Raw genomic sequence first — 263418 nt, forward strand, 5'->3', positions numbered from 1 at the left:
GAGCTATTGAATCTATACAGCTTCTTAATTTCATGCCGAAATCATAAACCACTTCTTCCCTCCTCTCGTAGACTTATAAAGAACACTCACTTGCTAAGCCAGCCCCTTGACATCTCTTTCAGGAGAAGCAATCTAGACCATGTGCAGGCAGAGGCAGACTATGTGATCTTTTGCATCTATTCCATGTATTAAGTTCCTGCACACAGCCAGCACTTGATTAGTCTCTTCTTGAATTAAAGGGACAAGTTACTTGACCTCCAAGTGACCTCAAGCTCTAAAGGATCATCCTTCAAACAACTACCTAGGTATTCCTATAGAATGCATCAATTTACTTATTTAATTTGTTCAGCATTTAGTGAGCAGTTTCACTTATTTTGCAATCCATTGCACTCGTTCTGCTAAGCATGAGAATAGAAAAATGGATAAGCCTTTTATTCATTCAACAAACAAAATGAACATCTACTTAGTGTGGCCAAGCACTAGGGAAAACATTATGATGGAGAAAATCCTGGAACTTGCCCACAGGACTGTCTATGGCAGAGAGAGACATTTAGCATATATTCACCCAAACATTAGGTAAAGGGGAAGAATAGGGCAAGACAACATTCTAGACAAAGGGAACTGCAGGTACAAAGGCACCAAGGCAGAAGAGAGAATGGTGGAATTCAGAAAATCAAAGGCCAGTGTGACTGGAGCACAATGAGCAAGGGGAAACTATTTCAAGATGTGGCTGGAGAGGCAGGATGCAAGGGCTGGGTCACTAAATGCCCTTTATACCATATTAAAGAGTTTGGACCTTTTCTTGAAGGTCCTGATGTGACACTGGAAAATTTTAAGCAGGATAATAAACTGACCATACTTTTGCTGAGGGGGGTCAAGCCTGGGGCCAGAAAGCTGACTAGAAAAATAAATGTGAAATGCAGAATGACTTAACAATTGGTCATGCCAATGGGAAGGGCACCCACCATCAAGTGGGTGGCTCAGCAGAAGATAAGGGCCAACATGCTATTAGATGGGGAGGCGAGGAAGAAGGGTGAGAAGGTAGAGGTGATTTCCAGGTTTCAGGTGGCATCAGTTTGAGTAAGAGTGGAATTAGACTGCATTTTGTTAGCAGGACATACTGTGTTTAGGATGGAGTATCCAAATTAGACATTAAGATGTACAAATCTGCGGCTTAAGAGAAAAATCTGGGTGGGAGAAATTAATTTGGGTTCCAGAGCAAATAGGCAGTACAAAGACATGGAATGATGTCACCCAAAGAAAGGACATAAAATGAATAGAGAGTTCTGGTGGAGATCCCTGAGGACAGTCTATATTTGTGGGGCTTTGGGCAAGAGTACCAATGGAAGTCCCCATGCATATGATTAAATATTTGAAAGCAAAACATCAAATTAATAGGCCATTAAAATGTTTAATCCTCCTACTTTTAATATGTATCTTCATAACAATGCAATTTAAAACATGTAAAATAATGGTTTTAAATGACTGAAGTTTGGCAAAAACTTAATAAGATGACTGAATTCAATTATTATTTTGAAATGTCTGCATGTTCTGCTGGTGGACCAGCAACATGCAAATGAGGGATTAAAAAAAAGTCATGCACACTTTGTGGGTTATTATGAATTTATCTCAAGGGGGTGCCTGGGTGGCTCCGTTGGTTAAGCATCTGACTCTTGGTTTGGCTCAGGTCATGATCTCACAGTTTGTGAGTTCAAGCCCTACATTGGGCTCTGTGCTGACAGCATGGAGCCTGCTGAGGATTCTCTTTCTCCCTCTCTCTCTGCCCCTCCCTTGCTCATTCTATCTCTCTCAAAATAATAAATAAATAACTTAAAAATGTTTTAATAGAATAAATTTATCCCATGAAATTTATTTTCTTCATTTCAACAAAAGCACTAATTATGTTGTTATAATCAAGGTTCTCATATAATTCATGTTCTTCTCACGGTAGTACCAAAATATAAAACTGAGGCAGTACCATTTGAAAATGTCAAAAAACAGTGTAAGACACTTCAATTCAGAAATGAACAATTCATTTTATATATCATGTCCAAACATTGTAATATACAGAATATATAGAAAATACTACAAAATATTTTAACTTCATTATCTCTTAAAGTGGTATCTAGATCTATAGAGCAATATAAAAAATTCAATATCATATTTCACACTCATTACATCTAAATCAGCATGTATACAAATTTAAGAGCAATACAAGTTGTTTAATATTACAAAATGTTTCCCTGCCTCTTTGTGACACTACTGTAAATTCCACATTAATTCATGAATATTTCTAGAATTCTGAATCAGAAAGGGAAGAGAAGCAAGAAAATGGACATTTCGTACTTTAGACAAATGGTACTTCATTATATAAGAGTGTATTGCACTCATGTTATCTCAGAGAGAAGATTTGACGCACTAATTAAATTGTCTTTTCTCTTATTGAAGCACTTTTGCTACTTAAATCCTTCCTATACTCCAAAGTAATACCCATCTTTGCCTTCCACGGCAGCAGAACACACATATCTTTGTGGAACTTAGACTTCTGTTTAGAATCCATGTGCAAAAGAGGCAGAGGGACCTGAACAAGGTTAGTCAGGAGAGTAACTGTTAAAGGTTACGAGACGCAGTGTGCCCACGCTGAGCACTGGATCCCAAATGATGGAAGTGCCCTTACATTCTTCAATAAATTGATCGGGAGGGTTGATATGTGGGCCCTTCTAAAGGATGTTGATCAGGGCAGGGCTCCCTATTGCTGAATCTAAAGGGTGGTATTAGCTGAGGATCATCTACAGCTGCAGAGTGATTGGAAGGAAAGAGTCTCATGAAACCAGGGGAAAATCAAAAGTGGTATAGCAGAAATCAAGGGAAGAAGGCTTTCCAAGGAATCACCAACAGCGTCAAGTGGCAGGACACTGGGTAAACAAAATGTAGCATATTTGTATAATTAAATATTATTCAACAACAAATAGCCAAAGCAACCCTGAAAAAGAAAAGCAAAGCTGAAGACATCATGATTCCGGACTTCAAGCTATATTACAAAGCTGTAGCCATCAAGATAGTATGGTACTGGTGCAAAAACAGACATGTAGATCAAGGGAACAGAATAGAAAACCCAGAAATGGACCCACAACTATATGGTCAACTCATCTTCAATAAAGCAGGAAAGAATATGCAATGGAAAAAAGACCATCTCTTCAACAAATGGTGCTGGGAAAAGTGGATGACAACATGCAGAAGAAAGAATCTGGACCATTTTCTTACACCATACACAAAAATAGATTCAAAATGGATGAAAGACCTAAATGTAAGACAGGAAACCATCAAAATCCTAGAGGAGAACACAGGCAGCAACCTTTTTGACCTCCACTATAGCAACTTCTTACTAGACCCATCTCCAGAGGCAAGGGAAAACAAAAGTAAAAATGAACTATTGGAACTCCATCTAAATAAAAAGCTTCTGCACAGCAAAGGAAACAATCAACAAAACTAAAATGCAGCCTATGGAATGGGAAAAGATATTTGCAAATGACATATCTGATCAAGGGTTAGTATCCAAAATCTATAAAGAACTTAACAAACTCAACACCCAAAAAACAAACAATCCCGTTAAGAAATGGGCAGAAGGCATGAATAGACATTTTTACAAAGAAGACATCTAGATGGCCAGTGGAAACATGAAAAGATGCTCAACATCACTCATCATCAGGGAAATACAAATCAAAACCACAATGAGATACCACCTCACACCTGTCAGAGTGACTAACATTAGTAACACAAGAAACAACAGGTGTTGGAGAGGATGAGGAGAAAGGGAACCCTCTTGTACTGCTGATGGGAATGCAAACTGGCGCAGCCACTGTGGAAAATAGTATGGAGGTTCCTTAAGAGGTTAAAAATAGAACTACCCTATGATCCAGCAATGGCACTAGTAGGTATTTACCCAAAGTATACAAAAATACAGATCAAGGGGTACATGGACCCCATTGTTTATAGAAGCACTATCAACAATAGCCAAACTATGGAAAGAGCCCAAATGTCCATCCATCGACTGATGAATGGATAAAGAAGATGTAGAATATATATATACATACACACACATATACACACATGCATATACATACACAATGGAATATTTCTCAGCCATCAAAAAGAATGAAATCTTGCCATTTGCAACTATGTAGATGGAGCTAGAGTGTATTATGCTAAATGAAATAAGTCAGAGAAAGACAAATACCATATGATTTCACTCATGTGGAGTTTAAGAAACAAAACAGATGAATGTATGGGAGGGAAAAAAAGAGACAAGGGGAAACAAACCATAGGAGACTCTTTTTTTTTTTTTAATTTATATATGAAATTTATTGTCAAATTGGTTTCCATACAACACCCAGTGCTCATCCCAAAAGGTGCCCTCCTCAATACCCATCACCCACCCTCTCCTCCCTCCCACCCCCCATCAACCCTCAGTTTGCTCTCAGTTCTCAACAGTCTCTTATGCTTTGGCTCTCTCCCACTCTAACCTCTTTTTTTTTTTTTTTTTCCTTCCCCTCCCCCATGGGTTCCTGTCAAGTTTCTCAGGATCCACATAAGAGTGAAACCATATGGTATCTGTGTGATGCTAAGTGAAATAAGCCATACAGAGGAGACTCTTAACAATAGAGAACAAACTGAGTGTTGATGGAGGGAGGTTGGTGGGAGATGGCCTGGATGGGTAATGGGTACTAAGGAGGGCACTTGTTATGATGAGCACTGGGTGTTATAGGTAAGGGATGAACCACTGAATTCTGCTCCTGAAACCAATATTGCACTGAAATGAAATGAATCACAAAAGACTGTATGTATCTTATGATACAATTTATATGTATTGTTCAATACAGACAAGCCAAGAGAGATAGGAATTAGTTCAGTGGTTGAAAGGGCAGGCAGAGCTGGGGGAAATGAGAGTGACTGCTACCGGGTAGCAGATTATGGTAAAGGCTGTGCAACTCGGCAAATACACTAAAAGCCATTGAATTGTACCCTTTCGACAGTTGAACTCTGTGGTATGTAAATTATATCTCTATAAAGTGGTTTTTCAAAAAGGAAAAAAAGTAGGAAGACATAACCACTACATTTAAGGTCCCATCATCCTTTGTCCAATCCACCAAACACTGGTCACCTAACTGTAGAATGCTCTTGGAAGCTGTCAGATGTTTAGGACGAAACAATCTTACACAGTGATTTGTCTGTTGCCCCTGACATACATACATACATACATACTATACATACATACATACATACATACATACATACATACATACATAAATCGATCTTCTATTCTTTGAAAAGCAGATGAGATAGAGGGACTGCTTCATAATAAAGGTCTTTCCACGAAGGTAAACTTGAAAACAGAGAGCATTTATGCAAAGAATCCATTTACTGTGTCAGTAATTTTCAGCATTTCTCCTGCTGTTATTGTAGATAATTGAGTAAAAGCTTTTCCTTCTCTACATCAAGCATCAGTATCCAACTGATCCTCTTAGAAATTCAGTTTTGAGATTTCACTTCAAGATCATGACTGCAGAGTTTATGGGAAATGCATGTGTATTTGGGTAAATGGAACTATTTCCTTTTCTTGAGGCAAACACTCAGAACAACTAGAAGAAAACAGAAGCGGGGACGGGGGGGCAGTAAAATCTTCCACCAGATTTTTCAATACAGAGTCACAGCGATCTTTCATCCAGATGACTATTTGTCTAAGTTATGAATCCACATCTTTCCCACCCATCCAATTATTCAGCATTTATGTGAATTCAAGGTACTAAATGCTAATATATTTCTGTTGCTTATGTTTTTAATGAACACATTAGTTCTAAAGTCAATAAGCTAGCTAATGTCCACATTCTGGCTAATGTGTAGCACTGACTTTAGACCTTCTAAGAATTTATTTCTTAAAACTATGAGTTGGGAGGGGAACGATGAATTGGGGGCATGATACCTACAGTCAAGTAATATGTAATAGGGATATTAATAACTCACAGGGCAGGGCACCTGGGTGGCTCAGTCAGTTCAGCATCTGACTCTCGGTTTCAGCTCAGGTCATAATCTCACAGTTTGTGAGTTTGAGCCCCGTACCAGCACAGAGCGTGCTTGGGATTCTCTCTGTCTCCCTCTCTCTCTGCCCTTCTCCCACTTTTACTCATACTCTCTATCTCTCAATATAAATAGATAAAATTCTTTTAAAAATAACTCACAGGGGATCTTATCAATCTCACAATAACAATTCCAGCTAATAGGATAATTAACATTTATATTTTTATAGTTTATATGATACAGTCATGTATAACACTATTTGATTTTTATGAAATGTGGAAAGCAGATATTACTATCATCTCCATTCTTTAGCTAGTTAAACTAAGCTTGGTCAAACGATTAAGTGACTAGGGTAGATCTCCTTGCTGGATATTTCCAGAGTACCCTATCCTTAACACCCACTCATGTCTACTTACTTGACACCTGTCTCTCCCTCTAAGCTTTATGGAAGCAGGAACCCAGCACAACAGCTGGAACACTGTATGTGCTCAATAACCATTAGTTGAATTGAACTTACCAAGTTTCTACAACTAGTAAGGCACAGAGAGGAGATGTCAGACTCCACATCACATGTCCTTTTAAAGTGCTAATAATGTTTATTTATCTATTGTTGCTGTTGGCTCGTTAAAAAAAAAAAAGGATGCTAAGTGAGATAGCTAGACCAGGAATGTGTCTATTTTTATACCTAAAGCCACCTGTGTGGAGCAGCATTTTGGCATATAGCTCAGTGATCATATAGTTCTATGGTCATATACTCAGTGGTCATATAGTTCTATGGTCATATACTCAGTGGTCATATAGTTCTATGGTCATATGCTCAGTGGTCATATAATTCTATGATCATATATAGCTCAGTGGTCATATAATTCTATGGTCATATAGTTCAGTGGTCATATAGTTCTATGATCATATAGCTCAGTGGTCATATAGTTGTATGGTCATATAGTTCAATGGTCATATAATTCTACTGTCATATGCTCGGTGGTCATATAGTTCTATGGTCACATAGCTCAGTGGTCATATAATTCTATGGTCATATGCTCGGTGGTCATATAGTTCTATGGTCACATAGCTCAGTGGTCATATAGTTCTATGGTCATGTAGCTCAGTGGTCATATAGTTCCATGGTCATGTAGCTCAGTGGTCATATAGTTCTATGGTCATATGCTCAGTGGTCATAGTTCTATGGTCATATAGCTCAGTGATCACATAGCTAAGTGCTTATCTAGCTCAGTGGTTTCGAGTCAGAGGGCTGTGGTATCAGGTCTTCACCCAAAACTTTGCTGTACTGTCCCTAGCTGCGTGTCCTCCAGTATACCACTGAACCTTCCCAAGCCTCAGTTTCCTCATTTGCAAAATGGAGATAAAGACAAAAATCTCTCAGGATTATAATGATGGTTAAATGGAATCAAACCTATAAACCATGCAGCACAATGCCAGGTACTTAGCAAGCAAGCATTCAATATCCATCATTATTATCATCATCATCATCATTACTATTACCATTATTATGTGTCCCTAGCAAGAAAAGAAAAAGCCTCTTGGGTTGAATACAAAATTATCAACATCAGAAAAGGCAATTTGCTGATAACCGATACTTGATTTGGAGATGGAAAAGCTTTTACTCAATTTTCTACAACAACAGACGGGCAAACGTTAGCTCTGTCATGTCTTTCAGAAACCACTGAATCCACCAGAGGCAAGAATGGCATCTCCAGACTCCTGGGGGAAAGTTCATTGAGTTGCCAGTTGAAGAATCTGGGGACACCTGAATAGTCTCCTCCACATCTCTATTTTACCAGCCTTGGGTCGTTTAATCTCCTCCGCCTACCTCTGCTGCTATGTGCAATATTTTTCCTCAGCAACTGCAACCCTACTTGATCATTTTAAGAAAGGGAATTCTTAAGTCCCTTTGTAGCTCAGAAAAGTGTGTTCTCTCATATACATCTTTCCTTTTACTGCTAGGCTATTAGTTCTGACTTCAACTGCTTCTTCTGAATAGATTCCCAACTGTTGTGTCCTGAAGGACTGTGTTGCCTTTCTCACTTACTCCTTCATTAGAACTTTTCCTCTGTGTGCTCCTCTTCACACCTCTCTCAGCCTCTGAGATAGTCAGCAGTTCAGAATATGGTTAGATTATATTTGCCCAGACACTGATACCTCATGCTTGTCTTTGTGGATATTAGAAAGATAAGGCATTAGGAGTCAGAGACTTGGGTGTCAAGCCTGATGTAATCATAAATAAAGTGACTGAGTTTCAGGCAAGCTATTTCATATCCCCATACCTTGGTTCACACATTTATAAAACAGGAATAATAATAACACCTAACTCATTGACACATGATAAGATCACATAAATAAAAAAATGCTTTGCAAAATGTGGCATTGTTCAAAAAATAATTTAGTTGCCAGGAATGATAGTAGAGGAAAAGAAAAAGGATGACAAATTAATAGGAATTTAGAAACCATTGGGTGATGGGTAATTTATAACTTTTAAAGTGCTACTTTGTTCATTTCTGGGCTAATGCAATATGCCAGGCCACTCCTCCATTTCTTTTTCTTCAGGAATTCTTCCTCTCTTTCACTAGTGTAGATGTGATGGGTAATGCTCTGTCTATGTTTCTCTTCTCTCTGTACCCTGTCTCTCGTCAAGCTTGGCATTGCCATTATTTCAACTCTTAACTGTAGACAGATTCCTCACAACCCTACCTGCAGGCTAGGGAGTCATGAGACCTTTAAAATCCCTTCACCTTGACCATATAGTATAACCTAATCACGGAAGTGACATCTATCATATTTACAGATATGTGATATTCAACATATTAACAGTTTCTGCCCTCACTCAAAGCGGGTAGATTATAGAGGGCATGGACGCTGGGGGGAGAGATTCTGGGGGACCATCTCAGAAGTCTGCCTACCACAAGGATGTGTCCTCTATCAAGCAAGAAGGATACAAAAAAGCATTTGACATGATGTTTACCTTCAAAGAGTTATAAATTGGTTGCTAAATCCATACCTGATAGGGCTAGATAGATAAGATTATATGCAAAAAATATACATGTAAAGTATTTATCATAGTGCCTGACATGTGAAAATTAGTGTTCAGGAAAGGTAACTATTGTTACCAAATAACTGAACACAGTCTGTTAAGATATGTATGGAAGTTCTAGACAAGGCATAGGCTGAGAGGAGGAATGCTCAGTTGTTGGGGAGGTCAACAGAACTTCAAAGAATAGAAGCCACCTAACCTCAGTCGTCTCAAAAATCTCATCCAATTGGCTGTATTAAACCCGTTTTTAAAATTATTTGAAAAATAAGATTCAGTTCAGAAGCTTTCTTTTTTAAGATTACTTGTAAGTAATCTCTATACCTAATGTGGGGCTCGAACTTAAAACCCCAAGATCGAGAGCCGCATACTTTTCCGACTGAGTCATCCAGGTGCCCCCAGAAGCTCATTTATACAAGGCCATTCAGCTAGTAAGAGCTGAAGGCAAATTTCACACTCAGATCTTCTGATTGGACGCCTGAGCTTCACTGTGTGTGTATGTGTCACAGTAACAGGGAGTCCATTTTAGCCATAGTAAGGAATGTGGGGGAACTAGTGAAAAATAAGCTTGTGAGGAGAGCATGGATTACATCACAGGGAAAGTGGTTTAAAATTAAGCAAAACAACAAGGCAGGTGTCTTTGACAGGAGAATTACCTAATACCTAATCAGAATGTTATTTTAGGAAGATTGTCCTGGCCGTGATGGGCAAGGAAGTGCACAACAGGGATGAGCCAAGGAAGCTACACCTGCACCTCAGTTGGGAGGCAATTGAAACTAGAAACTGGGGCAGTGAGAAGAGAAATGCTAGAAATGAAAGTAAGCAATAAGTAGGGGTCGGAAGAAAGGCCTGGTGAGGTTGAATCCTTCCTTAGACCTCACCAACCCTTTACCTATAGGCTTTATTCCTTCCATCTTCTGCCCCCTATTCACATGCCATGCATCAGCCAACCTGGACCACCTGAGCTGTTAGCAGTGCACTCCAGACTTCCCACGCCAATGTGTCTTCTTCCTTGGGAACAGTCTTCCTGATACCCCCTCTGGCAAAATCCTAACCTTCCTCCAATGCCCATTCTAAGTATCTCCAATTTCAAAGAGCCATTGTGATCCTTTCCCCTTCCCAAACTGATGGGATCTCTAGTTCCTCCAAACACTTAAAAATAGTCAGCGCTCTGATATGTGCCTTATGGTGATCTCTAATTGATTTCCATTCAACTGAGAAAAACTGCTCCAACAATTTGAGCTCTCTGTCTCTGAAGAGATGAGCTGCTTATGAAGTCAGGGAGCTGGTTCTTACCAGTTTGCATGCAGTTGCAGTAAATTTGGGGGAGCTGAAATGAATCCCCAAACGTGTTGTAAAGACTTTGACATCTAATGGGAGTGTGGGACTGGGAAATCCTTGAGATGCTGTATCACTCAAAGATTGTGGATTACATATGGCAGCATAGCATTCATTCAGTAAACATCTTTGAGTACCTACTCTGGAGTTCAATAGAAAGCACAAACCCCAATGCCTACCGGTGACATGTGAGGTAGGTGACATGTGAAGACATGGGCTGAGTATTGCAGATCACTGGGCGGGGAAAGGGGCATGATGGAACAGACATGCCATGTTTAATGCTGGTACTCATTCCTCAGCCCCCGTGCATTACTTACTGCTAAGAATGAGGCTTCAGCATTATCATTTTGATTGTTCAAAGAAAATTTGAAAAACACATTTTGTATAAAGTGTCTCAATTTTCTTAAGTTGACAAATAATTCCTTTTTCAAACAACGAAGCAAAACAAACAAAAAACACTGTGGGAGCACCTGGGTGGCTCAGTCAGTTGAGCGTCCAACTTCGGCTCAGGTCATGGTCTTGCAGTCTGTGAGTTCAAGCCCTGCGTCAGGCTCTGTGCTGACAGCTCAGAGTCTGGAGCCTGCTTGGGATTCTGTGTCTCCCCTTCTCTCTGCCCCTCCCCCGCTCATGCTCTGTCTCTCTGTCTCTGTCAAAAATAAATAAACATTAAAAAAATTTAAAAAAAACAACATTGTGCAGTCCCAATCAAATGCATCCAAAGGGTTGAGTCTGCCCTTGGGCATCATTTTGAGACTCAACAATAAATACTATACTAGATGCTTGGTGTGACAAAGAAAAACCCCACACTCTTGTGGGAAAGATAAGCATTTAAACAGATAATTACAATAGAATGCACACTTGGCATATTTCAGGTTTTTCTTCAAAAATAAATGAAAATGAAGGAATTAGTATAAAAGCACACTCATTGTGCATGGAATACAAAAGAAGAGATGGAAAACCTAGCAAAGATTTGGGAAAGTAAAAAAGCAAGAAAAAAAAAAAAAAAAAAAGTAAAGTGACTTTCCAGTAAGGGTGAATACAGACCTGAGTCCTTCCCTTTGGGCAGCTGGAGAGAAGAGTAGTGTTTATTTAAAGAGGAAAATAATACATTCAGTTTCATATAAGTTGTACTTGATGTGGCCACAAAACATCTAGAAAGCCATGTTTAAGTACTCAATTTCATATAGAGTTGGGAGGCTGAGAGAAGAATTAAGATGAGAGATGAAGGTTTAGGGGTCAAGTCACAGATATGAATGACATCAATGAATGGAAGAGGTTGAAGTGAGAAAAGTTGAGAATGGGGCTCGTATCTTAGGAGAGAAGCATTTTAAGACAAGCAGAGAGTAAGAAAACCCAGCAAAGTGAATTGAAAAGAACATTGGGAAAGCAAAGACCCGATTTCCTAACACCAAGGCAGGGGCATTTGCTGAGAAGTCATAAGTCATTCTTCTCTTAAACTAGGTCAACCCCAAGGTACAGCTGCTGTGGGGGGCAGGGGGTGGGGGAGGGGAACAGGGGGGAGAAGGGGGAAAACTGTAAACTTTTTCTCTAAAACTAATAGGCCAGGATGATTTCCAACCTGGGCAGGAACTGTTACCCAGTAAAGAACTGATAGTGAGTCTTGAAGAGACTGCTGTTGGGTGGCTGGCTGAGCTTTTCATTTTGGATTGTCACCAGGAGAATATTCTTCCCATGGCTGAGAGAAAGAAGGTTTCTTTTCATTGGAGAAGAAACAGATTTTTGCCCCGTCTCTGCAAGGGCAATGCAAGTCATGAGGAAAGGATTCATTATTTTCACACATTCCCAACACAAACGTTATTCCACACGCAGACACATTCAGACCAACTTCAGAGCCGTCAAGCACACACATGTTCTTAGGTTGCAACTATTCATCACGGTCAACTTTATTTTTCTTAAGAAAAATAAATTAAGGTCTTGGGAAAAGAAGGAAAATGAAGCAGGCCAAATGAGGAGTTTAGTGGACTTGAGATGTGAATTTTCAGAAACTCCCTTTTCCCCCATTAATCCTTCTTTTTTGTCCTTTATCCATTATGTGGGATTAGTTCTTTGTAAATTTGGATTTGTACTGATGAATTAAATTCTTGGCAACCGCTGTTCCTGCTGACTGGGTGCTTCTTTGTGCTCTTTGTAAGATCTATAACTCATTGCACCTGTTGCATCTGAATAGTCCTCTGCAGTCAGGAGTGTGTGTGTGTGTGTGTGTGTGTGTGTGTGTGTGTGTGTGTGTGTTCTTTAAAGCATTCTACAACATTCAATGTAAAAGGAAGAACCCTGGTAAATGGGAGGGGTTGCTAAACAGTGGACTGAGTTACGAAAGCAAGTTGTAGAATCTCTTTCCTTCTCCATCTTTTAAGAAAAGTGCCAGAAAAACTCTAAGTAGCACAGTGGGCATTCGGTGCTCATTTGGGGCAATAGGTTATAAAATATGAATTCTGAAGACCTCTCCAGCCCTCAGGGGCTGCTATATATTTTCACCAGGGATCAAGAAAGGAAATCTATGATCCTCCAGTCAAAATAGCACAGTTTTCCGTGGGGTGAGTCTAGGTCAAAAAGGGTTAGTAGTAACTTACCCAAGGTAACACAACCAATTAGTGAAAGAGAACTAGAATCCACACCTCCTGATTCCACCCTACTCCAAATACACACAGTTTCACCTTACATCCTCTTTTGTTCTTTCAGATAAATATTAACCAGCTGGTTGCAAGCCTTTGTGGTGAGGCTGTCTATTTTCATGAAGTTTCACATTTCCGAAAAATCACATTAGAATTTATGTCAAAAGGATGTTGCATTTTTTTTCAATGAAATATATTTTTTAACAGAAAAAAAGAGAAAGTGGACCAGGATATATATCTTAGCAGCTGAATAAACAGGTCTATAGAACAAGCATTTTTGGCTTGATATGTTATATATTATTTATGATGCAATCATTCAATTTATTAAAGGTCGAACCATTAGTTTCATAATATAATACATTCTCTTCCTTTCTTTTCTCATCCAGAGTTCTTTCTGAGATGGAAGTCAGCCAAATGGAATATAAGCATCTTTCTTAGAGATTCTGCTAGGTTCTCTTCTTCCTTATTATTCCCCATTCTCCATTGCTACCCACCACCACCAGATCATGTGTCTTAGTAGAGGTGGTAGAAACAGGATGGAGATCCCCAGGCTATGAGCCATCCAACAGCATTACAATGGAAGTCACAAAATCTAGGATTATATCTAGTCTGTGCCACTTTATTTCTCTTTACTGTGCCACTCACTTCTCTTTACTTCTCTTTACTGTGCTGCTTAACCTCTCTGCACTTCAGACCGCCTCTCTGTAAAATGGGTCTATTAAGTCCTCGGTCCCAGTTGTTAGTTAGATACAGGAAGACGGCAAATGTGGAAGCATCCTGTGCTCTGATACTCTCAGGAATTTTGATACAACCTGCTTCCACCCATCCATGCAAATGAAAAACAGGACTAAATGGACAGATAAAGATAATGATTAATCAACATCTTTCTAGTAAGGGATGTCAGCCCCTAAAAACACATCGTAATTTTTAAGAATTTAATGGAGTCGTTCCTCATCTGTATCTCCTAAACCCATTCCTGTATCTCTTATGGTAAATATAAATATTAGCAGATGACAAGGATAAGGACTTGAAAGACTGTTATCGATTAAATCACTTGAGGGTCACATTTAAGCTGTAAGAAAATGCAGGTTGAAACTTTCTAGCTTTCATTTCTTCTCTGATAAGTCTGACTTGGGGTGCCTGGGTGGCTCAGTTGGTTAAGGGTCCGTCTTCAGCTCAGGTCATGATCTCCTGGTTTGTGGGTTTGAGCCCCGCATCCGGCTCTGTGTTGACAACCCAGAGCCTGGAGCTTGCTTAGGATGGTGTGTCTCCCTCTCTCTCTGCCTCTCCTCCACTCATGCTGTGTCTCTCTTTCTCTATCCCAAAATAAATAAACATAATTTTTTTTACTTGTCTGACTCAAAAACTGCAAGTCTCCCTAAGAGTTACTGTCCTAAAATGTAAATGTTCAAAACACAGGAGGTGTGTTCCAACACATGTAAGTTAGAAGACTACATCTATAGCATGAGGGATTAAATAATTGGTCCAGGTTTGGTGGTGATGGTGAAAGGGAGTCTGTCTCAAGGTGCGTCTCCTTCAAGAAGCTGTCTTTGATAAAAGACAGGCTCTCCCATACTGACTGCCTAGAGCACATCATGTTACAACCAACACTTTGGCATTCGTCGGCCTCACTTAAACATTTCATTACATTCTAGTTGGCTTCCCTGGTACCACATTCGGAAATCATCACATCTTCAGTATTTAGATAAACATGTGCCACTCGTTACCCTGAGTATGCAATGCAGAGAGCCCACATGAAAAGAAGCTCCATTTCTATCCCACACCTGAATTGCAAAGCATCTTCCCTTATGATTTTTATTTGGAACCTATATTTAAAATAACTGATGTTTTCTCTATCCATGCAAATTTCTCTGTCCTACATAGGCTATAATTATATCAGACCATCCCAAATGTGCCCTCCAGGTTTGGTGAACATCTATCTAGATATTTTGCTTAACAGGACAACTGACAAGCAATAAATAATTTTATTTATGTTAATTCAATAATTTATTCATTAAATCAGAAAACACTATTGAACACTTATTTTGTGTTAGGCCTTCTGCTAGAACTTGGGAGTGCATGAGACAGACACAGTCTGTGCTGTGAAAATGCTCATTCACAGCCTCCCTGAGAGTCAGGCAAATAACTGACTCGCCTCAATACGAACTGAGAGCTGTGATCAAGTATGGGTAGGGCACTGGGAAACAGAGCAGCGAGGGTGATAGGTTTTACCTGAAGAGATGTGAAGGAGGAGTTCATAAAGAAGGTGGCATTTGAGTTGTGCTTAAAGGATGAGCAAAAGTTTTCTGGGCTGGAGCACAAAAGATGGGACTTCTGGACAGAGGGGATGTTGTGGGGAAAAGGCATGAAGCACAAAGCAGCTACTGTGAATTGTCCTGTGTGACCAGAGTGTATCATGTGTGGGTGGGCAGAAGTGTTAGTAGACAGGAGTCTGGCAAGGGAAGTTGGGCTCAGATTATAAAATGCCTTGAATGTGTGTTCCAAAGAAGTTTGAGTTTGTCCAGTAAGCGATGGAATCATGGAAAGATTTCTGAAAACTTATTCTGGTGGCAGGCTTGATAAAAGGTCCAGGGAAAGAAGTGATTACAGAAGATAGGACAACTCATTAGGTATTTACAAAGATCCAAAATGGGGATCTGAACTAGGGATATGGAAACGGATTCAAGAGACATTTCTGGATTAGAATTACCAGCACTTGCCGACAGGATGGATGTATACTTCTTTGTGTTCACCATATACATTTTGAGTGCACAGAAGTCTGTAAGCTCCTTAAATGCTTAAGTAAAGACACAGAATTTAATAAATAGATCCTCCAGGATTACACATAAACAACATTAAGGTGCAAACTCTTCTGGACTCTAGGTCAGCATCCATTGGGATAGTATTATGGCACTCTCTCTCAGTAGCTGGCTGGATAGTAGATAATCCCTTCTCCATTTTAAGCCTCTCTTGTGTCCCAAATGGAGGAGGTGGCTGGGGTAATTTATCTCCAAGTCTTCCTCCGGCTCTCACACTCTGTGAGTCAAACCCTTATGATAAGGGCTACCAGCCCTGGCCTTTCCCAAGCTGAGTCACCTCTAACCTTGAGATTATCCGGGGCTGACCAGGAAATGGGAGTCCAGTCACTGCAGTAGCATCCCAAGATCCATTCTCAGGAGTTAGGGACCAGTGAGTCTGGTCTGAGGCCAAGACAGCTGTCAGAGGCTATTCCCTGATTACACAACCCTGTCCAAACTTCTCCCCCGCAAATGCATGGCCACCCTGGGTCCAATAGACCAGTCAGGGCTTCCACAGAAGAAAGAGTCCTCTCTTTCAAGTCTCTGGATTTCCTGGAGTCTGTTTTTCCTGCTTGGGCAAATCCCCACAGCCCATTATCCTATTTACATTGTTCTAAAGCTTCTCACAGGACTTTGCCACAAGAATGCAAGGTTCTCAGGTGGCTTTCTCTTACTTCCTCATCCCAGAGCACAGCCGGGAATCCACTTCCCTCAGAGGACTTCAGGCCTTGCTCCTCTGTCCCCTAACCAGTAGGGGGCTCCACCGCTGACTATTTCCAGTCCCCTAACTCTGTGAGCACCTACTATATGCAGCCAATAGCTTCTGCAGGTCAAGGATTCCACACAGCAACCGCATGAGGTGGGTGTGACTTCCCAAATTTAATGTGAGGTTTGGTGAAGGAAAGGTGGCTCATCAAAGGCCGAACTTCTAGGATGTGCCAAACTAGGATTCAAACCGAGTCTGTCTGATTTCCAGGCTGCTGTGGTTCTCCTTCCTATGACCAGAGTTAAGCTCTAAATGCTATTATGCCCAAGCATAAACTATCTGCAAAACCTCTAAGCACATCTACATCTGATGTCTTTGTTACCCAAGGAAGGTACAGTCAAGGTTACTTAAGGTCAAGACACCAAAAGAGGGAAACAGGTCATAATTCACCTAACTGAGGGCACAAATGTTAGACATCTAGGTTCTTTACAATTTTTCCCATTAAAGTTGTGACTTGCTGCTATCAGTCAGTATCATATAGTCATCAAAATGAAGAAACTCTGTGAATCAGTCTGCGCTGCTTTGAATCCTCTTTATCACATAGCAGCCAAGTAACCTTGGCCAAATTACTGAGGCTCTTCTAAGCTCCACTTCCCATGTGTAAATAGAGATGAGAATAATACTCACCTCACAGCGTTGTTATGAGGAGTAAATAAGATGATACATGTAAAGCACTTAACACAAAGTCTGGCATATGGTATGAGCTCGATAAATCCCAGCCATTATTATTAGCATAATATCTTTGCACGTAAATCTATCTGCAACTCTGATTGTTTTCTTAGGACAGATTCCAATGAGTAAAATCACTGTAGTAAAGGCTGGCTCTTCATACATAGTGCTTAATTATCTTCCACAAATTTTAGGACGATTTATACACCCAATAGAAGTACCTACGCAGCATCCTTCATAGCAGTGGACTCAAAAAGTATATGAAATGTAGATGAGTGTGGTACAATCTAAGATGTTCTAATATCTTACACCTCTCACATACAAAGACATAAACTTTCTTTTCTTTTTCATGGCTCTTCGGTCATAGAATAACCTAAGGCCCAGGCTAATCAATCCAAAGGCCTTTGAGTTCAATTCTAAGCTCTGCCATTTAGCAGCTATGAGAGTTTGAGCTAGTTTAAATAGGAATTAGATCTGGGCAGTATCTTCCTCCCATTTTTTTTTATAGCTACAAATGAAGAATACATATTATCACCAGGCCTAGTCACATTTATGTGACTCAATATTCTTTGTACATTTTTCTATAAATGAATTGCCTTTATAAACAATTTTTCACTGTTTATTATATAGACATTTCATGTTTCAGTATCAAATAGAGTATAGATCCAGCTCTACCAAAATCTTGCTGTGCAATCAAGGGTAAGTAACTTTATGATTCTGGGCCTCCTTTTTCTGGCTATAACAGCAAAGCCCTTGCTCCAAATTATCTCCATTAGCCGTGTTTCTATTATTTTGCCGTCGTATACATTGAGGTTTCTCAGCCTTACCACTACTGACATTTTAAGCCAGAAAGTTTTTTGTTGTGCTCAGGAGGGGTGGTCGTCATGAGCATTGTAGGATGTTCAGCAACCTTCTTAGCCTCTATACCTTACTGACACTCCTATCCAAGCTGTGACAATTAAGAGGGGTGCTTGGGTGGCTCAGTCAGTTAAGCATCAGACTCTTGATTTTGGCTCAGGTCATGATCTCATGGTTCATGAGATGGAGCCCCGAGTCAGGTTCTGCACTGACAAACCTGCTTGGGATCTTCTCTCTCTCTCTTTGTCTCTCTGCCCCTCCCCACCCGGCAAAATAAAATAAACAGTTCTTTTAAAATGTCTCAAGATATTACCAAACATCTGCTGAAGGTCAAAATCATCCCCAGTTAAGAATTGCTTGCCATATTCTTAAGGGTTTCAGGCCTTGAGGCACCTGGATGGCTCAGTCAGTTAAATAAACGACTCTTGATTTCGGCTCAGGTCATAATCTCATGGTTCATGGAATTGAACCCCACATCGGGCTCCATGCTGACAGCACAGATCCTGCTTGGGATTCTCTCTCCCTCTCTCTCTTCCCCTTCCCCACTTGTGTTTTCTCTCTCTCTCTCTTAATAAATAAATGAACATTAAAAAGAAAGAAAGAAAGATTTTCAGGCCTTGGGTGTTACTTAAAGAGCCAAATTAGATGGCTTTTAATATCCCTTCCAAGCATAAAATTCCACAGGCCAGTGATGCTGTCACTGATCTGAACTCAAATCCACCCACACCCCACAGATTTGAAAGAGGCTCTTCTCACCTCTAATATCTCTTCTGCCTGTTGAGTTACATGGACGTGATTGACTCCGTCATCTAGGTCTTTGCTAGAGATGACAGGTGAACTATCCCAACCACAGATTTGAGGTTCATCTCTGCCACAGTCAAGTGTCTTCTTGGCAAATTCCTTAGCTTCTCTGAGTTTTTTCACATGTCAAATGTGGATGACACCTCAGATTAATTCAAGGAGTACTAAATACAACTAGTTGAATGTGCCTGGTATGAAGGAGGAAGAAAACTCTAAATGGGAAGCTCTTGTTTTCATGTTTCCCTATAAGAATGATTACCATTCAAATATTTCTCAGCCATAGCCTTTGGGTTTGGATCTAGTTTTCTCTTGATTTAGGTGTTTCCAGCCACAATCAAGGAGCAGCTCCTAAGGAATGGGGTAGACAGATGATCCAGTTAGCAGTCAGAGGAATGCAATGGACCAAGAGAGTGACTTTGGTTCCAGCTGAAAATGTCAGCAGAGTGCTGGGAGAAAGGAATCTGTTTAGCAGGTGTGCTTGGAATCTGGCAGAGAGCACTGGGCCAGGGCCAGGGCCACTGAGCTGGTCTGAATGCCTTCTATGTTGACTCCTTGAGACTGAGACCCAGGATTTAAAGGGGAGAACATCTAGAGTAAACACACAACAAGCAGACAGTGGCTAGAATTTTCCCCCAGGCCTTCCGTGTCTCTCTTGCAGAACACCAAGAGGCCAGCAACAGAAGTGGGGCCTGAGTCTGCGGCCTTCACCCACCCTCTTGCACATCACATGACCTGAGAGGAGCTCTGAAAATAGCTCAGAATTTGGGCCTGCCTGGGAGAGACATAAAGATCCATTTACATGGGAAGGTGACTGCTCTGAATACCCACAACAGACCAATCTATGCTAATGGCTCGGTCTCTCTCAAATCTGGGATTTATATAACTGGCTCCTACACTCTGTCGTTGCCAGCAGAAATGCCCGAATTATCTTAATTCCAGAATGTAAATTATTCCAATTTTGAGGCCATCATTTTAAAGCTGTCAAAGTCAATATTTTTAACAGCCTAGAAAAAAATTACAACTGGAAAATGTCTAAACAAGTTGTACTTGAGGTCTTGAGACAACTTCTGGCAAAAATCTGTGCTGAGATGGAGAAATCCCCCACACTGACTTCACAACTAGGGAAAAACATCAATCCATCCCATCACCAATTTGTCTGCATGGGAGCCAATGAGTCAGTCTACCTGCATTGATCACTTTCAATCTGTTACTTTCCATTTATAGATTACTCATTTGTCTTTTGGTCCTAAGATTTTTTTTTTTAAAGGAATTAATTTCTGAAAGGATAACATTCATTACTTGGTCATGAAGAGAAGGGGGGAAAAATCCTGCCCTAACCTCCACCCCTTTCAAGTTTTCATTCCAGTTCTATTTTAATTCATTTCACCCACTATTCTCTGAAAACAATGTGTGCTGAGCATGGCCCTGGCAGTGCTGACATGGGTCGTTTCCTGGAGGTGAGGGAAGAAGCTTTCAGGTGAACTACCTCACATTTGGCCAGGAAAGAAAAGGCAGCTCTTCTTTTTATGGGCACATCAGTTTCTGTTCAGGCGAATCATCATCTCTTCCTTATTAACTCTCCCAGAAAGAAACCTGGGAATGAAGGAGGTGAGGGTGTGAAGTAGGGAATGTACAAAGCAAAGTATAATCATGGTTCTGATCTGCCTTTGGGACATAGGCGATCCTTTAGCACCTGGGCAGCCAACCAGGTTGCAAGAATATGGCACCATCCAAGTGGGCGCATCTGCTCACCACTGCCCCAGACACCAGCTCAGGGTGGTCCTCAGGATAGCGCTGGATAATCTCTGTTATGGGCCCATTTCCGGTTCAGAGGCTGGAAAACACCCCATTCCTGTAGCTCTGAAGCAGGATTAATTGATTGGTCTCATATGAACCTAAAAGCTGTTAAGAGCAAGGAGGATGAAAAGCAATTCAAATTGCTTTATTACCATTTTCTAGTAAAGTACCAGTTTAGTCCTCAGCCCTACTGTGAAGCAGCGGGTTTCCAGATATTGACTGTGCTGGCATGTGCTCCTAGAAGAGAGGAAATGCCTGGGTCTGAAAAGCAGAAACATCTGCTCAGATCTCCGGCGGGTCTGTTGCTGGAGCCATGGTGTTGGGGGGGGGGGGGGCCCCTCCAGGTGGTGTCACTGCAAGTAGAAGATGAGGGAAGCACCCCCAGTAGGGGAATTTCAGGCCATGCGTGGGGGCTCTTTCTCTCTTTTCTTAAGGCCTCATTCACTTAACAGAGAGGGTGGGGTTGAAGAAAAGATTATAAATGGCTTTATAAGGTAGTCTATAGACTTTCTGACAGAGGGCAGCCAAGGTGATTATGGTAGTTATAACGCTGATGAAGTAGCCATCATATACTTGTATATGCCAGGCACTGAGCACTTTACAAATCTTAAGCCATTTAAACTTCAAACAACCTATAAGTACTGTAGTAGTACCTGCTATAATCTCCTTTTTACAGATAAGGAAACTGAGGCACACGGGTTAGGTAACTTGCCCAAGTTCATCATCTAGTAAGTGCAGGAATCAAGCTATACAGCAAGTATAGCTGCAGAGTCCCTGCTCTTACTTGATACCTGGGGTAATGATTAGAGCACTATGGGAGACACCACCATGACACTTTTTTCTTTGACCCTTCCAGAAATACTGTGAGTCAGATATTACTGCCCCCAGTTTTCAGATAAGCAAACTACAGCTGAGACTTATGAAGTGATTTATTCATAAGGCCATAAGGATAAGAAATGTCACATAACCCCATGACAAGCTGTTTTTACAACAGCCTGGGCCTTCTCAATGATCTGAAAGTTTGGATTTGGGCTATACTTTCCCTGTAGAGATCGAACCCAGAATGTCAATAACAAATCAATTAGTAATAATAATAATAATATTGATAATAATTAACGCTTATTGAACACCTGCAATTTGATAAACCCTTCTCTAGACATAAGTTTAATCCTCACAAATTCCTGAAAGTCAGATTTTTCTTTATTATCCCCAGAAATCAAAAAGGGAAACTGAAGCTCAGAGATATGAAGTGACTTGACCAAGATCACAGAGCTGGTAAATGATTGCACTAAAATATGAGCCCAAGTTGGTCTCCTTCCTAAGTACAAGTGCTTACTAATTAACATTTTCTTAAAGCAAAAGAAAAGAAAAAGAAATAAAGAAGGGGAAAAAGAAAGAAAAGTAAAAGAAACTGAAGAGTTAATATTTGAAGTCTATTCAGTGCCTTAGGGAAACTCACATGTAACAAAAATCTTTGCCTTATGTCTGTAGAACATAAAGTCCATGTGAACAGGGATTTGGGCTTTTTCTTCCTCTCCTATATCCCCAGCACCTATAATAATACTGGTAGATAATTGTTGAATGAATGACTGAATTTACTTTGGGTTGTAATAGAAATATCTTAGGAAGCTCGAGTGATTTGCAGAAGGGGAGTTTTATAACACTTCTAAGAACAAATCCAACTGGGTTACAACTAATCTAAAGTGATAAGAGATACATTTTTCAGTAATGATGACCACAAGTGTGTCCATCTGACTTAAATATTTATTTATAAGAAGAGAACTCAATGAGCCACCATCCCTCCAGTTGCTCAAACCAGAAACCAGAAATCCTATTCTCAAGCTACTTGGAGAAGAAATACTTGGACCACACCACTGCTGTCTCTCCCAAGATCCTCTCATCTTGACTCCCTTCTTCTACTCTTCACCTCTCTAAACTATCCTCCATCCAAGATCCAAAGTGTGCCTCCTGAAATATGAATCGGACCATGTCACACACCTACTTGGAAAACATCCCCAATTTCCTCTTGAACTTACAGTGAAATACATACTTCCTTGCCTGGCCTCTACCTTACACCACCACCATTTTGAACCACCTCCCCATAACTTAGAATGTTCTGTCCACATTGGTGTTCTCTCAGTGCCTCTAACAAACTGTGTCCTCTCCCATCATGGACCTTGAAAATACTACCTTTTCTGGTTGGGCACTCCTTGCACAATTCAAAAATATATATTTACTTGTTTATTTATTTTCTATCTCCCCCAGTAGGTTATAAGCTCATGACGATGAGACCATGTCTGTTTTGTGTGTGTTTATTAGAGGGTAGAGAGTGTCATCATTGGCTATTCAGCACCTGGCTTTGTGCCTAGCTCTATTGTCTGGTCTATAGTAGACATTCCAGAGTATTTGCTGAGTAAATTAATGAATGAAAAAAGATTATTAGATCTGGAAAAGATCACAGAGACCCATAAACAGTAAGCATCTTGAGAACAAGTACTATGTCTTGGTTAGCTCTGTATTCCCAGCAACGTTCCCAGAGACCAACAGAGGTAGATGTTAAATGAATCCTTCTGAGTTTCAGAATGGAATGGACAAGTAGCTAACATTTAATAAGCCACTACTGTGTGTTCTGGGCAATCAACATACATCATTTCTTTTATTCTATTCAATAACCATGTGGAGGAGATACTTTTATCTCTATTTAAAAAAAAAATAGACTTAAAGAGTTTAAGTCATGTATCAAAAGTCATCTAACAATACACTTGCATGTTCACCATGTTGAATGAGCCACCTCATTCAACCTCCTATTTTTACAGATTAAAAAAATTGAGGGGTGTTTGGATGGCTCAGTCAGTTGAGCATTCAACTTTGGCTCAGGTCATGATTTCACAGTTTGTGAGTTTAAGCCCTACATTGGGCTCACTGCTGTCAGCAACAAAACTGTCAGAGCAAAGACCACTTCAGATCCTCTGTCCCCCTCTCTCTCTGCCCCTCCCTGACTTGCTCGCACTCAAGTGAATAAACTCTCTCAAAAATAAAACAAACATTTATAAAAAATGGAGACTGATAAAGATACTAAGAAACTAGGCAGATAAAGGCAACTACCTCAACATCGTAAAGGCCATATATGAAAAACCCACAGCTAACATTATGCTCAATAGTGAAAGACTGAAAGTGTTTCCTCTAAGATCAGGAACTAGGCACCAATGGCTGCTTTTACCACTTCTATTCAAAATAGTATTGGAAGTTGCAACCAGAGTAATCAGGCAAGAAAAAGAAATAAAATTCATCCAAGTAAGAAAGGAAGAAGTAAAATTATGTTTCTAGACAACATGATTCTATTGTAGGAAACCCTAAAGATTACACACACACACAAACTGTTGGAACTAATAAGTTTAGCACAGTTGTGGGACACAGAATTAACATACAAAAATCAGTTTCATTTCTACACACTAAAATGAACAATGCAAAAATGAAATTATAAAAACAATTCCATTTACAATAGCACAGAAAAAATAAAATACTTAAGAAAAATGTGACCAAGGAGGTGAAAAATTGTAAGCTGAAAATTGCAAAACATTGCTAAAGAAATTAAAAGACACAGGGGCTCCCGGGTGGCACCGTAGGTTAAGCATCCAACTTCGGCTCAGGTCACGATCTTGTGGTTCACCAGTTCAAGCCCCGTGTCAGGCTCTGGGCTGACAGCCCAGAGTCTGGACCCAGCTTTGGATTCTGTGTCTCCCTCTCTCTCTGCCTCTCCCCCGCTCACACTCTGTCTCTCTCACTTAAAAATAAACATTAAAACACACACACACACACAAAGAAACGGAAGCACATCTGTGTTTATGGACTGAAACTTAATACTGTTAAAATATCAATACTATTCAAAGCAATCTACAGATTCAATGCTATCCCTATCAAAATCCCAGTGATGTCTTTGCAGAAATGGAGAAACCCTTTCTAAAATTGATAGAGAATATCAAGGGACCTCGAATAGTCAAAACAAAATTGGAAAAGGATGAAATTAGAGGACTAATGCTTTCTGGTTTCAAAACTTACTACAAAGCTACAGTAATAAAAACAGTGTGGCATTGGCATAAAACAGGCATATCAACTAATGGAATGAAATAAAAAGCCCATTAGTAAAATCTCAAATATATGGTTAAATGATTTCTGACAAGAATGCAAAGACCATTCAATGGGGAAAAGGCAGCTTTTTTACAAATAGTACTGGAAAAACTGGGCATCCACAAAATAATGAATTTGGTGCCTTATATTATACCATAAACAAAAATTAACCCAAAATGGATCAAAGACCAAAATGTAAAAACTAAATCCATAAAACTCTTAGAAGGAAACATAGGGAAAAAAATCTTCAAAACATTGAATTTACCGATGATTTTTTGGCTATGACACAGAAAGCATAGGCAACAAAAGAAACAGAAATAAAATGGACTTCCTCAAAATTTAAAACTTTTGTGCATCAAAGGACACAGTCAAAAGAGTGAAAAGACAACTCACAGAATGGAAGAACATGTTTGCAAATCATATTCCTAACGAAGGATTGCTATCCAGTATATATGAAACAAAAACTCCTACAACTCAACAACAACAAAACAACCTGATTAAAAAATAAGCAAAAGATTTGAATAGACATTTCTTCAAAAAAGGTATATATAGGTGGCCAATAAGCACATGAAAAGATGTTCAACATCACCATCATTCGGGAAATGCAAATGAAAACCACAATGAGTTACCACTTCACTCTCGTTAGGATGGCAATTATCAAAACAACAACAACAAAAGAAAATGAGAAGTGTTGGTGAGAGTATGAAGAAATTGGAACTCTCATTCATTGCTGGTGAGAATGCAGAATGGTGCAGCCACTGTGGAAAACAATATGGCAGTTGCTCAAAAATTCAACAGAGAATTACCATATGATCCAGCAATTCCACTTCTGGATATATGCCTAAAAGAATTGAAGGCAGAGACTCAAACAAATATTTGCACACTCATGTTCATAGCAGTACTATTTACAATAGTCAAAAGGTAGAAATAACCCAAATGTCCATCAACAGATGAATAGATAAACGAAATATGGTATACGTACAATGCAAGATTATTCAGTCTTAAAAAATGGAATGAAATTCTGATACATACTACAACATGGATAAAACTTGAAGACATTATGCTAAGTGAAATGAGCCAGACACAAAATGAACAATACTGTATGATTCTACTTAATCGAGGTATGTAGAGTAGTTAAATTCATAGAGACAGAAAATAGAACAGTGATTGCCATGGGCTGGGAGTGGTGGGGAATGAAGAGCTATTGTTTAGTAGAATGGAGTTTTAGTTTGAGAAGATGAAAAAGTTGTGGAGACAGATCATGGTGATGATCGCACAACAACATGAATGTTGCCACTAAACTGTACACTTAAAAAGGAATAAAATGCTGTTTCATGTTATGCATATTTTGCCACAAAAAAGAAGCCTGAAACCAAGATGAGAAGACTTCCCCAAGATCACATGGTGAGCTTGCTGTTGACCCAGCCTACACTCCAATTTCCAGCCCCTGAAGCCTAGTCTAGTGTTATTCTTATCTTCACTTCAAACGAAAATAAGACTTGGAGCTACAGAGCATTTGCAAACACAGTTAAACGTCTAGTAGCTTGAACTGAATGAACCAAACTCCTCCCTTATTATTTCCCCCCTGGCTCCCCGAGTAAAAGAAGAAACTCACAACCAAAACATATCATTGGTGGTGATGGTGATAGTGATGGTAATGGTCATGATAACAAACCTTCCATACCCCGAGGCCTGGGCCAATGTGCATTTAACTCAGCTCCCCTCTTCCCCCTCCCACATCCCAAACCCCTTACTCAACAATTGTTGGCTCTGTTTCTGTTTTTACCTTGGTAAGATGGGACTAAATAAAAACTCAGTTAATCAGAAACCCACTGTCTTCCAATTGATTGTGGGTTTGCCCTTCGGGTCCCTTTATAGCAATGTCTTTCTAAAAATAGAAATCAGAAAACTACCTGAAAACTTAAAATTTCAGGGCTGAAGCTGGGTTGGCCTCCTTTTGCTTCTTCTCTCCTTTTTTCTTTCCCTGGTCAGATTCAGCCTATTAGGCAACTGAAGAAACAGCTTATGTCATGCTAAACCTGTCTTTCAAAGGCAAGTAAGACTATTATGTATGTCATTTGTCATAGGTCTCTGACCGCTCAACCAGTGTTTATTTCTCTTGGTCAAGCGTTAAGAAAAAAAATGAGAAAAACACTAAGATTTGTAGAATAGGATTACAGTAAATACTGGATCAGTAACTCCAATGAGATAATCTAAATGAACATACATATTCCTCTGCCCCATGCCCTAAAGTAGGGCTTACATCAACACCCTTGCTCCTACAGCTGATTTGCCTCCTTTTTAATGTCCAGAGTTATAAGATTCCCAGTTACGACATACTTTCAATAAACTGAAATATTAAATATCCAGTTGCATTTTTCTTTCAACCTAACAACAACAACAACAACAAAGCCTCAGGGTGAAGCCTCATGAGTAAAGTGAATTTTAATTGTTCCATTTTCCCTCAACAACCTGAATATGGTTATCGATTCTTCCTAAACTAGATTTAGCGTTCAGAGTGGTAGTGTTGTTTCTTGCCATTTAGTCTCTTCGTACGTACTTTTTGTCCATTAAGAATGCATGTTAACTGTGAAGAACACGTTTGCTGTCAAAGCTGAAATTTGAAAAAAAGAAACCTTGATTTCATTTTTTTTTTTTAAGTTCAAGGTGATATTATCGGAACTTAAAAGAAAAAGAAACTTTTATGTCATATAATTGCAACTACCCATTAATTACCTTCATCCTAAAGGTGTATACTTTTCTGCCCTTTTAAAACATTGAGGTTCAAGGACTTGAAAATCCCTCCTGACCTAGGGACATGTCAACCTCCTAGTCTTGTTCATATCCATAAGACTGACTCTTAATTTAAGCTTTCCTTATTCAGATCTATACGTTGATGCGTATGTCTATTGCTGTTGGACGATTAGATTACCTGGATTTGTGTTGTTAACAGATGGGAGGAATACCATCTGAACAAGTTACCATGCTCATTCTCATATATTCCTTGAGATGACACTCCTTCTTTTCTGCTCCAAATATGAAAGGGTTCATGGACACTAAATGGGCTGCCCTCCTCACGCAGTTCTGTAATACTTTTTCTCCAATTACTCCTTTCTCCAAAGGGAAAAACAGGGTAAATTTTGACTTGAGAATCTCGCTGATGCTATCTATTATCGCTCTCAGCCCCTTCTTTCTGGTCTGGCCTCTGACCACCCCCTCCTAGCAAAATCCCTCGCCTCCAATCAATTTCCAGTAATCTGTGAGCTGGTCAAAAAAGAAAAATTTTTAAGTAATATTTGGAAAGCACTGTACAGTTTACAGAGTAAACCCATAATATTTGATTTGCATTTTATGTTTTTGTAAATGTATTCTTATTTTAGTACAAAAACAAAATTAAAAAAAATTCTTCATGATCCCACAACTCACATAAGTCCTTTTATGATTTCTTAAACAAAAATAATACATTTATCATCTATAGTGACAGAAAGTAGACCAGAGACTATCTGGGGCCAGGGGTGAGGGGCTGGGGGGATTGACTGTAAGGGGCAAGAAAGAACTTTCTAGGCAACAAGAATATAACTCCCCCCCCCCAGATTTATTTTTTTTTTAAGTTTATTTATTTATTTTGAGAGGGGAAGAGGCAGAGAGAGGGAGAGAGAAAACCCAAGCAGGCTCCACACTGTCAGCACAGAGTCCATATGGGTCTTGATCCCACAAACTACGAGATCATGACTTGAGCCGAAATCAAGACCCAGATGCCTAACCAAGTAAGCCACCCAATGCCCCTTCCCCACCTTTACTGAGGTATAATTGACATATAATATTGTATAAGTTTAATGTGTACAATGTGATGATTTGTTATGCATATATACAGCAAATTGATGACCACAATTGGGTTAGTTAACACATCCATCACTCACATAATCGCCATTTTTTTGTGTGGTGAGAACTTTTAACATCTACTTGCTTACTGACTTTCAGATATAAAATAGTTAATGGTAAGTCATGCTGTACTTTAGATCCCAGAGCTTATTATCTTATAACTGGAAGTTTGTACCCTTTGACCACCTTCACTCATTTCCCCCATGCCCTGGAAAATACCATGTACTCTCTGTTTCTATGAATTTGGGTTTTTTAAGATTTAGATTCCACATGTAAGTGATATCATACAGTATTTGTCTTTCTCTGTCTGACTGATTTCACTTAGCATAATGCCCTGAAGTTTTGTCCATGTTGTTGCAAATGGCAGGATTTCCTTCAGCAAAAGTGTATCTTGATCATGGTAGTTACATAGCTCTATTCATTTGTCTAAAGTCATCACGCTGTACACTGAAAATGAGTACATTGTATTGTATGTAAATTATACCTCAATAAAGTTTATTATAAATTTTTAAATAATGATATATTCATGAGGAAATTCAAGAAGGACTCGTAGTTATATATGCTGGATTTATTTTATTCTTACTCTCACTAAAATGGTAGTAAAGGAATGGAAATGGATTAAAGACCTCCAAGGGCAAGGAGAACAGGAAAAAAAAAAGTCTTCAGAAGGTAAGAATTCAACAGCTTTCAGAATTTAGCAGAGCAAAGTAAGTTACAAACTCAGTGCCTACAGTTAGATGAAAAAATCATGAGAACCCTGGAGGGAAGGAGGGGGAAGCTTAGAACTTAAGGGAGGGAGTTGAAATACAAAAATAAAAGAGGGATTAGTTGGAAGTCTGTATGAAGAGGAATGGGACCCTATCTCTTCACTCTGGGCAGCCAGATAATTACCCCTTCTTCACCCTCCACAGTGATAGAACAGAGGTTTGTTTCAGAGAGACCCGAGACTTTCCCCCAATGGAAAGTAGGGGCCAGTGCAAGACTGAAACAGGCCATTTACAAATAAGTCGACCTACTGAACTATAGTCCCCACAGGTCAGTAATCTAAAAGGTTCAAAGCAGACATTTTGAAGATGTCTTTCTGGAAGAACCAGGCAGTTTTCTGGAGAAAAGGCCATGCACACATATTCCAGGGTTTCACCAATGGTAGGGCTGTCTTGGTTCTTGATCTCCCTAGACTGAAACCCACCAGTTCGTAAAAACTCTCTCAACACACACTTCTACACACGCACGCACACGCATGCACACACAGCTTCCAGACAATGGCTCAATTTTAAATAAGAACAGAGAGTAGAGGATCACTAGGCATTTAAGAAATACCCTTGTCTTTGCTGCATCTACTACGAGAGGTCATTCTTGGAAGTCCGAAAGGGTTGGGGCAAGGAGTTGTCGTATCTTATGTAAGCCTTCAGTACCACTTTATGTTCAAACTATGTGTATCATGCACATAATTTTTCATAGAAAAGAGGATCTGTCTCCAGTTTTTACTATTACAAATAATATTACAAAGCACTTTTGCTTTCATTGTCTCATTTGGGCTCACAAGAGACTGCAGGGATAGAAGTTACTGTGAGCCCTGTTTCATAGATGAAGAAATTGAGAATTAGAGAAATGAGGTGACTAGTGTCTACTAATTCTGAATCCTTACCTTTTCCTCCATCCAGAGATTAAAGTACAAAATTGTAATATGTGTTTATTCTCAATTCTACCTGATTCTCAAAAGATACTTAAGGTAACTCATAATGATGAATATAGCATTGCCAGATAAACTGAATTTTAAAAAATCACTTGAGAAGCACACAGAAGAAGAAATAAGAATAGTAGATTCAAGGGCTAATATTAGTTTATTGAGTATAAGCCAATAAATCCTATATGTCACAATAGAAATGAAACTAAAATTTGGCTCTGAGCTTCTTAGCAACCAGTGATAAAAAGGAAATAACATTGACAACTTAGAAGATTCACAGTATCCACAGAGTAGACCAAATCAAATATTTCCCCCAAAAAGAACATCATCTATCCTTCTCGCTGAAACCAGGGAAAACTTTTACCCACTAATCTTCATAAAGAAAAAACTATATGATATAATGAGCCATATCCTCAGCAATATTACTAAAATGTGGAAGTGGCAAGTAAAATCTGTGACCTCCAATGTATGCCAACTTCGTCACATCAAAAACAATTTGATTAAAAATAAATTTGCAAGGGCAAAAGGAGGAGCATCAAAATAATGAGACCAAGGGATAAGGAAAAATTCAAAGCAAATGTAACATTCCCATTACCCATATGTACATACACAAATATACATACATACATATACACATATATACAAATACATGTGATATCAATAAAGACTTTCAAACAACTCAACTTCCCGGTGCACTCACCAATAGAAACTAACTACAAAATGTATACTGTTTATGCCACTTCTTATATAGGATTATTCACTAAGAATGAGTTTAAAATTGATTTATCTATCCAAAATGGTGACATTAGTTTTAGGATTGATCAGCAGCTCTTCTTTTTTGTTAGGCAAGCATCTGTTAAATCCACTCCTAATCCATGATAATAAAACCATCTCATCTGTTAAATGTTGACTCTAGAGGAGGGAGGTTGAAATTATCTCCCCGTCTATCTACCTCAACTCTTTCTCAAGGAGGAGTGTTGGCCAAATTCCATGACATTTCATTGGGTCATGTTTCCCGGGAGTGCTGATTTGACCAAAGCCAAGCTAAAGAACGTGTGAGAAATTTGAAAATTCTGGAGCTGGTCATATGTCATGTTCATTGAGCATCGGGTCATTTCAGTACTCTTCTGCTGTTCTCTGAGTGAATAATGGGGATTCCATGGTGCTGACAGCCTAGGATGACACCCAAAGCTATTGTCTTCAGAGGTGCCAAAAGTTCTCCTTCAGTCTTTAATGCTTTAAGACCTGCTGAGTTCTATGCACAAATGAGAAAAACAGGCCTCTCCCATACAGTCCAGAGATGGTCCAAATGGACCTCTGGTGTCAAGACCCGATGTTGTCTCCCTTCTTTCAAATCTTCCACTCAAGACTTCTTCTGATACATACCTTTTCCTTTCATGCCATTCCCTCCTGCAAATAAATTCAGGCTCAAGGAGATTTGTCTAGCTCCTATTGTCAAGGTAGCCTGTGTGTCCCGAGGACAAACCAGCCTAGAGCATAGAAATTTGGATTCTCATTAAAATATTACAGTAGGGCAGCTCTTTCTGCCCACAGGTTCTGTCCCTATGCTTTAATAAAAATCATCTTTTTGGGGCGCCTGGGTGGCGCAGTCGGTTAAGCGTCTGACCAGCCAGGTCACGATCTCGCGGTCCGTGAGTTCGAGCCCCGCGTCGGGCTCTGGGCTGATGGCTCGGAGCCTGGAGCCTGTTTCTGATTCTCTGTCTCCCTCTCTCTCTGCCCCTCCCCCGTTCATGCTCTGTCTCTCTCTGTCCCAAAAATAAATAAACGTTGAAAAAAAAATCATCTTTTTGCATATATATTTTTTTCAGTAGGTCTGACTCTACTAGTTAGTTCTCCTAATACTATATGAACTCTGGCATGACCCTCATCATTTTGCCTGTTGATTCCCAGGAGTCTCCTGAGGGCTATCTCACATGTGCTTACTTCCTTACTTTGTCTGCTCTCACCTTAGACCTCATCTTCCCTTCCTGGTCCAAAATGCTTTCCTATGTCCATCACCTTCAGAGCTGTGTAAAGGCACCCCGACACTGTTTTAGGGCATACCATTGAAACACCTCCCATGGACCCACCAAAAATGCAACTAACGTGCTATAGTTCTGGAGTTGACAAAGCAGCACTTTGTTTCCATTAAGACTTTAATGTGCCTAAGTCAACCTATCTTTGTGCAGAAGTGGAGGGAAAGTCCTGCAATTCCATTATAATTAGAAGCATTATGACAACTGTAGTGAAGTTGTATTTGTGCTTATTTGCAGCTCTTTCTCTGGGTTGAAATACGAATCTACAGAGGGCTGGTCCAGGGGAGAATTCTGAATAGCAGGCACCATTCCCCCTATAAATTTCAAGGCTTTGGTATGGTATTTGGTAGTTCCTAACTTCTGGTAGCTGTCACTAAGCTTTGCCATTCCTTGTAGCTGTACCACTTCAACATCTTCCTCTGTCGTCACCTGGCCTTCTTTCCTGCGTATTTTCACATCATCTTCTTTTCTATGTTTTCATAAGGCTTTCTTATAAGGACACCAGTTATGGGATTTAGGACCCATCCTAATCCAGTATGACCTTAACTAATGACATTTGCAACCCTATTTCCAAATAAAGTCATATTTGAAGGATCCAAGTAGACATGAATTTTGAGAGGACATTATTCAATCCAGTACATTCACACTTGATAAAACTCAGCAGATGCCAGATAAGAAAGTATAGGGGTCTGTGGGAGAAATGACTGGAACCTGATTCAGACTCAAGAGAGTCAAGAAAAGATCTGAATCCAGGAAGACAGTGAGTTGGTGAATGCCCAAACCAAAACTTCACTTGTATGGGGGGACAACTTAGCCACTTTTCAGCGCTTTCCCTCTTGCCCCTTAGACATAGGGACTTGAATGGCTGCCCTCCCTCTCAGAAAAATGGAAGCTAGCATACACTGAGTGTCTTCTATGAACCAGGAATGTGCTAATCACTTTCACATACCTAGCAATTTCTCTAAAGTTGAATCCTGATTTTAGAAGTGGAAAAACTGACACTCAAAGTTAAGTGACTTCTCCAAGAACACACAACTCCTTGCCAGTCTGGCCCTAAAGGTCATGCGGTTTCAAGGCACACACTATCCTGCAAATAGGACCTTGGCACAGTCCTAGGCTTCCTCTGCTTTCCCAGGTCTCATAGAGCTAGCTCAGAATGGAGATTGTATTTTACTCCTGTGGCAAGGAGGAAATGCTGCTAGGACACAGCTGAATGTCCCGTCACACTGAATGCCCACAGAGGTTAAGAAAGGTCCATGAGCCCACTCATCACTCTCTGCATCCTCAGTGCACCTCTATCCAATCCTTCTTTCCTCCCGGGAGAAAACCCGATCGGCTGGGAGTGTTTGCACCGAGAAAAATCCATCTCATAGCAAACATTCTTCCAGTCCCCAAGGATTCTTCATAAGAGCTTTCCACTGCACCCGCTCACAGGGCAGACACTGTGCTAAACCAGCTGTTTAACACGAGAGGCTCCCAGTCCCCAGAGACATGAGACAAGCTCCTGAGACGTGCAATATGTCTCCATTAGCCAACCAACTGGCTTTGGGTGTGTTTTCTAATTCCATATTCTTGTGTTCATTAGCTGCAAGCCTGCCAGAAACTTGGGGCTCACCAACGTTCCCAAACAGAGAAGAGGGAAATATTTCACATGGTCTGCCTCATAGATCAGTTTTTCTGAGGACTTTATGCTGTAGAGACTTGTTACCACCATAACCTGCCAGACTTAGCTGCAGAGCATGCTGGGGTGTCTGTGCTGAGTCAGCAGAGAAAGATGAGTAAACAGGAACATGAGGAACAGGCGAGACTAGAAGAGGAGCTGACCAGCCTGCAGGACAGCTTCTGAGAGAGAAGGCAGCCATCCAAGTCCCCATGTCCAAGGGACAAGAGAGAAGGGGGTTTTAGCACAGCAGGTAAGAGATCAAACTCCAAAGAGAGACAGAGCTGGTTTTGAATGCTGGCACTTAGCATTCAAATACTTAGCAACTCTCTGACCTTAGGCAACTGACATAACTTCTTATGCCCCAGAGGTAATAAAAGAGCTTCCAGATTATTCTGAGGATAGAATGAGATAATGCTTATAAAATTCTTAGCACACGGGCTGGCCCAGGAGAAACTATAATTAATACTCTTTGCAGGCTGATTCAGTCTCTAAGGGAAGACAGGGGCTGGTGGACAGTGACCTCTCATCAGAAGTGTCCTCACAGAGAATGGCAGCTCCTCAAGCCTGGGTTCGTCTTCCTGGCTGTAACAATGTCCAAATTAACCAGTGTTGGGTCAGAGTCCACATCACCCACTGTGGTAGATACCAGCCATGTGTGGTTATTGAACATGTAAACTGTGGCATACCACAAGTATAAAATTCATCCCGGATTTGAAAGGGTTAATGTGAAAAAACAATTATACAATGGTTCATTAATACTCTATCTAATATTGTCTATGTGTTGGCATGACAACACTTTGGTTATATTGGTTTAAATAAAATATATCATTAAAATTAATCTCACCTTTTTTTGTTTTTTTACCTTTTTTCAATGTGGCTCTAAGAAAATTTGAAATTACATGTGTGGCCTGCATGAATGGCTCATATTATCTTTCTATTGGACCATGCTAATTGAGGCAGGCAAGTGTTCCAGCCAATGGGTTGGATTCAAGGGGCCCGAATCCCATGTATTAGGATGAGTGGAGCACACTCACGAAGCCAAGGCAGGTAGGGTTCGGAGCTAACACACGGACCTGCAGGTACTTGGGCCAGGCCCCCTGGAAATAAAGATGATGATGATAGCAGGAAGACTCCTATTAGACTTAACCTCCTGGCTGGGGAGGAACCCCTGGCAAAGGGCCAAGCCTGTTTAGGGCTTGCTCTGTGAATGGGTAGGACTGAGCCCATGAGCTTCAGGACCCGCACTGGGCAAGGCAGAGGCCTCCGGGGACACAGAGTTGCCAAGTTTGGGATTGCTTATAAACCTGGTACCAGGGAAGCACTTCATGACACCAATGCGTCCCTGCCTCCCCTGTCATTAACAGGTCCCTCCCTCCCCTGTCATTAGCAGAGATAAGGAATCAGGACACCTCCCTCAAATGCATTCACATCCAGCTCAAAATCCTAGGTTGGAAGAGAAAGCCAGAAAGAACAGGGAGGAGAAGCAGAGAGATTTCGGAGGCACACTTTCAAAGTATCGAGTATGTCCTCCAGCCAAGCTATAGCCACAGCCAATTTCTAACACGGACATAAGAAGCATTCTTGGAGAACTCTATCTCCTGGGCCCTTGAAAACATGATTATAGTTGGAACCATATGTAGGGCCTAACATGTTTAAGGAAACTTCTGGCTATTCCTTTCGATCTCTCAGTCCCAGATAGCCTCTGAAATGTGATTAGGTACAATCTAAACCCAAGTCTCCTCAGAGGCATGATGTCAAAACCTGTTCAGTGACTCCCAAGTTAAAGTTTTCCAAGAACGTGTGTTATCCTTAAATGAAGGAGGGTGAGCAGTTTTGTTGAGGAATTTCTCCAGTTTAGAAACCGAATTTTAGCAGTTCATCTTGCCTCCGTGAAGTATAAACCAGTGAGATTAAGCAAAGGAGGCATGTGAAAAGCACTGGAGATGGAAAGAAAGTAAGATGGTTTCAGAGCTGAAAAGACCTCAATGATAGGCTGTGCTTGGATTGGATATGGGCTTGGATTACTTCTAGGCTTTGGCTCTAAAGTCAGGAGAAGTATTTCACTCCCTGGCCTCTGAAGACACTCCTATGACTTTGTCTTTCTGGACATTGCATGTGTTCTGGTACAGTTTGCATGAAGACCACTACCAGATTCAGCAAGGCAGCCCCAGCCCTGAATACAATGTACAAAAGGCAGGTCTGATCCCTGTGATTAATGTGGATCTTAAAGGGCCACATGGCCATGACAATGAAAAGAAAAAAGAAAAGAGAGAAGAAAAAAGAAAAGGAAAGGAAAGGAAAGGAAAGGAAAGGAAAGGAAAGGAAAGGAAAGGAAAAAGGAAAGAAAAGGAAGAGAAAAGAAAAGAAAAAAGAAAAGAAAAGAAAAGAAAAGAAAAAAGAAAAAAGGAAGGGAAGGGAAGGGAAGGGAAGGGAAGGGAAGGAATACTGCTCCTTTGGTCTCTTCTATATGAAGAAACCTTGAATAACCTCTGGAAACCACTGGAAGCCACCCCAGTAGTATTCCTCCAACGTGTCTTATGAGAAATCCATTACATTTGACTGTCTTCAGTCTTTTGGTATCGCCTATTTCTGCAGCATGGTTGAGTCACCTTTGTAACCAGGCATTGCATGCTTAGCCCGGTTCTAACAAACAGGCTAGGACACATGCATGTGGGGATGTCTCCTCCATACTCTTTGAGACCCCTGAGCTCACCCCTGTTGTTTCACACCCTGTGTTGAGACTGTCCACTAACTCGACTGGCTGCTTCACCGGGGCCACTCTTGTTTGCGTCTACCCCATTTGATCCTGGCACACACTGAACACTTCACAAATGTGTGTTAAATAAAAAGGAATGAATTACTACCTAAAACTCCGAGTCTCATCTTTCTCGGCATCCCCCTGTACCCTGTTTGCAACAGGGAATACTAAGTCCTCTGGCAATCCACCGGGTTGTAAAGCTGACTCCTAGCAAGAACTAGAGAAAGCTGGGTGGGAGGCCATGGAGAAATAGGACCAGGTCAAGGCTTTCTTGGTTAGATGTTGGTTAGGTAAACAAAGATGACCAAGTCTGGGGTGGTTTGAAAGAGGCAGAAATAATCCAATCTTCCCAGGAAGCACTTTCATTATCATCATAATAATGATGCTGAAAACAATGACAAGAATATTCTCTTACTTTTTTAATACTTGAGACTTAAGTTCCTACAATATTCCTGACCCTTTTCTAAGTGTCAGGCACACAGCGGTCATATAAGTAGAGTCGCGGCCCTTATGGATGCAAGGTGACAATGTAAGGAAGTAAATGTCTACTCTAGCACGTAAGAGAAGGGGGTGTCAGGAGAGGAGAAGCTGCGACTTTATACAAGGTGGCCCGAGGGTGGGAGCTGTCAAAGGCAGGGGTCATGGAGGCAAGTCAGAGGGTGCATCATGTAGCTTTTTTACTACAAGGAGTCCTAGTTCATCATGTCCCACATGGAAATGGATCATAGAGAGTCCTGTGGCTGTGTTATAAAATTAAACAACATCAACAACAAAAACAAAACTTCTCACCAAAACCAAGGCTTTTAGCTGTACCCCCTACCAAGCACAAGACAAGGTGACAAGTGACCATCTCAGTACAGTTTATTTTTGACTCCTGGTAATAATGGGATGACTGCTGTCAATGGCTTTCTTAAACACAAGTTCGTACCTTCTGCTGTGCAGTCCACATAAAGTTGCAACGCAACTTTACAAGGGGGCCCAGGATTGTTGGGCCCTGCCTCTGAGTCAGGCTTTCAATTGTATTTGTAGTAATTTAAGCCTCATAATGACCCTATCAGGTCGACGTTATCAACTCCCACTGTGTCAGCAATAAAATAAGCCTCCGAAAGATGATTTTTCCCCCAAATTACCAGCTGACAAATAGCGCTATCATAATTTCCACCCAAATGTTCCCACCCGCTCTATGCCATTAGTCCTTTGTGCCATTTTGTCCATCTCTCTGCGAAGAGAAGAACAGCAGTCGGTCCCCTGGATGAGTGCTGGGGGAAACAGGAATAGGATCACCCTGTGACCCAGAGATCCAGAAGACGTCCAAGATGCTCTTAGTCCTCAAGAGGGTAAACAGTAGGGAAATATGATTCCTTACTTCTTTGGATGACCAAAAGCATTGGCTGGGAAAAGGAACCTTGATGAAGTACCTTTGAAAATAAGAACGAAATCAAATCTGCCACAATGACCGAGTATCAAAGAGCTGAACATAGAAACCTGTGGACCAAGTATTGAGCTCTGCAGGGTTTTTCATTCATTTATGCCATTCATGCATTAACTTAATTTACTCACTTAACATTTATGGACTTCCAACTATGCCATGCATTCACCTCCTACAGCAGTTATCCCCTGTTTGTAGCATGGCCCTGATAAACTCTCACTTTTCCAGGAAAGACAGGATTGCATGGGACCTGCTATAGTCAGAAAGTTTAGGTTTGACTCAGAAAGTTGTTGTTACTTGGGCGGTGCACAAATGACCTAATCTCTCTATTTCCTCAATTGTTAAAAGAAGATGACAAATAATAATATTAGTCCAATAATGTTAATAATATTATTAAACTCATGGGTTTGTTGCAAAGATTTCCTAAGAAAAGGTGTATGAGAGAGCACGTGGCACACAGTCAGAATACAGGAAATGTTAGCTGAATCTGAATTTGTGGGTTATTTTATTGGCATTAAGTCTAGTGCCGATTTTTTGAACAAAATTCGGAATGTGAGATAAAAGGAAATAACGCCTGCAGAATCTCAGGTAGCTTCCTTGTGTACATGCTTGTGGGAAGCCTCATCTTTTTTTTAAATATTTTAAATGTTTTATTTATTTTTGAGACAGAGAGAAAGAGTGTGAGCGGGGGAGGGACAGAGAGAGAGGGAGACACAGAATCCAAAGCAGACTCCAGGCTCCAAGCTGTCAGCACAGAGCCCGACACAGGGCTCGAACTCAAGGACCACAGGATCATGACCTGAGCTGAAGTTTGATACTTAAGCAACTGAGCCACCCAGGTGCCCCGAAAGCCTCCTCTTGATGGTCCTACCAGGATGAAGGGAAGTACCAGGAACCTTGAACGTGGTCCCAATTGAGACCAGGCACTAAGGCTGTGAAGCCTTGGTGAGAACAGTAGATGTTAGAAGAAACGGACATTTCCACTTGTTAAGCAGTTGCCTATCTTGTGAGAGATGAATGTTTGAATACCCCTTCAGTATTTTCCCCTTCTTCTAGAAGAACAGCCCACAAAAACTGACTTGGTTATGCAAATATAACGCAGGCGTGGGCACTGTTCTTGGAAACCCACTTTGGAATGGTGGTTTTCATTAGCCAGTACCTAAAATGGAGATGCTTGAAAGTTATATGTTTGGAAAGTAAAACTGTTGTGTATGACCTAAAAAATGTCCTATCCTGTTTTTGTGCAGTAATGTAAATTTGGGGTATCTTTAGGCTGGGCTGTGTTTCTGCTTTCTGCTATTTCTTTACAAGTGTTTCGTCTCTGGAACTGGTTACTAAAACAAGAGGTGGGATGGTCCCAGATGCAGAAACAAGGAGGGGCTATTAAGTGGGGCTTAAGACAGAAGATTCAACACACAGTAGAATTCATGGAATGAACTGAGACCAACTAGCTTTCTCAGGAGCCCTGAATTTCTGGCAGTGTCTACCATGGTAAGTAAGGAAGGGTAATTCCTCTGAGTAAAGTATTTTATATAGCCCAAGCAGCATTTGACCAACAGTTACTTGTCCTCATGGCGATGTGTTCTTGTTGGGGATCACAGCAGGAACCGGAGCCAGTATCAGAGAATATAAGAGAAGCCACCATGAGGTCTCCCCTTTAGACTAGAGAAGGAACTATCCAGATGCATTGGCCTTGGGTTGGTGAAATACCCGTGGCTTATGTATTGATATCATACACATGGTGCTGTGTAAGAAGAGAACTCAGACTCTGATAAACATTAAAAATGAGAGAGCTTGGTGATGGCTGCACATATCTGTGAATATACAAAAACCTTTGGACAGGAGGATTATATAGTATGTTGACTACCTCTCAGTAAAGCTGGGTTTTTTTTTTTTTATGTTTATTCATTTTTGAGAGAGAAAGAGAGCATGGGCAGGGGAAGGGCAGAGAGAGAGGGGGACAGAGGATCTGAAGCAGACTCTGCAATGACAGCAGCAAGCCCGATGCTGGGGCTCAAATCCATGAAGCGTGGGATCATGACCTGAGCTGAAGTCGGACGCTCAACCGACTGAGCCACCCAGGTGCCCCTCAATAAAGCTGTTTTTAAAAAATGAAAGAGGTGTCTTTTCTTTGTGTAGCTTAAAAAGGAAGAAGATAACAAAAGACATCCCTGCCCCACCTGCTATATATGTATTTCTTCTATGACTCTTGGGCTTATTTTGATGTCTTTGTCTGGTAAGAGCCATAGGATAAGGTCTTAAAAGTTAGTGGAAGAGCCTGCCATCTAGCAGGTGATACCCCACCCCCACACCACCACCAGTCAGTCATCCCTGGAAAAAGCAAGCAGAAACAAAATTGGAACTTACGGAGCTGACCTTGAGAAGAGGACTCTCTCAGTTCTGAATACCCTGGAGTTGAGACCTGCTTATGGGCATGCCTGAACAGTATGGACGACGGGACTTCAGAACATGGGAAAATCCCCTCAGAAGCCCAAAGCTAGAGATGAGTCAACAATGTCTTGTAGACTAGGTACCTATTTGTATATGACTGGTTCCTTTGGTTACCCCTGAACCTCTAGCAGTCACATCTGTGAACCATCATCTTCCCAACTGATTGAATACTGCTACAACAAATGCGTTACATGTATTGAGTCCTCACCTATTCCCCCCAAAAGCTTTATTAGACATTATTTGTATTAGTCTACTCCAGCTGCCATAAAAAAATACCACGGGTGGATTAAACAATAGACATTTACCTTCTCACAGTTCTGGAGGCTAAAAGTCCATGATCAAGGTGCAGCCAAATTTGGTTTCTGGTGAAGGTTGTCCTTTCTGGCTGCTTTCTCCTTATGTCCTCACTCCTATCGCCTTTCCCCTCTGCTTGTGTGGAGAAAGAAAGATCTCTGGTGTGTCTTCCTCTTTCTGTTGTTGTTCCTCAAAGGTATGTATGTATGTATGTATATATGTATTTTCTGAGTACAGTTGACACAAATCTTACATCAGTTTCAGGTGCAACACAGTGATTTGACATCTCCGTATGTTAGGCTATGCTCACCACAAATGTAGCTACCATTTGTCACCATACAATGCTATTATAATACCATTGACTATATTCCCTATGCTGTACCTTTTATTCACATGATTTATTCATTCCGTAACTGGAAACCTGTATCTCCCATTCTCCTTGGCCCACTTTGACCATTCCCCCATCACCTTCCCTCTGGCAACAATCAGTTTGTTCTTAGTATTTATATATCTGATTTTGCTTCATGTTTGTTTATTCTTTTGTCTTATTTTTTAGATTCTACATATCAGTGAAATCATACAGTATTTGTCTTTCTCTGACTTATTTCATTTAATATAATACCCTCTAGGTCCATCCATGTTGTTGCAAATGGCAAGATCTCATTCTCTTGTTTGGCTGAATAATATTCCATATATATATATATATATGGAATATATATATATATGGAATATATATATATATGGAATACTATATATGGTGTATATGTTATATACACCACTTCTTTATCCATTCATCTATTGATGGGCATTTGGGTTGCTTCCAAATCTTGTTTATTATAAATTGTGCTGTAATAAACAGGGATGCATATATCTTTTCAAATTTATGCTTTCACTTTTGGATAATAAATAGTAACAGAATCATTGGATCATATGGTATTTCTATTTTTAATTTTTTGAGAAAACTCCCTACTGTTTTCCACAGTGGTTATACTAATTTACGTTCCCACGCACAAGGGTTCCTTTTTCTCCATATCCTCACCAACACTTGTTTCTTGTCTTTTTGATTCTAGCCATTCTGACAAGTGTAAGGTGGTATCTCATTATGGTTTTGATTTGCAGTTCTCTGGTGATTAGTGATATCGAGCGTCTTTTTGTTCATCTATTGGCCATCTGTATGTCTTCTTTGGAAAAATACCTATTCAGGTGCTCTGCCAATTTTTTTATTGGGATTATGTGGGGTCTTTGGTGTTGAATTGTGTGAAATCTTTCTAGATCTTGGGTGTTACCTCCTTACTGGGTATATCATTTGCAAATATCTTCTCCCGTTCAGTAGGTCGTCTTTTCATTTTGTTGACGGTTTCTTTCACTGTGTATTGGTCTTGTCACAACAGTTTATTTTGCTTCTGTTTCTCTTGCCTTAGGAGACATATCTAGAAAAATGTTGCCACAGCCAATGTCAAAGAAATTACTGTCTATGTTCCTTTCTAGGTGGGTTTTTTTTTAATGTTTATTTATTTTTGAGAGAGAGAGAGAGAGGAGGAGAGAGTGCGAGTGGGGGAGGGGCAGAGAGAGAGGGAGCAACAGAATCCAAGGCAGGCTCCAGGCTCTGTGCTGTCAGCACGCAGCCCGATGCGGGGCACAAACCCAGGAACCATGAGATCATGACCTGAGCCGAAGTTGGACACTCAACCAACTAAGCTACCCAGAGGCCCCTCTTCTGGGAGTTTTATGGTTTCAGGTCTCTTCCTCTTTTTATAAGGACACCAATCCTACCAGATTAAGGTCCCATACTTAATAACCTCATTTAACCTTAATTTCATCCCTAGAGGCCCTGTCTCCAAATATTGTCAGAGTTACATCTTCAACGTATGAATTTTGGTAGGACACAATTCAGTCCATAACACTATTATTTTCTCCATTTTATATCTGAAAAAACACTGAGGCTTAGAGAAGTAATTTTATCATAATTTTGTTACAGTCAAAAGGCCAGGACGTGAGCCCAAGATGTCTGAAGGATGAAACGCATCTTTATCTACTTCATTTATACCACTGTAGTAAATTAATGTGTATATATACTTTGGCCAACATATCATTAGGGGAGCATGTTAGGTGGTGGTGGCAGAGAAATCTACAAGGGAATGGAGATCCTAGAAAGACTAGAATCATGGCAAGCACATTCTACCAACCCTCTCCACCCTGGACTTCACCCTCCATTGCCAAATGTCAAACTTCTGGGTTTGAGTTTATTAAGAGAGATGACAGTTTCACTTACATGATCCTGATAAAAAATAAACATTATAATTCAGACACTAGAATCCCCCAAGAGTTTGGATTATAGCTACATGAATGGGGGCAAAGCAGGTAGCCTGTGGTTCAAAGTCACCCTGTTCTTTTTTGACACCGAGTATCATTTAAGCCATGGGGATCATAGAAATCTCCATTACTGCCACGAACAGACTTGCCCATCATGGATGACCACATGCTCCAAACCTTTCCTCTTTTTCCCTAACATTTTAATGTATTTGCCTAGTGTCCTATTCCCTCTGCCTGGCATGCAGGAGGAAAATAATAATTTTAAAAATGCCCAGTGGTAATAATGGCTAAAATGCCTTCTAATGGTATTTCGCTTATTTATTCAACAAATTTTTTTTTGCCTCCCTGTTACAGATCAGATACTATTCTAGGCATCAGCAATATAGTCATGAGTAAGTCAGTGAAGATCCTTGTTCTCAAAGCACACATGTTCTAGTCAGGAACTTATATTTCATGAGAATATTAATCTGTATCTTAAGCAGAACATCTCTACTGCTAAACCAGTCATAAGCAGTGTGAAAAATGGAGCTTGATCTGCAGTCATTATTGGAAGATCCAGTTTTGAACCCTGGCTTCATGTCTTTCATTTATTCATGTAACATCCACTATGCACCGAGAATTATGCTTGGTGCTACTGATATAGAAATGACTAGGGGAAAAAGACAGACCATTACAATGCAATGTGCTAAGTGCTATAAAAGAATCATCTTCAAAATGCTTTGGAATTACAGAGGGAGCAGTTTGGTCTCTTTGAGAAAATCTAGGCAGCTTCACAGAAAACATGAAATTTGAGCTAAGTAATTAAGGAGGAAATATCTTTTAGGTAGAGAAAATGAGGTTGGTCTGTGATTCTATATGCATAGAGGTTCATAGCATTTGGGAGGAAGGGGGAAAAATCATCATGGCTAATGAGAATTTCAGGCAGATAGGAAAAAGTGTAAAGAATACAGATTGGCTAGAGATCTGTCTCTGTATTTCTATGATCATTTCAGAAACCCAACTCTATCAATTGCCACATGTCATATTTCAAGGACACAATCAGAGAACCATAAATAAAATTTACCTCTATAAGTGCTTCTCTTCTCAACTGTAAGTGCTTCTCTTCTTGGGGTGTACATACATACATATATGTATGCAGATACATATTTTTTATCCTGTAAAAATAGCATAATGAGATATAATAGTACTGGGATACTTTATATTCAATATTTTGATGATTTGATTTTACAATATTTATTCAAATTTGACTTGAAATACAAAGTATCTTTACCTCCCATGAAGATAGAAGAATTAGCCTCAAATGCCATTAAATTGAACACATCAGAGCTTGCATCAGGAAATCCCACACTTACACTTTCAAAATCTTTGACTCTATTAAATGATATTAAAAATCTGTTGCTTCAAAATCATTATGATAGATTGAAAACAATCCTCTGCCTTGAACCAGAGGGTAGGTAATTGATCATGAGACGGTGCAGTACTCTAAAGAAACTTGGTAGCCCTCACTCTGTTCAACAGCTTTATGTACCAGCCTGTATGAAGAGATTGTAGAAGCAATAAAAAATAACATTGTTTTGTTAGCCTTGGTGTTATTTGCCACAGAATTCTTGCTCTCTGCCTTCCAAACACATGGGAATGTTAAAGCATTTCCTTCAAGTATTCATTCTATACTTTCCAAAGTTTTTTTTTTTTATTTCTCTCATGGTAACCAGTGATAATATCTGCTTCATCAGCCTGATTCTAGAATGGAGACACGACAAAGCAGATATCCAGCCACTTTGTGATGCACATACTGAGGAAGAAACAAACCTTGTTGTTATAGACCACTAATACTTAGGGATTGTTTGTTATTAGGAAACTACCCTTGCTGACTGATGACTAACAGACCCAAGAGCTGAATCAACTCTATTTTCAAGTATGACTGGGGCACCTGGGTGGCTCAGTCAGTTAAGCGTCCAACTTCGGCTGAGGTCATGATCTCACAGTTCGTGGGTTCGAACCGTGCATTGGGCTTTGTGCTGACAGCTCAGAGCCTGGAGCCTGTTTCAGGTTCTGAGTCTCCCTCTCTCTCTCTCTGCACCTCCCCTATTCATGCTCTGTCTCTGTCTCAAAAATTAGTAAACATTAAAAAAAATTTTTTTAAATAAAGTATGACCAACTATTCATAGATCAAGTGCATATCATATGTTAGTATATGCTACATATTTTATCCTCATTTGCATACCTACTTGGTAGGTAGGTATATTTTATAAATGATGAAAGTGAGTCTCCAAATAGTAAGTTGCAGAGTCAAAAAACCAACCAAGTCCTCTTATTCTAGGTTTGACCTCTTCCATTATTCTTAGGACAAGATGTGGTCTTGGCAAAGTAACCCAGATCTACCTAAGACTTGAACCTCAAAAGCTAGACACTTGACTTGAATCCCATTTCAATGTTTGGTGAAAAGTCAATTGTTTCTCTAAGAGTTTTGAAAATTTTCAGAGTGCTTTTGAGCCCAAGCCTTTGTTTACTTTCTGGATTAAAAAAAAAAAAAACAATTAAAAGAAAAACTCATTACATACACACATACAAACATACGGTATTGCGTAAAGGGGGTCTGACAGCGTATCTCAGATCAAACAACTAAAAATCTCATATTAGACATTTCTAGTCTTTGAAAGTCCTTTCAAGCCACCCCACCTCTAAAAGAGTTCCTTTAGTGATCTCTGCCCCCCAGGACACATGAATTCCCACTGCTCCTGGCCCGGTGTTTTCCTCTGGCTCCTCCTACTCTCCTCCTGGATTTCCCCTGGAACTCCAAATTCCACTCTCTCTACCGTTCAGAACAAGTCAGTTCTCCCTAGTTCTTACTTCCCAATTTGCATAGTCAAACCCAGCAAGTCTCTCAGCCCTCCATTTAACAGAAGTACCCTCTTTAACAGTTGATTGTAGTTATTTTTAAAAGGACTTTTTCTGTTATACAAACCTTAAAAACGTTTCTTTTTCATCTTCCTTGATGTCAAGTATGGCCCTTTCAGATACAAATGTAGAATCTGTTTTAAGGCAATGCCTATTCAATTCTCTCACTCAGTACCATCCACCTCCATTAGACAAGTCTTGAGACCTGTGTCATGCAAAGTAAGAGATAAAAAAGAATCCAGCCCTGACCTCAAGATGTTTACCTTCAAGTTGTAGATCCATGATCATTATACATGAAACATCTTGAAAACCTCTCAATTTTTATCTGTGTAGTAGCACTTGTGAGGTTACCATGATTCAGGAAGGAGCTGATGTACTCTGATGGGGAAGGTGGGAGCAAGAAAGGGCTAAAGAGATGTCAAGATACACGGGATGGAAAGATCCAGGTATCTTAGATCCAGGTAGGGACTAGAGTGTAGGTGACAGAGTGTAAGTCAAGGTAAGCTGGTGGGAGACATCTTGGTATATGGTAGTGACATTTCCTCCCAGTCCCAACCTCCTTCTATGCCTAGAGTCATATAGCGATAAAGTAAAAGATGTGTCAAACCCAAGTGTTTTTACCTCAAGCCCAAGACTCTTTTTCATGCCCCAGTAGTTCAAATTGTTATCCCACAAAATAATAGTTTACCATCAATTGGACTGATGGGTTCTGCATGTAAAATCTGATCTTTTTTCTAATTGTTGAGGGAAAATATTAATGCATAATGTTTTGTTCAATTTTGAGTTTTTATTCTCTAAATCTTTTTAAATCCCTTTACTCAAATCTCCACTCACTGACAGCAGAACAAGAAGTGGTAAATAAATATTAATGGGGAAAACGAGAAACAGTCTGCACTCTTAGTTGTTTCTTTATTTGTTCTTTCATGAGCAAGTACTCCTGAAGGTAGGAACTCAGGCTTTGGAGCCATTCTTCCTGAGTTTACATTTCTGCCTTGCTGCCTATGAGCTGTATGTCTTCCTTGGGCAAGTCATTTAACTTTTTAGTATCTCAGCTTCCTCACCTATAAAATCGGCATACTTATAACACCATCTCACAGGAACAAGTCTACATCAGGAACATAGATGACGATAAAATAGTAGCAACAATAACAATAATAGCTAACATTTATTGAGAATATAGTATATGTCAGAATATATATATTGAGAATAAAGTATATATAGTATATTAGTGCACTATCGGGCACTAATTAATTTTTCAATAAATGTAAGTTGTTGTTGTTATTGTTATTATTTTGTCATCAGTGTCCCTGATGGTAGAGTCGTTCCTAATGTGTATAATGGAAAGAAGTAAAACATTATTTCATAGTGTTCAGAAATAAGCTTCACAACTGTCGTGGTCTCTGTGCCACCCGAAAGACATGGGAGGAGCCCTGCATTGCTCATCATGGAGGTTGATGTCATTCTTCCTTCACATGCACTTTCATACCAATAACTTTCCATCCAAATTTCAAAATAGAACATTTGCTTCTGGCTGGGCAAAAAGACCTGTTCTGAAGTCAACGAGACATGCAGAATTCATTGACTGTTCTGGTGTATGTTGGATAGTGGGGGAGAAGCCCTAGAAGAAATGTTTAAGGTTTTCTACTTTTGTTGCTAGCTGGAGGTTCCTTTATGCATATGTCATAGAGAGGAGTGAAATTATATATAGTTCTATAGCTCTCAAATGTGATGTGTCACCATGTTGGAATTACGGTCAGAGTTTCTTCCTATGGCTTCAATCCTGCCACTTCTAATAACAAGATGATTTTTAATTAAAATGGAGAAAACTGAGTAAGATGCACTGCAAATCCACTTTAAGATTCTCCCAGTAGCAAATTAATCCTGACATCATCCTGAAACTGAGTACATTCTGTGATTAAATGATTACTCTGGACTACACTGAGGAGTCCTGGTCAATCATCCTTCTTCACAGAATGTATGTGTTAGGATGTTTTCATTCAATCTCAACCAACCAGATAGAGAACTTCCAGATGGTAAGAATTCTCATAGATTCTGTTTTCACCTAAGGCAAGGATATGAAACTAAATGTCCAAATTATTAAAGTAGCACTTTTCTTCTAATTATTAGTCATTGTTTCCAGATTGACATTTTACAAATAAAATTAACATCCTGCTGAGGACATAGCTCTTTGCATCACAGAGGTATCCCTTCTGCCTTGAAATTGCATATTTTGGAATTTATTAATGTATATATTTCAAGATTATCCTGTTTGAAAAGATCACAGTGAACCAACATCAGTAAGGTCTCACTAAATTGGAAACAGTATGGTCATTTCTAGTGGCCCAGGAAAAATCTCTAAACCATCAAGGGCTGGGACATAGATTGCACAAGAAGCACTTTCTACAATGCACAGACAAAAATCTTTAAATATCTAACTTACCTGGTCAAGAAATGTACCTATACCTGAACCTCTATAGTTAATTTCAGATATGGCAAACCAACCAAGCTTCTGAGACTCACGTTAAAACTCTACTCACAAGTTTAGCAATAAGAAGTGCAAGTTCTCCAAAAGGAAGTATAATGTTAGCCAAGCATGCTCCTCAGAATCCATTAGACTGAAATCCAGGAACATAGTTAGCAGTGCCCATAACCTGTCATCAAGAGTTCTTGATTATTCAAATATAGTGAATGCCAAGGGTTGGAGCATATTCACGGAATATATAGGTCAAGTTGCTTTTGATAAATACTTAAAAGTAGTGATTACTAATTCTGAAAATTTCATATCAGGCATTTCATAACAAGTTTTATTTGTCATAATAACTTTGCAAGGTAAGTGCCATTATCCCCATTTTACAAATGAAGTAAGTAAGGATCAGGAGTGCTGGATCATCTTCTGAAGGCTTAGGACATAGTAACTGGCTGAGCCAGGAAAAGTCATTCACTCAACACCAAGCCAGATGCATTTCCCTACATACTGAGCTATTTCCTCAGTGTTTGCATGGTGCTTTTCTATGTATTAATTGCTACATTGGCTCTCGTCATCATCTCTCTGATGTAGGCATTACTATCCTTGTTTTAAAGAGAGGACAACTGAGGTTCAAGAAAATAAGTGACATCTAAAGACCATAGAGAAAATAAGTGGCAATTGTCTTCCAATTGTGCCTAATTGCACCTGCCTGAGAATTAGCAACAGAACTCCATCATCAACCAGGAGAGTAAGATTCAAATTGAACTGAGTTGTGGTAGATCCTTAATCAGACACATTCCATTTAACTTTTTTCAAAGTCTGTTGCCATGGTTGTTAAGACCAGCATGCATTCCTTGAGATTACAACAATCTCACAGCTGACGATGCTGGAAATTGCGTTGTGAGGTGTCATTACAAGGGAGTGAAACCAAAAAATAATAAAGAAGAAAATTTAGTTTATAGCAATAGGCTTCAGTGCCCAAGATCACCATTCCGTTTGGAATTGTATATAAATATTTTACCAACTTTTACTATTATTATTAATTATTATTGTTATCATTGTTAAAGAAATGCATGATTTTCATAGAAAAAATATCAAATATAAAAAAAGTAGAAAGAAGATAGGTAAAAATCTATAATTCTAGCATCCCAAGTCAACTACAACTAACAGTTTGTTTTATTTTTATATAGTTTTATATATCCTTATGTATCTTTTACAAAGTTATACTGGATATATAACTTTTGTTGGGTTTTTATTAAGGTATAATTGACATACATTATATTAGTTCAGGCGTACAACATAGTGATTCATTATTTGTACATATTGCCAAAAGATATATAACTTTAGATCTTGCTTTTCAATGTACATTTTATAATAAATGTTATAACTTGGGCATAACCAGTAGCAGGTTAATGGCTGCTAAATTATCTACTGAGCATGGTTATCATGATTTATATAATATTTTGCTCAAAAGAATAGTCTTTCAGCTTTCACCAAGTGATCTCTATTATGAAAAACTTGACAATTGGCATCATTATGCATAAAGGTTTTTTTTAAATATTAAGTTTGTTTCATTGGACAGATAAGTAAAATTAATGATCATTTTAAGATTCTTAGTAGCTATTAGTAGTCAAATTATTAGCAGTCAAATTATTTTTCTATGTATTTTCCACTTGTACTATAATTAGTATCATTTGAATATCCTAATTTCAACAAATTGACAGAAATCTCCCAAAATATTCCCAAGTATTCTTTGAGCTTGTGTCATCCATTCCGAATTTAGCCATTGCAGCAGTTCATTCTCATTCTATAAATCATCCTTGGCCCCAAAGAAAATAATTGAAGACTTTTCAACAGATAACCAATGACCTCAAGTGAGCACTGCCGTTAAGCCATGCCCTTCACTTCACCATCACCTAATAATTGAGCACTCTAGAGAATGCAGCTATAACCAAAAACTTTTAGCACCCATATGCAGTATTGTTGTACAATCTGTTTCTGGATGTTTTTGCAGTGAAGGGACTTTGCAAAGTCTAGCCTTGTCCAAGTTGGTCAACAGCTGATCTTTGATGAAGCAACCATCACTTGTGAAAGGCCATTTCAGGTTACGTGCCGTCCCTTTGGATAGTCTTTTCTCCATAAAATTGTCCAGTGTTGGGATAACTTGGGAGAAATATTCCTTATAAGAGATGAAGCTAGGGCTCCACTGAGTCTTCAAAAAGAAATGCAGATGCAGATACAGATTATCTGTAGGGAAATGGAGAACTTTATTCACTAGAATCCTTCTCTGGACTGAGGAGTAAAAGGAATATTCCCAGAAAAGGAAAAGAGGAACAATATCTTGACTGAAAGAGGAAGAAGGACAGGCAAGAGACATAGAGGGTCAGAGATGGAGAGAGAACCAGGTAATCTTTTTGTTTCCATAAACTGGGAACAAAAAGGGGTTTTTTTCATGTCTTTGAACAGATGTATGAGTAAAGAAAAATATTAACATATTTCATATATTTTGCTGAATGCCATAGTGTGTAAACACCTGGAATAGCCCTTAAAGAAAAGATAGTAAAGACTCACATTATTTTCCAGTCTTCTGGAGTAAAATTTATAGTGTTTGGGAATGGGGGTGGTGGCAGTGAGTTGTTCTTATCAGGCTGTTTTATGTGTCACCTGGCAGGTCTCAAGGTGACTCTAGATTGAAGTTACATAACGATGTTCCAAGGAAACCACTCTGAACCAACAGGGTCTTCACCAAAGCTCACATATTCTGTATGCTGATATGCCTCCCATCAACTTCGACCTCTCTCATCCTATCACTAACACTCAGATTATGACTTTCACTATAGACCTAAGCCCTAGCCACTGCTCCTACTTACAACCCCCATATTTAAAATTTTCCTCTTAGTATGGGCTTTGCTATCCTGTCTGCACTACCCACACTCCCGTAGCATTGCCAGCCCTGCCTGGTTACTAGTCTTCAGCTCGGTAGTTTTAGCTTGGCCTAGGCAGCTAACATCAGTCTATGCAACAGAGATAGCACACCAATTACACAGGCAAGGGAAGATAAACTCATTAAACAACTTTGATTGCCATATGTCATTTTGACAAATTATAAATCAGAAGGGAAAATCAAAAGTCAAGTTGGAACTTCAGTATCATCTTCTGAAGCTATTATATCAATACACTATCTACCACTCAACAGGAGTAAAGTCACATCTTGTTTGAAGATTAGTTCCCAGTGTTAGTTTTAGGTGAAAATTCAATACAGTAAGAAAAAAATTGCTCTCAAAATCCCTTAAATCATCCATAAAGTTGTATATAAGATAATCCTCAACAATTCTAGAAGCCAAAAACAAGACAAAACAAACCACAAAAAAAAAAAAACAAAACAAAAATAGTTTTTCCTCTAGGATTAGAATGGATCACTAATGCTTCAGTTGAGCACCAAAGAAAATCACTAGGATGTGTTTAGAGGCCATGTTGTATAAAAAAATATAAACTGTGTGTTCAATTCTTGACAGAGAATCAGCATAGGAAGATGTTCCCACTAGAAGAGACACCAGGCAACTTGGAGAGGTGTAGGAATGCCAGAATTATAGCTTCCAATTCACATTCACTCATTGAATGGACATATGAGCAAAAACACCTATGCATCATAGTAGTTATGGCATATCTACTCTTTAAAGTAAGGATGTCAAGCCTTCTTGGAGTATTCATTCATCCATTTATTCATTTGTTCCAGAAACAAACACCATTTGCCCTACTCTGTACCAAATATCATGTTGGGTATTGCAACAGTTAATAGTAGAGCAGGACACATTCTTGATTCTCTAGGAGCTCATTGTCTCATGATGGAGACACAAATACTTGAGCCAATATTGATAATTCAATGCATGAACAGAAGTGCAAGCATGAATTTTTGGGAACATGGTAAGAAGTCTTATCAACTTGCCTCAGATGGGTTGTGGTGGTAATCACAGAAGTTTCAGAGAAGAGGTTCATTGATAATGAATTTATAATTATCAGTGCAAAAAAAAAAAAAAAAAAAGAAGCTGGTAACTTCCACTCTAAAGGTAAAGAATATATCATTCATGCCAGAGTTTCTCCAAAAGAAAAGTTCACAATCTTCCTAGTACTATTTGTTCATTCTTTCATACACTCATTCACTTAAGTTTCTAAGCACTATTCTGTAGAGATTTGAGTACGAACTTTGGAGTCCCTTAGCCTGGATATCCTATGTAAATTAGACAATTACCAAAGCTCTCTAAATCTCAATTACCTCTTTTTTAATGTATGAATAGTATATGTGATTTTTTTAATTAATTGAGGTGATACATGCAAAGTGCTTAGCATAGTGTCTGAAACAGACTAAATGGTCAATAAACATCAGTCACTGTGCTCTTTTTGAAGAGGACTAGGAGCTGCCTGGGAAAAACTAGACACAGGATTCTAAGCCAAGGGAAAAGCTTATGCAAACAAACAGAATTAAGAAAACACACCATGTGTTAAGGGAACAAGACAGTTCAGTTTGGTGATTGTGTAGAGTGTGTGGCTGAGGGGAGTGGCAAGTGATGAGATTGGAAAGATAAGTTAGGTTCAGGTTGTGAAAGACTTTGTAAACTGTGTGAACGAGTCTGAACTTTATCCTCCTGGCAAGGAGGAGAAAATGGACATCTTTAATCAGGGAAGCAATATTATGGCTTTTTTTTTTTTTTTTCAGGAAAAAATCTGGCAGCAGAGTATATGAGAGATTGGAGATAGGAGCATAGGAGGCAGGGATAGTAGTGGGAACTGTTTGCAATAATCCTGGCAAGAAGAATTCAGGGAGGTGGTAATGAGTGGGAAATGAAGTAGAAGAACAGATTTGAGGGATATTTCTAAGGTAAGATTAACATAGCACAATAATTGATCAAACGTAAGGAATAAGGGAGAAGGAAATCTAGGATAACTCTAGCTAGAATTAAGAAAGACAAGAAAACAGAGGCACCGTAGAGTTTGTTGGTCAGATAAGTAGTATGTGTGTGCCAGACATGCTAGTGGAACTGTTGAGCAGACAGTTGAAAATTGGGTCTAGAGTTCATTGCAAAGCTCTGAGCTAAAGGAATAAATTTGGGAGTCATCAGAGAATAGTGAGCAGTGAAAGCTCTGGGAATGGTTCCAGGAAGAGGAGTTCAACATGCTATCTTCTTCGTCTATTGCATTACTTTCCCTGGTATTCACTCTTCTGAAATGAAGTGAAGCATAATCCATGTCACATGGTCTCCAAAAATAAGGTCTTCCAGTCAACCTAGAGCTATTCAACTTTCACCACATTTTATTCCACAAATTGCACCCATAGTTAAGTCACCCCACTTTCTAATGCAGAGGAAGTGTCCTATGGCATTGAATTAATCAAAAAATACATGCTTCTTGGACTTTGTTACTTCTTGATGGTGGACAGAAACCATGCCCTCTTACTATGAATAATCAGCCTCAACTTGACCCAGCCACAAAATGTTGGCTCATTTTTTTACAAGGCAAGAATAAACTCATCTTCAGAAAGTAACTGCATACACGTTGACCAAGAAGCCCCTCTTTTTATGACAGAAATCCAAGTTCAACATTCTACCCCTTTACCATTTGTCTTCTCAAATCTTTGGGAGAGTCATTCTTCTCTGTAGATAGATCTAAAGTCTTAATTGTGTCTCAGATCCATAATGACTTTACACAACACTTCCAGGACAAGAATTTTTTATTATAGATTTTTCTAAAGGGCTTGTGATGATCTTGGTTCCACCTTAAATATCAGCCCCAGGCCAGTTATGTGAAGCAAATGAATGCCTACAACACTATCATTTTTAAAAATAGTTCACCATTTACTTTGGTTGAGCATAGAGAATTTATGGGCAGGAAAGTTATTAGGAACCATCATGCCTCATCACCCTCAAGCTAATGTTGGGAAAAAGAGAAAAAAAAAAGGTGCAGACTACCAAGGATGCCCACAAGCTGACTGATGGACAAGATTAACCAGAATGGCCTGGCAGTTTCCTCATTGCTCAATATAACATGTCTTGTTAACAGCAGGAGTCAGTTATACCAAGTCACCAGGGAAAGAACAAAGAATTGAAATTTAGAAACCCTGGGCTCACATCCCAGCTCCCATCTCAAGCAAATCAATTAAATTTTCTAGGGGGGCAGTGTCTCTATTTGTCAGTGTCTCTATTTGCAAAGAAAAGCAAAACAAAAAAACTTGTAGTTTTTTTAAAAAGTAGTAATAAGATAATATGAGTGAAAATACTCAGCACCTTGTCAAGTAAATAAAGATCCAATACTGAATTTGAATAAGAGCTTGGGATCTAAATAAGTTCATGGTCTGCTTATACCAGGTGTTGAGTCTTTGCTGTACGAGTTAGAGGGATGGAACTACTGAGGTCACAGATATTGGGTCACATTCGTTGGAGAGTGTAGATGATCCATGTTCATATTAACCATCAATGGATACATTTCTACATGGGTGACTAAAAATGTCAAGACTTTTAGGAAGTAGTTGCTCTTCTAACTATGATTTTTCAGGTACTCCACAACTGAACATACTTTTACCATACCATAAAAAAAGCTGTAATCAGCTTCACTTGCTGAAGTAAAAAAAAAAAAAAAAGTTTTTCTATACTTAAAGAACTTGAGACAAAAAAGTCTCAAGTCTCAGTCTATATACCTGATATAAAAAAGTTTTGTGCTGAGAACTAGGTGCCTCTAAACCCTAGAGTTGCCTTAATATCATAACATAGGATGCATGACCAATATTGTGCATAACTTGCAAACCTATTTCTATTCCCTAGGAAATATGGCTATGTATGTATTTCCTGCCCTAGTACAAAATTGGGGGGAGAGAGGGGATTCCAAAGGAGTTAAAGTGAATACAAAGAACTGAAGAGAGCAAACTTAGGAAAGAAACCAGTTTTTCAAAGGTCAAAGATATTAAAGGATGCTTGCCAAGATAAATAGCATAGGTTCAAAGAAAAAAAAACACCTATAGTGAATTAATATTTTAGAGCTCCGTCTCATGGCCCAGTATACGTCATTCTCCTTATATATAATAATGAAATAAGCACATATTTAGCAGATACTCACCAAGGAGAAATTGATTTCTGGAGCCCACCTGACATTCAACCCACAGCTTGCTACTGATACAAAGAAAGATTAATGTACCTGCTCACACAGAGTCAGTGGAGGAGGCTTAAGGTTGCATCTTATTCATGACCAAATCCTCTCCAGCCAACCATGCGACTTCCTGGAACCATCTGTGAGAAGCTGTGGACTTTGTCATCCTGGGCCATTTATCCAGGCATGATGTTTAATTAGTGCACACAAAGTTGATGTGAAAGGCTTGGCAGCTCATCCCCTCACCCCTGTTGGGTTCATTGCCTCATTAGAAAAGCCCTGGATGGCTGACCAGCCAGACAAAATTAACAAGCACATTTTTCTAACCATCCACAATAGCAGTAACTAACATTTTCATAAAGATTTCAGGTTTACAGATGCTGTTATGTATGTAATACTCTTCGTTGCAGTGTAGTAGACAGAGCACACCAGACCTTGGATTTGAAATCCCAAGACTAAATCTCAATTCTGCTACTATGGGACATTGGAAAAAGTATTCTGTCCTCTTTATGTCTCAGTTTTCTGCTCTGTGAAATGCCTTCATGTGAGTTGTTTCCATTAACTGAGATAGTACATGCGAAAATAACTACACCTTTGCTGGTATTCAGTGATTATTGCTGTGACCCAATCTACTGCCTTCCAACTCCTCCATCCATCTAGTTTAAAGAGCAAAATGCTCTGCTGTACCCCTGAAGAGATGGTGGCCCCAGACAGACCCTCTGAATAGATTGGACAACCACTGACTATAGAGGTTAACTGAGAAGACTATATATAACAGGAGATTCAGCAGGGCAAGTGGAGTGGAAGATAGTGTCAGATAGGTTTACATATCTTCAGATAAGATCTCATTGGCAATCCAGACTTTAGAAATTATTTTCTGGGTTAAAGCAAGATTCTTGCTGGTTGCTGACCCAACATGGTTATGCTGTGTCCACGTGACCAAAGGAAACACTTTGAAGAAAACACAGAAGACTGTTAAAGTTTGATTCCAGAATAGAGATCTTGCATCTTGAATCTTTTTCTCCCCCACATGTTCTGTTTCAAAATTCCGCAACTAAGTCCTGAGCTCCTTCAAGAGAAGGGGGCTGGAGCTCCTACAGGAACTGTATTTGAAGGAAAGCAGTGATTACCTCTCCTATCTTTCACAGTCAAATAAATATTTACTAAGTAAGGACACACAGCATACATTAAAATTAATGCTTCGCACAGCTTTGGAAATGTCTGTCATTTCTGTCAATGTTTCAATAGCTCCACGACTGTGAATGGCTCTGCTGTCTCTCAGTGAGAGCTGCCATTTTCCTGACGGTGCTCAGCAGGAGATCGGGGCTGATTATATACTCAGAGCCAAAGGACGAGCAGCTAAGCAGAGGAAAGCTCAAGGGAGAGAGGACAAGTTTATGTTCAGTGAGGTCTGCAGCCATTCTAACAGTATTTTTGGAGAGTAATTTAATGGCCATTTCAAATAAAGAAAAGGAGCTGCGCCTAATAAGGACATCCGTGTTTATAGACTATTAGCAAAAGAACACTGGAGAAAACTGACAATCATCTTTCCTTGGTTAAATAGCCTGTGCAGAGCTACGTCTTCTGTATGTCAAGTTGTCACCAGCCCAAGGGTTTAAGAAGGGACAGTTTGCACTTAAAAGATATTGATGCATGTGTTTACCCAAGTGTCATTCATCCAGTGCCTGTACAGTGTGGAGATATTTGGACTTGAGTAATTTTATTTTAGTGCTTTCCCCTCCTCTAGGAATAGTGTCAACTCCTGTCACTAATCTGGATGCTAAAGTGATGGCTAACAGTTTCATTAATGGTGTATTTGTGATCTTTTTAAAATGCCAGTGATCTACTCGTCTCAGAAAGTACACACAACCATTAAGAAAGCCACTTTATTTTAGCCATTGCTCTTTCCATTGGCAACTTAGGTCCTTCTGCAGCTACAGTCACCAGAAAATGGAAGAAAATTTGACCGGCTATTTTGGGACAGTGAAAGAAACAGATCTGGAGAGCTGTAGAAATGGAGAAAGTAAGAGGTGAGATGGGAAATTGCAAACAGAGAGGTATGTGTTATACAGTTGACTACATTTTCCAAGTATTCAGAAATAAATTAGTGACATTCCTGAATGTGCTGGAATGTCTTGCTTCATTCCAGCTGTGTTTTCTCTGTGACTCACACATTAGGGTCCCATCTCTTCAGTTCTAATATGTGAATGGTCCGATTTAACATCAGTGCTGGCTTCCTGCACTTTTTTTTTTGTTGTTAGGAAAAAAGCCAGTCCTCTCTCCCAATATCTTTATCAATGAAAATGCTTCCTCATAAGAGGTATTTTACATCTTAAAAATGGGCTGGAAACTCACTACAGGAGCTCCATCTCTAAAAATTCTTGAAGTTACCAGGCTGTTTGAAACATTTTTATTATTTTAGCATAAGTCGCAAAGAAAGCTGAATGTATAATTCCAACATGCAGGGTCAACATAGGTTTTAGTTTGGGTTTTCTAAACGCATCAAAACCTGAGATGAGGATTCTTGCAGGGGAGATTTACTGAAGAAGTGTTGTCAGAGTGGAGAAATCAGAACAGCAAAGAGAAAGTAGCCAAGCACAGTGTAAGTTCAGGTGAAGTTCCGGCCTCAGTATGAATCTGTGGGGAGCTCTGGAGGATAAATAATGCTGCCGAGTTTCTTCCACGTTGAGGCAAGGGAGCTAGAATCTCAGACATCTGAACCAGTATATCACTAGCTCCAGGATGCCCCAGAGGAATATAAACTACCAAGCAATTTTGGCTCTTTGAAGATCTGGGCAAAGAGTATCCAATGGCCAAGGATAGTCCTCTCAAGAAGGTATGTCCTGTTAGGAACAAAACATGCAGAAGCTAGGGGATGGCATTGGAGGGGATCTGTCTGGAGGACCAACAGCATACCAGTGCCATCGTATGGTCATTTATCCACTACGCAGTCATTTAGTGCCTACTATGTGCCAGGTACTGCACCAACTGCTAGACATATAAAAATGAACAAGAAATGATTTCCTGGAAGACTTCAGCAGCTAGAGGAAAGCCCAGACATATAAAGAGACCACAAAATATAATGTGCTTGGTATTTTCAGAAATAAAAGCGGTACAAAATCACAATGAATAAGTGCCTACCAGCCAGGGGTGGAAGTCATGCAAAGCTTCAGAGAGAACATTGTCTTACTTTTGAACAAGTAGAAGAACTTGAATCTTTGTGAAAAGGATGAAGTCCTGCACACTCAGCCTTGCTGAGCTCTGCTCATACCGTGCATTATTGTTGTTTTTCTGAGACGTTCATTAAATATTCACCCAGAAAACATTTAGTGAGAACCTGATATGTTCTACGAACAACAATGGGCACTGGGGAGACCAAGAAAAAGAACAGTCCTAACTCCTAGAGGAGCTTACATCCTGAGGTCATCATTTCCCACGTGGAAATTCATACCTTCTGTCTGAAAAATAGGGTTTACAGACTCTTGATACCTATCTATACCCAAGAATAGTTCATGAAATATATGAGGTCAGTGGAAGTGCTGTCAATAATTAGGATCTCAGAGCCCCCCGGGTGGGGGGGGGGGAGGGGAAGGGAAAGAACATGGAATTTTTCCTTTTTTCATCATTGTGGAAGATGTGGATACAGTTAGCCACAAACTTAAATTCAAGTGACTATTAAATTCAAGTGACTATTATCCCTAGTGAAATACCTAAAATGTCTTAATATATGGTCAAAAAATAAAAAGTAAATGAATTTTAAGCTCCCTGTGGTAGTTACTACCATAGGCAGTCAAACAAAACCATATATGAAAAAGCAACAGAATGGTGATACCCAGGGCCCAGATCTGGATGTGACTGTCAGTAGAAAATGAAGGAAAGCAAATAATGTGGAGAAACAGCAAGTCGTAAGTGATTTTTGTCCCATGTCATCTGTTCCAGTCCACTGGCTGCGATGCCCTCCTCTGGCTAGTCCAAAACCTTCCCAAACTTTTCCAGATAGCCAGTTTCTACCTCTTTAATGAAATAATACAGACCTTTCTCTTAATTCTAACAGTTCTTGTGTCTACACCACTCATTGAGCTCTTTGAAAATCATCTGATTTACCACATAACTGTCTCTTATATCCCCAACAGGTGTGTAAACTCCTGGAAGGTAAAAAAACTTCTTATTCTTTTTTGTCTCCCCAAGCTGAGTACACGGCAAATGTCTTAGAAGGCAAATCTCATGCTTGCTAATGGAGGAAGAGACAGTGTCCCCCAAACTCCAAGTGTGTCTTCAAATTCTGGTGGACAAAGCAAAATGTGGGTGCAGGGGGAGATTGTATATTGGCAACAATGCAGATGAGTCATCAAACGTAGCAAGATTAGCCTGGAAATGAAACATAGAATGGGATGAGATTAGGATTTGACTCTAGTGAAAAAGATGACAACCCTAATCAAAGGGTTGACAAAAAGCCAAGGGCAAGAATCAATTTCAGGAATAAGTCAGGATCAGAGCTGGCAGGGGCTAAAAGGCAAGAAGTTAGAGAAAGACAATTTGAAAGTTAGGTCTGGGCTATACTATACAGATAACTCTGCTGAGATCAACCTCCTTTTTTATTTAAAAATTTTTTACATACAAAAAGCTGTACATAATTAATGTATATAGCCTGATGATTTTGGACATATGTATATACCTGCCAATCGATTCATCACCACAATCTAATCCATAAACCTACTCGTCATCTCCATGTTTTCTCCTCCTTTTTCTTCTCCTCCTCCTCGTCTACCTCTTCCTCTCCTCCTTCTCATTATTACTTTTTATAAAAACAGTTAACATAATATTTATCCTTCTGGCAAAATTTTAGCATACAATACAGTATTCCTTATGTTACAGTGTATGGTAATAGATCTCAAAGCTTACTCATCTTGTATAACCAACACTTTATACCCTTTAACTCATAACTCCTCATTTTTTCCCTCCCTTCAGCCCTGGACAACCATATGCCACTCTCTGCTTCTATGATTTGATGATTTGACATTATCATGTAATTGGTATCCTGTAGTATTTGTCCTCCTGTGTCTGGCTTATTTCACTTAGCATAATATCCTACAAGTTCATTGTGTTATTGGAAATGGCAGGATTTCTGTCTTCTTTAAGGCTGAAAATATTCCACTGTTTTAACATATATGTGTGTGTGTGTGTGTGTGTGTGTGTGTGTGTGTGTGTGTCTGTGTGTGTGTATGCAACATTTTTAAAAATTCATTCATCCATCATTGGGCCTTTAGGGTGCTTTCATGTCTTGGCTACTGTGAATAGTGCCACACATGGAAGTGAACATGGAAGTGCAGATATGTCTGAGATCCTGATTTCAAGTCCTTTGATATATAATCAGACATGAGATTGCTAGAGCATATGACTGTTCTACTTGTAGTTTTTTAAGGAACCCACATACTGTTTTCTGTAGTGGCTGCACCAATTTACTTTCTCACTAACAGTATACAAGGGTCCCCTGTTCTTCGCATTCTCACCAACATTTGTTACATTTTGGTTTTTTTGGTAAAAGCCATCCTAACAGGTATGAAGAAAGTGGCCGTCCCCTTTTAGTGACTAAGTCTCCACTTAACGATTACTGTCAAATTGTGTTGATGGCTGCCTCAAAGGATGCGAAGTTACATGTTTTCACAGCTTGTATGAAATTCCATTTTTGAGACTGAAGGTCTTAAAGACTAGAACAGTTCTCTGTTCTTCAATTTGATCTGCCGAAAAGATTATAGAAACTATGAAATGGCTATGCCCAAAGGAAAGAACGTGTGCACCAGATAAACAATTTATTAAGACAGTTCTGTTGTTTCAAACAACTATCTTTGACTTTTTATAGGAATAAAGATAAAAGTAGGTACAAATTAGCTGAAAGTAGTTGGGGAAGCCCTTAAGGAAGCAGAAAATTAAATACCTAGATCAGCACTGTCTGTAGGACTTTTAGTGATGATGGAATTCTTCTGTTTCTGGACCGTCCAATCAATATGGTGACCACTGGGTATTAAGCACTTGAAGTGTGGCTAGTACAACTGAAGAGGAACTGAATTTTTTATTTTAAGTAATTTTAATTAATGTAAATTAAGATTAAGCACATGTGGCTAATGGCTCCCACACTGCAATGCTAACCTAGAGCTTCACCTTAGGTGGATGAAGAGAAAACAATAAAATAAGGTGGTTGAAGAAAGAGAATTAAAAAAAAATAATGACTAAAATTGAGAAAGTGACGAGGATGGGTAACAAAGTTGGTCAATAGAAGGAAAGAGCAAACCAGACCATCTGGGAGATCTGTTTTTATTTAGGAGAAGATGTGTTGCTAGGAGATATATCAGCCTAAGACCAAAGTTAAAATAGCTTAGCTAGGAGAGGTTAGATTGGCAAGAGGCCTTGTCAGGAAATATCAACCAGTTTCTACAATCTGGATGAATGTTGAACTAAGAACTCCTTCCATGTTCAACTTCCAGGATCATAAATAAAGCCATGTGCAGTGTCTGTTTTGGTTTTAGATTAGGCCAAAGAATATTCCTAAAAGACACTTTGTTTGATGCTACTTTCCAAGCTATGATAGTTCTCAGTATATGAAAGACAGCTCTGACTGGTTCAGTGGTGAACCCCAGAAAAGAACACTATAGAAAATAACACTCATCTTTACATACATTTCATTGATTTACCAAATGTGTAGATGTTTGTAGCACTTTGTCCATCAATCCACAGAAAAGCAGATGACTTTGCTTCTCGTTGGTGAAATGGAGAACTCCCTCCATAGACCATGTGACCAAACATAGACCAAACAAACCAATCCTCCTTGTTCGTGTTCAATCATTTTCTGAACACTGGGAGACTCTACTAAGGTCATTAAAAACATCAAGGGTGGAGAAGTTCCTGCAGAAGAACAAGAAGAAACATGCTTTCTTTTTTCTTTAAACATAGGAAGCTGCTCCCAGATCAAGTCATTTGCATTGTTTGTGTTATACCTTCCCCTTGAGTAGGCTATGCCCATCTGACTATTATGTTTACATGTTACATAAAAAAGCTATCCAGTGGAGGAAAAATAACTAGTATCTTCATAGAGCTAAACTGTTTAGGAAGCCTTTCTAAACCATTATCTCCTTGATCATATCATCTTTATTTTGCAAAAGACACAACAGAAACCACAAGAGAGGATAGTCCACACAAGGTTACTGAGCTGGTGAGTGGAAGAGAAAGGGTAGTAGCCCTTTCCTTCAGCCAAATCTTAAATAAAAGCACCTACCTCAGGATCTGACTCTTGGTCCTGGGAGTTGCTTCCTTTTTTTTCTCAAGAACACACACACACACACACACACACACAGACACACACACACACAGTCCATACTTCTCGGGTTGAAGAATTGTTTCCAGACTACAATACCTGAAAATCACTGACAGGCAAGCAAAGAGACATCAATGCATTAAGATATTAAGATACTGTTAGGGCCACTGTGTGTGAGTCACAGACCTACAAATCTTGACCAGAAGTGAGAAGACAGATTTAGGCAAAAAGTGATTTGCAAGAAAAGAAAGAGAAAGGTGCAACAAATATTGTTACAAATTTGAAATAGGAGGTGGACATTTTAGGTCTGAATTAGTAGCTGGTTGATAAGAAGAGCTACTCTATTACCATGTTCCAAACAATAAACTAAGATTTTTGCAAATACTTTCCTTTTAAAAACAAACAAACACACAAACAAAACCAACAACTTGATTCTGTAGTCAAATTCTGTTGACTATCCATGATAGCATGCCATTTCTGGCTGTAGTCACAGAAGAAAGAGTGGACCAGAGAAGCTGTGTATGGCTTGTACTAAAGGGGGTCTCAGTCAGTCCATGTCCAACAATGAGGAGAAGAGAGCTTTGTAAGGATATCTATGGACTTTATGACAGAAATAATAACTATTATTTCTAAACCTACAAAACACCCCACACTTTAAAAAACATTTTATGTATATTAGCTAAGTTGCCATTTATAATGACTCTTTATTATTTTCACTATATTGATGAAGAAACCAAATTTCAGAAAGGTTGGATATGTCTTGTTGATAATCATGCAGGAAATATTCACCTTAGACTTTAAGTAAAATGTTCTTTCATTCAGAGCAACAGCATCCCCCCCCCCTTGAGCATCTCATACACTAAAGATCATGTGAAATTAATATGCATATTTACATTGATGTCAGTGAACATAGGACAATTACACAGTAAATCAAAGAATTCAGAAACATAGTACATTTTTAAATTCTTTCTGGTTTATATTCTCCAAAATTGTGCTTTCTAATTTAAAAACAAAAACTAGGAACATTGTGAGTACATTTAAGATACAATCAGTGATATTTTTCTAAATTTCAAAATTGTTCCTTATTTTATATACCAATATTATATTATCAATTTCTTGATTATAAAGTAACATATTCATTTTATAAAATTTGAGTGATAAGAGCCCACTTTAATTCAATCATCTATTAGTATTTTGATTCATTTTTTTTTGTTTCTATGTATGTATGCATGCATGCACATATATGCCTCGTGAGCCACCAATTTTTTTCTCAGATTGCTCATCCACAGAGGTGGAAGAGTAGACAAGCAGACAATGTGAATTATGCAAAACACTTCATGCTGAACAAGCCACAAAATAGGATTGCTAGGATTTCTCTAAGCCTCACTATTGGAGCAAATAGAGTATAGCAAGGAGACCTTGACCTAGTTCAACTGAAGATATCTGAATATTGAGAGCACATTTAAGTTGCTGGTCTTTCTCAAACCCAGGAATCTCAGTTAGATATACCAAAGTATATGGATGTCACTTTGAGACATGTCCTGGTAAGATGTCACAGCTTTATCCTAGGAAGGATGGACTCATTTCGTGAATTTTAAGACCCAAAGGGCATAACTAGTACTTGCTATTCCCTATGACCTCATCTTAATGTTTTGTCTATTTTGCCAAAACATACACAGTCAGAATGTGTTAAGATACGACTGTGACCAATGAAATTGAGGACCATGAAGTTGGTTATCAGGACTAAGATAGTAGTTAGTAGGGAAGTCAGCAACCAGGAGGATATTCTTAGGATCAGAAAAGAGAGAAGGCTAACTTGCTCTCTCATTCACCTTCTCTATAAAGGATAAAATCTTAGAAGAAGACCATCCAAGATGATGTTCTGAAAAGCACATGAGCACAACTTGAAATCAACAAGTTAATCCATGAATCATCTTGTCTATCCCATCTGTAAATACCATACCTCCTATCACACTTGAATGGAAATAACTGCTACATATGTCCCATCTCTGTGCTTGTGCCACCACTAAGCATCACCTGCAGTTAATAAAGCATCCAGCCTCAGAATCTGGCTCCCATTCGTAATGAGTAAAGGGTCCAATCTATATACTTCACAGCTAAAATTCCCCTCTCAACAGTGATTATAAAATCAAACTGTTTTCAGGGACTTGTCTGTGTTGCGAATGTTCATCTTTTGTAAATGTCAGCTTTGGAAACCTCTGAGGTTCTTCATTCATCTCTGCATACGTTTTCAATCATTTAAGAAATACGTAGAAATATATTGATCACTTATATATATTAAGCTTTGTGTGACATGCTAGGAAAAACTACAAATTAAAAGAGAGTTTGCTTTTTCTGCTGTCAACAAGCTTGTAGAGTGTTAAGATAAACATGAATAGCAAAAGAGCCAAGTATGTAAGTCAGGTGAATACATAATTAAATACTGCCCGGTGAGGAGTCCACTCCGATACACTAGAAGAGGATAGGACCCTGTGGGCTACAGAGTTGTCTAGCGAAAAACATACTGAAGTCAGAACTTAAGTTCAAGTCCTGGCAGCACTATTTTCCAGTTGAGTGACCTTGGGCAACCTCTTTGAGCCTTTGAACTAGATGGCTTTGTCTTCTTCCTGTCATAAAATGCTATAACTTTCCATGACTCATCTTGAGTTACAATGAAGGTGGAATAAGCTTTGTATAAGTAGAAGGGAACAAAAGGGCATTTAAGATAGGAACAATGTGAATCCATAGAGCAATGGATTGTGTCTGGAAGGGAAGACCTTAAGGCGATGACAGCAATGCTTTCTGGATTGAGAGTTAACAAAAATAGACTATTGTCAGCACCAGGGTTCCCATTTGCTCTCTTCTCCCAACCCAGGGCCCTCCCTTAATATTACCAGATCCAGATATCAGAAACCTTATCTAGACAGCCATCTACACAGGCAAAAAGAAGAGTTCAGAAGGGCTCTGATCTGAGAAATTTAGCTTTGTCAGGAATCATTTTGTTTTTTATAAGAGAAACCCATTCAAACTAGTTTAATAAAGAAGGATGTGTTGAAATAATACAGGAGGATCCTATAAGATCAAACTGTGTAATAGAACAACCAGGCCTCACATGATCTAGAAGGTCATCATGCTCCTACTCACTCCATTTCACCCTGAGCCACATGGTTTCTTTCTCTGCTTTGCATCCACCCTATTCTCCTCTTTTTGCATACCAGCCTGATCATTCTTGCCCCATCTAAAACATGACCACAGCATAACTCCATGACCGTAGCGTCTCCATGTCCAATGTAGCCTACAGCTTTTGTGACTCATTTCAAATTCTAAGGAGAGCATGGCACTGACCAATGGCCAGCTGTTCAGTTTATAATTTCTCTAAAATTTCTCTACTGGTCAGTGGGTAGATTTATAAATTCTCTAAACTTCCTCTAATTATCAGAGGCCAATAGAACTTGTAGTACCCATTTCTCGCTCCTCCAGGGCTTTGAGTGGGATAGGGTAAGCTAGGAGGAGAATTTACTTAGGACGAGCAGATCAACTACTGTTTTTGGTAGCAGCTACTGTTATGGCTTAGATGTCTTCTGGGTTAAAAAAAAAAAATTGTTTGAACTAACCTAATGACCTAACTATCACTTATAATATATAACACAACTTTTATGAGAAAACATGCTTCAAGTTCCAAATTGCAACAAACTTTTGGGACAAAATATATTTTTAAATTGGGGGCTCTCTCCAAACTAAACATGACATGAACTACCAACTAAACATGCCATGAAATGAAGGCATGGGTTAGATTATATCTCAGTTTGATTCCACAAGGACATTCCTTCCTACCACAAAATCTCTAACACCCATGAGCGCAGATCTATGCCTTTATGTGGAGAACAAAGACCACTCACTTAGAGAAGAATTTAATTTTAGAATGGTCAATGAGTGACTGAGAAGAAGATTAAGATGGCCAGCCTTCCTTCGGGACATTAAGGAGAGCTTCAAATGAAGGAAACAAACCTTTGTTTCATGGCAGTCATATGCCAGAAACCGTACCAAGGGCTGGACATGCATGTTCTTACTTAATCCTCGTAAAATTTTAAAAGAAGATTATTGTTAATCCCAATCTCCAGATAAAGGAACTGAGACTCAGTGAGGACTGCTAACTTGTACAAAGTCACAAAAGTTGTGATAGAGTCAATATTCAACACAAAGTGCATCTGAGCCCAAAGTACATGCTCATCCATTATCTTCACTCACTGTAGTCAGCGTAGATGTTATGGACGTGGACTCCGAAACCAAACTCCTGGAGTCCTATCTAGCTCCACTCCCAGCCAGTCCGATGACAGAGGGCAAGAGAACCTGCACTTCAGTTTCCTCAGTTAAATGAGCTATTTAGAACCTATTCCAAAAGCTGTGAGGATTGAGTGAGTTTAAATATATGAAGTGTTTAGAAAAATTCCCGACGCAGCTTAAGCTTCTCGCCATTCCCTTTGGTGCATCCAGTTGGGACTCCTGGGCTTGAGGAGGACCAGCTACTTAGCTATGCTCTCAAGGTTCAGATATCTTCAGTAGAACTGAGTCAAGGTCTCTTTGCATACCCATTTGCTCCAATAATCAGGTTTGGAGCAATCCTATTTTGTGGCTCATTCAGCATGCAGAGTTTTAGATAACTCAGATGACCTGCTTGTCTTTTCTTCAGCTTCAGTTGATGAGCGATCTGAGAAAGAAATTGGTACATACGAGGAACATACATGCATACATACATGTATATATGCATAGAAGCAAACACTCCGTCAAAGCCCCTGTTGTTATTGCCCCCACTTTGCTTTGGAGGCTGTAATCCATGAGCAGATGACTAATACCATGGAAATCATTTGCCTAGATCTGATCACAAGCACACATCCTTATTTGCAAACTAGAAAATGTATCTAAATGTTGAAAAAATGTAAGGAAATCCAGGGGAATGTACTTACCCAAGGAAACAAGGGAAAAGCCTGTCAGCACAGACATTTTGGAATGAGGGAGGAACGAATACCGAAGAAGTAGAAGAAGGAATAAAATATGCTATCAGAGTAATCTTCCATGCTGGCCCTAGGGGGATAAACTAAGTAACCTAATAGGTGTTTTCCATCTTTGAATTCTCTGACTAGAATAGCAATGAAGGTTTTAGCTCAGAATTGGGATGCTACAGCCAACTTAGGAGGTCTGCAGAAAGCAGCTTTTATATTACCTACCCACACCATGTCTGGCTTAAACTAGTGCTGACTGATTTCTGTTTTCATAAGTGCTCACCCACCATAACAACATTTCTACACACTATGTGCGATCATCGTGCACACATGCATACAATTATGGCTCAAGATACATGAGCGTTTGTGTATAGATAGATTTTGAAAGGTAATGTTCATCCCTGATGCATTGGTTCTCTGATTTACATTCAATACATAGAGAATGAAAGCATATTTCTTTTAGAAGGGAAAGAAAAAAAAACAGTAGCTGATGTAGTTTGGAATTTATGGGTCAAATATTAATTCCCTGAATATTTCAGTAAATGAGTATTATACTTGTAACTTGCAATGTTTATCAAAAATAATAGTGTGTGTTGGGGGAAAGAGGCTGGCGGGGAGAGAAAGCTATAACTTCCTTCAGACTTCATAATCTACATTATTTGGCCTACCTATTAAAATTATTATGATTATGTCTTTAAAGGTAAAAATATGCTCATACTGATCACATTAATTTCCTTATGGTGGTAATGAGTTTGAATTGCAATGTAAAAATATCAGAACCAAATAACCACTAGTGCTCTTGCAAAGGTTATTAAGAACAGAAGATTTCTCCAGATGGTCTAGAAATTATGCCAGTTAAATCACTGTTAAATAACGTATGGGTCAAATTCCATGATCTCAAATTCAATAAAAATATTTTTTTTTTGTTATACTACTTTTTATGATATTGCATGAGGTAGATAAATACAATATTAAATGAACAGATTTCCTGATGGAAAGTGAACAGGTTATTACCCGGGGCTTTTTTTTTTATCTTTTGCAAACAGGTATTTGTTGAAATGGAATCTGACCCACATAAACAAATTTATCTTTATGGATGTGAATCTGATATGGCAGAAAACCTTTCAAAATTCTATGCCACATGTTCTTTCCATTACTAAACACTTACAAGGATATGTTCTAAGTGCATGTAAAAGTTATTTCCATTGAATAAGGCATTTAATTCTATATGAATCTCAAAATGTAGTAAATTATTACAAAATGCTAACTCAAACTGTTACATTTAAAGACACTCAGTGTAAAATAAATGGGTGCCTGGAAAAATATCCGAATAACTATTTCAGCATTTAACTCCCTTGGATTAGAATCTTTAATTTGCAGGAGATGATTATTGCATACTCAGCCTTTTTTTTTTTTACTTTTTTTCTTCCAGTGTAGTCCAGTGACATTAAAAATAACTTCCTTGCATTGAGTCTCCCACCTTGGATTTTCCCCCAAGGTTCTTGAGTTTACAAAAAAAAAAAAAGTCTTGGGGCACTTATTACCAGGAGATTATCACTGTACAATTTATAACCAGTTAGCATCCTCTTCTGTAGGCACCAGGCAGATGCTGTGTTTAGAGTTCGTGCAACCCTCATTCATTTGTACATTCTTTTTTCAACTAATAGTTATCCGTTGTGCCAGCCACTGTTCTGAATGTTTCATGTGGCTAGAGACAGAGTAACAGTCAAGTAAGAAGCAGAGGAGAAATCCTACATTCTTGAAGCAAGGTTCTGATTATACAGTACTTCCTTTGTTAACAATAATTGCTTGTTACCTTACGACACTATCCTTTAATTAGAAATGCCAATACAGGAAAATGTTACCTGGGTCTCACGCCTATTATCAAATGTAAGATATGTCAAAATTACATGAAGTTGTAGGAATGCACACTCATGATAATAACAGTCATAATAATATTATAATAATGGTAACATCTACCACTTATTAGTACTTAGCATGTGCTTGACACTGTGACAAACATTTTACATTTAACCACCAGACTGTCAAAGCTCTTAGGGCAGGAACCATGTATGTGTCTTGTTCGCGACTACATCTCCAGTGTCATGCAAATTGTAAATATTCAAAAAGTACTTTTGTCAAAGGAATGAATAGCTGAATGAATGAATCTATTATCTCATTAAGTGCCTAAGAGATAGGTATTATTACTATCTTTACAGATGAGTAAACTTAGGTACTCATGAGAGAGATGAAGTGTGCTTGGCAAAACCAGGGTTTAAATCCAGTTCCGATTAACTGCAAGGTCTGTGATTAGAACTACTCTGCAGAATGCCTTCTGGTGTTGTGGGTCCTCTGTCTCAATTCTTCGTTAAACTACACATATTCTTCGTTAAAATAAGCATATAGTTCTCCTTCATTTGAGAAACAGTTTAAATTACCTATTTTTAAAAATTTTTTTCATATCACCCCTCTGTAAACACTAATTCAGACTTTATGCAGAATACCTACAATTAACGGTCAAAATAAATGCATCTAAAAGCAAGTCTTCCCCCTCCCATCCCCACAATTTAATGTTTGCTTTATCAAAAGGAAGACAGCCTCTCAGGGATGCCCATCTGGTTTCAGTAATCCAGATCTTCTGGATCTGGATTCTGAATCAGAATCGCTTTTCTTTGAATGGAAACCTGGGGCAGTGAAAGTAACATGAGCCTGAGTGAGGCAAACCTGGGCTCAAGGGCTTGTTCAAGTCACTTCGCCAGCTACACGACCTTAATATTTGAACTGCCGTGAGCCTCAATTCCTCAAATGTAAAATGGGAACAACTAGAAGAAATAATGGTACAATATGTGCTACGTGCAAAGCTCTGAGTACCATGTGGCATATAAGAGGCAAATTACATATTGGATTCCTTCAGGGGACATGTTGAAAGGAAGCAACGCGGAACAGCCAGAAGCAGATAGAAAACACTGGTGTGTAGAGGTTATGCCACTCCTGGAGAACACCACAGAGGAGGCAGGCGGGGGAGCTAAACCGGGGAACTCTCGAGAGGCCCCTGCTGCTGACGCCGGCTAACTGATGGGTCAAGTGGGTGCTCTTCTCCAGGAGAGGTGCCCAGAGGACGGTCCTTCAAAATGTAGCGTGGAAAGGGAGAATTGTCCCCTGACGCTGGGGCTGAGTTTTATTCTTTTTGAGAGGTCAGTGTCATCTCACGTAGGAAATGTCTCTGGGGTAGAAGCTGGTAGAGGGTCTAAGGTGTGAGAGTAGATGATCTCTGAGGTTCGATCCAGCAGTTGCATATTTTAATTCTAACTTCTGACCAATTTGCAAAAGTAATTTAATATATATATTTTTTATATTTTGAGAGAAGGAGAGAGACAGAGCATGAGCAGGGGAAGGGCAGGGAGACAGGGAGTCACAGAATCTGAAGCAGGCTCTAGGCACTGAACTGTCAGCACAGAGTCCAACATGGGGCTCGAGCTCATGAACCATGAGATCATGACCTGAGCTGAAGTCAGACGCTTAACCGACTGAGCCACCCAGGTGCCCCTACAAAAGTAATTTAAATGATCTCAGTTGGCCTGTAAGTGCATCAAAGCAGAACACCAACCACAGTGTTGAGGAAAAGAAGGGAAAAAAGAGAAACTTCACATCACCCCAAGTGCCAAAACACATGCTAGTGAAATTATTTTAATGGAACTAGGAAGCACAGCCAAGCAGACTTCAGAAAGGGCAGTGCTTTCTCCCTCTTCTCAGCACCCCAAGAAAAATGCATTCTGTACTCACTGAATCTTCCTAAATATATGTGAGTGCAGCCTCAGAATATTCTTTTTTTTTTTTTTTAATTTTTTTTCAACGTTTTTATTTATTTTGGGGACAGAGAGAGACAGAGCATGAACGGGGGAGGGGCAGAGAGAGAGGGAGACACAGAATCGGAAACAGGCTCCAGGCTCCGAGCCATCAGCCCAGAGCCTGACGCGGGGCTCGAACTCACGGACCGCGAGATCGTGACCTGGCTGAAGTCGGACACTCAACCGACTGCGCCACCCAGGCGCCCCGCCTCAGAATATTCTAAAAGCATACAGGAAGAATAACCTATCAAATTGCACATTGAGAAGGGAAGGTTCTGCTCTCTAGCTTGGCAAACAACACCAACAATACACTGAATATCTGATCTGTGCCTTTTACTGGGGAGATATTTAAAAATAATAATAAATGTTTTTACCCCCTAAATCTTGTCGTTAAGTGGGAAAAGATAGCAACCGACATGGCAGAGTAAACTGATCACTAAACGGACATACCAATCATGTGCCACAGGAAAACAAAGATTCAAACTAGGAAACTAGAAGAAAGTTTCACGGAGAAATTGTGCTTTAGATTGAGCTTTGAAGAATAAGCAGGATTTGTAATAAGAAAAAAAAAGACAGAAAAAAAAACCTCCCTAATTAAAAAATGGACAACGGCCATCGGCAAGCAATTTCCTCCAAAATGCAATATAATGACCAATAAATATGAAAAAAAAGAGATTAATCTTAACTAATACCAAAAAATGCACATGAAAGTAATGCAAAATTATTTTCATCTATCAGACTGGCAAACATTTTGTAAATGATAATATCCATATTGGCACAAGTAGGGATCTTGTGTTATGGTTTTTATGAGCAATTGAACAATATATATCAAGGCCTTTCAAAACATTAATATAATTTTACCCAGTAAATACAAATCTAATATTCTGTTCAAAGGGAGAAAAAAATCAGAGACAAATAAAGATATATATCAAGGCATTATTTATAAAAATAAGATATTTGAAATTTTTAAATGTTCAAAACATCTAAGTAGTAAAATATAATGTCTCCATTACATGTATTTTAGAAGAATACTTAATGACATTGAAAATCTTTCCTTATATATTAAGTGAAAAAAAGTGTAAATATATGTGTATGTATACATAAGTATAGGTGCTTTGAGATAAATACTATTACAAAGATATATATTATAAAACTATTATAAAGATATAATAATATTTCTAGATTATGGGATTTTCTTTTATATTCAGTAACCTCTCCAGTATTGCAAAGTTTTAAGAAGAAAAATAATCTTGTTTAAAAACAACTTTTTGATGAGTTGAATTTAGACATGTAGAAGAGTGCAATGACATTCTGGGTTTAAAGAACAATACAAGTGAAGACAAAAAGACAAATATGAAAGGCACATTTGAAAAAGATAGAGTAGGCCAATAAGAAGGAATGTAGTGGTAAATGAGACTGGAAAAGTAGTTGGAAGCAGATTACTGAAGACCTTGACTGTCATGCTAATGAATTAGTCCTGGGAGTAACAGAGATCCTTAAACAGGGTAATTGTGTGATCACATTGGTTTGTAGGAAGGCTATTTAAATGGCAGTTTGGGTTATGGAGGATGAATCCAAGGGGGAAAATCAGAAGCAGAGAGAGACTGTTGTCTATACACTCTAACCTAACAGTGGCTTCCAAATTTTTAAGACCATGATCTACACAGTTAGAAATACGATTTATACTGTGTCCCAATATAGTTGTATGCACACACACACACACACACACACACACACAATTATCCCACATAAGACTGAAACAAAGGTTTCATGAAAAAGTGGACACCCTTACCTTATGAAATCTACTCGAATACTTTCTGTTCTGTTGTGTTCTATTCCTTTCTACTGTTTTACCATTACATTTTTTTTAATGCTGGTCACAACCCACCAAAATAATTTTATGCGTCATATGTGACGACACTACTCTGAGATAAATCCAAGCCTCCCTCACCTCTCCCCAGCTCCATTCCTGAGGAGTGGACCAAGCTCCAATGATGCGTTAAGATGAAGAACCCAGAGCTGGACCATAGTACTAGGAGATGGAGCCTTCTGGGGAAAGAGCTAGGGGGAAGCAGCTTTTGATCTCATGTTGAGAAATAATTTGGATGTCTTGCTCCCTTGGCCACCCTTTCCTTCTAGGAATGCTCCTCCTTCCTGTAAATCATTTCCATGTAGCCAGTGAGATAAGAAGTCTTAGGCCTTGTCATCACCTTCTGCCAACCTACTCCACCCACAGCCAAAAGAAAACAAAGGTTAGCCCAGAAAAAAAAGGAGCCCAAAGCAGATGAGGAGCTGGCCCAGACATAAGCAACCCTTTCAGCTGGCATGTCATGAAACCTAATTCCTAAGATAGGAATTCGGAATGAAAGCCCAAGCCAGCAGGAAAATATGGTAAATTGGTGGGCTGCTGTTGGTACAACTTTCTTTTGGACACAAATTCGTAGTGACTGTGGATGGAAGTTGTGCTTGCGCCTATGCTGACAGAAAAGAATTCGACAGTCCTAGTAAGAAATAACCCAAGCCTTACCCAGAACAGAGGTTGTGGGGGTGCAAGTGGAAGATAAATCCAGTAAACATATCTGTGATAGAATCCACTGGATTTGAAGACCAGTTGGGTTGGGGAAGGGAAGAATGACAGAAAGAGAAGGAGTGGACTTTGGGAGGGGTGGTGGTTGGGCAGGGAATAACTCTGAGATTTCCAATTCAAGAGAATGGGATTGAAGCTGAGTGTATTCTGACATCATTAACAAGGCTAGAAATATGGGAAAAGGAGAAGATTTTATAAAGAAAATAATGAGTTGTGTTTTGGCGGGAGTCCCTATGAGAGAAAATTCAAAGTAAAGGGACAACGGTATTGTATTCTCCTCCCTCGAAGGGTTTCTGTTTCCTGTGGAAGAAGACAGACTGTGAAGGGCAGTTGAACCAAATAATAAGTCAATTCATTATTACAAACATCTGGATTTGGAGTGAGCTAAGGTAGATCCCGCTCTGCATGTCAAATGCAAACAGCAACACATACATGTAACCAAATTTTCTTGTTTATCTTTTCCCTTATCTTTTCACAACAAACCTCACAACCGGGAGATACAGGGTCATTACTTCCAGTGTGTAGATGAAAGTTGAGGAGGCTTACTGAAGTCCCATTTAGTTCTGGCACTTTTTTTTTTTTTTTTACCACTGCCCATTCTACCCTGCAGCCCCCTCTCACTACACAGTGAGCCTGTAAACTTGATCATGAGAAGAGAGGGAGAAGGTGCCAGCTGAAGAGGCCCAAGTAGAAGAGTCATCTCTAAAAGAAATTTAGAATATTCCAGAAGCCAGGAGGAAAAGACATGCCTTACTCAGGTTGTAAAATAGAATAAAATTGTTGAACATAAAATCCAGGCCATTAGAAAACATTTCCATAATTTGATGCTAGTTACGTTATGAAATACAGCCCCAATGAAATCAATCTTGGAGCTTTACAATGACTCAGAAAAATCATTTCAGATAGAGAAGGAGAGTAAGGGAATTGAAATGTTTCCTGCTTGGAGCACTCTGTTGTATTTTCTTAGGCAGAAAAAGGCTTCCAACCATCTTTGAAGTGTGTTGACATAAATCATATATGCTTTAGCAATCGCAGCAAGTTGATACGTATGAATTATATTTTTATTAACAATTAGTTTAATCCTTTTGATTTAAAATGACTGAGTCACATTTTCCCTGGTAGACCAATGTAGCGGAGAAAGAACTTCAATATTTAGAGAGGTCAGGATTTTCATTCTGGTCCCATGGCCTACCAGTTTGGTGACTACAACTGGACAAGTTGTAACAGAATTTATCTGAGCCTCAGTTTCATCACCTGGTAAATTAAAATCACAATACCCATCTTACATAATGGGTGTAAGCATGAAAAGAGATAAAAATGTATACGAAACCCTGATTCCAACACCTGATGTAACAGAAGCTCAATGAATAGTAGCTATGATGATGAAAAGGAATGAAAAAAAAAAAAAAACTCACACACTACATGCCTGCTTTGAAAAGATGTTATTTTTCAGGTCGCTAGGGCAAAATTCTTTCTGGAGGTTTCAAACTTTTAATAAAACACAATATATACTTGCAAAATATATGTTTGGTTCTAACACTCATATTTTGGGTGACCCTGGAAAAGACACTTCGTCTTCTTTGGCTCAGACTTTGCAAAACACCAGGATAAAAACACTTACTTCTGACCTTTCCAGAAATATGGTGAATATTTGCTTTTCGATGATCAGTCATGGGTTTCCTATATCCGAGGTTAGTCCAGCTCTTTTCCTCAGTTCAACACGTACCTACTCATGATCATGTATACAAAACCAAACTGTTTCAGGCAGATAAGAGGTAAGCCTTTTTGGTCTAGGTGTTCAGAAAGGAAATATGGCCATCTTTCTAGGGAACCCTTCAAGGTATTTAGAAATTTACACTCTTGGGGAATTCTTCCTTAAAAATAAACAAAACGTCCTTGTTTTGAGTATATTTCTTCATGTTCTAGCCTTAGCAGAGTTGAAGTACAGTTGGTTTCACCCTCTGAACAGCACCTCTTTAAATACTGGAGGATTTACAACAGCTTCCTCTCACTGTTCTCTTCTCCAGGACAAATCATCCTAGTGTCTTTAACCTCTGCAGAGCATGCTAGAATGCCCTGATTCTATTAAAGTGCTTGGCACCCCATAGACCTTAATAAAATACTTTGGACAAACTGGTTAACGGGTTGACTTTTGCCATAGATCTTATTTCCCAAAGTTCTAAACGTGCTTGTAGCTTTCCTGTCCAAGTTCAAATATAGTATAACACATCACAAGTGGTGAGAAGCAGGAAGTCCATCACTGCATCTGGCACTGTAGTCCAGAGTGGAAAATACCGTTTGTTTCCTTGACAAGCTATCCTCGGTAACTGGACAAAGTGAGGAGCAGAAGGTTAGTGCTCCTATGGAAGAGCCTCTACCCCCTGCCTGTTCTCAGAGGACAGGGAAGGGTGATAGTGCCTGGAAGCAGGTGGAATTCCTGGTGCTGTTCAACAGGAAGCTGGAGAAAAGGTCTAAAGGTCTAATGGCCTCATAATTCAGGGCTTCTTCTACTCCACAACAAGTTTATAATCAGGAGTTGTCCTGCAGGAAGAAAAGGAAAGGACAACAACAAACGGGAAAGTCACTTTTGTGTTCAGAATTGGCGAACACAGAGGATGGAAGGCAGAAGACCTTTCCAACATGTTAAGAGCCAAAAGAGTACCTTTTAGTGTTTGTTTTGATTATATTTGCCTGTAACCCAGCAACTGGGCCCAGATGCCAGGAGCCCAAAGAGAACACTGCTGATGACTGGTGTATGGAAAGAAAAAGAATTCCTTTTATTTTCTTACTTTTATGGTTCTTCCCAAGGTGAGTGAAAAGGCTAGTCAGGACCTTTTGAAACTGTTTAGAACCCTTACTCATTTTTCTAACAACAGTCAGGATGATTTATAACACCACATGTTCTCATTGGTGGTTTCCTCTTTTTTATTTTTGAAGACAAGACACAAGTGGGAAATGTGAATCTTGAGCCAGAGTTAAGCTGATCTTTTAAGCAACCAAATGAATTTTCCAGTCACTATCCCCCCATCCTGAGGCTTTCCTCCCTGAATCACTGAGCTCTCCCCCTCACAAGGGCAACCATTCCTGTGCTCAGTGTCATTCTAAACTTTTGGATTTCAAGAACTCCATGTTGCTCAATATTTTAAGTTGCTTTTGCTTAATACATTCTCCTTCTGTGTACTGAAAATGTTCAATGTCTGAAATTCATTAGATCTATTATGAAATCACACCAATATGATCTCAGAATTATATTATTTCAACAGATATATAGAAAAGGACAATACAAAATTAAGTCATTCTTAATAATCTTTGCAACCAGGTGAGTCTTCTTTCTTTAAGCTAAATCCCTCCCCTGTTACTATTTTCTCTTTTTCCTCACTTTATAGAAATAGGGAAGTGTGTGTGTGTGTGTGTGTGTGTGTGTGTGTGTGTGTGTGTGTGTGGTGGTGATGGTGGTGGTTTTATTCTAATTTAACCCTCACACTCAGGCATTGAAGATAATTATTAATACAGTCCTTGACCTCTTCTTTTCTAGATGAATTAATCCAAGTTTTATGATCCTTCCCCCACCCCCACCATGGGTCTTATTTGTACGTTAGAAAATAACGTTGAATTAAAATACTTCATTATTTCCTAGTTAATTTAAAGACTCCTAGAATTTCCCAGGATGTGTTAATTTAAAAGAAAAAAATTACAGGTAAATTTCATTTGGCTGACTTATTTGGTGAATGTGGCTTTCTGATTAATCATATATTCTCTATATATTAAATGTACAAAATACATAATATAAAATCTATACCATCGTATATATTAATATACAAAAATTTTGGAATATATCTAACAATAAAACTATATGCTACAAAATTTAACCACTGATGATTCAGATGGCATCTTAGAATCCTATACTGCTTCAATACCAGTTCTCAAAAGTCTATTATGCAGCTTCACGTTGGCAGGTTGAAATCAGCCATGATGGGAGTATTTATAATAGAGAAAGCAGTAAATTCTACAAGGAGACTCAGTTGCTCAACATTCACCAGCACACCACTGGCTTCTAGGTCATTATTACAAAAATAATTATCAATTACTTATAAAATACTACTTCTAAAATCTATGCCCTCAGATATCCCACAGCATAGTAGAATAAATAGTGAAAAAAGTGAATAACCAAAGTCTATCTACAATTTTCTCTCGTGCTTAAAGTTTCAAAAATGCAACCCGATTTTATTTATCTTTAGTAATCATTTTCTAAGTTTTTATAACAAAAAAATTTCCTCAGTAACTTAAAAGTGAGCAAACAGTAATACATGCTGAAATGACAGAATGTTTTAAATCCTGTTTACAAGGTTAAAAGGAGTATTACTACGTAAAGAATCCTTGACAATCAATAAGTAAAAGGTATGCACCCCAATAAAACTTTTGGGAAAGAACTACCACTGGCTACTAATGTTGAAAACAAACCTCTACATATTGTAATAGAGAGATAAAAGTCAAAATAATAATAAGATTCTATTTTATCTGCAAGATTGGCAAAGCTTAATTTCTTAATAAAAATATCCAGTGTTGGTACAAGTATGGAGAAATAAGCATTCCTATACTGCTAGTGAGAATGTGAAATACCAAAACTTTCTAGAAAATTTAGCAATGTGCATCAAAAGCCTTAGAAATATATATACTCTATAACCCAGAAATTATCTCTCCAGGAATTTATCCCAAGAAAATAACCAGAGTTTGAAAACAATTAAATATTCAACAATATTAGATTGCTAAAGTAAATTGGATTATTAATTTTCTATTAAAACAGCTATATTGCATCGAGTATCCCATACAGAATTTCACATTAATGCAAACAAGGTAAAGGATAGGGGGTAAGTCTGATGTCAACAATTTTAAGGAACCAAGTTCAGGGCACCTTTGAGATGAGCATAGAACCAATTTATGACTCCAGATTCTTTACATAAAAATTAGTATAATTCAGGGTGCCTTGGTGGCTCAGTCAGTTAAGCGCCCGACTTCAGGTCAGGGCATGATCTCAGTTTGTGAGTTCGAGTCCCATGTCAGGCTCTGTGCTGACAGCTCAGAGCCTGGATCCTGCTTCGGATTCTGTGTCTCCCTCATTCTCTGCCTCTCCCTTCCTCACACTCTGTCTCTCTCCCTCTCTCTCAAAAATAAATAAACATTAAAATTTTTTAAACTAATATAATTCATCTTAACTAAGAGCCTTCATTATCACAAACAAAACAACTATAATGTGTTGCTCTGTTTACTAAGGTAGGAGACAATGCCCTGGGTCTTAAAGGTTCTAAATTCTATTCACACTATATACAGTCTTTCCTTCTACAACATTTCTAATAAACAGTATGTTGGTCACCCAACATTAAAAAAATGTTTTTAATTAAAAAAAACTCTCTAGAAGTCTTCACACATGACTGTTGACACCAAAATTACACCAGGAGTGGAGATACATTGAGGTCCTTAAAAAACAAAGGGAACCACAATTTTCACAAGAGCTCCAACACATGCATTATCATTATTCAGAGTTTCTTTTCTTCCGTGTATTTGGTTTTTGTCATTTTCTGCATTTTAAGTGTGAAACTGATAGTGGGATATTTAGAAAATGATAAAGACCAGTAAGATCTCAGTTCAGCTTGGCAAATAATTATAAAACACTTCTGAACTACAAAAAAAGAGATGAGGAAAATTTACAAAAGAAATGACTAGGTCAGAATCACACTAAGAAAAGGAGGATCCTAAGAAATGAAGTTTAGCAGTTAGTCAGCAGATGTACTTAGGGCTCAGGGATTTGTGAAAGAATATAATCCAGTCTTCATCCTGGCAGATTTCCTGGCAGATTTTCATGTTGTGGTAAATATGAAAAAACCTGGATTTCAGCTTTAAGCAAAGAATGAAAAGAAGAGAACAATGACATGTCTAAAGCTTTAGATACACGAGTTATAATTTTGTAAATAATTTCTCAGATTAGAAACGAAACAGTGATTAATTAAGATAGATGGAGAAAATATAAGGCAATGAGCACATCTCAGCTTATGCAGAGAAGAAGAAAGGATGAGAGTCCATGTCTTGGACTAAGTGGATAGATGCAAAGTTGGTTTTACTGCCCTTTTCACTTTTTCTCTTGATTTCCTAAAAGTAGCATATGGGCAGATAGAAATGTTGAGGGGAAAAGGCCTACTCATGATTGGAGGGGGAATTCTCACTCCTTTTTGCTCCTAAATCCACATCCTACTGGGAGTACAGTACACCTGGGGAAAATTGGAATGCTTAAAGAAAACATACTCAAGATAGAAAACAAAGTGAAAAAAGAAAGAAACGAGAAAGAAAACCAAAACACCATGTTGTCCTGAATTTCATCTAGAGATGTATATAAGCTTATAAAAATCAATTTAACGTAAACATTTTAATAGACATTCCCCAGTGAATGGAGAAATGAGAGAAAGACAACTTTTGGTGATTAAAAAAGATAGTGAAAAGTCTTTCCTCTGATGAACAAGTCAGAGCATGTCATTTCTACTTTCATAGTCAGCTAAGCTCATGTGGTATTTGAATGAAAGGGAGGTAAAAGGTCTTGTAGGCCAACCTCCCCTGATTTACAGCTGGCTTCTTACATCATTCACCATACGTGTGTTGAGTTTAGACAGCCAAAAGAAGGAAGTCAGGGGACTGAGCTTACATCTCTCTAAGAGATTGAGGCGGGAAAATGAGGAGGGTCCAGCAAAGGAGACAGTGTGTGGCTCATGAGATTGGAGGAGAATCAAGAGAATCAGAGGTCAACTGAATAGCATGTTCAAGGAGAAAGCAGAAGAAATTGAGTTTGACGGGGACTGAGATGTGACCAGAGGTTAGATTTTCTGCTTCCAATTTCCATACTTTTTCCATAACACCATCTTCCCTCCACCCCATTGTTACCTTATTTATGAGTTAGAGAGAGGATTCCCCCTCTCACTCTGGGGAGCTGCTTACTTATAATCAAGTTCACTGAAATTTCAATAGAAATGGTAAAAGAGGATGTCTTAGTTTGTGTTTTTTGAGACAGGGATTGAGAGAGGCAGATAGAGGGTGTACTAATGAGCATGTTATTGCTATGGGCAACTAGCTCGGTTTCATAGGGACCGTCTGAGGAAGCATGAAGGATATTCTCCAGCATTGTCAGGTGGGTCACAGACTCATTGGTTGAGAGTTTCCCACTTGGGAGAGTAAGTATTTAGCATTTCCCAGGTTGCCCTGTGCACATTCTTCACTGCCAGCAAAAGTCCCTAGCCAGAGAAACAGAGAAGCTTGGGTATTTGAGGTGGGAAGCTGTTGGCATGCCCAAGAATTTTCATCACTACTGTAAATATGGGCATCTGCTATTGAAAATAATGCAAATCTGACTGTGGTAGCCCTGGTCCACACCACCTGGTAGGTTGTCTGGACCTTGTTCCTTTTTAAACTATGAACTAAGTAAGCTATTTGGGCAGATGATCAAGTGGTATTATTCTTAAGTACTTGCTAAATTGGGAGAAAATATATACTAGGTGAGAGATTATTTTTAAACAATATTTATCGTGTCTTGAGAGTAATAAAATATGGCTTGATTAATATTAGAAAGGATAGCACTCTACCCACTTTTTTTTTTTTATTATTATTTATTTTGGGACAGAGAGAGAGACAGAGCATGAATGGGGGAGGGGCAGAGAGAGAGGGAGACATAGAATCGGAAACAGGCTCCAGGCTCCGAGCCATCAGCCCATAGCCTGACGCGGGGCTCGAACTCACGGACCGCGAGATCGTGACCTGGCTGAAGTCGGACGCTTAACCGACTGCGCCACCCAGGCGCCCCTCTACCCACTTTTTAAAAGAAAAAATTTTTTAATGTTTTATTTTTACTTTGGAGACAGAGGGAGACAGAGCGCGAGTGGGGGAGGCGCAGAGACAGAGGGAGACACAGAACCTGAAACAGGCTCCAGGCTCTGAGCCATCAGCACAGAGCCCGGACGCAGGGCTCAAACCCACGAATTGTGAGATTATGACCAGAACCAAAGTCGGACGCTTAACTGACTGAGCCATCCAGGCGCCCCTACCCACTTTTTTTCCCAGAAATCTCTGGAAAACCTTTCAGTTTCTGTTGTCTAGAAAAAACAGAAGAAAGAAAATTATTGAAATAGAAATATTATAAATAGCACTCTATTCTTTTTATTTTAAAATTTATTATTTAGATCCATCTAGTGCCAAAAATGATTTCACCTGGCTAAAATAAATATTAATATTTTTATGTGTTTTAATGATGTGCAAATCTATGTAAATGTCTCATTGAAATGAAATTATTCCTAAGTTCCTCTGGTGAACTACTGTCATTATCTCAAGAAGCTATACTTCTACCCTTGATAAGCAATGGGTTATATTAAATAAATAGATGATAGACTTTTTCTTAGCATAGTTGTTAAATTTTCTATAGGGAACTTATCCACACAGATACGCCTTTAATTGGCAACACAGACCATCTGATCTAGGTTCTCACTAGAGAGCCCAGCTATTCCAAACAAATAAAAATATGGTTGTGAGCAATGACATTAAAAGAAGATTGCCTGAAGTACACGCATATATTCTCTCCTGTGGTTCTCTGGGTTGTCCTGGATGAGGTCAGACCACGGGAAACATGCCCACACAGACAGCATTGCTTTGACCCTTCTAGAACTACTCTTATCCAATCAGGTTTTGATATTATCCCACTGGCCTATTGAAGGGCTGCAAACAAAGCCACAGATGTCATGGTTCTCTTAAATGTTGAAAAACAAATGCAAACAAACAAAACCTTGCCTCTACCTTCTGAGTGTCTTGTCACTAATATTGTGTCTCACCTGTTTTGGCTTGCCCCAAATACACATGTAGGAATCTATGCCATGCATTATTATATGTTAATCCACCGCCATTGTGGTTATCTTTCTACTCATTTTTACCCTTGCTCCCATTTCTTTATCTATTTTTTCCCTTTTTATTGAATTTATTTTTATAATTTGACCTGAATCCTTTGTAGAACTTGAAGAGAAAATTTTTTAAAAAGATGGTATGTGGGTAGGTAGATGGGATAAATGATTTGTGAGCATTTAGGAAAAAATACAGTGATTATTGGATCCATTGTGGGTTTGGTAAGAATAAATCAGGCCAAATTAACAAGTACATGGAAATACCATGCATGTAATATATCCTAATTTCAAGAACATGTTTTCTGTTTCTCATAATATAGTACATCAGATGCTCTTAGCTAGGTGAATTCATGCCCGATTGAACAGTGATAACAAAGGAAGATTGATTGAACAATAATAACAAAGAAGGATTGATTAATGAACCTATTCCAACTTGGAAGAGGTCATTAGTAACACAATTCAAAACTCCCTCCTTTGCCTTGATCCTTCAAAGAGATCACCAAAACATTGGGCTTTGAGGATTGAGGATTTCATAAAGCTTGGTGAGATATCTAATAAAACAGAAAACAGTATCAAGACTGAAAAACAGTTGGCAGTCTGAAGCAGGAAACCAATTTTTGCTTTAAAGATTGTATTTAACAAGGATAGTAACAATGTCTTAAGAATTAAACATAAAAGATACAAATTGTATTTCACAAATTCAAAGTTCACAAGTTCCAAGGAGAAAATCAAGACCTGGTTGGGTGAATATTTATTAAAAAAAAAATGTGGGGGAACTGAGTGGTGTCAAGTTGACTTAATATAAGTCCATAACATTATTGCTATTGAAAGCTAGAATCATTATTGCAGTATTAATTGATGTTGATATTCAAATGAAAGTCAGTTAAACTCTCTGTGTACTATCATTAGCATTACACTGTTTGGGTTCAAAACCCTGTCTTTTAAGGACAGAATCATATCTACTTTTGGAGAAAGAAAATTGAGAGGGAGAGGCTCTAAAAATCCAGCAACAATTGAAGGAACTGAGGATATTTAATGGGGAACAACAACAAATTCAGTCAGAGGTACAGTTTTCTATACAGAAGGGCTTGGGATGGATTTGTTTTCAGACGTTTGAAAGACGCTCTGGTAAAAGAGAACAGGCATTTCATGCTTTTCCAAACAGAAAAGGCAAGATTATAAAAAAAAAAAAAAAAGCAAGATTATAAGCTACTTGAGGGTAGAAACCAGGTCTAAAGGATTTTAACATTCCTAGCAAGTCCAATTATACTGCAGGTGTTATCTGATACTCAGTGAGGTAAGGCATTGATGTTATTAGAAGACAGATTCCAGCACTATAGAGAGAAGAACTGTACAAGAAGTGTAACAATAGACTTTTCATATATTAAGGTTTGTATCACTGGAAATGTCCCAGCTGTAAAAACAGTAGGATGTAGTAGTTCAGATTAAGAGCATGGGTTCTGGGATAAGGCTGATTTGGGTTCAGATTTCAGCCCTGTGATTTAGCTGTGTAACCTCAGACAAATTACTTAACCTCTCTGGGTCTCAGTTTCTATCTGTAAATTATGTATGACATCAACTAGCTTTCAGCTTTGCTGTTGACGTTCAAGTGGAGACAATGTTTGTGAAGAGTTAGAATGGTGTCTGGGACAGTAGTAAATATTCAATAAATCATTATTATTCTGGCAGAAACTATATTACAGTCTTCCAAGAATATTGTGGAAGGAGTTCTTGCGTTGGATGGGAAGTTGAATAAATGATCTCTTGCTCTTGCTCACTTCAAACATTCTCTGATTCTGTGATTTCTCAGCACTATCCTTTTCTATAGCCTTAGTATTTATAACTGTCTCTAGAATTGCGTTTATGTCACTAAACTGGAAGAATTAAAGGAAGGCAAACTTTAGGCTCCTCAGTGGGAAGGACTGGCTCTTGTTCATCTTTATACCCGCATGTGCCTAGCACACTGTCTAACAGATAGTAAAGCATACCACACTCACTGCATAAATGAATGAATGATCAAACAACTGAATATTTAGTTCATCTCAAAATGCAGATCTGCAATCTTTCAATGAAAATTTCAAGGACAAGTGCTTGACAATATCTGCTTGAGCAAACCGTGCTTCCTTGGAGCCCAAATAAGAAAAGCCAATGATAAGGATTACAATTTACTTACCTCTAACCTTAGCCTTTTAAGAACACAACATTTGTTGGGCATCCACTATAGGCCATTATGTTTTCCTACATCATCTCTTTTGATCTGTTAACTCATCTATGGAGTATTATTTTACCTAATTTGTAGGTAAAGAAACGGAGTCTCTGAGAACTTAAAAATACTCAAGTCATACAACTATTAGGTGGTGTATACTTAGACTTGAACCTCAGTCTGTTTCATCCAAATACTAAGCTGTCCCTTTTAAAATATTTTTAACTGCAAAAGCACACGATACGTGCATATTTTGAAAAATCTGAAGTTAGCAATACACAGACCAAAATACTACAGTTCCTTTATAGCTATTCCCCACCCCTGCCAATCTCTGCATTAAGATGCTCCAACCTATAGGGGCGCCTGAGCGACCCACTTTGGCTCACATGATCTCATGGTTTGTGAGTTTGAGCCCCGCATCGGTCTCTGTGCTGACAGCTCAGAGCCTGGAGCCTGCTTCTGATTCTGTGTCTCCTTCTCTCTCTGCCCCTCCCCCACTCATGCTCTGTCTTTCTCTGTCTCAGAAATAAATAAACATAAAAATAAATAAAAATAAAATTTTAAAAAAAGATGCTCCAACCTCTAGAGGCAACTAGGTGGTTGAGTGGGTTAAGTGTCCAACTTCAACTCGGGTCATGATCTCATGGTTCTTGAGTTCGAGCCCTACATTGGGCTCTGTGCTGACAGCTCAGAGCCTGGATCCTGCTTTAGATTCTGTGTCTCCCTCGCTCTCTGCCTCTCCCCTGCTCGTGCTCTGTCTCCCTCTCTCTCCAAAAATGAATAAACATTAAAAAAATTTTTTTAATTAAAAAAAATAAAAAGATGCCCCAACCTATAATAAATCACTTGTAAAAGCATCCTTTTAGATACTGTTCTATGCACTTGCATACTTATATGATATAATATATAAACATAACATTTATAATATAATATATAATATAAAAATGTAGCATTAACAAAATAAATACAATTTTTAATGTAATAATGTATTTTGAAGATCCTGCCAAGTCAATACAAATAGGTCTATCTTAATTGTAATGAAAGCATAAAAATTTGTAATAGTTTAAATTTATATGCTATAATTTATAAAATAATTCCACTATTGTTGGGTATTTAAGTAGCTGAAGATTTTCTCTGGTTAGAAATAATACTATAACAAGCACATATGTACACGTATGCAAATATTTCTATAAGATGAATTCTTAGAAATATAGTTTTGGGGGCCACCTGGGGGTGCTCAGCCAGTTGAGCATCCGACTCTTGATTTTGGCTCAGGTAGTGATCTCCCAGTTGTGGGATCAAGCCCTGCACTGGGCTCTGTGCTCCTACTTGGGATTCTCTCTCCCCCTTTCTACCTCTCCCCCATACCTGCTCATGATCTCTCTCTCTCTCTCAAAATAAATAAATAAATGTTAAAAAAAATAGGAAATATAGTTTTTGGGTCAGAAAGCTATGAATAGTTTAAATTTTGATAGCTATCACCCCATTGTCCACCAAACCCTACTGTACAGATTTACATTTCTACAAACTCAGTACTTGTACATCCATGTCAACACTGGATAGTATCAATTTTTAAAAGATATTTGACAATCTGATGAATGAAATTTATTTTTAACTTTTTAATGTTTGTTTATTTTTCAGAGAGAGAGAGAAAGAGAGAGAGACAGAGCGTGAGCAGGGGAAGGGACAGAGAGAGAGAGGGAGACACTGAATCAAAAGCAGGCTCCAGGCGCTGGTTGTCAGCACAGAGCCCAACGCAGGGCTCGAACTCACCAACCGTGAGATCATGACCTGAGCTGAAGTCAGATGCTTAACCCAATGAGCCACCCAGGCGCCCTTGAAATTCTTATGATTATTAATGTTTCCCTTCCATGATTATTAGAGATGTGATGTCTTTTTAATATGTTTTGCCCATTTTGTATGCCTTCTGCGAATTGCTTGATAGTCCATCCATTTTTAAAATGTAGATTGTCTTTTTCTTAATGAATCATTGAAATTCTTTGCAAATAATATTTATTTTTGTTATATATGTTGCAACTATCTTCTCCAAGGCTTTCATTTGTCTTTTAACTTTCCTCACCTATAAAATTTATTATGTAGATTCACCGGTCCATCTATGACATTTTAGAAAAACTTTTCGCAGCCAAGATTATAAAAATATTTCCCCATGAGTCCCAGTATGTTACAGTTTTGTTTTTTCATGTTTGTAATTTTGATCCATCTGGAATTTATTTTTGTACATGGTGTGAGAAAGGAATATAACTACTTCTTCCCAAGTGGAGACATTTTTCCAAAGTTAAATCTAAAATAATTGATTATTTCCAACTGATCTGAAATACTGTATTTATTATATACTAATCCTCCCAGATGCATAGGCTGGCTTTGGATTTTGTATTCTTAATTGTGTTCCATTCTGTATTCTGTTATTTGTATTCTACTCTTGTCACTATATCTGTATTATAAATTTTATGATATATGATGAAGAGTTAGGCTTCACACTAGTCTCATCTTTGGTGATGATAATTTCCTCTTACAGAGGAACTAAAGAATCATTTATCAGGGTGAAAAAGTAAAGGCCATTTTGGTTGAGACTACTATGGATTTGTAGATTATTATATAGAGAACCAACAGTAGTGAGGCTTTTCATGTAAGAATGTGATATGTGTCTCCATTTTCATGTCATAAGTACTTTCAGTAAAATTTTTAAATACAATCCTGTAGGTTTTGCACATTTCATTATTTATTTTAGCTACATTATAGATGTTCTAAAAATTGTCATCTGTGCGATTGGGATCTTCTATCCCCATTGTATTTTCCGAATGGTACAATGACATACAGTGTGAGTCATCTACAAAGTAACCCTCCAGCCACTTCTTTCTTGCTAATTTTATTTGGGGTCTGCAACATGCCCATTCTCAGAGGATGAATCATGATAAGGTCTAAGCCAGTCAGGGCAGTCTAAATGATTGTGCCTTTACTACATGCTCACTTTCTCTAGCACTCCTGCCACCGAGGCTGGCCATAATATCTATCTAGTATTACACAATGTGTGATAAGAGGAATTCTGATCATATTTACCCTTTGATACAAGTAAAATCCCTTTTGCTTCTGCCCCCATTCTTTCTTCCAATTTTCAGTGCTGATGAGCAGGCATAGCACCTGGTTGGGATAAGCCATATGTGGCCATGAGACAAAAAGGCAGCATGTTGAGATGATGTAGCAGAAAGATGAAGTGTCTAGATCCGTGAAAACGTTACCAAACCACTGGACATACCAATGAACTGTTTCCTCCTGATTCCTTTGTCAGTAAATACGATTTAAACCTTAATTCAGCATTCTCTAACTAAAGCTGAATGCATCCAAACCTATTTAGATGTTACTGGCATATGGGAAAATTAATAGATTTTTGTATGTTTCCCTTGTCCTCAGTTCCCTTCTTGAACTCTGAGTTTTATTCATTTTGAAGAGCATTGTTTGAGAGTTTCTAATTTGCATTTACAAATAATAACCATTTGGTCTCAATCTTTCTAATGTTTATTCTTACAATTTCTTGAAGTATCTCGAAGGCCAAGACCTCAGTGAAATGTTGAATTGTGTCAGTGAATAACAGGTATTTTCCTTGTTAATTCTGGACCTCGATGGGAATGCTTCCAATATTTCAGTAGTAAGTTTTGCTGTGATTTCCTGGTAGATAGCCTGATAATGAAAAAAGTATTCTTCTAGTATGAATTACTGAAAATTCAATTGTTTTATTTTGTTTTGTTTGTAATCAGAAATGGATATTAAATTTTATTAACAACTTGCTTTGGCATCTATCAAGATGATCACATGGTAATTCTACTGTGTTCAGTTAATGTAATGAGCTACCTCAATAGATTTCCTGGTTTTAAGCATCCTTGCTTTTCTGGGATAACCTTATTTAGTCATGGTGAGTTATTTCTTTGATACACTGTTGAATTTTCACGTGAAATATGTTGTACAGAAGTTTTGCATTTATATTTATAAGTAATATTGATATAAAGTTTTGTTTCTGTATTTGGTTTGCTTTTGTTGGATTGTGGGATTATACAGTAACACTAGACACAAAGAGTGAGTATAAAATCTTTAAATAGCACAGGACTTAAACTGTGATGTCTAAAACTTTCTGTATTCTTTAAATTTTTCCATGATATACCTATTACTTTATAATAAAAAATTTAAAGATAAATTACTTTATAATAAAAAATTTAAAGATACATACATACATGCATACATACATACATACACATATTTTACAAACAGGAATTATCATTTCTATAAGGTGTAATGGTTTACCTAGTGCCTCTGCTGTGGGAGTTGGGGATTTAACTATGCTTTCTGTTTTTTCTGTGGTAATTGGTTTATTTTTCTTTTCCTCTTTCTTTCTCTTGAGTCAATTTTCATTATTATATAGATTTTTGGAAAAATATCCTTTCACCTAAGAAATTCAATTTTATTGATATAATACTCTCATAACTTTTTAATCTCCTCTGTAGTTATCTTTCCTTATCTTAATATTATATATTTGTGTGTTTTATTAGATTTGTCTGATTTTTCTGTTGATAGCATAATTGATAAAGTTTACTTCTTAATTTTCATAGACTTCTGATTTTAACACTCAACAGATTCTACTTAAAAACAATTGGGGGAAGATTTTTATATCCTTCGATTCAAAGTGTTTGTGTATTTTAAATATGTTCTGCTTCTAATTAATATATTTGAGGATATTAATTTTTATTTGATTAAAATTGGGTCACATCACGTAAGTTTTCATATGTAGTGTTCTCAGTGTTGTTTATATTTAATAGTCTGTGATTTCAGCTTGATTTTATTTTTAACCAAAGATTATTATGAACGGTATTTTAAAGTTTTTCAGTATAGTGTGTGTGTGTGTGTGTGTGTGTGTGTGTGTGTGTGTGTGTGTTTCTGTTCTTTGGCAGTTAATTTATAGTTTTCTTGCACTCCAATTTGTATTCTGCTTTCAGTACTTATTGAGATTATAGAGCTTTTCATAAGAGACTCTTAAAAACTGAGAACAAACTGAGGGTTGATGGGGGTGGGAGGGTGGGTGATGGGTATTGAGGAGGGCACCTTTTGGGATGAGCACGGGGTGTTGTATGGAAACCAATTTGGCAATAAATTTCATATATTGAAAATAAATAAATAAACACTGAAAAAAAAAGAAAATTTAAAGTTTTCAAGTATCCAACACACACACACACACAAAAGAGATTATAGAGCTTTTATTCTTGTGGCTGAATGACTGGTCAATCTTAGTGAATGTTCTGTGGGTATTGAAAAAGAATATCAGGCACACAGTTCTATACATATATCTGTAATCAAATATAATGAATGTGTTATTCAATTCCTCTACATCCTTTTGTATTTGAGGGCCACTTAATATGTCATTTTTTTGTGAGGCATGTCAAAAATCTACAATTATTATAGTTTGGAAACTTCTCCATGTAAATATAACACATTGTACCTCACATATTTAGAAGCTATATCAACAGGTACAAAATGGTGAATTATTCCTTTTACCAATTAAAGTGTTTTCTTTTTCATTTTAGTGTTTTTAATCTTGAATTTTATTTCATCTGATATTACTGTATTTTCTCCTCATTCCTTTTCTCCTTTTTGATAGTACTTACCTGATTTCTAGTTGGATACTCCCTTTCATTTCCAAGAATTCCTAGTCATTTACTTTTATTGGCAACTTATTTAAATAGCTGTTTGCATTTTCTGTTTCTTAGACCATCATGTTGTTCAACACACCTCCTTTTAAAAACTGACAGATTCTGTGATCTTCAGATAAAAAACAGGATATAGAGGAATTGTACAACCCATTTAATCACCTTGAATAAAATTTATGGTCATTTATTTGGTTTAAAGGTATGAGAGTATACCTCAATAGAGACACTTCATCCATTAACATTTATTCTGAAAATTAACATAAATACATTAAATGATTTTATTTGACTTCTTATTTTTATTTCTGATGTTGTTTGTGTTTCCTATTATGAAATCGTCTTGTTTGTTTATCTTTTCTTCTTTTAGTTTCTTTCACTGCACTGATTTTCTCGTTTCTCATTCCTTCATGAATTTTGAAGTCACTGATCTAACACCTTAACTACTTTCTTAGTGAGATGAAAGAAAGTTGAACAGTGAACCGTCATATAAGATGTTAGAATCCTTAATCTAACTATATTAAGAAAAAGCTGATGTAAAGTTGTGAGGATTGGTAACCCAATAATGTGTCTATAATTTTGTAAAATGATAAAACCATCATTCGGGGTCAAAGGTTGAAAACAATAACCTATGTAAGGAATTTGGACTAAGTTAATATTACATATATGTGTGTAAATTACTACTTATATATGTATAAATTACATATAAATGTATACACATTTGTGTATAAATACAATATACACATTACATTAATGCCTCTGTATATGTATAAATGTATACATGTATAAATTATTACATATTATATAAATTTATACATATATATAAATTACTACTTCTATATAGGGCGATAGAGAGAAATTCTTCTCAAATAGTTAGTAAAACTTAAACAGTATTGAGATCTTTTCCAGTTTAAAGGGATATACCTGATAATAAAAGAATAAATAAGAACCAAGAATAAAACTGACCCATGTTTGCTGAAGTAGACAGATAAATGGAAATAAATGGGGAGTACAGAAAGTTACATACAAAACTATAGTGTGTGATGAATGTAACCTTTCAATTACGTGGGCAAAGAAAAAGTGTTTAGCAATGCTGTGGCAATTAGTTAATAATTTGGGAAACAGTTGTTTGATTCCTACCTCATCATCTACTAAAATAAATACTACACAGATTGTGCAACTAAATGTGAAAATGAAAATCTTGAAATTTGTGGGAAAAAAAACACCCATGTAGGTAAATAGTTGTCCTATTAGGAGTTTTGAAGGCTTTTCTAATATTACACCAATGATAGAAAGCCTAAAAAAAATGAGTGATAAATTTGAACACAAAATATTTTAACTTCAATATATTAAAAAGCAGTATTATCAAAGTTAAAATAAAAAAACTAAGAAAAATATTTTATTCCATATTAAAAGGGGTGAATATCCTCAATGTGTAAAGTGACATCACAAGTCATTGTAAAGACATAGACACATAATCATAACAATAAAAAATAAGCAAAGGATATAAATTATTGAATCACAAAGGGAAAAATACAGAGGGAAGAGTTAATAGCAGTTCTTTCTGTATTTTCAGACTAGATATTATCTTATTTTTTCTTTCCTTTAACTTTACTGTATTTGCTAAGCTTGCTACAACACATACCACTTTTATAATCAGGAAATATAAATATAGATATATCAAGAAATATATAGATATACATTATGCAAAAAAACAAAAAACGTATAACTATGTTATATTGGGAGTTTAATACTTTACTATGAGGAATGATGGTGCTATCTGGAATCAGAATTCCTGAGTTCAAGTCCCAGGACTCATTGAATAATTTTCAGTGAGTCACTGAATTACTTTGAACCTTGGCTTCTCCAAATATAAAAACAAAAGAAATAAACTTCCTGTCATAAATTTTTGTGAGGAATAGATTTTTAAAATGTATGTGATAAATGCTTTGTGAGGATCATTTACAGATGTCAGACATTCCCATTACTAATCCAGTGTGTTAAGGCTTTTCCCAGCCTCCAGACAAGTACCTTCTCTGTGCATCTTCTCTTATAAGTACCATATCCCTGGAGCACCTAGCTGGCATGACTCTAGATCTCAGGGTCGTGAGTTCGAGTCCCATGCTGAGGGTAGAGATTACTTAAATAAATAAATAAATTACACACACACACACACACACACACACACACACACACACACTATACATATATGTTTAAACACCATATCCCTTTGCCTGATGAGGGCTTAGGTTCCTGAGTTGCTGAGGTGACAGCTGGACATGTCTTGGATTTTGCAATCTCCTCAGTGAATGGGACAGGAGCATCTTCTAGGGCCTGGCTACAGATTCTAGGCAGATGAAACACTAATAACAATCACTGTTGCTTTTCTTTTTGCATGTCATATGCTTTACCATTCAGTTCTAGTATCCACAGAGCTAATTCAGTTACCAAATCGATACTATAATTTCATGTTTATGACCTTTAAAAAGTCTCTACTAGTTTCAAATTCAGTCCTCTGCCATAAGTCAGATGAGCACACTGGCCAATCTCCTTTTTCAGCAATAGGAATAAGTCCTTTATGAATGCTGCATGATACAGAGGGAATGAAAAAGGATCAGAAGAATAAACTTTTCTTTCATATGATCCCTGATATGCAGAACAGTGCTGATTCTCCATTTATATTTCTATGCAAAAAAAAAAAAAAAGCAAAATTACAATTTTCCAGGTGAAAAGTCTTATGCCTCCTTATCTATTTTTTTTCTTTCTGATTCTAAGCCTATAAAAACCCTTTTAGATTGAAAGACGAGAAGGAAAAATGAAGAAAAACCCTAAACATTCTCAAGGAACAGAAGATGTTGATATATGGATAACATAATTAACTTCTCTGCTAATCCTCTGAGATTACAAAGAAGATGAAATGGACTGAAAGTCATCAAAATAATGTAGAGAAAGTATAAAAATTATTTATTGGTTGACTAAGCTGTTAATTTCTGTTGGTTATATAAAAGTATAAAATCTCATTTCTGGGAAAGCTTATGAAGGAAAGGAAGGAGAGAGAGAGGCAGAGAAGAAGGGACAGAGAAAAGAAGAAAACTGACTTTTAAGTTCAATACCAATTCCAGGAAATCTCTTTTGCTAGCATAGGCAAATCGGATGTAGTAGAAAGTACCATGAAGAGGAATTGAGTAGGTGTGGATCTTCAATAACTTTGGTATATAATCCTGGGCATTTTTTTGTGAGACTATTTTCTCATCTGGACTAGATCAGTGGTTTTCATACAGTGCTCCAGCAGAACATTGCTGATCCAGAAGGTAGACCGGTGAACAGTTGTAGTCTCTATACAATGTACAAAAAAAAAAAAAAAAATGAAGGGAAATAAAGTTCCCCCTTTGCTGCAGTTTATTTATTTATATTTACTATAACAGTTCCCATACTGTATGAATTTTTCTGAGCATATACAATTGTTTCTTGGATTGAAATATCAATAAAGAAAATTTTCTTGATTTTAAGATTTTCTCTTCCATTTTTTTTTTAATTTTTTTTTCAACGTTTATTTATTTTTGGGACAGAGAGAGACAGAGCATGAACGGGGGAGGGGCAGAGAGAGAGGGAGACACAGAATCGGAAACAGGCTCCAGGCTCTGAGCCATCAGCCCAGAGCCTGACGCGGGGCTCGAACTCACGGACCGCGAGATCGTGACCTGGCTAAAGTCGGACGCTTAACCGACTGCGCCACCCAGGCGCCCCATCTCTTCCATTTTTAAAAATCCTTTGGCATTACTGCCACATGTCTGGTAGCTGAGTTCTAGCAAATAAAGTGAACTAACAAGCAGCAATAGTAATAGGAGAACTTAGGTACAATTAATCTACTTGGGTTTTTTGTTTTTAATTATTGGTTTTTTTATTAAAAAAAATTTTTTTTAATGTTTATTTATTTTTGAGACAGAGAGAGACAGAGCACGAACAGCGGAGAGTCCGAGAGAGAGGGAGACACAGAATCCAAAGCAGGCTCCAGGCTCTGAGCAGTCAGCACAGAGCCCGACACAGGGCTTGAACTCACGGACTGTGAGATCATGACCTGAGCTGATGTCAGACGCTTAACCGATTGAGCCACCCAGGTGCCCCAATTATTGTTGATTTTTAAATTTGTTTAAATAGTGATGGATTGGTTTTCGTCAGGGCTGCATATTTTGATATTGAATTTCTAGACTAGAGACCTGTCTTTTGACTCCAAATTTAGAGGTTTTCCTTCATTTTTGCCATGTAACAGTGAAGCTCTGAGGAATTGGAGCATATTAGCTTATACTTAACAACTCCCATGTTCTTTATATACATTTTAAAAAATCTTCATAGCAATCTTATACATATTTAATTGTTCTTCTTTTACAGATGTAGAAACTAATGTCTGGAGTCCAAGATCATCACTATTAAGAGCAGGAGCTGGAAACCAGTGAGTCTATGTGCATTGCTGGATTTGGTTTTTTTATTCTGAACGTTAAATCAATAAATACTCAGGTAAAGCATGCTCCTTGGAATGAGCAGATTTTCAGGATAAACATTAGAAGGATACTAAAAAGTAAAGTTGTTCTGCATTTTAGACACTTAAAAAAAACATAGCTTTTGTGAAACATTGTTCTTAGCAACTTGCTGAGAAATCAAACCTCCACTTTGGTAAATAAGAGAGAGTGTGGGGCGCCTGGGTGGCGCAGTCGGTTAAGCGTCCGACTTCAACCAGGTCAAGATCTCACGGTCCGTGAGTTCGAGCCCCGCGTCAGGCTATGGGCTGATGGCTCAGAGCCTGGAGCCTGTTTCCGATTCTGTGTCTCCCTCTCTCTCTGCCCCTCCCCCGTTCATGCTCTGTCTCTCTCTGTCCCAAAAATAAATAAACGTTGAAAAAAAAAATTAAAAAAAAAAAATAAGAGAGAGTGTGTGTAGATTTCACCTTAGGGCATAAGGGCAACTAATATGAAATCTACAAGGGGTCAGTCAAGGGTTAGTGGTTAGTGGATGAAAAGTGAAGTCAATTTGGTGCTGGCAGTTATATCTAAAATCTGTACTAGATGTATTGAACTCTTAATTAAAAGCTGTTTAGGAAATCAAATTAATATATGCAAGGATTTAAGTGTGTATGTTTTAAAATAATGATTAATAAAAACTTACGATTAAAATGTCTTTTAGACATTACACAAACATTTGGTTTGGTCAATCATTATGATATAAGAAATTCTGTGCTGGCAAAATTCACTTGCAAGTTCTCAATTTTTTTTTCTTTTTTTTTAAATAGCATTTTTTAAATGTTTTTCTTTATTTTTGAGACATAGAGAGAGAGTGTGAATGGGAAAGGGGCAGAGAGAGGGAGACAGAGGATCTGAAGCAGGCTCTATGCTGACAGCAGAAAGTCCCATGAGGGGCTAGAACTCACAAACCATGAGATCATGACCTGAGCCAAAGTTGGAGACTTAACTAACTGACTGAGTCACCCAGGTGCCCCTCAATTTTTTTCTAATGACAAAAAAGATACATTGATTGTAGAAATGTTTAAAAATCTGAGAAGCCACAGTGAAAAAAAATATATACCCATAATTATATCACCTAGAAAAATTACATCACTTGGAAAAAACTATTAACACTTTCATTGTACTTTCCTAATTATTTTTCAATGCCTCACTACACACACACACACGTACAAATGTGGAATAATGCTACATCTATTATTTTGAAATCTGGTTTTCCCTTATCAAAGATCATGTAAATATTTCAATGTTATTAATATTAATTATATTAATATTTCTTATAGAATTTAATAGCTATATATATGTTTTCTGTTACATAAGTGAACATATTTTCTTTAAACAATCACTTTTTGAGTATTAATGCCACAATAAGCCTCCTTGTATATAAATTTTTGATGATAGTCATGAATGGTTAGGTCAATTTCTAAAAGTTAAATTTCTGGGTTAAAGACTTTTAATATATCCAGAAACATTGAAACTTGTCATAGTCCCACCGAGAACTAGAGGATCTATTTTTCCATATCCTCAACAACTGGGAATTCTATATACTCTTCACAATTAGTAAATGTAAATACACACACACACACACACACACACACACACACACACAGTATATGTATTTCTGCCAACATGTAGGTATAAAAGAATATCACTGCTTTCATTTTCATAACTGATGAAGTTGAACTTTATTCATATTAGCCACTAGTGACTTTATTTGATAATGTTTGGTAATATTTTGAGATTTAGTGGAATTCCAGATTTCAAAATACAAGAGTAGAAGTTAGACCTAAATTTCAGTTTTCTTTACACCATTAGCTTTGGAAGACCTTAGGTTAAATTATTCAATCTCTCTGGTCCTAAATTTCCTTTTGTATGTAAAATTTACTCAAAATACCCACTCAGATCTTCCAATTGTCCCTGTGAAAGCAAATTGTATTACTTTTATGAAAACACAGTTACTGTATCACTATTTTATTAACAATATTAATTACCTCTTTGCAACACATTTATAATTACCAGACGCATAAAAGGAGGTTCTATCGTTCAACTTTGAAATGTTTTTAGCGGCACCTGGGCGGCTCCATCAGTTAAACGTCTGACTCTTGATCTGGGCTCAGGTCGTGATCTCACACAGGTCATGATCCCACGGGAGCCCCTACATTGGGCTCGGTGCTGACAGTGTGGAGCCCGTTTGGGATTCTGTCTGTCTGTTTGTCTCTCTCTCCCCCTTCCCTGCTTGCACTCTCTTTCTCTCAAAAATAAATACATTAAAAAAAAATGTTTTTAAATACTGAAGCGCCTGGGTGGCTCAATTGTTTAAGTGGCCAACTTCAGCTCAGGTCAAAATCTCAGGTTTCGTGTGTTCAAGCCCTGCATCAGGCTCTCTGCTGTAATCACAGAGCCAGCTTTGGATCCTTTGTCCTCTCTCTCTGCCCTCCCCCTGCTTGCAAGAGTAAATAAAAACATTAAAAAAAGAATATCCTTTAAAAAAATTTTTTAAGGGGCGCCTGGGTGGCTCAGTCGGTTAAGCGTCCGACTTCAGCTCAGGTCACGATCTCACTGTCCGTGAGTTTGAGCCCCGCATCGGGCTCTGGGCTGATGATGGCCCAGAGCCTGGAGCCTGCTTCCGATTCTGTGTCTCCCTCTCTCTCTGACCCTCCCCCGTTCATGCTCTGCCTCCCTCTGTCTCAAGAATAAATAAATGTTAAAAACAAAACAAAACAAAACAAAAAGAAACAATAAAAAAAAATTTTTTTTAAATACTTAAACAGCTAATTGACAATTCAATTCAAGCAAACCAGTCAACTCCATAGCAGTATATATGTGTGTATATATGTATATACACATATGTATATGTGGTTTATATATAATTGTACAACATATAGCTTATATATAAGGTCTACATTTTCTAAATTTTGTATGAGAAGTCATTTTAATATTGGCACATTGGTATATTTCCTTTCAAGGTGATTTGCATGAGTGTGTGTGTTTTACCAAAAAATAATCAGTGATCATAATTTTGTATCTAGGCCTTTCACCTAGCAGGAGGTCATTTTTCTATTTAATTACAAAATCTTCCTAACAATTTTAAGCTGCCTAACACATCATAGTGGGGATATATTCTTATTTACTTTACCATTCCTCTTTTCTTAATGACAAATTATTTCAGTTACTTACTTTACCTGTACTTTTTTTTTTTTTTTGGTATACGTTTTTTCTACATTTCTGAATGATTCCCTAGGGTGGACTCTAAAAGGAGGAATAAAGAGGACAAAAAATGTGATCATTTTAGGACTTTAAATATATATTGTTAATTGTGCTAAAACGACTTTTACTAATTTTTAATTCCTACCAGTAATATAAAATAGGAGGGCTTAACTTGGGGGTATACTGGCCACCACTAGACCACACGATCTTTTATTTTTCACTTTTTAAATTATAAAAGTGATTCATGTTTGTACACACAAAAATAGCTCAAACAACATTTTCTTTTCCATTTCTCTCACCCTTTGCCATTAACAGTTTGGCATGTATACTATCAGACGTTTTAATCCAAAAATTTTTTTGTTACTTTAATTTTAATAATATATTTACTTTGAAATGTACTAAAAATGTATGTAAAAAATAGCCTATTAGACCTGTGGTATCGTGGGTATTATTGCTTTTGAGAACGCAAAATTATTTTTAAAGTTGATTTAAAAATAATATATACTAAGTAAATAACATGGCAACAAGTCAAAAAAAGTCTTGAAAGTGATATGAGAGTGACAACTTTAGGGAACTGCCATAGAGGCATAGCTTCTGGAGCTGATGGCCTCTGACCAACTCTGTGGTCCGACCAAGTCATGTCCCCTCTCTGAGCTTTAGTTTCAGTGCAAGTAGCAGGAATCTGGAAATACTGGTCTTTCTGCTAGAAAGGGATGCCTCAACTGAAAGTGGGCAATCTTTCAGTTGAATCTTTCTTCTTAATTTTGGTTAATATAATCATAGTTGAGCTAAGGTTGCTCTTTCCTGAAACGATCTTCTCTATTTGGGCCCCTGGGTGGCTCAGTCAGTGCAGCGTCTGGTCATGATCTCTGCTCAGGTCATGATCTCATGGTTCCTGAGCTCCAGCCCTGTCAGTCTCTGCAATGACTGTGCCAAGCCTGCTTGGGATTCTTTCTTTCCCTCTCCCCTACTCAAGTGCTCTCTCTCTCTCTCTCTCTCTCTCTCAATAAACAATAAAAAAAATCTTCTCTATTAAGAAATTTATGTAAAATTATGAGTTAGGCAGGACATTGGCTTTCTTTTTTTTTTAATGTTTATTTATTTTGAGAGAGAGAGAGAGAGAGAGAGAGAGAGAGAATTTTAAGCAGGCTCCATGCTCAGCACAGAGCCTGATTTGGGGCTCGATCCTGTGACTGTGGACATCATGACCTGAGCTGAAATCAAGAGTTGGACACTTAACCAACTGAGTCACCCAGATGCCCCAACATTGGCTGTATTTCTAAAAATTTTTTTCCTCTCTCTTTTTAAAAGTTTATTTATTTATTTTGAGAGAGAGAGAGAGAGAGAGAGAGAGAGGGAGAGAGCGCAAGCAGGTAAGGGGCAGAGAGAGAGAGAGAGAGAGAGAGGGAGAGAGTCCCAAGCAGGCTCTGCTCTGATAGAGCAGAGCCTGACACGGGGTTAGATCTCACAAACTGTGAGATCTCACAAAGCTGAGCCAAAATCAAGAGTCAGATGCTTAATCAACTGAGCCACCCAGGTGCCCCAGGGCATTGACTTTCAAATGAATGCCCAAATTTTATTTTAACAAAATATTACTTCTCAATAACTCCATAGTAGGAACAGAAATGCTCAAGTTAATCATAGTCTCTCCAAATTGGCTAAATTCCTGTATTGTTTTTGAGAAAGTAAAATAAAAAACCAAAACTAACTAGAGTTCGATAACCAAGTAGTGTAATGTTAAAGCCAGTGGTTCAACAAGTAGATCATGCATTGCAATTCTAACCTATCTTCTCTTGATCGTCTTTACATCCCTAACATTCAGCTCCGTGTATAGCATATTGTAGCTGGTAAACTGAATGATATTACACATGAATGTTTCATATTACAGTAACTAGTTTGATAGAACTGTAAATGTAACTTGTACCTATGGGAGAGAGACTTTTTTGGAGGGAATTTTAGAACATTGCTATTGAAATATCCTCTTTGGGGGGCGCCTGGGTGGCGCAGTCGGTTAAGCGTCCGACTTCAGCCAGGTCACGATCTCGCGGTCCGTGAGTTCGAGCCCCGCGTCGGGCTCTGGGCTGATGGCTCAGAGCCTGGAGCCTGTTTCCGATTCTGTGTCTCCCTCTCTCTCTGCCCCTCGCCCGTTCATGCTCTGTCTCTCTCTGTCCCAAAAATAAATAAAAAAAAAAAGAAAAAGAAAAAAAAGAAACATCCTCTTTGGTATCCAAAGGTATACATAGACAGATTCATATGGATTAAGTTTAATATGTTATTGCCATTTGTCTCCCTTTGAGAGCTGTTCACAATCATGACTCACCTACTCTGTGTTCTTATAGTCACTTCTCCTTAGGCATGGGCACTAGTTAACTAGTTACATATATCTGAATATGGTTTTATGAGAATATATTGATTTTTCTGTAAGAGATCAGAAAGAAAGTGCTAGGGACTTAACTTTCTAGATGTTTGGAGGATCCATAATTACTGAATTTGAACTTTTCAAAAAAACTTTAAAGACTGAGCAATTTCCAACAAACGTAAATGACCTCAAGGATTCAGAATAACCCTTTGAAATCACAAACTCAAATAGTAAGTGAAAGACTATATACTGTGCTATGTGGAAAAGGAGTTTTACATAGTTTACATAGAAAATAAGTTCAAGAGGTGTGTCACAATATGGTGAAATGTTTAAAGATGGAATAATTAGGACTTCTGAAAAAGCCATATTCATTTGCCCTTTGTTTTGCAAAAATCATCGGCATGAACAGTTTTCCAGCTGGAAATTAGAAAGTGGGGTTATAAACTGGAATTTTTGTGTGTGTGTAGTTTTCAGTAGGGAGAACTTTTCCTTTCTTTTATGATAGAATGTAAATACTGAAACAATGACAGACAAGAGTGAATAACTCTTGTTTCAGCTGAAATTCTATTTTAATGTAGCCTCTGGACCAACTCTTCCTTCTTTCCATGATTCCTTCCTACAGGTGACAGAACGCCCTCCCCACCCCCCGCCCCCCATAAACACTTTTCTCTGAGAGATTTGGGTGCCTTCCTACCCTAAACCTTTAAAACCCAAAATGATTTATAGGCTACCCCTATCCTGCTAGAGATAGGCATGGAAGTGGATTATATTTGCATGGGTCACTTTGATTGCAGGACTCCACTGTTTCTTGAACTAAAATTGCAAGATTTATTATTCTGTTAATGCTCATAAAGTCACTGTTTCGATGAGCCATAATTTCCCTTTATGAGGAGCCTGTATGCCAGTCACCCATGATAAGGGAGAAGAAAATTCAGACTTCCAACATATTCATATTTCCTTGTGAACTTGAATAAAGTCTTGAAATCCCATAGGACTCCGGGGCACAATGGCTTGGGATACAGCAACAAAAGGCAAATTTCACGCAGTCAACATGTCCCTCATATTGTTGGCTGTGTGCAAAACCTAAGCTTTTCCATTTTAATGAAAAAAATTTAGAAATTAACCTTCCTGGTGGAGAAGATACCCCACCAACTAGGCTTGTATTATCTTTGTGAAAATTCGTAAGGAATGACATAACAAGAGGTGCGAACTTTCTCCTGTTATCTTAATGGTCTGCTAATGGCAAAGCATAATTACAGTTACTTAAGTGCCAACTTTATCAAGGTTTTCACTAAAACCTTCAGCCCCAGCGCTTTCCTTGACTGACCTAGCTTTTATTTAATCCAGCTGTTTTACTATCATTCGAAAGAAAGCTGCCCCCAATAACAACAAAAAGCCTAATCCCCAACCATGTTAAATTTCTTTCTGTTATATTTCAGTTAGATAGTTAAGGCACTTGTGACTCCAAAAAAGTCGAAAGAAATTGTGTATGGCATCATTAATTGAAAATTTAGCCTTTCTACATTCAAACAGCAGGGCTTTGCAGGAGTTTTGCAACAGTCGCCTCACGGCTTTGGGAAGTCAATTTGCTTCTAAACCAGAAGATGGTCTTCCAAAGGCTGTCCTGTATTTGGAATGGGAACTTAGCCTTTGTACCTTTCCCCCAATGTACCCACAGGAGAAGCCCGAAAGCCACCCATCGGTCTCTGGATCTCCTCGCTGCCTTTGTCCCTTCTAGACGTGGAGGCTTGGAGAGGAGGTTTAGTTTCCAAGGATTGGAGCGTTTGAAGGGCGGGGCCATCTCCAAGTCCATCTCCCCTTTTTGTCCTCTTCTCCTGGGACGGGAGGGAGGAGCCAGGTCCCCCCACGGCCGGTTCGGGAGCTCTCTGTCTCGGTCGCTGGAGGTGAGTCTGAAAGGGCGGCAGCCCGTTTAATTGTAGCGCAGGTTAATTTCTCGAGTTCACCGCAGTCGGTCAGCCAGCCGCTTCCCGGGTCTTTGCCAAGTGGGTTTATGAGGTCTGAGGCGTGTTGGGGCGCGCTCACATTCTCGCAAAAGGCTCCTCCCCAGGGCTCATTCCCCGACTGCGGGCAGCCCTTCGGTGCCCCAGGAGCCTTGGATTTCCTCTGACCTCGGCCGCTTCCTCCTCCCTCCCCACCGCCTGGTTCCGTGCGCCCCTGCCCCCGGGGAAGGGCGGCCCCCATCTTAGGACTTCCGACCCAAGCCAGCCCAGGAGGTACCTTCACGTCGAGGAAGGTTTTATCACAGCCTCCACAACCGTGCAGTAATAGGGGCTTTCAACCTGAAATACGATTGTTATTTTTCCGGTGCAGGGCTTGACAGAGAAAGTCAGCTTTTTATTAAAGACAAAGAGGTAAATTATCAGCTGGGGCACTGAAGGGACGGCGGAGACCTGGCGCGCTTCCTCTCGTCGCCACGAGGAATTTGTGGGGGAGCGGCTGCTGGCGCTCAGACACCCCTGGGGTCCCGGGGGAGGAGCTCGGGGCAGAAGGACTTCCCCAGGTCCCTCCGGGCACCTGGAAGGGGGGAGTCCTCCCAGTTCTGCACAAAGCCACGGGCATTTCAGTTCTGAGCAGCCTTACCTTCCTCCTCTCTCCTTTCTTCTTTCTCTTCTCTTTCTTTGACTCCAGTCTCCCTTTCGCCTCTGTGCTTTCTCCTCCTTGTTCTCCTCTCCCTACTTTTTCTCGTCCCTCTCCTCGCCCTCCCCCTCCTTTCTTCTCCACCGCACGCGTAGAGTGTCATTTATTTATTTATTTATCACCCCCGCCATCAACACCCTTTTAGGGCTCCCAAGCTTTTCAATGTGAGTGGGAGGAGAAAAGGGCAGGAAGTGTTGACGGCAAGGGGGTGAAATCGTGCCTCTGGGTGAGAGATTCTGCCCCGGAATAAACGATTGGGGAAAATCTTGGAAAATGCGGATTCGGATCTGTTTATGAAAGCCCGCTATCCGATGGGAACCAACTCCGCGCGCGTCTCCTCCTCCCCTTTATTGTATGGGTTTATGGGTATATCTTCCCGGACTGTTGTTTGGAAGGGGGGGGGGGGAGGGAGGTAGTATTAAAGAGGACAATCTGGCCCTGGATCTTCAACACCGCGCCTTCTCCACCGGATGCGCGCTCCCCAATGCAAAGGAATCCAGCAACATCCCCCAATTCAGACGCGGACAAAAGAAACTTTAATTAAGGTCTCTGCCCTGCGCGCTGTGTGTTTCTCTCTCCCGATGCTGGTGATGTCCAACTCGGGGATGCGAGAAATAGAAATGGTACAACCAGCCCGTGCCCTTGAACTTCAATTGCTCCTGACTTGCTGTATTGATTTTTTTTTTTTATAGTGTAGGCACCCCCCTCCCCCCAATCAAATTAAAGCCTTAGGAGACATTCAACCTGGTGAAGGGTGAGGGGGAACCCATTCCTTTGCAAAAGAGATAGTTCAGAACGATTTGGGGAAAATTACACTAAATAAAAATTCAAGGTGTGAAAGCTTCATCTTGGTTCTCTTGTCTTCAACACCATGACACCTTATCATTAGAAGCGCTGATTGTTACTTTCCGAGCCTTTAGATGATCAGCCAGAAAGTGCAAACAACGCGGGGCTGGAGGGTGTAAAGTTATTTAAGTAGGCTTTTTTTTTTTTTTTTCCTTTTGGTGCGCCGTCAAAACATTTCACAAGTTAGGAAAATAAAGTGGTGGTTCCGAAGCTCGGAATGATGGGTTCTTTCCCTCCCCCATCCCCCCCTCTCCATATCAGAAAAGAAATAAAATGCACAATGAGCCTTTATTTCGGGGGAGAAGACTTCAAAATACGTGCCAGTAATGGACAATTTGAGCTTTTCACTGGAGATACTCACACCGCAAGCTGGAAAGGGATTAAAAAGCCCCACGTGGTTGATCTGGGTTTAGACTTGCAACCTCTAGTTCCCCATGTATGTTCTTTGCAAAGATTGGCCTCTAGATGGATGCGTGTGAGGGACTCTCTGGGGCCGGGGCTCGGCGCCTCGGGCTGGGCTGATGGTGGGAGAGCTATGAGCGGCCGGGCAGGGTCCTCACTGGGGGCTTCCTCTGCCGGCCAGGGCGGCCGGGCGCCTCCGGGACGCGAGCGCGCACGCCTCAGCCCGGCCGCCGCGCTCCTCGCACCGCCTTCTCCGCAGGTCTTTATTCATCTCATCTCCCTCTTCCCCTTCTCCTCCTCCTTTGCCTCCTTCTCCTCCTCTTCCTCCTCCTCCTCCACCACCACCACCACCACCTCCTCCTCCTCCGCCGCCGCCGCCGCCACCTCCTCTTGCATCTCACTGGCCTGGCTCTGTGTTGCTCTGAGTGACAAAGACAATGTCCCAGCCTTAACTTTGCAACCACCTTGCCTCCTTCTGGGGTTCGGCGGGGGGGAGGGGGGACAGCAGCCGCAGCCTCAGCATCTCCTCCAGCTTCTCCTTCTGCTCTTCTCCAGCTCTTGGATAATTCTTTCCTTACTCCCCCCCCGCCCCCCACCAGCTCTTTTCCTCATTTCTTTCTTGCTTTCTTTTTTCTTCCCGTCTCCTGCACGTTGTTGTTGTTATTAGAAAGGCTTCGCGCACCCCCTGGTGCTCCGGCGTTTTGTGTGGCAGGAGAAGATTGTCTTCCTTCTCTCTTTCTGTCTTGCTTTCTCTCTCCCTCTGGTTGCTCATTATTCAGAGAGAGACACAGAGGGAGGGAGAGAGAGAGCGCGCGAGGGAGAGGGAGGAGAGGAGAGAGAAGAGGAGAGAGGGGAGAGAGAGAGAGAGAGAGAGAGAGAGAGAGAGAGTGAGAGGGAGAGGGAGGGAGGGAGAGAGAGGGAGAGGGAGAGAGAGACGGATATCTCAGGTCATCTGCAGCTGCAGCGAGTCTGAGGAGCCGAGGAAGGCAGGGAAGATGGCGATCCTCCATTGCTGAGACCCGGCAGAAGCACATGAGACTCCCAAACAACTTCCACAACAATAACCCGAGCAGGAAGAGGAGAAAGAGAAAGAGGATAAGGAGGCGGTGGGGCTGGAGAACCCGAAACACCTCCCGGCGCCGGGACGCTTCTTCTGTAAGTTACTGCAATTAACAACCACCTCGGGGTGGTCCGAGTGCTCCGGGGAGGAGAGCGCGGGGCGGTGGAGGCACAAACGCGCTCATTCATTCGGCCAAGGAGGGTTGGTGGAGCGGGGAGGAGAGGAAGTCCCCTGCATGGACTGGCTGTTGGAAGAGAAGAAGCGAGCGAGAAGAGGAGGAGGAGGAGGAGGAGGAGGAGGAGGAGGAGGGGGAGGAGGGAGAGCAGGAGGGGGAGGAGGAAGAAGAGGAGGAGGAGAAGCGAGGGAGGAAGAGGAGGAGGAGAAGGTGGTGGTGGTGGTGGCAGTGGAGGTGGCTGTGCTTTTCCTGCTGGCTGCTCCTTCTGCTGGGGGGAGCGGAGCGCTGTGGCTTAATTAATTTCGTGTAGTTCTATGGAGAGAAGAGAAAATGAAAGATGAGTGAGAAGAGGGCTGGAGGCTTAGGACGGATGCTCCGAGTGTGGGGACAGGAGTAGGGACAGAGAGGGGGGCGGAGGGCGGGAGTCCAGGGGACCAGAGCCGAGAGCCGAGAGCCGAGAGCCGGAGGGAGTGAGCGAGGGGCAGAGGAGGGAGCGCTCTGAGCCGCCCCGACCTGCACGGGTTGACCTCTTTCTTTCTCTGTCCCTCTCCTTCCTTTCCCCCTCTCTGTCTGCCTGTCCCCAAGCCCGATGGCAAAGCCGTGCGGATTGGCACCCCCCTCTTCCTCAGGTATTTGGCTCTCTCCTCTCTCTCTCTCTCTCTGTCTCTCCCCGAAGTTGGGATGCGGGGTCGGGATGTGTCGGGGGGTGGCTGCTGCCGCTGCTGGTGCTGCTGGTGAGGAGAGAGGCGAGGCGCGGGGGGCACGGGCCGGGTGGGGGTCGCAGGTTCAGGAGCAGCTGAGGAGCTGTCTCCAGGCTGGGGGTTCAGAAGCGTCTGGTGCAGGAGGACAACGGTTTCTGGAGAGGAGAAGCCATTACACACGCTTGGCTCTCTGAGGAAGGGAGAAAAGAAGGCAGGGGCCTGGGGGTCGCCTCACTCCTGGTGCAGTTCCCAGGGGTCTGCCCTCCTTCCAGGCGCGAGGGGAAGCCGCAGCCGCCCCCCATTGGAGCAGCCCCTCTCTTTCCCTTTCTTTATCTCCCTGTCCTCCATTTGCAAGCTGTCTGCTTTGGTTCCAGTCCAGACTCCAAAACACAAAGCTCCTTCTCACGTTCATTCTCCAGGCTTTTCACCATTCCTGAAGGAACCCTCATTTTCTTTTCATTGTAGCTTCTAACCTACAGAGAGGGAGGGAGGCTGCCTGGAGTTCCTTTTATATTCCTCCTCTACCCAAAGGGGGAAAAAAAAGTTTTATTTTTAAGCACGCGTCTGGGATGGGAAAAGACCAACCAGTTGGGGCTTTCTCCCAGGGCTCCCGGGGGTTGTGTCTGAGTGTCTGTGTTGGTTGTTTGGTTTGCTTTGGTTTTGTTTCTGGAGGTGGCTTGCAGGTTTTTGGAGGAAGCGACTAGTTTGGTTGAGAGCTGGGAACTGAGTCAGGTAAGCCGTGTCATGTTGTAACTCCACCAGAAAATGGAGGAGAGCGGGTTTCCAGGAGACAAAGCTGAGATGAGAAGTGTTTATAAAATTATGGATGTCTCCATTTTGAAGCTCTGTTGGTGATGGCTGGAGGAGGAGGCTTGCCTGCCTACTCCTTCTTTTCCAGGGTGGAATCTTGTGGTGGTTCCTCACCATCTATTCATTATGTGAGGAAATGAGGGACTTGTAAGGGCTGCTCAGATTTTTCTCCCACCAAAGGAGTGCTTTCACAAGTTATTGAGGCGTTTGTTTCCATTTTAAAGTAAACTTTGGAAATTTTTTTTTCTTCTTTGGAGTGGACCTGAAGGGTTTTGACCTCCTTCAGGAAAGGCAAAGCAAAACCTTAGACATTTTCCACCGAGGTCTTCCCACAACTTTCAGCTGCTCCAGGTCTCCTGAAAGTCACCAGGAAATGTTATTTCCTCATTGTGAAGATGGTGGTGGCCCTCAGCTGAGATTTGGGAGTTCTGGGGCTTGGTTATCATCATGTTTTGATGCATTGCAAGACTTTATTGTCTGGTTTGGGCTGATTTCTGCAAAAAGGGACAACAACAACAACAACAAATCCTGCAAGATCTCAGAGGAACTAACTCTAGGACTGACTGACACCAGTTTCTCCAGAGTCCACATTTCTCTTCAGGTTGTTCCATTTGTGTCTAAGGCCTTCTTTTAGTTCCTTTGTTTTCCCCCTTCCCTGTCATTCTGCTCTTTTTTTCTGTGTTCTCAAGTACTGTAAGTCTTCACAAATATCAGATGTCTTCTTAACAATGTCACTATGGAAACAAATTTTTAAGATATTTTGTCTGTTGAGAAAACCTTGTGTCCAGGTATCTTCACCTTTTTAACTGGGAAGAATTTAGTAGTCTTCTAGGAAGACATTTTGTGAGGATGATTTGAAGGAAGGACCCAGTCCTACCCCAGTCCACACACATTGACTGGAGCTCTTCACAGATTAGTTCTAGACAATGTATGTAATTGATCCCAGTAAAGAACAAAATCCTGAAATGCTTGAGGAATTTATAAAAGCCAACCATGGAGATGTTGCTTTACCATTAGGTAAGGTAGCCATCTTGAGGATGAGGGAAGATGTTGGGAGAATTTTAGGTGGACTGTTGATGAGATAGGTGAGGAAGCCTCCACGTTGGAATGAAACCTTGGAGGAGATTCAGAACCAATTAATATATTGTAAGGAGGCTTGATTGGACCTTGTTTTCAACTAAGGGGAGACATAGAAAGGTACCAGCTTCAACAGAAATAAGGAACACATTTGCGAGCGACTTACACCAGCTCTTTTCTTGCTTTGCTTTCTCATTGTGTGTCAGATTTGTGTGTGTGTGTGTGTGTGTGTGTGTATGTGTGTGTCGAGTTCCTATGTCTCCAGTATTTCTGTGCATATTGAAGTGGTTTTAGATTCCAGATGTAATTATATTCTGTTGAGTAGCTGGTAGCAGTGTCATTCAGTAAAGGCACAGTGCTGTATATGACAACATCACATTTTTCAAACCAAACTGTTGTGTCATTAATTGAGGGTTATTGTTCTTCTGAGGAGTATGAAAGGAAAAGGAGAAATACATGGTTCTTTAGCTGATAATTGTCCATGGTCAATGAAGTAAAACCCTGTTTTTTGCAGACGAAGACGTATGGTTTTCAAGATTTTCAGTTGATGTGTGTGCTCATTTAAAAATACTTCTCTTCAGATCTCTGCTTCTTTATTAAAAACCTGGGCTTCTCCCAGAGCACTTGACAAATCTTACTTTTTGGAATCATGCCTTTTATTAATCAGTTTTGAATGTTGTCTTTTGATACCATTGCTTCTGCTCCTGAGTGGGACGTCATCAACGTTACACTTAAATTTGCTGTAATGTGTGTGTGTGGATGCTACTCGTTCCAACTCGGAAGCTCCAAGGCAGTGGAATAAAAAGAGTTATTTAGGAAAGTAATTACCAGGTAATTTTGCATCTAATTAACCACGTCTGTGTATGTAAACATAAATACATTGTAGGTTGATCTTGAAGCAAACTTCCATGATATCTTTGTTGTTGTTGTTGCTACCGGGACAGCCGGTTAATTACTTATTTTGGTGTGAAAAAAAATTTGACAAACTGGTTGCTAGTCTAGCACGTAGACTCACCACATGTTTTACTTTGTGACCAAATATTTTGGTGTCTTTACAGATAGTCTTAGAGTTGAGATTTCCTGGAGGGAAAAAATGAGGTATCTAAGAGGCATTTTGGAGTTTGAGAATAATGTTCTAACTGGTCACCTAAGAGACATGTTCATCCCTGATGCGCTTCATCAACATGGGAAGCACCTAATGTTAAAGATTCTTGCATTTTTCTAGGGCTACACGTTCGAAATGGGACAAGTATTTTGGATAAGGCGCTATGAGAGAAATACAGAGTGTCAAATTGAACATTTTTACTTGATGTCAAGGCTCAGAGATTTGTTTTGTTTTGTTTTGTTTTTGAGGCATCAAGTTGATGAGGCTCGTTATGCAAATTTTTTCCATGGCTCTAATATATCATAAAGAGAAATCATTCTGGAGAAATATGTGAGCTGTGAGGCACGTTGCCGTAGAAAAGATGCTCGTTGGATCTTTGTATTCCACAATTTTTCTCATGTTAGATTTATGTCCATCTAATTTATTGACCACATTCCCTGAGGACATGTTTTTTTCCACACCCCTTGGAGTTGGAAAGAACTTTGAGATAGAAAGAAAAAATATATATGCACATACACATATGTATCTGTGTGTGTGTGTGTGTGTGTGTGTGTGTGTGTGTGTGTGTGTATGTGTGTGTATCTTTCTAATGAGTCTTCTGGAAGACAGTAGGGGAAAAGAAAGCCAACCCTACTAATGGACTTTAGAGTCTTTGTGGTCAGTTTTCCTGAAAGAAAATAATGGCAAAATTGCCTTGGGACGAATTCTGCTTTCTGTATGTTGGAGTTTAATAGAGTCTAGTCTGTCTTAAATTCTTTCCTGGTGTTGAGAGTTCTTGGTTGAGGTAACCTTACTCATCTTCTTTGTGCTGTATGCCTTTATCAGACTTAGCGCTCACTGCCTCCTGGGACAGAACATGGACAAAGCTGTATTGAACGTTTCACGTTGAAAACTGGAGAACAGAGGTGCTATTTCACACTGCCACACTCACAAATTAGGAAATAATATAAAGGACGCATTCAGATTGCAAAGGCTCTGACATGGGTACACGATTGGATGATTGGTATGTGGAAATTAAGGAGATTCAAAAGAGGTGGAGGAAAATATTTCCAGGGTCCATCATTAGTGATAGTGAACTGGAAAAAAAAGTCAGCCTGTGTGTGTGTGTGTGTGTGTGTGTGTGTGTGTGTGTAAGTGTGAAGGCAAGTATCTTTTGAGGTTCACATACTTAAGAAGTTGGTGGCTTTGAGAGAAACATTAGCTGGCGTTGGTGACCTATTAATTGATTATGAGAAAATAGAGAGGAGAATAGATAATGCTAGGAGAAAATTCCTCTTGTGTGATATGCCAAGACATCTGGCAGATGTTATGTTGGGCCCTAAGGAATGGACAGTTTAATTTTAGCCCTTGCAAGGAAATGGGAAGTTCTGAGCTCTTTTAATAGCACAAGCCTTAGTTTGGGGAAGGTTGCTTAAAAAAATAGGAAAAGAAAAGAAAAGAAAAGAGGCATTTATTGTAATATTGAAGAATTCCAGGGAGCACCCAGATTAAGCCGAAGTTTGGGAGCAATGGACAAAAGTACTTTTCCCTAAGTAGAGATTAATATAAAAATCATTTAAAAGTTGGCTAACAGGTACACCGTAAATGGTGAATATTAAGAACGTCTAATTGAGAAGCTGGTTGTTTTGTGCCTCAGAGAGATCATCTATTTCAGATCTCCCCTTCCCCCTGCATTTTATTGAAGAGGAAACTGGCACAGAGACGTGCAGTGACTTGCCCAAGGTCAGAAGGTTCAGTTGTAACAAAGCCAGGCCCAGAACTCAGGTCGGCTGACTCCCAACCCAGTGCCCTTTCCACCACCCCCCTGCATATGATTGTAGCGGTTTGTGAAACACCAGCTCTCCTCTCCAGAGTGAAAGCCTCTGTGAGAAACTCTGTAATCAAACCCTAGTGGGGCAGGAGTATTGGTTTTTTTGTCAGTTGAATTTAACATGTTGGGGCTGAGCATGGTTTCATTCATAGAAGTAATACACTCCAGAGACCAATTTTGTTCATGGGACTTGCAGTTGAGTCGTAGATACTGGGTTCAGACTGTGCTTTTTCTTTTAATTGTCCTGCTCCCCACTATATAGTTCAGCCATCCAGGGCTTGGGAGTCCTTTTCAAATGCCCTTCTTTGGAGGTTTGTCTGGGTCTATTGCAACTTACAAAAGTGCCCACAATTGGACTCAGAGGATCTCTTTTGCAACATGGTACAGATAAATTGGCTTCTTTCAGAGATGCCATTTTGTAATACTGATGAATGGCCAAGAGAGTGAAATCCAGTCTAAAACAATACTGGTGATTTTCCAGTGTTCCGGACTCCTCCAAAAATTTGCCCTCCATGTATCTTCTTGGAGCCTGGTTCTCTCTTGCAGACCAGTGGCTAGCTATTTGCCATTCCCCCATGAAGTCATGGGGTCATCCTTAAAGCGAGTTTTTACCCAACATGGGGAACATTTAACCAGGGAGAGAGGGAGGGAGGGAGAGAGAGAGAGGGAGATAGGACAGTACTTTAGGAAGGGTGAAATGGGTTTGCACTTTTGATTCCTCTTGGACAAGTGAAAGTCATTTTGTGTAAAAAGAAGAGTGATGTTGGGGAGTTTCCGCATTTTCTAAGCTTCTTCCAAACGAAAGCATACGTTTTTAATCCAGGAGGCAGTCTGGAGGAGGTAGTGCTGGACGTGGACTTGTGGCAGAAACACAGAAACGCTATAAACAGTTGAACCTCAGCGTGGCACTCCTCCAAATGAGTTGACTGTCGAAAATAAAATGTTCCAGAAGAACTGGGAGAACAGGAAAGAAGCCGAAGCAGCATGGTTTGCATGCCAGTACTGAAGGAAGAAAAAAAAAGTTGGGGTTGGGGTTGAGGGGGGGGGGGCATTGGAGAGAAGAAGATAACCCCAGATCGAGCTGTCCCCTGGATTTATAAGACCCGGGAACAGAAGTTTCCAAGTGAAGGGAAATGGATTGTTATGAATGTAGACGGTATTTGCAGTTTACTAGGAAGCTCTTTTGAGTCTCTCGTCCCCTTGAACTTTGTCTCTGGAGAACTGCACACACTGATAAATGCAAAGTCAGTTGGAAGTGCTTTGGATTTACATTTTCTGCTTAGAAATACTATCGTAGGGGTGCCTGGGTGGTGCAGTCGGTTAAGCGTCCGACTTCAGCCAGGTCACGATCTCGCGGTCCGTGAGTTCGAGCCCCGCGTCGGGCTCTGGGCTGATGGCTCGGAGCCTGGAGCCTGTTTCCGATTCTGTGTCTCCCTCTCTCTCTGCCCCTCCCCCGTTCATGCTCTGTCTCTCTCTGTCCCAAAAATAAATAAACGTGGAAAAAAAAATTTTTTTTTAAATTAAAAAAAAAAAGACTATCGTAAAATTTGTCTCCTTTCTAAGGTCTCCTGTCCTTTTTGGTTGAAGCATACATACATCAGCTTTTTAGCCTTTGGATGTGTGACTTCAACTCAAAGTTGGTTTTTTTCAGGACTCGGAAAGACAGGAGGTAGGTAGAGTGATGCGGGGGAAGAGGATATAGGTATGGTCACCTGCAAATGCATTGCCTTTGGATTCTGGCGAGCAGCTTCCTTGGTGTCTTCAAAGCGTTCTTGCCTAATTCCTAGCTGGAGACATTTTTTCTTGAGTTATTCTTGGAGAGGAGGTTTCTTTTTGTGCCAGGTCATGGGTATTTTGATACTGATTTTTCCTTGCTTTCATGTGTTTGCTTGTTCAGTTCCCTGCATGCTGCTTCTGGATATTAATAAAATACTGCTGTGCCTGTCCACATCTTAGCCCCAACTTCATTCAAAGAACAGAGCCTACTCTTGGGGGTGTAGGGAAGGTTGGTGGGCACTGACTTATTTGTTCAAAAAATAAATCCTTGAAGATGAAGACGGCTTAATTCAGAAAGTTATTTGCCAAGCTTTTGCGGAGACTTTTTGCAAAGACCATGCAAAGAAAGTGGGGAAAATTCTACTAGGAACTGGTAGATCCTGATTAAAATGCGTTAGGATCACTTAGTAGGAAATTAAGCATTTGTCCAAGAGGAGTAAGCAAAGACTTACCTTTGGATTCATATTGGTTTGAGCACAAAAGGAGCTGGAGGCCCAGGCGAGACAACTGTGTCAGAAGTAATTAAGCCCGGGATTTGTGGAGAGGCTTATCTGCCACAGAGCCCAGCTGGGGAAGGCCAACCTCACTCCCTAAGCCCTCATCTGGCCAGTTGAACCAGAACAGGAGCTAAGGCCTTCACATTTTGGAATTTTTCTCTTCCCTGTTCAGATTTCAGAAGGTAAAGTTGCCATTTATTCATTTTTGCTCATGTCAGCTGAGGGCTTGCTTCTCTCTTGAGCTGGGAAATGCCAGAGGCAGGGGGGTGGGAGCCGATTCCCTCTGAGGGAACATTCTCCCTTTTAACACTACAAATGTGCCTATAACATTGTACTTATTACTCAGAAAATAATTGTGCAGTGGTACAATGTGGGATACTTGAAAGATGTTTGCTGCACAAAGGTTCCAATACTCACCTGCAGATTAAGAAATGGGTTTCTAAACCGTCTCATTTCTATTGCTAATGAAAAGCTTTGGAAGGCACCTGTGAATTAGAGCTCCAGCTGCTATCATGGTAGGGGAAGTTAGGCCTTGAAAGGATACACGGATTAGCCCGTCAGAAAAGCAAACAGTAGCATCAGCACAAGTAGAAAATAGACAGGGTTGTTAAGCTAACAGAAAAGTAGGCTAAAGCATTGCCATAATTATGTGGTGGAAATTTGCTGGGAAGGAGAGCCTGCTTGGACGGGAGAAGGAGAAGAAGAAGAGAGGCAGGGGAATGATTGACAGGTCGAAGTAGAAGAGGTCTGTCCACTGGGAAGAGCCTGCAGGAAGAAGAAAGGTATTGCTTTTAAGAAAACAGTAAAGCAAGTGGAAAAAGACCTTGTAATTTGGTACCTATTGCACGTGAAAAATGAAGACCAGTGCTCAGACCCAGTCTTTGGTCAGTTCTTACTGTTAAAAAGGAGAAAAAAAAAAAAAAAAAAAAGAATTGAACTTGGAAGACCATTTATGTGACTTCAGAAATCGGCCTTTCTGATAGAGGACAGATGGAAACTTGAAGGAACTGGTTAAGTGGGCCTAGGTGGAGATTTTCCTGGAAAAGGAACGAAGTAGAGAATAGAGCACAGCAGAAAACAGCTGCATTATTAATGGTCAGACCATGTGATAGTCCTCTCTAAACTTATCCATAGAGCTTCTCTACCGACGCTGTGAGTGCTAGAAGGAATGAAGAACAAAGACACGCTTCTTTCTGAGGGGAAAGGAACGGAGTGTGACAGTTACCTGCAGTCCAGCTTGGGATTAAGCTGTTTGCTGGAACCAGTCAATCCCAGAATGGTTAGTCTTCCTGATCCCTAATGACACCATCCCTCTGTGTTGTGACCAATTAGTCAAAAATTGCGTCTGAATCACCCGACCCAGATTGGACCTGGTCTAGGGTCCCTCGTGTGGGATAAAATTTGAACACTGGGCCAGAGACCGAAGATGGCCAGAAATAGATACCAGCCAGAGATTATGTAAGGATTTCAATAACAAGTACCTGTCACCCAGAACCTTTTTCTCTTCAGTGGTTTCTGTCTCATTTTGTCTTCTGTGGAGACTGTTAATTGGTATTGGATAATGATAGCTGGGAAGGGGATCTGCATGGAAGAGGCCATTTTGGTCTCAATGTCAGAGTTCAGCTGCGAGAACTTCTCCCCCTTCTGCTGTCAATTGAATATTATCACTTCTGGTACCGGGCAAGAATACCGTCTATAAAAGGAATAAATACAGGAAGTTCATCAAAAAATTCTGCCAGCCCCTCTGGAGTAAGAGTATCACACGGACCTTCCACAAAAATACTACTTCTCTGGAGCTAACTAAACCAGTTAGCATTTGTTTAACATTTCATATGAACCAGGGACTGTTCTTCTGGTAGAGAAAACTGAGGTTTGGGAGGTAAAGAAATTTACCCACGGTCGTGGAGCCAGGATCACACACGGGGGGCACTACCTTCTGGCCCTCAGCTTGTGGGAACTGGCCGTGGTTATTACTTAGGATGCTAATAGCTTATAATCCTGATGGTTTATCTCTTCCAGTTGCTTATGCCAGTAGTATATCCTGGTGTTCTGGAAGGGAAATTTGAGTATAATGGAAAATTAATTGTAATCTATTGGTTGATATGAGAGATATAACTTACTGTAATAGCTTGACAAAGTGTGTTTAACTAAAGAGTACCCTGTTTTTGTTCTGAGTTACAGAGGAGATGGTGAAAAACAGCAAGAGACCATGTATGAGGAAATTTAGAGAATGAATATTTTTAAGCTGTACTGTGTGAAGTTCAGAATTATAAAGTAGTTATACATGTGGATATTTAAAAAGGAACACCTACCTGTTATGGAAAAAAGATATACTGTGTGACTTTTGTTTTTTCTTCTTCTTCTTTTTAACATTTATTTATTTATTTTGAGAGAGAGAGAGAGAGAGAGAGAGAGAACAAGCAGAGGAGGGGCAGAGACAGAGGGAAAGAGAGAACCCAAGCAGGCTCTGCAGTGTCAGCACAGAGCCCGATGCAGGGCTTGATCTCATGAACTTTGAGATCAGGACCTGAGCTGAAATCAGGAGTCAGATGCTTAGCCGACTGACCTACCCATGCGCCCCTTTCTTTTTTTTTTCTTTTTTTCCTTTTCTTTTTTCTTTTCTTTTCTTTTTTCTTTTCTTTTCTTTCCTTTTCTTTTCTTTCCTTTTCTTCTCTTCTCTTTCCTTCTCTTCCCTCTTCCTTTTTTTTCTTTCCTTTCCTTTCCTTTTCTTTTTTTCTTTTCTTCTTTTCTTTCTTAAGTAAAGAAGGTATCATATTTTTTTTTCCTTCTTAGGGCCCCTTTTGGAAGTCTCAGTGCCTCTGGTTTACTGTAAGCATGAGACATGTTTCCAAAAGCCACGCAGACATTTGAAAGTTAGTTCCCCTGTCTGATGGTCATTTTTGGAAAATAGCACAGATACTCTTCAAAGCACGGGTGCTAATATCCCCTACGCCCTTTCATGATCACCATGTGCTCTATTTAGATCATGGAGACATGATGAATGTTTTGGTTTTTATTTGCCTCTCCCTGAAACATCACAGTATAGTAAGGAAGCTGCTGTTCATGGATGACCACAAATGCCCTTAACAGAGTAACAAGTTGTACTAAGGGAGCTGGAGCAGGTCCAAATATCCCGAAGATATCCAGGACAGTAGCTTCCCTGTAAGACAGGCGGTTGGGCATTAATTGCTGAGTAGACTCTTTAACCTCAGAGCAACTAGTGGTGGTTTTACAAAGTTTTAACTTTGCTATGGATCTGTTTAGATGATCTCCTCTTCCCAACTGACTTCACCCAAAACCTTTGTAGAAGGGTAAGCATGTGTCCTGTTTGTAAAGTGTACTGAGGAGGCCAGAGAGTCACCCATTTTTTCACCTGTCACCCATATCATTTACCAAACTTAACAAAACCATTGTTTTCTTAGATAAAGGCCCTTAACGGGGAGGGGGGGGGGGGAAGCCTCAGGAAAAAAAAAAAAATGACATAGTTGAAGAGAGTAACACTGAGCTATATACCAAAGCATGTGGTTCTCCAGCTGGGGAATTTCTGATTTAAGAGCCTTAGGTAGCATCTGCTGTGACCTTAATCAGTAGTGGCCAGCCCTCTAAGATGCTCCCTCAGACCAGCTTGTCTCAAAGACCAGTTCTTAACATGTGTCTCCGATTTTCCTCTTGATTCTTTGAAGAGAAATCTACCCAGGTTACCCTCAGGAGCTTTGCAGAAAGTGAAGGTGAACTGAGTCAACCAATCTTTGTGGGCGCAGTGGTGTCCAGTTGGGAGTAGGACTCTGTATTGGGAGAATACACTCAACGTGAGAGTCAGGGTGGGAGAGGGCATGTTCAGGGAGGTAAGTGTTTAAAGTCTATGGATTTCGGCTTGGTGGAGGAATCTTCCATTCTATTGAAAACAAAAGGAAACCTCTTCAAAGGCAGATTCCACCGTAATGTGAAAAAGCACATTGCCGTCACCACATGAAATGGCACGCATTTAGGAAAGCAGAGTTGGATGCTTCCCATGCGTGGAAGTTCTCATCCTTGGTGCCATCTTCTCCTGGGGCTTTGCCCCTAATTAGTAGTTTTGGGAGGCTGAGAAGCGACTTGGTATTGAAGGACAAATGGCACCTGTCCCTGACATTCATCCCTACTCCTTGGTTGACTCAAGTGTCTGAGTAGCTCACCCATTCTTTTTCTGACCGGTGGCTGGAGCTTGTTAATAATGAAGGAACATCACCCATAGGTCCTGAAATTAGCAAGTGTTACATGTTATGTGATTATTAGGGGAAAAACAAGATAATCTAGTCAGTGGGCTTAATTAGGTTGTGATTGCCCAATTGCTGCTTCATGATAATTATATTCATAACCCCGTTTCTAGACGTCAACTACAATTATCAAAATTGACCCTAGCACAGGTAAGTGTTAGCGATCTTATTTGAAGCAGCTACTGAACGGTGAATTTCCAATGTTTCCCAGGTGTTCCTCTGTGTTCCTTCTCCCCCTTCTTGCCACCTTCCCATCATCTTTTCTCCATTTTAGTAGAAAGACTGGTGGTAACTTTATTTTGCCCGTGACCATGCACATCTTGTAGCTAGTGTTGATGCCTACAGAAAGATACTTAACGTTTTTAAGAGTCAACTAGGACAGTACAACATTAATACAATACCTCAGCAAATAGGAATCTTGAAACATAAAAATCCAAAACTGGCTAGGTTATTTTTTCTTAGCACATGACACCTGTTCAGTAGATTTAATGTGATTCATTTGAACAGAGCCTTTACTTTATAAGGTGTAGTCCTAAAATGAAAAACAGTCATCCATGTTGAAGATACTGTCTTCTCAACGTGATCATTAAGGTCTGAGGAACAGAGTGAGAACTTCTAACTTTCTGTTATCCACACCCTCCTATCCCCCAAATTCATGACATTTGCTGCTAGAGTTATTCTAATAGAGAAAGAACATGTCATTGTTGGGGACTTTATTTCCTGTTTATCTCTCTAATGAAGGCAATGATTTCTAGGAAATACAAACAACAACCTGTATCAGAAGTGGGTATGTCAGTGTGCACCATGAATCACTGGGACAGATTGTCACTTGGCAGCTTTCCCTTTCTGACATGCAGTTATATGAAAAAATAATGCACTGAACATTTGCACACCATGGCTAAACTTGAGTGCAGTTGAACTGTCTGAACAACTTAGGATTTGGTTACTCTATATTTGGGTGTGTGTGTGCATGTGTGTTTATATATATATATATATATATATATATAATATATATATGTTATGTAAATGTATATGTATATATTCTCTCTGGGAGAAGGAGCTTATTTTTTGCTGAAACATTAGGAGTACAAATTTTTCAGAATTTCTGGGTGAACATGAAGTTCTTTGTGCTGGGGTCTTCATTAAGAACGTGGTGTGGGGACGCCTGGGTGGCTCAGTTGGTTATGTGTCTGGCTTTGGCTCAGGTCACGATCTCACAGTTAGTGAGTTCGAGCCCTGCATAGGGCTCTCCGCTGTCAGTGTGGAGCTGGCTTTGGATCCTCTGTCCCCCTCTGTCTGTCCCTCCCCTGCGAGCATGCTCTCTCTCTCAAAAATAAGTGAAACATTGAAAAAAAGAAGAAGAAAGTAGTGTGTAGCACATAGAGCATACTTTTTGGGACTGCACAAGCACGGGATGAAGTTTGTCTCTGTCCCTTCCTAGCTGTGTGACCTTGAATAAGTCACTTAACCTCTCTGTTCCCGTGATTTCCTACCCAATCAAAGGGAGATAATGGTATGAATCTGTAGAACTGACATAAGGACTAAAATATTATGTGTATAATAAGGATCCCGGTTCATAATGGGCACTTGAAAAATGATAGCTTCTTCCTTCCTTACTGATAGAGAAGATGGGGTAGAGATCTCCCAGGGCTTTGCCAGATGTGAATTGTTTTGTCCTTGGTCTTAAACTCCATTTTTTGAGTCCCTCCTGATTAACTTTGTGCCATGTCTTGCCTTAACTGATGAACGGTCTCACTGCTGTTGTGCATTCGCAGGGAGACTGGCCAGATTGGGAGCCTCTGGTCTGCCTGACTGTGGACCCTGCAGTGCTCCCTATCTGTATTGGGGTCTTCAGTAGGGATTTGTAAACTACCTGAGGATGATGCCATATCCTCTGGGAATAGTGCATTTTCTTGGTAACAGACTGTCCAAACCTTGCAGAGGTATATTCCCTGAAATGTTGTGGGAGAACAGCTTTTAATCAACATGAACTTTCTTGAGCATTTTGGAAGAAAGATGTTATTACTGCTCCTATAGTTTGGCATCATATCTGGCAAAAATGATTTGTCTGAGAAAGCTGAGTTTATTGCAAGGAAAATAGTGGCTATGGATGCCTCTCTGTAGCTTTACTCGTTCGCCCTGAGCCACTTTGAGGACTGTCCCGTGGCCTTGCTGAAAATCGCTTTGGTCTTCTCTCTGTGCAAATGTATATTTTTTTATTTTTTTAAAATGTTTACCTATTTCTGAGACAGAGAGAGACAGAGCATGAGTGGGGGAGGGGCAGAGAGAGAGAGGGAGACACAGAATCCAAAGCAGGCTCCAGGCTCCGAGCCATCAGCACAGACCCTGACACGGGGCCCGAACCCACAAACCATGAGATGACCTGAGCCAAAGTCAGTTGCTCAACCGACTGAGCCACCCAGGCGCTCCTCAAATGTTTATTTTAGTAATAGTCCATGTCTACTTGGTCTTACTAATGTACTGTAATATCAGATGCTTTGAGATCTTGGGCAAGGAGGCTAATTTTAGAGTGCCTGAAGGGTAGATGATATTTCAAAATGTAGAATGGTAGGGCCTAACAGGACTTACCTGAACTCATTTGCTCCAAATCAGAAGAACACTATTGGTGGCCTCCGTGGTGACAGCATGGTGGTTGGTGACAGTGGTAGAAGAAGTAGAGAATATTTAAAAAAATGATTTTTAATGTTTATTCATTTTTGAGAGAGAGAGACAGACAAGAGAGCGAGTGGGGGGGGGTGGGGCAGAGAGAGAAGGAGGCACAGAATCCAAAGCAGACTCCAGGCTCTGAGCTGTCAGCACAGAACCCAACATGGGGCTTGAACCTACAATAGTGAGATTGTGACCTGAGCTGAAGTCAGACACTTAACCGACTGAGCCACCCAGGCGCCCCAGAAGTGAAGAACATTTAAGTGGTTCTTTGGTGAAAGCAGTGTAGGGACTTTTCACCTTTAAAAGCAAATTAACCTGTGAAGATTTATTTATATATCTTATTAAAAACTTTTTACATTTCAAGAACTTCCAGGGAGACAAGGGTGTCAATGGACTATTTTTTTAATTATAAAAAATTTATACTTGCCACTTTAAAATAGTCTCCAGAGATGTTTAAGGAGAGAAGAAGAGACCATGCATTTATTTACTGGTGTTCAGATCTCTAGAATGACCTCAAGTGAGAGATTTGGGGTCTCAGAGTGTGGACCCCCAAATTACCAGGGTGGTGGTGTAGCTGTGGGGTGTGGTGCCGGTGATAATAATATGGAATGCCCTCAAGAATATAAGACATGGGAGAAACAGTAGGAGCTGAAACCAGGACTTCTTAGGATGCCTGGAAATCGGGGAGTGGAAAGATTTCTCCAATTTCCTTGGGATTTGGTAAGGGCTATATTTGGGAATGCCGCCTTCACATGTGCTCGGTTCTTTACAACTGGTAAGGCCCTTACTTATCTGGGACTACAGAGTAGTAGAAAAGTGATTGATTTAACTTGGGTCGAGCTCCTAATTTGCTCCTAGCCTCCAGCTTATCTTTAAAAATGGCATTCCCTCTGGGGCGAAGGCTAAGAGGCATAATGTATGTAAAGCACCCAGCACCCTGCCAGGTACCCAATAAATGGCCACCTCTGCAGTTCATTTGCAGTGATCAATTAGTGGCCATCCAGTGCCACTGGTGCAGATGGCTTGCTCCTTGCCATTCATCTGCCGCCTGGCTCTGCACGCCTAGTTAGCAGTTGTGGGATGATAGAGAGTTGGGAAGAATGTAATGTCCTCACTGGCATACCACGTGTTTTATAGGTGCTCTTGTATTTAAGAAACGTGTGTCCATCCGTCTCTCCGTTCGTCAAACATTTATTGAGCACCTTTGGAGTGCCTCGGCACGCCTTCGGTATGCCTGGGTGGTCAAACGCAGGGGGTGGTGTGGGATCTCGCTGTCAGTTGTGTTGGGTTCTTTCTTTTGGTAATTGAGGTGATTATGATGGAGATGGTGTCCTTAGCCACCTTTAAATAGCTTGGAGCCAGGGGCTGGTGAACTGTGGCTTTAGCCAGTGGGAAATGGATTCCTGTTTAGATGCTTGCATTTTGGAGTCTTTGTGTGTATATATTTACAATATAATTTGCTAACCGTGTAGTCCTTGCTGCCGGGGTACGTAATCTGGCAGGCCATTTAAATATTTACTCCAAAATATCTTGTTCTCTGTTGGTGTGAAGTAGAGTTTCCAGATATTTTTAGGTCATTTTCATCTTAGCAACCCTGTTGGAGATGAACCAGACACACTGCTGCAAACTGTCCCCACATTTTGATAGAATTTAATAAAGTAAAGTTTAATGGTTTGGTCCCAAGAGGCAAACAGACCATCTGGTTAGCAGAAGGTTAGGTCGAGTACTGCATGGCTGCTGGGAGGGCCACGGACCAGCCCCGATGCACTGGTAATATGTCCAGTTGCTGAATGCATTAAGCATTGAAATGGTGCTTTCGCGTCTGCCGAGCCAGCAGTTCTGTTACCACCGCTGTGACGCAGGAGATAATTCAGCTGGGCAAGCGGCAGCATGGGGGTGGATCTACAGTACAGGATGTGTAATGTCAACATGAAGGATTGGAGCTGGCAGAAGGCAGGGAAGCACTCATTTCATGCCAGTGCAGGAAGCCTAGGGAGATGCTTCCCACCCCCTTGCATCTTGTCCTCTTCTGGAGCTTTCACATTACGTGTTAAATGATTACCTTGTGCATGGTCCATGGCAAAACTTCAGCTGATTCTCTGCCTCCTTTGGAACCTGTCAGCATAAACAGAGTGAACCACATTCCACACGCATGTAGGGCGGGCAAAGGCAAGAGTTAGCTGCACAGACTGGGAGGAGGAGAAAGGGCTTCGTGAGGCAGGAGCATCTTTGTGCTTGAGATGGAATCCCATCGTCTGGCCCTTTGCGCTCCGATTTGAGACCGGCCATCCGTTCAAAGGCTACAATCATCTCAGAACATTGGGCTGCAGCTGTAGTCCGTAGAAGGCTGCAGAAAGGTTCCAGTGATTCTGCAGAAGCTTAGCAATTACATAATTGCTGTGTAACTGGAGGGAGCCATCAGGACTGTCTAGTTCCCCTGGAAAGAAAGCTTCTACAATTTGAGCGATAGATTATTTTCCCTTGTTAAACCTGAAAGCAGATGAGCAAGGACATCAAGCCACCAGGCTGGAACTGGGTCCCGTCACTGGCTTGAGAGAGGAGGACGGTCCAAGTACACTTGGCTGGACACTCAGTGGACTTCACAGCTGTGTTAAAGGCAGAGAGAGAGAGAGGGAGGGAGGGAGAGAGCGAGAGAGCGAGCACAGGATTCACCGGGTCTTGGAAAAGTGGATTCTTGTACCAGTCAAACACAGTATCTCACTTGTTTCTCATCTGTAAGACTACATTTTGTATGCATTCAAGGCATGGAGTATTCCAGAGCTGTCCTAGGAATGGGACCAGTGGAGCTGCACTTCATCACCAAGAGCCCTCTCAAGTTCTGTGCCTGCCCTGGAGGATTTTCGCAGCCTCTCTTTGAGTGAGGCACTTGCCTCAGACGCCGATCAGCGGAAGAGCAGCAGGGCCAGACTCTCATCAGATGGTCCTAAATGCTGGGATCCTCTCCACATCAACCCCTGGTAGCGCCTCAGCAGCCCTGGTGGCCGAAACAGACTGGACACTTTGTCTGTGGAGACCTCACAGCACAGGAATGAATTCCTTCTTTCAGCTACCTGACCACTTGTTTTCCATAGTTGAGAAAATTTGGAGGTGGGGCTGGTTAAATGTAGGCATGAGGGCCGCCCTACACCAGAGAGAAGCCCAGGCTCCGTTTCATCAGATACGAAACAGTCGTCTAAAATTAGCCGCATCTCCTAACCCAAGTGTGGACTTCATGTTTGTTTATGTTAAGTAGCTCTGGATGTCAGCAGCCCTGCCTTTCTGGTGTCGGATTTGAGCTGCTGCTGGGGTAGAGAGTGGTTGTCGGACTACATTTTATTAATGGCTTTAAGTTGGGCCTTTGATCGCTACGATACTCATCTCTCGATTGAAATGTGTTTGTAGTCAGAACTTCGTATAGGGCAAATAAAACATTTTGGCTCCTTTGTGAGTTAAAAGGAATGGCCAGCAGGCACTGTAAGGAGTTGGACCTCCAAGGTGGATTGGGTCCACAGATTCCTAGACCTTTTACCTTTAGACCTGCTTTACTCTTCACCTCCTGGGTGTAACTCTGAGGTTGGTGGACGCACATAGTCTCTTTTAGAATTTTGATTCCTATGAAACTGTGTTGGTGGGTTTTCAAGGAGCCAGGCTGTCTCAGCAGTGAGCTTTTATTTTGTAGCAATCTGGAGGGGGGCATAGGATCACCCATGGTGACCCTTTCCTGCGTCATTCCAGACAGGCCTTGGCATGCTCCAGCAGATGAGTAAGGGTGAGGGCAATTGGCAGGAGGACCCGCTGAGTTCATCTTGCTTCGTATCTTAGAAACTGGCCTGACCTTGTTCCATCTTCGGTGTTTGGGCACTCTGAGAAACACTGGACCATCTTTCAAGAGTCCTGGAGATTGTGCTGGGAGCAGCATGCTCTCATGCGAGGAGGGAACACTTGACTTGTGCAGAGACCACATGTAAGGGAACCCTTTGGTATCAGTGTTGGGAAGCCTGTGAAGACCTTGGCAGTGAGGGCCAGGATACGTAGTAGAAAGAACATAGACCTCAGAGCCAGCGAGTAGCTGGGTGACCCTGAGCGAATGATTTCATCTTCGATCTTCAGTTTTCTTATCTGGGGCAAAGGAAAAAAAAAAAGTCTACTGTGTAAGCTTCACATGGGGGATAAATGAGATTGCGAATGTAAATCTCTGGTGTGGAGCCCAATGTATACTGAGCACATAAAAAAATACTAATTCCTTTTTCTCCCATCCTTAAGTTTTCATAAAACACTTATAGGCAGAGCACTGTTGGCAGTGACTGTTCAGGAGTCAGAATACACTTGAGTCCGCATGAAATCCCTGTTAGGGGGCTTGTATTGGTGGACTGATAAACATTTAACATCTTGGCTTTAGGGGCTGGAGCAGTAGCTTTTACTACATGACGACTTGTAAAAGGCAGTGTGTTCCTGTATGAAACATAACTTCAAAATCTGGCAGATGAGGGGGAAAAGTACCTTAACTTCTGTTTACACTATCTTGAACATTCTGTAGTAGATTAGTATTAAGTTCCTTAGATGAGGTTCTATTTTTGTTTTTTGTTGTTGTTTTGACGATGGTTACACAACTAACTCCTTTAAAAGAAAAACCTGACATTTCCCAAGAATGGCACAGATGGGAGATGGTTGGGTGTCCGGAATCCAATAGACAAATTAATGACCCTCACAGCCTCTTCTTGTTGACCTCTATCCCAGTGTGCCATTCCTTATGTTGGTGTTCCATGAAGCCTTATTGACTGTTTTCAGGGGAAAAGTTAAAATTTAGCCAAATCGACTTTGAAGGCCAACCACTGGTTTCTCTTGATCAGTTACTGAACAGGACTAGACTAGAAGCTACAGAAAGGCAGGCCCAGCGGCCCAGCATCTGTCCTCTTCATCTGTATCATCAGTGCCTTGCACAGCACCTGGGGCAGGTGCACGGTCAATAAGTGATAGGGTCGGGGAACCAAATCCAGCATTTTTTCAAAAGTTATTGTTCCTAAATTCTTGTTCCCTAATTACACTTCAATTTTTTAAAGACAGAATGGTACCTCTTAGTACCTCTTAGTTTCTTCTAAATAATGATTGCTACTACAGATATCACTAGTATAAAATACCATTCAACGTTAGTAAATGGAGATTTGGCTTTGACAGTTTAATTTAAAAATTAGAGTTAATGTAAGTTCTTAATCAAGGGAAACTGCCCAGCTCTGTAATCCACATTAAATGGATTTTGGATTTAAGAATGACTAGATTGCAATCTAGGGTAAAGAAACTGAGGAGACTTTGGGTGTTGGTGTTTTGCGAAGGATACTAATTTGAGGGTGACGGTTGACTAGTATGATCCTGAATGACTCTTCAGGGGCACTGTAAAGTTAGATTTTGGAGGATTGAGTCTGAGACATTGAGAGGAAAAAGTCAAATTCAAGAATACTTAAAGACTCAAGGTCGGGGGTTCTGGAGGAATCTCATTTGTAGATTTATATGAAAAAGGAAGACCAACCTTTTCCCAAGACTTAATTTGACCTATTAAGTCTATATGGATTGTGGCATGTTTTTCATGGGATAGATTGATGGTATGGAAACCTTAAGGAATACTGAAAAAAATGCTAGAGAAAGAAGAACATGGAGTGTTTCGTGTCAGTTTAACATAACTGGAAGAATGAAGCCATGGAACCAGGACGATAGTCATGTTTTTTGAAGATGGCCAAGTAGGTTCAGAAAACATGCTTCTCCACCTTTGACTTCAGTTCTTGAACATTCCAGTGTAATGATTTAGACCATTCAAAGTCTAGTATGTGCAGAAGCCTTCTAGGTATGAGGTGACCTTGCAGAATTAAAGAAACCCACAGACCCTGTTAGTTCCAACCTCACCGAAGGACATATTCTGAAGAGCCAGCTCATTAAGCAAGCTTTTGAAGGGTGTGCGCTGCAGAGCAGTTTCCTGTTATTTGGTTAATGGTTGACCTAGTTCTATTGCCATATGCTTCCTGGAACGCATTCTAATATAAAGTATGTGTTAAAGCAAGACTAGGATAATAGCAGGAAAGTCAAAAGCTTCTGAAGCAGAGACCATATTAATGCTGGGCCAGTGAGGGCAGGATGGTGTATGGGTGGAAAATGAACAGACTTTTCTCTTCATGGTCCTGTTTACTAATTCTTACTGTAGTCCTCACATATCACCCCACTGCATTCCAAGGAGTTGCCTTTTCCCAGAGTACCTTGTGCCTATAACCAGCATTGCTCGTTCATTTCTTGCGCGTGCTAGGCCCAGGTAGATGTTGAAGTACCCTGAGTGAAATTACTATTGCAAGGAAAGATTAGATTAGATCTGGCTAATGGCAGGTGATTTTGTTTTTGTATTATTATTTTTGTATTGCCAACAAGGGATTAGTAAATCTTTTTGTCTGAAGTTTGGATGGAGTCCAGAGGCTAAGACTGAGACTCCTTTGATTTATTTATCATTTTACCTGGAATCAGCAGCCTTGGCTGTTCATTTAGATGAACAGGAGAGTCCACGCGATCATGAGGGCTGCTGAGCAAACTTCGCACCAGACACACATGTTTGTTTTAACAGCTTCAGAATGTGAAGAATCTGTGGGTCTTGTCTGCTAATTGCTGGGTATTTGGGTGGTGGTAGAGGAAGCTGTTCTCTTCACTGCACATAAGGAAAATGCTTGAGGAGCCACAAGTGTTTGGGGTGGGGTGGGGTGGGATAGGGTAGACAGTTCCTTTTAAATTTGCTTCTTTGAATCACCATAATTGTAGAATGGGACAATGATTCCTAAATCAGGCTGATGTTCAGAATCATTCTGAGAACTTGGAAACAAAAAGGAGGTTATTAAAAATAGATTTTTAGGTTCTACCACAGGAGAGGGATTCAGTAGGTCTAGGGTGGGACCCTAGAATGTGTATTCTTAGAAGCCTGATTTAGGAACCACTGGTCTTGGGAATTCAGTATCATTAGGCAGGCAAGGGAGGAGGAAGGAGCTACTGTGCTTTAATGTCTCATATGCAGGAAGGAGGAAAAGGAAAAGAGATGCTGTCAGAACTTGATATTTGTAGCTGCTAATAATTTGAGCTATGGAATAGGCTTTCGTCTTCTCTTCCCCAGGAATTCAGTACCTCCAGGGCACCTTAAGGGTACTGTATACTAAGTGATTTAGGTTTGGGAAATGTCATCGCAGTGGCATGCTGCTTCCTGTGCTCCACCCCCATCACCGTCCTCTGCTGCCTCGTCCTCTTCCTCCCACCATGGAGACACTGTTAGCAGTGTATCTGTCATTCATCAATTAAATTGGACGGAGTTTTTTCATATTATTACCTTTGGCTGAAACAAAGGGACGTTACATTATGTTGATTTCTGTATACAAAGATATTACTACCGATCCACCCAAATTGCTTCTGCTGCATCGTCATCTTCTTTTTCTTCCTCCTCCTCCTCCTCCTCCTTCTTCTTCTCCCTCTTCTTCTGTTAACAATAAAGAGATGCACAAGTTGACTGTGGACTTGCTCTGTATTGCTGCCCACCTGGCCTGGTTTGAAGCCATTGCCTCTGATACTGGGCCATAGCTAAATAATCCATTTGTGAATCAGAACGATCTCGACTTCACCCTGATTGGGGTCTAATAGTGTGCCTGATAAATAGTTGGTCTTCATTGCATAGTTAGTGGTTGAATGAATGACTCAACCAGCTAAGTAAACATTGCCCCCAAGAGATAAGAAGTAACTTGGAAAGAAAAAGATTCTGCTTCAAAGCAATGTGTGTGGTCAACGTTACCCTTTTTAGGATGTTTTCTGCATTAATCTCAACAAAAAGGAAAATGACCCTGTTTTAAAGTTTGATGGATTAGACACTTTGGCTTCCTGAGTAAATGCAGGGCAGTTATTTCTTTTCTTTCTGTGTTCTCTATCCCCCAAAACAACTGTCACCACTACTACCACAAAAAATCCCGGCACACGTTCGAGAGAGTGGCACAGACCAGATATCGTTAAGGATATTTGATGTTCTTTCTCCATTCTTCCTTTGAGCTTTAAAGGTCTCGTAAAGAGTGAGAAGAATGTTGTTTTAGAAGAGTGGAAGAGAAGAAACAATTCAGAACGAAGAAAGTAAAGTTGAGGAAATTTCTCTTAGTGATGGTAATCTGTTCGTAGCAGAAAACAGTGGTCATGGCCTGAGAACTCATAGTCATGTCCTTGGCATGCTTAGAAGCTCCAAGAATGGAAGATAGTCTTTTCAAAGTTATTTTGAGGAGTTGGACACTACCTACTAGGCTTCTAATGCTTACCCAAGTTAAGAGGTTGAAGTGCCTCCAAGGCTTTAAGTAGCAGCTGAACATGTGATCTTGTTAACCCTGAGTTGTTGTTGAATAGTGACTCAGATCACAGTGGCAAATGATCCTGCCCTGTTCCAGCTGCCCCAGCAGAAATCAGTGTTAGGTCACCCGTAGGCAGATGGTGCAGAGCTCATATCAAGACCTTAGAACAAGGACAATTTGAATTGGCTATCCTGCACTTGGGACTTACGTTGAGGACTGCTTGGTGTTTTGGACCCATCTGATTCCTAAGCGTTGCCAGTTTCTACCTCCACCCCTACCCCCTACCCTCTCATAAACCACTTGAAGAGAAGGGGAGGATGCCAGAGAGAGTCATGAGTTCTCATAATGGTTTGCTCTTTGGATGTTTCCTCATCTAGATAGACGGAGGCATTTGTTTTCCCCAAGAAAAGGTAAAGTATGCCCAAGGTAGCCTAAAAAATGTGTGATGCCTATTTTGAATAAAATAATAGATGGATAGATTATATTTTACTGAATAATAATTAGGAGGTAACTCATACGCAAGAAGCTGGTTTGTTGCCCTTCTATGAGAGGAGGTAACTGCATAATGACTCACTGAACATTACTGATTTAGTACAAAAGAAACATGGGGGTGGGGTGGCAGTCAGGTGGTTGAGATGGATTGTTACCTCACCAGACCATTCTTAAAACTTTCTCTGTCTTTTCATGACTCCAGCATGTTTGTGTAAACCCAAAATTATTTTAAAGCTTAAAATGTCTTTCTGTTCAGCTGAGTGAATGCGCTGCCTATTTCAAAAGTTGATAATGACTCAAGGGTATCCAGCTCTCAAGATTCAAGCCACTGCATGTTGGCAATGATACCGAATCCCAGTTTTATAAATAAAATGCCAGGGTGCCGCCTTGAAGATCCAGACGTAGTCTGCTAGCACGTTCTAAATCTTGATCCGTGGCTACACAGCAGTGTCAACTACAAAACGCAGACACAAACATACACACGAAACCAGGATCTAGGGTCCAAAAGGGAAGGAGTTACTGTCATCTGCCGTGAAGATAAGGTGACTAGTTATACTCAAAGAGATGAAATCCCAAGCCAGAATGGATCTCTGAAGTCATCCTGCGCAACCTCTTCATTTTGCATCTCTGGAAAGGCCAGAGTGATTTGCCCAGAGTCCACAACACAAGAAGTTAGTTAGGGAATCCTGAAATGGAATTTCAGTTTCCTGCCTCAGCCATCTCTGCTAATTCCACTGGAACAGGTGTGCCATGTAGCTTCTATTTCTCGTGCCCGTTTTGATTGATTGGGAGAGACTGCCCCGAGCTCCGCTCTGAGGATCCTGTGCCTTGTCGAGGCTTGTTGGAAAGCAGTGGGGAGATCAAGCAGGGAGGGCTGCAGTAGGTGGGAGAGGGTAAATGCTAGACGGTGGCACTTCCCCATAGCTGCTGTCCCTTACAGTTACGTGTTTTGAAATCATAGACTCATTCTCTACCAGAACACTTTCTCACTCGGTGTTCGTGAAGTCTTCCTATTTCTGAATGTTTTAAACCAAAGAAGATACTTAGTCGGGAACAGCTTATTCAGGTGACTTCTCCAAGGTCACTAAGTTGTTAGCTAGCAATTTGAACCCGTGATTGGGTGTTCGCTGTCTTTTGTCAACTAGGCCGGAGAGCTCCTTTTCTGCACTGTTCCTATATAGTCTGCTGACCTTGATGTTGGGGAGTCATCACTCAGCTCCCTGTTTCACTACCACCTTCTTACCTATTCTGTATGTTGTCCACATGTGCCTACATGCTTTGTGGGACCTCGTAGACCATCTGCTGAATCATTTCCCTCCGTAGATGGTTCAGAGGGGTCATTGACTTGCACAGGGACCTGTCACAGCCTAAGTTGGGGAAGAGATCCACGCTAGCACCCTGAGCCTGACCATCACTGCTCCAAGGTATTTCCTTGGAGGTTTCCCACCTGCTACAATATAGTTGGTTTTGAAACTAGAAGGAACCTTGAAGGTTATTTATTTAATCTTATTTTATAGCCAGAGAAAAGGAGTCCAACAACATTTAAGGGGCTTGCCCAACCAGGGCAAGTTGTCAAGTAGCACAAAACCCTTCTAAGTCTTAAGGAACAAAGCCAAACCCATGGTATACGTTTTTTTCTTTATTTTAATGAGAAAAATGGACTGTTTATCATATCACAAAGATCACAGGGGGCATGATTGCCTTGCAACATATTAGAGTCTATAGAGTTCATATAGATGAAACTGTGGTTAAAACAGGACTTTGTGGATTATCCTTATGTCATGTATGTAGTACATTTAGAAGGAAAAACTTTGGTCATAAATTTCTTGTAATAGGACCTCACTATAATTCCCTAACTAACTTCTTATGTTGTGGACTTTGGGCAAACCACTCTGGCCCTTCCAGAGATGCAAAATGAAGAGGTTGCGCAAAATTCATGCTTCCAAAGATAGGCTGACATGAGGGCGCATGAGGGGTATAAACGTGCCTGGCAATCTGAAGAGCGCTGTGAACTTGAGCTTGTCTGGCGCAGTGCTAGGCACATGAGCGCTGTTCTGTCATTGTGATTTTGTTTATCTCAAGGATTTGGAGCACCTTCCACCAGAGCTCTGTCACGCTTATGGCACGTATGAACTAATAATACTTTGCCCTGATTAGGATCAGTGTTTGGTGGGGAGGGAGCTATATTTCACAGGCAGAACGATCTGCTAATGTCTGATTTGAGATGAATGCCATTGGCAGCAATATAGACTGTTATTTCCCCTGCAGGCACAGCCCTTTGCCTCTCCTGACTGGACTGGAAAACAGAATTGAAGGTCTCCTATTTTTGAACATCTTCAGCAGCAGACAGCTCCTTGAGCAATGCTACTTCCATCTGTTCCCATTGGCCACTTCATATCTATCCCTCTCCCTACCATATTAGCCAGTGAGGAAGGACAGTTCTCTAGAGTTCTAAGGGATCTTGGTGCTCAAAAGGGTGTTGACCATGAGCCTCTTAGCAAGTAGGCGAGGTGGCCCACATTGGAGCCTTTACCCTCTGCTGGAACGTTTCCTTTTGAAGCGCCACCACTTATAGAATCATCAATAAAAACATTTCCCTTGCTCTTTCTGGAACCTCAGTCTAACCTTGAGCTTTTGTTTCGGAAGATAATGGTATCATTTTGGAAGATAATGGTATCATTTCTACACAAAACTGGGAACAAACCACTCTTAATTCCTTTTCCTCCCAGTCAGTCAGTTGTTTTAGCAAAATGATCCTCTTTCACTTTAACAAAAAGATTCTCTTTCTGGCTTAAAATATTCCGGATGTGCTTTAACTTGCCTTGGGGTCATAGCACATGTCTTCCAGGACTGATGAGTCTTGTCAGTTGCCCCAGGGTGAGAACTTTAATAAGCAAATTGCACACACCTGGTTTTGCAAAATATTGGCCTAATGGGGCACCTAGGTGGAAGTTCCCACTTCCACTCCCTGTGTACACACCCTCTGTCCCCACCCCTTTTAAAAGAGAGGCCTCAGAAATTGCTGCCTCTCCATTTATCTTGTAAAACTTTCCTGTCTCTTTGCTCCCCTGTTGTGATCGTTAACGAGCTCCGGTTGTTGCTGTCACTGCTGCTGTCTTGGATTTGAAAGTAATGGCAGTGATGGGATGTGGTATATGTGTGGGGGAGTCTGGTTAAAAGGGAACAGGGCTGGTGAACTCTCTTTGTCAGACTGTGCATCCCCCTGCCCCGCTCTTTGATTTGTGGCTGCCATGGGTGTTTGCTCAGCCTTTCCCTGCTCAGACTCTACTTGGCTAGTTGAAAAATGACAGCCTGTTTCCCTGTTTTTGGATACTGGACGCCTGGCTTACCTGTCTTTCACTCCTAAGCATTCATTTGATCGTTCATTCGAACCTCTGTTGAGCATTTGACTGCCTGCCAGGCTTTGTGCCAAATATTGGGGGTTAGGGAAATGAAAGACCCAGACCCTCACTGCCTTCTAGAAGTTCACAATCTAGTGTTTATGTCTCTCGTAGTTGGCAGGTGTAACACATTGACAAACCTCAAGGATGCATAATAGTGCATTTTCTTTGGATTCTGTGCTAATTGCCAAAGATCAGCTCCCCCAAGTAAAGCTATTTGGACGTCTTTCTCGTCACCCATTCTTTTGGACATGTTGGCGGTACCCAGGTGATCAGGAGGCAGGATCACTCCCTTAAGAAGCTGCAAACGGCATTGATGTCTGTGTATATCCAGACCAACTAATGGGCACGACCATTTCTTTGAGAGCTTCATGCTCCAGAATAGATTTCACACCGATCTTGCTCGTATCACATCTGCCACCATTCCAATATGCCTACAGGATTCTAAGAGTAGGCTTTTTCTGCACCCGTCAACCTGTGCGTCATTGGATGACATTCTGCCTGAAAGTTTATAAAATTTGGTGATGGCGTTTAGCTCTTAAGCCATAACAACATATGGCTTTCCTGGCTTTGAGTAGGCTGTGGATGACCTCACTCTTCAAACCTGTTATCAGCCCATGTTCCACCATCATTTCCGTGTATGTACCTCAGAAATTCCTGTCCCCGACCCAGCATCACCTGAAGAACTTCCAGTAACATTGGTGATCTTCTAGTCTTTTGGTTTGGAAGAGCATCCCAAAGGTCTTTAGGAAAATTCTTTCATCCGCTCCTGGAGTCCCTTTTTGGGCATATAAAAAGCACATGAAACCACTCAATCATGTACTATCGTATCTGCCTTTGGCGGTTCTTTTATTCATATCCTTAAGCATGGCTATACATGTGTTTTATTATTCAGCTAAGCTCAAAACCGTTGTGATGGGAAATATTGGAGGCTTCTCCCCACTCACACTGACATTTAGGCTTACCTTCCCAGTACGGGTAAATGTCTCAGGTTAGCCAAATGTGTCTAGGGTCAGAGGGCATATGCTTTGATATGGAATTCCAGAGGTTATTCCCTGCCTTTGTCCTCTACACCAAAGCTCATGTCACTTGCATCATGCTGTGGCATGAAACAATATTGCATCGCAAGGAGTGCATAATAGACTGTGTTGTCCAATTATCATGAGATTACTGAATACTTTTGCCTGGAAACTTGCCAGCAATAGTGAACAAAGAGATGCCCCAAGCCACTTTCTCACCTTTATTCTTGAAGACTAAATGGCATTCTTAATGTCTGATGGTTTTCTCTGTACCCTTCTTATTGAGTAGAGAATAAGGCAGTTTGTTGGTTTTTTTTTTTTTTTTTTCCTTTTTGATGAAGAATGTGGCTAGTACAGGAAACCAAGATTTTTGGCTAATTTGATGAGAATTGGTAAAAAGTCAAAGGTGGAAAGAGAATACACAGGCTGGAAAATGAGATGACCAATTTCGAGGAAATGGGATATTGTTTGATATATTTACAGTAATGAAGAAAAGTTCTTCCTGGAACAAAAGTATTGAAGAAATAACAAAAAGAGGAAAAAAAAAAAAAACACAACATTTCCCTAGCACACAAACTATGAAGCCCATGGTTTTTGTGACTGGAAGTTCTTACATTTCTTGAATTCTCCAACTTTCTGGATTTTTAAAATCTAACATTTAATTCCAAAATCTTTATTCATCTCTGTGTTTTCATTCTCTGTGAGTTATCTGTGTCCTCTGAAAGTTTAAAAACAAGTGATATTTTTTTTCTCATCTCTGTTGGCGGGGACACACAATGGGCTGCCTTTCCCCTTCTCTGTGGAAAGAATGGAAATATGGTAAGCGGCCAGCGGAGCTCCATACAGATTGACATTCCTTGCTTCTGCTTTTGAAGTTAAGATGGTCACGAGAGAGAAAAATATTTTCAGTTCCAAGCCTAAGAAAAGGACATTCCTTTTCATCTTGGCACTCTTGTTTCCATGGTATTGATTTCCCTCAGAATCATCTTCAATCCCATTAATAAGTCACATCTGAAAATGAAATCACTTTTGTAAGTTCTTTTCCCCTCCACACCCTTGGTTATAGAGAAGGTGACGTTTTCTTAAATTTATCTGAAGGAGCTTAGGATACATTTTCCTGGCATTTTTTGCTCTGGGTGAGTTCCCATTGTTGATCAAGCATATTCAAGAGAGGTTTCCAGAGCCCTGAGAGACCCATCCATGCATTCTGTTCTGTTAAACAAAGAAAAAATTAGAAAAAAGAAAAAGTTTAGTTTTCACCTTGCTTTAGAGAAGAAATCTCAGAGGAATCATTTTCCTTTTAGGAAGATTGGGGTTTGTAGGTTAAATTCCACATTATACAAATTCCCTAATGGCAAAGAAGCTTTGCAATCAACAGTCTTTCTTCAAAATGCATTTCTCTGTCGAAAGAGGGGATCCCATTTGAGGCCGTTGATTAAGACATGAAGATGAGGTCTGAAATTGGTGGTGGCCCAAGGTCATTGGTAGAACTAATGGACCATTTGAAAATTATTAGCAGCTGGTTTAATAGAGTTGTAATAAGTACAGCTGTGTGAGAAAATCCAAGCACAAAGTATTTGGAATGTTCCCTTTAAGGTCCTTTCCTATTGTTCTAGAATAATCCTGGTATCCATTTAACAAAAGTGCAACTTGGACAAAAGATGAGGTAGCTGTGTACACAAGCATGTAATACAGCTTTATTTGCTTTAGGTCTTTGACCATATTCAACATTTTTTTTTTTTTAATTTTGGCATCATAAACTTCTCTTGCAACTAGTACCATCCCCACCTTCAGTGTTACAGTGTTTGAGAATTTTAATGGCTTATCTAAAGAGTTCTCTTTCTCCCACTTAACACTTTTTGTTAAAAATTTTAATCATATCAAAGGATTTCTGGGGTTTAATTGGCCAAACTCTGAGGCAGTGGAGAAAAAGACAGTTCGATGCCATACTTTGTAAAACACACCTTTTCTTAAAATATAAATGTTTACAGTTTTATACAGCCCAATAGAGGAATAATTTCTCTAGATCTTTGCTTTCATATTTGGAGACACACACATACACACACATATGCATGTATGTATGCATATATAAATAACATTTGGTCTGTGCAGAAATATGCCTATTTCCTCCATCTGTCATCTGTACCTTGCTAACCCAGAGACTTGACCTGGAAGGGAGATGCGGAGAACATTCCACCCGTTAATGAGTTCCACAGCCATGAGTCACCCTGGCCCCAGGCTTCTCCTTTGCCTCATCCTATTCCTGCTCTCAGAGTCAGAGGTCTGGCTCTCCAGTTGCCGACTCTGGAAGTGGGGCAGAAGGTAGGAGATGACACGGCTAACCTAAAAGCAAGAGTCCTCTTCTGCATCTCAGAGCAAATTCCCAAAATACACCACCAAGACACAAAAGTGTGGAAATCAGGTTTAGGTAAATCCCAGCCTTACGTTGATTTGTGAACCTCTTTAGAAATTAGACCATGGGCTTTCAGCATAGATTATTTAAATGTGTTCTCCACAACTCCATGAAGCAGATGTGCTCTCTGTGACCTACAGAGGTCAAATGGCTTCGCCAAAGCGACAGCTGGTCGAAAGCCAGGACAGAGTCCCAAAACTTGTCTTCTGACCAGCCCTTTCCAGTACACCGTGGATGACTCACCCACGAATGACAAATGCTTTGTAGGCTTTTAAAGGAAGTTGGGGATATTCAGGAGACATCCTGAAATCTTGTGAGGATGTATCATCATGGAAGGAAATCACCATGCTCTTCATAGAGTAGTCCTTCTCAGAGCCAGGGCTTGCATTGGCTTATGTAGGTTGGATTTTAGTGATTATTGAGGACATGGTAAAGATTTGATAAGTCAGCAGTTGCCTACTGAAGCACTAAACAGTCCTGTCATGACACTTTCCCTTTGCCTTTACTTCACTCAGAAGAGATGTACTCCAAATCACCCCCAAAGTAATATGCTCAAAGCAACGGACTCTGATGGAGAAGGGAAAGGGGAAATGCTCATGGTACTCAAGGGAGGGCAGACATTATATTTTCTAAGGGCCAAATCACCTACTATGTTTGTTGTCTGATTTAATCTTAGCTGTATTATTGTGCAGTGGATCCAATTTTATTGTGATTTCTGTTTTGAATATGAGGAAACAGGCTCAGACAGGTTAAGTACCTTGCACATGGTCACATCAGTTAGGTGTCCGTGCAGGGATGTGAACACAGTTCAGCTGTGCTCTTTCCATTGTGCGACGCTGCCTACAGGCCTCTCAGATTGTTGAGAAACGTGATACCGGCATTTCTGGTGTAGAGAAGTCCATGCAAGTAAGGGATAAGAATTATTGGCAACAGACTATGTGCCCAAATAATTTTTCTGTATCACCTCATCCAATCCTTACTGTAATTCTATGAAATTGTACTACCGTTTTGAGCCTGGACTCAAACTCACTCGGGCAAGTGGGCTCCAGGCCCATGCTCTTAACTGCCGTGCTGGGTACTGCTAGGCAGGCCATGTGCCAGGTTCAAAATAGCCCTTGTTGGCCTAAGGTGTTTTTCAGCTGGATCATCTCTGGGGTTGGCGCATGATGAAAACAACCAGTTTAACAGCGTAGGTAAAGAAATTGTGATCTGAGGAAGACCTTTGTATCTCTATTATTACAGAAATAAGCTACCAAGATATTATTTCAGTAAGCCATAAAACATAATGTGACACCTTCCTTTTTGAATGGAAGGGATCCATCACTGGTTCATCTTTATCTTAAGGAAAATGTAAAGATATTGCAGGGCTGTAAGCCAGGGAACAGATGTGATTAGGTTAGCATTTTGAATCTCTCCAGATGTTCAGCTGCAGTAGGGGACTACATCAAGGTGAGTTCCAGTGAAAACTCTTATTGAAAATAAGTACTTTGTTCAAGTACTTGAAGGTTGTCTATGCAGTAGACACATGTGACTACTGAGCCACATGTGACTGCTGAGCATTTGAAAAATGCCTCGTCCGAATGGAGATTTTGCTGTAAGTCTAAAATATATTGAATTTTGAGACTTCATAGATTAAGAAAGAATGTAAAATATCTCATTAACATCTGTTTATGTTGGTTATTTGTGGAAATAATAGTTTTGGATATATTAGGCTAAATAGAATATATTATTGAAACTAATTACATCTGTATCTGGCCATTAAAAGTATTCAATTTACATATGTGGCCTGCAGTATATTTCTGGTCTAGGTAATTTCCTTGCCATCTAGTTAGATAGAAAATGTGTAAGAACGCCGTTATCACAGCTTGGTGCACCATCGCTGAGTACCATCTGGCTAAAATATTCCAACCTAAGGACCCTTACTTCTTAAAATTTTTGGGTGATGTTCTACACTTTCATTGGCACTGTTCATTTTAAAATACAGTTAAGGGGTTCCTGGGTGGCTCAGTCGGTTAAGCACCTGACTTGGGCCCAGGTCACGATCTCATGCCTTGTGAGTTGGAGCCCCGCATCGGTCAACACAGAGCCCGCTTCGGATCTTCTGTCTCCCTCTCTCTCTGCCCCTCCCCCACTCATGCGCATGCTTGCCCTCCCTGAAAAGTAAACATTAAAAACAATGTAAAAAAATAAAATACAGTTCGGAATATAATTTTCTGTCTACCGCTGAAGAACTGACTGTTCTTGACATACGTTAAAAAAAAAAATTGAGCTTGGACCGCATCGCATTGTTTACTCCAGATGGGTCAGAAAGTGGTGAACTGGGGATTAGAGTTCACAGAGAGAGGGTTAGCTACTGTCCTTTTTTCCCTTCTAAATATTTGTTTAGGTTTGACCCCCTCTTCTTCACCTCCGGTGCCTCTTCCCAGCCCAGACCTGTTTTATCTCATCCCTGGACCATCTCAGCAGCTGCCTTAGCAGCTTGTGTCTTACCACCCTCCCGTCTTCCCCTCCCGGCCTAAGAAGTCCTTCGTAGTGCTGCCAAAATAATCTTGAGAGGACACAGCTTTCATTATATCACATTCCCCTGATTAAGGATGGTAAGAGTTCCCTGTTGTTCTCCCAATGAAGGGAGGGAGGGAAGAATCTGACATTTGAGACTCTGTAGATGTTATCTGTTTAATCCCTGGGAGATGGATATTTTTAGCCCCATATTTTTAATCCCTAGAAGATGGATGGATATTTTTAGTCCCCTTATACAGGTGAGGAAGCAGTTCTGTATCTTTACTAAGGTCAAGTGGTAGGTGATAAAGCTAGATCCTGGCTGCTAGGGTGAGGTCCTATTATATCTCTTTGATAAAACCTATGCTAGTTCTACTGACCACATTGGCTAGTTTTGAGAACACTCATTATCAAACCCCTGGACTCACGGTGTCCTCTGCTCTCCCAGTTCTAAACATCTCTGTACTTGGAAACTGTACCATAACAATCCATACTTCGTTGTAGAGTATTGAGAATTCTTCATTCTCTAGGTTTTTAAAATTTTTAGTCTTATCCCAATTTTATGTTAACCTCTGTGAGAAAAAGCATGCCTTTTACCTGTGCATGGTACCCCCCCACCCCAGGTCTCCCTGTTTCTTGTTTTTGTGTCATGTCTAGAACCATAACAGCTACCTAGCAGGCACTCTCATGTTCAATAAATGGATGGTATTGGCACATGGTAGCTGATCAATAAATATGTGTTTTTGGCTTAACTGAAAATGATTTTTCTTTTCAATGAGGTCAGGGAACACCAGGTCAATGACTGCCTCATCACTAGTCTAGATGTGTGATGAAATGGCCCTTGGCAGTGACAAGACACTTCTAAGCCAAACTTGACCTCACCGAGTCTCAGATTTCCCACCTTATCTCAGCTGTGGGATGAGATGGTCATGAGTGGTGGCCCATATATCTCCAGGGGGTAATGGATTATATTGCTTCTAATATTTCCTGGAGGGATATTTAAGATGTTTCTACCTATTTGGGGGTAGATTCAGGGAGGAATCATTGTCCTCCGTAGGGACTGTCGGAATAAAACGAGACATTAGATGGAATGGCCAGTCGGTGGGGTCAACCGATTGATTAAGGTTTGTGTCCAGTTATGTGTTTCTGCTAAACTTTGCTTTTTCACATCGCGTGGGACACCTCTGCTCCTGTCTGAAGTCTGTGAAGAGAGCTAGCAAAGCACTGATGTTTCGTCTATTTGCTGATTGGCAGTTAGTGTTCCGTGGTTCATCTTGGCTGTACCCTTTTTGTTCACGTGCCCACATTATTGTGTGGACACATATTAAGTATTTAAACACCAAAGTGAGCACACACCCACCCTTTCCCTAAAATGTGGGCTGACTTGTTGGAACTGAGAGACTGTTTAGTTTGTTTACTTATTTCTCTGAAAACACTTAAACCTTAAAAAGAATTTCCAGCTTGTAATAACCAAAACATACACAAACATTATAGAAGTTTGGAATTCAGAGAAAGTGAAAGTTCTTTATTTTATTTTATTTTATTTTTTTTTAATTAAAAATTTTTTTTGTTTTCAACGTTTATTTTATTTTTGGGACAGAGAGAGACAGAGCATGAACGGGGGAGGGGCAGAGAGAGAGGGAGGCACAGAATCGGAAACAGGCTCCAGGCTCTGAGCCATCAGCCCAGAGCCTGACGCGGGGCTCGAACTCACAGACCACGAGATCGTGACCTGGCTGAAGTCGGACATTTAACCGACTGCGCCACCCAGGCGCCCCTGAAAGTTCTTTTTAACCCCACCCACAGAGAAAACTTCTGTTAGGGGTTTGGGACATATATCCTCTTTTCCTATGTTTATATCCTAGCATGTTACTACCATTGTCATTTAAATAGCAATAGACGATGCATTGTTTTGCAACTTATTTTTCATTTATCTGAAATGTTAAGGAACACTTCCCCTAAAAATTCCTTAAGGAGAAGTACAGGTTTTATAATGTGGGCAAAGGAGTTGGATGCCTGGGGTTCTTAGCTTTGGTGACAAGAGCTTTGCCCATGTTGTGTTGAACCTTCCTTGGCCATCAGTGACCTCATTCTACTTTCATATGTGGGTCTTTAAAGACTTTTTTTTTTTAGTTATTCTGGAGAAATAAACTGTCTGGGGAGACCAGTTAGTTCTTTTCAATCCTGGCATTTCTCATCCCTCCAAATACACCAGTCTTCTGGAATGCAGTAATGTTTTATGGTATTTTGTAAGGACACTCTACTTTGTCTGAAATTTCATTGCCAGAGGCAGGAACAGTATAAGGAGCATGGTCATGTACACAAGGATATGAGAAAAGGAGGATGAAGGTAGAAACATATCATTAAGTTAAAAAAAAACCCTCCAGATCATCTGGGAAGGCTTAAGACAAGGACAGCATTGAGATAAGGAAGGAGATGCCTTGTGCTTGAGAATACAGAGGGAAAGAGGCCAGCAGAGGGTCCTGCTGATCTCCCTTAGGATGGCCTCCAGCCACAAGGCCCCTAGCTCAAGGCCACATGGGGCTGAGGCTGAAATCTCTATTTCTGATCTCCACTTCTCTGTCAGCACACCCCTCCACACATGTACACACAAATGTACATGCACACAGCCCACCAGCCCAGCTTGATTCCTTATTCCTGGGTACTAAGACTACACTTTTCTCCACCTTTATAATTCTCAAAAAGGATGCATTTGTTACAATTAAAGTTTATATTTAGTATGCATGGATTTTTTTTTTCCCCTTGAAAATCTGTGTTAAAGTATGTCTCATAATAAATTTGCTTCCAAGTAAAGGAAGGAGAACATGTAGGTTCCTGTCATTGGCCAAGGCTTGGGTTGAAACATACACAGTCCTAGCTTTCAAGGAACTCATAGTACGGTATGGGAAGACAGGAAATTAAGCAGGTGGTATTCTGTGAAAAATGCTTGAGAGATTTAGGGACATCTAGAAAGGGTCTGACCCCAGGCCTGAAGTGCCAGGCAGGGCTTTCTAGAGAAAGGGGCTCTCAACTGGAGATGATTTTTCAGCCAGTGGAAAACACTGTTGGTTTTCGCTACTGGAGTTGTTGGGGGTAGAGGATGGAGACATTACTGGTATCTAGTAAGTAGAGGCCAGGGTGCTGCCAAACATTTTGTATTGCCCAGGACAGTCCCCACCCAAACCAATCAATAATCTGGGCCCTGAATGCCTATGGTAGCAAGGTTGAGAAACCCTGGGCTGACCTGAGACTGAGGGATGAATGTAAACTGGTGGTGCTAGGAAAGGGGCTCAGGGTGGAGAGAGTCTTAGGTGTCCAGGGAAGAGAGTTACTTAAAGGGGAGCGTGGCTCTGGTGGAGAATGGTGTGGAAGTAATGATTCAGTTAGATAAAAAGTATCCTCTCATTGGCCCTAAGAAGGTTGTTCCTGACCATAGGGAATTTGTTTTAGTAGAATGCTACTTATAAATGCCAGACATAGGGGCTCCTGGGTGGCTTAGCTGGTTAAGCCTCTGACTTCAACTCAGGTCATGATCTCACAGTTTGTGAGTTTGAGCCCCACGTTGGGCTCTGTGCTGACAGCTCAGAGCCTGGAGCCTGCTTCAGATTCTGTGTCTCCCACTCTTCTTCCTCCACTTGTACTCTCTCTCTTTCTCAAAAATGAAGATTAAAAAAAAAAATGCCAGATGTAGAGGACTGAAGGAGAAGGAGCAGGAAAACAGTTTGTCTGTGAAAAGGGGGATTCATGGTAGTAATGGCAGTTATAATTACACCATCATATATGTCAGAAACTATATCAAATGCTTTATGTTCATTGTCCAGATTATTGCACACAACAACCCTGTGAACTGTGGATTTCCTTGTATGGATGAGGAAATGGAGGTTTGCAGAGTTTATTTATTCATTTTTTAAGTGTTTATTTATTTTGAGAAAGAGAGAGAGTGAGCACACGTGAGCCTGGGAGGGGCAGAAAAAGAATCCCAAGCAGACTCCATGCTCAGTGCAGAGCCCGATGTAGGGCTCCATCTCACAAACCCTGAGATCATGACCTGAACCAAAATCAAGAGTCAGACGCTTAACCAACTGAGCCACGAAGGTGCCCCAGAGGTTTGGAGAGTTTAAGTAATTCATCAAGGATTCACATAGCTACTAAATCATGGAATTGGGATTCAGCTCCAGGCATTTTGGACTGTAACTGTATTGTTTCCCCAGGGAAGAAGAGAGGCCAGAGGGACATGGGTTGAGTGGGTGTGCTTGTATGTATCTGTGTATGTGTGAGTAGGTTTTCCTCTTGGATGAGAGAGAGTTTTAAGATGGGAGTGACTTGGCTAATATTCAGAGAGAAATTGAAAATCCAGATCAGGTGGGCTCTTTGATGAGGCAGGAGAGGACTGGATCAGGGGCCCAAGTTGAGGAATCAGCCTGGCATATGAAGAGTGGGAGCACGTCTTCCACTGTGGCAAGGGAAGAGGGATAGGATGGGTCCCCCTCTTGGGATGAGGAAGGGAAAGGCAGACAGAAGATGGAAACTTCTTTTTCTTGTCAGACATAGTGAAGAACAGAAGGCAGGTAAACATCAGGCTGCTGGGTAGAATTGAAACCAAGAATTTATAGGGACCTCAATCTGAGGTCAAGGAGAAGTTGAGAGAAAACACTGATTTAGACCAATGTTGAGATTTTTTTCCATGTGGTTATGAGGGAAAGACAATGAGTTGGGCTTCATACTTTGATTTCAGGAGTTCATTGTCACAGTCTTCCTTTCACCTTAAATTCCTTAAAGGAGATTAAGTGTAATTTTTCTTTTCACAGAACTGAAAGATTTTTCAGTGTGTAGGTAGAGCAATTTGTTGCTTGAAAATTAATTTATGTGGATATAATCAATTAAAAATTATCTTCATGACTTTAAGATGGGAATTCCTGAAATCACCAGATATGGCTCATCTGAGATGACTGATTTTTTTTTTAAAAAATGTTTATTTTTGTGTGTGAGAGAGAGAGTGAGAGAGCAAGTGGGGGAGGAGCAGAGAGAAAGAGAGAGAGAGAGGAGAGAGAGAGAGAGAGAGAGAGAGAGAGAGAGAGAGAGAGAGAGAGGATCATAAGCAGGCTCCATCCACACTGACAGCAGTGAGACTGATGTGGGGTTTGAACTCACAAATTGTGAGATCATGACCTGAGCTGAATTTGGACACTGAGTCGACTGAGCCACCCAGGCGCCCCTAAGATTACTGATTTAAGGGGTTACTAAAGAGTCCCAAACAAGGGAGAAAAAGGAATGTCAGGGTTGGCAGGAGAGTTAACATCTTTAGTAAGGTGAGCTCTAATAAAGCCATTGATAACCAATATCCTGCCAAATCACTACAGTGCTTTCCATTTGATGAGTGTTTTAAATGTTCAAGTAATAAAGTCTTGTTGAAAAAGTTTTAAATTATTAAGTAGAAAGTTATAGTGTTATTCACCTGGGCCCACATCCAGGTCCTTTACCTTTTTTATAAATTTTGGAAACTATCTCCTCTTTTCCAAGTGTTATTTTACTTTATTTTCGTGTACAAATGCATTGGCTAGCATTTTCACAACCATGCTCTGTAATTGTGATAATCCTTGTCTGGTTTTTAACTCGAATTCTTCTAATGTTTTATCATTAAGCATGAAGCTGAGGTGTGTGTGTGTGTGTGTGTGTGTGTGTGTGTGTGTGTGTGTTATCTTATTAACCCATTTTTATTAGAAGTGGATCCTGAATTTCATCAAATGCTGTCTAGTATGCTCTGTATTGATCACATTATTTTTTCTCCTTTGACTTCTTAATGTAGGAGAGTATAGATTTTCTGGTATTGAAATACTGCCTTCCTGCAGTGAATCCCACTTGATCATAGAGTAGTATTCTTTAATGTGCACCTGGATTTTATCTGAATTCTTGCCTCAATATTTATCTGTGTATTGGTTGCTTGTATTATGATTATAATTATTGTTTTTAAGCAAGCTTTGCTATTTGTATTAACACTAGCTGTGGAAATACATTGATGAAACTCTTAAGACTCTAGGCTTTGAATCAGTTTCAAAAATACCTGATTTAATGATTCTTTGAAGGCTCTCTTGTGATTGGGCTGGCTCTTTGTCTCTTTCCTAGTCTTCCATTCGTATGGTTTCTTCTTGGATTAATTTTGGTAATACATGTTTCTAGACAATCATCCGTTGCACTTAGGTTTGCAAGTATTACTATGAGTTGTATAGAGTAATTTCTTTATGTTCATTTACATTTGTGAATATTTTCTGCTTCTTATCCTTAATTCTCTGTATTTGTGCCTCACCCATCCCCCCCCACACCTTTTTTCTTATTAGCCTAGCTAGAAGTTTTAATTTTATACAAGATTAACATTTTTAAGCTTATTTATTTTGAGGGGGGGTGGGGGGGGACTGTGCATGGGGCAGGGGCAGAGAGAGGCTCCCTGCTGTCAGGGCTTCATCCCATGAATCATGAGATCATGATCTGAGCTGAAATCAAGAGTCAGACACTTAACCAACTGAGCCACCCAGGTGCCCCAACAGTATTAGATTTTTAAAAATTGTGGTTATATGGTCAGTTTTATTGTTTTTTTAAGTTTAATTCTTGGTTTTCTATCTTTATCTTAATTAAATCCTTTTTTTTCTACTTTTCTTCCTTCTTTTTTTTACTTGCATTGGATGTTTAATTCATTTAGTACTATTTCTTGGTTCTTATAAGAATTATTATTTCTTGATTCACAATTTTTATAGAACTATGAAATGTCCTCTAAGTACAGCTTTTACCAAATTCCATATTTTATATACATAACATTTTTTTTTTCAACGTTTATTTATTTTTGGGACAGAGAGAGACAGAGCATGAACGGGGGAGGGGCAGAGAGAGAGGGAGACACAGAATTGGAAACAAGCTCCAGGCTCTGAGCCATCAGCCCAGAGCCCGACGCGGGGCTCGAACTCACGGACCGCGAGATCGTGACCTGGCTAAAGTCGGACGCTTAACCGACTGCGCCACCCAGGCGCCCCTATACATAACATTTTTAAAGTCACATTCTGTAGTTGAGTTTTTATTTCTGGTTAATCCGGAAATTGTTTAGGAGAATGTTAAAAAGAATTTTCCAAGTGTGTTTGGAAGTTTTTGTCCTTCCACCCTCTCCCAGTTTTATTGCATTGTAAGTAGAAGTGATGGGCTTTTTTTCTGTTTGTCATTTATTATCTCCTAATTCTGACATGGTAGTCTCTTGTAAACCTCCATGGGTGTTTGAAAATCTTTGTAATGCCCCACAGTTGCTTGAAATGAAAATGTGTTTTCTGTGTCCAGGGTATAGAATTTGGAATGTGTCTCTGAACTTAATTCTATTAATTCTCTTCTTAGTTGTCTTTCTTCATTTAATCTATTAAGTGCATATGCCTATTCCTTCTTATTTGTTGCCATTTTCTTTATTTATTTGGTGATGTTAGGGAGTGTAAATGTTCATGATAAATCTTCGTGGTGGATTGTACTTTTTGACATTATTAAGTGTTTTTCTTTTTGCAATGATTATTTATTTTCCGTTACTGAGAATATTTTCTCCTTCTTACCCTTAATTTCTGTAAAAATTAAAGATAAGCTTAAAAGCTTTTTTGTGAGTTTAACTTTGAATAATATTTGTCATGATCTCTACTTTTCCTTTTCTTGATGTGTCTTTTACATCATTACTACTTTCAAACTTTTTTGTCTTTTTTAGTATATGTGTCTCTTATAGACCAAGTGGAATTAGAGTTTGTTTTTTAATCTACTCTGGGGTTATTTTCCATAGGAGGATTTATCCAGCTTGCTTTTATTGCTATAACATATATACTTGATTCTAGTGAATTTAATTACTAGTATATTTCTGTGCCATTTCTTTTGACTTCTGTCTCTTACTACATGGTCTGTGTTCTCTTTGATTAAAAAAATTAAAATCTATATAGTCTGTATTTTTATTACTAATTAAACTTTTAATTTTAATGTGCTTTATATCTTTACTGGGAGATTTATTAACTTCAGAAGGAAGCAATATCGAGTATTTTTATATGTTCTACTATGAAAGCTGAGGATATTCTTCCACTTATATGTATCCTCTAATGTCTTCCTCTTTGTTTCCGCTATTATCCTTGAGGATTTTATTTCCCTGGCTCAGTTGGTTAAGCCTCCGACTTCAGCTCAGGTCATGATCTCACAGACTGTGGGTTCAAGCCCTGTGTCAGGCTCTATGCTGACAGCTCGGAGCCTGGAGCCTGCTTTGGATTCTGTGTCTCTACCTCTACCTGCCCCTCCCTGGTGCTCGCTCTCTCTCTCTCTCTCTCTCTTTCTCTCCCCCTTTCCCTTTCTCAAAAATAAATAAACATTAAAAACATTTTTTAAAAAGGATTTTTCCCAATTCTATTTAATTTTATTGTTATTCTATGGAATAATTTATTGTTACTATAGTTATTGCATTGAAGGGATTATAATCTTGTTTTGCAATTATTATTAATTACTCAGTCTTAGTTCTGGATGTAAGAGGACTCAGTGCTCACATCCTCTGTTTACCTCTACATTCCATATTCTTGAGATTTCAATTTTGAATTATCTCTTGGTTGGATATCTTCCATCACTGAGTAGATATTGAAGGAGAATTAATAGTAAGTGCTGCATTCCTTGACTGCTGATTGAAAATGCTTTCTTACTACTTTTAAACATGGTTGCAAAGTTAGTTGGGAACTTACTCAACATGCTCCTCTCTCTTGCTCAATCAAGCCTCTGTAGACATCCCTTCACTTCTCTGTCATTGAATGTTCCTGTCACAAAGTCCAGACTTTCCCCATTATAATTGACCAATATTAAAATATCTTGATTTTATAGCTTTCATTGTTTATCTTTGAAATTCTGTAACTACCAGGATGTCTCAATTTTGATGATTCTCTGTTACATTTTCCCAAAACCACAGATATTTCTTTATTTCAACAAAATTATTTTCTATCACAGATTCGAGTGTATTTTGTTTTGCTCTGTTTTGTTCTGCTGTCTACTTCTAGAATACCTTTTATCTGTATGTTGGATCTCTGTTTTCAAACCTTCTTATCTGTCATCTTCTCTACCTGCTTTCATCTACTTGTCCTTTTTCTCTGTGCTTTGTGTAGGTTTTTGAAGACTGTTTTCCACATCATCAACTTTGTTTTTGGTTTGTGGATTTGTCTGTTACTACTTTAATATATTTATTGGTTCTTCAATGATACTATTTTTGTTGTCAGTTTCTTTCTTCAATTGCCAGCTCCTCTTTCATCTCATTCTGATGTCTTATCATCTTATCTTTGATCTCTTCTTTTATAGTATCTCTGTTAATTGTTGTGTGTAATTTTCATCTGTGCCCTGTTCTTTCAAAATAGATTATTCATTGGTCTTTTCCATACTGTTACTCTCTCTCTCTTTTTAAACCTCAGCTCATTTTTTTCTAATTTATCTCTTATTGGAACATAACTGTCTGAACCTGCTCTTGGCCCCCAAGTAGGAAAGGTAATATCTGTTTAAATTTTCTCCTTAAGTCCTGCTGAATTCTGTGTTCAGAGCCTCAGTTTAGGTCTTGATGGGTCGTTTTAACTTCTATACCCCTTGAGTAGTCTACTGTGGTCCTCTGGTTAGGTTCCTGGGCGAGACACAGTTGGGAAATTTTATCTCTGAATTCTATGAGTCTAAGCTTTAAGTCCTGCTTTTGATTTGAGGGCCCCATTGATCTGTCATTTTGGTGTTGCCAAACTTTTTTTTTTCCTTTGTTTATGTTGTCCTCTTTTTTTCCCTTCAGCCAAGCCTTTGTTTGCAATTTGAGACAATTAGCCACCATTTTTTTCTGGGAGTCCCTTGGTTAGCTTAAAGCACACATCCTTCCTTTGAGGGATTTCCAAACACATCTGTGTTTTCAGATGTTGATTCTTACTGCAGATTTAGCCCTGTACTCTAGCTTTAGTGTGAAATCAAATAACCACTCCAAGTTTGGAGGTGTTTCCTAATAAGATTTTGTTTATCACAAAAGCCTCCTATCATGGAAGAGTCTAGGGTTTTGAGGATTTACTGAGCTCTTAGTATTTTCAGGATAAAGTACTCCACAATTTTTTCCTTTGTGGATCGCCACATCCCTCTCTACAAATATCAAGGACATCATGTCATGAACTGTTCGGAAGTTTTTAAGGGAGATGAACATCAATCTGAGCATTGTATTGGCCACAATATTCACTGTTTCAAAGACAGGAACTCTGCCTGTTAATGTGCCCTTAATAGCTTCTGATGCTAGATTCCTCAACTTAGTCTTTTCCCACTAATTGCCAAAAAAGAAGTGAAATATTTGCAAACATTGGTCCTCTCTTAGGCTCTTGGAAGACTCTATAGCTATTATTGTATTTAATCAACGGCATTTATTAGTAAGGTTCCCCGTCCATTGGAGAAGGACCATTGTAGAGTTGGTCTCAGGGATGGTTTCATACAGGAAGAAGGATTTGAGCTTAATCTTAAGACTTGAGTGAGCCTCAGAATCACCCCGAGGGCTTATTAAAATACAGATTGCTGGGCCACCCCCAGAGTTTCTGACACATTAAGTCTGGAGAGGAGTGTGAAAACTTGCATTTCTAACAAGTTCTTTGGTGATGCTGAGGCTGGGCTGGGTCTAGGAACCCCACTTTGAGAATCATTGTCCTAAGTAATGGGAATTACTTGGGCCTTCAAAATGTGTGTAACAGTATTGAAAGGAAATCATGAAAAAACTTAGAGTCTATCTCAGTTTCTTCTTGATCTCTAAGCCATTCTCTTCATTACAATAAGCGACCTTTTGTACGAGACACTTTATGGAGAATATTTAAAAAGTTAAAGATGATTCCCAGCCTTTCTGATACATTTGCTTTTTTAATATCCAATACAGGAGTATAGATGTCTACTAGGAATATAGATAAATAGATGACAAATACGTGCGTACGTATATATGTAAATGTGGTAAAATATTCCACGTTGTGGCTGGTTTCCGAATATAATATATAACTTGAAGTAAAATCTGTTATCAACAATGTTCTGGAATTATTGGTCCGAGCCACCACTAGATGTGCTATGAGAAGACTGGCTTCCTTGCCAGCCATTTGTTGGACTGACTGTTCTTCTCCTTCCCATTTTAAAAGAACTGACCCTGATATTTCCAGATACCCTTAAGACTCATTCAGCCAGCCTCTTCAGTGACTTTGTTGGCAGTGCACATTTTCCATAAGAAACAAGACGATGTTCCTCATGGGGTAGATTTGGCAGGCATAAAGCTACTACGTAACCTTGTTCCGATTCCATGAGGTTGGATTCTGAAGAAAGATAATTCAGTGTTATAGCTCTTGTTCTTCTGTGTATACCTTTGTCAGCAACTTTCGGTCTTCCAAATGTGTTTCCAAAGTAGGAACACACTGTTTGCATGCCTAAGAAGGTCTTTGAACAGTCAAACTGCAGACTATGGATTTTGCACCTTTTCAGTTACTCTCCTGAGTGTAGAATTCAGAACAGAGGAAACACTGGAGGTTATTCTGGAGCCTGCCTTCCCAGTGAATGAAGGCTCTTGTTAGTGAGAATATATGGGGCATGGCATGGACTTTAAGTGTGAATAGCTATTAACAAACTGAGTAACATTTATAGAGTGCCTTTACTCAAACTTTCAAATGATGGAATTCAAAAGATACATATTTTTTTTCTGGCTTCTGAGAATTTGTGTTCTATAAGCCTTGTGCAGATTATTTTTTCGTGAGATCTTAGTTTCCCTATCTAAAAAGTGAAGACATTGGACCAAGTTGAACTATCTGTTCTTTAAGATCCCCTCTCTAGTGGACATTATGAGCCTAGAGGTTATTAACTTCTTAGAGTGAATTCTTCGATTTGACTTAAGGAAGGCACGAGTAATATATTGTTTCAATATTTTCAGGGAAACAAAGGAGAGAAAATTCTGCTCCTACCTAATTTTGTTATACTTCCCTCCACTGAAAATGTTTATATAGTTTTGAGCTATAGGGGAGAATTTTTCCTCAGGCTTTCTAGAATCTTTGCAAACAAGAATTAAAAGGTTTTTTTTTTTTGTGGAGGGAAGGCAACCAAGTAGTCTCAAGAATAGCCCCAGGTGATGATGCCAAGTGTCACATCAGTTCAGCGGAGCTTAACAGTGTTATAATTATATGGGTGGAATGATGCAGCCAGAGCACTTTCCCTATGGATGATGAGGAAAAGAATGATGGTCACTTACTCAAATCAGGGACAAGGGAAGACTTAGAAATCCTTGTACCCAGCTTGTAGGCAGCTAATTATCATGATGTGGCTTCTTGAGTTTCATGCATGAGTTGGAGTGGAGGAGAAGTATTGTATCGCGTGAAGTTTTGTTCTTTTGGTCATGGAAGGTTCTCTGGAATTGCTTAAGTTGTTAAAAGTTTGGCTATCGGTTGGTACCACCGGCGAATCTTCTCCTGGGAAGCAGGCATGTATGCATGCATGCATACCGTAAATCTCATCAGGACCAGACCCGTGCTGGGCCCTGGGGGTATAAGAACCAAAGGAACACATTACTTGTCCTCGGAAGAGTGATTTTGACTAGTCTGGGGCCCAATCACTTTGAAAGAAGATAATTTTACATATTAAAGAGGAGAAAATGTGCATCGTGTTTTCCATAGAAATTTTAGTTGGAGGCCACATGTTAAGTGTTGAATTTGACCCTGTTAATGACATTGACCCCTTATGCTCAAAGCTCATGGGATCATCAACAGTGCAAGGGCCTTATCACTAAAGAAAGGTGGCCCAGTCACTTACCTTTTTTTAAAGTTTTTTTTTTTTAATGTTTATTTTTGACGAGAGAGAGACAGAGAGAGAGAGAGAATGAGTTGGGGAGGGGGAGAGAGAGAAGGGGACAGAGGTTCAGAAGCAGGCTCTGGGCTGACAGCAGTGAGCCCGATGTGGGGCTCAGACTCCCAAACCGTGAGATCGTGACCTGACCTGAAGTTGGACGCTCAATCAACTGAGCCACCAGGCACCCCACACTCATCTTAATCATACATTTTTCTTGAGAAATTTTTAGTAAAATACCCAAATCAGAAAAAAATAAAAGTATAAAAACTTGTGATCTATGACCTGAAGGCTACGTAGGTCATTTAGAACCATAGCATCATAAAATCTTTGCGCTGGGAGAGAATTTGCTGATCATCTTGGTTAGAGATACCCCAGCCAGGACCCCATTGGAAAGATTACAAAAGCAGGTGGGTTATATACAAAGACTGAAAATAACACAGACCTCTTGTCACAAGGTTTCCAACCTCTCCACTATTGACATTTTGGACCAGATTGTTCTTTTGTGGTGGGGAAAATCCTTGGCATCTACCCATTAGATGCCAGTTGCACCCCACCCTCCAGTTGTGAGAATCAAAAATGTCTGTCAATACTGCCAAATACTCTTGGACTGGGGTTTTTGATGGTGGTGGTGGAGGAGTGGGGGAGGGAGGCAAAATTGCCCCTGGTTGGGACCACCGCTGCTCTGTGATAACATGGGGTTAGTAAAAGAATATAACTCCCATGACCAATCTTTTAATGTTTGGTTGGAATCTTATCCTTCAGAATCTCTGATTCTTCCATTCATTCAACACATTTGCTGAACCCGTTGTGTGAGCTGTCCCCAGTGCTGAAGATACCAATATGAATAGACAGGAATGGACTTGCTCTCAGGGTGCTTATGTTCTAGAGGAGGGAGACAGACCACAAATAGGTAATCATGTCAACAGTGAAGGAAGTAAAGCAGTGGAATGTGATAGAAAGTGAGTGTGGTGAGCATTGTGGAGAGGGGGCTCAGTTTCATGGGGGTCAAATGTTAGGTAGACAAATGCTAGAGTTGTCAGGGAATGCCTCTTGGAGGATAGAACTTCAGTGATGAGGAGTCAGCCATACAAAACTGGACATTTATTTTCTGGATAGTAATAAAAGTAAAAGAGTGAATTAAGTCAAAAAAAGTCTTTCAGAGATACGAAGGAAAATTTATACAACCCTCCCTTTTGGTATAATCTGATTTCTTCATTTAGCAAAATGCCCAAGTAAAGGCTTTGAAAGACTTGCTTAAGGTGAAGGTGGCAGGCAGAGTTCTCACACCTGCTGGGAACAAATTCTTTTACTTGCTGGATAGACATTTCTGTATTATCTTTTTTTTTCTTTTTTTTTCCTATCTTTTTGTTTGTTTGTTTGTTTGTTTTGTTTTTAGAGCAGCCCAATAGTGAGTAAGCTGAGAAAACCAAATTTGTTGGGCAAAAATGAGATTTATTATTAAGGTTTTATGGAATGTGGGGCTTGGCTGAGTACTGGTGCACTCTTGTGTTTTCACATGGTGATAAATCCTACTCTTGGGTTTGGCAAACAAATGTCTTAACTTTCTGTTTAGAAGTTCTTGAGGGGTAGTGATTTTTAGGAGTAAACTTACTTGCTGAAAGTTGATTGGAGATTACAAGGGAAAAGAAATTACTTGCCTATCGTTTTTTTAAAAAAACATTACTAATTCTTGGGTATTTGCCAGTTCCATACATAAACACATACTGTGTGTTTCCTATTATAAGATTCTATCAATTTGTTGGAACAACCGATGAATATGAATGGGTCATTTGGTTAGTTTACTAAGGAGGAAGGACAGCAGCCTCTGATAGCTTCTGCTATATAGGTGGAGGCTAAGAAGGGGAAAAAAAAGGCAGCTCACAGTGTCCTTGGGTAGGAGGATCTGGAAGTGTTCATGATCCACACAAGCCCAGCCATTTTTACCTTTCTAGAAAGCAATCTGCTTAGGGCTTTCATCCTGATGGGGTAGTTAGATCAGGAAGCAGGGTTTGGAGAAAGACAGACAGACCCAAGTGTCAGGCTTGTATAGTCAGTTTTGTCAGATATAAGAAGTTAGGCTGGGAAGGTCATTGCAGTGTTTGGATCCGGTCCTTGTGTGCCATACTGGTATGAGCAAACTTGGACAAATTCGCATGTAAAAGAAGCGACTTGTCTGAATTTTGTGAGCAAACCATATACATAAGGCAATGAATGAGTCTCTGAGGCATTAGATTGGGATTCTTGTGGGCTTTTCCCCAAATAAAAGAGTTCTTGCAGCAAAGCTTTCTTCTACCCTCCACAAGTCGACAGCCATACCCCAGTTTTTGGTTTTGATTTGTTTTTCTCTGAGTGGTAATAGAGAACAAGGTGAATTGTTAAAATGGTTTCTAGAGCCGTTCACTGAAACTGTGGAATTTAGACTGTGTGGTTGGCCAGACCTTCTGTGCCAGAAACAGTTATGGCCATGAAGGCATACCCAACGCCTGAGGTCAGTCGAGCTTTCAAACCCACAGAGGAGGTACTCGATGCATGGGTTGGTCTTTCCTGAGGCGCAAGATGAGTTTTACTGCAGCTTCTGCTTACTCTGCGTCTTAATCAGTTCTGTAATGAAGACCCAGCAGCATATCTGCAACTTCCCTTTAATTTTACAATTTTTATAATGAGAGTTCTTGTAGTGTGAAAAGTGTCTGTAGAAACCCAGCCAGCATTCTCAAGAGTCTATAAAGGAACACCGTGATTTTCTGTCTCTGCCGTTTGGGTGAGGACTGGCTCTCCAGGAGAGAAATCCGTTATCTCTTGTTCTCAGTGCGGGGGCAAGAGTGGCTTCAAAGTTTCCAAGGAACTTCCTGATGGGCCCATGACATTTCAGAGAATTCATTCAACACCGAGAATGGCTTTCCGTCATTTGGAAGAACAAGATGAGCTGAGATCGCGTTTGTCACGGTTGCGTTTTGAGAATTTTAGTGTGAGGAGGCGTCTTGGTTTGTTTTGTTTCTCAAGGAGAATATTGTCAGGACACTTCTCAGAATTAGAGTTATCTAGCGAACTGCAGGTTCCCCTTCACAGACAATGAAGTCTAAAGCTACTGAGATACCACCCTGCTTCCTCCCTTTCTTTTCTAGTCCCTTCTCTCCTCTTTTATCTCCTTGTTCAAATCACACGCTTCCTTTTCTAAGGACAGGAGAGCTGGCAGGCTGCCGATTGGCCTGTTGGCCTCAATTAGCCTTATATCATTGCAAAGGAATGCATGAATTCTCCAGAAGGTATGTACTATCTCTTTCTGTGTTAGACACTCACTACCTGCTTTCATAACAGGTCACTCAGCCAGAATTGCTTCTTATTTACATATCTGACAGTTTTTTCGTCACTTAGATTGTATCCCTAGATGCTCATCTCATTTTAATGATGATCCCAAAGGTGTCTGTTATGAATATTACTCAACATGTCCGGTGATACTTGCAAACTTCACACAGAACAAAGCTGAAGCAAGAGATACCCTGAAACGTACCATCGTGGGCCAGAGAGTGAGTGGGCTATTCATCTGCAGATTGCCTGCTTCAGACTTGCGCTCATGTGCGAGGTCCACAGATGGACTGGGCTGACCACACAGAACAGAGGCTACGTGCATTGGCAGGACTCAGGGTCTCATGGTATTTCTCTGCTACTATTTAAATTCAGTATCATATTGGGGGTTACATATGTGATTGCAAATTAATCCTTTCTCTTCTGAAAATTTGGTTTTGAAGAACAGCTGTGTCTCCCTTCTGAATTCCTTAATTATTTATCCTCCCTGATATGTTAAACCTTTCATTAGTGTGGTGAATTGCCAAGAGTACACAGAACTGCTTAGATCATGTAGCAAACAGTATAAACATTTGATAGGACATTTGAAGACACCACATGGTGAGCCAGGATCTATGGTAATACCGAATGCTGTGGGATTGATGGAGGTAGTTTGTTGTCAGAAGTTCTTTGTTGGTTTATTTTGTGGGTTTATTTATTTATTTTTAACTAGAACATGGGAGGAGTACATAAATCATTTGGACTTACTTGGAAGATGCTGATTCTGCTCTAATAGACAGAGTCCCTGTTAAATTTGGAGGGCACACACCCATATCTGAGGTCAAATTAAATCAGTAAAATTAATTATTACACACACACACACACACACACACACACAGAGACAGAGAGAGATTCCATATTTGTATTTGTCAGTTTGATCCTATCACTACTGTTCTCGGTCCTGAAAGGAAGTTTTACGTCAATTTCTCAGTCCAGTCCTGTTTGTAAAGATGCTTTAAAAGATTTTTAAATTACTAGAACTCCCACTTTGACCACGACAAGGGTAAATGATAAGTAGTGATGTAGAATACGCCTTGTTTTAAGAACAGCAGCCCACATTCTCAAGTGGATGAGTTAGTGGTTTCCCCCCATTTTTCAGCCCAAGCATGAAAATCCTTCCTTCCTACCAAACCATGGTAGTGCCGGGGCTCATAATTAGAAATATTAATGTCCTGACACATGCCATAGCTCCCTGACCTCATTGTATCAGCCTTTTCCGATCTGCAAATGTATTTGTGGAATGATCTTTAGGTTCTTGATGTTTCTGTTTTTCTAGCTGAACTATTCCAGAGTTTATGCATTCCACTACCAGGCCTTGGATAATTGGTTTTTCCATTCATTGGAAAGTAAGAGAAGCACAAACAACAGTTGCTAACTAAAACCTTTCATCAGACTTGAGATTCCGGAGAACTGGGGAGCTCAGTGCCTTATAACTGAAACTAGGTTTCTGGAGTGGACAGAGGAAAAGCACCTTATGGTGTCTCTGGTTCTATTTCTCAAAGGCTTTGAAGGTTATAATTAGTTGCTACTGAATCCCCGTGGCTGTGGTGCCTCACAGCTTTATTTCTGGTCAACAGTCCTTCATCAGAGAACAGGTTTGATCCGGGTAAGGCCTGCACGTGTTAGTTTGGGCACTTCCTGGAGACAGTTGGGATTTTGACTTGAAGACCATGTTTCTGCTCCTGGGCCATGCAGGCCTAGGGAAGCGTGTTCGTCAAGCTGCCCTGGGCGAGGGTTGATGGTCGCCTGGGTTGGAAGAACACTGTGAGCCATCAAAGATGCCTCCCCCTCTCCAGGTATGTCTGGGCCGTGAGCCGGAAGGACACGCAGTCAAGCTGTGGGAAAGCTGCCCCCTTTCACCTTCGAGGAGGCATGATGGATCCCTGGGGTTCTGAGCACAGAAAGTGGGTGGGCAGGCAGTGTAATTGACGGAGCAACTCCCTCTCCCCATTCTCCTGTGTGTATTCCAAATCCTGAACAAGATCTCTGGGTTTTCTTTAAATATGTCTTTAGGAGTTTATCAGATATGGAAATTTGGATTTAGGGTTTCTCATCCAAACCCCACCTTTTGAAATCCCCAAACTAGAAATGTAAATGGAACAAAACCAATCACCGATAACAAGTAGTACTGAAGAGTAACGAATAATTAGAATGGTCTAGGGGCTTCGTGTGTGTTGAGAGGATTAATCACTTAGGCACTAGGTTATTCGAGAATGAATCCATGTTACCAGAGCAGCTTTCATCGAGGGTGGTGTTAGGGTCTAGTCATTGACACCCGTTTGACCTTGAGGGGCCTGGAAATCCTGCATTGGGGGCAGGAGATGGAGGGGCTTGTTTGATTTGTAGATTCACCCCAGGACCTTCTGAAATGGCATTTCTTTTTAGTTAGTTCTGAAGCTTCCTCTTTTGCTTTTGCTTTTGCTGATTGGGTCAGTGAGGAAAAAAAAAAAAGTATTGCTAATCTCATTATGACTGTGTTTTTAAATGAAGTAAGTAGGTAGGAGGTCAGGGCTTTTAGCTTTAAATCATCATTTTGTAGCAGATCAGTGTCTAGTTTAGTGTTTCACTATTGCTCCTCTTGCTGGGTGGATGAAACAGGCAGATACGCAGAGCTAACTTCTCATCTCTTTCCTCGTTGTTGGTTTCTCAGAGGATTACCATCTGCTGCGAAAACATAGTCTGGTTGATGGATGGGTCATCCTCACGTCCGGCTCTCTTTGTCTCTGTGCCTCCCCCATTCCCTTCTTCTCCTCCTGCTCTCACTTCTTGCACGTGTGTGTGCCCTCCGTCTCATAAGCACATCAAGTTTCCGTTTCTTTTGATTGTTTAGGCCCTGCTGGAAATTTCTGTTTTCTTCTGTCAGCGTCTTCGGGAGAAATGTGTACACAAAGGCAAAATGGCTTTCAAAGGAGGCTCCGTCCTCATTTCCGTGCGTGGTGCAGACATCAGATTGAGGGCCATTCAGCTGTACCTGACGCTGGTTCTCTCGGCAGCCTGGAGATTAACCTCTTCTAAGGCTCTGAGCTATTTTTGAGGTAGAGACTGCAACAACATTAAAGCTAGAACCCATTAGGAAATCACTTTCATCATCTCTTCTTTTTCCAAATCAGTGGGTTTTTTTTTTTTTTTTCTGATCTCCTAACCCTTTAATCTCCTTTGTAGCAGAACAAGGAGGCTGTTGGTTTGTGTTTGCATCCAGCGAAGTTAGAATCCTTGATAACAGCTTCAGAAGACACCAAGATATTAAGAGAACTGCACAGAGAGATGAATTTCATCTCCGGGTGGATGACTCAATGCTGAAGGTGCCCTCCTTTCCTTGTGCAGGACCAGAATTTTTGTTGATGTTGTGCAAACCAGTCTCAAAATTTCCGAAAGACACGCAGCAGAAAGGCTTTTGTTGCATTATTTCTAAAGGCTTGAAGTTTTGAAGGGAAGAGATTTTGTTTTCCTCTCTGGCTACACAATGGAGCTTTCAGAGAACCTCTTTTAAAAGGAATAGCTACAGCCTTTGTGTTGAAGGGTGTGTCTGTTGGCAGGGTCTGCTGATGCAGACAGACTGGCTGGTGATTAACAAAGGTCATTAGACTTTGGAATCTGGCAAGCAGAGTCGGATGGTATGTCTTCTGTGTGTGGAAGGACGACTCCCAAGAAGCCAAGGCATTCTGGAGGTCCCCCCAACCCACCCCCAAATCCTCCTGTGGAACAGGGTCTGGTCCAGGATATCGTCCTGCAATTACCAGTGCTCTGCTGGGACTAACGAACAAGCTTATCAATCATGGGATAAAAGAACCTTCCGAGATCTTGGTGAATGACATTTGAGGAGGAGAAAGGTGCTGCCTTTCGGAAAGCAATGAAAACAGTTCATTCTTTGTTGGGAGGAGAAGAGCATAGGAGGAGCCCAGCCTGTTCTTCTACTGCTCATTTCTGATTGTCAGCCTAGCAGAATCCCAGAGAAGCCATGTTGTGCACGGAGGAGAAGCTCTGAGCTAAAATGGCTGCTCCTTAAAGCTCAGAGGACTAGGGCAGCTTAGTGAGTCTTAGAGCTTCAGTGACGCAGGAGCTCATATCTCTTGAAAGTGTGATAAACACATTCAGCAGAGCTGTGGCTTGTTTGGCTGAGATGAAAGGGCTAGGCTTGGGGGATGGGGAGTGCACACTGGATGATCTGCTTTTTTCTGTGAAGTGTTCTAAATGCAGGAGTCGTCTGCACCATGGAAAAATTTGTTTTCAGGTCTAATGGACTGTGCGAAAGGAGAAGTGGGGTGGGGCCTCAGTGACTGCTGTAATTTGATCCAGAGCTGATAGCAACCTCTTCCACACAATTTGGGTTGGTGCTTAGGCATAAAAGCTTGTGTATCTGGAATATTGAGACTTAGTTAGCTGAAAAGACTCTGGTGCACAGTTCAGTGTTTATTGAAAAAGGATAAATTGCTGGGTGAAAGAAGAGGAGGTAAATATCTGTGTCTCACTCTGCAAGCTCAGTCTGTCCAGAGCTCGACTTGCCAGAAGTTATTTTAGCAGGCTATCAGCAGGAGCATTCTTTCATAGAAAATCCGCCCGCAATGGCTCCTTTCTCCACGTTGACATATCACTAGACTTTGTTCCCCCTGCAGAAACAATTTACCTTTTGCCAGAAAAGTATAGAAGCTTGCTGTACAATAAAAGTATAGAAAGATTTGGCTACAGCTTTAGTTCTTGGACATCTGGTTCTAGATTACGGTGATTCAGTAGAGTTTGCGGTGAGCTCAATGAAGTTAACTCACCGATTAAGATAATAACCGGGTATCTCAACTCAAGGTATATATTAAGATAGGACAAACTGCACCTTCTAATACATTTTTAACTTTTTAACATCTTAATGGTGAGCCTTTCCATTGAATTAATGTGAAGCCATCTATGTCTTTCAGTCACACAGTGAATACCAGAATGAAGGGAGCCGGGCAAGTTTTGCTTGATTCTACATCAGGTTCCCAGTTTTTTGCGTGCGAGCATACGCTTCACGTTTGTGAAGGAGAGAAGTGGGAAAAGAGAAAGTCATGACTTAGAAGCCCCTCTTCAAAACTGTGTCTGTTACCTTAATGTAAATTGAGGTACCAAGGTGCGACTTTAAACTAGAAACTGGATTGTCATATAAAGTTGGTTGTTTGAGAATCTCATGAGAAATACTTTATGACCTAATTAGATTGGAGAAGCTGTTAGGTTATAATTGGTAGGTAGTAAAAAGCAAAATAACCATTTAGCTTATGAAACACACACACACACACACACACACACACACACACACACACGTGACTAAACTGTTTGGGGAAAGGAGGAAAGAGGTGTACCCCAAATATCAGTTAAGGTATTCAAATGATAAAAGGTATAATAAAAGCTCTCTCTACCACCACTCCAAGACTTCAATACTGTTTCACCATTTGGGGGTGAAATGTGTTAGAATATTAAAACAGCTAATGAAGATTGAAATTTGTCCTTTCTTCTGTACAGACAATCCTCTTTACTTCTGAGAAGGGTCTAGTTCAAAAGAAAAGTGGGTCCGAGCCAGAATCAAAGTCAGTATTGACTTACCAAGAAATTTGAATTCAGTCAAGAAATTCAGAAACTGCTAAAACGGTTAGACTTTTAAGGGTTTCCTTGACAAATGGCATTTCAAGATACGTTTATTATATCAAACTGGAAATTGTTTATTTGGGCTTTCCCCCCTTCTTTGAAGTTACAAAGTCAAGGACATTGTCCCTATTATCTCTGGTTGCGTGTCTTTGGCCAGTGTTCCAACTGGCAGAGTTCAGTAACGGAAATCTGCCGATGTTAGAATTTTTTCCGTTAATGGACTTGTAGCCCCATCAACTTGGGATATGCAGTTAGTGCATTTCTTAAGAGGCTTTGTTCTGACTTCTGTCACAGGTTCCTAATGTGAGAAGGTAGGCCCAGATCATGGAGGTGCTTCAGTGCGATGGCTGTGACTTCAGAGCCCCGTCTTATGAAGATCTCAAGGCGCACATTCAGGATGTCCACACGGCATTTCTGCAGCCAACTGATGTTGCTGAAGACAATGCTAACGAGCCACGATCCGGGTCCATGAATGCCAGTAATCAGACAGAGGTGGAGTATTCCTCTATAAAGGACGAATTTGCGATCGCAGAGGATTTATCAGGTAAATCTTGAAGAATCTCGGCGTATCCGATCTATTTCATGGTGCTTGTCTACTTTTAGCCTGTAGCCATGGTTCTTGATATGTGTGGCTTTGTCAAAGTTTATTGCTCCTTGGGAGCCATTTTTGTGGTCTGGGCATCATGTTTCTCTTCTGGAGCATCCTAGGTTATTGCCCTTTCAGCTTCTTTATGTTTCTCAGTTCCCTTTCGATTTGGAGGACAAGAGAGTGTCTGGTAAAATTCTAGAATGAATATCGCAGCGTGTGGAACTTGTGTTTTTATAGCTATAGGGAACATTAATGGCCATGAGGTGAGTATTGCTCCTGAAGCCAAACGCTGTATCTTCGCCTGCGAGAAGCAATATGTCTAGTTCATCAGTGCTTCGTTAATACTCTTCCGGGCCTCATCTCGAGACGTTAGGCCTTTTGAATGTGATGTTTATTAATGAAGAATAACTGAAAAGAAAAATTGATTTGCATGATGGAATTTCTTAATTCTCTTTCGTTTGCTTTTCTGTTCTCATTTACCTTCTGCTTTCTCTCTAGGTCAAAATGCAACCGCACTGGGGACCGGAAGCTACTATGGCCACAGTCCAGGATATTACGGTCAGCATATTGCCCCCAATCCCAAACCAACAAACAAGTTTTTTCAATGCAAGTTCTGCGTCCGCTACTTCAGGTCAAAAAACCTCCTCATCGAACACACAAGGAAGGTCCACGGAGCTCAAGCTGAAGGGAGTTCGGCGGGACCCCCTGTTCCCGGATCCTTAAATTATAATATCATGATGCACGAGGGATTTGGAAAGGTCTTCTCTTGCCAGTTTTGCACATACAAGTCACCGAGGAGGGCAAGAATCATTAAGCATCAGAAAATGTATCACAAAAACAACTTGAAGGAGACCACGGCTCCCCTCCCTGCCCCTGCTCCAATGCCAGACCCCGTGGTCCCACCCGTGTCTCTGCAGGACCCCTGCAAAGAACTGCCGGCAGAGGTCGTGGAGCGCAGCATCTTGGAGTCTATGGTCAAGCCTTTGACCAAGTCTCGAGGCAACTTTTGCTGTGAGTGGTGCAGCTACCAGACCCCCCGCCGGGAACGCTGGTGCGACCACATGATGAAGAAGCATCGCAGTATGGTCAAGATCCTTTCCAGCCTCAGACAGCAGCAAGAAGGGACGAACCTCCCCGAAGTGCAGAACAAAAGCGCCCCCAGCCCCACTTCCAATTCCACCTATCTGTCCATGAATGCTGCCAGCCGGGAGATGCCCAGCGCTAACGTCTCCAGCTTCCGCGGCTCCATCAGTAACTCCATCATGAGACCCAATTCCTCGTCCGCTTCCAAGTTTTCACCCGTGTCTTACCCGCAGATGAAGCCGAAGTCCCCTCACAACTCTGGCCTGGTTAACTTGGCGGAGAGATCGCGTTACGGGATGGCTGACATGACCAACTCCTCTGCCGACCTGGAAACTAACAGCATGCTGAATGACTCCAGTTCTGATGAGGAGTTGAACGAAATAGACAGTGAGAATGGCTTAAATGCCATGGATCACCAGACTTCCGGCATGTCTGCGGAGCAGCTGATGGGCTCAGATGGCAACAAATTGTTGGAGACCAAGGGGATTCCGTTCCGAAGGTTCATGAATAGGTTCCAGTGCCCCTTTTGTCCTTTCCTCACTATGCATCGACGCAGCATCTCCCGTCACATAGAAAACATCCACTTGTCCGGAAAGACTGCCGTCTATAAATGTGACGAGTGTCCGTTTACTTGCAAGAGCTCGTTAAAACTCGGCGCTCACAAACAGTGTCACACGGGTACAGCGTCAGATTGGGATGCCGTGAATTCGCAGAGTGAGAGCATTTCTTCTTCGCTGAATGAAGGTGTGGTGTCTTACGAGAGCTCGAGCATCAACGGGAGGAAGTCAGGAGTCCTGCTGGATCCCTTGCAGCAGCAACAGCCACCGCCGCCGCCGCCGCCGCCACCACCGCCTCCGTCCCAGCCGCAGCCACCGCAGCTACAGCCGCCGCACCAGGTACCGGCGCAGCCGCAGCCCCAGCCCGCACCGACGCAGCAGCCGCAGCCTCCCGTGCCAGCCCCGCCCCTGCACCCTTACAAGTGCACCATGTGTAGTTACTCCACCACGACTCTGAAAGGGCTGCGAGTCCATCAGCAGCACAAACACTCGTTCTGCGACAACTTGCCAAAATTCGAGGGGCAGCCCTCAAGCCTGCCACTGGAAAGCGAGACAGACAGCCACCCCTCTTCCAGCAACACTGTGAAGAAAAGCCAGACCTCAATTCTTGGGTTGTCCTCCAAGAACAATTTTGTAGCTAAGGCCTCCCGGAAGCTCGCCAATGACTTTCCCCTCGATTTATCGCCCGTGAAGAAGAGAACTAGGATTGACGAGATAGCCAGCAACCTGCAGAGCAAAATTAACCAAACGAAGCAGCAGGAGGACGCGGTGATCAATGTGGAGGACGACGAGGAGGAAGAGGACGACAATGAAGTGGAGATAGAGGTGGAGTTGGACAGGGAGGAAGAGCCGACGGAGCCAGTCATGGAGGTGGCCACTTCCTTTTCGGCCCAGCAGATCTGGGCGAGAGATGCCGGGGAGCCCCAGAAGGAGCCCAACTTCAGAAGCGTCACCCACGATTACAACGCCACCAACGGCGCGGAGATTGAGCTCACCCTGTCTGAAGACGAAGAGGATTATTACGGCTCCTCAACAAACATGAAAGATCACCAGGTCGCCAACACCGCTCTGCTGAACACCCAGACTCCTATCTACGGAACCGAGCACAATAGCGAGAACACAGACTTTGGTGACTCCGGAAGGCTTTACTATTGCAAACACTGTGACTTTAACAACAAATCTGCCCGGAGCGTCAGCACCCACTACCAACGAATGCACCCGTACATTAAATTCAGCTTTAGGTACATCTTGGACCCCAACGATCACAGTGCAGTGTACAGGTGCCTGGAATGCTACATCGATTACACCAACTTTGAAGACCTGCAGCAGCACTACGGCGAACACCACCCAGAAGCCATGAATGTACTCAACTTCGACCATTCGGACCTGATCTACCGGTGTCGGTTTTGTTCCTACACGAGCCCGAATGTCCGAAGCCTGATGCCACATTACCAAAGAATGCATCCCACGGTGAAGATTAACAACGCGATGATATTTTCCAGCTACGTCGTGGAGCAGCAGGAAGGGCTGAGTACGGAATCCCAGACGCTGAGGGAGATTCTGAATTCGGCCCCCAAGAGCATGGCGACTTCCACTCCCGTGGCTCGCGGTGGCGGTCTGCCAGCTACATTTAATAAAAGCACTCCTTCAAAGACCTTTACTCCAGAATGTGAAAATCAGAAGGACCCCTCAGTTAACACTGTTGTCGTTTACGATTGTGACGTTTGCTCGTTCGCAAGCCCCAACATGCATTCTGTCTTGGTTCATTATCAGAAGAAACACCCTGAAGAAAAGGCTTCCTACTTTAGGATCCAGAAAACCATGCGAATGGTGTCTGTGGACAGGGGCTCTGCCCTTTCTCAATTATCATTTGAGGTGGGTGCTCCAATGTCTCCCAAAATGTCCAACATGGGTTCCCCCCCCCCCCCACAACCCCCGCCACCAGACCTCAGTACTGAGCTTTACTACTGCAAACACTGTTCCTACAGCAATCGGTCAGTTGTGGGAGTGCTTGTCCACTACCAGAAAAGACACCCAGAAATAAAGGTTACTGCCAAATATATCAGACAGGCTCCTCCCACAGCTGCAATGATGAGAGGGTCCGAGGGGCCCCAAGGCTCCCCCCGGCCACCCGCCCCCATGCAACAGCTGAACCGAAGCAGCTCTGAGAGAGACGGCCCTCCTGTGGAGAATGAGATGTTCTTTTGCCAGCACTGTGATTACGGGAACCGGACGGTCAAAGGTGTACTCATTCACTATCAGAAGAAGCACCGAGACTTCAAGGCCAACGCGGACGTGATCCGGCAACACACGGCCACCATCCGAAGCCTCTGTGACCGCAACCAGAAGAAGCCTGCCAGCTGTGTGCTTGTCGCCCCCTCTGCCGTGGAGCGGGACAAAACCAAACTGCGAGCGCTCAAGTGTAGGCAGTGCTCGTATACCTCCCCCTACTTCTATGCACTGAGGAAGCATATCAAGAAAGACCACCCTGCCCTGAAGGCCACAGTCACGTCCATCATGCGGTGGGCATTTCTAGACGGCTCGATAGAAGCTGGCTACCACTGCGAGTGGTGCATCTACTCCCACACAGAGCCCAGCGGTTTGCTCCTACATTACCAGAGGAGGCATCCGGAGCACTATGTTGACTATACTTACATGGCTACCAAACTCTGGGCTGGGCCCGACCCATCCCCTCCCTCTCTCACCATGCCCGCCGAAGCCAAAACGTACAGATGCCGAGACTGTGTTTTCGAGGCCATGTCCATCTGGGACATCACCAATCACTACCAAGCATTCCATCCCTGGGCCATGAACGGTGACGAGTCGGTGCTGCTGGATATCATCAAGGAGAAAGACGCCGTCGAGAATGTCATCCCTCCGTCCGAAGAGCTGGTGGGCCCCGTGAATTGTGACAACAGTATGCCCGCTCCGCTCCCCGAGCAGGACGCCGAATGCCCGGAGGACGCCCGGCTTTCCCCCGAGAAAAGCATCCAGCTGGCCTCTGCCAACCCTGCCATATCGTCCACCCCATACCAGTGCACCGTGTGCCAGTCCGAGTATAACAACCTGCACGGCCTCCTCACCCACTATGGGAAGAAGCACCCCGGCATGAAGGTGAAGGCTGCCGACTTCGCCCAGGACATCGACATCAACCCAGGCGCCGTCTACAAATGCAGGCATTGCCCGTACATCAACACCCGCATCCACGGCGTCCTGACCCATTACCAGAAGCGACACCCGGCCATCAAGGTGACCGCCGAGGACTTCGTGCACGACGTGGAGCAGTCTGCCGACATTGCCCAGAACGACGTGGAGGAGACGAGCAGGATCTTCAAGCAAGGCTACGGCGCCTACCGCTGCAAACTGTGTCCGTACACGCACGGCACCTTGGAGAAGCTCAAAATCCACTACGAGAAGTATCACAATCAGCCTGAATTTGATGTGTTTTCCCAGTCGCCCCCGAAGCTGCCAGTCTCCCTCGAGCCCGAGATGACCACTGAGGTGAGCCCCTCCCAGGTGTCCGTCACCGAGGAGGAGATGGGAGAGGAGCCCGTGTCCACGTCTCACTTCTCTACCTCGCACCTGGTCTCCCACACGGTGTTCCGCTGCCAGCTGTGCAAGTACTTCTGCTCCACGAGGAAGGGCATCGCCAGGCACTACCGCATCAAGCACAACAACGTGCGAGCCCAGCCCGAGGGCAAGAACAACCTCTTCAAGTGCGCCCTGTGCGCCTACACCAACCCCATCCGCAAAGGGCTGGCGGCCCACTACCAGAAGCGCCACGACATCGACGCCTATTACACGCACTGCCTGGCGGCCTCCAGGACCATCAGCGACAAGCCCAACAAGGTGATCATCCCGTCCCCACCCAAGGACGACTCCCCGCAGCTCAGCGAGGAGCTCCGGCGGGCCGTGGAGAAGAAGAAGTGCTCCCTGTGCTCCTTCCAGTCCTTCAGCAAGAAGGGCATCGTGTCCCATTACATGAAGCGCCACCCGGGGGTGTTCCCCAAGAAGCAGCACGCCAGCAAGCTGGGCGGCTACTTCACCGCCGTCTACGCCGACGAGCACGAGAAGCCGCTGCTGATGGAAGAGGAGGAGAGAGGCAGCTTCGAGAAAGCCGAGGTGGAGGGAGGCGAGGCCCAGGAGATCGAGTGGCTCCCGTTCCGCTGCGTCAAGTGCTTCAAGCTGTCTTTCAGCACGGCGGAGCTGCTGTGTATGCATTACACTGACCACCACAGTCGGGACCTAAAGAGGGACTTCGTCATTCTGGGCAGCGGCCCCCGCTTGCAGAGCCCCGCCTACCAGTGTAAGCACTGTGATAGCAAACTGCAAAGCACAGCGGAGCTGACCTCACACTTGAACATTCACAATGAGGAATTCCAGAAGCGTGCCAAACGTCAGGAGAGGAGGAAACAGCTTTTGAGCAAGCAGAAATATGCAGATGGTGCTTTTGCAGATTTCAAACAAGAGAGGGTAAGGATATGTTTTGATTTCCCTTCCCCCAGGAGGCCTCTCATCACTGGTGCCCACATGCACTTCTTCGTTGCCAGCCAGACTGCTACAGGCTTCCTAGTGACTTAGCTTGCCAGAGAGCTCAATAAGTCAATTAAACGTTTCGAGCCTGATTATCCCCCATTCTGTGCTCACCCTTCCCCACGGCCTGTTCCCCTCCCTGCTCCCCCCTCCCGAGGCTCCCCAGGGGAGGGTCGGGGTGGTTTCTCTGTATTTCCTTCTGCCAAGTAGCCTTATCTGAGGCCTAGTTACACGACAACGCTCGCTCTCTAAGGCAGCTGTGGGCCGTCTCTTGGTGTCACTAGCACCTCTCAGCCATGTTTTGGTCTGCAGTGTCGGCTACATGAACCTAACATCTCCAGGAGTAGATTTTTGTTTGTTTGTTTGTCTTGGTCAAGAAGTTCACTAATGGCGTAGCTGTGCAACGTTTCACCTGCGTAGTTGAAATTGGTCTCAAAGGCAGATAACCTGGTGGCAGTGACGATGAGGCTTCTCCACAGAAATCTTCTCTACTCACAAGCTGTAACATATTTGGGTTCCGGAGACTTTGCATAGTAGGCAGTGTGCCACGACTCTGACGAATTCGTTATGTAAAAATACTCACATATTTCTCCCTTGGTTTTTAACCTGCTAATCCGCTTTGAAATAAAATCTGCTAGTACGCTACGAGAATAAATGCCGGCATTTGAGGGAGGGCTCGGAGTACTGATGGCTACCACTGTATTTTACCAGCCTTTTGGTCACTTAGAAGAGGTGCCAAAGATCAAGGAGAGGAAGGTGGTGGGCTACAAGTGTAAATTCTGTGTGGAAGTGCACCCGACGCTCCGAGCCATCTGCAATCATCTCCGGAAACACGTCCAGTACGGCAGCGTCCCGGCCGTGTCCGCCGCTGTGAAGGTGAGAACTGGGGCGGGGGGGTCTGGATGAGCGCTCTTGTGTGTGAGCCATTCGAGTTACTTATTAACCCCGTTGCTCAAAGCAGCTCAGGAAAGGGCGGCCCAGAATGTGGGCATTCCTGAGCTGTGCTTGGATCGGTCTGGCTTGTTTTGATTCTTTTGCAGGTTGGACCTTCCTCATCTTACGTGTCTCGACCTGGTCGCGTTTCGATCTGGTTCCCTTCCACGCGGATAGTTTGGTGGAAACAGAAGATCCGGGCCTCTCGGTACAGGAGGCTTTGGGTCGCCCTTCTGTTCTGCATTTAGTGCCATTAGGTGTTTGCTCTTCCAAGTTGCCCGAGCTCTTGAAAGGAATCAAGTGGGTCCTGTTCCCATCATCTTCTGCTCCTCCCACTGCGTGACTTCTTAACTGTTCTCATCTGGCTGACGGTGCAGAGAGCCCAGGAGAATCCTTTACTTCTTACCCTGGGTCCTCTGAGGAGTGTAAGAAACGTGAAGTCTAAAACCAAAAGCCCCCCAGTCACAGCAGGCCCCGAGAACCCCTTGACCCGATTTGTCTCCTTCGTTCCCTTTCCCGGTTTGTCGCTGACCAGTGCCTCCCCTGCTCCCCCTGACCTTCACTAGGCTGCCCGTTTTGAACGTCGTACTCCTAAATAGCAGCCCCCGTTTCGGGAGCCATGTCGCCACCCCTGCCTTCCGGGACGTGGCGAAGCGCGTATTTTTGAGCAGAGAAGTTAGTGGGTTCAGGACTCTGCTCTTTCTCTCTAGATACGTGAAATCTGCCCTTCTTGATCTTGTGTCCTATTTTGCCCACGTAGCATGGACGTATAAAGTCTCTGCTTTTCTTCACTGAAGACTGAAGCCCGCTGGCTGTCCGCAGAACGGTGGCGCCCGGGGCGACGGCGGCCCGCTTCTTCCACGCCACCTCGGTGTGTTCCAGGCTTGTTTCCTGGACTCACTCAAGGGAGACAGAGCAGCTCTTCATGTGTAATCAGTAACCCACGGAGTCACCTCCAAACATGAGTGACTTCGAACCAGGCTGCTCCTTAATTTTTTCGGCGGATCAGACAGCAGCCTTCAGTCAGTGGGTGAAGTCACCCTCCTCCGCAGGGTGGGGGTGAGCACGGATGGCGAGGGGCAGGATCCTGCCCTTTCCTTCACTTCTAAGGGGGGCCCACGGCTCCTGGATGCCCAGACTGCTCTGCTTTTTTCCCCCTCCTTTCTTCCTTCCTTTCTTTTCTCTGAGCCATCACCCTAACCCTGCCTTCTGTCGGTTCCAGTGGGATTGCAGTGTGTTCTTTTTAAGATGGGAGATAAGTGAGTGAACTGTCTCCACAGTCGGGAGAACCCCTCTCTCATGCTTCCCAGGCAGTAGCAGCCGTGTCCTCAGATCACCAGCACTGCATGAAGAGTGGCAGTCGGGTTTGCCCTCCCTCTAGGGGGAGCTGGAGAGGCAGGGGAGGAAGCTTTACCAGGAAGTCCTGAGGAGTTTGGGAGAATGAAGGGAGAGGAGGAGAGCTGGAGACGATGATGCTGGATATTTATTTTGTTGGTGGGGCATGTGTGTGTGTGTGGTTCTCTTAGCAGGAGGCCGAAGACCCCTCCCACTTGTTCCTGGATGGATTGGAAGCAGCCAAAGATGCCACTGGCGCCCTGGTGGACCGGGTGGATGGTGAACACTGCTTGCTTGATGGAATGTTGGAGGATGAAACCCGGCCGGGGGGATACCATTGTAGTCAATGTGACAGAGTCCTGATGTCCATGCAGGGGCTGCGTTCTCATGAGAGGAGCCATCTGGCCCTGGCCATGTTTACCCGCGAGGACAAGTACAGCTGCCAGTATTGCTCCTTTGTTTCCGCTTTCAGGCACAAGTAAGTGCTATCGAGTGGTCGCAAGCGGGTGACGGGGAGGAGATGCCGTAGCGGTCAGCTAGTGCTCGGCTAAGCTAGAGCAGGAGAGGCTTGGAGGAGTCAGAAAGCCCCGCTCAAGGTTTGTGCCTGCTGTGTCGTTGGTTACGTTCCCTTGAGCCTCAGTCACCTCGTCTGTCAAATGGGACTGAGAATAGGAGGTTACCTAACATTAACTACGCCTGGTAAATACAGGCGTTTTTTTAAATGAGTATTTTGGAGGCACTGCTATGATTTACAAGAGGGAAGACCAGAAAGCAGACAAATGTCCTGGTGTATCTGTCAGACATTCACCCAGAAACGAATCATCAGTTGAGGAAATAAAGTTCCATTTGGGAAACTGAGTGGCCTAAGGAGGTAAAATTAGGACTGTCGACCCACGTGACCAAAGGATCATTGCTTGATCTTGAAAAAGATCTTGAAAAGTAAAGAAGTTGCTGATGCCAAAGGGATGCTTGAAGGACAGGGCCAGTGAGGAGAAGGAGCTGCCCGAGGCCCATCACAGCTTTGGAATTGTAGATTTGGGGTGTTGTGTAAGGCTTTCGGGGGTGATGGGAAAAGCGATGGTTCTGAGAAGAAGCCACCGTTTGTTGCCTTTGTCTTTGAACTGTGTAAGAGAGGTACACGTGCAACAATGTGTCCCACCGTCTTGGATGGCGGTGACCAATTGCGAGACTGACCTGCTGTTTATTTTTACGATAATTAAAATAAATGTTGGGCTGTTTGCTTCTCAAAAAGATAAAGTGCAGTTAGTTGTTGAAAGGGAGGAGGAGGCGATGCTTTTACAGAGGGAGGAGGGGTTACAGACTCTTTATTCTACGGAGCCTCATGGTTCATCTGTGTCATCAGAGCCACTGTGTACTTCTCACGAGTTCAAGGAGTATTTATTCAGCAGCATCTAGCCTGCTTTCTGACACCCCGTAGAATCTCAACAAATCGTAGCGCATACACGGATCCGCCCTGTGCTAAGCAATGTGCTGGGGGCGTTGGGAGGGTGGATATAAAGGGGAATACAAAAGATGAAGAGACCATGGTCAGTGCGCTAAGGGAATTTAGGGTCTAGTTGAGTTATAAATCAAGCCAGCAAGCTCACAAATGACTCAGCAAAATAAGGCACATATCTTTCAAAAATACAGCAATAAAATGCTATGAAGCTTTAAAGAAGGGAAGTGATCCACCCACTGTGGAAGAATCGGGAAGGTTTTACGGAGTAGGGAGCATTTGAGTCGAGTCTTAAAGTAGGAAGACAGGACTTGAAGAGTTCGGAAGGGATGTGCAACCTGGAGGAAGGGATGAGAGCATAAGGCTTTGGAGCAGAGTGTGAGGCTCGTGGGGGCCCAGCTGGCGGTCCAATGTCACTAATCTGTAAGTTCTAGGTAAAAGAATAATGGAAGATAAAGTTTGAATACTTGAGTAGAGACCATATTTGGAGTCTTCGAATGTGGAAATAATACTTTGTCATTTATAGTACTGGCAAAAGGAAGTCTCTGAAAGGAGTAAGTCATAATTGCTAACATTTACTGAGCCTTCCTGTGTGTCAGGCAGCACGCTAGGTGCCTTCAGGTATTATCTCACTTTATTCCTTTTTTTTCAACGTTTATTTATTTTTGGGACAGAGAGAGACAGAGCATGAACGGGGGAGGGGCAGAGAGAGAGGGAGACACAGAATCGGAAACAGGCTCCAGGCTCTGAGCCATCCGCCCAGAGCCTGACGCGGGGCTCGAACTCCCGGACCGCGAGATCGTGACCTGGCTGAAGTCGGACGCTTAACCGACTGCGCCACCCAGGCGCCCCGATCTCACTTTATTCTTAAATCAGCCCAGCGAGGTGTCGTCCCATGACCGTCTCCATTTTGTGGGTAAGAAAAGTGAGGAGGTTTATGTAACTTGCCAAGGCCACACGGTTTATAAGCATTAGCTGGGGTTTGATCCCAACCAGCCTGACTCCATAGCTCATGCTCTTGAGTTGAAAAAAAGACGGGAGAGAGCAATTAGAAGGCAGTCGTAGTAGCTGATCCAAGAAGTTCGGATGGGACTTTGGGAATGGTTAAAGGAAGTCGGATCTTCATGACTTGGACAAATTGCCTTCATGCAGGGAGTGAGGGATGAGAGGCAAAGTAAAGTACAGAAGGCACCTAGGGGTTCAGTCTGGTTGACTGAGAATGGTCGTGTCCTCTATAGAAGCAAGGAAATGAGGAAGAGCGTTAGTTTCGGAGGAGAAAAACCGATGGCTTTGTTTAGGGCTAGTTGAGTTTAAGGAAGCTAAAGGACACCCAGAGGGAGAGGTCCGGAGGCGATTGAAAGTGCTGCTCTGGAGCTCAGGAGAACATTATGTATTTAAATGGTAAGCAGCACCGATCCCATGTGAGTCATTTAGAAGGGAACCTAGTTCTCTGGGGCACTGGTACAAATTAGAACTTCTTCCCACACCTTGTTTGGTAGATTTATTATTTTTTTTAGCAATCATTATGAAATACTGGGAGTTCACTATAATTAAATAACTTCTTATAAGTTGCTCTGGAAGACTGAGGTACAGTGAACATGGTTTTGTTTATCAGAAGGGATGACTGGGCTTTTGGATCACATGACTTTCTTCAAACACACCTGCACTTTGCCTCCATATTTACAAAGGCGCTGGAAACATGACAGTCCGTTGCAAGTAGCTCAAGTACTTTGACACTTCCCTTCCCCTCTTGAGTGTTCTCCACGGATGTAGGACTGAGGTTTAAAAAAGTCCTTTTTAAATGCAAAATTTCTCTAACTCCTTTTTTTTTTTTTTTGGAAATAAGTTAAAGGACTATTTGATAGGTACTCCTCACTGACTTGGCAGAAAACTCGAATTCTCCATATTTTACCTTTTGTCTTCGGATGCCCTCTTCCAATTCTACATGCTTCTAAAGAAGGGAAAATGAGGATTTACTATGGCCTGTTCGCACTGCCAGGTCTCTCAATCCAAAAAGGCTCTTGATCTCTTCCTTCCCTTAGCCTCTCCTCCCTTTGGAACAGGTGCGGTCACTCTTGCCATTTTTGTTGTTGTTTTGGGTAAGCATCGCCCTTGGAAAGTAACAAAATGACTTTGAACACCTTAGAAATGGGATTGCTAGAAAAGGGCAGTGAGAAAATACATGTAATTGATAATCCTGTCATTTTTCTTTCTCTTCTATTTCTCTGCCCCATCAAGTTTGGATCGCCACATGCAAACCCACCACGGACACCATAAACCATTCCGATGCAAGCTCTGCTCCTTCAAGTCCTCCTATAACAGCCGGCTGAAAACACACATACTCAAAGCTCATGCTGGTGAGTTAGGCTCCCTGATGCACAGGTTCTCTGAATTGGAAATCCAGTGGTCTTCCCGGAGTGAAATTCAGTCTCTTGTCCCACACATGAGAAGGTTTTCTTGACATGGTTGCGTGCTCATTTCTATTTTAATCTAATGAAGAAACACAAAGAAAACTTATAGAATCACCCAAAACCAAAATGCTACCAAGCCCATGTCACCCATGTCATAGTTAGTTGATTAATGCTACTGACAGGTTTTGGTTTATTAGAGGAATTTCTAAATCACCCAGCCCTTCTAATGGGAATGCATGAATTGTTACATCCACTAAAGATAATTCCCAACTAAAATAAAAGTATAATCTTGAGGAAGTTCAGAGGGACAAAGTACTCAAGACATGTGAGATTTCTCACGAGATGCCCTTTGATATGTTGCTGTACATCAGATAAGAAATGACTGTGGGTCATGAGTGTCCAGGAGCTTTGTTGGTCTCTGTAACTCTGTTGTTCCATCTCATTGCGCTTGCCTCATGGGCATCCCTTACCTGCCAGGCTCTGCACTAAGCGTGCTATATTCATCATACTATTTGATCCTCATGACATTCCTAAAGGGTAGGTGGTGTTATCACCCTTCGTGTCATACGAGGATACAGAGACTCAAAATTTTAAGTGACCTATTCAAGGCCACGTAGATCATTCACTAATAATTTGACTCCAGAACAAAAACCTACATCCTTATCACTGACAAGATGCTGCTGTTCTCTCTTTTTTGCATGTGATGGAGGATGCCCACAGGTAGCAAAATCAGAGCTCAGCCAAGAGAGGAAAGAGGTGTCCTGCAGGAAAGGCAGTGGAGTGGGGTCTGGGGGCCTCTCTGTGGTGTCGTCAGTCACTCGCAGAAGCCCAGCTCCACCGCACCCCGTGGCCCTCTCAGGTTTGGACCACCTTTCCTGGTGTTGGGTCCTGTTGGTCTGGCTTAATGGAGTAAAGCCACTGAGGCCATCCAGCTGCCCTACGCCCCCACTGGGCTGCGGATGGGATGGGGAGACTGGCTATATGGACTTCTGTTCGTCTGTTAGTGTTTTTATATTTTCAGGAAAATTCTTCTAAAGGCTATGGAGTAAGAAGCTTCAGGGTTCAAACCACTACTTCCTAATGTGTGTATATTGTAAATTATTCAGTTGGGACACCATCCTGGGGAGTTTTTCTCATAGGTCTCCTTGTCAAAAGCACTTTAAGCAGTGGGAGTTGGGTAAATGATTTGGCCTGTGGGAAGGACTTGAAAAGAGTGCCAGAGGCTGCCTGCTGACTCCAGGGCACTGAGCTGACCAAGCAGACTGGCCTTCTGTACTCACTGGTTGACGAGAAGGAAGCCTTCAGAAAGCGGGAAGTGGGGTGGGGACACAGTGTAATTTGTTTCTCTGCACACCTTGGAACCTTGGTGTCCATGGCATGGCTTTTAGCCACTGAGAGTGGCTTGACTTAGAGAAAGCCAAACACATTTTCCAGAACTCTTGACTCCTCTTGTCTATTCTGGATGGATTGTTTTATGTTAAAGGGTGGAAATCCTATAGTCTGATCGGATAATCTGGGTTTGAATTCTCTTTTATGATGTGCTACTTGCAACTACCCAACCAGGTTCATGTGGCAGGCTTGCATGAAAAAATTTTTAAATGGACTAAGGAAGGCAATAGTATTATAATACAGTCATTAATATATATGAACATCTACATGTATATGTTATTTTGTAATTAATATTATATATATTCATATTTATCATAGTAATAAACACCATTGTTCACAAGCCGCCATTATCCTGACTCCTGGATAACAGCTGGGGCGACAAGTGACTGATGTTCTTGTTTGGGTCATCTGACTGTGAACTTCTCCTCTGCCTTGGGCTATAGCTCGTTGCGTCACTCAAGGTTCTCCGTAGTTCTCTTCAAGGCTTTCTTGGCCGTACATGCTCTGGGAGTCCTCAGCGGTAAAGCAGAGGCTTAAGGCAGAATTGGAGATGCTGTGCTCACTTCACGTGGGAAACCACTTAGTGATTTTCAAGGTGGCCGGGAAGCAACCGCCTGAGCTCAGTACAAGCAGGGGCAGGGGTTTCCCTTCTCATCTGTCCACAGGTCGTTTCCACTGGCCTGCAAGGCTTTCATTGCTCAAGGTCTTTTCTGCTCCTTTTTTTCCCCTCCTCTTCCTTCTCTTTCCTCTCCTCCGGTTTTAAAACTTCACCTTAAAAATAAATGTGGAAAAACTCATGCTCATTAGAGAAATTTTGGAAATGAAAGAAATAGCCAGTCACCCATAATCTTATTATCTGAAGACCACTGTTGTTAACATTTGATAACATTTCCTTTCAACCATTTCCTCTATAATGATTTTTTAACAGTTGTGATTATAATTTAATCTACAAAATATTGTGCCTTTTTATTTGTTTTTCTGAGTGTCAGGATTTTATATTTTTGCTGCTTTTTATATTATAAATTCTTATATATTCCACCCTTTAAAATATTTATAAATTCTTCAAGAATTTATTTTAATGAATGATCATTCATCAAGAAGCTGTGTTGGTGTTTACTTCATTGTTTCCATACTCCTGGAAATCCCTATGGATTAAAGGGTATTTTCTAGGGCCACCTGGGTGGCTCAGTCGGTGAAGTATCCGATTTCAGCTCAGGTCATGATCTCACGGTTTGTGAGTTCGGGCCCCATGTCAGGCTCTGTGCTGACAGCTCAGAGCCTGGAGCCTGCTTCAGATTCTGTGTCTCCCTCCCTCTCTCTGCCTCTTCCCTTCTTGCACTCTGTCTCTCTCTGTCTCTCAAAAATAAACATTAAAGAAAATTAAAGAATATTTTCTTAATAGGAACTCTGAGAAGTGCAGCTATCTAGCTGCAAACATGAGCATTCTAAGCCTGTTGTCATAAGAAAACAAAATTGCTTTCTGAGTCGATGTAACCATTGTTTGTCCAACAACATAAGCATGCCCGTTTCACAGCCTGGCTTTTTAAAATGTGGTGACTTAGGGCAAAGGTAAATCATTGTCTCGTTGGATCGTAGTAATCTGTGCCGTATTTCAGTGGTATAAAAATAATTAAAAATGCCTACTTTTACTGAAATGTCCTGTTTATAGAAGAATATTGGAGATATGCACACACATGTTTATACATATACAACTATCTTTCTCTCTTTTAAAGAAATGACTTCAGGCGCCTGGGTGGCTCAGTCAGTTATGCATCTAACCCTTAATTTTGGCTCAGGTAATGATCTCATGGTTTATGAGATCAAGCCCTGTGTTGGGTGCCGCACTGACAGTGTGGAGCCTGCTTGGGATTCTCTCCCTCTCCTTTCTCTCTGCCCTTCCCCCATGCATGCATGCTTTCTTGCTCTCTCTCTCTCTCTCTCCCCTCTCCTCTCCTCAAAATAAATAAATAGAACTTAAAGAAATGACTTATTTTTACTCATTTCTGCACTATTGATCAGGTAGGAACATGGAGTTTTATGCTGAGGTTTATGAACTGCTACCAAAACAAAAAAACCCCTAAAAAACTAGGATGTGTGGAATTGAGGAGGTGTATAGTCAGCGAAGACGTAAAGAATGAAAATAGCACAATAGAGTTTGTGCTTAGTTACCTTGTGCTTGGAAAGCCCCTGATAGGCTCTTGGAGTAAGAATTAAGTGTATTATATTCTGCAGATGATAAAAAGCGCCCTGGAATGAAAGCCAACATGGTCCTTTCAAGTGGAGAGGGGGAACGAGAGACTGGGACACCTTTCTGAAGGAGGGATCATGGGCATTTGGTTTCACTCCCTGTTGGGGAATCAGTTCATAGGCTCATCCCTGTAAGTAGAGCACGAAATGAAGAGGGACCAGGTCACTTGATCACAGAGCTCATTGAAGAGATTCAATCCCAGAGGAGTATTGTGTTTGTGGGAAGGGGCAGGTAGTTGGTCCGTGAGGGCTTCTTAGACCATGAAGTTGCAAAGATACTTCTGTCTTCTCTCGCGTGACTTAACTATGTCATTTTGTTTTCCACCCCACCTGATACCCTTCCCTCTTTTTCGTGTTCTGCCCCTTCCCTCCATCGTCTTCCAGGTGAACATGCCTACAAGTGTTCTTGGTGCTCGTTTTCCACCATGACAATCAGCCAGTTGAAGGAACACTCCCTCAAGGTCCACGGAAAAGCCCTGACCCTCCCCAGGCCACGGATTGTCAGTCTGCTCTCCTCACACGCTCACCACTCCTCCCAGAAAGCCACCCCTGCCGAAGAAGTAGAAGACTCTAATGGTAATATTGGGCTCCCAAGCCCCAGCTAACTACCTAAGGTTGAGGAGGGCTGGGATCAATTGCCAGTCATTCTTTCTAGAGGAAAATCGTATGCAAAAACCTGATGGTTCAAGTGAAGGAAGAAATGTGGAAAGGTTGAAACCGTAGAGAAATTGGAGTGGGAAGGTGACGTGCCCTCGGTGGGTGTCTGGTGCTGCGGCATAAATGTCAGTCTAGACTCACGCGAGCATTGGCTGTGTGGATGGACTAGCGTTGGAGTCTTCCGTGTGGTTGCAAGCAAGAAAGTGGATAGGACGCCAGGCAGACTTATTTCATTGTTTACTTAGTTACTTACTTATGTCCCGTCTTGTTTCAAAGAGCAAAAACAAAAACAAAACCCATGAAGTATGTCTGGGTGCCCCTCTCCGCTCTACAGGAAACAGAGGAGGAGAGGGAAGGGGGAGTGGATGGGGCAGGTATGTCTGATTCCGTCACAAGATAATTTGGGGGTAATGTGATTTCTTAGAGCCAGAGGATGTTAAGGAAGTAGCAGTTGGGAGGAGGGTCTAACTGCCCAGGCTTGGAGCTTCAGAAGAAATACCGGAAGCCATGGAGGACTCTCCTCACTGGCCGTGTACCCAAAGCTGTAGGGTATGGGTGGAGCAAAAGGCTGGTTTATTGTTTTGACCAGACCAAGAAAAACAGAGGCGTTTTGGTCATTCGGCTTACCTCAGGTGACCGCAGAATCAGGTGCTTAGGACAGCAGGAAGCATGCAGATTCTCAGGGATGTGGAAGACCCGAGAGCTGCTCCTTCCCTGCCTCTCGTGCTCGAATCCCCTTTGCAGCACCTCCAGTAACCAGACATCTACTACCAGCTCAAGTTCCTCCCAGTCTGGGAATGAACTGTTCCCAAGGTCTACTGTTTCATTCTTGGGAGGAGCTTAGTGGGACTGGGAGGAAAGTTCATGGGCTCTTTGCAACAAAGGCTTGGCTTCGAGTCTGACTTCTCTCAATGCCAGTTGTATTTTCCCGGGCAGTCTTCTGCATGCACATAGAATCGGATAACGATACTCCCTCCACTGATTATCTTGAGAGATTAAGGAGAAAAGGCACACGCATTAAATGCCCAGCACATCTGACACATGGTGGGTATTTAATAAATGGTCATTTCATTGCTGTGATTTTCATCCTTTCATTGCACTTTTGGCCTTTGGGGCCATTTCTAAGAAGTATGAATTTGGAGTTATCTAAAGGTTTAAAAAGATAGTCTCTTCAGGTAACCTGCAGATCTGACAGCCCAACATGTCAACGTGGTCTGATTATCAGATTATCAAAAGAGTCAACGAATAATCTTCCTTCGTGAGGTCTGCAGAAAGACAGTTGTGGAAGGAGAAGGGCAGGGGAGTTCCAAGACTAGAGCTGCCTTTATTGAGTTAGGGAACTTGGTGGCCTCGCCTTTTCAGTCATCAAATGCTGTGTTAAACACAAGTGCTCCTTACCAGTATTCCTGTCTTAAAGGACTTTGGTTTAACAAGGATAGGCTTTGTTATTATGACTGTGGCTTGTAATAAAGTGAATCTTCTCAATTGCTGTGTATTAGTTTAAAGTATAGGAGGAAGTCTGGTGCATATTGTTGTTGTTTTCTTGGAAAACTTGGAGTCTCAGAACTGGTGGTGGGGGGTGGGGGATGAGGCAGGGAGCACATGTGAAATAGGACCTTGAGATTCTCTTCATCGGAAGAGATTGGTACGCTACAACAAAGGGCAAAATATCATTGGACGCAAATTGTAGGATATTTATTAACATGATTTTTAATTAAGTGTGTTCATCTGAAATGGATGCTATACCTGCGGAGCCATTTGGGTGAAATTGATCCGTCCACACCCCATTTCCAGCAAGGGCTTTTCCTGGGACCTTTGTCTCAATAGCACACCTTTTTTTCCCCTTTGTCCTCCTCCCTTGAAAGGTGGGCCTCAGTCACAGGGCAAGGGAATCCCACAGATCCCTCACTGTACCCGAGACCTTACTCTGCCAAGAAGCTGCACTGGGCACGGAAGAAGCATAAATGAACACAGAACGATTCTGGTCCTCTGACAGTTTAAGACCAAACATATAGAGGAGACTGTCAGCATGGTTTTGAACCAACCATAACCCTAAGCCTGAGGTCTAACCTTTTTGGGGAGTGATTTCAGATTCTTGGAAGATGAGGTCAGGACCTTGGGGTGGGTGGTTGCAGAAACATGATGGTAGGATATTAACTTTCTGCTGAACACAGAGAGTCTGTCTTTATTCGAGCACAGGAAGATAATTTGCAATATATAAAAGTGTTTTCTTTTCCCTTCTGTAGAAAGAACACAGCGACCGTGAAAGCCCTTGGTGGCAGCTCTGTAGTGAGGCCCACACAGAAGTCATTGGACCTACACCATTTTTAATGTATATAAATAACCTTTATCAATGGGTCAGCGATGATTAGTTTAATTTGATTTAAAAAAAAAAGCTTGATTAGAAGGCGGGTAAACAGAAAGAAGACATCAAATGGGCTATTCTCATGAGCGAGTAACTCCATGGAAAGAGTAATAGTTTATTCGTTTAATAAATACTGTCTTGAACTGTTGCCGTGGGTCTTGCCTAGTTTTGGATGGCCAGGAATGACCAAAGAGGTTTGAGACTGGGGTGACTATTTGCTAGGGGGCTGAGTGGTGGATTCCTAGAAACGACTAAGTCTGGGGCATGAAAAAACAGCTGTGGGGCTAGACAGTAGCCTGTAAATCATGCCTTGAATGGTGTTTGAAACACGCATGTGAAATCCAATTGCACATTTTAATAGGGAGAAGCTGTGGGGCTGTTGGCTCTCAGTTCGGGTTTCCCACACTGCAGATGCCAGGACATTGTGAACACAGGCACCGAAAATGTGTTGCAGGCCTGGGGGGAGTAGAGATCCATAAAACCAGGGAAATCACCAGTGTGTCCTTGGCTTTCCGATTCCCTAGCGAGGGATGTGAATAAAACTAGTTGACATGCTCACTGTTATTTGCAGTGGTCAAATGCTTGCAGTCTTGAGAGCGAGCCAGTCTTCTCTGGCAAGGGGAAACAGGCTGAGAAAAGAAGGTTCTTCCAAAGCTGCTTTCCCTCCCAGCCCGGAGGGAGGGAGGGAGGGAGGGGATCTGAGAGAAGGTGGAGGGGAGGCTTCACCCAGCTGCCTGGCCACACACCGGTTCTGTACATAAACAGGGCTCTTGGGCTCTGGGCTGTCAGTCTTGACATGTTTCACCAGCACAAGAATCCTTTCTATATTCTCTGCGATCAGTTGTTGGAAGGAAAAGCAACGGTGGTTCTGTGTGTAGGATAATGGGAAATGACACATAATTGCTATTCTAAACAATGCATTCAGGGGAAATCATAAGGTTGTCAACAAAAGGAAGTGCATTCTGTGTTTGTGTTTACTGGGTTCCTTCTGCCTTATAAAATATAGGACTGGTTTTATCATGCTTTTTCCAAGTCTCTGCATTCAGTACAGAAAAATACATAGATACGCACTTCTATAAAATCACAAAGAAACTAGCATAGCAGAGTTTAGTTAGGAGATTTGTTTGGGTCTCAGAAGCTGTGCGATACATGGGCAGTGGCCATGTCATTTAAAGTTGAGCTATATGCTTTGTAAGTCAGGCCAGTGGTGACATTTCCTTGTTCTCCTCCCTTGAATTTTCCTGAAAGAACAGATTATTTTGTTTCTTCTGTCTACCCAGATATGCTGTGTGGAACTGCCGACTTTAGGAATAGCCACTGTGATGTGTTTAAAACAAAAATTAAGACAATAAGACCAGGTGGGGCGCCTGGGTGGCGCAGTCGGTTAAGCGTCCGACTTCAGCCAGGTCACGATCTCGCGGTCCGTGAGTTCGAGCCCCGCGTCAGGCTCCGGGCTGATGGCTCAGAGCCTGGAGCCTGTTTCCGATTCTGTGTCTCCCTCTCTCTCTGCCCCTCCCCCGTTCATGCTCTGTCTCTCTCTGTCCCAAAAATAAATAAACGTTGAAAAAAAAAAAAAAAGACAATAAGACCAGGTACAAAATAAATAAGGTGAATGAGGATAATATAGTTCTTCAGTCAACCTGGGGAAAACACCATGAACTTTTGGTCATGCTACCTTTTTCTCTTTACAGTGTGGGTCTCGATACAGTCTGCCCAATGGGGAAATCTATATGCTGTTAGGAATTAGCAGAAAAATGTTGTAAGGAGCTTTGTGATTTTTTTTTTCTGTTAGTAGAAGATTTTTCTGTTAGAACTTTTCAGTTGGCTTTTCTATTCTTTTTTTTTTTAATTATAAACATTTTTTAATGTTTTTTTAATGTTTATTTTTGAGAGAGAGAGAGAGAGAGAGCGAACACAGGCAGGGGAGGGGCAGAGAGAGACGGAGACACAGAATCCGAAGCAGGCTCCAGGCTCTGAGCTGTCAGCACAGAGCCCGACGTGGGGCTCGAACTCGTGAACCACGAAATCATGACCTGAGCCCAAGTTGGGCACTCAACCGACTGAGCCACCCAGGCGCCCCTACTCTGGTAACTCTTCTATTGATGATTTCCTCAGTGCTCTGTTGCACTCATGGGTATGCTGTTGGTTCTGTCCCCTGGTTTCTAATGGGGACAGTTAGGTATAAGTACATATTGAATACTTCTTTTGAATGACCAGCGGTTTCTTGGAGACATCACAATTTTCAATTCAGTTAATTTATATTGAGTCCCTTATGTCTAAGTAACCCCACAGAACCAAATTTAGGGGGGTACATTTATTTCATTCCCATTTAAGAGTAAAGTTCAAGAGGCAAATCTCGTAAAGATGAACCCTCAGAGACCGCTTTAACAGAGATTTTTCTGATATATTCTGGGAGAGGAAAAGATCTACCTTGGTGAAGTGTTTTAAACAGGTCATTGTTCCCTGTATAACCACACCTTCTCTAGAGGTGGGAAGCCGAAGGTTGAAACACAGTATAAGCCTTTCTAACTCTCAGAAGGACACAGCAAGTGTAGTAGAGCTGGAGAGGTGTGACGTTATTAGTGTGGTCACCTGGTAGCAGAGCCAAATGTACACAGTCGTTGACCCTGGAGGCGGCTGGCTTGTTCTCTGTATCTTTGAAAAAAAACAAAAAAACAAAGCAAAACAAAATCGTGTTTAGTTGCAGTGAAATCCAAATCCAGAGAAGCTGTAGAATGACACTGACCAACAGAACTCCTGGGTCAATAACATCTTCTATTCTACCCCCAAATTTTACCCGCCAGGATTTTAACACAATGTATTGGTTAGAAGAGATGCTTTTTATGATACTTATCCTGGGTAATTTATAGATAAGCCAGGGATGGGCAAACTTTTTCTGGAAAAGGCCAGATAGAAAATATTTCCAGCTTTGTGAGCCATATAACCATAAACACTGTGTAAGTAAATGGACTTGGATGTGTCCCAATAAAACTTTATGTACAAAAACAGGGAAGGCCCAGATTTGGCTTCTGGGCAGTGTGTCGCTGACCTCTGCCCTAGGTAACTGGGGGAGGAGAGTGGGGATTACAGCAATACCCATGAAATTAATCCAGTCTTTAATAAATGTCATTATAACCTTTATATTTAACGTGGACTAGTCCTAGATGCCACCTAAAACATAACTTGACCTAAATATATTCTTTATTTCATATGTGAAATGTAGGGCATTAGATAGAATTTTTTTTAAATATTAGCCCGTGAATTACATTTAAGCTTAAAAGAAAATCTTCTCTAAGAATTATGTTGAGTCTAGCGCCAAGCTATCAACTCATTTAACCTTGACTGCGGCAATACCTGACACTTAAAAATTAAGATCTGAGATGCCTGCTTTTCAAAGAGAAGCTTTTCAGATTTCTAAATAGGTCAGACATAAAATTCAACCTTTAAGAGGATCCAATTAGTTGCTAGGGCATCAGACCTTCCACACAGGTTCCAATTGCAATCAGATTTCTCTTGGGGTGAAAGAAAGAAGAGGTGGTTTCTTTAAAAATGACAATAATGAAATGGAGACTCTAGAGTGAATAATTCTGAAGCATAAAGATTTACACCATTTCTAGCACATGGGATACAAGGCATAATTTTAATAGCTTGACCGTAATTTTTAATAGGTTCTGCTGGTCACAAAATTATCTGACCAGAGAATACTAACCTTCCCTTTTTGACATCAGACTTTCTACATTAAAACATGATCTAGAGTTTATTTTAATGCTTCTTATGAAGAATGGCATTTCTACTAGAAAGATTTAGAGGTTTGCAGCTTCAGTGGTGCAGTGGTACAGATGATTCTGTATCTTCTGTTGCACGCCCAGCAATCTTTGGACGTGAAGCTGTTAGAACTTGGTGTCAGTGGCAAATTCGAAACCTCCAGAATCACCACCACCCCGAAGTCGAGTATCATGTGAAAGACCCTTCCCAGAGAACCCACCTGCCTGAGATTTCTGTGACTTTTTGAATTAGCCACAGTTTCATGTGCCAAGGATTAAAGAACATTTCAACTGTAAGCTTTCTGTGTCCTGGGAACTTAGTCAACTAACCCATCTCCCTCTTCTCATGCCAAGAAAAACATTTGTTCATCAGAAATGTAAGCATATACTACTGAACTCATTCGGAGGTAGTTCCTAGCAACGCTGGAGTTTGCTGCATAATTCCACATCTGATTTTTGCATCTTTTGGTGGTTGGCTTAGATATTACCTTAAGTCTCCTAGAACCTACATTGTGGGAAGTAACTAAAAGAAAGAAGAAATCTGCTTTATTCTTTGGCAGAAAATATGTTCTGCCGTTGATCAAATCATCTAACACCACTCACCTTGGTCTTTTTTGGAAAGAAAGAATTTTCCTGGTCTTCTCATTGCCTGCGTCAATTTTTCTTTCCCTGGAACTGGAGCTAGATATTTTAGCCCAATTATATTTGATATAAAATCCTTCAAACTCTTCTTGAGACTTGTGATTCTATAGGCCCTCTCCTGTCTTTCAAATATTGTTCTGCACGAGAGGATTTTACTCAAGCAGAAGGGAAGGGTATTGGATTTGGGGGAACCAGCAAGAATGAGCCATGATTCAGAGGTAGAGATCCTAGGACAGTCTTGCTGGATCCAGCAGAAGGTATGTCCTGAGCAAGATGAGTATGTGAAAAAGAATGTTTTTTTCCCCTGTGTACAGATGGGAAGAAGATGCTAGAAATAATCTTTTAGAAATAACTATTAGTTATTTTTAAAAATAAATTGTATGAGTTTTGATGGTACAGCCCAGGAAAGCATGTGCAGATGATACACACATTTTCTTGACTCATTCATCATCCTAAAGACTATCCTGTGGAAAAAATCCCAGTGGTGGTGGTTAAATAAAAATGGCAAGGTAAGTAATGGCCAAAGTGACGTGAGAGGTTCAGGTAGGAGGGTCTGCTTGCTTTTTGCTAAATTCAGTCCCTTGTAGTCTGTGCCCAGGAAGGGATAACTTCCTGTTATAGGGGCTTTTTACTTTGCAAGCAGTTTCAGAGTCACGAACTTGAGTACAGGGCCCAGCTAAGGTTTTACTTACCAGTATACTGCTCTTCTAGATGTCATTCAAGGGTTAGGTTCTTCAGCTTCCTCAGGGACACAGAATATTCTTAGATGACTCATGCAAGCCACTCTCCTTATGTCATCTTTTATTTTCATGCGCTGTGAGCCCTCCACCAAGGCGACAGTGATAGCTAGTCCAGCATCAGGGCCTTCTAAAGAACCCCTTAATCTAGTCCTTTGCTTTTAAGCATCGCTGGCTATTTTTTCCTCCTTGACCAGTTTGAAAGTCATTCATTCTGGTTTTGCGATAAAGGGTTCTACATGTCTCTTGTTTAGTTTCTAAGTGATAAAATTAATCATGATTTTTGTTCTTTAAATGCTGCCGATTGCCTCAAATTTGTCATCTGATTTAATGTGCCTGATGAATCAGAGGTACAAATTATTAGTCTCATTGTATAGAAAAGGAAACTAAGACACAGAGGAGCGAAATGGTGAGTCCAGGAGTCCTAAAACGCTGTGCCCTTAATCTTTGTGTCATCTCATGGGAGTCTTGTAGCAGAAATGCACATCCACACATGATCCAGAGTGGCTAAGATCCAACGGCCTCTTCTATGTTTGGAGACCCTGAAATCTTCCAAAAGAAACTAGAGGCAAGTTTTTATTATTGACTGATATTTAGAGCTTAAATTGTTGGATATACAGATAGCATTCAGTTAGAAGCGCAGAATAGAATGAAGTTGGAAATGGTGCATTTGGATTTCAATAGTTCTAGCCATGGAGAGAAGAAATGGAAAGGTCATAGAGGGCTTCTTGGAAGAGGTAGGGCTCAGGCTGGGCCTTGAAGGATACATGAGTTTTACCCAGGTAGGAGGCAGTCCATTCAAGGTGGGAAGAGTATCAGAAGTGAGGAAACCTACAGAAGGAGGGATCCTAGGACACAAAGAGACCAGGCTGGCTAGAATGGAGGGTGTATGTTCCTGAGAAGGCAGTTGGTGAGGTGAGGAGAGGTAGAGCCAGACTACAGTGGTACTTAGTACCAGGAAGAGGTCTTTAAATTAAAGATGCAGGCTGGGGGCGCCTGGGTGGCTCAGTCGGTTGAGTGATCAACTTCGGCTCAGGTCATGATCTCACGGTCTGTGAGTTCAAGCCCTGTGTCGGGCTCTGTGCTGACAGCTCAGAGCCTGGAGCCTGCTTCCGATTCTGTGTCTCCCTCTCTCTCTGCCCCTCCCCCGCTCATGCTCTCTCTCTCTCTCTCTCTTTCTCTCTCTCTCTGTCAAAAATAAATAAACATGAAAAAAATTAAAAATAAATAAATAAATAAAGATGCAGGCTGAACAGGGAAGACCAGAAGCAACAGCAGCAAGGGCTCTGGCTCCTTTGGAAGCAGGAGGGTACTTTTGAACTAGAGGGACAATCAGCTAGCATCTGTAGTCTTTGAGAATGAATGTGGATTAGAAATACTTATGAATAGGGGTGCCTGGGTGGCTCAGTTGGTTAAGCATCCGACTTCGGCTCAGGCCATGATCTCACGGTCCGTGAGTTTGAGCCCCGCGTCGGGCTCTGGGCTGACAGCTCAGAGCCTGGAGCCTGCTTCGGATTCTATGTCTCCCTCTCTCTCTGACCCTCCCCCGTTCATGCTCTGTCTCTCTCTGTCTCAAAAATAAACAAACATTAAAAAAAAAAATTACACTTTAAAACAAAAGAAATACTCATGAATATTAGTTCTCTTTTCAGATGCCTACTGTAGATTGAGGCAGCTGGGTGGCTCAGTCGGTTAAGCGTCTGACTTCGGCCTAGGTCATGATCTCATGGTTCATTAGTTGGAGCCCCGTATCAAGTTCTCTGCTGTCAGCACAGAGCCTGCTTTGGATCCTCTGTGCCCCTTGCTCTCTGCCCCTCCCCCACTCATTCATTCTCTGTCTCTGTCTCTCTCCCTCCCTCTCACCCCCTCCCTCCCTCGCTTTCAAAAATAAACATTGAAAAAGTATAGTTTAAAAAAATGCCTGCATAGATTATTCGTTTTGATTACAAAAGTAACACCTACTCAAAATTAAGGAATAGCTTCGTGGCAATACGTAACGTAAAATACTAGCCTTAATGCCAGCCTTTTTGTTTCAGTACCTGAATTAATCTCTATTAACAGTTTGCCGTAGAGTCCTCTAGTGTTTGTTCTATGCATATAAACATAGGTTCTATGCATATAAACATACGGACCATAATATACAAACCAGTTTTTTTCATGTTTTTCCTCTCACTTGATAAGTTCTATTATTGCTTGACTCTTGATATTTTAAAATACGAGGGTCTGTATCTCAAAACAAACAAAAATGATTCCCCTTCATAAAATAAATATTGTGTACTTATAAATGTTTCCATTATGTATGGGGGGGGGATGTGTTTAGGTTGGGATTCTCAGAATTAGATAAGACCTTTGTGGTTTTGTCAGTCAAAAATCCACTAATTGTGTTAATTTTAAGGCTGGTCCATTGCCTAAGAAATTTCTTAAGTAAAGTTTTTTTTTCCTACTGCCTAAGGCTTAAAACATTTGAAATATTGGCAAGTTGTCCATAAGTTAAATGACAAAATCAAGATTGCAGACTGTCTAGACTGTTCTGAGTATGAGCTATAATGAGATTTTGCTAGGTGATAAATATAAAATATGCCGGGTAGCTTCTGACCCTCGTATTCACTTCCAGTACTAGACTTGCCAAATATTCTTATAATTGTCGCTTATCGCATCTGTCTCCCCAGCTAAACTGTGTGCTCTCTGAGGTCAAGGACTGTTTCAGAGCCCTGGCAGTTTGGCAGGCCATTCAATAAATATTTGTTGGTTTGAATTAGGGCCGCAGAAGGAACCACACACGAGGGAATCCGACAGAACAATAGTCTATATGTGGAAAAGCCTGGGAATTTTAGTGACTGAGCTCAGCTGTGCCACATAATGTTTGGAAAAAGCCAGTGGAATCGGGCTTCATGTGTACCATGCTATGCTGTCCTACACTGCTGCACATTTCCTTGGTCAACCTGTCTCTGCCAGTTAACTAACTTTGGCCTTCTCCCTACTGACAGCGCCATATCCCTTTCAACTTTATTCAACCAAAGTGACTAATCTCTTTCCTCTAAGTGGCCGAGAAGAGTGAACATATACCTTACTCTCTGCCACCTCGTGAGAGTATGTGTTTCTTTCATTTAATGGTCCCTTTTCGAATGCCTGCTCTCTGCTTATTTCTTTCTCCTCACCTTCTGGAATGTTCTTTTTCTTTCCTCAGTGAACTCTGGGCCAGGTTCACAACTTCCCTTCTTACTCCAGCCATGACCATCGTGCTCTGGAATTCCAATATACTAAGACTTGATGATAATGACCCGACAAATAGTTGATCTCTTCAGGTAGGGAGACTTACCTCCTTGGTGATTAAGCTTCAACCACCATTCCCTTGTGGCTGAATTTACCATTACACAGTGCTTCACCTCCAGCATCTCAAACGCTTAGTTCTCTCTGACCTCTCTACCCAAACCAGGCCCTGGGAAGTTAGCCATTTCAGGGGGGTTTCTTCAGCATCCTGTGTCTCGAACTCCCTTGTCCTCCTCTGGTGTCCAGTTTGTCAGACCCCAACCCTGAAGAGCCCTCACTCCACTTCCTCTGATGTTAGCCATTCTTCCTGGCTCCAATCCTAGGCTTTTCCGATGTGTTTTCAAGGTTATCTTTGTTAACCACAAATCTGATTTATTTTCAAGAATAAATTTGAGCTTATTCAGACTTAATCCCTTTACAACGCCAATTTACCTGTAAGTATTCCAAGTGTTTCTCTTGAGTAAAAGAGACCTGAATGGAGTCACAACCACTGTGCTGGAAGTTGCAAATAGCTTCAGTCTGTCTTGCCTGCCCCAAAGCTAATAGTGGACAAATGGCGGGAGCAGCTATGTGGGTAATAGCCATGCCAGTCACAAATGATTATACTTGTGCATTGTGATTTTACTGTTACTCTGTTTTTTGGTTGTCTAAAATTTTGCCCACGGGGAAGTTCTTAATTAGGAATACAGAGAGGGGAAGATGAAGAAATGCACTTCTACCTTGCACGCACCAAGAGTAACGCCACCAACGTGTCCATTAGAAGAGACCATTGTGATAACTAAATCAAAGGCAGTGAAGTATCAGTAAAATTCCCGACTGACACGGTGAGAGTGGTAAGTCCTACATACTGTTATGTTAATAATAAAAGAGGATCATTTTTGCTAGTACATTACAGTATATTTTTGCATTTTTGTTATGTTACCTACCTGGTGGAATACTGGATAACCTAACTCTTTAAAACATTAAATTCAGTGTAAAAGATGGATTTATTTTTTTCTCCTTCTACTTTTTCTATAACATTATTTTTATGCGCCTCTATCCCTGTAGCGTAACAAAAAGCTTTATAGTACTTTTCACTATATTTCTCCCTCTTCTAATTTTCTGGGATATTATCCAGATCACAGTTATGCCTAGGGAAGAATGTTAAGAACATAGATGTTCACCTGTTTTGTGTTGTCATAGCAGCAATGAGTTTCAGAACTATGGGATGGAGGTCTGATAGCTCTGTGAGGGTCAAGGGCAGGCTTAATTAAGATTTTATTTATTTATGTATTTATTGACCATTTTCTTTTTTTAAGTTTAAATCCTAGTTAGTTAACATACAAAGCAATTTTGGTTTCACGAGTAGAATACAGTGATTTCATCACTTACATAACACCATCCAATTATTGGCCATTTTCTAAATTGAGAGAAGGCAAAAGAATAAACCATGTACGAGAAAGAAGTTTTGAAAACTACCATACCAGGCAAATTGGTGGTTTTCATGCTAATCATCAGAATCCCAATAAAAGGAGGTGACTCTACTTGAGCTGGCCACATAAAGCCATATAAAGTTGAGAAGTGCTAAGGGACACGGGACCAGACCCTTCTTGGCAGACCAGGGGGAGCAGCTCTTGAGCCTCTGGGCTTCCGGTGTCTGGAAGGGCCATGAGGGTTAACGATACCAACGGGTCCGCGACATTTGATGACACGTCAAGCCTGTCCCAAGTTCTGCCTGGGGATTCTGGTGGCCATGGCTTCCCTCAGGCACTCACACTCAGGAAACGTCCAGATGTTCCACAGAACCTCTTTCCCAGCTCGTAACCGTTTATTTTCAGTGGAATTTAGGAGGTGTGCTGCAGTACTGGCATTGGGCGGGACTCTTCTCTGTATCACTGGCTTCATTTAAAAAACTTTTTAATGTTTATTTTTGAGAGACAGAGAGACAGGGCGCGAGTGGGGAAAGGGGCAGAGAGAGAGAGAGAGACAGAACCCGAAGTAGGCTCCAGGCTCCAAACTGTCAGCACAGAGCCCGACTCGGGGCTCAAACTCACGGACCGCGAGATCATGACCTGAACCGAAGTCGGACGCTTAACCGACTGGCACCCAGGTGCCCCTCGCTGGGTTGATTTAAAAAAAAATTGGGGGGCAGGGGGGTGGCACCTGGGTGGTTCAGTCACTTAGGCATCCGACTTCGGCTCAGGTCATGATCTCACAGTTTGTGGGTTCGAGCTCCAGGTCGGGCTCTGTGCTGACAGCTCAGAGCCTGGATCCTGCTTTGGGTTCTGTGTCTCCCTCCCTCTCTCTGCCCCTCCCCCACTCTCACTTTGTCTCACTCTGTCTCTCAAAAATAAATAAATGTAATAAAAAAGTTTAAAACAAAAATAATTTTTTTTTTAGTGTTTCTTTATTTTTGAGAGAGGAGGAGGCAGACTGCAAGTGGGGGAGGGGCAGAGAGAGAGGGACAGACAGAATCAGAAGCAGACTCCAGGCCCCACGCTGTCAGCACAAAGCCCGACAGGGGGCTTGAACCCACAAACCGTGAGATCATGACCTGAGCCAAAGTTTGATGCTCACCCAGCTGAGCCACCCAGGCGCCCCATCACTGGGTTCATTTTAACTGAGCAAAGCAACTTGAGCTTCTGAAAATTAGGGGCAATTGATCTTTTGGAAACCATTTCTGTGTATAGACCCTCCTTAATAACAGTTTGCCCTGGGGTGTTGGGCCCCTCAGTTTGAGGTCTGGCTTGAGAGCCACTATAGGTCCCAATCCAGAAACCCACCCACACTGTGGGCCATGAGACACCCACCTGTGCAGCCTTTGGCGAAGGTCCTATCCATTTCCATCTCTGCTGAGTGTGCTAAGGTAAACCATTTACCTTCTCCGAGCCTGTTTCTCGTGTGTAAAATAATGATGATGCCTCCTTTGTGGGGTTATTTCAAGGATCAAATGAGACAACATATGGAAATGCTTTCATATTTTAAGTTGCTGTAAGAATATTAGGTATTATTAAGGTGGTAAAATAGAAGTAGATTTCTTGTCAATTTAGAATCATTTGTCCTCACAAATAGATGAGGATAGATGAGGATTTTTTAACAGTAAAACAGGAAAAAAAAATCATGTTTAGCCTTAGAAACTGAATGAAATTTCTTTACAGCAGGAGCTGCTTCTTTAGGAGTCTAAAATAACTCAGTGTTTGGAACGTGGTGTTTAATCTGGGGTCCTGTTGATCTAAATTTATTTGAACTTTGGGGCTTAATCGAATCCATCCACACAAGAAAGTCCTTAGCACTTGATGCTCTAATGGGCTGGTGAAATGCACTGATAAGTCCCAGTGTCAGACATCACAATTACCGGCCCTAATCAGTACATAGCTTTAATTAATGATAACTATAATTTACTGCATGTCTATTGATTGAGTGAGTACTTTACAAACATCTCATTTCATTTCGTCCATATGACAATCCCACGAGACAGGAACTTTTATCACCAGCTCCCTCCTGTTTTCGGAAGGAGGAAAAAAGGCCTAAGGAAGATCATCGTCGCCACCTGGCAGACTGGGGTCGGGGATGCATGTCCATCTGATTCCAGAGCTCTGTCCGCTATGTCACGCCATTTCCCTAAACCTCAATTCTTAGATGTATTACTTTCCCCTTGGAGAGTCTGAAAGGGGGAGCTTTTGTGAGCCCCAGGAAAGTGCTCCTTGTTTGAAATAAGAAAATCATTCTTGTGTATGACCTTCTGCAATTTGATCCTGCAATTGCAGTCTTAGCCTCCAAATCTCTTGGAAGAACCAATATTCTCAATTTATACTTACTCGCCGCTTTATTCTTAAATTTATGGAATCCACGTTCTACCTTCAGCATTTCGCTAAAACCACTGTCTCGTCAGGGACCTCATGTTGGCTAACTCCAGTGACGTTTTCTCTGGGAAAGAGTCTGTCCTTCCTTGTTCACACCTGCTACCTTCTCTTCCCTCTCCCCGTCCGGAATGCCTGGCCTTTGTGACTCTGGCCCCTACCATGGTAATGACATAGGTTGACGACGACTCCAGACAAACAAGTCCATGGCCTCTTGCTCCTGCCTCACCCTTCTTTTTTTGTCCGTGGCATTTAAAACTGCTGACCTTCCTCCCGGGGAAATTCTCCTCCCGTGGTTTGGGACCTGCTGTCTGTTTCAGGCTCTCCTCCGGCCGCGCTGGTAGTACCTTGTTTTTACTGTGTTTTCGCCTCTTTTCCTCCAGCTGCCAACACACAGACCTTGGTCTGGTCCTCGGTCCTCTTGGTCTGGTCCTCGCTGCTCCCCCTTTGCACACACAGGGAATTAACTCACTTTTTAAATGATGCGGCCAAAATCCCCCACCTCCCGCCCTAACCTTTCAGGTTCAGTTCCAGACCCTCTTTTCCATCTGCTTCTTGCTCTCTCCTCACACAGCCTTCATCTCAAAAGTTCTGAAAGGGAACCCTTTACCTTCTACCCAGACTTGCCCCTGTGCCAGGGCTCATGGTTGCCAGCCGGACCTGTCTGCGTCTTCAGGTCTTCTTGGCCCATGATCCATCAGCCACTAAGCTGTCCACAAAGTCCTGTTGTCTCCTGCCTCCTTACTTCCTCTCACCCCTCCTTCCCACTCCCTCTCCTTACCCAAGCCATCCCGTCCCCCTCCCCTTGTAAACTCCTCCATTCACCTACACCATGCACTCAATCACGTGCTTTATTCTCCTACTCCAAAATCTTTAACAGCTCTACATAGCCTGTTTAAAAAAAATTCCCACCCTCAACATTGTCCATGCCTGTCCCCAGCCACCCCTTCCAGCCTCTGTTCCCACATGTCCCCACCCGACTTGTCCTTCAGATTGTGGGCAAATTCCATCACTTTTATGATGCTTTTCATGGTGTCCCTGATGGGGCAGCTCTTCCTCCTCCAGAGTCCTCTGGTGCTGTGGCCTACCTCTCTTGGGGACATGTGTGGTCCATGCCACCAACGCCATGATATTACCAGAAAAGGAGCTCATTAGGGACAGGCTTTTTGTCCTGCTCATCTTTATTTTCTAAACATCTGGCATAAGGCCATTTTCTTCCTAGAGTAGATGTCCTATAAAGGTAAAATGAAATTTAGTCGTGTCCTGTAGATAGTCATTAAACAGTTTAAAGCAGTAAATGTAGATTTGATTTTTTTTTTCCTTACTGCAGAACCCTGTTGTCTTCCAGCCACTCTGTTGACAACAGATGGAAATGCCCTTGGGCATTTGCTCTTTTCTTTGGGGGCTAACTCATTTGTAGTACGTGCTGTAGTAATCTCCCCTAACGACCCCAGAGCTCTGGAAATACGAGATCCAATGATCTGTGTATCTGCAAATACCTATCGTAAACGACAATAACCATGTTGTTGGTTAGTCATAACAAGCAACCTTTGTTAGCTTTATATAAATGTTTTCTTAAATTTTATTTTAATAAATTAATGCATTTAATTAAATTTTATTTAATTTGTTTAATTTTATGTTAACAGCTATTATGTTATGAACAAACAAACCGTTTATATAAAGCCGAGAAATCCAGAAGAATATTTGATCACTTTACAAAATCATATTTTTGACCATTGAGTTGAATCTAAATGAATGCAAGAAAGTATTGTGTTGGCACCTGGCTATTAAAATTTAGGGGTAAAATATAGATCTAGAAACCTTTTGGATGTTGCTAAGACCCTGTATTTGGAAAACCGACCACAGGATCTTGGCTGACACCCACACATTTATCGTGTTTGCCAGCATGTGGACATATCACTTGGTTTCCTGTGCTTCCTTGTTATATTTTTGCACGTGAAGGGTTGGTAGGGAGCAGAAAAGGTAGCCTATTGAGTTTCTCTCTATCTCTCCCATAGGTAGGGCCATAATGTATTCCAGATGTAAGTGTGGTGCATTCGGTTGAAACAGTAGGAACTGAATTTCAGATGAACACTTCCAACCTGCTGGTAAAATCCAGAGCAGAAAAGACACTACGTAGGTGTTTTCTACTTAACAAAACGAAGTATAGAATCCCAGGCTGCTGCTGAGATTCTCTCAGCAAGAAGGAATGTGCTGCTAGTTGGTTTTTCTCACCGTGGGAATGCGTTTGTACCAAGCCACCTTCCCCATCTGACAGGGACTTGGTTGGGGCTGTGGGTGCAATTTAGAGACACAGAAAAGTTAAAAATGTGAAGCCTCTGTCTCACCTGGTTCCTGCTTAACATCCTCCAGTGGCTGTCTACTTTGCCTTCAGAGTACATTCCAAGCTCAGCATGCAGGTTGTTATCTGGGCCCCACATTTCTCTCTGAGATCATTCCTTACCTCTCGTCACTGCTGCGCCCAGCCCCACAGCCACGCTGAGTGCCCTGCCTTCGCAGACTCCTCACACTCCAGGCCTTGCTGTCCCTTCTTCCTGGAATGCCCTCCTCCACCTGTTTTTGCCTCTCCTCCTCATTATTCCATTGACTTGGCTAATTCCGACTCATCCTTGGAAACTTGAGTCTTGTTTCCTCCTCCTCCAGCCTTGAGTCTGGCTTTCCTCCAGAAGCCTTCCGGTCTGGCTGAGGGGCCTCCTTTGTGCTCCTTACAGATCTTTGAGCTCTCTTCAGTGACCTAGCACTGATCATACGCTGCTGTAACGGTCTTTCTTTCCACCTCCCCCAAGACCATCAGCTTTCCTGAAGGCAGAGGCCATCCTTTTATTTTTGGGTGCCCAGAGTATGTCAGATTACCTCACACGCCACAGGCATCCAAAAAGTTATTTGCGTGAATGGATCTAGAAGTGTTGATGTTCACGGTACCACGCGCCGGCCATGGCGCTCGGAAGGCTGAGATGCGGGGCGTGTGATGGCAGGACTACCTCTTGGCACAGATCAAACACTCGAGGCTCAGCCGAGCCATAGGCCCCCAAGCCAGCCTCGATGCTCTCGTTAGTCATGAAAGTAAATCCAAAAATCCACGCAGGCTGAGAAATTTGAGACAAGGTCCCTCACAGTTGGTAGGGAAAACCAAATCATCAAGCAGCATATATGTGTATGATAGATCGAAGTGCTGTGCAGAGAAGGAGAATGAGGGAGAGGGGAGTAAAGGACGGGGCCTGTGGCATCAGGTGGGATGGTTTCGGAGAGGGTCATTGATGATGAGGATGATTGCCACACCTATGTATTGGGTACCCAAGGACCTACTCAAAGCTGGAGGTGAGCTTAAAAAAAATTTGAAAGGAAAGCGACCCCAGCATGTTCTCCCCAGGAGAGCCTCTAAAGTTGGGAGATGAAATTCGCTCTGACAAGTCTTTTTGCAGCAAGTTGATTTGTGACCATGCTGTGTGCATTGTTAGCCAACAAAATGGGGCGAATCATTGAGTCTGTGGTGTTATTCAGGTCAAGCCCTGCCTTTGAGCTGAATCCAAGCCCCACGATCAATCCCCTCCCCACTGCAGCCATCTCCACCACCAGATAAGCTGGGGGCTCGTTGCCAGAAGTAGCCATGCGCTTGGCTTTGCCCAGAATCAATCAGTCAAAAACTAGCTGCCGAGCTCCTACCGTGTGCCTGGAGCTGGGGTGAGGGTCAGTTACATCTGTTTAGAGCAGCGTAAGAGACACCCGTGCCGATCCTTCCTGCAGTCTAGTGAAGGAGACCAAATTCTTTCATTGATAGAATCCACTGCCTAACCGCTAACAGGCAATTTACAATTCAGTGCAAAATTATGTGATGTAGACTGTAATTGCTGTGGAACTGAGACCCTTAAAGCACTCTTTTGTGTGCCAGGACACTATACTTCACACACTGGCCTGCTCTGCACAGCACCCAGAACTGCCAGCATTATGGTCTTCATTGTATAGGTGAGGAAGCAGAGGTCTGCCTAACCTGTAACCAACCTCCACAGGGTTACAAGGAGGCCTCTGTGCACCTCTGGGTAGAGGAGAGGTTGCCTCTTCTCCAGCTGCTCCCTTGCTTTTCGCGTCCCGTAAGGTAATGGTGAAGATCAGCGAGAGACCTTGTAAGAAGCCCTTGACAGGTGTTAGACACAGAGCTGGCTGAGACAGTGGAAGGTGAACCTGGATGTCCCCACCTGTCCGCTGCCTTCTTGGAGGCTTGTGCCCTACAGCTGAGCCCAGCAGCACTGAGAAGTATTCCTGTGGGTGAGTTTAGAGTGGGTGGGAGAGCTGTCTATCCTCAGGGAAGAACCTAGTGCTTTAGCGGTGATTAAAAACGTAGCTTCACCCAGAGCCAGGATTTTCTTACACTGCTTGGGAATAGGTGAAAAGAAAAGGAAAAACGGATAAGAAGCCCACTGGGTTTGTTGGTTAGGAGACTCCCGCTGCTGGGGGACAGTTTTAGCAAAACTCTGTGCTTTGAAGTGTGGCTGCTTATTCTATTCTTGACAAACCATTGTCTTTCTCACCTGATTTCCATATCATCTCTTAGAGCTCTACACGTATCTAAATATATATGCTTATACTCAGATGTGTTCTTTCCCCCTGATTAGCTAATCTTTGAAGAAATCTCTACAGTTGCTCCCTGCCCGGGCTCACGGCACTGTTCCTAGCAAGCCATCCATTGTGACCAACTCCTTGAAGTCAGTAGGCATCCTCCCTCCAGGCAGGTCTTGAGGAGGAAACTCTGTGGCCTTGCCCACGGCCCGAGAGCTCTCAATGCCATCCGAAGTTGCTAGCAAGCTCTCTGTGGTTGAGGCCAACTCACTGATGTAGAGGCTTTTGTACTCCACGCTTTTCGTTGGATTTTCAGTGTGGTAAAGACATCCATACCATCTAAACGAACAGCAGGAAACATTAATTCCTCATCACACAATTCAAAAGAGTCACAGGTGAATTATGCATTTGGTATTGTAAGAGCTTCTCAACTAACAATGGCAGATGCCACCCAGAGTTTCCTCCAAAAACAACATTAGAAAAAGCCTCCTTCACCACACATTCATTCATTTCCCTACAAATTTCCAGCCTGCTTCCAGGAGGGTTTTTAAGAACACACACTTTGAGTTACAAATAACGTTTAGTGCAGAAGGAATACCTACAATGTTTGCTAATGACTGTGGCAGAGAAAGAACGTGTTTTCGAAACTGGGGCATGCAGGAGCCCCAGGTTATATTCCTGTTTCTCCATTGACTAGCTGGGTAACATGAAGTCATCTCTGCTGTGCTGAACCGCCACAAGTCTTTATGCATAATGCGTCGTCTGTGCGCTACATAACCTGGGACGAGCGTGCGTTCCTGATGGAGAAAAATTGGTAAAACAGTTTATACAGTGAGAATGTAGTGATAAATGTGTGAAAGTAATCCACGAATACCTTCTCGTGGATTGTAGAGGACTCCATTTTCATGGCTGTAGCGGTTGACTAAAGAAAAGTCACGGTGTATTTAAATATGTGGTGCCAGTTACACCTGCACATTTTACAAACATCTGTGCCTATCAGTGGGTGCAGAAAAGGGAGGAGAGAGTTGCATATAGAATCAACTAAAGTGGTTCCCAGATATCCTGATATTATCTGTTTCAAAGTTTAGACTTAATAGCAGATTTGGGGTCAAGACCAGAAATGATGCCTTTGGCTCCTTGGGATGGGCAGAGATTATGAATTTCTTGCCATTCAAATTCTCACATGTTCCAGAAGCCATTCTTCAGGTAATTTTAAAAAGGCCCAGGCTTGCTTCAGTAAAAGTGGGTCAGTGTTTCAATAGGAAGCCTCTATCCACCTCAGTATGCAAGGAGAGAGTGACATTTGGTTAATTGGATTTTCCTTTTAAATCTGGTTTTCCAGAACACTTTTTTCAGTTTGAACTCTCTTTGGATCTTAGTAACACATTTATTGAGGACCTGTTTTGGGCCAGGCCATGAGCTAAGTTCTGAATTTGCTAGATGAACTAAGATATGAACTTGCTAGATGCACGGATTATAGATGGATGGATGGATGGATGGATGGATATCCTACTTTGAAAGAGATCCTGGTTTGGTGGAGGTAAAATAAGTTAACTTCAATGCCACATGACGAGCACTAGTGGAGATTTTAATAGGTATGTCTAGAAAGATCAAGGAAGACCTTTATAGTGATGGCAGATTTGAATTGAGTTCTGTTTTGAAAGATCATGTGAGTTGAAAAGGCGGAAATGCAGCAGAAAGGCATTGCAAGACTGAATGATGCTGTGAGAGCAAAGCCTGCAGTGAATGTTAGGAACCTTCTGGGTGGCTGGCAACAAGCAGGGTGGGAGCAGGGTGGATGGGGGGGTGAGGTAGGTCTGGGGAGGTACAGGAGGCCGGGAGCACCACAGCAGAGTTTGGACCTTTTCCTGTGAGACATGGTGAATCCCATGGTCACGTTTGCTTTTAGAAAAGAAAGGAATCTTAGGAGGAGAAGAAACTTGAAAATGGGAACATATTTTGGAAGTTCATGTCAGCAACCATAAGGGCCTGAACAAGCCATGGCGTTGGGGCAGTGAGTGGATCACAGAGTAAGTGCTTTTCAGGAGGTCAAACCAACAGAGCTTCTCACTCATTGAACGTGTAGAACAAAAGACACGAATCAAGGATTTCTTCTGATTTCGTTGACTGGGTGGCTGGTGATGCCATTTGAAAAAAAAACCACAGAGAGACAAATGATTTTGTCACCAAATATAGGGCCCGGTGAGCTGCAAGTCTGAGAACCTTCTTTGTCTGAGATCAGACTTGCCTGGATTCCCCCCAAAGAGAGAGAGAACAGGAAGCTTCATGTAAAATAAGGCCTTTGAGAGACCCTTTCAATGAACTAAAATATGATGGGACACTAAGTCTCAAGAAGAGAAGGTTGCCCCTCCTCTGTTTTTTGCTGTGTTTTTGTCATTTTGAAGACTAATTTTTTGTTTTGTTTTGGTTTGTTTTCTCATCTATTCCCTGATCATATTTCAAGGTTTTGTTTTCACTCATCAGAATGACAGGAAGTTTTCAAAGTGTGTTTCCTTCAAGTTTGGCCTCAACCTTATTTTCAGGATTAGACGTTTGTTTTTCCATTTGCCTCCATGACAACCAAGCCCAGAATTCCTATATATAGTCATCCAGTGCCCATTGTCCCCTTGGCCATTGTATCATAATCTTGTGCATCCAGGCCAGAGAGCTCCACTGATGATGGAAGACGAGGAGGTGCTGGAGTCCTTGGCCTGGAGATTTTCAAGGCGTAATCAAAAGAAGGAAATAAAATAACGTGGCTGCCTCTGGAGATTTATGTTCCCCTTTAGACACTATCCAGAGGAGTTGAAATGGCTTGTGTTCCATAGCTTAGTTTCTAATACAATTTTCTTTGGGAATGGCCCATAGAGAACATTTTTGAGACTCTTCAAAGGAAATGCTTGGCAAGTTGCGTCGATGATTTGTGGTTGGTGGTATCCTTCTGGATGCCAAGTTCTGCTCTGTGTTAGTAGCATGAAGTAAACAACAGGTACCTTGAGAAACAAAAGGATTAAATGGAGTTTCCAAAGGATTCAGATAGAACTCAAGAAAAATTATTAAATAAGTAAACTTTTGAATCTGTGTATCATCTTGACAACATATTGTTTAACATAAAATGATAGGCGATGGATGGATGGATAGATAGAAGGCAGACAGGCCTAGATTTAGGAAAGTTGTCCACAAATTCAATCCAGCAACATTCTCCTAAACACCTTTCTTCATGAAAGGACCAGGAGTCTCTGTGGCCGTAAAAGCACGTGAGGTGCCGTTCTTGTCGATCTAAAATGTAAGTTCCATAAGGACCCTTGTTTTTTTTCACTGATGTATCCCAAGTGCTTCGAGGTGCCTGGCATGTAGATGCTTCTCAATAAGTATTTTCTAAATTAATGTGAAATTGGGGGCAAATACATAGATTGAAGCAGTAGAAACTCTCATTTGATGTAATCAATAGCCACCTTCTCAGTTACATTTGAAAGGTTCTAAAGGTAGGGAATCTTTTTTAAAATGCCTTAAGCATTTTACTTTCACTTAAGAAATTGATTTCTTCATCAGTATTGGGACATATGGTCAAGCTTATGTATTTGAGTCTGGGTCCTTTGATTGGAGTTCCCTAGTTCCTCTCTTACATAAACCACAGGCACCTACATTGTGTTATGTGCCAGTTCCAGATTCAGTTTCTTTTAAGTGGAGTGATAATTTAGACATTTGTGGAACAGTCTTAGAGCAGAGTCCTTCTAGATTTTTATGTTCTCAATCTTTTATAGTTGGTCCTGCCAAAACATAATTTGACAGAAATTTTTTTTTTAGCAACTTGACTTTATCAAGTCTTTTCAAAGCAGTCAATGTAGCTTCATAGAAATGACACTTTATACCCATATTTCATCATGTTAAGGAATACTAATTAAATTGAACAAGCTCAGGAACAAATACAACAGGTACAAAGAAGTCTGGGGGAACGTGAAAGTGTAATGAGACCAGGATGGGAATCTAGATGCGTCTGTGTTGACGAAGCACAGAGGAGAGCAGATTCCTATCTGGACGGTTGGGGAAGATCGTCATAGAACAGGTGACATTTCAGCTGAGCTTTGAAGGATGGGTAGGTGTTTGCCAGCCAAAAAGAAGAGGAAGAGCACTTAGTAGCCCTGATCAAGGATTCCCAACGATGAAATAGGTAGAATGAGCAAGGAGTTGGGAACTAGCCAGAAGTGAGGCTGAAAACGGGCTCTGGGGCCGAACTGAAGAGCTCTGTGTACCGCACTAAGGAATCGAGACTTCGCCTTTGGGTGCAGGGCCATCCTCCTATGGTAGCCACGTATGTGATGCATGCTACAGATCTGTGACGTGCATGCAGGCTGAACTAGAACAGGCGTCAGAGGAAGGAAGACCACATAGGCTGTGAGAGCTGCGCCCGCACGTTGTGAGGACCTGAGTGGACAATGGGAAGGGAAGACCTACAGGGGGAGACGATTGGAGCCGAGTATGACACACGTCTCCAGGACGTGGCACTTGGCTGAAGCGCTGTCGCCACAGGGCAGTTTGGAGGAAGAATCTCACGGTATGAAGTTGGACGAACCGGTGAGCTGTTCACTGACATTCAGACACGTGGGCAAGGGCTCATAAGGGAAGTGTGGGCAGAGAGGAAGTCAGTCTTCAGCATGTTGGGTTTAAGGAGTCCGAATTTTTTTTCAGCTTTAGGTGAAGACTCAAATCAACTCAAAGCTCAGCTGGGTTTCCCATCGCAGCAGGGTTCTCTCTCCCCACCCAGATACCTGGGTCACTAGTACCCAGGTGAACACACTTGGACTATTTTTGTCCCCAGGCTCAAGTTTGTTAGCAGTGGGGTGGTAGAAATTGCATGGCATTCCAAAAGTTTCCTGGCTGTTCACTCAAGTAGGTCTTTAACTGCCCTCATCATTGTTAGTGTGCCCTTCTCCAATTTTCTGTGATTTCTTGGCTGGAAATAGCGGGCTGTATTTCCAGCATATTTGGGTCCCACCCACACCCCCTCCATACTTTGGATATTTACAATATTTGTGGTTAAATTATCCACAGGTAGTATTCTATTTCTGGTTCCTTTTGTACCAAACCTGAGCTGCTCAATCGCCTGCTTTTCTAAAGAAAACTACAATTCGTGCATTAGTTTGAACTTTCTGTGCTATGTTAGAAGATTTTAAATTCTCCCTCATGCAGTGTACCCCACTCTTGGGTGTACGTATTTTTCTGTTCAAACTCATCCTCTGATCTTTGTTCCTTTTCCCTGTTGGAATTAAGTCAGTTTTTCTTTTTTCTCTTTTACAGTTTTTTTTTGAGTTTATTTATTTTGAGAGAGAGAGAGAGAGAGAGAAAGAGCATAGGTTGGGGAGGGGCAGAGAGAGAGAAGGAGAGAGAAAATCCCTAGCGGGCTCCACACTGTCAGCCCAGAGCCTGACACGGGGCTTGATCGCATGAACCGTGAGATCATGTCTTGAGCTGAAACCAAGAGTCAGACGTTTAACCCACTGAGCCACTCGGGTGCCCCATGTCGCTTTTTCTCATGGTGATAAGAATGTAGTTACTTCATTTCTATTTATGACTTGAGGTGGAAGTGTTGGTGAATTGGACATTCCAGCGTCTTCATGTCTAGTGGTGATTTCATTAATGAACACACTAATACTAGTTATTAAAGGACATTCAAGTTTCTCTTCACATTCCCCTCGTCTCTCTGAGACCCACATTTCATCAGTCACTGCATACTGATCTTGCTTTTTCTCCACTAGTTCTTTGTGGATGCCTCTATGAAGACGTTTATTTTTTGCACGGAATCACAGTTATTTACATGTCTATCCGGGAGCCGCTTGAGGGCAGGAACCCAGTCCTACTGCCCCAGAACGGAGTCTCCTGTTGATTTTGATGTACAGTATATATTTGCAGACAAATGGATATAATTTAATCACTTGCCCCCCGACCCCCTCTACAGTTTGCTTCTCTAAAATCCTTTGTCTTTTATTTTCTCCTGGTACTCGGTTTGCACTGACCAAAGAGCCTGCCTCCCAAAGTCTGCATGAGAATCTAGCTCAAATGTAATTAAATGTCGTTGCTGGCACCAAGATTCTTCTGCGACTTTTTCACCTTCACTCACTTCCTCTCTGTGGAGCTGCAGAAAATTGAGAATTGATCGTCCTGTACAGCTTCCTTTTTGGATCGCTCAGTGCATAAGGGGGCTGTCCTCCGCAGCTCCTACAATTTACTGCCCAATTGATTCTTACTCTTCCTTGTGTCTCCCTTAATCTTGGAATAGTTAAATTCTCCCATTACTGTGCATTTGTTCTCCTTGCCTCTTTTGTTCCTTCAGTCAATGGGGTGAGCTTGCAAGACGTGGAGAAGACCTGTGTTGTCACAACAGCTCTGCTCCCTCCCCCGCTACACCTGAGCTCTGGAAAGGGGCCCCTTGTGTCTTCCTTGGCTTTGAGTCCCTAGAGCCAGCACACAGCCTGGCACTGACAGGGTGCTGACCAAATATGGGGAGCATCAGAATATTCAAGAAAGCTTCATTCCACTCCCAGAGTTGACTCCTTTGTCATCTGCCCTTATAAAATTACGTTTTTTGTGATCGTTTCTGTGCTGGCTAATTTCCGGAGAAAAAACAAGAAAAAAAAAAAACCAAAACCTCTTGAACTGATAGTCACCTGGGTTTGGCTGGCATTGTGGGAGCTGGAGTATGGCAAGAAGAAATCTTCCGTTTCTCCAAGAACATGGCTACGTGAGAGGGGCAAGAGGTTTCTTCTGGAACCTCACCCCCTCCCTGGTTTGAAATCCTGTTCCAGAAGCCCCGGAAAGTACCCGTCTCCCATCCATGTACATTTCTTTTTCCAGGCACATCCCACCTGAGGAATTTCAGAGCATTATTATTTGGGGGCAGTTTATCAAGCATCTAATGAAAGCATGACATTTGGGCTGGCTGGTTTCCCATCTGGGTATTTGCAGTGCTCTCCTGTGCCACCTGCTTGTAGAATTGCCTCCTGTGTGATCGCAGTGTTTTGTTTCTATAAAACGTCTTGAAGGTTTGGAGATTCTTTTTCTTTTCGACGAATCTTGCTTTATTTTTTTTTCCCCCATGTCCTCTGAAATGCTTATTTTAGTGTTTCCTTTCACATCCAGTTTACTGTTATTTTCTATCCTGTTTTCATTTCTATCTGTTCTGAAATTATTTTCCCAAGTATTTCAATTTTTCTCTCACCTTTTCTCTCTCCTCTCTGCTACATATTTAGCGTTGATGGAAAACTCTGATGTTCTTTCTCGTTCTTCTGACGTGCATCGTGGGACCTGAGGTCACCATTAGATATAGATGCCTGATGGGCAAGACTCAGATTTTAGAGTCAGACAAACCTTTGTCCAAATCCAACCTCTGCCTCTTACTAGCTGTATAACCAGCTGTGTCGACTACCTCATCGGTGAAATTGGGATGAGAACTCACACTGCACACCATCGTTGTGAGAATTAATTGCCGGCTGTTCAATAAATTCCAAACCCGTGTCTGTAAGCACCATGACCATCCACGCTAAAAGTCTAGTTTGATCCTGACTTTACAAAATAGAATTCTTTCCATGGATAGTTTACAAAATGGATAGCTAATGTGACTTAGACTTATTTTACACCTACAGCTGTACACTATGACATAATTTCTAAAACTTTGCACATAAATAGAGTCACAGGTCAGAGAATTAAATTGAGAGACTGCATATCTCCGGGTTGGGTCAAGAACATAGGGACCAGCATCATCTCTGCCGTTGGTTCCATCATAAGTATTCCTGGCCATCCAGGTGACAAAGACGTAGCCTGGTTTAGTTTCCCACTGGATTTACACTCCTGTGGTTCTGCTGCCGTATTTCCCAGTGACCGCAAGCCCAGCTGTCTGAAGCACAGAGTGGTTTCACTTTCCATAAGCTTGGAATGAAGAAAACGGTCTTAATGATGATTTTTAACCTTGGTGATGTGCCCTTCAGTACTAACAATCTGTTTGCCTTTCTAACCTGGGCACAAAACGACCCTGTTCCTGCTCTTCAGGCTCTGCCTTGTGAACAAGCTGGAATTTTAGGTAGTTAGCAAGTGGGCTTTTTTAAGATGGGTGAAATCATACACGCTCGCGTCTTTGTCACTTTAGTGCCCAAAGTGCTAAAATTGTACATTATTCACAAACTCCCAAGTGAGAGAGAATGAGAGACATAGTATATCTTGGCACCAGAGAGGAAAGTAAAGCTCTAAGGAGACCCAAAATGTTGTAACCTAGGCTTTACTACAGATGCACCATAGGCGGTGAGGTTTGCCTGTCTTTGTAAATGAACCACCTGTCCATCTGATTTTAGCCAGGCAAAAAGGAATTCATAGCATGATACATGAGGCTGTTCCTTTTGCCATTTAAGATGGAAGGGCGATGAGCCTCCCTTTCTTGGAATGCTTTTCCTACGACTTCTTGCATTTCTATTTCTTCAAGTTTCATATAACATATATATGCTGAAGTCAAAATTTAGAATTCGCTTTTTGGGATGGATGGAATAAAATGCAGTAGACCCTAGAGACAAGAAAAATGTGTTAAATCAAAGGAAACTCCCTTCCGTTGGACGGAGTCTCCCTAAGAGATTAGCGTAGGTGTTAAGTTGGGCTGGGTGGAAAGCAGGGGGAGATGAATTTACGTGGCCTGTTATCTGCTTGGGAAAAACTTACTTCTTTACGACTTCTGCTGTAACGGGATTGACGTTGTCAGGGGTCTGCCTGTCTGTCTGTCTGATGTGACTAGCAGCTGACCGGCAGGACTTGCTGAGCTGGGTGCTGTGTCTTGTTGTTGGTGGCCGCTTTTTGAGAAACGGACTGTTCCTTGGGGTGTTTGTTTCTGGTCTCTGGGTAGATTTGCGGGTGGCAGACGGCTCACGGGCCGTGGACCTGGCTTTGGCCTTGCTGGGCGCGGAATTCCGATCCCGCAGAGCAAAGAGCAAACAAGAGGAAGGATGGGCTTGTCGGGATGGTGGCTGGGCAAGGCCCAACCTGAAGCTCAAGCCTGTGTTCACAGGAGAGGCGGAATGTGCCTCGTGCTTCACTGTGCGTATATTTTAAGCAGAAACTAGTCTTGAGAGCTTAAATAGAAAACATCTCGAACAATCCGTGAAATGGTAAACAAACCTGCTATTGAAAGAAAGAATGAGAAGTTGACAATTGCGGTATTGTGATCCTGAGTGGGTTCATCAGCTCGGGCTGAGGCATAAAGAAACCAGAGATAAAAGACTTGGGTAAAATGAATTCACTTGTGTCATTCCTTTCTTCCTTTGTCTTCGGTTTACACCTGGTAATGAACCCAAGGAGGCTCGGAGGTATTGTTCAAGTTTCCTTTTGTTTTATTTTTGTGTGTGTGGCAGGTTTGTTTACAATTTCCAAAGGGGTTTTTCTCAATCTTGAGGAATACAAATTGAGGAGGGGGGGAGAGGAGAGCAAGAAGGGAAGGTATTTGAGGATTTTGAAGACAGGAGGTGGCCTCACAATAAGGGAGGCTGCTCTGTTTTGTGTTTCTTCTCCAAGAGGCCGACGGGATGGATGGACTCTGGTTTCATCCAATACGGGTTTTACAGAATTCCTCCACATCCTGCCTCGGGGAATCGGGCTTTGGAAAATTAAGTGTCCATCAAATCAGGAGGAGGCTGGTACAGTTTTGAAAGCCTTAAAAAAAAGAGCCCTTTGGTGTCTTTTCAAGGAAAGTTACACTGAAATTCATCTGTGCGGTATTCATGGACTTCATTTGTGCCAGTCATAGGCAGCCGTAGGTTCTGCGGGACAATGGTGTTGAATGCGTAGCCCCAACACTCAAAGCAGCGTGTTGGGAAAAGGTTCAAGACCTTTCTTTTACTCTCTCTCTCTCTCTCTCTCTCTCTCTTTTTTAAGAAACGGAGATTTTCCCACCTCCCATCTAGATCAGATTTCTCCACCACATGCCATTGACGCTTCTCAGGGCTAAGATTTATGCCTGTCATTTCCCGACATTTTCCTCCGAATTGCAAACTTGAAAATACCTTTTAGGGAAACTTATTTGGAGTTTCATTTTAATGGGATTTATGAATAAATCTCCATCTTAATGCTGACTAAGCTTTAAACATCCATTCCAGGAGAACACTATTAGATCTTTATATTTTAAATTTTAAATCATTTGACTGTGAAGGCATAAAACATTTTTATATTTGTGAGCACCATGTGCTCGAGCATTTCTGTTAAAGACCTTTTTTCCCCCCCCCTTGAATAATTCTGGGCTCCAGAGGAGGAGATATTGCATCAACTACTTTCCTTTCTCGTGTGGATGCCTGCCTGTGTACCTTCTTGCATTTATTCCTCTCCCCTGCAAGGACAGGTATACCTTGGCAGCCTGTTGCCACGCTGCGATTTCCTTTTTAAAAACAGTTTATTTTCTTCCTTCACTTTGAAACCTTTAACCTCAGAGTTTTATTTTTAAATGCTGTGAGCCCTCAAAGTGCAATTAAAAGAAGTGATGCTTTCTTCCTACCTGCCTTTCCCCAGATCTGTGTTGTAGGATGTAAATGAAGATGAAAGACGGATCATAGTCCTCATCTTTAAAAAAAAAAAAAAAAATACTCCAGACTAATGTCGGGGCTTTCAAGTGTCAAACCTCTACTGTGTTCTGTGTCCGGTCTCGTTTTCCCCGTCTGTCCACAGACTCCTCCTACTCAGAACCTCCAGATGTTCAGCAGCAGTTGAACCACTACCAGTCCGCTGCCCTGGCAAGGAACAACAGCCGTGTTAGCCCCGTGCCTCTTTCTGGGGCCGCCGGGGGTGCTGAGCAGAAAACCGAAGCTGTTCTTCACTGCGAATTCTGTGAATTCTCCTCTGGCTACATCCAGAGCATCAGACGCCATTACAGGGACAAGCACGGCGGGAAGAAGCTCTTCAAGTGCAAAGACTGCTCCTTTTACACAGGCTTTAAGTAAGTGACATGAAGAACAGCCCCGAAACACAAGGTGGCTGCGCCTGTTCCGCCCCTCACCACACTCTTCCCTACACTCTCCTACTTGGAGCTCAGGGGAGGCCCTGCCCGTGGGATGATACAGGCATTAGGTCCAATCTTCACAAAAGGAGGCTACTTCCAGAGGACTGCTTTGGGGTTTGTGAAAGGGGTTTGGGATGAAGAGCTCTATCAGAACAAACGGATTTAAAAATTAGAGCCTGTGGTCACCCAGGAAGTGTGAGTTTGCGGTAAGGGATTTCTCTGGCCCAGTGCATGAAGCAATGAGTGTTTTTCCCTTGGAGGACTATCCTCCCTTTTTTAAATTTGTCTTTGAAAAAAATATGTATATGTTTTTGAAAGCAAAGTGAAAGTCAAGAGAGAACCCAGCAATTGTGATTTCCCTGCTCCCCTTATAGAAGATTCGTATTTCTTAAGATCATATTGTTGAAAGACAGCCAGAGAATCAAGACTCCAGCACTGTGAAGACTAGAACTGAGCCAGTTTTAGGGAGATGGTTCCAATCTGGAAAAAGATAATCCAAAGTCCCCTTTGCTCCTGTGTGTAACAGAATTGGCAAACTCAAAGAATGGAGTGTGTCCAAGGGTGTAATCTAGACTCTTGTGATTTAATCTCATCCTGTGCAACACTGTTGAGGTTAGTGGTTACGAGTGGTTACCTTGGAGCCTGACTGCCTGGGTTTGAATCCCAGCTTTGCCACCAACTGGCTGTGTGACTTCGGACAAGTGCCTAAGCTTCTCTTTTCCTCCTGTTCCTTACCTGTGAAAAAAAAGATAATAATACTACCTAACTTATAAGACTCATGTGAGGAATAAATGAACATTCTATCCAAAGCACTCAGAATAGTGCTGGCACAAAGGAAACACTAATAAATGTTACAGTATCATGGAGAGCTATTCTAATAATGTAATAGTAGGTGCTATGTTACAGATAGAGGCTGTTACTGTCTCTTCCTGTTGCAATTAAGACCAGAGCCTTCGGCCACTCTAGTACTCAATATAGACCCCAGACAACAAGGCGGGCAAAAGTGGGCTTCGTGGCCAAAGAAAAACATGAATTGGAAGAACAAGTCTCTTTTCCACCAACATCTTAGTTGGGGGATTTTTTGGAAAATGTGTTCTATCTCTGGCTATTAATTTGGTTCAGTTGTTTTTCAGATAAATATGCATGTGACCTTAGAAATGGGAAAAGGCTAAAGACCCAGATGACCAGGGCCCCCTGACAGGTGTACGTGTCTCCCTGGAGAGAAGTACTTGCATTAATAAGAAGGGGACCTTGCCCATTAAACTCTTGGTTTCGTCCATTTTTACGAGACATTTAAGGCTTTGTAAATGCGGCAGTTTTTAAGAGGATGGAGGGGAAGGCAACGATAATCCTTCCTTCCCCCTTCAGGCTGTTACAACAGCCGTATTTGGTTTACCTGATCGTCTGCCGCCATGATGTCCCAGCCAGCTTGCCCTCCCCACCCTTACCTGTGAGAAGTCACCTGGGCAGCCAGTCAATTAGCCTGATTCTAGTGTCTCTCCTTCCGAGTGTGATGAGAAATATGTTCTCATAGGGATTTTGGTTTTATATTTTTAATAGGCAACTTTTAATCTTGAAGACTAAAGTGTATGGGGAAATCCATTGCTTTTCAAACTAAGCTGTGAACCCAGCCAAGTGGCAAAACTTTCAAAAAGAAGTTACCGCTGCACGACAATGTTCAGTTGTCTGAGGAGTGACCAAGGAGCCTGTGGTCAGCAACATGATTAACGACTACGACTTTGGCCCCTCAAGCTGGGATGTCACACCCAGAGGCCCCGTAGGAAGATAGCCAGCAGGGGATGTGTGGGTGACATGATCCCCTATCACACTCATTGCCTGTCCCCCACACCTCTCTCCCAGATCTGCTTTTACTATGCACGTGGAAGCCGGGCATTCGGCGGTTCCTGAGGAGGGCCCCAAAGATCTCCGCTGTCCTCTCTGCCTCTATCACACCAAATACAAACGCAACATGATCGACCACATCGTGCTGCACCGAGGTAACCTTCCTAAATGGCGGTTTTCTTGGGGTACAGGGGTGAGGGTGGATTACAGGGATGCCCTCTCAGGGTGGCCTTGGCACCTTTTCCTTGGTCCCCTGTCCCTCACCTTCTCTCCAGGCAGGAAATCACAGGGACCGCCACAGTGATGGCCAACGGTAAAAACTCCTTCCTGCTGCGAGGATTTCCTCCCCGTGGAGGGAGGCAAAGGTGCAGGGCTCTGCCATGCATGCTTCTCTGGGGCTTCTCAGCGTCAGGGATTTTCACCTTGTCATTCCTCTGCCCTCACAACCTTGCTGAGGAAGGAGTGAATGAGAAACAGAATGGGCGGGTGAGGACTCATTTATAAAATGTGAAGAGCTGCTATATGGTTGTAAGCAATTCCCTGGAGGGAGACCAAAATGACGATTTCTGAAAAGCAGAATGCAGAGTTTCCCTTGAAATGGATGGAGAGAGAAAACTCTTAAAAATAAAAGTGGCCTGATATGTCTTAGAAATACCATAGGCTTCAGATTTAAATTCTGGTTTTAAAGCCTCTTGTATTCACCCGCTGTCTCGTCTATAAAAAGAGAGGACAGTCAAGCCTATGAAATAACGTGCAAAAGGTCTAGTGTGTTCCCTAGCGGAGGCATACCGGGTGTTCCGTAAATGTTGGTTCCTGTTGATAAACAGGGATATTTCTTTCAAGTCCTCTTTGGTTTTTCTTGCAGTTGAGTTTACTCTTGGCCAATTAAAACACTGTTAAACAACAGGCTTCCTCCGCATTGGAAGGCAAAATACGTTTATGTAAAAACTACTTTGTCCTAAAAAGATTCAAGCCAGAGGTGGATGGAGAAAGATTACCGGAATACCACTGATCTCTTGCTGTTTCCATCATCCACTGATCTTTCCATCTGTCCTTCGTTCCTTCCCTCCCTCCTCGTCTTCCTCTTCTTTCTTGTCTGCCTTCCTTCGCCTTTAACCTTTCAAGAAGCTTTTTACTCTTTGCCACAGGTGCCTCAAAAGCAGTGAGTGTCTTCTGCATCCTGCTGAGATGTCACTCACCCTGAAATGCTGCATGTTTTCTGAGCACTTTCAAAGTTGCCCGCATTTCCCCAGAGCCGCGGGCTTGGGCCACTGCATTTTGTGACACTTCGCCCATCTCTGCTGCGCGCCCCGCGGAAGGCCACCCTAACGAGACGTGAGGTCGCTGCCGGCCGGGACATCCGCCTGCAAGCGGGGAGAAACAGCATAGGAACATTAGGCGGGAATTCTTGGCCAGAGTGGTCCCACCCGGTGTTGCACCTGGGTCACCTGACTTCTGGTCCCCCGGCCCACGTGTCGTGGTGGCTCTGTGCCCCCTCCCAGTGTGGGGAGAGGCCGTGAGTAGTGTTGCTGTTGAGCAAACAGAAATGGGGAGGCCTCACTTCTGTGGCTGATTCCCTCTGGGTTCCCATCTTGCTGCCTGGCGGAGTCAGAGCTTCACTGTCTAGCGACCTCAAGGGTTTTCCTTCCCTGAGCCGAGAATTCTAGAAAGCGGGTAGGGGGCAGAGGGCGTAAATGCTAACACTGCGAACGCTCCACTTGACGCTAAGTCACTCCTACCCAACGGCATCGTGAGGGCTAGTGCTATCACTTGTGTTCCCGCTCCACATGTGTGAAACAGGAAACTGAAACAAACCGCTTTTTCTTTGATTTGCTCTAGTTATTTGCGGTCACCTCACAAAGAGTTTAAGGTATCATAAAGGTGTTTGTGCAGCACTGTAGGATTAAAACAAATGGGGAGATCGGGGCAGAAGTGCAAAATAAGAAGCAACTGGAAAGTCCCCCGGAAGTAGGAAGAGGTTCCCCAAGAGCTTGGTGTCCAGCGTATGCCCTGAGGTGCTGTGCACCTGTCAACGGTGGGCTGTGGATTTACTTGGCTCTGAGGTTCCAGCCTCCCGTGGCAGAGAAGCAAATGGACTTAGAGTGCCTGTTAGACCTTTGAAATTTGGTTCGGGAGATTTCCAGGAATCCTCGACACTGAATCCGGAAGGAATTTCTCCAGTGGGGTCCCCTGAAGGGGACCACGTACGATCTAGGGTGTATCATCCCCACCACAAATACAGTGGTAAGTCCCTCAGGGACCATGAGGGCCAGGCAGTTGAGCCGGAGTCCCTCAAGTGGTAACCGTGCAGCTGTGAGCCAGCTCCATCCTCCGATCCCGTGACCCATCCACCATTCTGCCCGTCACTGGTTACATACAGTCTCTTCCGTTTATTTGTAGAGGTGACTTACAACAAAAGAGCCATCTACATATATAAATACCGTTCTTCTCAGGATCAGAAAGCGCCCAGTCTGGAATAAAGGAGTATCTGGGGATTGGTAGTGATAATGACATCAAGTAACCACAACAGTCACTATTACTGAGTGCTCACGAGTACCTAGTGCCGCGCCGAGTGATTTCGGTATGTTATTTGATGGAATTCTCACAAAACCCTCTGTGGTGGGCATTACTGCTATCCCCGATAGCAAGGGGAAAAGGTTCAGAGAGGCGGAGAGCGACTCAAGACCCAAATGACTAATAAGTGACCCACCTGGGTTCTGAACCCAGGCTTGTCTGCCCCACAGCCCATGCCTGTAACCAGCAGGTCACTGTCTCATCCTTGGGAGGTTGGTCGGTGTCACCCGTTGAGCATTCTAGTGGCGGTGGCAGCTGGGTCTGAGGATGGAGTTCCCTGTGGGGCTGGAGGTCGGAGATGAGGACCACTGAACCACAGGCGGCAGGTGCCTCAGGACAGCCATGGCTGCCATCTGGGTCCTGGCCTGACTTCAGGGTCCCGTCTCAACTCAGAGTGGCATCTCAGTGGGACGCTGGTCTTGACAAGTCAAGAGACGGGGCTGGGCGTCTGCCTTGCAACTTCAGGGTGCGGCCGATCTCAAAGTAACAAGATGTGATTCCTTCTGCACCTGTGCCCTCCTGGCTCTGCAGAGGAGTAAACATCTTTGGCCTCTAGGGCCTGCAGTAAGAGAGCTTTCTGAGGCCTTGGTTAATTAAAATACTTGGGACGAAAGGCAAGAAAAACAGCTTCTGAACTGGCCCTGGACTGAGATCCTGCTCGCAAGAATAGAGTTTCCTTAGCTTTTTATGCCTAGACATAATGATATATTTAAATAGGGAGGAAAGGGAGGAGAATCCATTTCACTCATGGGAAATCTGAATGGGCAGCGATCATGGGTTTATGTTGGCTGTGGCCAAAAAGAGCGTACTGTTTATCCATGCATTCAGCAAGCATTCATTACGTGCCACACTGTGCTGGGCTCGTGGGCAAGATGAGGTGGAGGAGGGCGGGTACCCGCCCTCCTCAAGGAAATGAAGCATGTGCTAGCGAGGGATGGGTATCTAGGAGATTCACTGCGGCAGGCGTGTTTGTGTTCGGGGCAGTGAAACGTGGTGGAGGGTGGTTTTCAAACTGAGCTCTGATGACATTTCAGCAGGCAGAGAAGACTGAAGGTGGGGTATGTTGGTTTCCTGGGTGGCTTAAAACACCAGTGTACTCTCTTTCTGCTCTGGGGCCCAGAAGTCTGATCTCAAGTTGACAGACAGCAGGGCTGTGCTCCCAGTGAAGGTTCTAAACAAGAATCCTTCCTTGGCTCTGCCTGGCTTCCAGTGGCTCCCAACATCCTTGTCTTGTAGCTGCATCATTCCTTTCTCTGCATCCGTCTGCCCCTGACCTTCCCTGAGTGTGTTTCCTCTTCTTACAAGAACACTACTCCTTGAGCTCAGGGCCCACCCCAATCCACTATGACCTCCTCCTGACTAGTTACATCTGCAGAGACCTATCCCGCTAAGGTCACTTTCTGAGGTTCTAGGTGCACACACATTTCTGAGGGGCACTCTTTGACCTACTACATGGGGGAGGAGGAGGAAAAATTTCAACTGCTCAGGTAGGTGGAAACAAGATGTGTTGACAGAGTGGCATTAAGAGTGTTCTGAGAGGGGCTGAAGGGAACAGGGGGCAAAGCTGATGTGGGTTCTGGCCAAATTAAGTAGGGCTCGGATGCCAGTGTAGGAGTTTAAACTTCACTCAGTAGACAGATGGGAGTACCAATTTAGCAAAGATTGAAACAAAGCATTGGTAGACCCATTTCTTTGGGGAACTTGGGTGAGGTTAATTTGGTGAGATTGGCCATGATTGGACCAGTTTAGAAAGGGAAAAAGTAAGCCCTGAGATTTTTGTTTGAAGGAAAATGTTGGTGGTAGGACTTTTCGGTGGGTCTTCATTCAAGGCAACAAATATTTATTGAACATTGACTATTTGCTAGCATTCTTTTACGCTCTAGGGATACTGCCATGAAGAGTCAGTCAAGGTCTGTGCACCGAAGGAACTTGAACTTTAATGGGAAGAGAGACAATGAACAAGGGAAGAGATAGTTTCATGGGTACATTTCCACAGAGTTTCTCAGTTTCCCACCACGGGAAGCACGACGCTTTATGCACAGCTTTGCCTGCCTGCACCTTGCATACCTAAGTGCACCCGGAAAATTGGGTACAGACTGAATTATAGGGATGAAACACAGTTTTCCCCGAGAAGTTTATTTATAATTATGGAACTGTGTAATCACTGGGGCTGGTCTCCAGTTGGCGTATTAGCTTAAAGTTTCTGTGTCCCAGCCTGTAACCCCAGTACTGAGGCAAACACTGAATTTAACACTGAATCCTACAGGTGGGTGTCTTTTTGGAACAGAACTAATCTCCCCTAATTTATCTGATGTCTGTCGTTTTTCTTGAAAAAACAGAATACAGTGAGTTTGCCAATCTTTCATTTTATTTGTGAAAGTACACGTTCCATCCCCATCAAATACCTTTGCCTGTTGGAATTGGAGGTGCAGTTCCCAGCTTTCTCTAGCTTCACAGTGGTAGCCCAGCTAATGTCACATTTAATAACTTACCAGGAACCGTTGTCCTTATGTTTATGTGTATCCGTTTAGGGTTCTGTTTTGGAATGATTGTTTTTTTTAGAAACTCCTGTTATGTTTTTAATGGCTTTCTAGTACTGGGCTTTTATCTCTTGTTTGGCTGAGAGTAATGGGTGGGGCTTTGGTTTTGGCCCAAAGTGGGTCTCCGCCCTTTAGCACGATCATTTGCATACGGGTTTGTTGGAGTGAATGACTTCCAAGTCTCTCCATGCTTCCTTTACACTTGGCAGGTTGTGGGGAGGAAACCCATGTGTGTTGTGGTCTGCCTTTCAGGAAGAATTTTTACTTGGTGATTCTGGACTCCACAGTGATGTGGTTTCTCTCTGTTTTGAACAGAAATGACCCTCCGCCCTCCTTGTAGTTGCAAATCTGCCGATTTTTCGACTGAGCACCATGGGAGTTGATGGCACACACTTCTAGGCTCTTTTGCACCTTAGTTCCCGCAGGCTTCCGTGTGGCATACTCTGGGGTCCAGCCTCTTGGGTTTTAAGTCCAGCTGCAGCCCCAAGCGACTTTTGAGTAGGAAAAGATGAGAGACAGAATCTATCTTGTAGTCAAACTGGTGAAGTCATAATATTTTTGCAGCCAGCTCTGGAAGCTGAGTCACAATGAGTGTGATTCAAGCCTTGGTGTTTTTACTCAAGGTAATTTTGAGAGGTGTAAAGTCAAGAAAGGCCCACAGTTGTCGCTGCCCCCATAGGGGGAAAAAAAAAAGCCCTTAGCACTCAGCTTCTGTAGCCAAGACAGGGCTCCATCCATACCTGGAAACATTCCAGTCTCTAACTTTATGTCCTTGACTTGCCTCAATAATGAATAACCTCATTCAGAAAAAGGCCGGTGATTCGCCCGCCTTTCAAAGTCCATCTGTCTTGTGTTTTATCTTGGTCATGTTAGCCATGTTTTTAGAAAGTGAAAAAAAAAATTAATGTCTTAGTAAAAGTCCATGTAAATAAGAGACTTGGGATGTTGGGAATGTCTTAGTTTGGAACTGGGAAGTCTTACGTTTCAGGGTAAGTGAGCAGGAAGTTTCCTATTATCTAATTCAGTAGATATTTGAAAGAAATTCAGATAGAGAGGGTTGCCTTAGAGATGCGTGTAGCTTTTGTATTCTTAAACGATTAGGGGGAAAAGCCTCATAAATACACCACGTGCAGATTGGATGTTCCAGGAGGAGGGCACTGGCCAAAGTCAGGCAGGAGACCTGTGTTTCCAGGTCACAACTTGGTTCTGAGCTAGAAGAGTGACTCTGAGGAAGTAGTTCACCAGACCAGTCCTCAGTTTCCACATCAATAAACTAAAGATAATAAAACTGTCTTGGCAGAGTGTTACGAAGAGAAAAAGCAACAGTGAGGGTAGAGTGCCTGACGGTCCTTGAAACCTAGTGGGCTCTTGGTAAATTGCCACAGTTATTTACGTGAGTTATTATTTAAACTCCAGAGTATTTTGGGTGCTCACGACTTTGTGTAAAATTCACTTAGACACACATAGTGAAATTGGAAATGGCCAAGAAAACTGACCAAGGTGGTAGAGGAATGGAAAGGGAGACCCATTAAAAAACAGGTCTGAAAGAAGCGATTATTTACAGGCAGAGGTGAAGCCTGGGGGCTGACTGCGTGGCTGTCTCCAAGGTGTTTGAGGCTTCGTTACGTTGAACATTATACCAGCCATTGTCCAGCTCCACTGAGCTCAACGGAACCAGAGCCAGAGGCGGAGGGTGGACGTAGTAGAAATGACAAAATACAGGAAGAGCAGAGCAGGGGGATGCATTCTCAAGGAAGGTGCCAGAAAAGTTTGTATCCGCACTTCCCATGAGCTCCTGAGGCGTGGGAGCTGGTCCCAGGGGTTCAGCCTGTACCCCTATCTCTTGCCGTGAGCACCGGCTTCCTCATGGTTTTTGTCCATGCGTGTCTTAACCCAGAGCAGCTGGAGGTGATGCTCAACACTTTGTATAAGAGCAGCGGTGCTCGACCGGAGTCCATCTTGCCTCCTCAGGGTGCGTTTGTCTGGAGGCATTTTTGATCGTCACTGCCGGGGAAGTGGGGGCGTGCTGGCATATGGTAGGTAGAGGCCAGGGATGTTGATAACTATTCTATACAATGCATAGTCCAGCCCCCACAGTAAAGACTTATTTGGCCTCAAAATGTCAGTAGCGCTACTACCGAGAAACCCTGGACTCAAGGACTAGAACACCATAGCATGGGCTTTCTTAAGGCTCTGGCTGGCTCATGCCTGAGCATTTTTTTCCCCCGATTACACCAAATCATGGAACTGAATGGTTAGAAGACTGTTCAACATTTGCTATTCTAAGAAAATGTGTGGATTACATTATAATCATGTGTTTCTTAGCTGTCTGCTCTAGTTTGGTTTAAAAATATTTATATTTCTAAATAAGCGACTGACTCTTTGTATAGGGAAAATAACATATGCATTAGAGCTCTGGGGAGTGAGCAGCAGACATCACCTTCCACGCTCCCTCTGGCCAGCTTTTTGCTGCCCAATTAATCGCTGTATTCAAGGACTCCCAAGGCAATGACCGCCCTGCAGTGAGAATGTGGTGGTGGAGACTAAGGCATGGCCCTGGGTGGGGAGAATTCCCCGGGGGTCAATGCAGGCCAGCAACAAAGGGAGGGAGGGCTCACAGGGAGAATCGCATCAGTGCACAAAACACTGATGCTCTGGAGGCACACAGCTACTCAGTGACGCTGAGAAGAAATCACGCTTTCTTGACTTAATAATACATTGCTGTTTCTAAATAATATAAGTATATGTTGTGTGCGTCCATTTGTAAACTTTCAGAGTCTTCTGAAATCCAGACACAGCATGAAAACACACGCTATATTTGATCCCTGCATAAATAGCACAGATTTTAATTTTATCCCAGTTATGGATATCTGGCGCGTGCACCGATACTCTGGGCAGACTGGTGTGAAATTTAATTTGAGCAGTTAAACACAAGGGTGAGAGAGTGCAAAATAAACAAGCGCACGCATTTCCAGCCCTACAGCATTTGGTATGTTAATGGGAAAAGCACCCAAATCCTCTCTCTCTCTTTTATTTTTTCCCTTGTGACAATCAGATTACAGATTGTCTGAAAAGGCACAAATCCTCCCTATCTCCCACGCCGCCCCCACCTCCCCCTGCATGTTGCCTGCAGCCATTTCATTTGTGAGCTCTTCCGTAGTTAGAGCTGGAGTTTTAGTGAATGAAAATGTACAGGTCCTTTGTTTTTAGATTTGAGATCCCCTTGGTTTCAGGACAAGGAAAACAGTCTCCTTGAGAACGTCTTGGAAGGGGAAACAGAAGTGGAATTTGGAAATGGTAGGACATAAAGGATTTGCAGTTGGACAGGCAGGGATGCAGATCTCAGCTGGGCCAATGGCAACATTTGCGACCTCTGGAAAGTTACTCAAGAGCCCTGTTCCTCGCTTTACTAATTTGCAAAAACAGGAGTAACTCCAGCCTAGTAGAGTTGCCTGGAAGGTGCACAGAGGCGGCACAGAGGTACTCGGGGGCCATCTGTCTTCTTCCTGCTTAGAGACATCTGTAGGTCCAGCCTAAATAGCCCTTGCTAAGGAACTGGGTTGTGCTCGTGGTTGCTGTCAGTAATCATTTATGTTGGTAAAAATGGCAGCCACTTCTGTTCTTCTCCCCTCCTTTGACCACCTCCATGCAGGAGTTAGTGAGCACCTTCCAGCCTGCCCACCTCTCTGTAAAGATCATTCTGGGTGCTAAGTACGCAGAGAGCTTTTGGCAACACGGGGCGCCTAGGTGGGTCAGTCGGTTGAACGTGTGACTTCAGCTCAGGTCATGGTCTCACGGTTTACGGGTTCAAGCCCCACATCGGGCTGTGCCAACAGCTCAGAGCCTGGAGCCCGCTTTGGACTCGGGGTCTCCCTCTCTCTCAGCCCCTCCCCCACTCGCTCGTGTGTGTGTGTGTGTGTGTGTGTGTGTGTGTGTGTGTGTGTGTGCGCGCGCGCGCGCTCTCTCTCTCTCTCTCTCTCTCTCTCTCAAAAATAAGTAAACATTAAAAAAACAACACCACCTACTTGTGCCAGAGGAAGGTGCTGTTTGGGGGAATTGAGGGAGGGACAGCGCGCATGTGAGTTCACAGACACGGACCCACGCGAAGCAGCAAAACTGGGTGCGTTTTTTCCTATATTCCAAAGAAAGAGCACGTGCTTACTTTCCCATCAGTAAAAATGTCCCCCTTTCCGTTCAATTTGTTTCCACAGAAGAGCGCGTCGTCCCCATTGAGGTGTGCCGTTCCAAACTGTCAAAATACTTGCAGGGAGTAGTTTTCCGCTGTGATAAGTGTACCTTCACCTGCTCCAGTGACGAGAGCCTCCAGCAACACATAGAAAAGCACAATGAACTGAAACCTTACAAATGCCAGCTCTGCTACTACGAGACCAAGCACACGGAGGAGCTGGACAGCCACCTTCGGGACGAGCATAAGGTACCTGCCCTTCCTGCCCCCGCCCCTCAGCATACGTGGGAGGTGGGGAGGGCGCCTGGCGGGGAGACAGAGCCGAGTTTAGTCACACCCACCACTCAAGTGTGACTTGAGCCAAAATAATGTTTAAGGTGAGGTTCGGTGTTTTGGCTATGATGAAAGAAATACAGGGGCATTTTAGAGAATTGGAACACACAGATGGGGACAAGGAAAATCACCCCTCACGCTACCACCCAGATCCAACGGCGTAACATTTTCTGTCTCTTTGCCGCCCACCTTCCTTTGTTGCGCATCCTCCCGGCCACACCATACATGAAATGTCGTGTGCTCGTCACATTTTTTTTTCTTGACGACCTAACAGGAATCATTTTTCCGTATTATTTTAAACGTATCGTCACAGGAGCTGACCAACTTTTTCTGTAAAGGACCAATAGTAAATATTTTAGGCTTCGCGAGCCAGATGGTCTTAGTGGCAACTCCTCAACTCTGCCCTTATAGCAAAAAAGCAGCAACAGACCAGACAGAAGTGAATGGGCGTGATGGCCGGGTTCCAGTAAAACTGTATTTCTGGAAGTAAGCGGCGGCCTGCGCTATGGTTGCTGGCCCCTGTCCTGGTGGACGTGCCACCTTGTCCCTCAACCATGTAGGCTGTTTCCAGTATTTTGCTAACTACAGAGATTTTCCAAGGCATTCCTATTCGTGTCTGAACGCTCTAAGGGCCGTAAAATACATGTTTTATTTGGGGAGGACGATTGATAAAGAACAAATCCGTACAAGACCTAAAATAAGGGGTTTGTGAAAAACGTCTCTTCAGAGGTCTTCTGATCAGAAGGCAGAATCCTATAGGACAGCTTCAGAGGGCTCATTTGGCACATTTGGGAACTGAGAGCATTGCTTCTGGTTTTGTGTATTGCCCAGAGTGCAGAGGACTTAAGATTTGTATTTGTTTCACGAAAAAAAAGCCTATTGGAATGTTTTCTAATTAACCAACACATCCAACAGATCAAGGGAGTGTTTACTTAAGGCGCAATGAAGGTCGCTTTTGAGAGTTTCCTTTTTCTGTGATCTGTGTCCTCCTCTTCTCTGACTTTACAAGCCCACGTTGTCAGGATGTTAGTCTGAATCCTCCGCACCCGAGGGTCAGAATTTCTCTGTGGGGTGTTGAGAAAGAAGTCTGAGCTCTGTCCCCGATCCACAATGTAACGGTTTCATGGTCACTTTTCTGCTTTGGAATGCGTTCATTCTGTAAAGTGTCTGCCCAAAAACGAAAGCAGAGAAGAAAAGCCTGAATGGCCCTCACTGAAAAACTTTTTCATATTCTTCCTTATTCAAACTTCCTGGGCATTTCTGCCCCCCAAACTCAAAAGGAAAACTCACCCATTTCAAACCCAGCTCTCTACATTTATGCACATGGATCTTATTTATGTCACCACCTCAGATCTTTTTATTATAGCATTCAGGCCTTTGGGCTGGTATTTTGGGAGAGAGCAGACCCGGAAGACAAATTCTTCTCTGGTGGTTACACACTTGCTGTGAGTCACCGGTGAGAAGGTTAGAACCATGCAGATGTGGAACCAGAGGCTTCCCGAGCAGACGCGGAAGGTTGGGGCTTCCGGGTACCCATCGGGGAAATGGGCTGCTCTGGAAAAGAGGGGCCCAATTTAGAGCCTTTGGAACCACACAGACGTGAGTTTGAATCTCGTCTCCACTATTTACTGTACAACTGCAGCCAGTCACTTCGGTTCTGTGTCTCTTCTCCGACTTCCACATAGGAATCGTTTCCTCTTTCCCAGAAGTTGTGTAGGTTCAGTCCTGCTCTCCCCACACTGGAGAGCCAGTGTGCTCCTCTCAGGAGCTGAGCTGTGGTGCCCACCAGAAAGGCACTTCTGTTCCCGAAGAACTAAAATGTACTTTAACCTCACTAATTATACCTTGCATCCTAGAAATGGTCTGTGATATTGTATTTTCACGATGCTTTTATAAAGCAGGATAGCAGTGCTGCTGAAACTGAAGTTTCGACTGGTAGGCAGCGACATACACTGGGTAAAAGTGGTCATTCATTGTGGTGACGTCAGCAGTTACGGAAGGAGTATAAGAGTGTCGATGTACAGCGTACTGAAGGGAAGTTTGCTAATAATTCAAATACAAAAGACAAGGACCATAAGGCAAGAACAAGAAATTCAAGAATTGGAAAGGAAGAAATGAAACCACTCTTGTTCACAGACAATGTGATCTTTGTACGTAGAAAATCCAAAGTAATCTATTTAAAGAGCTGCTAAGAATATTAACTTAGTTTAGCAGAGTTGTAGGATATAAGGTAAATATTTAAAAATCAATTCCACGTCTACATACTAGTAATGGAAATCTGAAAATGAAATTTTAAAAAGATCAATTTTGTTTACAATAACCTCAGAAAGAATATGTTTAAGAATAAATTCAACACAAGAACTATGAAAGCTGCACACTGAAAATTACAAAACGCTGTTGAGAGAAATAAAAGAAGTAAGTTAATGCAATATGTACCGTATTCCTGGATTAGAGGACTCTGTATCGGCAACTCTTCCCAAATCGATCTACTGATTCAATGTAATCTCTGTCAAAATCTCTTTTCTTTGATAGAAACTGACAAACTGATACTAAAATGTAAATGCAAAGGACCTAGAATAGCCTGAACAGTGCGGAAAAAGAACAAAATTGGAAGACTTCGCCCTTCCTGATTTCAAAACTTAACCTTAAACCTACGATACTCAGGAGCATCAGTGATACCAGAAGTCCAGAAATAAATCCTCATCTATGTGGTCAGTTGGTTTTTATCAAAGGTACCGAAGTAATAAGGAAAAGATGGTTCTTCAACAAACAGTGCCTGAATAGTTGGATTTCCACATACAAAACAATGATCGTTGACCCTTATGTCACTCCCAACACAAAAATTAAATCAAAATGGATCATAGACTTCCATGTATGAACTGAAACTATAAAACTTCTGGGAGAAAAAAGTAGAAAATCTCCCTTGGGTTAGGGGAAATTTTCTTAGATATTATACAAAAGCTATGGACATTAAAAGAAAAAAAAATCGGTAAATTAGACGTCATCAAACGTAAATTTTTGCTCTTCAGAGACACTATTAAGAAAACAAAAAGGCAAGAAACAGATTGGAAGCAAATTGCAAAGTCACTTTCTGGCAAAGGATTTCAACCAAAATACACAAAGAACTTTTATAACTCAATAGTAAGAAGGTAATAATTCAATTAAGAATTAGAAAAAAATTTGAGTAGACACTTAACCTGTGAGGCTATACAAATGGCAAATGATCCCATGAAAAGACACTGAGTAAGATTCCTCATTAGGGAAATGCAGATGAGAACAACAGTAAGATACCACTACCTACCATGAGAATGGCCAAAATTAAGACTGATAGTGCCAGGGATGCCTGGGTGGCTCAGTTGGTTAAGCATCCAGCTCTTGATTTCCAGTCGGGTCATGATCTCAGGGTTTGTGAGATCGAGCCCCACATCAGGCTCTATGCTGATAGCTCAGAGCCTGCTTGGGATTCTCTCTCTCTCTCTCTCTCTCTCTCTCTCTCTCTGCCCCCTCCCCCAACTCTCGCTCTCTCTCTCAAAATAAACAGACTTAAAAAAAAAAAAAAGACCGATAGTGCCAAAGTGTTGGCAAAGTCGTGGAGAAACCAGAAATCTCATATAGCACTGGTTGGAATGTTAAATGGCATATTCACTTTGGAGCACTTTGGCAATTTGTTTAAAAGTTAAACAGACACTGGGCGTCTGGGTGGCACAGTCGGTTGGGCATCCGACTTCAGCTCTGGTCAGGATCTCACAGCTTGTGAGTTCGAGCCCCGCAATGGGCTCCGTGCTGACAGCTCAGAGCCTAGAGCCTGCTTCGGATTCTGTGTCTCCTCTTTCTCTGCCCCTTCCCTGCCCACGCTCTGTCTCTCTCTCTCTCTCTCTCTCTCAAAAATAAATAAACATTAAAAAATCATAAAAATAAAAAATATATTAAAAGTTTAACAGACACTTAACCATCTGATCCAGCAAATCTACTTCCACATAAAGTAGATGGATAAACAAATGTGCCATATCCATACAACGGGATACTACTTGTCTATAAAAAGAAATGAATCTACTGAGACACAGAACAACATGGATGAATCTCAATAACGTCATGTTAAGTGGACAGGATCCAGACATGAAAGATCACATGTTCTATGATTCCATTTATATGAAATTTCTAGAAAAGGCAAACTATGGAGACAAAGCAGATCAGAGGTTGCTTGGGGCTGGAGGTTGGGAGATGGTTGCAGAAGTGATGAGGGAACTTCTCAGGGAGATAGAATTCTTAAGCCAGATTGTGGTGGGGGTTGCATAAACGCATGAATTTACTAAAACTCCCTAATCTATTTAAAACAGATGAGTTTTATGGTGAGTAAATTATGATCGTTGACCCTTATGTCACTCCCAACACAAAAATTAAATCAAAATTCTTCCTACCTGAAAGATTCAAGTTTCCCAAGACCTGACACATATAATAGATCCTCAGTAAATGTTAATGTCCTACAGGCTTTTACACCTTTATAAACTTGATCCTGGGAACAGATAGATCTACAAGATGCTGGAGATCCAGATTATTGTGCTAACCGCCAAAAGTAAAGCGTGCAGTAGACTTTAGCAATTGGCTCTAAATTAAGGTTTACTTTTTCTTCCCCAGTAAGACTGTGTGTTGAGTGCATTGCTCATCATATTCTTCCACTGATAGCTTTAGGTGATTTTTGTGTGGTGGGGAGAATCTATGGAAGAAACTAAGAGACTGTAGGATGTGTTTGCAGCCAAAGGACTTTGTTCATTAGGACTGGACGTCCAAACCTGGACTTCGGAATTCTGCCTGCAAAAACCCATAGACCTCAAGGAGTGTCTCTAAAGTTGTCACACTGTATCTATCATTCATGGACTAGACAGAATACTGGTACAGCAGGAAGGATCCTTGAAGTCAAATAAACCATTCCGTTTAAGAACCAGCCTCCCAAGTGCACTGGCTGTACACTGCCATGTTTCTCCTCAGAAGCCAAGGTGAAGTAGAAGACATATGACAGCACCCTCATTTTTCACGTGACACACAGCATCTTGCCTTTCTAGACCTTAATCTTTGCGCCTGTGAACGAAGACTCACTTGCAATCTCTTGGAATCTAAAGTAAACAGTCCAGGAGGCTATTTGAAATTCTGTTTTTTCATCCTTCAGCTCTATTTTTCCAATCTCAGTAGGTCTGTTCTGTGATTTCTATGATTTCAGTCCCTCCCTCCTTCAGTCCTTCCCTCCCTCCCCCTCTCTGTCACTCACACACACACACACACACACACACACACAATGAAGTCCTGTATCAGTAGTGCCATTCATCAGTAATGCTGGTGAAAAATGAAGACATTTTTAAGAACCATGAAGTCATGAAAAAAAAAATGCCTTGCTCTTCTCCCATTTAAAAAACATTTTTTAAAGAAAGTTTAAGTATATGCAGTACCTTGTTAGTGTTCTTTATGATTCTGAAGTCTCTTTGCTAGTTTAAGGAACATAAAAATATATTATCTCTAACTTGGTTAGCTCATAAAATTGTCATGTTCGCTATATTAAATTTAGAAGGATAGTCTATTCAGGCAATACACATTCACTAATTGAATTTACTCTGAAATGTTTTTAATTTTTTATACAAATGGAGCCTCAGGCGGCCGAACTCTAAGGAACTCGTATCTCTTCCTCTTACTTTTTGCCAGTCTAGGGGAAGCAGCAGAACATTAAGCTCAGGAGGAATCCCCAACATTTTAGTTTCGCCAAGAAAATCGTTCAGCTTTCTGGACTAGTGAAATCCATAGTGGCAAAAAATTCACATAGAGCATTTGTGTTCCGCAAAGGAAAGGAGAAGAAACAAAACCAAAGGAAAACCTTCCCAAATTATACAACACACCTTTGGCCACACTGTTTTCTGGATTGTATTTAATTTCAAAACTTAGTACCAGCAGCTTTGTCTTGATCGACTGAGGATTTGTGCAAGGCGAATGTTTCTCTAAAAGATCATGTCATTTCAACTCTGCTTCGTCTTGCTTCTTGGTTTGTCAACTACAGACCCTGCTTCTTTCAAGGACTTTGGAAGACTGAGAAATCAGAAGTAGATGAGCAAGAGGTGTGACCGTTTTTCAGAGGGATGTGCCTCGCAGAACCACACATGTTATTTTTCAAGTAGGCAGTTGAAGAGGTTCTCTGCCTGTAACTTTTGAAACTGTCCACTAAACTCTCCAGGGTTCATTGTTCCTGCTTCCGAGGCCACATGAGACTGTTCCTTGGTTAAGGCACCTATTTCTTTTTTTTTTTTTTTCAACGTTTATTTATTTTTTTGGGGACAGAGAGAGACAGAGCATGAACGGGGGAGGGGCAGAGAGAGAGGGAGACACAGAATCGGAAACAGGCTCCAGGCTCCGAGCCATCAGGCCAGAGCCCGACGCGGGGCTCGAACTCACGGACCACGAGATCGTGACCTGAGCTGAAGTCGGACGCTTAACCAACTGCGCCACGCAGGCGCCCCAAGGCACCTATTTCAATCTGCCTCAACTTACACTTAACTCTTAACAAGTCTTTGTCTTGCCATTGGATGCAACATTCTTGAAATGGAAACCGCATTACTTGTCTTTTCTTCCCAAATCTAGTCATGGTTCCCTGCGTACAATAAAGTATCTGGTAGCTGTTTGCTAAATAAACCAATATATGAAATCGCTTTTCAAGTAGGAAATTTTAAGTATCCTGCTTGTTCATGTAAGCAAAATGTGGCAGCACTGACCGCATCTTTCCTCCCTAGATTTTAAGTTTAGTAGATTGGCAACAGCTCATTTGGCCAGCAACAAAGTTCTGTGACTTTCTTTTTTTTTTTTCAACGTTTATTTATTTTTGGGACAGAGAGACAGAGCATGAACGGGGGAGGGGCAGAGAGAGAGGGAGACACAGAATCGGAAACAGGCTCCAGGCTCTGAGCCATCAGCCCAGAGCCTGACGCGGGGCTCGAACTCGGGGACCGCGAGATCGTGACCTGGCTGAAGTCGGACGCTTAACCGACTGCGCCACCCAGGCGCCCCAGAGTTCTGTGACTTTCTTAATGATGCTTCTTACTTGGCTTTGTCAGTACCTGTGACTGCAGTTATCCTGAGATTTTCCAAATAACTTCGTTTTGTCTGGGCTTTTGCTGAGCTAGGTCTGGCAGAAGCATCTTTTCTGCTTCTGACTCAGTGATTACAAAAGAAAGTAGATATTCTCCTTGACCTCTGTGCTCCATACCCTCCTGGGTACTTTTCTGTCCTTTCTTCTTATTGTTCTTAGAAAGGTTTTTATTTTGAAAAAAATTCTCAAAAGACTCTACTCCTCTATCCCATCAAGTTTTGCAACATTATAAAGTCACAGTACCTTTTTCTGCCTTCCTCTTATGTTCAGTCGGTATCTGGGGCGGGGGAGGGGGGGTGGCTAATTTTGCATTTCTCTAGGTGATTTGTATTATAATGGGGAAAGCTGGAGCCATGGCATCTGAAGATATGAGTTCCAATCCTGGCTTTATCACTTAACTTGCTTAGTGTTGCTTTCCTCATCTACAAATATGGAAGGTAACACATCTCTCTCAGAGTGGTCATAAGGGTTTAAGGGATACATGTGAAAACACCTGGATTAATTTTTAGTATGTAATAGATATTTGTTAAGAATTGAACAAAATCTTTTAGAAAATGTCTAGTCTTATTAGCCAGCAAATTTTTATCATTGGGTACAGTATTATGAGGTTCTTTATACTTTATGGTCTCCCATGGTTTTTATGTTACCAGTACATTCAAATAACATTTATTGTGTGTCAACTTGATGACCGACCTTATAGTCTGCGCTTATTTAAAGCTAAATAAGAAATGGTTGCTACCCTGGAAGAATTTATAAGCAAGGAGGTAACACAAGCTTAAGTAAAGAACCACAAGCCAGCATGATGTGTGCTTGATAAAGGTGTCTACAAAATAGGAGGGCAGCACGGAGCAAAGCAAATATGGTGTCACGGCTTCTCTTCTGTAGAACTTTAATATACTTAGCTGAATGTCCCTTCTAGAAGCTTTTACAGGAGCTCCGATCGAAATGCTCTGAATTCAAGATTTTTACCTGCACCTTTGACCATCTTCCTATAAGAAATTGCAGAGACAATGCTGTGCTGACCCTTTCTCCTACTGATTTCATTCTTGTTCTGACTTTCAAAGACAGGCAGAGATTGCTGGGTAGACCACCTGATATTATTATTATTTTTTAATGTTTATTTATTTATTTTTGAAAGAGAGAGCACAAGTGGCGGAGGAGCAGAGAGAGACACACAGAATGTGAAGCAGGCTCCAGGCTCCGAGCTGTCAGCACAGAGCCCAACATGGGGCTCGAACTCACGAACTGTGAGATCATGACCTGAGCCAAAGTCAGAGGCTTAATCGACTGAGCCACCCAGGCGCCCCTAGACCACCTGCTATTATAAGTCAGAGGTTGGCAAACTCTAGACCATAGATCAAATCTGGCCCACCGCCTGTGTTTATATGGCCCACCAGCTAAGAATGGTTCTGATATTTTTAAATGACTGAAAAAAAATCAAGAGAGTAGTATTTCATGACACATGAAATTATATGAGTTTCAAATTCCAGTGCCTGTAAATACAGTTTCATTGGAACACAGCCATGCTCATCCATTTCTGTATTGTCTGTGGTTGCTTTCAAGCCCCAGCGGCAGTTGAGTAGTTGTGACAGAAACTACATGGTCCAGAAAGCTTGGAATACTTGCTTATCGGGCGCTCTGCACAAAGTTTGCCCGCCATGCTGTAAGGCCTTTAAAATCTTTGCAGCTCTACGCATCCTTGGTATGGGACTGAGATGGGCATTTCTCGTGTAAGAGGCAGCTTTCCCTGCTCTCTGGTGTCACTTCTTCTAGAAATAAAAATGTTCACTTTGGCCTTTCTTCGTAACATGAACATGCAGTGTTAGGTGACGTGAACATCCTGACAGCTTGTCCCTTTTGAAGGTACAAATGTTAAGTGAGAAGGAGGGGGAACTCTGGAAACATTACGGGATTTTTTTCTTCCTCGTGATCTCCCCCATTTAATGTCTGCGAAGTAATCTGAAGACAAGGGTGTCTGATTTCATTCTTTCGTTAACCAGCAAGTTTATATCAGTCTTGCCTGTAAGACTGGGTTTGTCACCATAGGACAGCATGAAAATGCATGTTCAACTTGTAATATTTGTAAATCATACAATACTTCTCCCCTTAGAATAAGCCTCAAATATGGAAATTCCTTCAGATCTAGGGAAATTCATTCATTTTGCTGAATGGTTAAAAAAACAACAGACAGAAAGACAAACATAGTTGCAAAGCTTGAATACGAGGCGCGAGCACGGAAGGGCTTACAGCGTCAGCACACTCCAGTGCTAACGGGTAAAGGTTCTGCTGGTTGTTGGCGGTTTGTCTCACATTCTTTTTTTTTTTTTTTTTCAACGATTTTATATTTATTTTTGGGACAGAGAGAGACAGAGCATGAACGGGGGAGGGGCAGAGAGAGAGGGAGACACAGAATCGGAAACAGGCTCCAGGCTCCGAGCCATCAGCCCAGAGCCTGACGCGGGGCTCGAACTCACGGACCGCGAGATCGTGACCTGGCTGAAGTCGGACGCTCAACCGACTGCGCCACCCAGGCGCCCCGTGTCTCACATTCTTAAGGGCTAGTGGCCTGCACAGGGGACTTTGGATTCATGGGCAATCGCAAATAACTTTCACGGATATAAGGATCTATATATAGTTTTACAGTCTGAGGGATTATGTATTTGAACAAGCCCATCTTCAAACACATGTATGGTTTCTTTTGCCTTCCAAAGGCTTCAAGGAACCAGGTTCTAAATCTCGAACTCTTACCCTTGGTCTTTCTCCCTCTCCTGTGGGCCTTTTGGGAGACAAGACAGTCAATTTCTTGGCACCTCCAGAGAAAGAAGTGAATTTCCCTCAGTATGTCCTCTGCATATGCGCAATCTCTAGGTCCAGAAAGTAACTTACTGGTATGATCACTTCAGAAGCCGACCTAGAAATCTGTTGGAACTTCAGTAAAGTCCATGGCTTTTGAGTTGATTTCACATCTGGAAATTTAGCCCATAAAGTGAAAGCTAAACATGAAAGAAAGATTTATATACAGTAAGATGGCTTGCTGCATTTTTAATAGTGAAAAGCCAAGAGGCAAAGGCGAACTCATATGGGGGGAGTCAAGTAAGGTGTAGTACATTCAGTTGGTTATAGTGATTGAAAATGATTACTAATGGTATTTATACCATGCCAGGCATAAAAGAAAGCAGGATACACACTTGTAGGTTTTAACATGATTACAGCAATTAAATAATCTATGCATAGAGAACAGGAATACAGAAATACAATAACTCATTAACAGTTATATATATAGATAGTTGGACCTGAAGCTTTTTCTATTTTCCAGTTATTCTTCATGCGTGCTTTTAGGAAAGAAAGAAGTAGTAAATTAAAACGAAGAAGTACTGTAGGCAGGAGAGAGCAGCACCCCCTCTAACGCAGACACTGCACCAGCCGTGGAGATCCAGCTGTGAAAGAGATGCACAGAGTGTCTGTCTTTCTGTCCGCGTGAGCTTACAGTTCAGTGGGGGAGGCTCAGGCCATAAATAGTTAACCACTGAGCGGGAGGAGTTATAAAAGGGGAGGGGGGGTGCTGCGGAAGCATAGAGCCAGGACATTCAACCAAGGAGGAGTTTACGGAGGATGTAGTGACACGGAAGCAGGGCTAGAAGACGGAGGAGTCCCTGAGTAACAGAAGCAGGTAGAGAGTACTTCAGACAGAGAAAGTGGCCTGTGCAGGAAGAGGCAGAAAGTCCAGAGCATGGCGTAGTCCGGGAACGTCAGTAAGTTCAGGATGGTGGCGGTTCAGGTGGTCTGGAGAAGGTGGGCCCGGTGAGGAGATAGCTGGCCATTTCCAACTACAGTGAGAAGTTGAGATTTTGTCCTCCGGGCAAGCGGAAACTGACATGAGTAGACTTACGTATTTATTTTCAATCTCTCAGACCACACGGGAAAATAGATGTAAGACGGGATGCTGGGAAAGCAGCGAGGAGGGAGGGAGGGGGCTTGCAGTGTTCCAGGTGAGAGACGGTGGCTCAAAACTGCAGCAAGGATGACCTGGTGGGTATGATGCTAAGTGAAATAAGCCAGAGAAAGACAGGTACCGAATGTGGAATCTAGAAAACGAACTGATAAAGAAACAGACCCATAAATACAGAGAACAAACTGAGGGTTGCCAGAAGGAAGGGGGGTGGCGGGAGGGGCAAAACGGGTGAAGGGGAATAGGAAATACAGGCCTCCAGTTATGAATGAGTCACGGGGATGAGAGGCGCAGCGTGGGGACTAGAGCCAGTGGTGTTGTAATGGCGACGTGGACTGATTGGACGTATCTACCATGGTGGTGACCATAGCCTAATGTATAAACCAATCACCTCATTGTACCCCCAAAGCTACTGTAATATTGGGTGTTAGCTATACCTCCATGTTAAAAACCACGGTATTTTTAAAAAATGAATATGATAAAGCACTAACATCTTTGAGAAGTAATTAAAATTCCAAATAATAGTTAAAAGACATTTTTAATGCATCAAGGAGTCTTCCTGTTGTATTAATATCAGATGGCTGATTTGGGAATTTAAAGTTTAGGGAGAACCCAACATCATAAAGGGTTTTTATTTTAAAATCTTCTGGTTAAATAGCAAAATTTTGAGTTTTCACTTTGAAATCTTTTAATTGCCTAACAAAGATTTTAGAAAGCTTCAGGACAAATAAATCCCGGGTTAGCCCCGGATGAACGTCATACCGTGAAAATGTCATGTACTCTTTTAAAATTGTGCAGACTCCAACATGTTAACAGTTTTCCGGTGGAGGGATGATGGTGACGGGAAAATGGGCAAATACAGTCCTCAGAAAAACCCAGAAGGAGGAAAAGAAAAACATAACATTTGGTTTTGTGACAGATCTCCTTCTGTCATGAGTTCCCTGAGAAGCAGGGGCTTCTCCATCTAGCATGGGGCCTGGCATACGTGGGGTCCTTGTTGAAGGAACAAACAAATGACTGAACGGATAAATGACCTGATTAAAGGAGACATTTGAGGATTCTTTTTGACCTATCTTATCTTGGCTTCCTTATTTTCATTTCTTGGCAACGGCCGCCCTCATGCCCTTCACACACACCTGCAGTTGCCCCGGCTAGAGGTGCAAAGCGGAGGAAGGTGGTCAGAAAAGGCTACGCTTGGGGCACCTGGGTGGCTCAGTCGGTTGAGCATCCGACTTCAGCTCAGGTCATGATCTCATGGTTCATGAGTTCAAGCCCCGCGTCAGACCGCTGCTGTCAACCCGCATCAGATCCTCTGTCCCCCTCTCTCTCTGCCCCTGCCCTGCTCGCACTCTTCCTCCCTCTCTCTCTCTCTCTCTCTCAAAAGTAAATAAACGTTTATGAAAACAAAAAAGAAAAGAAAATTTTGGTCACATAAGGATATGTTACTTTACACATATTTCAAAGTTAGGTAAATTGGAACCTTGCCTCCTTTTCCTGAAAAACTGGCAACCCAGAAAACTTTTATTCAAATATTTGTCATAAATGCTATTTGGTTAAAACGTAGACTTTGTGGCTAAACATAACTTCATAAATATTCATTTACGATGCTTGTTATAAGTGTTTCCAAAAGCCAAAATTGGAAAAGGCCACGTTCCCAGAAAGGAGAAGGAAACTACATTTTGGGGAACTATTATGTTTTAGGTACTGGGCTGACCCCCTTTAACAAACGAGGACACTGAGGATGTACCTTGAGTAACTTCCCCACAATCTCGTGGTTAATGGCAAACTGAACTCGAAGTCAGGTCTGTCAGACTTCAAACCTCATTCTCCTTCTGCTCTTCTTTTTTGGTTTTATGTCATACAAACAAAGAAATAAAAGCCCTTGTGGGTCTGTAGGAGTGAGGCGTGGTAGATACATCCCAGGTAGGAAGGTGCTGCAGGCAGAAGTCCCTTGAAGACAGTTACTGTGAACTGTTTGCAAGGAGGAGCACTAAAGACTCTGAACGTGACTCTTCCTCCCTCTCACCTTAGTCCATTAACTTTTCGTTTTAATTAATTCTGCAGATGAGCAAAGCAAGCTCTTGCCTTCCCTGAGCGTTTAGCAATGAGAGCAACAGAAACTTCTTTTCTCCCTCATGTTGGGCTGTTGGCAAAGTCCACTGTCAACCGATTTCATGGATTGCATTATTAAAGTCGGATCAATTTATTATTCCTGTCACTTTAAAAGTGTGTTTATCCTGAGTTTTCTTCCTCATTTTGCACGCTGCCTACCTTCTACAGGATGTTGTTGGGGCAATATTAAGTCTTTTCACAGGACTGTCTATTGGCCCTGCTACTCTGAGTCTTTTTCTCTCGCATTTGTCACAGTTGATGATGATGTTCCCATCTGCCAGGCATATGGAATTGGTGGTGCTCAGCAAATCTTTGTTCCAGTCTGGTCCCAGAGAGTATTTTGGGATTATCTTGTAAATTCTCCCTTTCCTCTCCTGTGCCCTCAATATGCTCTGTCTCTTCTGTAGCAGCTCTTGAAATCTACCTTGAAATCTAATGAATGATGTCTGCCTTCCCTCCCCAACTAAACTGTGAGCCTCTGGAGGCCAGGACAGGGTCTCACTCATCTCTGTGGGTCCCTCCCCCGGCCCCCAACAGGGGGAGCACGGCACCTTCCACAGAGGAATAGCCCATCGCAGTTGAATGACTTGAGACATACTGTTGGCTTGAGTCCTGTGCTAACCTGTCATTCCTGATAATTCTATGCATACAAACTGGAGAAACTCTGAAAATAGATTAGTCAAGAAGGTAAATTTTGTGCTACTGTTGACGTAAGAACCCTAAACGTAACATCATTATAAAGTTTTTTTAGTGTGGATTTTTATTTCCCTTGGGTGTTGTTTAGACGAAAGTTTGGATTCCCACATTATTCTAACCATGTTTTATATAAACAAAAATCAGCCATAGTTAACACTTAAAGGGCTTTTAGGAGTTACTCGTCTAGATTCTTCTCAGGTAGTCCCAGCTTCAATCTACAGGTTATGGCAAACTTTGAAAACAGTAACACTAACAGTGACAGTATTGTTTTCCATTTACTGGAGTCAGGAGTTGGATAGTTGTTATCTGGCCTAAGCTGGGGTAGCCCCCAGACCTCCAGTTTTATAAGACTGTGGGGAAGAAGGTTGTGATTCTCATGCTAAGTTTTCAGGAACCTTCCAGAGCCTCTTCACCTCCAGAGGTGTTTGAAACTTAGGTAGTTTAAAAAAGTTACACCTTTGAAATCAACTCAAAAGGTATCATTGGACACCTACTCTGTACCCCAGGCTTTGTGATACTTTGATTTCCTGTTGACTGTAGCTCACATTTTATACTAAATCTAGTAAGGAAGGTCCAGTGTTCCTTTAAAAATGTTGGAATGTGGACATTCCAGCCCGAATGAGGACAGACCTGCCTCTGGAATAGTCAAAGTGAAGAAAAGGGTCTCCTAGGCACTGGTGTTGTACTGTCCTGATTCCAAAAACACGGTCATTGGAAGATGACGTTGGAAAGATCTCTCCCCCAGGGAGAACCCTGTTCAGTCTGCGGTTCATTATTCTATCATTTGTTTGGGCCTTTTTCAGGTGAGCCGTAACTTTGAGCTGGTTGGACGGGTTAACTTGGATCAGCTGGAACAGATGAAGGAAAAGATGGAGAGCTCCAGCAGTGATGACGAGGACAAGGAAGAAGAAATGAACAGCAAGGCTGATGACAGAGGTTAGTCTCAGCCCTGCCCTCGGAGGCCCAGATGGCATCTAGCACGTCCATGGTGAGACAGAAGGGAGGCAGAAGGTTGTTGTAGGAGGAACAGAAGGAATGATCCTTCTTAGTTAAGTAGCAGAACAGACTGACTTTAAGAAACATGTCAGGGGCCATGTCTTTGTAAACTATTACCAGCCATAGAAACTTCAAGGAAAACAGACATTTTCTAACTATAGCTATATGTTTGTTAAAAAATATATGGTGGTGATTTGTTTTTAATAAGGACCACTGGTGTCTGGGGAAGCTTCACAATAAGGATGGGCAGACAGTAACACAGAGGACACCGTAAATGTAAATGAGCTTAACGTTTCATTACGAGGAATGTAAGTGAACTTCCCATTGAGCACTTACGTAAAATTCCTGCTGCTAGGGCAGCCACTGCTGTGTGGTGGGGGAGGCTGCAAAGAACTCGAACCCTGAGCCGTCTCCGGAAGTCCCTCTGCCTGGCCCTTAACACCTTGTAAAGAGAGAGAAAGGGAGCGACGGTTTTCATTCAGCCGTGTGTTCACAAAGCAAGCTTTCATGGGATTTGTGTACTCTTTTTCCAATTTCCTCTGAGTCCAGGATTATTCTCAAGATAAAGCTTTTCAAAAGTATATCTATATAACCATTCAAAAAAAAAAATGTAGGCCTACATTTATATGATCTAGAGTTGGTTTTCTGTATTGTTCAACATAGAATATTGTGGAAAGCCCCAGAGGGTACATATAAGACTGTGGGTTTCAGATGTGTTAGTGTAGTTATTAGGGATTCATCAAAAGCACCTGGATAACAAACATGAGAAATACACAGGATAGATACCATCCCAGTGACGATAAGAATGGGATGAGGTTATCAGCATGGAGCATCCTTATGTGCCACGTCCAGTATTTTCTTTAATCTGATATCATGTAGAGGGTTCTGCAGTTGGCCTGCCTGAATTTGGCTCCCAGTTGTGCTATTAACTAGCTCTATGCCTTTGGGTAAATCGTTTTATCCCATCTGCGTTCATTACTGACGATAATAATATCACCTACCTCCTAGAGATGTGGAGAGCTTAAATGAGATGATGTACAAGACACCAGCGCAGTTCCTGAAGCATAGTAACCACCTCATCGATGATAGCCCTGCCATGTCATGTATTATCATTTTGCAAAGGGGGACATACAGTCCCAGAAAATTTAAGAGTTTGTTCAAAGGAAAAACATATATATTGGAAGCCGAATTTAGGTCTTCTGGCTCCAAAGCCAAGATCTCTTTACACTACATCTCATTTCTCGAACACTTTGAGCAGTGGGATGTTCTTCACTGAAGGGAACCTAGACCTGAATCCCCTTAGGGCCTCCCTCCGAGGTGCACGTCTGCAGAATGTCACTGTCTCCCCTCCTTACCCGGTAGGTCTGCAGGCCTACAAATGCCTCTTTGGTGGCCATTTCGCTTGGAGGTTCTCCTCCCTGTTCTCTTTCCTGCCCAGCCCCTCTTCCACTCCATCCCCACCATGACAACCATAGCAGGGGACCACAGGTTTGCAGTGTGGGGGTCCATTCGGGCCCCTGAAGTCCCAGTGAAGACAACAGCAGGGACTGCCCGCTCTTCAAAGCCCCCGTACCCATGGTCAACCTGAAAAATGAGTGGACAAATAAAACACCCTACCACGTAGGTTGATTGCCCTTGTAAAGTTACAACTTTTATTAGTAGATGCCTTAGTGATCCATTTCTTGCAAGGGAAATGGCTGTGATCTGAGGAAGCATGGTTTCTAATTTTCTTTTCCTTTTTTTTTTTTTTTAACATTTCACAAATATGTTCTTAGCGATGAATTCTTTAACGTCTGTGCACTGTTAGCAGAGTTCTCCAGAAGAGGATGCTTTTGACAGGGGGGACAGAGGCTCCTTTTGCTTCATGGTGCTCTGTGCCCTGCTGTTGTTTAGGAAATAAGTTATTCCTTGTTGGTTACTATGACTTGTTTTCATCTCTAAGGCTGAGCACATACGATTTTAGAGGTTACAAGTGTTGCAGAGGCAAGAAGCCCTTTTAGTCTTCCCCTCCCTGTGACTCCTCCAGAATGAAAGCATAGCAAATTAGAAAAATAGATGGCAGTTAGGTGCATGGGGCACCAGGCAAATTTCCTTCCTTGCCTGGCTTGGCCGCCCCCTTTGCGTGGGCACTGGGGCGACAGACCAGTTCGGTTTGACTGTAAAGAATTTCATGGTGTCTGATCACTTCTCACTGGAAAGTGTAGTATCCACATTCATGAGCCGTAACCACATGGTGGGGGGGGACGTCTTTGGGTAGAGGGGCATGTATTCCTCTCTCTGAGGGTAGGGGATTTACATGAGTAACTTCTAGTAATGTTAATGAGAATTACAAGCCTAACCCTCCCTATCCCCCTCTCCGATCCTTGAAAGAACAGCCTCCTTTGTCTCATCTCCTTTGAATCCATTCTCCACCATCTAGGTATATTCTTGCCAATGAGAAGAAATGGCACACAATAGCCTCGGGGAGTTTTTGCCAGACGGTCTGTCTTCTAGGAGTAGAGCGGGAGGTGGCTTTAGTGCAGCTCTCAGGGCTGATGGAGAGCTATTTGATGTGTGACAGGTAATGACTGGCCTCCTCCTTTGAGGATGAAACAGCATGAGCCATTGGAAAGAATAGATGACTGGTTTCATGTTTCCTAAGGGTAAAGGAGCAAATGTGCCAGGAGCATGCCCCTCGTTGGCAAGTGTAGACTTTCATCAGGCACGCTCAGTGCAGGGGGCTCATGTCCTTGTAGCCATAGCCACCCCATTCCCAGCACCCTTTCCAACATGGGAACTAGAGAGAAGACTGACCGTGGCCATATTGCAGGTCCTGCCTAGGAAGCTCGGAGGGAATTTGAAAGAGAAGAAACCAGGCATGAAGAAATCAAAATTAACCCAGGCAGAATCCTCCCCACCCCCCTCTCATTATGCAGTTGGGAGGAGTCAGGAAGGCATTCTGTTGATTTCTTGCCCAAGATAATCCCTGCTAAGGAATTAATGCGCAGAGCAGATGGTGCTGTCTCATTTCCAATGAAAAGAATCAAGGAAGATAGTCTGTGCAATTATTTTTAATGGCTTGTGTGGTGATCTTCTTAATTTGTGAGAAAATGTTTCATCTTTTGTTAAAACTGGCCCATTCACATAGCGTTTTGTGCTAAAGATTAAGGCAGCACAGAGACACCTATCCTGTTAACATCATCCTGAGGATTTTATTAGATGAAGTGTTTTAACCAGAGGACATCTTCCTGTAGCATCTTGTATGTACAAGCATAGGGTGATCAGATATGTAGAGATGATGGACATTTCCCCGTATGCTGCCCTCACTCTGCTGCGTGGCTGCAGGACCGTCTCGGCCCTGCTGTTTATTATCCACAAGGAGATTGGCTCTCTGTGGTGTAATGAAAGACATATGGGCTTAGGACTCGGGAGAACACAAAGGCCACGTGAGCTCTCATCTTTGAGTTTGCCAGGAGGAGTGGTCTGTAAACAATTAGCCAGCCAATCCACATTGATCAGACCCCTAACATGTGCCCGGCGCCATGGAGAAAACAAAACGACCGTCAGTATTTGATGTTTGCAACAGACCTTCCAGAAAACTCTGTACCCCCACATTCATGAGTACCACCAATTGAGGAGTAGATGTCAGGCAGCCAGCCAGGGGCCCTCACTAGCTCAGGACATACTTTTACAAACTGGCCTCCCCGCTTCCCAGGATTCTCGTTCACGCTAGCTTCTTTGCTCGCAGATCTCATTCAGTGCTCGTTGCCACCCTGTGAGGTGTTGATTATGACATCCGTGACAGATGAGCACAAGTCGTGAGCCCTCAGCTCTACTTGGAACGCATCGAAACCCTGAGGTCTGCTACGCGTAACCTGGTCCAGTGCCTCTATATTCTTTTTAGTGAGCAAAGATAAACCTGTGTCAAATAGAAAATGAATAGGTGCTAAATAGCGAGGCACTGGTAGAGCATCCTAGAAGGAAGAGATTCGATAGAAAAAACTGCCGAGACGCTGTTGGAATGGACAGAAGGGGTTCTTAGGGCCAGAAAGACCCAGACTATTTGTGATGAGGCAGTGAGGAGGAACGGGGCCGCTGGGGGCCTGGGACCCAGGAGCTGCTCTTGACGGCTATCCAAGAAATGCCCTGACGTGAGAAGCCAGTAGGAGAACTAAGAGAAAGGAATCTGGAAATTGCCTTCATGGAGGGTTTTACGGGTGAAAGTAGGAAAGAAAGGAGGTTTCCTAATGAATGTTGACTTCCCTCTTCTGCTTCCTCCCACAGCACACAGGTAACACTTCTGCTTTCTCCTCACAGATCTGATGAGATTTGCTGACCATGGGGCTGCTATTAACACTGAGAAGCGTTTTCCATGTGAATTTTGCGGACGGGCGTTCTCACAGGGCTCTGAGTGGGAAAGGCACGTGCTCAGACACGGCATGTAAGTTGAGCCGTCCCAAGATGCCTTTGCCCAAAGTGAGAAGTGGCAGGGAGAACAGGTTCTGTTTTTTTGCTTTTTGTTTGTTTTGTTTCGTTTTGTTTTGTTTTTGGTCCCCCTGACAATCCGTAGGCCCTTCCCTCTGTGTCACACTTTATTTCTGGGCTTGGGAGGAGAGGCAGCCATCAGGAACTAGGTTTCTTCTTTTCTGTTGGTTTTTTTCAATGGTCACCCAGACACAACTCAAATGAGGAAAAATCATCTTTACGAAAGACAAATCCCACTCAAGCCCTCGCGTGGAAGTTTAGCGTTCTCCAGCCAGTGTCCCTTCAGCTTTCATTAGCCTGACATTCTCTGATAGAGCGTGGACCGGGGTCAAAAGATCTGGCTTCTGTTCCTGCCTCTGTGATGACTCATTCCCTGAGTGGCCTTGAACATTCCCTCGCACCTCTTGGTGCCTTCAATGCTCTGCCTCGGGGACAGAGCCAGCTTCTGCCTGCCTCCCAGGTAGGTGGGAGCATATCCGTAAAACACTTGTAAGATCTTTGAACATAAAACCGTCCCCTAGACGAGGCACTCTTAGTCTGCCAGACAGAGAGAACCCAGGAGTCAGTTCCTGAGTAGAAAATGCCCCTGAAACCCCAAGCATCTAAACTTCAGAGAACCTAACTAAGTTTCCCTAGACATGGGTTCCATCTTTGGGTTTTTACTTTTTGTTTGTTTTTTATGATTTGTTTCTGGATCCGTCCATTAAATCTTTACCTGAGTTGCTCTTTTAGTCTTCATAAATATAGCCAATCTCCAAGCTTATGGGTTACACAGAGGAGTTTGAGCATAAGACAGTTCTTGCTACTACTACCAGTTATGACCTATCACCCAGAAGAGGGAACATAAAATAATTATGTTAATGTGGACACAAGGCATGGTATAATCAAAACAGAGTATAATAATGGCTATTTTTGTAGGTTCACATCTTTAATAAGATGCTGAAATACATGACCTAAGCATAACATGTAGCAAAGGATAAATCACTCAGAATTTACTCATATGTTTATGGCATTTATGCAAAGGAAACCCCAAGGTCTTTTTAGGATCAGGAAAATCAGGACTTTTTTGTTTAATTAGAAAAAAAGGAATACTCATCCATCTCTACCATCACTGTTTCTCCAGGGCGTTGAATGACACCAAGCAGGTGAGCAGAGAAGAAATCCACCTGAAGGAGAGTGTGGAGGACAGTATTAAGATGCCCTCTATAGAGGAAAAGGAAGATGATGAGGCAATCGGGATAGACTTTTCCCTAAAGAGTGAAACAGTAGCCATCTGTGTAGTAGCTGCTGACAAATCTCTCCTGGAGAATGCAGAGGCCAAAAAAGAATAAGCGTTTGGTGAACTTCTTAATCAAACCGTACTTGAACCGTGATGAGAAAGTGGGGAGGGCCAGCTTGGGCTGAGAAGGGCGGGGACAGAAAAGAAGACAGAACAAAGCTGCTTTTTAGGACTGAACAATCTATTTTCAAAGCACTGGTACCTGTGTGAGTGAGTATGTAAATTAAAGTTATTTAAATGGTTGGAATATGTGGCTCCTTTTCCATCACTACACCTTTTCTTCCGGATCTTCATCATGGAAGTGTCATTTGTTGCGGAATATGGAAGCACCTCCCATGCACACGGTGTGCTCTGTGGTGGTCTTGGACAGGATGTGGAAACAGAAGCTCCGTGACAGTACAAGACTTCTCTTAGGGGAACAACTTTTTGACGCACATCTTTCGGTGCGTTTTTCTAGTTTTAATACCTTAAGCTTTTTCAAGACCTAACTGCAGCCGCTTTGGGAAAAAACAAACAAACAAAAAAAAAAAACACAAAAAAACAAAAAACAAAAACAGAAAACAAAAAAACTGCTTTGCATAAAACAGTCACCTGTTTCCTAGTACCTCAAACTTAACCAAGGGAATTCTCTGCATTTGTCAGTACTACCTGTCGTCGTTGTGGTTAAATGTAGAGAGAACTGCTGGGCAAGACGGTGAATGGAGAAAAAAAAAAGAGAGTTTTAAAGAAAGGAACACAAATTGTGCTTAAAATCCCCACGTGGGTTTTATTTCTTAAAATACTGTGATTTTTTTAATTATTTTAGTAAAAAACAAAACAAAAAAAAGAAACAGACTTTAATTATTAGATAACTGTTTGTGAATTGTCATCCTTTATTCCAGGTAAGCTGTTTATTAGTGTTCAACTATAATTTAGAATTTGGTAGATTCATGTGAGCTAATTTTACGGTGACTGTGGAGTTTTGTTTGCCACATGTTTATTTTCTATCAATTTGAGTGTTACAAACACAGCACAATTCAGTTTTCACATAAATTGTTTTTTATGTGCGTGTTATTGTTGTTTTAATTTGGGGGTAAGGGAGATTTAGTTTTTTGTGAATAGGAATGTCTTTATTTTAAACATGGAAATAACAAAGAAGTTAACTTTTTTTTTCCCCTTAATTTAACTAAAGAACCAAACTTTTCGGCACAGCTATGCAGCTTGTGGGCCAGACGAGGAAGTCCTCTTCACCCTTTTGTTGCTTGTCAATTAACACATTATCCGTCTCACACAAATAATTTCTGTTAGGATGGGCTGGCTTTTGTGTGTGATTTAAAAATCTGTGTTCTGTTTTTGTTTGCATTGTGTTTTGGGGGAGGGTTTTTTCATTTATTTTGTGGAACAAGGGGATATGCTAGAATCCCATCCCTTTGGTGAGTGGACAAGAAATACTTATATCCTATAAGGAGCCTGGAGAACTACTTTTTTTTTTTTTTTTTTTTTTTTTAAATGTAGCTGCCAGCTGCTCTGTTTCCCAATATTAGCTTTTTCAGGAGGGAGCAGCTTAGACTAAATCTAAGTCTACATTTATAATATGTTCTGATTGTGAACAAAGGGTTTCATTCCAAAAAGTAGAAAAGAACTTTCCTTGAAGCCTAGGTTATAGAAGCCTGTGTGCGTGTGTGCTTGGATGTGTGTGTGCTCGTGTGTATGCGTGTGTGTGAGTCCTTTGGTTTTCATGTTTTGTTTTTTTGTTTTTTGTTTTTTGTTTTTTTTTTTTACTTGGAAGGGTTGTGGGAGGGGGAGGGAAGAAAGGGGCAGGGAATCCTGAGATGACAGTGTCCCACACAGCTTCAAATAAAATCCATGGAAAGATATTGCATTTGTGGAATAGGTGCTTACTTGAAAAGCATGTTCTTCTTTTATTTTCTTGCTGTTAAAAAGTTTTATTTGTAGGGAGTTTCTTTTAATTTAATTTTTTTTTTTTTAGGGATGGGGGCCATCATGTGGAAACCAGACAATGGGGAAAGTGTGATCTAGACAAAGATAACATTTTGTGTCCATATTTGTTTTTAATTGGCCTCATTTCAAATGTATTAAACAGTTCCATACCTGGATTGGGTGTTTGTATGGTTACCAAAAAAAAAAAAAAAAAAAAAAAAAAAAAAAAAAAAATCAAGCAAAAAAAAAAAGGAAAGAAAGAAAGAAAAAGGAAAAAAAACCAGAAAATAATTGTGACATGCTTTTATCACTACTTTATTTTTCAAATAACATGTAAATATTGTAATCCATTGGATTTTGTTTTGCTAACCTGTTAATAAAAATATGGGACCATTATCCTTTTAACAAGGCTAGAATGTCATTTTTTTCTTTTTTCAAACATATACCTGATATTTTGTGGCCGCACATTTTGGATGCATTATTATAATTCTGTTGACTGTAATGACATAGAATTTACAACATTTTTTTGTTTAATTTATACAGAGGACATTTTTTTTTCAGAGCTTGAGAGAAGATAAATAGCAAAATGAGAACCTGTTGACTCCAATAATCAGTGTTTCCCAATACTTGATAGGAGAGAGGGAGATTCTGAGTTCTTGAAGCCAAGGGTTTAAAAAACAACAAAACACACCAGTAGGTTATTCAAGTTGTTTGCAACATACATTTTGTAATGAAATGTGAGAAATTAATAAAGAATTTTTTTCACATGTGTTTATGTGCATCTGTTGTAGATCATTTACAGATAAGAAATGTGGGAATAATAACAGTGTTGTCTTTCAGTGCATGTACAGGAGAGCTAATTCAAGCCACTGAGTCTACACAGGTATGGAAAGCAAAGGTAATAGTAAGGTGAGGTATGAGCTGGGAGTTTTAAAGTTAATATTTCTACATCAGATATTTATCACCAATTGGGGGAATTTTATGGAGGGAAGGTTTTCCACCAAAAATGTGAATCAAAGTGCTATATGAAGCTCGAGAAGGAGGAAGTACTAATGAATAAATGTCATCTGGGGACCCTGAATCTATGAGCATAGTTATTTTAAACTACTGCCACCAACTATCTTACACCAGTAATTATTATTATCATTAACATATTCTTTGAGCTACACTGTTATAAATCAAAGGAAAAATTAATAGTCATGAAAACTAGAAGAGTAAATTAAAACCAACATCACTGATTGTTAAACTCAGCTGATTTATACGATCTGCCTTCACCAGGGTTAGGAGAAGAAAGGCTCACAGATCATTTGTCCAGAACTCGTTCTAAAAATTTGGTTCTCAACTTTCCTTGTCCTCCTTATCCCTTCCACAGAGGAGAGTTTTTAAGACACTTAAAAGAGCATAAAACACAGAAAACAGAAATTTGGATAAATCAGAACCCAAAGGGAAAATGAGGACTGAGTAGCAAAGTAATTATGGAGGAGAACTGACAAAAATGCATTCTGAGAGGCCATACATAAACGATGTATTTGGCTCAGAGCTTCCTGGTAGGCAAGGAAATGAAAGATCAATCAAGAATCACATTCACATTCACATTTACTTTCAAATGCTCAAGAGATACTCAACCTTTTCCAAAACTGCAAGCTGAGAAGTTTCTTTGTGTTTTTCTAAAGGAGAGAAAGTGACGTAGAACTTGTCCATTGACAGCTGTTCTCTTGTGGCCTCCATCAAATAACAGTGTCTGTATTGAGTTGATGTCTAATCCATACTCCCACTTTGTTTTATGGAAAGTAAGTGGAATATACTGATACATTAATCATGGTAGGGACTGCAACAGGGCAACTCCTTGGAACCATAGAGATTTAATTCTTCCACATGTTCTCATGAGGGTCAGTGTGAGGTATGCTTCCTTCTGGTGACTCAGGAATCCACACTCATCTAATGATGCTATCCTTTCAATACACGAATCCTAGGATCATTGTTGAGAGCTTTGGCTGATACACTTCCTCAAATGCCTCCTCCAGGAAGTAGCACCGATCACTTCTCACTTTCCTGGTCACGTGGCCCCATCTAATCGCAAGAAAGGGGTTAAGTGTGTGGTCTTGTCTAACTGTGTGCCCAGGAAGTCCACCTGGGCTGACAATCTCTACCATAATCAGGAACTTCATAGAAGTGTTCCTTCAGAAACAGGTGGGGGTGGGGGTGGGGAGTGGTCAGAAACCTTCCATCCTTTGCAAAGCACAAGATGCAGGTCCTGTTAACCCCTGCACTTAACCAATATTTTTGAGCAAATATTTGGTGGAAGTCACTGTGTGACAACGAACGATACACACAGCCCCTTTCTTCTGACAGTTCATGAATAGTGAAGCCGGAGGTGCAACGTGGGGAAGATGTACTGCAGGAGGTGCTGGGGCTTGCTGGGCCATTAGCCACCTCTGTTGATCCTGGCCACCCTGGGGAGAGATGGCCTTGATTGTGAACACCTTTCCTCTGTCCATCTGAAAGCTCACATTGGATTTAGGAAAGGACGCAAGAAATTGGTTCCTCATACACATTTGGAGGGTCTTCAGCCCTGAGTTTAACAAAAATTACAATTGCAGCTCTCCCAGGGCTGTGATACAGAGGACAGCACTCGATCCTAGAGACCGTAAGACGCTTCAAAGTATCATGCTCATTATTCCCCGAAAATGTCAGTTCTTTTCCAAACATCCTGCTCTCTGCACATGCCGTTCCCTCTGCCTTCAGTGAACTCAGATTTACCAGAAATTACCTGCCCTATAAGACCCAGCCCAACTGTAACTTCTGATGTGAAGCCTTCCTTGACTCTCTATGCGTCACATGATAGAGTCACTCTACTTATCACCTGCCCCCGTCTCAATAAACATTTATTTATTGAAGACTCTTCTCTTCCCCACCCCCCCACTCCAGCTTAGACTTTAGCTGAGACACACTGCTGTCAGATGCAGCTAGCCTTTTTAAATTCAAATGTATTCCTGTTGATACCAAGTGTTAGTTCTCATCTGATTTGGCATCTATGTTACATTTTCTTTCGGAAAGCTTGAGATTGCTTTTTTAAATATCTAAGTAAAAATATGCAGCCTGGTAGATGAAAAATGTCTTTGTCTGAAAGTCTCGGCTCTCTGAAAAAAACATCAGAAGACTGAACCGGCAGTCCCCCCTCGAGAGGTCACTTCGGCCATCCTCCTGCCGTCTTGCTCAGATGTGAATAGGAAACGGATGGGGAGATCCAGTGGGTCTGAACATTTGGCATCAGTGGCCACCAGCCACGGGGTAGGAGACGCAGAAGCCAGAACCGGAGGTGACGGCAGTGGAGATGTGTGGCTTTGACAAGTGGGTAGACTGTTAAGATGTGTGGTGGTGAAAGCAAGCCCCAAGGGTGGGGAAGATGGGTCCAGAGGCAGGCTTGAGGGAAGAGGTTTTCTTGGAATACGAGCGAGTTGGACGTGTTTATTATACTGAGGGAAGGAGCCATGATAGCAAAGGGTAACTGGCAGGCAGATTCATAGTGGGTGTCAGGCCATAGGAGAGCAGTGAGCTTTGCAGACAGACAGGGACTCTTTCCTCCTAGGCAGAGAAGAGGAGAGGAACGTGATCTCCATGTGCATCCATAGGTGGAAGATGTAGGTGGGGACTGAGTTCATGCTGATGAGCCTTGTCTTTGAGGTGGGATCCAAAGTGACAGGTGGGGGATGAGTTGGCCGGTGGAGATTTGGAGCTGCTACTGAGGGTGGGGTAGAACTGAGTGGAGGGGACAGGGAAGCGGAACAGAACAGAAAACATGATAGAAACACCTGACTCCAAGGGTCTGGGGTAATAGATCTTTTGCTAGGAATTCCCTCACCATCCCCGCACCACTGCCATGCCGCCCCCCCCCCCCACCGCCCCACCGCCCGACACACACACACACACACACACACACACCCCACAACCACCATCACCACCTAATAAAGAAAGGAAATGGAGAGACAGAGAGAGCCAGCTCTTGGAATCAGAAGGGATACTTCCTTTCTCCGCCTACTTAATTATCTGGTTTTTTGAATTAGGGGTGGAAAGCAAACTCGCCTTGTTCCTATTCACGATTTCTCTCTTGAGTTTGCTCCCATTAATGAAACAGCTTAGTTTGGTTAGCTAACTGCATGCATGACTTCCAAAAACCACATCACAATGCAGGAGGAATGCAGCCTCTAGCAACGCTACAGCAGCTTAACCACATTGTTTAGAGAGAGGAGCAGGGCAGTGCCAGTGCCTCTGAAATCCATTTAAGATGTGTGAAAACACAAGATTGAAATTCTGACCTTTCCCCGAAGCTGAGAGAGTCTACTCCAGGGGGCTGTTTAGAAGACTGCAGCTACAGGCCTGGGCCCATCCACGTCTCCCCAGGACTCTTGGCCCCCAGTGGCCCGTCCAGTTGGGAATCCCTGCCTCTCTGTGTCCGTCTGTCCCTGAAGGCGCCAGCCTGGAGGCAGCTGGGCACTTTGGAAGAGGAGATGCTGAGTAAAGAATAGCACTGGGGCCAGAAGAGAAGAGAGGTCGTCAGAGGGCAAAGAGAGGAAAAGGGGAAAACCTTATCTAAATCCTGTGGGTCCTGGTCAACGGTCAACAGTCACCCACTGCCTTTTCAGACTTGCATCAGAGAGGATACTCCACCCCCATGGGCTTTCTGATGCTAACCCGGATGTCAAAATGTTGGAGGCATCATGGGGCATGAGGAAGGGCATGGAGCTTGGGATTTGATTAACGTGCCTGTAGATGGTAGATAAATATAGCAGCGCTGGTTAAGAGTGCTGTGTGTGCTAGGCTGCCTCAGTTTAAATACTGCCTCGTCCGCTAACTTACGTGGGGAGTGAACCTCCCTAAACCTCAGTTTTCCCATCTGTGTAAGTGGAGATAAAAGTACCTAGTCACATACATATTACAAAGATTGTATAGAGAGACATATAGAGCACTGCCTCCCCTACCTCAAAGAACGGGTTTATGGAAACTGCCAGAGTAGGAGAATTGCGGTTTGGAGAAATAAAGACCTTCCAGAGAACTGGGGAGAAGGTAGGGGCCACAACAGCAGCAAACCTATGAAATGTCTTGTGAAGATGTATTTTTAACTTCTCCTAAAATAGAGTTAAAAAAAAAAAAATCCGTGACATTTAACACATATTAAATCACAAATAACAAGTGCTATCCAATTAATTTCGATTTACCATCCCTTGCTTTTATGAAGATTTTCAAGGTCTCCCTCTCCTTAAGTTTTAACAATTCAGATGTCGGCTCAGAGACAGATCAAGGAGTCCGCTGATTGGCTTGTTTGTTTTCGGGTTCGGGTCTCCGTCCATATACTCACTGTTCACTGCTTCCCTGGGCATTGTTCTCTCTGTTCCCCAGAGACCCAGGCTCAAGGTGCCTCAAAGAACAAACCTCAGGCACCATCTGTGCACACAAGGTGCGGTCCTCCCCTGGGGCTCCCGGTCTCGGGAAACACTGCCTCTTACCTAGCCACCCAAGGAGAAGTCTGGACACTCACTCCAGCTCCTCCCCTTCGGCACCTCCCCAGACCCAGTCGTCCGCAGCACCACACCCCTTGAATCCACCTGCCGCTTGAATCCAAGTGCGGCCGCTACCACCACTTCCTGCCTGGTTTCCTCCCATCTAACCAGGCCACGCAAGGCAGCCAAAGCCGAGGCAAATCTGATTCTGTCTCTTCCTTTCTTTTAAAAAAAATTTTTTTTTAACATTTTTATTTATTTTTGAGAGACAGAGCATGAGCGGGAGAGGGGCAGAGAGAGAGGGAGACAGAATCTAAAGCAGGCTCCAGGCTCTGAGCTGTCAGCACAGAGCCCTGATATGGGGCTTGAACCCACAAGCCGTGAGATCATGACCTGAGCAGAAGCCAGACGCTTAGCCAACTGAACCACCCAGGCGCCCTTGTTGCTTCCTTTCTTACTGCCTCTCAAGCCCCTCTAGCTCCGTCCTCTGGGCCCCTGCCCCACAGATGCCGGTGACAGTAAACATCCTGTAGTCAGTCTCCCAGCCATTCCTCACGCGCTATCCATGAATGCACCATGCCTTTCCACACACTGCTCCAATTGCCTGGAACTCTTCCCTCCACCTTCAACCTAACTCCTCTTGCCCTTGGCTACTCAGCTGAGGTTTAACCACTCCGAGCTTCAGGTTTTTATCCCATAAAATGAGCATAATAATGGTACCTTCTTCACAGGTTGTTGGAAGAATGAATGAGTCAAACCACATAAAGCATGAAAAACTGTGCCTGGCAGTTTGACAAATGCTAGCTATTATTATCCTTTCCAGGTAGCCTTGACCCTGAACCACACTCCCCAGGTTATGTGTTTCCATATTGCCCCACACTTCCCTCATCATGACCCTTAACAAATGGGACTCAAACTGAATCACTAGACTTAACATTCTAGGATCATATTTATCTCTGTCATTGCTCAGGGTAGGGCCAGGAGCATTGTGGGGATGTGCTGAATGTTAGTTGAATGAATAAATATTCAGGCCAAGAGGCCCTTTTGCCTCATCCCAGATGACTTACAGAAACTCCTTCTCACCAGGGCTTCTGACAAAATACCCTGTGATGCTTGAGTTCCTGCCCCAGCTCTCACTAACCAGAGACAACCCCATCAACGTGCTGTGTTGTGGGCACGACAGACAGGGTTACTCTCTCTTTCACTTAAAAAGGGAAAAAAAAAAAAAAACCACGAAGAGGGAAACGACTTAGTCATCACTGTCAACCTTGGCAAATAAACATTGCTATTACATACTCCAGAACTCAAGGAGCAACACATAATTAGGCACAGGTTCAATCAGCAGCAAGATGCAGGTTAGGTGAGAGCAGAAAATGAGTGGCTCATTTGCACTGCAGAAGAGGTGAGGATGTTGATTTTCATGCAAACACTGACTCTAAGATTCCCAATTAAATAAGCACATTAATATTTTTAAGGCCCAACTGAGGTGAAATGCTTTTTCTGAGAAAAGAAGCAAAGAAGCTGCATAGCTGTGTTTCAGAGTGCCAGGAGCAGATTTATTGTGACTTTACTTGTTTTCTGATTATAAACGTAATATATTTTCGGGTCGCCTGGATGGTTCAGTTGCTTAAGTGTTCGACTTAGCTCAGGTCATGATCTCATGGACCATGAGTTCGAGCCCTGTGCTGGGCTCTGTGCTGACAGCTCAGAGCCTGGAGCCTGCTTCGAATTCTGTGCCTCACTCTCTGCCCCTCCCCGAGTCACATTGTGTGTGTGTCTTTCTCTCTCTCAAAAATAAATAAACATCAAAACAAAATTTTTAAGTAATATATTTTCATTGTGAACATCTTTAAAAATACAGAACACAATAAAGAAGAAAATAAAAATCTCTAATAATCTTACACATATGGTCCTATCATCCATTTGATTCACTCTATTTATATTCAGTAACTCATTCAGCAAATGATCTCATCAGTCCCATGGCTTTAAATGCTGTCTTTATGTTCATGATTCTCAAATTAATATTTCTCACCCTGTCCACTCCAACAAGTTCCAGGCCTAGATGTCAAAGAGACAGAACCTTGTGGATATTTCATAGCATCAGACACTCAGATGAGCTATAGGAAACCTCTTGATTTCTACCCTCTCCTCAAAAAACTGTTTCTGTCTCTAACCTTCTCCACATTAGTAAAGGCCACTGTTATCCACCCAGGTGCTTAAGCCAAAAACTAAACATCGCACCCTACCTGTCACACGCATTTAGTCCATCAACAAGTCTTAACTCTAAAAAAAAAACACCCAATTTCCTACGTGTCTCCCATCCCCACTGCCATCACTCAAGTGCCAGAGATCAGCATTTGTTGCTAGGGACAATGTACAGCCAGTGCCCTAACTGATTTCTCTCTTTCTCTAGTCCTCAAATAGCAGTCACAATGATATCTGGTTACTTTCTTAAGCCTGATACCTAAAAGCAGGATGGCAAAAACATAAATAATTTAAAGCCTTCATTATATATATATATATATATATATATATATATATAGCAGATTTACAGAAATCACCTCCCATTATCCACCATACCAGCAGGGTCTGAGTGTCTGGTTTTTAAGATAGTGTCCCCACTTGTACCACACACTTGGCCAAGAGCAAGCTTGGCTCTTTTCGCTGGTTTACATTTCTCCCTCTGCTACCGACAGAAGCAATGATTACTTCTTTGATCATTTCCTATCTGTATAGCAGTATGGATTTTCAATCTATGGCACAAGTGAATCAAAAATGTAGCTTTTAAAATATTTCCTCTCATAATTAAACTTCGTATCTATCTGGAACCCCCACGTTGTCTAGTAGCAGGAAACTCAAATCTATTTAATTCTAGATAAACTCAATCACGTAGGGGGTTTCTCTGTCTCCTCAAGCTTAAACTCAGTCGGTTTGGAGTTTCTCCACTCCTTCTTCTGTTCAGGACCTGGGGTTTCTCTAAATCAATTGGGATAGTGGGATGGGGAGTGGCTTTATAGAATCCTAGTGACAGAAAAAAAGGGAGGGTGATTTGGGTTCACCTGTCACCTGCCTTTGCTGTAATATACTAAAAAGAACTTTATCTCTTGTGATTTTGGGGGTTAGTCCCACTTTTATCAGCTGAGAGAGTTCCCCTTCACCGCTGTCAATTCTAGGTGTGTCAATTGGTCCAAGCAGTCCGCATCTGACCCTCTTTGGGTCATGGGGAATTGTCAGACCCTCCTCTATGGCAGTCTGGGGCCATGCAAGACAGAATGAGCTATCCTGGGCTCTCTCTGTGTCCTGCTGCCATTTTCTCTTTATTTCCAGCCCACCATACTACCTCTCTTGGGTTAAAGAGAGTTCTGCATGGAATGTTCTTCACGTTTTCCAAACCTGTCCAGCTGTTCTATCGTCTCCCGGCTCAAGGAGGAGAGGGTTTAGTGTGGTAGACCTGGAGATCCACGGCTGCTGCCCAGATCCTTCTTTATGGAAGGACCAGCTGCAGGGAGTGAGTAGAATCAGCAAACATGTCCAGCTATCAGCTCCTCCCAGATGCTCTTTGCACCTGATGCAAGGTCATGCTGTTGTCAAAGCAGCTTGTACCAAAGACTATGGTGGAGAGTATAAAGTTCAACCGTTCCGCCCAACAGAACAACTTTAGTAATATTTGCTCCAGAGTTCCCTACCGGCCAAGGCTTCCCTCTCAGTTTAACTTCTCCCTCTGTCCAATAAGCATTTTGCACCTCAAACTTCATCTCAAGGTCTACTTGCAGAGAACCCAACTGGTAACATTTGCTAGCTGAGCCATGTTCAGCGTCCCTTGTCAGAAATACTCATTGCAACTCTTGTTCCCCCTAAGAACCACCCCCCACCCCCTTCTCAGCTCAGCTCCTGGAATCTCTACAGACTTTATAGGACTAGACTATTCACTTTAAAAATATTTTTAATATATTTTTATATTTTGGAATTTTATATATTTCTTTATATATTTTTACATACCATCACACATTCTCCCCAAATCTATTGTAAATAGCACAGCATATGGCTTTTGGCATGAGAAAAGCCAAGCTTTTGAAACTCAAAAACCTTTTCTATTAACCTGTTTTCTTTGCCAGGACTTTGAAAAGGCTCTTTTGAAACTCAAGATTGAGAATTGATGCCTTTGTTCTCTTTTGTTTGGCTGTGGTCTCCCTCCCTTGAGGCAATGAGTTTAGCCTGCCCTAGCTGCTGCCTGAAATGATAGAAGGTTCCCATGGTATATTAGACACATGGAGGTTTGTGTGTGTGGAACATGGAAAATACTTGGGTTAACTTAAAATCTCATTTTAACTTATTTGCCAAATACCTGTAGTCTTCTAAATACCACTGAAAACAGTTGGAGCTCACATCTGTGCTGGTTCTGAAACCTAAACATGGAAGGTGAAGCCACAGCAAGAGTGAGAGCTCTCTAAAATCATAACTGTCAGCATTTAAAGCTAAAAGATGTTCTACCAGGAACTTGGAAATAAATTTTCTCCCCAAAGAGATATGCAAAGTCACCTGAAAGTGACAGAGTAGCATTCAGAAGAGTAGGGCTGTAATACATCTCAAAGGATAGATGGTTCAGAAGATGGAGTTAGAACTGATAAAGCAATATCAGAGAAGGAGTCTCAGAAGCACATGTGGACAGTCCTATTAGAAAGCCCTTGCCTACTGTGTAGGCTGATGGCTGCAAAATGTTTGTAGTGTTCTGGTACAGTGGTGGCCCTCAGTGAAACACTCTGTTCAGTCCCTTCCCTTGAATCTGGGCTGGTCCTGTGACATGCTTCAACAAACAGACAGCAGAAGTGATTCTGTGCCAGTTGTGGGCATCACCTTTTAGAAAATCTATCAGCTGAGCCCTGAGTCCCCATGCTAGGAGTCTGGCAACACTGATGGGGAGACTGTGGAAAAGCCACATGGAAAGAGGGGTTCTGAGATCATATGGAAAGAGAGGAGGTCCACCCATCCCAGCATCCCAGCTGAGCCAAACCCCCACTGACCAGCAATTTAAAACATCCACATGAGTGACCCTCAGTAAGACCAGGAGAACTTTCCACAGAGCCCAGCTCATTTTGAAGAATTATATGAATCAATATCATTTTCTGCCTTAAGCTGCTAAATTTTGTGGTGGTTTGTTATGCAGATTTAGTCAATTGCAAGGAAGCTATAGCATACAGACCTAAAGTCTTCCGAGTTATGAAATGAATTTATCAGTCGTCCTCATTAATGCCATTAAGTATTCAATTTACCGCACTCTGTGCTAATTCACCCAATTACCTTCCAACCCATCCCCCAACCCTCTAGTCCCTGCCCTGCCAAGCAGTTTGGACATAGGGAAAAGAAGTCACTAGTAAAAGGCCAATGAGAGCTTTCTTTCTGGCTTGCGGATGGTTGACGTCCGTGTCCTCATGTGGCCTTTCCTCAATGTGTGTGGACAGAGAAAGAACAAGCGCTCTGGTCTCTTCTTATAAGGACACAATCTTATGGGATCAGTGCCCCACCCTTGTGACCTCATTTAACCTTAATGGCCTCCTCCTATGTCCTATCTCTAAATATAACCATACCTGAAAAATAGCCTCTCATTTCACAAGAACTCAGGAATGTTAATGGTTCCATTTGTGTCTCAACCTGATTAAGCTGGGGTTGGTAGCTGCTTGATCCCACTTTCATACTCTGTGCTTTCCTCTCCTGCGATAGACTGCTTCACTTGCACATCCACACACTGGATCACTTTTGTTGCAAAGCCATAGAGCTAGTGGGAGATTTGTATGAAATTGTATTTATAAAGAGAGGCTTCTCAAAAAGAACAATTCTTGAGAATGTCACCAAGTCAAAGAGACACATTTCTTCAGCAAAGGGAGGTAATTAGTTGAGGTACTTGTGATCTAATAATTACGGGTCGGTGGTGGGAGAACTCTCCCCAGATTGTCCCCCGTCATGCCCTTAGCCTTGGCATAGTTTAGAGGCCACTAGCTCTCCCACTCTGGATAGGTGACCTTGGGCAAGTCAATTAACTTTCCTAAGCCTGTTTCCTCATCCTGAAAACAACTTCCCTTCCAGGGCTATAATGTGGGAAGAAAGAGATAATGGATATGAAGGAGTACAGTTACATAATTACTTTGTTGAAGTGGCCAATCATCATAGGTTTCTGTGAGGCTGATCTTTTTCAGAGAAGACCTACCTAAAAGGATGATCAGGGATGGGTTTGCTGCTTTAAATGAACTTGCTTCATTTCCTATCCCGACCACTGAGGACAGCTGAAAGCTCATAGAGTCCATGAGGAAACCAAAGCTTGGTACCCATGTCAGAAGCAGCTCCTGGGTCTAAAGCAGTGTTTCCCAAGCTTTAACATGCCCCAGAGTCTCCTGGAAGCTTATTAAAACATCGATGACTGCATTCCACCCCCAGAATTTCTGGTTCAGTAGTTCTGGGGTGGGTCCCAAGTATTTCCACATCTAACAAGTTTGCAGGTGTTTCTGCTGTCCAGGAGACCACACTTGGAGGATCACTAACCTCAAAGAACTACAGACCTGACATAGTGTGTTGCTTCCCATGCAGCCCATTTTCACAGCAGAGCCAGCTCTATTCCCTGTCAGTAGAGAAGACATCTCTCATTTCACAAATTAGTAGGAACCTTTTCTCCTACTTTCCCAATCAGTGGTCAGAAGTGAAAGTCACTGGCTCATAGTGATTAAACTGTAGAGCTGGCCTGGCCAGTCATCCTGGGAAGAGGGTTTAACCACACACCTAAATGAATGTGTTTGATCAATAATTAAGTGAGCTGTTTCTGGAATGATTGTGCTGATGAAGCCACAGTCATGCTGCACAACATAGGAGGCAGTTAGGAGCGGTTTTGCTTGTTCATACTGGGTTCAAAAGGGCTTTGGGAGTTACAAACCTAGCCTCACAGAATAAACATAGTTTTTAAAGCAGGGAAATCAGCCATTACTGACAAGTAATGGTGAAGGAAATATAGTGCTGCTAAGTGTTGGTTTTGCAATCTTTCTCATACTTGAGAATTACCAAACTTGTGAAGTTGTGTCCAATTCCCACAACACTGAAAGTATCAGGTGCTTGCCTCCCTGGCCTTCCCTGCATTTAGGGGACTGATGGGGACTCTGTCCATCAGTGCACTGACTTCAGACTCCACTAGAAATTAAGAACCCAAGAAGCAGGGATCATGGAAAAACTACCTGCCAGTGGGCAGGTCTACTCTACTGAGTTTCTAGAAGCATCTGGGAAGAAGTCCCAGAGACATCACAAAGCATGTTGGTGGCTTCGGATGTGCAAGCTATGGCACCTGATGGCACGAAGGCTGCACTGGTGCCTTCACCAGGCCAGTGCTGGGCCCGGTTGGGCAGTGGTATTCTGCCTTATATAGCACCCAAGTCTCATGCTAGAGGTTTTTTTGGGGTTTTTTTTGTTTTTTTTTTTTTGTTTTTTTGTGTTTTTTTTTTGCTGTTGTATTTCTAACTTTTGCTTGCAGCTAAGAGCCCGGTTCAATTTAGAATAAGTTCAACTCTAAAAGAAAAAAATAAACTCTGAAAGAAAAAAGAAACAAGTTTTGAGTTCTGCTCTTCCCTTTTTTGGCCATTTTGAGTAAGTCTCATAGCCTATCCAAGCCATAACTCCTTACATGGTGGTAGGGAAGAAGAGGAATCTCTTCCTATAGGTAGTGGAGGAATAAAATGAGATAAATATGTGAAAATGCTTTGAAAACCAAATTGTACCATGAAAATGTGAGTTAATATTTTTCTATAAATGCAGACTAACACATACGACCTCTCTGAGACTTTGTTTTGGCCCTTCCTCAAAATTAGTGATCCTTTGCTTCTCTGTATCATCTGTACCTTGAAGCAGCTCTACTTAGAGCATTTTCACACTGAATTTTAGTGAGTTGTTTATTATCCGTCATTCCACTAGACTATGAGCTCCCCAAGGGTGGAGTCTTACTGATCTTTTATTTTCCCTCTGTTGTCTATTGGTATATAGCAGGTTTACAGTGATTGTCAACAGGATGAATTTTTTTTTAAAAAATTGCTAGGCCCTCCATGAATGTGCCAGGAAATCTCCAGCTCAGGTGCAACTCTCACTTTTTTCCTTTGCAACACTTTTGGAATCTGTCGCGAAGAGCCCCAGTGGACAAGGGAGTGATCAGATGTAGTATGCTCCTGGCGAGGCGACCAGTTGTCCTACAGGTGCAAGTGACGGACACAGCAGAGGAAAAGTGTCTTAATTGGTAGCGTGAAAAACATTTCCCAGGTGCTAGCCTGGGTTGTAAGTGCCATCTGTCCTGCCACAGAGGATTAAAGGGAAGAATACCTTTCTCTGGATTCTGGGGACAGCGTAGGCACCAAGATGAGCTGTTGATATTAACTTGTCTGTGTTCCACCTGGATAATTGCAGGCGAGGGAATCTGTCTAGGGTTTCCATTTTGAAAGCAAATGGATGATGCAGTGGCAGATCTCTTGTTCCCAGGTGTTTGGTTGCATTTGTTAAAGGGTTTTCTAGGGAGAATGAGAATTAAATATTTTTTTGGACTATCCTGGAAGATTTTGTGTCAATATACTCCATGCTATTTGATGTTTGATCTCCCAGTAGCAGAAGAAATGAAATGTACTTCTTCATTCTTGGCCTGTCTTTTCTTAAATAGCCTTTTGCATTCATTTTATGCACTCTATAATTATCGAGTTCCCGTGAAAGGGCCAAGTCCTGTATTGGGTCCTGTGGTCACTAAGGAAGATATGACATTGTTTCTGAAGTCAGTAAATTCACTGTCTTGGATGGGAGGTGAGGTAGGGGCTCAGCCATGGAAACAAAATACAACATAATATAATGAACAATAGAGGTGTATACGAAGAATAGAAAGAGGGAGAGAAAGAAAGAGAAACAGAGAGAGAGACAAAGAAAGAAAGGAAAGAGGAAGAGGAAGAAAATACCCTCAGCCATGTCCAGGGATCATAGTCCCTGTGGTTGTATCCCCTGCCTCCTCCCTCATTCTGTTTGAAAACTGCCTCTTCCCCATCATTGAAGTACCAGCAGAACCATTAATTATAGTGCTTCTCTACTGTCCAGAAGTCACATAGTCCAGACCTGGCCAACAGTATCATAGCCTGGCCATCTTTCTATCTTCCATGATTGATACAAGGATAGGACACAACCAAAAGAAGGTCTCTCTATGAGACTGGCTATAAGGGCACAGAGAAAGAGAGGGTTGCTCTGTCTCCCGAGATCATGAACTGGACATGGCCATACAAACATGGAGCTGCTGGAGGTCTTCTGTCTTCATTAGGATTGGCCAGGCTATGCTGTGCTGACAACTTCTAAACCTTAGTAGCCAATAGCAAAGGCTTATGTTTTGTTCATACTTCTAGTCCACTGGGTCAGCTGAGAGATCAGTTCAAGTTCCCTCCCCTTATGTGGGACTAAGTAGCTTCTAATTCAAATTTTGTTGGTCACCATAGAAGAGGAAAAAAAAAATCATGGAATGGTCATGTGCTGCCAATTAAATGTTCTAGCCCAGAAGTGACACATATCACCTCTGCATACGACTCATTAGCCAGAACTATTTCTGTGATCCTACCCCATCACAAGTGGTCCAGGAAATGTAAATCATCCATGTTCCCAGAAGGGGGGGATAATTAGAAATACTTGGAAGATAGCAGAACTGATATACAGGAATCTGTTGTGTGCATATATATAAATGTACATGTATATATAGATGTGTGTGTATATTTGTGTATATGCATATGCATATCGACATATATATCTCTTTACAAAAATAAATATGTGTGTGTATGTCTATGGGGGAAGAATAGAGAAAGAAATAGGAGTATACGTATGGATGGATATAGGAAAGAGAGAAAGATCTCTGTTGGCATTTAGGCTAGAAGATCCCTTTCAGTTACTTTGGCCAATAAAGTCTCTCTTGTCTAAGCTAGTTTGCTTTTGATTTCTGGCATATACACTCAATTGTCCTGAAAAACATAGGAATCACATAAGGTGCAAGAATAAATCCACATCTGAGCTTTGGTTTCTCACCTAAGGGAGGGCTGGGTGCTCCAGAAATGAGAATGATACAAGCAACACGAGGAAAGAATAAGGCACCATCTTGGGAATGTTGAGATGCCTGATACAATTGCATTTTCACTGCACAGTCCAGATGATTCTGAATATGCACAAGTTTGAGAACCTATGCTTTAAAGAATACCCAATGATTCACATCTCAAAAGTCTCCCAACTTTGTTACTTCATTAGAGCAATATTCTAGAAACTTAATATCCATTATCCATCACACTGACCCTGTGAAAACGCACCTTTTAAAAAATTCAACTGCAGGGGCACCTGGGTGGCTCAGTCGGTTAAGCATCCGACTTTGGCTCAGGTCGTGATCTCGCGGTTTGTGAGTTCAAGCCCTGCGTTGGGCTTTATGCTGACAGCTCAGAGCCTGGAGCCTTCTTTGGATTCTGTGTCTCCCTCTCTCTCTGCCCCTCCCCTGCTTATGCTCTGTCTCAAAAATAAGTAAAACATTACAAAAATTAAAACAAATTAACTGCATATCCTTGGCTTTCAATGGCTGTAAGCTTCTTGAAAGAAGGGCTAAACAATTAATTTATCTAATTATTTTCCTAAGTTCAGGGGATTCCTCGCCTGAGACAAAGGCTGGCACCTGTGGTTGAGCTAATGCTTTTCCTTGACACCCACAAATGAAGAGTCAACGAATCATGAATATGCACACAAGTATTACTGCTAAGTTGTTTGGGTTTGTTTTTTGGTGGGGGAAGCATCGTATACCTTCATAAACATCAGGATGTTAATGCCCCTTCATCTAATCCACACGTGAGCCTCATGCCCTACACCTGATGAAGTAAATAAAAGTCAATGAAGAACAGCAGCTTCATCTTTAGCAATAGCAATAAAAATAGTAACATCCCTTTATTACGTAACTTCTCTGTGTCTAGCTCTATGTGGAGCATTTGTATGCTTGATATGATTCTCGTTCAGAACACCCCTGTGATAACTACGGTCATCCCCATTTTAGAGATGAAGAAATTGAAGCCCCAGAGAGTCTGAATAATTTAACTGCAGCTAGTGAAGTCAGGATAGGAACCCAGGTGTTTCTTTTCCACCACACTTACCTCTCTGCCTCTCCAATTCCCCAATCCCCTACTCCAAAATCCACTCTCAGTGTGCACAGCTGGGGGAGTGAGTTTCTGGCCTTTGTGGCTTTTACAGTGGAGGGTGAGCTTCTGGCAAGGAAGTCAGGGCAGACAGGGGATGGCTGTTAGGAAGGTAGCCAGCAGCAGCTGCCCCTCCATGTCACATGGGACAAGGCTGAAGATACTTGGAAGTGTTTACTCCAGAGGGGAGAATAATGAAGAGGGTGTGGCTGTCCTCTCCAAACATCTTAAGTCTCTCATAGGAGGCCTTTTGAAGGTAAACCTAGGACAATGGTGATGTCAACAAGCATCTTCTAACACCCGCAATGAAGAGAATGGACTTGAACAGAGGGGAGGTAACTCAAGAGGTTCAGACGGATGGAAAGGCGGCAGACCATGGAGAAGTGGGAGCGTTCTGTGGGCAGGCACACCTGGATTGATCTAGCTCTGCCCCATCTCAGCTCTGTGACACAGGACAGATCATTTAAACTGTGAGTCTCTCTTTCTTCATTAAAAATTAAGCCCAATAATACCTATTCTACAGGCTTACTGTGAGGATTAGAGGTAATACGTGTTCAGAACTGCCACCGAGCAATGGAAATGATGATACTACAATCATTGCTATGGAGTGGACCTCTCTGTTAACATAGTCGGTATACATTTAAGAATCAAACAGGAAGAGTGGAGTAGTGAAATGTATTACCTGTGGATATCCCACAAGGTAAGAGGTCTTTATTAACCACAAACTCCCAAAACATGGAACAATTTTCTTGGTGATAGCAAGACACTTTTGAGAGCTGATTGGTGGGCAGTGGTGGTCTTTTTACAGGAACTGTTTGCTTTGTGTGTGTTGTGGGCGGGGATGGAGAGGTTCCACCATTACATACACATTATCTCCACTAAGGGATCAAGTTACTCTTGGACATAACCGCAGCGAGCCTGTTATCTACCCTCAATCTCTATAAAATTCTCACCACTGAGTTTACAGTTGATTGATTGTTCATTCCACATACTATAATTGCTTCATTAGAGGCTTCAGATGGTTCATTGTGTTGGCAACTTCCTACAAAACTGTCTGCACAATCAGGGCCAGACACATGCCACTTGAGTCATCAGGAATGGAAGCGTTTGTTTGTTTGTTTGTTTGCATGTGTGTTTATTTTCAAAAGGCAGCATATTACAAGAGGTTTAATTCTGAGGCCAGGTGTGATCCCACCAGATGGGGGACAGCCCATGGGCAAACAGAATCCCTCCCTCTGTGATCTCAGCCACGGCAGGGCGGTAGCCACCATCCATTTAGTGATGACTCCCTGATTCCTAGCTCCAGTCCTGGTCTCTCTCCTGAACTTCACACTGAGATAAGCAAATAGTTCCAGACACCGGTCCCCTATCATTTGGATTACGTCACAGGTATGATCTACTCAACATCTGCTCTACTGAATGTTTGATCCCCAATGCATACTAACCCCCCTGAAGCCTGTATTCTCTCTCTTGCTCCATCCCAGTGAGCCAAGCCAGTATCCACTCACAAGCAGGTGTCTGCTCATGGCCTACGTGTCTGCCTTCCCCTTGTCCTCCGCACCTGATCACCATGCCCTGAGAACTCCTTCTACTCCATTTTTCTCAGCTGGTCCTCTGTCATTTCCATGGTCACGTTCTTGGACTAAGCTGCCGCTATCTCTTCCATGGAATACAGCGACAGCCTCTTCTCCTTGAGCTCCATCATTTAAAGCCCTTCCCAAACTTTCCAACATCCTTAGCAAAAAGTCTTAAGTGACCATGTTACACCAGATTATACTTTTTCTCAGCACTATGTATTCTTTTCTTTTAAAAAAAGTCCCTATTTCTCATAACCCTCACTCCTCCCTGATGTGGGGCTGTGTCTTTCTCATTCACCATGGATTAACCTCCTGATTAGCAGGCTGTCAGTCCCAGAGAAGGAGCCAGGAACTACCCACTGACCTGTTACCACGAAGAGAAGTATATGGTATTCCTGTGAGCTGGCTTTTCACCCCCTACACCAAGGTGACTTCAGGGAGGCAGAGAGGGACATTTCACAAATCAAATGGGCAAAACATAACAAATCAGCCTACTCTGAGAGTGGGATACAAGGCCCCTCACAAATGTGCCTCTGTGGCCTCATCTCCACCAAATCCAACCATCTTCTCCCACCTCTATCACTGTGCAGTCTGTGCCCACGTGGAAGGAGCTTTCTCTGTTCCATAAGCACCCCACGCACTCCTAGCACCATTGCTTTAACGTGTATTATTCCTCTGCCAAGGGGGCCTTTTCTCTCTTTCCCCACCTGTGGAAATTCTATGTATGCTCAAGATGTCAGTTCAGTTCTCCTCCTATGTCTCAGTCAGCTTGGGCTGCCATAAAATCTTACCACAGACTGGGTGACTTAGCAGATATTTTTTCCTCACAGTTCTGGAGGCTTGAGTCCAAACTCAAACTGCTGGCCTGGTGGGGTTCTGGTGAGGACTACTCTCTTCCCAGCTTGCCTTATCACTGCCTCCTCACCTGCTGGAGAGAGAGAGCTAGCAAGCCCTCTTGTGTCTCTTGTTATTAGGGTGCAAATCCCATCCCAAGGGCCCCGCCCTCGTGGCCTCATTTAACCCTAACTGCCTCCCAAAGGCCCCACCTACAAATACCATCACACTGCGGGGTTAGGGCTTTAACATATGACACTGGGGGACACATAACATCCCTCTGTGCTACCTTCATGCTCTACTGTGTACAATCATTCTGATGGCTGTGAATGTTGAGTACTTGCTATGGCTTTCATGTTCTTTATTTCTTTTGATTCTCACTGCTATCCTAAAAAGGTCATACTTTGGTCTCCACCTTAGAAATGAGAAAAAAGTTTCCAAGTGGATGGACCATTTTCCCAAAGTCATGCAACCACCAAGTGGAGGCCAAGTGGAATCAGGAGCTCCTGACCCCACAGCCAGGGTTATCCACTCTCCCCTACCACCTAGACCTGGAGTTGGTGAATGTTTTCTGGAGAGGGCCAGGTAGACAATATTTTAGGTTTTATGGTCCACACATTCTCTGTCATAACTACCCACCTCTGCCATTGTATGCAAAAGCAGCCTTAGACAATAAATGAATGAATGGACATTGCTATGTTCCAATAAACTTTATAGATTCTAGACTTTGAATTTTGTTTCATGTGTTATGAAATAGTCTTCTTTTGATTCCATGCCCCCTGCAACCATTTAAAAACATAAAAACCAGTCCTAGCTCACAGGCTGTACAAAAACACACAGCTTGCAGATTCCTGTTCTAAACAACTACAGTGAATGTTAATAGTATTTTTTAATTTTTTATTAATTTTTTAACTTACACCCAAGTTAGTTAGCATTTAGTGCAATAATGATTTCAGGAGTAGAATCCAGTGACTCATCCCCTACATATAATACCCAGTCCTCATCCCAACAAGTGTCTTCCTTAATGCCCCTTGCCCATTTAGCCATCCCCCCACCCACAACCCCTCCAGCAACCCTTAGTTTGTCCTCTATATTTAAGAGTCTCTTGTGTTTTGCCCACCTCCCTGCTTTTATATTATTTTGCTTCCTTTCCCTTATGTTCATCTGTTTTGTATGTTAAAGTCCTCATATGAGTGAAGTCATATGATATTTGTCTTTCTCTAATTTTGCTTAGCATAATACCCTCTAGTTCCATCCACACTGTTGCAAATGGCAAGACTCCATCCTTTTTGATTGCTGAGTAATACTTCATTGTATATATGTATATGTGTGTGTGTGTGTGTGTATATACACACACACACACATATACATACACACACATATGTGTGTGTATATATGTGTATATATATGTATATGTATATGTGTGTGTACACATATACCACATCTTCATATGTGTGTGTATATGTGTGTGTATATGTATATGTGTGTGTATACACACAAATATACCACATCTT

General features: G+C 41.9%; 1 protein-coding gene and 2 long non-coding RNA genes across 13 annotated transcripts in view; 1 reads left to right on the top strand and 2 right to left on the bottom strand.

Moving 5' to 3' along the window:
* The first annotated feature begins 103402 nt into the window (after positions 1-103402).
* On the top strand, positions 103403-243565 carry ZNF462 (zinc finger protein 462). 11 transcript variants are annotated; one of them, XR_005792610.1, is made up of 16 exons: positions 106379-106638; positions 161673-161922; positions 162466-168080; positions 168852-169016; positions 169181-169281; positions 170600-170687; positions 170783-170886; positions 174103-174221; positions 178296-178487; positions 208450-208717; positions 210641-210777; positions 219948-220171; positions 234939-235071; positions 239428-239551; positions 240719-241755; positions 242844-243565. XR_005792610.1 is itself a non-coding variant. In XM_040481897.1 (16 exons), the coding sequence occupies exons 3-16, from the start codon at positions 161703-161705 to the stop codon at positions 240924-240926; spliced, it is 7698 nt and encodes a 2565-aa protein (XP_040337831.1). In that variant the 5' UTR covers positions 106379-106638; positions 107304-107347; positions 161673-161702; the 3' UTR covers positions 240927-243565. The 11 variants fall into 11 exon arrangements, 7 of the variants coding, with proteins under 7 accessions (XP_040337830.1, XP_040337836.1, XP_040337831.1 ...); XR_005792611.1 differs by lacking the exon at positions 242844-243565 and adding an exon at positions 239910-240055 and having other exon boundaries at positions 240719-240827; XM_040481897.1 differs by adding an exon at positions 107304-107347 and having other exon boundaries at positions 240719-243565.
* On the bottom strand, positions 179486-193261 carry LOC121034793 (uncharacterized). The gene is made up of 4 exons (XR_005792614.1): positions 193144-193261; positions 192136-192314; positions 183526-183588; positions 179486-179554 (listed from the first exon to the last, which is right to left on the bottom strand). It is a non-coding gene; the product is annotated as an uncharacterized LOC121034793 (long non-coding RNA).
* Positions 243566-245694: 2129 nt separating the features above from the next.
* LOC121034794 (uncharacterized) overlaps positions 245695-263418 on the bottom strand; it is a 205745-nt gene continuing 188021 nt past the window's right edge. The window contains exon 4 of the long non-coding RNA XR_005792617.1: positions 245695-246553. This is a non-coding gene — a long non-coding RNA (uncharacterized LOC121034794). The remainder of the gene's footprint in view (positions 246554-263418) is intronic.

The sequence above is a fragment of the Herpailurus yagouaroundi genome, unplaced genomic scaffold (assembly GCF_014898765.1).
Source record: "Herpailurus yagouaroundi ecotype Mexico unplaced genomic scaffold, PumYag 160, whole genome shotgun sequence".
NCBI lineage: Eukaryota > Metazoa > Chordata > Mammalia > Carnivora > Felidae > Herpailurus > Herpailurus yagouaroundi.

Coding starts and splice junctions, on each gene's coding strand:
- ZNF462 (XM_040481896.1), top strand. CDS start 161,703: ATGGAGGTGCTTCAGTGCGATGGCTGTGACTTCAGAGCCCCGTCTTAT. Junction 170,887..174,102: donor GTTTCCGCTTTCAGGCACAA/GTAAGTGCTATC, acceptor TGCCCCATCAAG/TTTGGATCGCCACATGCAAA. Junction 178,488..208,449: donor AGAAGTAGAAGACTCTAATG/GTAATATTGGGC, acceptor GTCTGTCCACAG/ACTCCTCCTACTCAGAACCT.